The 261,679-nt window shown below is 40.1% G+C and overlaps 2 protein-coding genes across 2 annotated transcripts; both read right to left on the bottom strand.

Moving 5' to 3' along the window:
- Positions 1 to 47,957: 47,957 nt before the first annotated feature.
- Positions 47,958 to 58,773, bottom strand: LOC109094944 (semaphorin-4F-like). Its single transcript, XM_042760883.1, has 10 exons — positions 58,696 to 58,773; positions 57,628 to 57,747; positions 57,344 to 57,498; positions 56,910 to 57,091; positions 56,621 to 56,762; positions 54,198 to 54,420; positions 53,966 to 54,075; positions 53,637 to 53,782; positions 53,479 to 53,534; positions 47,958 to 51,582 (listed from the first exon to the last, which is right to left on the bottom strand). The coding sequence occupies exons 1-10, from the start codon at positions 58,763 to 58,765 to the stop codon at positions 50,813 to 50,815; spliced, it is 1,974 nt and encodes a 657-aa protein (XP_042616817.1). The 5' UTR covers positions 58,766 to 58,773; the 3' UTR covers positions 47,958 to 50,812.
- A 5,754-nt stretch (positions 58,774 to 64,527) lies between these two features.
- Positions 64,528 to 188,770, bottom strand: LOC122145793 (semaphorin-5B-like). The gene is made up of 4 exons (XM_042761386.1): positions 188,057 to 188,770; positions 83,800 to 83,945; positions 69,842 to 69,901; positions 64,528 to 64,632 (listed from the first exon to the last, which is right to left on the bottom strand). The coding sequence occupies exons 1-4, from the start codon at positions 188,142 to 188,144 to the stop codon at positions 64,528 to 64,530; spliced, it is 399 nt and encodes a 132-aa protein (XP_042617320.1). The 5' UTR covers positions 188,145 to 188,770.
- Positions 188,771 to 261,679: the final 72,909 nt, after the last annotated feature.

Raw genomic sequence — 261,679 nt, 5'->3', positions numbered from 1 at the left:
GGAAAATGTTCCGCTCTCACACCGAAAGCACAGGAGCTGCTTCAGTGATCATCATCACACATAAATAAGTTATCTCTCGAAGGTAAGAATGCAGTAAACGTTCCTGAAGTTGCAATAAATCACTACACTGAAGTTGCAAAACACCTAAATATAATCGATTTATGATGACAAGCCCCGTTCAGTTATTATACTGTGAATTCCCGGTCAATGTCCATCATTGCAGTGGTATGCTTTAACGGATCATCACATCAGTGCTGAGATAGTGAAACTAAAACCTACTTCTCTCACCATTCGGCCAATTTAACGTTATATTGTGAATAGATTAGCAACACGAATGAATTCACTCACGTCTGCTGCGTTTTTTTTTGTGTGTTGTTCACATAGCTTCACTGAACAGCGTCCGTTCCGTTAGGGCTCTTAGTCAAAAAATTGCGCATATTTGGAGAGATATTGCTTTATTCTAACATGATTGCAAAATAATTTATCATACAGATTCAGAATTACCATGCAATTTTGAAGAGCTGAAAGGGCATCAAGCGTGAGCTCTGACGCCCTGACGCGACGCGAGCTCCCTATTCCTGATTTAGTTATCTCCGCGGCCGCGCTCTCTCATTTGACTAATAAGGGTGCGATTTGCCGGGGGGGATGGGGGGATTCCCCCTCTTCTGGTCTATGCATCCCTGCCTCTGCTGAATAACTTTTATCCCCGGTGGGGATAAAAACATCATGCAAACCCGCTCTGATGTCCAGATCTGAATCAAATGATTTGCGATACGCGATCCGATTGAAGCGCATCGAAACAGTGAATCATTTTGCGACGCAATGGTTTAACTGATTCGGAGTTTTCAAAAAGCTCTGTTGTGTGTTCTTTGCTCGCTTTCTCGATGTAATTTGTTGTTTGAATAACCGTGGACATTAAATCATTATAATTAATAGGCCTAACGTATGCTTACAATGTTTTTATTAAACTGATATCACACTAAATACAATTTCCGTCGTATTAAAAAACATTTCATAAAATTTTTCAAAAGCATCCTCCCCTCTGTTTATTTCACAAATCGCACCCTGCTAATAACCCTATGCTAATAACGTAAATTGTCAATAATCTCACATTGCACGTTTCTGGATGACGCTGTCCTGTATACTTCCTAGTTTGTATCGCCGTGATAAACAGTCAAACAAACATTTTACACATCAGAAAACAAAAAACAACAAAAAAAAACACTATTACAATATGGGTTGTGTGTGATTTTAATGCAATTCTGGGTTGCAAATAAAATGCTAAATATAACACACACACACACACACACACACACATACATACATACATACATACATACATACATATATATATAGAGAGAGAGAGAGAGAGAGAGAGATTACGTTTATTTTCCATTATTTGTTCATTTATTGCTGTTTAAATTTGCTTTAAGTTTTACTTTGTTTATAGGATGCTGCTGATGGATGCAAGTTTTACTTAGTTTACAGAATGCTGCTGATGGATGCTCCCAGCACTTTTTATGTTTGTTGTTATTATTATTATTAATGTTGTTATTATGAACAGTTCTCAGAATTAAAGATGTGTTAAAATAATTTAAAGAGAGTCTTTGTCAGAGGCCTTTTTATTCTTAATTTTGACATTAATTTTCATTTTTACACTAGACACATTTCGGTTCAAAATATCGGTTATCGGTCTCCTTGATCTGTAATAATCGGTATCGGCATCGGCCCTGAAAAATGCATATCGGTCGATCCCTACCCAGAACATCGTCCAATGCATACGCGACCGCTTCCACTGGCCGGGCCTGGAGGCCAAAGTTAAACGCTTCTGTCAAGCCTGTCCCACCTGCCAGCGGACATCGCCACGCACCCCTCCCCCCAGCCCGCTGATTCCGCTGCCCATCATCGAGGTGCCCTTCGAGCGGATCGGGATGGACCTAGTGGGGCCGCTGCCGAAGTCCGCCCGGGGGGACACGAACACATCTTGGTCATCCTGGACTACGCCACCCCGCTACCCGGAGGCCATTCCCCTCCGTAAGGCCACCGCAAAAGCCATCAATGTTGAGTAGTCGGGTCGGCATACCATCCCAAATACTGACTGACCAGGGCACCCCCTTTATGTCCCGGGGTGATGGCTGATCTCTGTAAGCTCCTGCAGATCAAACAGCTTCGCACCACTGTGTATCACCCACAGACCGATGGCTGGTCGAGCGATTCAACAAGACGCTCAAGCAGATGCTGCGCCGTGTGGCTGCCGAGGACAAGTGAGATTGGGATAAGATGCTGCCCTATGTCCTATTCGGAATCCGAGAGGTACCCCAGGCTTCCACCGGCTTTACCCCATTCGAGCTCCTCTTCGGCTGGCAGCCCCGCGGCCTGCTTGACGTCGCCAGAAAAGCTTGGGAGCAACAGCCTGCCGTCCACTGGTCCACGGTGGAACATGTCTGGGAGATGCGGGAGCGGATCGACAGGGAACACCTTGCCAAGGCCCAACAAGCCCAGCAACGGCACTATAATAGGGCGGCCCAGCCACGGGAGTTCCAGCCAGGAGATCACGTCATGGTCCTAGTCCCCACAGCCGCCTGCAAATTCTTGGCCAGCTGGCAAGGTCCCTACACCGTCACCGAAAGGATCGGCCCTGTCACCTACCGAGTCCGGCAGCCCGCACGACGGAGGGAAGATCAATTATACCACGTGAATCTCCTGAAGTGCTGGGTCGGGACCGGGCCCCAGCTCTCTGCCCCTCGCTCAACTACCTCCCGTGGCTGTCAACATGGACCCCCACCTCTCGACCACCCAAAAAGTCGGAGCTGCAACACACCTGGTCAGTCAGTTCACCGATGTGTTCTCTCCCCAGCCTTGGCGGACCAACGTACTCAAGCACGATATTCGCACCGTGCCTGGGGTGATCGTCCGGCAGCGGCCCTATCGGGTTCCGGAGGCTCGGCGACACGCCATTGAGGAAGAGGTACAGGAGATGCTGAGGTTAGGGACCATTGAGCCATCACGCAGCCCGTGGTCCAGCCCCATAGTCATGGTTCCGAAGCCCGACGGCACCTTCCGTTTCTGCAATGACTTCCGCCGCTTGAACGAGGTCTCAGAGTTTGACAGCTACCCGATGCCGCGGGTTGACGAGCTGTTGGACCGCCTGGGAAGGGCCCGGTTCATCTCAACCCTCAACCTCACCAAGGGCTGCTGGCAGGTCCCCTTAACCAAGCAGGCCAAGCCGAAGACGGCATTCTCGACCCCCAGTGGCCACTGGCAGTACCGGGTCCTTCCCTTTGGCCTGCACGAAGCTCTCGCCACCTTCCAACATCTGATGGACGTCCTCCTGCGGCCCCCACCAAGCCTACGCGGCCGCCTACCTAGACGACATTGTCATCCACACACAGAGACTTGGGAGGATCACCTGGAGCGGCTGTGGAAGGTGCTGTCGGAACTCCTCCGGGCTGGGCTGACCGCCAACCCCCGTAAGTGTCACCTGGCCCTCACTGAAGCCAAGTACCTCAGCTACCAGGTGGGCCGCGGCCTCATTCGACCTCAGGAGAAGGTGGCGGCAATCCTCTCCGCGCCGCGGCCCACCACCAAGACACAGGTACGGGCCTTTTTGGGGTTGGCGGGATACTACCGCTGTTTTATCCCTAACTTCTCCTCCTTATCCTCTCCCCTGACAGACCTGACCAGGAAGGGGCAACCAGAGAAGGTCCCGTGGAACCCGGAGACGGAGATCGCGTTCCAGCGGGTGAAGGCCGCCTTCACGTCTGAGCCCGTCCTCAGGTCCCGACTTCAATCGCCCCTTCCTGGTGCAAACGGAGGCGTCCAATACCGGGTTGGGAGCCGTCCTCTCCCAGGTCATCGACGGCGAGGAACACCCAGTGATCTATATCAGCCGGAAGCTGACCTCAGCAGAACGACGGTACTCGGCCGTCGAGAAGGAGGCACTGGCCATCAAGTGGGCAGTCCTGGAGCTCCGCTACTACCTCCTCGGCCGACAGTTCACTCTGATCACGGACCACGCCCCCCTACAGTGGATGGCCCAGGCGAAGGACACCAATGCCAGGGTGACTCGGTGGTTCCTCGCGCTCCAGGACTTCCACTTCACCGTACAACACCGGGCGGGGACGGCCAAAGCGAACGCCGATGGTCTCTTGAGGATATGGTCAGCTTTCGCAGGTCTGTCAGGCTCCACTCCCCACCCTCCCCCAATCTCCCCACTTCTCCACAGGGACAGGACGACGCTCTGGGTGGGGGGAGTGTGACACGTGTCCCAAGCGTTCATCAGCGTCGCCCTGGAAACAGAGCAGGCACACCTGCACCTGCTCGTTTCGGGCTGAGCGGTCACACCTGCGCCCCATCAAGCTTCGGCTTTATAAGCCGCACTGGCGAACACCGAGGTGAGAGATGTCTCCAAAGACTTGGCTTACTTATCTCTGTTATTTCCCCAGACAGCAGTGTGTGACCGCCAGCCCCACTTCGCACGGACTTCACGGACCCACACATGAATGAGATCTTCCGTGAGTACCTGAATCGCTTTGTCATCATCTATATAGACGAAGCATGTACTCCAAATCCTTCAAAAACTACGAGAACATCAACTGTTTCTAAAATTAGAGAAGTGTGAGTTCCATACCTCCACCATCCAATTCTTAGGCTACATCATCAACCAACATGGTATCAAGATGGACCAGAGGAAGGTGGAAACCATCCAGCAGTGGCCATTACCCAACACCGTGAAAGAACTTCAACGCTTCTAGGGATTTGCCAATTTCTACCCGACGCTTCATTAACCAGTACAGTATGCTTAGTGCTCCTCTCACTTCTATGCTAAAGAACCGGCCCAAGTATATCTCATGGACAACACCTGCCCGAGAAGCCTTCTCCCTACTGCAACAGGCCTTCCTATCGGCTCCGGTCCTGGTTCACCCCAATCTAGATCTGCCCTTCATAGTGGAGGTTGACGCCTCAGCAACCGGGATCGGAGCGGTCCTCTCTCAGCGGCAGGGTGACCCCCCCACGGCTCCATCCATGTGCCTTCTATTCAAAAAAGTTATCCCCGGCCGAGCAGAATTACGACGTAGGAAACCGGAAGCTCCTAGCCATAAAATCAGCTCTCGAGGAATGGAGACACTGGCTGGAGGGAGCCAAGCAACCTTTCCAAGTCATTACAGATCATCGCAATCTTGAGTATTTTAGAGAAGCCAAACGCTTGAATCATCGCCAGGCCCGATGGGCTCTCTTCTTCACCCAATTTAATTTCCAGGGCACCTATAGATCAGGTGACAAGAACTGTAGAGCGGATGCCCTTTCTCGCCTTTACCAAGCCGATCCTGAACCATCCGTTCCTGAACCCATTCTCCCTCCAGCCGTGCTTGTTAACCCGATTCAGTGGACCATCAACCAACAGATTACTAATGAGAATCTACAAAACCCAGCTCCGCCGGGAGGTCCAGAGGGGCGTCTCTACGTTCCCCCAACCCATCGCCAGCCCCTCTTGAACTTAACTCATACATCCCCGGGCTCTGGACACCCAGGCAGGAGAAGGACCCTCTCGCTCCTGAAACAACGCTACTGGTGGCCCTCCATGTCTCGGGATGTCTCTCGATATGTGCAAGGATGCTCAGTCTGTGCCGTTGCTGACACTCCTAGGAAGCTACCAGAAGGGAAACTCGTGCCTCTGCCCATCCCCGAGCGACCCTGGATGCACATTGGAGTAGACTTTATGACCGATCTTACTCCATCCCAAGGTTACACAAGCATCCTGGTCGTGGTTGATCGATTCTCTAAATCTTGCAAACTCATTCCCCTCAAGGGTCTACCTACTGCTCTACAGACGGCAGAAGCACTCTTCCATCAAGTTTTCCGCCACTTCGGACTCCCAGAAGACATTGTCTCGGATAGAGGTCCCTAATTCATCTCACGTGTCTGGAACGCCTTCTTCCGTCTCCTAGGGGTGTCCATCAGTCTCTCCTCCGGATACCATCCTCAAACCAACGGCCAGACTGAGCGTAAGATCCAGGAAGTCGGGAGATTCCTGAGACTGTATTGCCACCAGAACCAGGACAGCTGGAGCCAATACCTACCCTGGGCTGAATACGCACAAAATTCACTCCGTCAAACCACCACGGGGCTCACCCCGTTTCAATGTGTCCTGGGCTATCAGCCACCCCTCTTCCCCTGGTCAGGTGAGCCCTCCGAGGTTCCAGCTGTCAACCACTGGTTCCAGCAAAGCGAGAGGGTCTGGGACTCGGCTCACGTGCACCTCCAACAGGCAGTCCGGAGACACAAGGAACAAGCCGACGCCCGAAGAGGTCCCACTCCGCAATACCAACCTGGCCAGAAGGTTTGGCTATCCAATCGGGACATCCGTCTCCGGCTGCCTTGCCGTAAGCTGAGTCCCCGTTATATTGGTCCATTTACCATCGAGAGGCAGCTGAACGAAGTAACCTACAGACTCAACCTCCCTGCTCACTACCGTATCTCACCTTCATTCCATGTCTCGTTGATGAAACCTCACTCTGACCGTTTATCTCCTCCCTCCACAGAGTCTGGTGATGATGCGGTACCTCCTCCTGCTATCGATGAGACTCAAAACATCTACTGGGTACGGGCCATCCTCGACTCCAGACGACGGGGTCCACAGCTGGAATACCTCGTGGACTGGGAAGACTACGGCCCCGAGGAACGATGCTGGGTGAACCGCAACGACATCCTGGACCCTACTCTACCTTACCCAATTCCATCAGGAACACCCAGATCGCCCAGCTCCTCAGGGTCGTGGCAGACCCCGTCGTCAACATCCCGTCCGGCCGTTGGGAGCCGCCCGTGGAGGAGGGGGTACTGTCACGGAGTCACAGCCTACACCCTCTCCACATGCCACGCCTACTCGTTCACAATCACCAGAATTCTGAGCACCTGTCCATCATCACCTGGCTCTCATATAAGGACTATCACTTCCCCTCACTCCTCGTCTGATCTAGCATTGACCCACATGTACTTACCTGAACCCTCTCTACCATTGTTGTTCCCCTGGATACCTGTTGTTCCTTCCTCGTCAGTTCCTCTGTGCCGCCTTCCGATTCTGTCATTACTTCCATCACAACCAGAGCTAAGTTCCAACCTTCTTCGTGTCAAGACTATTCCTGTTGCTTCACCTGTGTCTGAAACTTCTGTCACAATAAATACTGCTACACGTTCACCTACCTCTGTGTTCCCGTCTTGTGTCTGACAATATATATATATATATATATATATATATATATATATATATATATATATAAATCATAATCATTCATGCATGACGGCGATTTAAAACTAATTCACTTCAATAAAGATAACTATACATGCTATTCTTGTCATGAGCATCAAGGTGTGGGGGCGCTGCGGTGCAAGTTCCACTCATGTTTAGTACGTTAACTCAAAGATTCATAGAAAAAAATATAAATATTGGAGGCCGTTGATCTGCGCGCGAAGTCCTTGAAATCCATTCAGCAGTTAGCAACATATAGCATCATATAGCCACCATGGCAAAAAGAACACAAGGCAGTTTAATTACTTTTGGTTTTCTAAGAAATTGTGTAGTGATGACATTAATAGCATGACCAATTCACCTGCTGCAAGCCCTGTTAGCACACCTCCCGTCGGGGTGACAACGCAAGAAGAAGCTGAAGAAATAAAGTCCTCTCTGGCTGAAGATGTTGGTGGCAACAGCTAGGCAGTCACGGTCCTAAACCGTCTTGCTCCTCTCTCCCGTTAAACTGGAACAACCAGCAGTGGAGAGACTGGAAGAACCAATATACATGGCTTTTTGTTAAGGATGGAAGCTTGGGGTCCACCACTTGTAAGGACGCAAAAACTCTTCTTCTGTCTGAAAAGTTAGCCTTCATTCGCCTCTGGTTTGAAGTTATGGCAGCTTTGGCTGCTGCCCAGGTGCCACCTGAGGCTGCAGCTGACAATTCCTGTGGTCTCAGTCTGTCCAATGGCAAGTCCATCTCTCGGCCAAGCATGAGCAGAGCAGGAGAGGCCTGAGTGCTGGTGTGCTGCAAGCTCTGTAATGCATGAGCGTTAAGTCGAGTGCTGTTTGGAATGTATACCCCTGGGCCTGGTGTGCACGAATGCCATTCTTAAGGCTATGATTGAATCTTTCAACCCCACCATTTGCCTGGGGATGGTAGAGTGCGGCACGGAAATGCTTAATTCCTTTACTGCACAGGAAGTTGGAGAAGTCTGCAGAGGTAAACTGCGCCCCATTGTCAGTAGTGATGGCACGGGGCATGCCCCAGCGAGCAAACAGACTCTCCAGTATCTGAGTGATGGTCTGTGTTGTCACTGTCCCGGCTGGTATTACCTCAGGCCATCTAGATTAGTCACGTAATCTTGCATGGACTCAACTTAGCCATCCTTGTCGCCAATGTTATGTTGGAGTAGTTCAGTTAGCTATTAAACATGAAGCACACACCGCTGAATGGATAATCACTTTACTAGTTCTGTGTCACTCACCCACACGCATGCGCACACAGCAGACAAAACTTAACCCCCTCGTAACCCGAAAACCTAGTGGTAGAACACAACAGGCCCCAAGTTGGTTTGAGTATTAAGGATATTAACCTTATTTCCTTTTACTCTCTGAAATTTTGTTTCTCAGCAGATGGTAAACAGAGTGTAAGATAACATGACCGGATAACAACAATCTCTGCCTCTAATGAAACAATTGCTACAATTGCTTGGTGTTCGAGATCGTCCGAGTTGTAAATGTATCAGAAAGCTGTAAATGTCACCGATAACTGGCCCATCGACAGACATATACGCATGTCCATTCTTATCAGTGGTGCAATTTATTATCAGTTATGAATCTTCTGCCAGGCATGTGATGTTCACTTGTGTGTTCAACTGAAAAGGAACTGTTTCCTAGAGTGGCACAAAGATGTACAGTCGTGGCCAAACATTTTGAGAATTATATAAATATTGGAAATTGGAAATGTTGCTGCTTAAGTTTTTATAATAGCAATTTGCATATACTCCAGAATGTTATGAAGAGTGATCAGATGAATTGCATAGTCCTTCTTTGCCATGAAAATTAACTTAATCCCAAAAAAACCTTTCCACCGCATTTCATTGCTGTCATTAAAGGACCTGCTGAGATCATTTCAGTAATCATCTTGTTAACTCAGATGAGAATGTTGATGAGCACAAGGCTGGAGATCATTATGTCAGGCTGATTGGGTTTAGAATGGCAGACTTGACATGTTAAAAGGAGGGTGATGCTTGAAATCATTGTTCTTCCATTTTTAACCATGGTGACCTGCAAAGAAACACGTGCAGCCATCATTGCGTTGCATAAAAAATGGCTTCACAGGCAAGGATATTGTGGCTACTAAGATTGCACCTAAATCAACAATTTATAGGTTCATCAAGAACTTCAAGGAAAGAGGTTCAATTCTTGTAAAGAAGGCTTCAGGGCATCCAAGAAAGTCCAGCAAGCGCCAGGATCGTCTCCTAAAGAGGATTCAGCTGCGGGATCGGAGTGCCACCAGTTCAGAGCTTGCTCAGGAATGGCAGCAGGCAGGTGTGAGCGCATCTGCACGCACAGTGAGGCGAAGACTTTTGGAAGATGGCCTGGTGTCAAGAAGGGCAGCAAAGAAGCCACATCTTTCCAAAAAAAAAAACATCAGGGACAGATTGATCTTCTGCAGAAAGTATAGTGAATGGACTGCCGAGGACTGGGGCAAAGTCATATTCTCCGATGAAGCCCCTTTCCGATTGTTTGGGGCATCTGGAAAAACGCTTGTCCGGAGAAGAAAAGGTGAGCGCTACCATCAGTCCTGTGTCATGCCAACAGTAAAGCATCCTGACACCATTCATGTGTGGGGTTGCTTCTCATCCAAGGGAGTGGGCTCACTCACAATTCTGCCCAAAAACACAGCCATGAATAAAGAATGGTACCAAAACACCCTTCAACAGCAACTTCTTCCAACAACCCAACAACAGTTTGGTGAAGAACAATGCATTTTCCAGCACGATGGAGCAGCGTGCCATAAGGAAAAAGTGATAACTAAGTGGCTCGGGGACCAGAATGTTGAAATTTTGGGTCCATGGCCTGGAAACTCCCCAGATCTTAATCCCATTGAGAACTTCTGGTCAATCCTCAAGAGGCGGGTGGACAAACAAAAACCCACTAATTCTGACAAACTCCAAGAAGTTATTATGAAAGAATGGGTTGCTATCAGTCAGGATTTGGCCCAGAAGTTGATTGAGAGCATGCCCAGTCGAATTGCAAAGGTCCTGAAAAAGAAGGGCCAACACTGCAAATACTGACTCTTTGCATAAATGTCATGTAATTGTCGATAAAAGCCTTTGAAACGTATGAAGTGCTTGTAATTATATTTCAGTACATCACAGAAACAACTGAAACAAAGATCTAAAAGCAGTTTAGCAGCAAACTTTTTGAAAACTAATATTTATGTAATTCTCAAAACTTTTGGCCACGACTGTATAGCTGTTCAATTCTGTGTACTATGTGAGAGAGTAGGTTTGTGGGCTTCTACAAACCTTACACCCTTTTTGCACTCTTCCTGTTTACACCTTTTTTTTTTTTTTGCAGTTTTGGCTTGATTGTGTCTTCTGTGTTATTAATAACTTCTAAGGTTATTTTGTGTGATAGTTAAATATATTCTAAATAAACTACAAACAACAAATATAAAAATGTATTTTGTCCTCGCATTCTTTCTTGTAACTCCTGTCTCAGTCACACACCTGCCTGAAAGGCTCATTATGCAGGTCTTTGTCTTCTTATTCATGATAGTTGACGCCTTCTCGCATATACCCTTTTTACCCAAAAAGTGTCTTAGAAAATTTAAATCAATATATTGTTTTCTGTGAGTGAGTAAACAAGATGATTTTAACATAATAAACAAAAAAAAACTCTAGACTACAAGATCCAGTTCTCAAAAGTCATGTAAACCAATGCTCTGTATGTGTTTTATGGCCTTATTCAAGTAATTTAAAAAAAAATTAGTTTTTCACCAACCACGCATATACATTGCTTTCTCAAAAACACAATCATGTACATACATGCTGCTCACATATTATTGAAGTCCAGTTTGTGCTGATTACAGTGTTATTAGACTTTAACCATTTATATGTTTATAAGCAACTGAAAAAAAACAAATATCAGGGCATGTCAAAACTTCTCTAGACCCCCAAAACACCCTCAGGCCCCAGAGGATTAAAGAAAAAGCAAAACTTACGGCGAGGATGCCTTTGACTTGTGTGTAGAAAAGGCTGCTCATTCCACCAAACATGTTCAGCCCCATGAAACAGGACCCACGTAGAAGAGCCAACTCATGATGTACTGCAAAGTCAGCCTAAAAAGACAGACATGTTACATATGTGCTATAAATGCTCATAAACAAATGAAACTATTTTCAAGTCAAATTGTTATGCTACACATGCACAAAGAGGATTTTTGCACTGCAGGCAGTTAAGGGAAGTGATGTAACATATTTTGCTTGTTTTTGGGGTGCTTTCTGCCCATGAGAAAAACACATGCATGCGACTGTGAGTGACAGTGGCGGGGTTGGATCTTTTGCAAAAATAATTCACTGATGTACAAATTGTGCTTTTAATGTGATCCAAACTTTAAAAGTACAAAAAATAAAAAGTCATTCAACATTCGAAAGCAATAGAAATTAAGCAGCTATGCTATCTGTCACTTTGGCAAGTAAAAAGGATATAATCTTATATATATATATATATATATATATATATATATATATATATATATATATATATATATATATATATATATATATATATATATATTTTATTTTTTTTTTAAAGAGATTTTAAGAGATGCAAAAACAAGGGTTAAAAGTGAATGACAAGAAAATAAACCTGTGAAATTAGAGGGTGATACGGTGAGAGTTTGGGAAAAGAAACAATAAATATTATTAAATTTGTGGAATATTGTGAGCCGCAAACCTGTGTATGGCTTATTTATATTTATGGCTTCAAACAGCATGAATCCAAAAGCATGGTCGTGAAGTAAAATTTGCATGCTAACCAATTATTTAGCTTATAAACAAAGCTTTGTACCTCACTAGACACATTTTGCAGTATTAAGGTTTAACGATTAATCAATTAGTTTAATTGATCATTAATTTAAATGACAATCTATCATGAAAATGATCGAAAACTGACATCCCTTGTCTGTTGAAAATATTACAGCTATAAAACAGAAAAGGGCCAAACTCTAGGAATTTGCTGCTTGCAGGTGCATTTTGGATGAAGTGATATGGCATTAGACCAGTATAATTGATCACTGCATACAAATACAACTTGTATTAAGTTTCTCTCATTCAAAGTAACAGTTTATTCAGTACTGAACCAGTAATGCTGATGCCACCTGCAGCTCCCTAATCTCAGTTAAGTGTTACAAATCCAGTGTTAATCATCAGGCTCCATTGAGAAGATTCTACTAAAACACGGAATAATAAACAAAATATATTTTTTTATGCTGAGCGAAAAGTAGCATGCTACCATATATGTTAAATATATAATATTTCTGCATAACAGTATACATTAACAAAATTTCATGCATATTGTACTGTATTTCACAATGCAATGCGCTTGATTTGACTGTCCATATCATAACAAAATATATTTTTTTATGCTGAGCGAAAAGTAGCATGCTACCATATATGTTAAATATATAATATTTCTGCATAACAGTATACATTAACAAAATTTCATGCATATTGTACTGTATTTCACAATGCAATGCGCTTGATTTGACTGTCCATATCAATTATGATGAACTTGAAATCCTATCAACTGCAATTTTTAATATCTTTTTTGATTCATTAATTAATTACAAAGTCAAAAGTTGCCAAACCATCTAAATAATAAGCAAATATGTAAAATGTAACTGAGAAGTACCCTGCTATTAATATCACTATGCCATAATACTGCCATCAACATAAAAAAAAAAAAAAAATCCTTGTTTATGGATTTTACTATGTCATGGCCCATATGTAGTGTGTTTGCCTAAAACAGTGTGTGAAGTTGAGGTCCACCCACATGACTCTAATGGAAAAAAGTTTACTTTAAAATAGTTTTTCCATGATTTACATGATTAAAAATTTACAGTGACTTTAAGCACTTGGGACAGTATAAAATAGAGCTATGTAAATGAAAGACGTATTACCCGGTCCACTGAGGACAGGGGCTGGAAGTAGTAGTCCTGGCAGAAGTCCAACACCAGAGTGTAAAGAATCAGGACCTGAGTGTAAAAACACAACTGCAAAAAGAGTCAGTGGTTATCCTCCCCAACACAGTTAATAATCCTGCACAGACAGACGGGAAAGAAACAGAGACAGAAATGTTTCAGGTATTTTTAATAAATTATAATAAGTATTCCAAATTAAATACACTACTTTATTACCTAAACTGATATAAACCAAGGTCTATTTCAAAACCCAGTGAGCACCTTGCTACAAGACAACCTAGTAAGCACCTTGCTATTTTAAAGTGCACTTGCTACATGTTCTAAGGATGTAAAACCTCATAAACAACAAACTATTTTAGAGCACTATAAATAAGTATAAACTCCACACAGGAAACTTGACCTGATTTGACTAAATTCACAACTATGGAACTTTTCTAAATATTCACGTTTCACTATGCACATGGAAATTTGGATGGTCCCTGAGATGACTGCGAGCATTAATACAAGGTCATTCTAATATTTCATGATTTTTTTTTTTAAAGAATTATGTAGCAAATAAGAATTGTTCACATGACCAAAAAATATAATGAGACAAAGATCTTAATGGTTTTCTGTTTTATTCAAGGTAATTAAATCAATTATATATATATATATATATATATATAACTATAACTAAAGAATATGTAAAAGTATGGTATTCTTTGTGAAAAGCACCTCTACTGTTCAATAGTATCCAGCTGCAGCCGTTTCAGAACCACAGCCACAGAACCGGAAGTGAGGGGCGGAGCTTACGTTCTTAACAGAGTAGTTCCACCTTTTAGGGTTTTTAAGGGGTAATTTGCTTTTATTACACACAACACGTCATACTTTATGTACGTATGCATTTTTTAAATGATATATTAAACATTTTATAAAGATTAATCTTGTGTAATTTACTTGTAGGCCAATACAGTTATTCGTTTAATTGTATTATGTGAGTTATTTCCTGTTTGTGATATTAAAAATAATATTTGAAACTTCTGGGAATTTTATATAAAACAGTGTTTCCCACAGGATTTTGTGAGACTTTTGGCGGCAGATGATGTCATGTTAATTAGCATATTTATGACGTCATGATGTTGGGTTTTGCGTTCAGCACCTCGGATCTGTTCTGGAGCACCGGCAAGATGGCGGCGTGAATAGTCAGAGGTTTCGAGCTCTCAGCACCAAACTTTTCTAAGGAAAGTAATTAACGTAACTATCAGCATAATTGTGTATGTTTTGGTTTGTAAGATATATTTTTCAACTTGAAACATGCCCAAACCTGCACAAAAGAGAACCAGTGACTCAGGAAAAACTGATTCACACGTGCTTGCTATTAACGACCATGGCTACGAAAGTGGTTTGATTCGAGACAAGCATATGGCAGAAGATGAAGACGAATTTCCGCCATACCCTGTAACTCCGACTAAACCGCCACTTGTGAAAAAGCCAACTTTTACCAACGTGAAAACAGGGAATTCTAATACTGATGAAATAATCTTGACGCTCGCTAATCTTATCAATACACGGAGTGATGCGTTGGAATCGATGGTGCAAACCGCCTGTGCAGAGATAAAAGAACTGAAGAGCAAAATGTTTTACATGGAGAAACAGATCGACAGGGGTGAACAGACAACCAGGCTGTGCATGAGTCGGGTGACGGATTTGGAGCGGTTCAATGGACTGTCAGAGGCTACCAATGAGAATGTGCAAGAAGAGGTACCAACTGTGTGCCAAAAGCTGCTTCCACATGAAGCCGCGAAACTACCAGATGCGATAGATGTCGCTCACCGACTGGGTACCAAGCACATTAATGAGACGAGGCCCCGTGCAACAATCATTCACTTTACTGCCAGAAGGCTCAGAGATGCAATTTGGAAAGCAGCTAAGAGCAGCGAGTTTCTTCGGAACCAAGGCATGCAGTTTAAGGAGGATCTGACAAAGGAGGATAGAGACAGAAGTTGTGGCCTCTGATCAAAAAAGCCCGCGATGAAGGAAAATCTGCTTATTTTGTCGGAGGTCGTGGATTTATTGAAGTGACAGGCTGAGAGGAGCAGACAAATGACTGTCCTTCGATATATTCTCAAGGTTCTCAGAACGTTAATCTCTATGTTTTCTTTTCTGCTATAAACTCCAATAGCTAGGGTCATTATACAGTTTACACTCAAGTCCGGGTCGGACTGGAAGGGTTTGACCTGCCTACTGAAATGTTTCAAAGTACTCTAAATACTGTTTGTTCTGTACTTTTATATTATTCTCGAGTTTTAAGAGAGTTGTTACGTTTCATCATACCGTTGGGAAGTTAGCACTGCTAAAGGTGCTGATCTTGATACTACTTTAATTTCAGCGTTTACAGATTGATCAGACAGTTCAATTGTCTAATATTCTTTAGCTAGTCTGTCTCATCTTTCATTTGTTTTGTTTAATGCTAGGGGACTAAGAAATAATGTCAGAAGGAAAGCTCTTTTTCTATTTGCTAAACAGTTTAGGGCTGATTTTTGTTTTGTACAAGAAGCACACTCTACAACAGAGGTGGGGTAATTTTGGGACTTCACAATGGGGTAATTCCGTATGGTTTTCTCACAGGTCTGAACACTCAGCTGAAGTGATTACCTTAAAGAACAGATTTAATGGAGATGTTTTGCAAACATAAGTATGTTGATAATATATTAATCCTGGGTAATTTATATGGGTATAATAACTATCAAGATAATAATAATCTTTTTGAATCCACAGAAAATATTTTTTTGGTTGGTTAAATATCCAAATGCCACTGTATTAGTTGGAGGAGATTTTAATATCGTATTGGATGGAACAATTGATAAATGGCCACCAGGTCGATCTAACATAAATAACAGTAATCTTAGAAACTTCATGGATAAATTCAATCTCATAGATATTTGGGAGAGCCAAATTTCCACATAATAAGTCATTTACCTGGAGCAATAAAACAGAGTCCAGTCAGTCCAGAATTGACTTTTGGTTAGTGTCCGAGAACTTTAATATAGATAATGTGGTAGTTGATATTGCTTCTACCCCATTAACAGACCATAAAGCTATAAGTATTAATATTAAATTATCTAATACAAGTTGTTTCAATAATGGGCCATACTGGAAACTCAACAATTCATTGTTAATGTATGATGAAGTAAAAAGAGAGGTATCTAGATTGATATGCCAATTCTGGGGTAAAGCTAACAAGAATAATTCTTTTTGTTCAAATTGGGAACTTCTGAAATTTGAGGTCACTAAATATTTAAGGAAATTTGGCAGCCAATTAGCAAAATATAAAAGAGCTGAAGAAACCACCATTATTGTTGAAATTACTAAATTAACAAATAAATGTTCAGACAGTTTATTAAATGAAGAAAAAAATATTATTATCTGATCTGCAAATCAAATTAGATGAACTTTATAGAAGGAAAGCTGAAGGTGCGTTTGTTCAATCAAGGAGACGTTGACTTGAGGAAGGCGAGCAAAATTCCACAATACTTCTTTAACTTGGAGAGGCACCATATTAATAATAAACTTAAGTAAATTAAATGTGAATGGGATTGTTACAAAAGACCATAAACTAATTTCCTAATTACTGCTGGGAATTTTATAAGAAAATATATACTTCTATTTACTCTCCATCTATATCTGATGCTTTTTAGAGGTAAAGAGATGGTGAAAAAACTACTGACAAAAATGAAAGAGAATTTTGTGATATGCATATCTCTGTTAAAGAAGTGATAAAGGCTATTAATAATTTGAAAAGTAATAACAGATATGCCAATTCTGGGGTAAAGCTATGCCAATTCTGGGGTAAAGCTAACAAGGAGAATTCTTTTTGTTCAAATTGGGAACTTCTGAAATTTGAGGTCACTAAATATTTAATGAAATTTGGCAGCCAATTAGCAAAATATAAAAGAGCTGAAGAAACCGCCATTATTGTTGAAATTACTAAATTAACAAATAAATGTTCAGACAGTTTATTAAATTAAGAAAAAATATTATTATCTGATCTGCAAATCAAACTAGATGAACTTTATAGAAGGAAAGCTGAAGGTGCGTTTGTTCAATCAAGGAGACGTTGACTTGAGGAAGGCGAGCAAAATTCACAATACTTCTTTAACTTGGAGAGGCACCATATTAATAATAACTTAAGTAAATTAAATGTGAATGGGATTATTCCAAAAGACCATAAACTAATTTCTAATTACTGCTGTGAATTTTATAAGAAAATATATACTTCTAATTAATCTCCATCTATATCTGATGCTTTTTTGAGCTCTATAGAGGTAAAAACTATTGACAAAAATGAAAGAGAATTTTGTGATATGCATATCTCTGTTAAAGAAGTGATAAAGGCTATTAATAATTTGAAAAGTAATAAATCGCCAGGCATGGATGGTTTGACTGGAGAATTTTATAAGCTATTTGCAAGATGATTTGGCCCCTTTTTTGCTAAAAATGTTTAATGGAAGTGTTAATAATCAGTGTCTTCCTCCCACCTTAACTCAAGGGTTAATCACATTAATTCCCAAACCAAAAAAGGACCTATTTTCTCTGGATAATTGGCGTCCAATTAGTTTACTCAACAATGATTATAAACTATTTGCCCTGATCTTTGCTAAAAGACTGAAATCTATGCTAGATTCAATTATAGAAGAAACACAATCTGGATTCATAAGAAATAGGCATATTACAAACAATATAAGATTAGTATTAGATATTTTGGATTATCCAGAATTTAATATAGATAATGGTTTTATTCTTTTTCTTGATTTTTGTAAGGCTTTTGACTCCGTAGAGCATCAGTTTATAATTAATTCTCTTATAAAATTTGGTTTTGGAAATTTCTTTACCAATGCAATTAAAACCCTTTATAAGAATTGTAACAGTTTTGTTTGGTGGTACTTCTAGTAGATTTAACTTGTCTAGAGGGATAAGACAGGGCTGCCGTTTCTCCCATATTTATTTTTGATAATTAGTCATCTCCTAGCAAATCATATTAAAACCAGCACAATTAAAGGTATGTCTATTATTGATAGAGAACTTATTATAGTGCAATTAGCTGATGATACCACCCTTTTTCTCCGAAATGAAAACCAAATCCCAGTCGCAATTAATGTAATAGAGGAGTTTTCTAAAGCATCTGGTGTCTATATAAATGTAAAGAAGTGTGAGCTTATGGCAGTTAAAGAATGTTCAGTGGCATCTTATTGTAACATTCCAGTCAAAACAGAAGTCAAATACCTAGGAATTATAGTAAATAAGAATCAACAGAACAGAAATTTATTAAATTTTAATCCTGTTATTCAAAATACTCAAAAGAAAATTAAATCAGTAGCTTTCAAGAGATTTATTATTAAACGGAAGAGTTTTGATTTCCAAAGCAGAAAGTATATCCCGGCTAACTTATACAGCAATGGCTCTTCACGTTGATAATAAAATTTCAAAGGAGATTGATAAGATGCTCTTTAATTTTGTTTGGAAAAATAGGATACATTATATAAGGAAAACTATTTTAATGAACTCATATGATAATGGTGTAAGGGAAACAGGTCAATTTAGCTCAAAGGGAATCATTTAAGATTTTAAAGGGAATTTGAACAGAATCACGTTTCACGGCTGATCACTGAAACGGCCAGCGATTCACTGAGCCGTTTAACATCAAATCTGCGCTGGATATTAATATCCAAAGTATAGTGAAAAACACTATTAATTAGCACAGTAACAAGATCGGCAGGGTTAAGACATTAACTTGTGAGCACAAAACACAAGATACTTCTCTTTTCAATATGAATAAGGCTTTATTAGATAAATCTAAGACATATAAACTAATCTAACACATAAGCACACGCACTCACACATTCACACAAGTTGCAGGAAGATAGAAAGTTAGGAAAGAATGAGTTTAAGAGGATGAGAATGTGAAATCTCAAGTTTACAGCAATACGTTAAATTGCATAGACATGAACAACCATTAATCACTTAATTAACCCTCGCACTGAGTTCCTCAATGAGGTTAAAATTATATTAGATAACACCAGTACAGATGTGAGTCTGGAGGTTACTTGCGTTGCCTGTTTAAAAACGGGGTTCCCTTTGTTGTCGCTGAAAAGGGGGTTTCCAGAAGTTGCTGATTGGCTGGAAGTTCAGTAGTCGTTGAAGTGACGTCTTGGGAAGCCCGTGGTTGGGCGTTGGCTGACGATGCAGAGTTGTGGGCTGGTTGAAGTTTCAGACGGGCACTTGAGGTCAGACTCGGAGACACGGCGTTACAAAACTTAACTCAGAACATGAAACTCTCAAACGGAAAAGAAAAGAAACCAAAGTAAAAGAACAGAAGTAAAGTTTGACGAGACTAGGTGGTGTTTCTTCTCATTGTGGCTAAGTAGCAGCAGGCGTGCAGGCCGAAGCACGCTGGAACGGCGGTCGAAGAACACTAAAAGTGATGACAAAGCATGACTAAAAGCAGGCTAAAAGCCGGCATGACTGATAGCAAAAGCTAAACGCAAGCTCAAAGCTAAAAGCTAAATTTGATGGTGTCCTGAGTATTTAAACTGGCCTTTTGGCCACACCTCAAATGTTGTCTTGACCAATTAGATATTGTCTTTTCTCGGGGTGTTGCATTGTTTGTCCCACCCATTCATAAATCATATGTTATCTTATCAGGCACATGGTCCGAATTTTCCCGCTCTTGCAGGGTATAATTTGGACATGATTCCTATAACAAGAATATGATACATTTGACAAATAACTGATGGTCAGAAACGTTTCAAGCTAGAAGATTCGAACACACACATACTAAACATGAATATGATCCCTTAAGCTATTCAAGAGTTATTTAAAAAGACATACATAATAAGTGATTAGAAACATTATAATCAAATGTGTGGGTTCATGTATGATATGGAGTTAAGCAATGGACTGATATCCATTTAGAAGTCTTTTTTGAGTTCATTTTGGTGCATATATTCATTGGAAGGCATTCTCTGTGCCATTCTGGGGAGTAAGTGAGCCTGTCCTCCAACAAAAAAACGACCATATAGGTCGTTTGTGCAAGCACCTTATTACGACCTATATTTACGTTTTAAAATTAAGCGGCCTCTAGCGGGCGTAAAAATAATGACAGTATCACGTTGCGTCTGTCGTCATGAAATGACGTATAACGTCATTACCAATCAAAACGCACGTTTATTTAAATGCAATGTGTGAACTTTTTACACCGATCTCACAGTAATTCGTACATATTTTACTAGGTGGCTTATTCGTTCGAATGACCACACCTAACCCCACCCCCTAAACCCTAACCCTCACAGAAATCATGCTAAATTATGATTTATTGAGCATATGCATTTTACGTGCACGTCCATTCTCTGGGATCGAACCCATGATAGCATGATTGCATATCAAGGTATAACGCAATAATCTACCAACTGAGCTACACGAAACGCAAATCACACAGTGCAAATAAAAGAGTACAAAACATTAATATGAAAACGACCTTTTGCCGATAGGGGCGCAATTGTAGTATACGCTCTGATGGGTCGTATTTCAGGGATTTGGACAAACGACCTATACGAGCGTATTAGTTGGAGGACAGGTTGGAGTAAGGATATGTCCTGTGAAGACCAGAGGGGTTAATTCCTTAGGAATTTTAGTCTGGTTCTGCTAGGTGGGGGGAAGTCAATTCAACGATCTTGTTTAGTCTCATGGCTTTACATGTGAGGGTCAGACTGTCCATCTCTTTGATTACTTGCCCCAAATTAGACAATCTCTTCTTCGAATTGAAATTGTCAATAATTGTTCTAATGGTGTTAATGTTGAAAGCTGTTCTCTGAAAGAGTTGGTTAGTTATCTTGCTTCAGACTGGGGTGCTAAGAGTTGATTTACAACATCCTGCCTTTCTGTGGAATTCGGCTCATGTTTCAACCAGGCTCCCAATCGAATCTTTAATTTGTCTGTACAATGGTGGCCTCAACTTTCTGGACTTTACTACACTAAACAATACATTTAAAGTCAACTGGATTAGACAATTTGTTAAATATCCAACCTCTATTTGGAATATTATTCCCTTTCATCTTTTATCCAATATGGGTGGCATACATTTTTTTTCTTGTTTGTAACTTTGACATCAACAAAATACCAGTGACGCTTTCTGCATTTCGTCGACAAGCTTTTCTGTCGTGGAATTTGATTTTCAAACACAACTTTTCACCACACCATTACATTATTTGGAATAATAAGGACATATTATATAAACAAAAGTCTATTTTCTTAGAAAATTGGTTTCAAATAATATTGTTTTTGGTAGATCAACTATTTAATTCGGAAAGCCTTCTTTTTACATACGAGGAATTCATAAAAAAAATTAATATACAAATAACCCCAAAGGAATTTGCAACTGTTTTTGGTGCTATTTCTTCTAAAATATGTATGTTGTTTAAACAGCAAAAAAAGAGTTAATTATGAGCAACTTCCATGCCTTTCACCAAATCACTCCCCGATAGGTAATATATGTTTCTCTTGTAATAATTATAATAGATCAATAAGAGCCCTTTTCCAGAAGGATGTTGTTTCGAAACCAAATGTAATTGCATATTGGAGTAAATTTGTGAATGATGTTGACTGGAAAAAAGTCTGGCTTCTGCCCAATCGATATCTTTTAACAAATAAGGTGAAAGAAGTATCCTTTAAACTTCTTCACAGAATATACCCTGCTAAACATTATTTAATTAAATTTAAAAAGGATATTGATGTTAGCTGTAGCTTTTGCAAGCAGAAACCAGAGACAGCTGTTCATTTATTTTGGCACTGCCCTTTTGTGTCTTTTTTTCTGGAAGAATATACTTGATTTTTATTGTTGGATATGTTGATGGAGATTTCATTTTAGAGTGGAAAGATTTTCTTTTAGGTATTACTGTAAACTCCAAAGATAATAAAAAAAAAAAAAAAAAAAAAAAAAAAAACAACAACAACAAAAAAACTCGGATCTGTTCTACTTTCTGAACTGTCACATACTGTATAAAAAAAAAAAAAAAAAAAAAAACCTCGGATCTGTTCTACTTTCTGAACTGTCACATACTGTATAGAACTGAATGCCCAAAAAAGCCGTTCAGCTTAGAACCATAGCTAAGGTTTTATCCAAAAGAGGTCTCTACGTTTGTCAGTATGTTCCTTTTAAGGAAAAAAGTTGCTAAAAGGGTCTGAAAGTTGCCAAATATAGTGCTAAAGTCGCGCTTGTGTGTCGCGGGAGCTGATGGCAGGGTGCGGTGGTTATTTGTGGCAGTCAATGTGGATATTGTGGCGGCCCGCCACAAATAAATTAATGTATGGGAAACCCTGGGAAATATACTTTAATCACAAGATTCAAAATAAATGTTTACTCCAAAGTCAAGAACACATGCATACATTTTTTCGATAACACTTTATAATAACGTTCTGTTATAAGTTATTTATAAATTATTAGTTAATGATGAACTAATAATTTACAAAACATGACTATACTTTCATAAATGATTAATAAGTAATTAGTTAACATTTTAGTTATGTTTTATTAATTCAGTTATAAGTCACTTATAAGTTAGCTATTAGTTAATGATGAATGAATCATTTACAAAACATGACTATATGTTCATAAATGATTAATGAGTGGTATGCTAACGATTTACAAATGTGTTGTAAGTCATCTTAAAAAAAAGTTTAAATCATGAAATAAATCAAACTGATCATTAGTAGATGGTTTATAAGTTATTAGTTGATACATTATTTATCACTTATAAATCATTGAAGTGTTTCTGTCAAAATTGTTTTGTATAATTATCACAATAAACAATTGTTAATCATGCACAAATGATGAATAAACCATTAGTAAATGATCAGTATATGATTTATTCGCAAATTTGTTAGCTGGTCTGTGTTCAAAAGTTCAAACATGCAGGTATGCTAAAGCACTATTTTTAAGAAGAGTAATTCATTTGTTTTGAAGTAGATAAACATTTATAAATGCCTTAGTCAGGTGGTTCCAGTCGGTTGTGTTAAATCCTTTCACTCATCAGCACAGACTTGTGTTCTGTGTGGAGTGTGGGGGATCTAATGATGAAGTGAACCTCTCAACCACATTTACCTTCCACTGAAGCTCACATCAGGTGCATGGAGTTAAAGACTATGTGTGTCAGAGAAGACAGCTGTCTATACCCTCACCAGTCAGTACTTAGTACACACTACAAAATGTTCAAACACCTGTTATAGATGATGTGTAAACGCAGAATAAATCATTTACAAAGCTTTCTGCAGCCCCTAATCTAAAATGAAAACTATCCATCACTTATAAATGTGTTACATATCATTTGTAGACCTTTCTTACCTGTTACAAATTATTTGTACATGTATACAACTCATTTATAACACTTTCTGCATCCCCTAATCTAAAGTGAAAACTATTAATCACTTCTAAATGTATTAAATATCATTTACAGAAGTGTTACCCATTTTTCTATATGAAAACTAAAACATTTCAATAAAATGCACACACACACATACAAACAGCAGCATAATTTAAAAAATCAAAATGTACACAATAATTAAATTAAAATGTATAAAATGAACAATTCACTCTTGGACACATTGTGTCATGAAAATCTTGCATAAATTCAAATTCAATTATATCAAACATTCACATTTAATCATTTAGCAGATGCTTTTATCCAAAGTGACTTACAAATGAGGAGAACAATAAAAGCAATCAGACCAACAATAGAACAACAACAGTATACAAGTGCAATGACAAGTCTCAGTTAGTCTAGCACAGAACCCGTAGCTTTTGTCTTCTTGTTTTTTATAATAATAATAGAATGCAATAGAACCGAACAGATTGGAATAGAATAGGTAAGTGCTAGTATAAGTTGGTCAGGTACTGGCGAAAAAAAGGTTTTTTTTTTTTTTTTTTTTTTAAATTTTTTGTGTTTAAATGGCTAAATTTGTTGTTTATAGTTGTTTCAATTTATAACAATGTTTTCAAGATTTCTCAGAGGGAAGGCTTCAAGTATAACTCGTTTGAAGTAATGGTGCTTCATATAATATTATCCAGAGAAACAAATGTTAATGATAAATCCCCTGCGATGTTTGTACTGGCTACTATATACAGGCCACCAGGGCACAATACAGACATTATTAAAGAGTTTGCTGATTTTACATCCGAGTTAGTGCTGGCTGCAGATAAAGTTTTAACTGTTGGTGATTTTAATATCCATGTTGATAATGAAAAAGATGCATTGGGATCAGCATTTATAGACATTCTGAACTCTATTGGGGTTAGACAACACGTCTCAGGACCTACTCATTGTCGAAATCATACTCTAGATTTAATACTGTCGCATGGAATTGATGTTGATGGTGTTGAAATTATGCAGCTAAGCGATGATAATCTCAGACTATAATTTAGTTTTTTGTACAAACTTCATATAGCTAAAACTGTAAATTCTACTTCTTGTTACAAGTATGGTAGAACCATCACTTCTACTACAAAAGACTGCTTAGTAAGTAATCTTCCTGATGTATCCGAATTCCTTAGCATATCCAAAATCTCAGAACAACTTGATGATGTAACAGAAACTATGGACTCTCTCTTTTCTAGCATTTTAAAAACAGTTGCTCCTTTACGCTTAAGGAAGGTTAAGGAAAACAGTCTGACACCATGGTAAAATGAGCACACTCGCACCCTAAAGAGAGCAGCCCAGAAAATGGAGCACAGCTGGAGGAAAACAAAACTAGAGGTATTTCATATTGCTTGGTGGGAAAGTAACCTATCCTACAGAAAAGCATTAAAAACTGCTAGATCTCATTACTTTTTGTCTCTTTTAGAAGAAAACAAACATAACCCCAGGTATTTATTCAATACAGTGGCTAAATTAATGAGAGATAAAGCATCAACAAGTGTTGACATTTCCCAACATCACAGCAGTAATGAATTTATGTACTACCTTACTTCTAAAATCGATACTATTAGAGATAAAATTGTAACCAGCTACTGTATCGCTTCAGACAGTGCACTATAGATCCCCTGAGGAACAGTTCCACTCATTCTCTACTATAGGGGAGGAAGAATTGTATAAACTTTTTAAATCATCTAAACCAAAAACACGTATGTTAGACCCTGTTCCATCTAAGGTCCTAAAATAGGTGCTTCCACAAGTCATAGATCCTCTTCTGACTATTATTAATTCCTCATTAGGATATGTCCCCAAAACCTTCAAACTGGCTGTTAAGCTCTCTTAAGCCTCTCATCAAAAAACCACAACTTGACCGCAAAGAACTAGTTAATTATAGACTGATCTCGAATCTCCCTTTTCTGTCCAAGATACTAGAAAATGTAGTATCCTCACAATTATATTCCTTCTTAGAGGAAAAATGGTATCTGTGAGAATTTCCAGTCAGGATTTAGACTGTATCATAGTACTGAGACTGCTCTCCTTAGAGTTACAAATGACCTGCTCTTATCATCTGATCATGGTTTTATCTCTCTATTAGTGCTATTGGATCTTAGTGCTGCGTTCGACACTATTGACCACACCATTCCTTTTGCATAGACTAGAACAATTTTGTTGGCATTAATAGAAGTGCATTAGAATGGTTAAAAATGTACTTATATGACCGCCATCAATTTGTAGCAGTGAATGAAGAGGTATCATATCGATCACAAGTGCAGTATGGAGTATCTCAAGGCTCAGTACTAGGACCGTTACTCTTCACGCTTCACATGTTCCCCCTTGGGAGATATCATCAGGAAACACGGTGTTAGCTTTCACTGTTATGCTGATGATACTCAGCTCTATATTTCTTCGCGGCCCGGCGAAACATACCATTTTGAACGGAATGCATAATCGATATAAAAAAACTGGATGACGAGTAATTTCTTACTGCTAAATTCTGAAAAAACAGAGCTCTTAATTATAGGACCTAAAAGCTCTGCATGTAATAACCTAGAACGCTGTCTAAGACTTGATGGCTGCTCTGTCAATTTTTCGTCATCAGTTAGGAACCTAGGTAAGCTATTTGATAGCAATCTTTCCCTTAGAAAGCCACATTTCTAGCATTTTGTAAAACTGCATTTTCCATCTCAAAAATATATCTAAATTATTGCCTATGCTCTCAATGTCAAATGCAGAAATGTTAATCCATGCGTTTATGACCTCAAGGTTAGATTATTGTAATGCTTTATTGGGTGGTTGTTCTGCACGCTTAGTAAACAAACTCCAGTAATCCAAAATGCAGCAGCTAGAGTTCTTGCTAGAACCAGGAAGTCCGGTCCTGCCAACACTGCACTGGCTCCCTATCAAACATCGCATAGATTTTAAAATCTTGCTTATTACTTATAAAGCCCTGAATGGTTTTAGCACCTCAGTATTTGAACGAGCTCTTGTTACATTCTAATCCTCCACGTCCGCTGCGTTCTCAAAACTCAGGCAAATTTAATAATACCTAGAATATCAAAATCAACTGCGGGCAGCAGATCCTTTCCTTTTTAGCTTCTAAACTCTGGAATAACCTACCTTACATTGTTCGGGCGGCAGACACACTCTTGCAGTTTAAAACTAGATTCAAGACCCATCTCTTTAACCTGGCTTCACACATAACACTAATATGCTTCTAATCTCCAAATCCGTTAAAAGGATTTTTAGGCTGCATTAATTAGGTAAACCGGAACCAGGAACACTTCCCATAACACCTGACTGCACTTGCTACATCATTAGAAGAATGGCATCTATGCTAATATTAGTCTGTTTCTCTCTTATTCTGAGGTCACCGTAGCCACCAGATACAGTCTGTATCCAAGTCAGAGGGTCACTGCAGTCACCCGGATCCAGTACGTATCCAGCCCAGATGGTGGATCAGCACCTTGAAAGGACCTCTACAGCCCTGAAAGACAGCGGAGACCAGGACAACTAAAGCCCCAGAGACAGATCCCCTGTAAAGACCTTGTCTCAGATGACCACTGGGACAAGACCACAGGAAACAGATGATTCTTCTGCACAATCTGACTTTGCTGCAGCCTGAAATTGAACTGCTGGTTTCGTCTGGTCAGAGGAGAACTGGCCCCCAGACTGAGCCTGGTTTCTCCCAAGGTTTTTTCTCCATTCTGTCACCGATGGAGTTTTGGTTCCTTGCCGCTGTTGCCTCTGGCTTGCTTAGTTGGGGACACTTCATTTTACAGCGATATCGTTGACTTGATTGCAAATTATTGCACAGATACTATTTAAACTGAACTGAGCTGCATGATGACATCACTGAATTCAATGATGAACTGCCTTTAACTGTCATTTTGCATTATTGACACACTGTTTTCCTAATTAATGTTGTTTCACTTGCTTTGACACAATCTGTTTTGTTTAAAGCGCTATATAAATAAAGGTGACCTTACTTGACTTGACTGTAGTGAGAGGCCACAGAATCCAGTTCGGTTCTCCTCTGCTTCAATTCAACAGGGACTTTCCCACCCTGGTGGCCCCAAGCAGGCTCTGGTAATGGAACAGAAGTAGACACTCTCTGAGGACGGCGGCCATCAATGTGGTCCCTCCTCAAGTAGCAGAGTCCGGGTCCTACAGCTGGTACTTCACTGTTCCGAGGAAGGATGAGGTGTTGTGTCCTATTTTAGATCTGCGTCTTTTGAACCGCTCAGTCAGGGGACTGAAGTTCAGCATGCAAGTTCATCTCAGACCAAGTCCGAGGACTGGTGTGTCACGATCGATCTAAAGATGCACTTATCTCCATCCTTCCTCATCAGAAGTTCCTGAGGTTGGCTTTTGGGGGCAAAAGCCTACTATTACCGGGTTCTTCCTCTGGCCTTGCACTCTAACCCCATATTTTCACGACTCAACCACATCAATGACTGGTTTGATATTAGCTCAGTCAGAGCAGATGGTGGTTCAGCATCAAGGTGTCGTTCTTGCTCACACGAAAGAGCTGGGGTTAAGACTTAACGCCAAGAAAAGTGAGCTTTCTCCAGTACAGAGAACCACTTATCTGGACGTGGTGTGGGGATTCGACCCATGATGCAGGCACGTATGTCACCTGCTCGGATCGAGTAGGACATGTGAAGAAAGCCTTGGTACTTGTCTCAGGCCCCGATGCTGGGAGCTCCTTGTCACCGCATAACGCTAGCGACGGACGCGTCCCTCACCGGCTGGGGTGCAGTCATGGGTGGCCACCCTGCCCCGCGGTCTGTGGAGTGGTCGCCATTTGACATGGAAATAACAAACACTGCATGAAGATGCTGGCCATGCTTCGGGTATTATAACACTTTCTCCCAGACCTGCGCTCATGCCGTTTGTACAAACTAGCGTACCAGATCCTTGTGTGGTCTCAGGGCAAACTCCTGGGCATCTCAATATGGGAGCAGACATCCTGTTGAGGCAGGGGTCGAGGCCCGGGGAATGGATGTTTCATCACCACAAGGTGGTGCAAGCAGATATGGAGAATTTTGGCCAGACCCAGGTGGACCTGTTTGCGACACGATAGACATCGCACTGTCCCCTCTGGTTCTCTCTCTGACTAAACCAGCTCCATGGGGTCCTTCTGTTAGTAGCCCTGTTCTGGCCGGGCCGAATATGGTTCTCGGACTTGATTTCCCTCCAAAACGGATCCCCATAAAGAACAACATTCAGAAGGGACCTCCTCTCACAGGTGGAGGGTACACCCCCGCTCAGAGTTAGAAGTTATGGGTGTGGCCCCTGAGGGGGCACAGCTCGTAGCTTCCAGTCCTCTCAACCGAGGTTGCTGAGACCCATCCTCCAATCCAGAGCTTCCTTCCATGAGGAAACTATATGCCTTGAAGGTGGAAACTTTTCACCTCCTGTGGCGGGAGTCTGCCAGCTCGACCCAGTTAACTGCCCGGTTGGTACAGTTCTGGAGTTCCTGCAGGCCCTTCTCTCCACAGGATTGACCCACTCCACCCTGAAGGACTACGTGGCGGCCATTGCAGCCTACCGCACCCCCTCTCGGTGGCCAGTCAATTGGGCAGACACCCTCTAGTTACATGTTTCCTCTGCGGTGCGCGCTGAGGCTGAGGCCTCCGGCCAGAAGAAGCTTATGCTAAGCGGTGGATCAGGATGCTAGTCCTAAAGGCTCGAGTCCCTCTGATCTCCCCTCTCTTGGGGGTCAAGACTCACTCCTTCAGAAGTTTGGCCATTGGGCGGAATGTCCCAGATTACTTTTCAGGGTCCTTGGCTCTTTCTCATTCTTTTCTCAGCTTTAGTTGTGCAATTTCCCCCACACTAGGCAGAGATTTGAAAGTCTGGCGGCGTGGGCATTCTCCTTCCCAAAGTGTTTTACGATGCAGCTCGAGTTCCTGAGAGGAACGTCTTAGTTACGTATATGGTTACCATGGTTCCTCGAGGGAACGAGATGCTGCGTTGCAGTGCCAACACTTCCGGCATCTCTGCGTGGTGCTTGCTTCTTTCCTTGAGGCTAAATGCCGGTGTTTCACCACACGTGCTTTTATACTTCCTGGTCTCTGACTTCACCCACCTATGACATCTCGCCCATCCATTGGTCTAATTACACACATGATTCAGAGCCGGTCATAGCTAAAGGCGTTCCCAAAGTGTTTACAACTCATATTATGTTCTATCTGAGGCGTTTCATATTATGTTCTATCCTAAGACGTTATATTGCTTTCATCCATGAAAATGAAAGTTTTTTGAACAAAAAAATCCTGACCTTGGTTGTTGATCCTCTGTACAATGTATACTGTAATAATAATAATAATAATAATAGTAATAATAATAATAATACTGATGATACTACGGTTTTTGTATACAGAGTTTGGGCGTGCGGGAGATTGGGGGAAATCCCAAAAATTAAAAAAAATAATAATTAGACAATACAATCAAAAAAGAATTTTGTAATTTAATTAGAAAGCAACCCCTGATTCACAACATTTGTTTTCCAAACACTGAAAATCAGTAGACCCTGCCACGGCCTCACACCATAAGCCCTATAATACAGCGTACTCTCAGCCTGAGTCCGGCTGGAGCCTGGTGTCCTCATTTTTTCTCTCTCTTGCTTCCTAATTACACTGCACTGTTGCAGGCATTAAAATATTTTTGAATTTTAATTGAAAAGTTCGCTTTCTTATTGTTTCATTATTAATAGTGGTGTTGTGTCTACTAGCGGGTGGAAAAGCACTGTTTATGAAAAAGAAAGACTTTTCCTGTGATCACAATGCATGTCCGATTATGCACGAGCTATACACATTTGGTTCTGCCTAGTTTTCCGTGTGTGTGTTAGAAAGTGTGTTCACCGCTGCATTTCTGGCCTGGTTTGTTTATTCTACACACATTTTGGTGACAAGACATGGCTGATTTTTCTCTACCACTGCCGCTGCCCTCTTCCTCGCTTCTCCAGGTGAACCTCCTATTTCCGTGGCCCCATTGGCTTCAATCTCTTTTTGAGACATATCTCATTGCAGCTGGCCTCACAGAGATGAGTATGGCACGAAAAAAAGCACTCCTCCAAAACTGTCAAGGGGCGGAAGGACAGCGAGTGCCCGGAACAATCGGCGAAAGTGGTGAAAACACTTATGAACAGTCCTGTGATGGCCCTGAATGAACATTTTGCCGCTCCACAGAGAGCGGTTTGCTGCGGCGGTTCGTATTCCGCCAGCGCCATCAACTCTCCCTGTTGAGTCTGGGCATCAGTATGTGGCCAATCTGAGAGGGCTAGCAAATTCTTGTAAATTCGGAGGGCTTGCGCAATGAAATGATCCGCGATCAGCTGATGTAACACACCAATGATAACAAACTTATAGAAAACCCTATTGTTACAACCAGATGACTTGACGCTATCTAGGTTACCCCTGACACAAACCGTAATGCAACTCACGTTTGGCAACAGCGTAGATGACCAGAATCAACAACAGCCCTGTACTAAATTGTGGATCTCATTCTCAATTTCACCAGAGCCCAGAACTGTCCAGCCCAGTGGCCAGACATGGCATAACTGTGGAAAAACAAATTATTTTGCTAGTGCTGCTGTTCATGGTTTGGCCCTAAAAAAGGCACAGGAATTCGCACCAGTCAGTCCCCACCTGCCATCATCCACAATGTAACTTCAGGTCTTTGTGCTCCCCCCTTTATTAAGATCATGGCACTGTCCCCAACCTGAATGATGTGAGTGTTTCCACTGCTTTTGGATCTGGGGGCCAGTGTGTCTCTGCTCAATGCAAGCGCTTACAGCCTGTTTTCGCCTATCCAAGCCCTCTACGCCCTGTGCGTTTTTACGATGATTCCAAAATTGAGCTGCTGGGTTTCACTTAAATTGACTGTGCGCTATGGTGCAAAGACATTGCTCTCATTCAGCTTCCAAGTGGCCCACAAAGGAGCAAATTTGATGGGACTGGACTTGTTCACCGCGCTGGGGTTCGCCCTAATGGACATGGAGGGGGCTGCTATCCTGGCTGTGACCGGCAATATGTCTCTGGGCTGCCGTCACCTCATTTATGACCCAGCCTCTCATTGACCATAGTGTCAGCCCTGTCATTCAGCCTCTACGCTGTATTCCCCTGGCCCCTGCGTGAAGGGGTTTCCACGGGAACTACAGCGCCTGCTGGAAGGAGGCATCATTGAGCAGTGGATGCATCACCCTGGGTCTCAAACCGTAGTGGTGGCCACTACAAATGGTGAAAATTAATTTTTGCTCTGCCCTTGTCATCAAGTTTGTGGGGTTCAAGTTTGTTGTCAGCACAGGGCAGTTTCCCACTCCTAATGTGGATGCCATTCAGTCCATCCCCAAACCGGGCTTCACCTACCCAGGTGGCTTCCTTTCTAGGGGTGATTGGGCTACTACTTAAAGTTTCTTCTACCTCAGTATTTAGCTACTGCTGCGGCAATCAATCCGGAGGATGAGCCCTGGTTGTGGACGCAGGCATGTACGGAGGCTGTGCGCACTCTCAAGGCCCAACTCACTTCACCTCCCATACTTTAACACTTCAGCACCTCCTGTATAACCATGGTCACCTGTGATGCATCCACCACAGCCATCAGGAGCCATGCTGTCACAGGTACAGAAGGGTGGTAGAAAGCCTTAACCCAACAGAGCAACGATATACAGTGGGTGAACAGGAAGCACTGCATGTCTATAGGCATACAAAGAGGGCACCTGTACTTGTATGGCCACCATTTCACACTGAGGATGGATCATCATGCCTTAGTCGCACTGCTGGCGATGTCAGGAACAGGGGACAGACAACTGAGACTACAACCGTTCTGGTAATGACCGGCTCCATTAGTATAATTACAGCCTTCGGTTCACGCCGGGCGCCGTGAAACATGGTGGCTGACCTTTGTCGAGCTCTGTCCCTGCTCTGGAAATACTATAGCCCTGAAACAGACATCATCCAGCTGCTACACACACCTCTGCAGTGTGTGGTATCACTACAGGAGCTTAAACTGCCATCAGAGCAGGACTCTATCTTCTCTCTTCTCCACACTTATATCCGAGAAGGCTGGCCACTACATGTCTCAGAACAGTTAAAGCAATTTGCCTGCGTCAAAGAGGAAATCTATCTTGCTGGAATGACACATGTGTGGCACGGGGATTTGCACTGTGTCCCGGGGGCCGGGGCCCTCGTCATGTGCGTGTGCTTGTAACGGCGCATGAGGGGCACCTGGGAATAGTGTAGCGCAAACAGGGTGTTGCCAGGATAGAGTCTGATGGCCGGGCATGAACAGAGTAATCAAACTTTTAGTTAAAGACTGTCCAAGCCTGTCCAGGAAAAACAGCAACCCACCTCCCCCCCACCCCTCTGACCCCTGGCCTGGCCTACTCGTCCTTGGCAGCACCTTGAGATGGATATCTGCGGTGAATTTTACACGGGGTTCCCCACAACCAGCTATACCTGGTGGTAGCATATGGTTTGCACTCCAGATGGGCCAGAACTAATCACGACTGGCTCAGTCATCACTCAAGTCATTGTGAACTTTCTGGACTTCGCTGTTCTTCAGTTGGGCCCTTCCACAAACTATTACAATGGATAAAACGGCCCTCAGTTCATCTCTGTGGACTTCCTCCTCTTACCTGGAGAACAAGGGTATCCAACACATCCACACCACCCTTTACCAACCCCAGGCCAATGGGGGAGTAGACAGTTTTCCACCAAAATTGCCTTAGGGGACACCTGGCACAAGGGTGCTCTTTCCAACCAAGCCATGTCTGCCGACTTTTGCTACACTACCCAGGCCTTGCAGCATAGCATCACTGGGGTCTCCCCCCTGGCTTCCTAATGTTTGGCAGGAAACTCACTCACAGACTCCACCCCCCCCCCCAGTGTAGGGTATGGGGGGGGGGTGGTACAGTGTTGTTCCCCCAGAATTAGATTTTGATCTGTGGTGGTCTGTTGTGTCTGGGGGGGGGGGGGACAAGTGGTATTGACGACACAAAAAGGGTTAAATATTTCATGTCATTTTTATTGACACGCACAATTTAATTTAAAAAAAAGAGTCAGATAACTTAACAGGCATTGCTACGCTGACTGCTCCACAGACAGCTCCAAATCTTGCACTCTTTGTTTGGACATTTAATTTTTCCGCGGCTTTTTGAAAAAAATACTCCAATGCCCTATCATAAGGGAAGGCCTCAGGACCAGGGTCCATTGATTGAGATCCTCAAACAAGCAGCCATGTGTTTCTCCTTGCAACTGATTTCTGAGGTCTGTTTTTCACCTAAGGACAGAGCAAAAAAATATATAGTTTAACCCACAAAATTGCACTAAAATAAATAAAACTGAATAATTATTTGTTGTGCTTGTCAAATTGAAGTTCTTGCCCTGTTCATATGTTGAAAAATCGCGTTCACAGTTTTACACTGGAAACTGGAATTACAAGTGCAATGCCTGCAAGAAGGCTCAGGCAGGGGTAGAGGTTGCCCACTCATCAATCTCACGTCGCCAGCAGTCTCAGGATCTCCTCCTGGTCTTTGTTCTTGAATCAACATTTGGTTTACCATCATGGCATTAGTGTGTTGTGTTGGTGTTGTGATCATTTTAATACACCCACCTTGAATGCCCCAGTGAGAACATGATTCTTGAAAGAGAACCACTCCTGCAGTACCTCATTTTCCTGTTCAGGGCAAAATTTCCTGGCAAGAGTCTGCAGCTGACAAGTTACTCAAGTTTTAGAGACTAGGAATGTTGTCCCATTCTTGGTCTTATACTCAGGCTTCTAGTTGGCTCAACTGTCTTAGGTCTTCTTTGTCGCATCTTCCTCTTTATGATTCCACCAAATGTTTTTTTATGGGTGAAATGATCTGGACTGCAGGCTGGCCATTTCAGTACCCGGTCCTTCCTTCTTCTTCACGCAGCCATGATGTTGTAATTGATGCGTTAATGTTGTCTGGCATTGGTCATGTTGGAAAATGGAAAGGTCTTTCCTGAAAGAGACATGTCTGGATGGGAGCATATGTTGTTCTAGAACTCGGATATACCTTTCAGCATTGATGGTGCCTTTTACAGATGTGTAAGCTGCCCCAGCCACACGCACATCATGCAACCCCATACCATCAGTGATGCAGGCTTCTCCTGAACTGAGCGCTGATAACAACTTCTGTCTTGTCCTGTCCTCTTTAGTCCCGATGACAATGGCGTCTCAGTTTTTCCAAAAAGAACCCGTCAAATCCTTTTATTTCATCTGACCACAGAAAAGTTTTCCACTTTGCCCAGTCCATTTTATTCAACCTTGGCCCAGAGAAAACGCCGTGCGCTTACGTAGTGGATTGCAGGGTTACGATATGGGCAAGGATACGTTATAATTGACGCGATCGGAACGTTGTAATAATCCAGAGGCGCGTCAAACAGCGAGGGAGGACGGGGTCAAAGGTGGTTGCAGGATGTGGAGTCATGGTTGTTCACCACAGGGGGCGGGACACTGGGATTTGGAGGTAGTCTGGAAAGTAATGGTTCGCGGAGATCCCAGTGGGAGTGGTGGATTTTTCGCAGTCGAGCACAGGTACAGCATTCCTGTATGTGAGGCCGTGCCGTCATAAGGGACCCACCGAAGATACAAGGCTGCATGGAGCGCAAGATATGGGTTGTGCCGGCCTTGACCCGTACACGCACAGGAGATTGTTCCAGAGTTCGTCATGAAGTTCTGTTGGATGATATGGATGCACTTGTATATGACGAGAACGTTCAAACTCTTTTGCAATTTTGGGGTTAAAACATCTTAGCAACGCCGCGGGTTATGGCATGTCAATATTGCTCCCACTAGATTTAATGGTGGGCGTGCAAATCAAGGTGCATTGAGACAACATATGGCTACTCTGCCGCAGTCCGTCGCACTTCCTGGAGAGACACGGGCCGGCTTCTGAGAGGCTCTTTTTATACCCAGTCATGTTGCCCAATTGAGACCATATAAGGTGCAAATTGGTCCTCCAACTGTTGCCTGTATAATGTACCTTTAACTGTTCCAGCCTCTTATGGCCTAGCCTTGGCATCCCAACTTGTTTGTAATGTGTACTCTCATGAAATCCCAATGGAGCCAAATAGTGATTGGTCATGGAAACAAACATTAAAATAAATCAAATGTGTTTTTCACTTTGATCAACAGTTGCACGTGTCTTAAGTGCTAGGCTTTCGAGGCACCGTACATCATGACATACGCATGCGATCGATTACACAAACTATACGGATATTCAAGGGCAGCTTGTAAAGATGGTTATAGATCCTACCTGGTCCGAATTGCGGTACCGACTTTGGTTCTTTAAATGGGGAATCAGCTCATTTTATTCCCATTAAAAATATTTAGTGCCCCAAGGAAACTGTCCTAGTTCCTCTGCTATTTTCAATATACATGTTCTCTCTACCGGTCTCTGTATTTCTTCCTTAGGTCTGATTTTGTAAGCTAGAACCCAAACAGACAGTTATTGACGTGGCACATGACATAAACTCAATGACGGCTGAGTAGAACTGTTTTCATGCAGCTTTCCTGTGGCAGGTTCAACTTCCTCAGCTGGCAGAGAAAGTACAAGCCTTTGTTGGGCACTTTTTAACAATTGAATCAGGTGGTGAGTGTCCCACTTCATGGTTGGGAGGGAGAATGGTGAAATAAAAATCCCAGAAGGGTCTATAGGGAACCGCTTATTTCAACCCTGATCGGGCAGCTAGTGCGAGCCAGGCCTTAAAATGTGGCCGGGCGGGCTACTAGCCCCTCGCCACGTCCACAATGCCACAAATAAAAAGCGCTGCGTTTCCACCGTCGGGCCTGAAGCTCCGCTGCCCTTCACTAAAATCCGCCCTTAACACGCCTCTCAGGAACAACGTCATTATGAAATGATCCGCGGCGCTGACGCTCTCCAGACACGGAGAAACTCTGCCTTTGTTCATAACCACTCCTCTAGCCCTAGCTGGCCCGCTTTGGCCCAAGGTTTTCGTCGGGCCAAAAAACCCTGGCCGTTGGCCCCGAGGAAGCCCTGACAAGGCACGATCAAGCCCCGGAAATGACAGTGGAAACGCGACTGGCCCTGGCACGCACTAGCACGCCCGCTTTTTGCCCGACAGTGGAAATGCGGCTATTGACTCCACTGCAGCCACAGTGCTGTCTATGATGGTGAGGGGGGGGAGTGCAGCGGGGTTCTCCTGAAGTCCACGATCATCTCTACTGTTTTCAGAGTGTTAAGCTCCAGGTTGTTAAGACTGCACCAGACAGCCAGCTGCTCAACCTCTTGTCTGTAGCAGACTTTTCACTGTCCTGGATGAGGCCGATGACTGTAGTGTCATCTGCAAACTTCAGGAGCTTGACAGAGGGGTCTTTAGAGGTGCAGTCGTTGGTGTACAGGGAGAAGAGCAGTGGGGAGAGAACGCAGGCCTGAGGGGTACCAGTGTGGTGGAGCAGCTGTTGGACATGAATTTCCCCAGTCTCACTAGCTGTTGCCTGTCTGTCAGAACAGATCCACTGACAGATACAGCTAGGAACAGAGAGCTGGGTCAGTTTGGTCTGGAGAGCTGTTGGGATGATGGTGTTGAAAGCCTAACAGGCTTGCAGGATGAAGTGCAATCTCATGTTGATTGCATCATCCATGGACCTGTTTGCTCAGTAAGCAAACTGCAGGGGGTCCAGTAAGGGTCCAGTGATGTCCTTCAGATAAGCCAGAACCAGTTTTTCAAACACCTTCATGATGACAGACGTTAGAGCCACAGGTCTGTAGTCGTTAAGTCCTGTTATCTTGGGTTTCTTTGGAACGGGGATGATGGTGGAGCGTTTGAAGCAGGAAAGCCCTTCACACAACTCCAGAGATCTGTTGAAGACTCTGTGAAAAGATGGGGGCCAGCTGGTCAGCACAGGTTTTCAGACAGGCTGGTGTAACGTCATCTGGGCCTGGTGCTTTTCTTCTTTTGTTCTTCCTGAAGACCTGGCACACATCGTTTTCACTGATTTGAAGTGCAGGAGTGGGGGAGAGGGGGATTGCAGGAGGTGTTAACGGTTGTTTAGGAAAAGCTGATGCAGAAAAGCTAGTTCATGCATTCATGACCTAGACTGGACTATTGTTATGCACTGCTAGGTGGTTGTCCTGCATCTTCAATAAACAAGCAACAGGATAGCAAAGTCCACTAAAGGAGGCAGTGCTTTTTCCAGTTTGGCTCAAAATAGATTAAAAACACATCTCTTTGGCCAACCATTCAAATAAACAATCTCACAATTTAAATCTAGATTAAAAACACATCTCTTTGGCCAAGCATTCAAATAATGCATCTCATAATCTTGGACTGCAGTTCAAACTGATCGAATGCGCATTATTATTCAGTGCGTGAAACGAGGATTCCGGGATAAATATGACAGGAGAATTTCTAGTTGGGAACTGAAGGTGTACGACCCGTTTACAAAAATTTCCCATGCAAGTGTGTCTGAGTCCCGTACATGACCATACACTTGAGATGCACAGAGATTTCCGGATACAGGAGCTTTCTGATTGCACACATTAGACGTGTTCAGAGTTCCGGTACACTAGCCCTCATAGAAATGAACCATTGGTTTATTATAGTAAATGGTATACTATGTTTTTTAGCAGTTTTGACTACCATTTGGAGAATTACAGTTTTTACTACAAATAGCTACCAACCTAAAACAATGGTTAGTGTTACCATTGTTTAATTTTATGGTTACATGGTGAGTACAATCATGTTTTTTTTTTTTTTTTTTTCATGTACCATGTTAAGGTCAGTATTAAGGGGAGCAAGAGCTGTCTTGTGTTTTTTTTTCGGGGTGTTTATCGTTAAAGATACCTCCATTCCATTTTAAATTGTATGCTAGTTTAAAAATTCATCCGAACTAAATGAATCGACAACGATTCTGTTGAACAGAAATCTCAAAATTTTGATGGGGATATGAATAAAATAAAATCCACACGATTCGGGAAGTGCTGTATCTCTCGGTGTTTTGTTGGTGGTTGAGTTTGATAATAGAGTAATGAACTTTTATAGATCATGCACTTAACATTCCATGCCTCGCATGTTTTTTTAGGTCATATAGCAAATGTTGCCATTCTTCTGGAAAACTGCTGGTCTTTAAAGAACCGGGTCGTCAATCATGTAACTTGACACCACAGTTTTTTTGAATACCGGTCAATTACTATACGTTTATCGTCTTATTTTTATTCCGTTTACTAAATCCACTTTGACTAGCTTTGTTTTTTTTTCAGTTATTAATTAAGTTTATTTTACCAAAGTTTAGTAGAAACATGTTAATATAATCCAACCAATTAGACATCATATGAGTCTATATATCGCCCGCTTTTCTCACCTTCTCCCCCTGCTTATTCTCTCTTATTATACAGGTACATCTAAAAAAAAAAATTAGGATATATCATGGAAAAAGTTCTTTATTTTCTGTAATTTAATTTATTAAAAAAAAAAAACTTTCTTATATTCTAGATTCATTGCACACAAAACTGAAATATTCAAGAGTTTTTTTTGTTTTAATTCTGATGGTTACGACTTACAGCTTAGGAAAATAAAAAAATTCGTATCTCAAAAAAATTAGAACATTCCATTTTGAGCTTGATTAATTCGATTAATTTTGAATATAAATACTGGGTACCTCCTGGGCTAGTTTAGAACATGCAACCACAATTATGGGAAAAGGCTACTGACTTGAACAGTTGTCCAGAAGATTATCATCGACCCCCTCCACAAGGAGGGTGAAGTCACAGAAGTCATGGCTGAAAGGGCTGGCTGTTCACAGAGTGCTGTATCGAAATATATCGATAGAAAGTTGCCTGGAAGGAAAAAGTGTGGTAGGAAAAGGTGCACAAGCAACAGGGATGACCACAGCCTTGGGAAGATTGTCAGGAAAAGCTGATTCAAGAACTTGGGAGAGCTTCACAAGGAGTGGACTGAAGCCAGAGTCAGCGCATCAAGAGTCACCAAAGCTCAGACTCTTCAGGAAATGGGCTACAGCTGGTAACCTTCCTAGAACCGTAGCCACTTTTGAACCAAAAAAAATTGGTAAAAAAGCATCTCACCTGGGGTAAGTGAGAAAAAGAAAACTGAACTGCGGCTCAGTGGTCCACAGTCCACTTTTCAGATTAAAGTAATTTTGCATTTCATTTGGAAATCAAGGTCTGGAGTCAGAGGCCTGGAGAGGGACAGAAGGCCTGGAGAGGGACAGAATACAAGCTGCAGAATACAAGTCCCGTGTGAAGTTTCCGAAGTCAGTGATGATGTGGGGTGCCGTGACGTCCGGCTGGTGTTGTTTCATTGTGTTTTTTCAAGTCCAAAGTCAATGCAGCTATCTACCAGGAGTTATTTTGGGAGCACTTTATGCTTCCATCTGCTGACAAGCTTAATGGAGATGCTGATTTCATTTGCAGCAGAAGGACTTCAGCACCTACCCTCAGAGCACCCCACAAACCCCCCCCCACCACCTTCAAAGTGGTTTAGCTGACCATGCTAATACTGTGCACTGATTGGCCAGCCAACTCACCTGACCTGCACCTCAAAGAGACATCTATGGGGGTATTGTGAAGATGAAGATAAGTAATATCTGACAAACAATACCGAGGAGCTGAAGGCCTGCTATCAAGCAACGCCTCAGCAGTGCCTACAGACTGATCACGCTTCATAACATGCCGCATTGAAGCAGTAATTCATGCCAAAAGGAGCCCCAACCAAGATAAAGTGCATATATTAAACCTACTTTGCGAGATCTTGAGTCGTAACCATCAGAATTAAAACAAAAACTCTTGAAATATTTCAGTTTGTGTTGCATGAATCTAGATATAAGAAAGTTTGCTTTTTTGAATTAAATTACAAAAAATAAAGAACTTTTCCATGATATTCTATTTTTTTTTTGAGATGTACATGTATATACATATGTGACCTTGTGAATTGCTGTATAGTTTAGCTAACAAAATAACCACCTGTTTTCATTACATTTGTATTATCATGTTATGTTTCATAACTCTTACTTGTTTAAACAATGAAAACTGTTACAACCCCCCCCCCCCCCCCTGTATTTAGAGAAATTGTAGTTTTATTATATTTTTTACAGTATCCTCTGTTCCCAGGCCCAACCATTCAAATGAAGGTCTGAAAATATGAACCCTTTGAACCACCGGTGACAGTTTCCACATGATAAATAGAAAGGACATGGTAGAGGATGATGGGGTATGATATTTTCACTGAAATTTAAATATAATTTAATTACATGTAGTCTGCTAATCAGAATTATAGACGGATTAAATAAAAATAAATAGTGGTTCATGTTTGTTTGTGATAGTGTTTCATGAGTTATTTTGTCCTGAATAGTTTAAATGGCCACTTTTCTTCAGAAAAATCCTCCAGATCCTTTCACTTTCTCTGGTTTTTTCCAGCATCTTTTGCATATTTGAACCCTTTCCAGCAATGGCTGTATGATTTCAGATCTATTTTATACTGAGGACAATTGAGGGACTCATACACAACTATTACAAAAGGTAAACACATTTATTGATTCTCAAGAAAGCAACACAATACAGGTCCTTCTCAAAAAATTAGCATATTGTGATAAAAGTTCATTATTTTCCATAATGTAATGATAAAATTAAAACTTTCATATATTTTAGATTCATTGCACACCAACTGAAATATGTTCAGGTCTTTATTGTTTTAATACTGATGATTGTGGCATACAGCTCATGAAAACCCAAAATTCCTATCTCAAAAAATTAGCATATGTCATCCGACCAATAAAAGAAAGTGTTTTTTAATACAAAAAAAGTCACCCTTCAAATAATTATGTTCATTATGCACTCAATACTTGGTTTGGAATCCTTTTGCAGAAATGACTGCTTCAATGCGGCGTGGCATGGAGGCAATCAGCCTGTGGCACTGCTGAGGTGTTATGGAGGCCCAGGATGCTTCCGATAGCGGCCTTAAGCTCATCCAGAGTGTTGGGTTTTTGCGTCTCCCAACTTTCTCTTCACATATCCCACTGATTCTCTATGGGGTTCAGGTCAGGAGAGTTGGCCGGCAACTTGAGCACAGTAAATACCATGGTCAGTAAACCATTTACCAGTGGTTTTTGGGCACTGTGAGCATGTGCCAGGTCGTTGCTGAAAAACTGAAATCTTCATCCTCCATAAAGCTTTTCCAGCAGATTGGAAGTCATGAAGTGCTCCAAAATCTCCTGATAGCTAGCTGTAGGTGATCTGCCCCTTGATAAAACACAGTGGACAACACGCAGCAGCTGACATGGCACCCCAGACCATCACTGACTGTGGGTACTTGACACTGGACTTCAGAGGCATTTTGGCATTTTCCTTCTCCCCCAGTCTTCCTCCAGACTCTGGCACCTTGATTTCCGAATGACATGCAAATTTTGCTTTCATCCGAAAAAAGTACTTTGGACCACTGAGCAACGTCCAGTGCTGCTTCCTCTTTAGCCCAGGTCAGGCGCTGCTTCTGCCGCTGTTTCTGGTTCAAACGCACACGCCTGTGCACGTGTGTCTCTGGATGTTTTCTACTCGAGACTCAGTCCACTCTGCTTTCCGCAGGTCCCCCCCCCAGGTCTGGAATCGTTCCTTCTCCACAAATCTTCCTCAGGGTCCGGTCACCTCTTCTCAGTTGTGCAGCGTTTTTTTTTTTGCCACCGCTTTTTCCTTCCCACAGACTTTCCCACTGAGGTGCCTTGATACAGCACTCTGGGAACAGCCTCTTCGTTTCAGAAATTTCTTTCTGTTCCTTACCCTCCAATCGCTTGAGGTTGTCAGTGATGGCCTTCCTGGGACAGCCGTCAGAGTCGGGTGCAGTCTTACCCCATGATTGCGGTTTTGGAGTAATGAACCAGGCTGGGAGTTTTTAAAAGCCCAGTCAGGAAATCTTTTGCCAGGTGTTTAGAGTTAATTAGTTGATTCAGACTGATTAGGTTAATAGCTCGTTTAGAGAACCTTTTCATGATATGCTAATTTTTTGAGAGTAGGAATTTTGGGGTTTCATGAGCTGTAATGCCAAAATCATCAGTATTAAAACAATAAAAAGACCTGAAATATTTTCATAGGTTGGTGTGTCAATGAATCTAAAAATATATAAAGTTTAATTTTTATCATTACATTTATGGAAAAGTGAACTGAACTTTTACAATCAATCACAATAGTGCTATTTTTTTTTGAGAAGGACCTGGTATAGCTTAATAGAGACAGGGGGGTTTAACCCTCTATCCACTTGAATTGGATGGGGATCAGGAAAAACTTTTTTTTTTTTTTTTTTTTCTTTCCTGAAAACGATTGACATATTAAAAAAGTATGTAGCTTTTCTAAGGTTAGAGCAGTACTACAATGAACAGAACTTTATGATCTTTAAAACAAAACAAGAAAAAAAGTTACTCCATCATCCTATTCAAAATTTAGCACCAGCCCCAACTCTTCAATGCAATTTGGTGTTTGCTTTCTGGAGCATCCAGCTGAAATCAATGTTTTCACCTTTTATAATAGTTGTGTATGAGTCCGGTAAATTTTCCTCCGTGTGAAGAGATGGATCTCAAAATTATTAGTCATTGTTGGACAGGGGCCAAATATGCAGAAGATCCTGGAAAACCAAAGAATTTGCGGGTCTTGGAGGATTTTTCTGAAGAACAGCAGGCAGTTGAACTGCTCTGGACTCATGAAAAACTATGCCAAAACATAAAAACAGCTGTGGGTCATCCAGTTTATGTAAAACTGTTGACATTTTTATTATTAATTATACATTTTCATTTTTTTATAAAATCAGTAAATGTAAATATCTATTGTGTAAAATTGCTTATTCATGACAGTACTAAAGAGCATGCATTATGATCCCTCTCTATTTTGTTATAATGATCGCATAGTCTGCTAGGCACAGATAGGCAACTGTCCTGCAGGTGTTTTTTTTTGCTCCAACCCTAATTAAACAGACTGGAAGCTAATCAAGGTCTTCAGGATTACTACAATGCTACAGGAAGGTGAGTTTGATCAGGGTTGGAGCAAAACTCTGCATGGGAGTGGCCCTCCAGGACCGAGTTTGCTCATCTCTGTGCTAGGGGTATGTAACTTATGAGCATAACAGTATTTTCTGTAGCTTCTGAAAGACATACTGTACATTATTGTGTTTGTTTTTTAGTTAGTATAAATTTTTTATTGTTTCTTTTCAAAATTATTTTATTTTTTAATCAGTTTAAAGATTTACTGCTAGTATCAGAATCAGAATCAGAATGAGCTTTATTGCCAGGTATGTTCACACATACGAGGAATTTGTTTTCGTGACAGAAGCTCCGCAGTGCAACAGAATGACAGCGACAGGACAAAAAACACATAATAAAGAATAAAAAATACAAAAAATACAAAAAAATACAAATAAATAGGTAAGAAATGACAATATACAAATTGACAATTGTATGGCAGGTATATTACAATGAGCAGTTGTGTATGTACAGGTATATTATGTGCAAAAAAATTTAAGGTATGTGAGGGGTCCACAGTATCTGGCTTTGCAAAATATTTAAAATATTTAAAATATTTTTCTCAATCTAAATGATGTTGGAGTCCTGCTGAGTTTGTTTTAATAATGTTTGCAGTCCTGTTAAATGTTTACAGTCTTGCATTTGCTGAAAAATGAAAATATAATTTTGTTGATTGCTTGCTGTGTTTTGTGGCTTTGTTGACAGTTTTTATAAGCGCATTTGGCACATTTTTGTATAGAAGGCTCATAGCATTTAAATCATATTAAGTGTACACAGAGTATTTATAGATGTTTACTGAGACATGAGTGTCCGTTTACTAAGATTTAACTGATTGTATCCTGGATTTTGCGGAGACTTTACTTCTCATGTACAGGCATGTACGTGGATTTACCGGTGAGTGAGTAAACATTTCCGTCCGTGGGAGTTTATCATGTTAGTGAGTGGACTGGAAAACTCTCCGGTTACTATCGGAACTTTGGTTCCCTGAGAGGGGGAACGAGACATCACGGAGATATTTCTCCGTTATGAGAACTCCTTCCCTTCCAACCTTTCTTGAAGTCCTATGGGCTCACACCAGTCAATGACTGGCCAATTGACACGAAGTATGCAACCACGTGCAAATACAGATGAGCTTGGGAGGCAGTATAAAATGCAGTGCATGCAACAATTATGTCAGAATCTGATACTGAACCCTGCTTAGCTGATCGAGCAGCAAAAATGGCGACCTCCGTGATGTTCTTGTTCCCACTCTCAGGGAACCAAGGTTACAATAGTAACTGGAGCGTTCGCTCTCGAACTTTCACGAGACATCACAGAGATATTTCTCCATTATGGGAATGATATTAAATCCCGCCGTGAGAGAGGCTACAAGCAGCCTGAATAAGATAGACACTCAGCGAAGATAGAACACACATGATTCCCAACCACTATGGGGGGGGCTCGCAGCTGATAGGTGGAAATAACCCAATGAGCATCTAAAACCCAGGTATACGAATTTTGCATATCTGGCCAGTACTAATGTAGGCTGCGCTGAGAACAGGGCCGAAGCAACAACGGGACTGTAAGGGGCTGCACAGCGATAATGGTGTTAAGCAGCATAAGGTAGCATGGAGTGAATCAGACATGAATAACAGGAAGCTGCACTGAGTACAGGGCAGACAACAACAATAGCAAAGGGCTGCGCAGAGTAATTACTGTGCAAGGCCACAACACACATGAATAGAGGTATTAACGGTCACTCACCGACAGCACTCGAGAGGCTAAGGACTGAACATCCAGCTTGTAGAACCTGGCGAAGGTATTCTGAGAAGACCAGCCGGCTACAAAGCATATCTCTTGAATAGTCATACCTCTCGACCACCACCAGGAGGAGGCGATAGCTCTTGTTGAGTGGGCCCTCATGTGAAAGGGGCACTCCAAACCTTGGCTCGTATAAGTAGCCATGATAGCGTCCACAATCCAGTGGGAAAGCTTCTGTTTTGACACGGCCCATCCCTTCGCACAACCACCCAAAGCGCACGAAAAGCTGGCCCGATTGCTGAAAGCTGGCCGAATGAAACGATGCAATAGTGGCCACGTAGACTTTCAGTGTTGATTGCAAAGATCCACTATCCAGTCTGTACTGTAGAAAACGTAGAACATCTGACACGGAGCAAGCAGCCGGGTCGATATGAACAACATGGCACCATTTCACAATTATTCCCCATTTTAGAGCATACAAATGCCTCGTAGAGGGCGCTCAGATCTTTTGATATCCCTGAAGCAGCCACACATGAAGGCTCCATAACTCCGGGGTTGGGGAACCAAGGCTGGTTCAGCCATTGAGACAGCAGATCCTTCCTGATGGGGATCGGCCAGGGCGTTGCCTCCAGCAGCTCTGTTAGGTTGGGGAACCAAGGCTGGTTCAGCCAGTTCGGGGCGATTAGTATCACCGAAGCCCCCTCATCCCTGATCTTGCATAAGACCAGTGGCAATATCTTGATTGGAGGAAATGCATACAGCCTGGCTGCTGGCCAGTGTGATGCCAGAGTGTCCCCTTCCAGCGTGCAGTGAGACAGGGAGAAGAACAGCGGGCAGTGTGCATTCTCGCTTGTGGGAAACAAATCCACCTCCGCTCTCCCGTAGCGGGACCAAATCATCCTAACTGACTCGGGGTGCAACCTCCACTCTCCTTGAGGAATCCCCTTTCTCGAAAGCATGTCCGCCCCGCGGTTCAGGAGACTGGGGATGTGCACTGCTCTGATGGAGGGAAAGTGACAGTCCGCCCAAAACGAGGAGATTCGGGCGCACACCAAACAGTCCGTTTCTGTCAGTGTCCAGAAGTCAGAAACGCCAGGGCACATACACGGAAACTGCCGGAAACGTCCCATTTACGGGTTTGTGCGCTGACTTGAACAGTCCAGAAACGCACCTTTTCATGTAGTGATTCTTTAGCTTGGGTTAAACAAATTAATTTTACTTGATTGGAACAGCAGCTACGCTAATTATGTCTCTATTTGTTTCTCTGTTTTGCTTCAGTCTGAATCCAGAACACCTGAGAAGAGATGATGCCAACCCCACAGAGGACCTCAGATAATGCCAACCCTGAAAACAACATACAGAACTACCAAATTTTTGCTATAAGTTTGATTAGCCACATACTTAACTACTAAAAATAGTATAAACCTAATTTTCTATAAATCTTTAATTGATTTTTTCGTACATTTCTGCCAAATGTACATAAACTGACAGTCACCACTGATAAGCTACTAATAAATTAAATAAATTAAAGTTGCTTTGCAACAATTTGTATCGTTAAAAATAAACTTGAATTTAATTGAATGAGAGGTTTTGCAACCCCACTATGTGGTTAAGTTTAAGTTTACCGGGCTTATACACAATGTATAAGTGTAACCACATAGTGGACTAGTAAGTAAATTTAGTTTGTTATGGACAGCCGATTTATGTTTCTGCCGGTGGGTGCAAAAAAACAAGCATTTTACTTTTTTTTTATAAAACACATTTTCACCAGTTTACACAAGTTAATGATAATCAAGTTTTCATACACAACAAATGCTTAACATAGTTAAACATTCTCATTACTCAGTAGTTCATTATACGGGGGTGTTAGTTTTTTCTAGAGTAGGCTATACTCCATTCGATGGTGTGTTTGATGATCTCACAACACAAAATTTATCTTGCGAAAATGAAATGCATGCAATTACCCAACCAAATAATGCACACATTCTTTCTATGAGGGTTCTGCTTCACTAAATAAAATTATTTAATAAATACCTGTTTACAAAAAGCACTTATTCACGCATACACAGAACAAAGTTTGAGTTACACTTAATATCCGAGGGAGCGCAGAGCCATGATCACTATATATATATATATATATATATATATATATATATATATATATACAGAGTATATAAAATGTAGAGCAAGCCCGCTGTAAGCCGAGAGATTCGTGCTGGCACCCTCTCTTATTACAAAAAATGCACTCTCGACGACATTTGCCATTAAAATAATACAAAAAAACTGCCTCAAATAAACTAAAAATACAAGAATAAAGTTGTAAAATCTGCAATCCATTTCTTATTGATTAAAATATACAATGACAATCTTTTTTTTTCACGAGCACCCACAGGATCTTGTTTCAGGGAATAGAGGAGACAAGGCGATGACTTCAAACAACATAGACTTTTAATAAATAAACAAAAGAAACGTACAGTAACACAAGGATCGTGGGAGAACAAACAAGGTATGACGTTTAAGACTCAACAAGGGAACAAGAGGGCAGACTACACATTTATACTGAACTTAACGAGGGGACCGACAGGTGCGGGCGAATCAACTAATTATAAGACAACGAGAACAGGAAACAGAACCAAATAAGGGCATAAGCAAACATGAGGAAGAACTGAACACACCCAAAACATGGAACAGAGTCTGACAGGTCCCTGGCTCCAAAAATTTTTAAAACCCCTTTTCTAAAACATCCAATGCAAAAGCCTCTAAAAGCCACATCTGTCAAAATTGAGATAATATTGAGTGAATGCTCTCTGCACATAGTATATCAAATATCGTTCATCCAATACTTTATTTTCAAACCAGCTAAATCCCAGCCTCAGCCCATTCACAAGTACAGTACTTGTAAACATATACAGCCTATGTGTCTGATAAAAATGTTAATTTTGAAGAAAAACACCAGACGGACTTCTTTTAGCCTTCCTTTGTGTATTCATACCATTGGCTCTTAGTAAATGTTTTAAAAACTTTTTTTTTTCTTTTTTTTTTCAGACCAGTCAATAAGTCCTATTGAATCACTTTTTATACCGTTGATGCATGGAGTCCACTACAGTGGACAGATACTGTATGTAACTCCCTCAAAATAAAATATATTGCGGAAAAAAGTTATTGGCATGATTTTTCACTTGTTTAAAAATAAAAACAAACATTAAAAAATATATTACTTTGTGATTAAATAATTAATGCATGAAAGGGTTAAAAACACTGTTTTGAGAGGTAGTTTTTATTTTATTCCAAAAAGCATCACAAGACATTTTCACACATAGAGCCATTCACACAAACACCTTCAATAAATGTTTCAAACACAATGTACAGTTATCTTAATTATATATAAATTATAAAAATAGAAACTTAGAATACAACATATCTGTACATTAATTGACAATTATTTATTCAAAATAATCAACAAAGAGCACGTAACACTAAATGATCAGTTATTTTCAATAATATTATCATAAAACCATCTGAACAAGTTTAACTACAGCAGATTTACTATGGTACATTGAGAGGATTGAAGGTTTATTTTAAACTATCACTATAAACTCAAAAGAAGATCCGGATTTTGTAAATGAGAAGTTTATGGAGTTGAATGTACCTGTTGTCATTATTTTTATTGAGTGCTGACAAAGAGATTTAGAAGACAAGATACATTGTACATAATCCAGAGTGTTACCTTCACTTTGACAATGTTACAATTATTTAAAAAGAAAATGCCAAATAAATAAAAGGAGAATGTGAGTAGATCCAAGTTATTCTAATAGAAAAAGGCAGGAAATGGCATTTAAATGTGGTCCAACATTTAGGCTGGCAGAGGGACTGTTTGACACTTAGGAAGAACCCAACTCATCCTCCCGACCCCACCCAACAAGTGGTGAAAGACAGAATAAAAAACATATTTTTAAAGATATTATTCATATTTTCTCTTATATTTACAGATATTTACATACTCCTGGAACAGACATCATTGTGGCTACATATAAATAGAACACTCTCTGTACTAGGAGTGCTTTAGGTTAACCTGTAGCCCCGGTCATTGCATTACAAATCTTTAGCTCTGTATTCATGGCTACTTTGCATCATGCACTTTACTGGGGATAACTATACATTCAAATGAGGCACATTCTCTGTCCTTAAAGGGAAACTCAAAACAATCAATAATTATGTATCAATAAGAAATCCTTCACTCTTCATTTCCATTTTGATGATTTCCTTGTAGTTTCAATAAGCATTCATGCTAAACAATAAAGCGACATGCATCATCTTGTCGTCCTTTGTTTGTGCAGAAAATTATGAATAGAACATGCAACATCTGGTCCCTATACAGATGGAAGTGGTTTGATTGCTACTCGTGACACCACAAAACATTGCCAGTCCCATTTCAGAGAAAAACAACTCCCTTACTCTAAATATGACTAACTTATATTGCAGTGGTCAAGTAAAGTACAATTTTCACTATCTAATGCACTATCCTACAGGAGAATTTGCTAACTGGTTTTGTTACTCATTTTCTCTGTTCATTCAAAATTGGGCACTGTAGGTCAGGACCGAATCATGGCCCCATGAGACACCTTAGCACACTCTATGGTGGTCTATTTCAGTCATTTCTTTCATATATCCTACACCAAGGTGGCCAGGGAGTCAGCTCATCCTATATGCTCTGAAGGCTTCTTTGTGCCCCTTTCTCTGTCAGGGACTCCACAATACTCAAAACACTTTATCTGTAAGGCAAAAATCACGTTCACAGTATCTCCAGCCTTCATTCATTATTTGCCGCTGTGAAGCATCGTTTACAGAGGGCTTTTGTGCTAGAAAGCCCTTTTTGGTGACAAATCAGATTATTTTATTTCAGTAATGAATGAGCAGATTATTCCTGATTTTGTGCTGCTCTGGGCTGTTTATGGGTCATTCCCCTTTGAAAGACCTTTTGAACTTTGAATCATCAAAGAGGCAACAGACTGAGCAACTACAGAACTACACACATAGAGATACACAGGCTGTGTATTTCCATGTGGGTGCACAATGGCTTTGAGGATAGTACACAAAAGTGCCCATTCGTCTGATCAAATACATGGAGAGACACTAGGATATGGAAATGGATCTACACAGTACTGTATGTACACAGGAGTGAATGGACTGGACTGTGATGTAATGGAATAGTAGAGGAGCCTCCAGCAAATGCAGTCTATTTGTTTGTGTGCTTCTTTGTGCAACTGCGTATGTTAATCATATATTTGGAATGTGTATCAGTTTCTTGGATTGTCTGCTTTCCTCCTCTTCTCCAACCCTCCATCTGTGTTTGTGTGCCTTTCACAGAGTTTAGTCTCAAAAATTATATGTGTGCTGGTCTTCAGATAGAGCTTTCTTCACACTGTGCCAGAGGTGCTCCTCTTAAACAAGGCATCTTAGAAAACTCCTCCTCCATCTCACTTAGTCCATCCCCCAATCCATCCTCCTCACCGTCTGGTCCCACCCTTTCTCTACCATCCAGTTCCTCTGCGAGGTTCAAAGCTGATTCCTGCAGTTTAAGTCCACTGGAGTTGGCATAAATATGCCTGCCGTTGTGCCCGCCCGGGTGCATATTGTGTCCGTGACCATTCAATTTCCCGTTCCTTTTCTCGGTTAGTGGAACTGCCTCTGACAACAGACTGGCACTGCTTGGAGACTGTGGTGTGTCTGTAGAAGGAAGCAAGTCTCGCTCCTTTTCCAATGTGGATGATGAGTGCCTGCCCCCTCTCATGCCGCCTTGCCATTTGTAAATTATAAACAACAGTATGCCACCCAATACAAATCCTACAATGAAAAAAATTATGTGCCAGGCCAGGAAGTGTTGGCCACCTGCAATGGCCACGTTCCCCCCCATGCTGGGGTTGTCAAGGGTCAGGAGGTACTCTGCTCTGCGACAGGGTGGCTGATCTCTGCCCACTTCATCACATAGACAAACGTAGGTGCCCACGCTCTCTGATGTGACTTGCACCTCCAGGTCATAGTTGTGGCGGCGAGTGTGACTATGTGGAGGATGGTCCCAGCGGCAGGGACGAGGAGACACTTGCACGCAAGAAAGCAAGACACGCAGACCCTTTTCAACACGCATTTCAATTACAGGTGGAGAGCAAAGACCTAAATATACAGAGAAAAAGTAGATCACAATTCATTAGCTCACAATTAATTTTCAATTAAAACAATTGAAATGCCTAGGACCCCCAATATAATGATCCACTTATGACAGGAAAGTCTACATTTATTTGATCAAAAATCCAATAAAATTGTAAAATTGTGACTGTATAAAATTAGAACTGTTTTATATTTTCATGTATTTTAAAATGATGGCAGAGTTGAATTTTCAGCCCTTACCAAAGCAAATTATTAACAATTATACTACGGGGCCATTGAATGCTTGAATCTGATTGGCTGATGAACGTTCTGAGGTGTGCAATTATTTTCAGGGTAACGTCGGGCGAACGTAGTTCCAGGCAGCTCTTTTGACTGCATTACAGTTCCATATCACTTTGCATAGTTAACTGTAATAATGGAAATTAGCATACAGTACCTATACAGCACATAGGACTAACAAAAATAACAACATGACAGACGATTTTCTGACGATTTTCACATGACATTTCTCACTAGCTATTCAGAGACACTGCTGCAGAACACTGTTGAAGGACGCACAGAGGTAACCTAATTCACACAAGCTCTCTCTCTCTCTTTCTCTTTCTCTGTGTGTCTCTGTATCTCTCACTCTCTTTCTAATAACTTAATTAAAGGGATACTCCATCCCAAAATGAAAATTTTGTCATTATTCACTTACCCCCATGTCATTCCAAAGCCCTAAAAGCTTCGTTCGTCTTTGGAACACAATTTAAGATATTTTGGATGAAAACAGGGAGGCTCGAGATTGTCCCGTAGTCTGCCAAATAAATAACAGTGTCAAGGTCCAGGAAAGTATGAAAAGACTCGTCAGAATAGTCCATCCGCCATGACGATGAATTTCATACTTTCCTGGACCTTGACACTGTTATTTATTTGGCAGTCTATGGGACAGTGTCAAGCGCCCCGATTTCCAAATATCTTGTGCTCTGAAGACGAACAAAGCTTTTACGGGTTTGGAACGACATGGGGGTAAGTGATTAATGACAAAATTTTATTTTTGCGGTGGTGTAACCTAATTATTTACATTCTAATGTAAATAAATGCATTAGAATGCTATCAACGGCTCAAGCCTCTATTACCAGCTTTAAAATGACGTTTTGGAACTAGCAAAAGAGGCGTTATATGAGATGCGGAAGAAATAATTAAAAATTAAATTAAATTAAGTACAAAAAATGAACAAATCCCTTTAATACACTTATTAAATCGATTCAAGTGAACAGACTGAAAGGGTTAAAAGCAAAAAACTTGTTGAAAACTTACAAAATGTATTTTGAGTGATGTGAAAGTAAAAATAGATCTAGTTTTATGAGGAGTTTGTCTTTATTCTTAAATAATTTTTTGTGTTGTATCTTCATGCGGGTGTTCTCCACTTTAGTGCCATCTTTGCTGCTCTGAGATATTCATTGTAAAAAGTGCAAATTAATTTTAATTGAATTGAAAATATTTGTAAAATTTAAAAAGTCTCTTAAATTGTAATATTGGGTAGACAATGATTTGCTCTTAACTGAACGCAAAATACATATTTTCCAGATAATACATAAGGAATATTTTACCATAGTATAAGTGGAATAATTGACTCAAGGCCGTTGAATTATTAGAAAAATAATGCACACCCGAGGCAGTTATAAGGCAACAAAACTAACCAGGTGTGCCTTATTTTTCTAATAATTCAACGGCCTGGAGTCAATTATTCCGCTTATACTATGGTTACCACACCTCAAGACATTGATCAGATGATATGTTTAACTGTAAGATTATTTCTTGTTCATTTATAAACACTGAGAGATGAAATGAGTGTCTATGGTGATCAACAGCATGCCACAGGTATGAAATATAGATATTAGGTACCACTGTCATACTTACCTTCACCTTTGGTGCATTGCCCGGCCAAATCTTCTGCTTCTACTTCTTTACCTGGCCTGAAACATAAATGTAACTGTGTGATGACATTGAACAAAGGAAAACTGCATCTGTGTGTTCTGATATGCTTTTGTGTGAATGAGTGTTTATGTGTGACATACTTCATTATAGCACAAGCTCCCTCTTTATGCCTCCATACGCAGCCAAGACATCGGGCAGGTGCACACACCTCACAGGTAGAGTACAGAGAACAATCCACTATGGGTAACTTCATCAGCGAAAGAGGAGTGCCCACCAGAGCCTCATCCTACAGCAGAGAGATAGAGAGGTTCATTTAATGCATTCACTAGTCCCTAAATATTAGTTACATTATTTAGGAGGGAGGCAAAATGTATAAATTCAGATTGAAGATACAGTATTGTTTTTTTATCACAAATAATAATAATAAAAAACAGAGCACATTAAATAACAAACAACTGTATGTTATTACTTTGTAAAGCAATATGTTATTCACTGGCTCCTGTGCAGAAAACAGAGGGACTTCTTCAATAAGAGTTGCATTCGGACCAACTACAGCGACTTTGTGCAGCTCTCCATGATCTATCAACACATGTACACGTATATTAAACACGCATGATGAATAAATGATTATTGATGATTATTAAATGATTGTTTTTTGTGTGTTTGTTTGTTTGTTTGTTTTTCTGTTTAATATCTCTTACCTGTTCCAAGGTGCAAAACAGTGGTCATGTGTTGCTTCAGCCCACTTGAGGCCATTGTTAAGGTAACAGCAAGTTTAGTATATGTGATGCCATTTCTGATCATTAGGGGTGCTGCCACCACACTGTTCTCCATAAGCGGGTGATCACGCACAAATGTCAGCACTTTATCAGGCAGCTTCAGGGAGGACTCAAAGCCCTGCTCCTTCAGTGCACTATTCAAACACTGAGAGTTATGAAAGAAGAAAGGAAATAGATCATTACAGATTTAAGTAATGATAGTTAGTGAAACATGATGCTAGCAACTCTAAGGTCATGGGTTGGCTTCCCAGCAAACACATATAATACACTACTGTACATACATACGGACATACATACATATATATATTAACAGCGCATACATGGTATATATACATATATATATACATATATATATAATATATATATATATATATATACACACACACATATATATATATATACACATATATATACACATATATATATATATATATATATATTATATATATATATATATACTGTACACTCACCTAAAGGATTATTAGGAACACCATACTAAAACTGTGTTTGACCCCCTTTCACCTTCAGAACTGCCTTAATTCTATGTGGCAGTGATTCAACAAGGTGCTGAAAGCATTCTTTAGAAATGTTGGCCCATATTGATAGGATAGCATCTTGCAGTTGATGGAGATTTGTGGGACGCACATCCAGGGCACGAAGCTCCTGTTCCACCACATCCCAAAGACGCTCTATTGGGTTGAGATTTGGTGACTGTGGGGGCCATTTTAGTACAGTGAACTTATTGTCATGTTCAAGAAACCAATTTGAAATGATTCGAGCTTTGTGACATGGTGCATTATCCTGCTGGAAGTAGCCATCAGAGGATGGGTACATGGTGGTCATAAAGGAATGGACACGGTCAGAAACAATGCTCAGGTAGGCCGTGGCATTTAAACGATGCCCAATTGGCACTAAGGGGCTTAAAGTGTGCCAAGAAAACATCCCCCACACCATTACACCACCACCACCAGCCTGCACAGTGGTAACAAGGGATGATGGATCCATGTTCTCATTCTGTTTACCCCAAATTCTGACTCTACCATCTGAATGTCTCAACAGAAATCGAGACTCATCAGACCAGGCAACATTTTTCAAGTCTTCAACTGTCCAATTTTGGTGAGCTCGTGCAAATTGTAGCCTCTTTTTCCTATTTGTAGTGGAGATGAGTGGTACCCGGTGGGGTCTTCTGCTGTTGTAGCCCATACGCCTCAAGGTTGTGTGTGTTGTAGCTTCACAAATGCTTTGCTGCATACCTCGGTTGTAACGAGTGGTTATTTCAGTCAAAGTTGCTCTTCTATCAGCTTGAATCAGTCAGCCCATTCTCCTCTGACCTCTAGCATCAACAAGGCATTTTCGCCCACAGGACTGCCGCATACTGGATGTTTTTCCCTTTTCACACCATTCTTTGTAAACCCTAGAAATGGTTGTGCGTGAAAATCCCAGTAACTGAGCAGATTGTGAAATACTCAGACCGACCCGTCTGGCACCAACAACCATGCCACGCTCAAAATCGCTTAAATCACCTTTCTTTCCCATTCTGACATTCAGTTTGGAGTTCAGGAGATTGTCTTGACCAGGACCATACCCCTAAATGCATTGAAGCAACTGCCATGTGATTGGTTGATTAGATAATTGCATTAATGAGAAATTGAACAGGTGTTCCTAATAATCCTTTAGGTGAGTATATACACACACACACACACACACACACACACACACACACACACACACACACACACACACATATATATATATATATATATATATACATACACACACACACACACACACACACACACATACACACACACACATACATACAAGTATATACTGTGTGTCCGCTGTTGATTACTTTGGATTAAAAGTACATGTACTTGACCTGAATAGATTTTAAAACACTAGACATCATCCTAGACAAGCCCTGCTTGTCTCTAGTTGGTTTGTCAGTCGTGGAATGTATGTACTTTTGGATTTTTTAGATTTTTTTTGTTTTCTCCTGTTCTGTGTTGCCTCATTTATGTTCTCAGACCTTGTGGTTATCTTTAATAAATCTGTCTGCACTTGGATCTGTTGATAATACAGTAAGAGGCTCTACAAATTCACATTATCTCACCAATCTTTCAGATAAATCAGTTGACCAACTCCCTCCAGTTTACACTAATACTAAATGATTGAACAGCCCCCTGTTGGGAGTGTTCTCATACTGCCAAGATGAGTACCAATGACTACAATAGTATTACACAGTATGTGTCTCTATGTACTGTGAATAAAATAACACATGAACTACATCTATTGTATAATACTATTATATGGTATGGTATGGTCGTGAGTGTGCAGTTGTTTACCTGTCCTGGTCGGGGTGTTGGTATGGGCTCTGGGTTAATCCAGTTTTCACAGGTCTTTTTCAGCTCTTTAAAGGGTCCATTCATCACCTTAGTGATCTCCTCCAGACTGTACACACACACAGCTGACAGCTCCTCTCTTTCCCTACACATTATACACATCAACACAACAGGACAAACACACACAAATAAAAAACAATCATGGAGAAATAAAGAGCGAAGAAATCATTTAAAAGACATGAGACCAGCACAGAAGGTCAAGACAGGTCAGAGGTGAAACAGAACAAAGTACCACTGTGAGGTGAATATGCCATAGAAGTGTGTGCTGCTGGGGTCTCCAGGCTGGTGCTGTACAGTGAACACATCAGTCAGAACGTTAAATCGCTGTCCACTTGCTCGATCTTCACACACCAGCTGGGCCTTCAGAAATGTCGTCCACCGCCTCTGCAAAGTCTTCATACCACCTACATCAGACTAGAAAACCGAGAGAGAAACCAAAATAGATCAGATATGATAGAAAATAATTGATGAAAAACAGACGGATGACAACGAATAGAATAACTTTACGACTGAAGAAATCTGAACTCAAGTGGAACAGTACAATTACATAACATATCAGCTGTAAGCAGAACTACTGTACAACATCCCTCTTATACATAAACCAAGTCAACCCATAAAACAACATATAGAGACCAGACAAGAAAACAGACCAGATCTAGTTCCTACCTTGCAGACTCTAGCAACTCGTGGCACTTTAATCTTGGTGTAAAGGTCATATTCTTTAGCTACTTCAGTGAAAAAAAAGTACATTTTGTCATCTTCACCAGTAGGATTGTTTTTCTCATCCTCTTGGATGAAGGCAGAACTGACAAACTCTGGATCTGAGTTCAGAAACAGGCAAGAGTTATGAAGAGTATGGTTATAAACAATCTGAGTGTAAATACACATTAAATGTTGCCTTTAATGTGTAAATGCCTGTGTCTGGATGAATGGATGGATGAGTATCTTACCACTAAGCCAGTTGATTGATTGTTCAGTGCGGATGCGTTCCTGCTCGATGCCTGTTGCCCTGGAAATGTCATACATTGTGCCAAGGAAGTTACTTGTGGCAGCAGTGTAAAGGATCCCTCCTGAAAGAGAGAAAAACAAAAAGGGAGGAAAAGAGAAAAACAAAAACGGAAAAAATAGACATTTTTATTCATTTATTATTATTATTATTATTACTATTATTTTACTAAAGTAATTTCTGTGTTTCCAATGTATTTTGTGTTAAAACATTTTGGGAGCCAAATGTCCCCACAAGGATGGCACCCTAAAATCACCTACATTGTGGGGACCAGCCAATAGCCCTTAAGAAGAAAACGTCTTAGGCTTATGTATATAACCCAGATCCCTGAGAAGGGAAAAAGCTGCTGTGTCATGGTGTTGATGCTATGCAAACACCATTGTCAATTTTGATTAGCTACGGCAAACATATAATGTAACTGTTGCTCCAGCATACTACAAAAGGGCACCTAAGTATAACCTTATTAGCTAAATGTCATTCAATACTTACCTGGTAGACATACTCCCGCAACCAGAATGCTCCTCGGACCAAATCTACAGTATAGGCTAGACCCTAGGGGCAGTGTGAATTAGGGAAGCCACAGCTTGAGTTGTGTCCACTGACCACATCCAATTGGAAGGGGTAGAGTACTGCACCACCACATAAGCCGCCCCCAGGCCTCGCAAATTGTAAAGATCATAAAAGCAACTCAACTCAACAATCGACACACAAGGAGTATGTGTGTCATCTGTTGTTACGAAGTGGGGACATGACAGGGCACTAAATAATGTTTTAATGTTGAACTAAATATACAGAAAGGTTAATGTGTGTTTAAATTTAGGGTAGAGAAAACATAACATCCTAAACTAGAAAAAATATTTATAAACACTTTTTTTCATTCTGCAATAGCAATTTTCTTTTAGGTTGAGGGTTTGGGTTTTGGTTAGAATTTATAATAAGCTTTACAATGTACAAAAACTATTGATGTCACAAGACGTATACCCTAATTCAGAGTAAACCGTGTGTTTTATCCCTGCCATGACTGCTGTGTAATGCTGGCTGGGCTCAAAGGGGCATTTCCCCTTCCCCGTCTCCATCTTCATGCTACCATCTTCATATTTCTCCAGAGAGAATGAAGAGATGTTCTAAATGAGGCAGAGAAGACAGATAGATGTGATTATTATCTGTACTTAAATATAAGGAAATGAGCAAAAATTAAATTAAGAAGAAAATATAATAGAGAGTATAATACCTTTATAAATATTATAATACACACTTAAAGTCATATACCACAGGTGGAAAATGGTCAATCATTCATTCTCTTAATTCTTTCTTGACTGAGGGGCCAGACCAGAAATTATGTGCAGATGTTTTTATGTTGCCTGAAATCCTCCATTATTTTATCTGTATCTAAAAAGTCAGTTGTTACCTGCCTCAGTGACTATCGCCCAGTGGCCCTGTCATTATAAAATGTTTTGAGAGGCTTATTCTGCAGCACATTTAGCAGCAAGTGAAGTGACGTGTGGCCAAGTATGGTTACCCATACTTGGAATTTGTGCTCTGCATTTAACCCATCCAAGGGCACACACACAGGAGTGAACACACACACACACTGTGAACACACACCCTGAGCAGTGGGCAGCCATATTGCTGTGGTGCCTGGGGAGCATTTGTTCAGTGCCTTGCTCAAGGGTATGACGTCTGTCTTGTATTGAGGGTGGAAGAGAGCGCTGGTCATTCACTCCCCCCACCTACAATTTCCACCGGACCAGAGACTTGAACCCGCAACCTTTGGGTTACAAGTCTGACTTTCTAACCATCAGGCCATGACTGCCCCTTAAAGGGGTCATATGATGCTGCAAAAAAGAACATTATTTTGTGTATTTGGTGTAATGAAATGTGTTTATGCGGTTTAAGAACCGCATAAAAAAAACCACATTATTTTCCACATACTGTACATTATTGTATCTCCTTTATGCCCCACCTTCTGAAACGCGTCGATTTTCACAAGGCTCATCTCTCTGAAAAGCGAGGTGTGCTGTGATTGGCCAGCTATCCAGTGCGTTGTGATTGGCCAAATACATCAAGCCTGTGATGGAAATGTTATGCCTCTTAACATATTGTGATGCCTTATCCGGCCGGAGGGACGAGACAAAAACATAAAACCCATTATAAATGTGATTTAAACATGATTTCTAGTCTTGTTTTCTTTTGGAAGGCAAAACCAAAGTAGTTTCACTTTCTCAACGAAACAGTGTCACACACCGCGGCCTTAAGTGAGCAGAGGCCGGAGGCCCAGAATGAGCCCGCAGCCGGCTTGAATGAGCAGAGGCGGGCAGCTTGAAAAGCAGCAAGCAGATTCTAGGAAGGAGCATACCTTGGTCTTGCAGCAGCCACATGTGACGACCCTGGGCTGGATGCCGCTTCATCCATGGTGAAAGCCGATTCAGCGATCAAAAATGCAAAGTTGATGTATTTCCTCAACGACCAGCACGGATCAGCTCCAGGCATGACGAAGTGGTTATCATCCTCTTTTGGAAGGCCAAACAAGGTAGTTTCGCATTTACAGTGAAACACATAGCGTCTTCATGGCATGGCGGCAGCGGCAACAACAATACTACAATGAGAATAAAAGGTTCTTTCTTTGCATGAACATCTGGGCGACGGTATGCAAATCTTCCCACATACTGACGTAGATATTTGGGTAATGATAGAACGAGCCGTTTCAGGGAGGCGTGGAAGAGTCTCAACTTTTATAAAGAATATCTCTTTGGATTTGAGACTTTACTCTTTGCAACTTCACAGATCTTCTTTATTCACCAAGAGCTTGTAACACTCCAAAGAGAAAGGAAAATTTGAAATCGCATCATATGACCTCTTTATTCCTACAGAGGAATACCTCCTGAATTAGACAGCTACCAGTTTGCCTACCGGGGAAATCAATATACTGTACGGAGGACGCAGTCACCATAGCAATCCACAAAGCCCTTTCCAATCTGGAGGTGTCAAACACATATGTCAAGATGCTTTTAATACAATAGTGCCCCACAAACTGGAACAGAATCTCCATAATTAAGGCCACTGTGCTTATGGATCAAAGACTTTCTAATTAACAGGCCACAAGTGGTAAAAATAGGGGATAAAACACATGTATTCCACAGGGATGCATGCTCAGTTCTGCACTCTTCACTCTCTTCACACACGACTGCACCCCCATACTGTACATGCCTCTAATACCATTGTGAAATTTGCAGACGATACCACTGTAGTGGGTCTCATATCGGACAATGATGAGATCCACTACAGAAAGGAGAGCCATCACTTGGCCCTGTGATGTTCAACAAACAATCTGGTTTTGAACACCAATAAAACCAAAGAGGTCAATAAAATTTTGAGCTCATAATGTAATAATAATTTTTAAATGTAATAATTTTTCACATAATGTAATAGGTTATTGTATGAGAAATGTATTACATTATGAACACACTGTGGCAACTTAAAATGTAATAACAGTTTCATATATATTTATATGTAACCATTGTCATTGTCATCATACCACGGACATTAACTGAGATGTTAAAGTCCACATGGAATCAAAATTTACAATATTTATTTTGTCAGTGCACATTGCTAGTCTTAAGGTCAACAATTAATCTGTGCAAGTTAATCTTCTGAAAAAAAAATAAAAAAATGGTTTGTTTTGGCAATCTTTAATCAAAATCTGATCATTTGCTTTCACTCTGGAATGGCATGCCTTTTCTGATGACGTCAGTTTGGTGGCTTGGGCAGAATATGCTTAGTCTGCTGTGAGTGAGAGATGAGAGGAGAAGCACAAAAATAAAACCCCCGCCCTCTACTCAACATTCCATTTCAGCTGGAAATACACCACCACACTGAAATCCAGTTGGCAGCAACTTCCGGTTCACGCAGAAGTAGGAACATAATCTAAGTGTTTAAAATATGCAAAGTGGATGTTAAAGCAACACTATGTAATTTTTGCGCTCTACTGGTTAATAAACAGAACTGCATTACACTGCATAACACTGCCCAAATGTTCACACAAAGAAAGGAGGTGTAACTTTTATTCTCGCTGTTGCCGCTGCTGCCATGTTGTGGAGTCACTGTGTGTTTTGTTGTGAAAGCGAAACTACTTTCTTTGGCCTTCCAAAAGAGGACACAACTAGAAATCAGTGGTTAAGTTGTATTTCAACACTGCTGGTCCAGTCCAACCCAAATTTTCAGGTGTGTGCTGCGCATTTTATGGAAGATGAGGACTGTTTTCTGAACCAGTAGCCTGCAATGTGTCTGTGGCATAACGGTTGTTTCTATAAAGCTGGGCAGTTCAAACTTTGCAAGGACAGTCTGGTGCTTCAACCTGTAAGTAAGTTTTTTATATTTAAATAATTTGCCAATGATGATTCAAACATGAGTTTTGAGCAGTAGAGTAGGCTTGTTGTTTCTCAGATCACAAATGCAGACATATGTTTACGCAGCGCAATATGCAACGTGTAAAAAGATAGTATAAGTCATAATAATCATTAATTAAGTCTCAGCTGGATGCAACAAATGCCTCGTTTTTAATGGGTTTTATTGGTTTTGTCTTGTCTAGTGATGTCCAGATCACGAAAAAATCTTTCTATATAACCAGTTCACCAAATCGAACTGAATTGTTTGAAATGGTTCACATCTCCAGTACGCACTAGTCCACAAATTTCTTAAATTCTTCGGTTTATAAATGTGCCTTACACCCTCTGACGTGAAATAAACAAATATCCTGAGTTATTCAGTTACTCCCTAAACAGTACATTGACTGAACTGCTAAAAGAGAACTGTTGATGGGATGTGCACGAGCAGAGCAGCTGGACTGAGTCTCGTGCTGCTGGCCTGGGAGACGGCATAGTATGTTAAGGGGCGTAACATTTCCGTCACACACTTGAGGGATTCGGCCAATCACAATGCACTGGATAGCTGGCCAATCACAGCACACCTCGCTTCATAACGATGAGCTTTGTAAAAATCGACACGTTTCGGAAAGGTGGGGCATAGATGAGAAACAATAATGTACATTATATGGAAAATAATGTGTTTTTTGAACCTTAAGCCGCATAAACACATTGCATTACACCAAATACACACACACACACAAAAATATTTTTAGCATCATCATATGACCCCTTTAAGGCATGGTCAAAGTAAGAACATAATCTAAGTGTTTAAAACATGCAAAGTATGATTGCCAGCTGTTCCCGTATTTAAGCAACATTCCAAATTAAATCCATACAGAAAGCAGTTTATCATGTCACGCCAATTTAGGGAGCTAATTACTCTCACAAACAAACAACAACAACAACAACAAACATTATTTGGAAAACTCTTCTGTGCATATTTACATTTGCGCTCTGGAGAGCATCAGTTGTTTCGATTTACAATATTTGCAACGTTGAGCAGTGTAGCTAATCACAGAAATCCATTGAACCAATGAACTGAGATGAGTGACAGGCTCAGTGCATTTGAAATTATAAAGGGACCACTCTTTGCACACATACTAGACTAATGCATTCAGAATTTTAATTAAAGAGTTTTTTTTTTTTCTCTCATGGTTCTAATACAATGTCACCTCACTAAAGTTCAGCTATAGTTTAGATATTCTATATAAATGCTGAAATGAATCTTAGACGTAAACATATTTACTTTGCTTAATCCATTCATGTACAAATTAATTCTAAAAATAAATTAATTTGTACATGAAAAGATTAAGCAAAGCAAATAATATGTTCACATCTGAGATAAATTTTGGCATTTATCTCTATATATAGAGATTTATCTCTCGCTCTCTATCTCTCTCTATATTATATTATATTATATTATATTATATTATATTACACAAAATCAAAATAAAATAAAATATATTATAACATACCATAATACATTATACTATATTATACACATAGGCTAAATAACAGCACAGATATTTTGACTGTCCCTTATACTGGGCTGCTTATACTTTATCATATGTATAATTATAGAATTATGACAATATTACAAAAAATTTTGGTCAGTTTATAATGTAATACATTTCTGATAATGTAATAATTGTTATTACATTACGAGCTCAAGATTTTATTACATTTTGAGAAAATTATTACATTATGAACATTTCATTATGATAATAGTGTAATACTTCAAGAAATACTTTTCTTCCTCAGTAAGTTGAAGCAGGCTGGACTCTCCCCTTGGCTGCTGATAAATTTCTATAGGTGTGCCATGCATCCCATGCTACTGTGTGACTGTGTGGTACGCCAGCTGCACAGCACAGAAAGGATTTGACCTTGGTGGTTAAAACAGTGCAAAGTATTGTTGGGAATCCACTTCCAGACCTAGACTTGGTTTATGCAGAATGCCTCCAGTAGAAGGCCAGAAAATATTGCGGTAGATTCCACTCACCTGGGTCAAAGACTGTCCCCCTGATCTCAGGGCGGAGATACAGGACCATGAAAACACACAAACAGACTGAGAAACAGCTTCTTTTCAAAAGCTGTAACCCTCATTACACCCCTTTGCACACACTTAATGACATAATACTTATTTTGCTGTAACTGCTGCTGTTTGTTATTTATTGTTGGTTGATCTAAGTTGTTGTTGTTTTTAGTTTGTTAATGGAGACTCATCAGACAGAATTTCATTGCACTTTGTACAATGACAATAATGCAATAAAGTAAAGTATATAGCCTATTCTGAGACTAACAGGTTTATTGAAGAACCATCCATATGTGTATACCTGTCTTACTTTGTGCATTTCTTTTTAATTGTCCTACTTAATAATATGACAAGACTTGAGTCAGTGTAGTTATTGAAACACAGAGACTTACAATAAATGTACACTGGGGGTCAAAGGCGAAAGTCCCACAGGCATATATGTGTCCATCACCCAAAAACTCCAGCAGACGGATGTAGTGTTCCTGCAATCGTCCTGTGAGTGGCAGCAGAGTAAAGCAAGACATACTGTGAGACAAATAAAATATACAAGTTTCTTTGTGTTGTCTGTGTTTCTCTAGGTTTTCAAAAAACATATTAAGCAGCACATCTGTTGTCAACTTTGACAAAAACCAGCATATTACAATGGTTTCTGCACGATGATGTGACATTGAAGACATTGGTAATGGCTGCTGAAAATTCAGCTTTGCCATGATAGGAAAAAAATTACATTTTAAAATGTATTAAAATTTAGAGCAGTTATTTTAAATTGAAACAATATTTCACAGTATTCCTGTTTTATTGTATTGTTGATCAAATAATTGTAGCAGTGGAGAGACTTCTTTCAAACAAATTTACACGCAAATTAATTGAGATTACAATTACAGTCAAGGTCACTTGCAGCTTTCATTTTAATAATTTGATTAATAGTGTAAATGTATAAGACTCCCCAACGATTAAACATAACATTGTAGGCCTTTTCAGAATGTCTCACATCTTAAGAACACTGATACTTTTCACAACTAATGTCAGTGCTGTCCAATCCTGATCCTGTAGAGCCACTGTCCAATTAAATACACCTGAAAGTAACCAATGGTCTTCATGATTACTATCTTAAGTTCCAGCTAGGTAAGGTGGAACACGTTGGAGCTAAACCGTGCAAGATATTGGCCTTCCAGAACCAGGATTGGACACCCCAACTTATGTGAATGTGTCAAGGATGACTTTGAAACCATGGCTGAGAAGAACAAGAGAGTTTCTGTATCAATAACAGTGACTGGTAACCTGAACTCCAATGGGCTGTATCTGTGATCCCCAGGCGTTTTCTACAGTGAGACCTCCCCCATATCTTTCAAACGGCACAGTTAAATTGTTAATGATTGACATTTCACAATATAAATGATAAGGCACACAAAATGTTTTTGTTCGCAAATGCATCCTGACTATGCAAAAGACTATGCACGCTAGGCATTAACACTAGGCATTAACGTTACCATAGTAAACATAGTAAATGTGACCACTTGAAGAAATCAGACCTTAGCTTCTTATTCTCTATCACAATCGTGTATTTATTTAGTTACATATTTTTATCTGTCATAAGTCGCGTCTCGATTGTGATCATTATTGTGATCATCAATGATCATTATTTCTAAATGTGAGGTATATAGGCTACTGTGAATACAAATGAACAGAAAAAGACTCGACTGAATAAGCAGGCTATGTTCATAACGCTTTATTTCTTAATAAATTAATTCATTATGATCAGTGTATCACTTAGGCCAATTATAATAAAAACATTGATGCTTTTGGATTTAAATATTTAACAAAGCATGCAAACAAACGGACGCTTTTATCATGTTTGTTTTGTGATCGTGCTAGTTCCAGTGACTTATATCTTATTAATTTTCTGATAATTTCTGTTTGTTGGTGAAATGATGGATTTGCATGATGTTGTTCCTGAGAGACGTGTAAAGGGCAGGTTTTAGTGAAGCGCAGCGGAGCTTCTGGCCCGACGGTGGAAACGCAGTGCTATTCTGGCCTCGGTGCTACAGGTCTGAGGCTATTAGCCCCGCCCGGCCCGTTTAAAGCACTGGCTCGCACTGGCCCGACAGTGGAAAAGCAGCTATTGTCATGTTCAAGAAACCAGTCTGAGATGATTTATTTGAGCTTTGTGACATGGTGCATTATCCTGCTGGAAATAGCCATCAGAAGATGGGTACACTGTAGTCATAAAGGGATGGACATGGTCAGCAACAATACTCAGGTAGGCTGTGGTGTTTAAAAACGATGCTCAATTGGTACTAAGGGGCGCAAAGTGTGCAAGAAAATATCCCCCACACCATTAAACCACCACCACCAGCCTGAACCGTTGAGACAAGGCAGGATGGGTCCATGCTTTTATGTTCTTTATGCCAAATTCTGACCCTACCATCTGAATGTCGCAGCAGAAATCGAGACTCATCAGACCAGGCAACATTTTTCCAGTCTTCTATTGTCCAATTTTGGTGAGCCTGTGCAAAATGCAAATTGTAGTTTCTTGTTCTTAGCTGACAGGAGCGGCACCCGGTGTGGTCTTCTGCTGCTGTAGCCCATCTTCTTCAGGGTTCGACGTCTTTTGCATTCAGAGATGGTATTCTACATACCTTGGTTGTAACGTGTGGTTATTTAAGTTACTGTTGCCTTTCTATCATCTCTAACCAGTCTGCCCATTCTCCTATGGCCTCTGACATCAACAAGACATTTTCGTCCACACAACTGCTGCTCACTGGATATTTTCTCTTTTTCAGACCATTCTCTGTAAACCCTAGAGATGGTTGTGTGTGAAAATCCCAGCAGATCAGCGTTTTTTTTTAATACTCAGACCAGCCTGTCTGGCACCAACAACCATTCCACGTTCAAAAACCCTTTCTTCCCCATTCTGATGCTCGGTTTGAATTTCACCAAGTCGTCTTCACCACATCTAGATGCCTAAATGCAGGGGTCGGGAACCTATGCCTCACGAGCCACACCTGGCTCTTTGACAAAAATCAGGTGGCTCGGCAGATCGCTCACCCTTTACCAACAAATGATGTAGGCCAATTACAAAAATTATACATCACTAGAGATCAGCAATTCCTTTGTAATAGAGCCAACATAAGCTGATAAAACTTTATCATTTACATATACATATACATATACATATACATATACATATACATATACATATACATATACATATAAAATATACCATATACATATACATATACATATACATTTTTTTGTACCAGCCAAATTACGAGTTCAGTGCTATTCGCGAAAGTCACGACAGCAACCCACTGAGGTTTCTATGGTAACATAGAGCTAATAAACTCAGATTCAAGCTTGTTTGTGGTAATAGCGAAAAAAATGTAAATGTATGTAAATACAGTGACAGGACTGAAACATATACTTTGTTTTATAGAAGATGGTGTTCTCCTGTGCCAAGAGTCAGTATGAGACATTATGCCGGTTACTTTAGCTTTTTCCGCACAGCTTTCAGCGGGTGGCACTGTTAGCGTGAAGTTTTTGATAAAGGAACATGAATGAATGAGACATTAAAGAGTGGAACATGCTTGATATTAAAAAGACAGACAGTACTAAAATTTCAAAGCTGTGAAACAACTCAATCTGCTTCTGACTGGATGTTTTCTGCGCGCGAGGTCCGAGTGGAACATGGACAAGATATGACTTTTACAGATATTAAGGATGCATCAATGTGAAAAGATAAGCCAATACCGATAACCAATAATTGATATGACATGATATGATATCCATATGATACTGTATGATACAGGTCTTCTTTGTTGCATCTTCCTCTTTATGATGCGCCAAATGTTTTCTATGGGTGAAAGATCTGGACTGCTGGCTGGCCATTTCTGTACCTGGATCCTTCTTGTGCGCAGCCATGATGTTGTAATTGATGCAGTATGTGGCCTGGCATTGTTATGTTGGAAGATGCAAGGTCTTCCCTGAAAGAGATGATGTCTGGATGGGAGCATGTTGGTTCTAGAACTTGGATATACCTTTCAGCATTGATGGTGCCTTTTCAGATGTGTTAGCAGCTTACACATCTGGAAAGGCACCATCAATGCTGAAAGGTATATCCAAGTTCTAGAAAAACATATGCTCCCATCCAGATGGATGGATTAATGCATTTTGCACTCATGCAACCCCATACCATCAGAGATACAGGCTTCTGAACTGAGCGCTGATAACAACTTGGGTTTATCCTTGTCCTCTTTAGTCCGGATGACATGGCATCCCAGTATACCAAAAAGAACTTCAAATTTTGATTCGTCTGACCACATAACAGTTTTCCACTTTGCCACAGTCCATTTAGATGTTTAGATATGGCTTCTTTTTTGACCTATAGAGTTTTTAGCCGGCAACAGCGAATGGCATGGTGGATTGTGTTCACCGACAGTGTTTTCTGGAAGTATTCCTGAGCCCATGTTGTGATTTCCATTACAGTAGCATTCCTGTATGTGATGCAGTGCTGTCTAAGGGCCCGAAGATCACATGATGATGATATTATGCACTGTAGATGATGATAACTTCAAACTCTTTGCAATTTTTCTCTGATAAACTCCTTTCTGATATTGCTCCACTATTTTTCGCTTCAGCATTGGGGGAATTGGTGATCCTCTACCCATTTTGACTTCTGAGAGACACTGCCACTCTGAGAGGCTCTTCCAGCTGTTCCTTATATGTACATTTAACTTTTCCGGCCTCTTATTGCTACCTGTCCCAACTTTTTTGGAATGTGTAGCTCTCCTGAAACCCCCAAAATGAGCCAATATTTTGGCATGACATTTCAAAATGTCTCACTTTCAACATTTGATATGTTATCTATATTCTATTGTGAATAAAATATAAGTTTATGAGATTTGTAAATTATTCCATTCTTTTTTACTCACAATTTGAACAGTGCCCCAAATTTTTTGGAATCGGGTTTGTGTGTATATATATATATATATATATATATATATATATATATATATATATATATATATATATATATATATATATATATATATATATATATATATAATTAAAAAGGTTTAAACATTAAGCAATTTTAATTTAGAAAAAACAGTTATTGGACACTTTTACTCACAGAATAAATGATTTATTACTTATTGTTAATAGTGCTTCCCTGTTGATACTACACTCGTACTGTGTCTGCTTAAGACACTATGGGAAAAGGCCTTTTTCTCCTGAACTGAAGCCTTTTTTTCAATCACGCAGTGAACTGGCCGTGCAATATCACTGCGTGACTGAAAAAAAAGGCTTCAGTTTAGGAGAAAAAGGCTTTTTCCCATGGTGTCTTAAGCAGACGCAATACTCATTCCTATATCTCAGGGAACCGAGGTTATGTTATTAACCGAGTACGATTTCTACAGTGGCATCCGTCACTGAAAATATTGGTTTTGCATGATGCTGCATCCATGCTGCTGAGTGTCAGTGAAGTTGTGGCTACTGTAATATTGGTCCAAAAGTGCTAATGGCACCTTCAAAAAAAATATTTTTCAAAATAAACAAAGCAGGAAAATGGTGGATTTTGAAATTAGGATTTTTTCCAACGCATTCAAAAAGATTCATATTTTTTGTTTCACTTGCTCACTTGCTATTGAGCTCTTTACATCCCCCCACCTCAAGCACACACACCATACACCATATGACTTTACCTCTGTTTTCCCCTTAGCAACACAAGATTTCCTCTTTTCTTCTGGAACACTCCACTCAATCTACATAAATATTGAGAGAGAGAGAGAGAGAGAGAGAGAGAGAGAGAGCGAGAGAAAGAGAGAGCGAGAGAGAGAGAGAGAGATCAGTACTTCAGATTTTTAGCTGGTTAAAATGAAACCATGTCAGCCATTAATATGTAAAACATGTTTGACCAGTTAAATACAGAGGGTTATAACACATTAAAATGTATTCAGTACCTGTAAATCTTATTTACTTATTTAGTGATCAAATATATTAATACATTCAGGCAGAATCTGAAAGTAACATTTTGTGGTCATTTATACAACATTAAACAACAGATTTTAAGGGGCAGTTCTCACAAAAAAAACGTGACATGAGTATGAATTCTCAATAAATGATGACTCAAATTTCAGCATGTTCCTTAGATAAAGCTATAACATGGCTTCAAGAGAATATAGTATAGTCTTACAGTATATACCAGTGTTTTTTAACAGGGCTGCAGGATAATTTAAACATATTTAAATTATTAAATTATTATAAATATTTTAAAATTATTTTAATTAAAATGCTAAAAACGAAGATGTAAACTGGCATTTCTTTTTTTTTCATTCAAATATTGTGTTAGATTACAGCAGGCATTCAAGTCAAAAAGGTTGAGAGCCACTGTTATAAGTTGCAGTCACATTTGTGAAATTTGGGCAAAATTTTGCAGTTAAAAAGGTTAATTGTTCATTGTCAAACCTAATCATGGCTCACCCAGAAGTCACTTTCAAAACCAAGCCACTTTCTGTTAGTCAACGTGGTATTTTTGTGACCAGCTAGAACCTGTAGCAAAATCTGTGTGCAGAAATCTTTTACATTCATGAAGAATTTTCAGATTACATGGCAACTGGTTGTCAGCGAAAACAGTAAAATATTCAGTTCATAAAGATAAATACAATCACTATACAAAAATAACTGTCAGAGAGCTGTGTAAAAAAAATTGTATAGTGAGATTCTACACTGGTATTTCCACATCTGTTGCAGCACCCTGTGGTCTTTCTATTCACATAATCAAATAATTTTTGACCAAATCAATATTTCTTGTACATTTATTGATTTTATTTATTTGGAAAATTACACCCATTTAGGATTATACAAGACCTGATCATCTTTTATTAGTAAATTGTTTGGTTTTTATTTTACTGACTGGTGGTCTGTACATTATTCTTTACATAAAAATTAGGTTAAAATAATGTGTGTATGTTCTTAATGGGCTACAAAACATTTTACAGAGAAATTCTAACCCAAAAAATTTAAGAAACACTTTGGCTAGGGACAAGACTGTACATTTAAGTACAGAAAATTAGTTATCATGATATCAGTGCAATGATCTCACCGTAGCTCTCACAGTAGCTCTCCTTAATCTTAATATCTAATATTACATGACACTTCACTAAGTAATTTTGCTTCCCAAACTATGAACAGTGAAGATGGAGGTTCGTTGCAAGCATATCCTGGGCTCAGACACACTCCACGTTTGCTTGAGGGTAAATGGATGTGAAGCCACATTACAGTGTGTGATGAATTTTAACTCTGATCACAGGAGACAGTGAGAGGTGGCTACTGGGGGAAATGGGAGGGGTGGTTGGGAGGGTTAATTTGGTTAGAGAGCTGCACTAGCAGCCAGAGATCAGATCATCTAGTTTAGCTTGATGAGAAGCAGTGTATTGAAACGTGTTTGACTGTCTGTTATGATGACTGTATGTGAGTGTGTTGTTGGTGTGCAGTTTGGATGTTATTATATGGCACAAAGCATTTTATGTAATGATTTAGCTGATTTCATAGCTTTCCACTTTAATTAAATCTTTCATTATGACAGTGAAACAAACACAACACACCCTTTGCCGGGAGCTTGATTGACAGGTGATCTGACCAATTATAAAGCTAAATCTGCCATTTTGTCCGACAAAGAAACCAGACAGGAGACTAGATTAACGTTGGTGGACTTGAACTTGATAAATGGTGTGTATTTAAGTATTTCCGCAGTTGAAACATCTAAACGTCTAAACGATGCATATGGGACAAAAAAGTGGAAACGCTTCAGGAGTGTCAAAGTCGTCATTGGATTGGTTGAATTTCTACAGGATTTCCGGGAGGACGTGCGTGTCACATTCTTTAACGTTCTGCCTGGAAACAAAGATGCCGTGGCGCCAAACCCCCTCACTAAAGAAGAAAGCCATAATGTTTACAACTGTGATGACGAGCGCTTATCAGTATCAACTAAACACTGGAGTTTCAAAAGTATGTGAAATATTTAAAGTTCGCTGCATAGAATCTTTCAAATATGTCCGAGAGTTTTACACACCAGTCTGTTATAATGTTTACAACTGTGACGACGAGCGCTTATCAGTATCAAATGAACAATGGAGTTTCAAAAGTGTGTGAAATATTTAAAGTTCGGTGCATATCTTTCAAATACGTGTTTTACACACCAGTCTGTTATTGTGGCGACAATTCCACGCCCCGAAACGTGATGCTAAACAAAACAAACTGTGATTGGCTGTTTGACATGTCAGTCAAACGGCCTCATGGGTGAACCTTGACCAATGTAAGCTGCCATGAATTCCAGACCTTCAGTCTGAAGGTCTGGCTATGCGAGACTTAGTGTATTGTCAGTGTTAGTGTCAATTCTTCATGAGCATGTGTAGTGAGAGTGCCATGGCTTTGTCGGATGTAGCAAAAATAACTAAAGGGGTTGGGGGGTTTAAACGAAGGGTCAGTTGCCTCTGATGTCCTCTACAATTAGCGTAAATGGTAACACTTGGCAATAAGGTTAAAATATGGAAACATTATAGGCATCATGAGCTAACAATGAATAGATTTATAAATGTATTAATTTACTTTTGTTCATAATACAAGTAATGTTAATGTATATTTTTATATTATAACTTAAAATTTTAGAAACACATTAGTTAGGATTAATATATGTAAATTAATAGAGTTCTGCAGAGATTATGTATTTTTGAACCCGACATCTGTTCACTTTGAAACATAAATACAATCAACAGAAGTAAAAAGCTAAAGTTAGGCTTTAAAACAAACTATAAAATGGTTGACAATTATATCACTGCCATTAAGCTTTTGACAACTCTTTTGGTCTGTATTTAAAATCTACAGACTGGAAGGCTTGAGTTAGTTTGCAAGAGCGAGAGAATAAACCCAATAAAATACAGCTTGAGTAAAAAAAGTAAACTAGTAATTGGATTAAGTAGTTTTCCTGTTTTGCCATTTAATGTTATTAATGCATATCATAGAATAAAATGTGAAAATATCTTGAACTTGTCTTAACCACATACCTTATTTTAATGAATTACCCCCCCCCCAAAAAAATAATAAAAATAAATAGAAGTGACATAACATAAGTGGAAACAGAAATGCAGAAATACTAAGAAATTTTTGGGTTTCAGGAATCAGGGCTGCAAGGTGGGTACCATGGAGGTGAAAGTTGGTCTCCTGCGGGTTATGGCTGTCATGTCATGGGAAGGTGGGTGGATCTTGGTTGAGACCATAGCTCACCATGCAATGCACCTGTTTTGGCAAGGGCCTGTCAGGACTCGGCTGGTTTGAGTGTTCTTTGACCTTCAAGTGGATGATCAGCTCATGCTTACTTGTGATGTTGTTGCACACCTGGGACAGGTGTTGATGCTTGACTGGCTTCTTGTTCATTGTGGCAATCTCATCTTTTTCCTAGCCAATGAGGTAGTGTTTGAAGCTGAGCTTGGCATCATTTGAGTCTGTGTAAATCAGGAGTTATCTGATGCACTTCTTGTGAGTCAATGCGATTTGAAGGGTGATCAGGTTGTCTGTCACTTGTACTTTGATGACAGGAAGTCAAGCTTGCAGTGTTGCTGTGGGCAAGAGGTTTGCTGTTAACCCACAAACACCTGCTCTGGGCACACCGTGCCTCAACATTGCATCCATGTGGCTTTGGGGGGGCATTGGTCCTCTGTACGGATGCGTTGGCCGTTGAGGGCCATTAAAGTTTGGCGGCACATCTCTGTGATCACTTTCCGTGTTCTGTTGTGACTGGCGAATCACTGGATGGTTCAGGAAGTGCAAAGCAGGCTCTTTTTGCCATTTGAGTAGTTAGTTTGTGCTCTGGTGGGAGTAGTGTTCTGCTGAAGTGGGCACCCCCCTTTAGTTCTGGCCATGTTGTTGGTGTAGACCAGCACTAAGGCAGTAGTTGGTGAATCCAGCTGTCAGATGAAACTCCTTGGGATGCGGGTAAATCAGGCCTGGCGTAGAGTACAGATGCCATTTGAGTTTGATGTTACATGGTCTTGAGTCAGTTCACATAGTTAGCATTAGCTATGCATCATTGCCTCTTGTGAAGAGTACCTTTGGCACTGGCAGTTGTCAGCAGGTGCAGGATGTCTCTTCAGAAAAGGGGGTGTGGCTCAAATTGGGGCCAGGTTCCCTCCATTCCCATGAAGGTGTGTGGTTGACGGTTTGGCCATGCTGTCTGTTGAGCTGAACAGCGACCCCTTTCTGTATATTGGAACTGCAGTCTCATATATTCACCAGAGTAAATGTCTCATATGGTCTGGCAGGAAGATCTCGCACTTGACAGGGCTTCCCCAGGGGGTTGCGAGGTCTGCGAGAACCAGGAAGTAGCAGGTTGAGCTTTGGTTATTTTACTTCAGGTTTAAAACGCACGTGTGACCTTGGCAGTCATCATGGTTGACAACAAGACCTCATAGGGAAGCTCATGCACTTGCGCTTGCGAAGGCAGATCTGGTGTGTGCTTGGTGTGTGCTTTGAAGAGTGTGAGGCTTAATGCCATATTCTAATGGCTGGCTGTGAGATTTTCCCGGGACCTCGGTGACCTGACCATCTGTCTGGGTGACATGTCTGGCTGAAGTGGCAGGGGTTTTGCACTTCAGCCTGGAGTTTCGGCTGTCTCAAGTTCAGCCAAGGGTCAATGTGACCCAGCAGCTCTTTATCAATGAGAAGGTGGTATGCATGTATGACTGCATGTTCAGTGCACCCTTTTGGGCCTTGAGAGTTCAGTTCTATTTCTGAGCTTCAGCGTGGGGGTGTATCAAAGAGTTAGAAGTGACATAAAAGTTGGGTTTACTTCACGTCTCGCCTTGTTTTCCAACATGCTGTCTCCTGGTTGCCCCCCTTTTTAATTGGATTCCTCTGGAGTCCTGGTACCGGGTTTGTGTGGTGGCCGGTACGCTGAAAGGTGTTGGATCATCCTGGATGTGCAGCCATCAGTTGAAGTGGCTCAGTGATGCCATTAGTTGGTGATGGAATGGCTGGTTCTGTGGTCAGTGGCTGGTTAGCAAAGATCTGGGTTGTGGGCTGGTCTGACCTTGAGACTGGGTTTCTCGTGACCAGTTGAGATGTCAGGCCTGATCTTTGTGACCAAGCAGTGCACTTCAGACGAGCTGGCTGGCTGGAAAGGTGAACGTTCCCACACTTGAGCCCAATTCTATGCATGCTTAAAGTCCATTGGGGCTCAAACCAATACAGCAGGTCTATGTTGGTGAAAAGAGGGCATGTTTCCATTTGTGTTGTGTACATGGGGTGTACAGTCTCATGGAGCTGATGGTCAGGTGCAGGGGAGTTTGCCGTGTGTGTATTTTGGCCTGTCGTGGGTGGTCAGCCGTCTGCTGATGTGCTGTCTGGGTGCCATAACCGTCTGGCTTTAGAATGGATGTCTCTGTGGTGAGATACTGTTGGCCGAGATCTTGGCATTTCTCTTAGTAGGAGGGCATTCTGGTAGGTTGTTGGTTTCTCATGCCGCTCATAGTTAAAAGAAGTCTGCTAGTCTGATAAATATTCTGTTTGTCCTGCTGGTGAGGCCACTCTCAGGATCAGTTTCTTTAATGTCCTCAGGATCTTTTCATGCTGGCCCATGTGCTCTCCAGAGTCAGTTCTGGGTACTGTGCAGAGACAGGCAGGATTTTAACAGTCTCTATGGAGGCAGCGCTGTGTTCTCTGTAGGCCAATGTACTGTGGATTTCGGGAGGAGGGAAGGTTCTGGAGTTGAAGCCTTCCTCCCTTGTGGCCTGTTCTGTCATCTGCCGTAGACTCATTGTTGTAGTAGACTCGTAGTTGTAGTTTTTGTAATCCGCTTTTACAGTTTCAGTCTGCTGGTACAGGATGTTGTGTGCCTCAAGGCTGGGGGTGATCCTAAGCAGATAGTCTGTCTTGTGTGGTCACATTTGCAGAGTTCAAGCATAAAAGTCCCTGTTTTGCAAGTAGGCAAGTGTTGTGGCCTTCTGTAGTATTTAGGTTGACAGTTGTAATGTCTCTGGCCAGTTTGTTGGGGTCTGTGGGGCCACACGGTGCGTGTGTCTGCAGTGATTCTCTGGAAGGGACCCTGCCCGACCCCTTGTGGTCTGCAAGCATATTTCAGTTTATTTGTGACATTGAGGTCACCTTGGCTTTGTCTGACTTTACCCGATTGGTGTTTGGGGTTGTCTCATTGCTGAGCAAGGAATTGGGTTTCAGCTCGGGCTGCTTGCAGGTGGCATTCACAGGCGTTGTTTTGATTCGCCTGGGCCATTACTTAAGAGAGCTTCAGCCTGTTGGAGCCTCTCTGGCTTATATTCCAGCTGCTCTCTGTGCTCAGTGTCTGTGCGGGTTTTGTAGAGGCCTCCTGAAGCTTTCCACTTCCTCCTGTAGCTCCTTGTCCTCTTCATCCGCTGTCACTTGCTAGCACAGCTGGTCTGGCAGTTCTGCGCATGCTCCCGGTCCTCCCTGTGGGCAAGGTGTCTTCCACTCTGCTTTAACTGGATGATGCAGCTGTGGGCGAGAGCACCGATGATCCTGGTTGGCTCTCTGTGGCTGTAGCCTTGGTTTGATCATGGTCTGTCTGTCAGTTCAGGTTGTCGTCCAGCCGTTTCGCTCAGGTGCCGTAGATCAGGCATGGTCCCGGACCGGGGGGGGGGGGGGGGCATCTGTTGCAGCACATAGTCAGGTTGCTGGCTGATCAGGTGGGTGGCAGAGCTGGATGATCTGGACACAGTCGTAACACAGGTGGAGAGGGAAAAGCACAGAAAAGCCAACACAAGTCTGTATGGATTTAGTGAGCTAACATGTTTGGGCTATGTGTTGCATGGTTAACTGGTGTGATCAGTTAGTGATGCACACTAAATGCTTAGATATCATGGCTGATAAGGCGGGGACTGGATAATTAATAGTGTGAGTGAGCACCTGAAAACTATGAGTAACACTGTTGATGGGAGATAACCTAGGGGGTTTAACCCTCTGGAGTCGATTAACGCGTATACGCGTTTTGGGGTATTTTCTCCTGATAACCCCGAAAAAAACTTAAATTACACTTTCAGTTTTGATCGTACAGATAAGTGCAATACATCAATCGAATCTGTAAAGGGTCTACTTTTTTTTGTATACAGACATAATAACAACAAAACTTTGTGCACTTATAAAATAAAGATAACAAACAAGGAGTGCTGTCTGCAGCCTTTGTCTGCGCTGATCTTCAGATACAAATGCGTCATTAAAATGAACTGTAACTCAGTGAATACTCAACGAAAGAGACATGAGAGAGATATCTATAGAAAGCCTGACATGTCTACTTTTAAACTAAACAAGTGCTGCTGAAAACAAATATTCTGTGATAAAGTAATCCATATGAAAAAACAACGCGATGTCCGTTTTTCACGTCTCCCTTCATTATCTTCTAATGCGACCACGCCCCCGCGCCGAGCGCGCTTCTGAGATTCAAATGTTTCACTGAAGCGCGCGGCTTTTGAATACGCCCACACAACAGAAGACAACGCAGCGAGACTGTTCTTCAAGTTTTTATTATTTTACTGTTTGCTTCGCGATGAGAGGAATAAGACATAAATCACCCCAAAAAGATGTGATGTGGTTGAGGATTTGAGATTTGGATTTCCTCAGAAAAAAAGAATGAAGCACTTTATTCAGCAGAGTTCATAAACATGAGTAAGTCTCTTTCTATTTATTTATATACTTGTACTAGTTTTCACATAACGTGTAAAAATTTTACTACTTAGACTTTTTCCAAAGACTTTTTCCAAACTATAATTCCTGACTAAATGTATAATCAAGTGAAATATTATGAAGTTTCAATAACAATATACACTACTATACCATTCAAAAGCTTGATGTAAATAAGATAAATGTAACAATAAATGTAACTGTAACAAATGTAACAATCATTGCTGTTCTTTCAATTTATCCCCCCCTAAAAAACCTAAAAAAAAAATATTCTCAGCTCTTTTCAACATTAATAATATAATAATAATAATAATAATAATGATAATAATAAACAATAAATGTTTTTTTGTAGAAAATAAGATTGTTAAAAGGATTTCTGAAGGATTTTGTGACTGGAGTAATGATGCAAAAAATTCAGTTTGAAAGTCAGCTTTGATTTTTCCTAATAAACTGTTTAACTGCACTCACAAGTGAATATTAAATTATGTTGTGGGATAATAAAAAATATTCTAAATAAACTACAAACATAAAATTTATCTATTCATCTATTTAGTCCTCACATTCTTTCTTGTAACTCATCCCTCTCAGTGACACAGCTGACTGAATGGCTCATTATGCAGCTCATTATGCAGGCCTTTGTCTTCTCAGGTGTGAATTCATGATAGTTGACGCCTACTCGCATATGACTTTTACCAACAAAAAGTGTCTTAGAAAATTTAAATCAATATATTGTTTTTCTGTAAGTGAGTAAACAAGATGATTTTCACATCATTTAGAAAAAAAAAAAAATCTAGGCTACAAGCTCCAGTTCTCAAAATTCCTGGGAACCAATTTTCTATATGTGTTTTATTGCCTTTTTCAAGTGATTTAACATTTTTTAGTTTTTCACTAACCACGCATAACATTTTTTTTTCTCAAAAAAACACAATCATGTACATACATGCTGCTCACATATTATTATAGCCTAGTTTGTGCTGATTACAGTGAGATTAGACTTTAGCCATTTAGATATTTATAAGAAACTGAAAAAAAGCACAAATGTCAGGGCATGACAAAACTTCTCCAGGCCCCAAAAATACCCTTAGACTCCAGAGGGTTAATGACTTAGACTATTCTGTTTATCAACAATATTACCAAGTATTTTCTTATGGTTCAGACAGGTTTGGTCACTATGAAGGTATTCAATAAACAAACTGAAATAAAATCAGGAAGAGACAGAGGGAGAAGGAAGGGCTTTCCTTATTTAGTGTAAGCTAGGAGATATGATTAAGCAGTTGTCACTTGTTAAAGTGACACAGCAGGATCATAAACCTAGGGAGACTTTTAGCTGCACTAGCAGGGAAACATCAAACACCTTAAGGTAATAAACAGAAACAATAGGAAATGTTTCTAGTCTACTCAGGGGCCTGGTGTAAGGAGGGTAATAGAAGAGACAGGAATTAGGCTACTAAAACCTGTACAGCTCATTAAGGGGACAACAGTTGCTAGAACTGATCTAACCTATACCGAGAGGAAAGATGGTGATGGTCAAATAACTAAAATGAGGTAAAAGTACAGGTACAATGAAAATGTCCTAATAGCTTTAGGAAACTAAAAGGAATAATACAAATAAACAAATTGATTTAATTGAATCTCAACTTAGCTGAATCTGTACATTCAAGCTAAAAAGTAAATGAATGAAATGAAATCATAGAGAGGTAGAATAAAGTCAAAATAAAAATAACACAAATAGAACCAACGTATGTGAGGAGGGGCCAACCTGAATCTAAACAGAAGGTGATAGCACAGACAGGAAGTGAAGCCTAGAGTGAGAGGGGGAGAGAGAGAGAGACAGAGAGAGAGAGAGGAGTGGTTCACACCTTGCACTCACACAGTGTCAGTAAGTCAGATGCTTAAAGCTAACAGTTGAGGTAAAGGGCTTAGTTAGCTTATGCCTGTTCGGCTGTTAAAGAGTTAGCTTTAGCTATACACAGTTGTTTGTTTACACAAGGGTCTGTGGGTCTGCTGTTATCAGATTGAACCAGAAGAGGCTGCTCTCAACTTCCGGGATCAGATGTTGCTAAGAGACCAATGCAGGCTTACAACATGTGCAAGAGGAGCAGAACTTGCACTGCTGTAAACCTGCTTGAGAAACTCATGCGCCGTCAGTTATGACGTATCACATATAACTTAATACACAAATCAAAACAGCGCATTGACTTTACAGACAATGGCAAGTTACTAGTTAGCTAGGCTAGAATTATGCTATTCAATTGCATCACTTCAATAACTACAATGATACGCAATGGTTACAAGAAAACCTTAACTCAGGGAGATGAGGACCATCACTCAAATCACCATTTAAACTAAATATCCTGTAACAAGGTTTCTTCGTCACCCAGTTTTAATATCACTGCAAGTGGGAATTCTTCACCCCACAGATTAATTTGTGCCACTAATCTAAGAATTCTTCATCAAAGAAGACTTACACATTTAAGGCTAAAATGGGGATTTCTTCACCCAACATCCAACAGATTTAATCTAAAACTCTATATGTGCTGCCGATCTAGTCAAATATGGGGCTTATGCTGTTCAACACTGAAAGTGGGGATTCTTCACCCAAGATCAGATAACTTTAGTATAAAACTATTTATACGTGGATATACGTATATCTTGGATTTCTTCACCAGATATATGGGACTTATGTGATTGTTGCAACAATTTTGATCGAGATTTTAAAAACTCCCATACATAACATAAGGCCTTAATTTTAAGATAAGCGAGGAACATTGCTCGCTATCTTCTTTGCGCTAAAAGAGGGTTTCTCAATTTAGGGCGGTTAAAATTGCAATGAGACTATAAAAGATTTAGCCATTTTATAGGGTCAAATTTTACAAACTGCAGTTAACTTAAGTCATTAACAGTGGCTGGTTTCAGAGTGAGGAACTCGAGAACTATTAAGGCTCGGAACGTCGGCGTGTATAGCCTACACATTCATTCACAAAAACCCGCGGTTGGATAGTAGTCTTGGTTTGATTGAACACACATAAGAAACACACCACAGTTACCGAGTCTACTCACAGAACTAGGTTTTAAATGTTGCTCTAAATTCTCCACCAATCTATAGTAAATTAAGCTCAAAGTGAGATGAACATAATTAATCATAACGGGTTACTATTAATTATATTCATCTTCAGGAATTACTTGTAGCATTATAGCATTAATAGTACAATAAAATAATTTGTTCGTCCGCAGGATGGACAGTGTTAATCATCTATTGACTCGAAGTAAAATTATTTCTCTGGCCATGAAAAATAATTTTACTACTAATACATTGCTCCCAGAGCATGTAACAAAACCGGAACATTAACGTGACCTCGTCCTGTGAGCAGCAAACACAGACAACCAAGTGTGATACATATTGATGTTTATTAAACTCCACTACAGGGGAACATGCAACATCTGACTAGACACAAACATACACACATTAAAAATAGATGCCAACGCAAGGAAAGCATGGATAGAGAGTGAGAGAGTGAGAGAGAGAGAGAGAGAGAGAGAGAGAGCACACTGTAGAGAGAGTTAGTGCTCGTGCGCAAGAGAGTAGAGAGTAATAGTAGTATTTACTCATCAGCTAATCACAACCTGTTAAGAACCATCAAAGAATCACATCACCTTAAATAAAAGGGGTCAAAGCCTAGAAGCGCATCTAAATAGTTAACAAGCGGTTATTTGCATTGGTTCTGTAGGTGCTGAGTAAAGTGTCCTGTTGCATGTATAATGTGTAGATTCCTGTTGAAATCATGGGGAAACCATGGCAGGACCAAACCAAAACTACTATCAGGGAAAGTAATACTGGTCAACTTATATCTATAGTAGTGGTCGTGATCTCTGACTAGTAGAGTTGGGTATAGTTTGAATTTTATCGATTCCGATTCCGATAATGCTTATCGATTCCGGTTCTTATCGATTCCTAGTTTCGATTCCAATAAGATAAAAAATCCAATACAAAAAAAAAATAAAAATAAGTCAAACATTTAGATGTCAAACATGTATTCTGTCTTTTTACAAAGCATTCTGTTGCAGCTGAATAACATGAGCAAAAATTAGCAGCCTAAAAAACACTGCAAGAGGAATTTTGCCTGTGCTTAAAAAAAAAAAAAACATACCAAAAACAACTAGATTAATATAAATTTCAAATATTAAAGTGTTAAAGACAAGTAAACAGTCAATAATAAGATATGAACAAACAAATCAATTAGCAATATCATAAATAAATACAACTAAGCAATTTCAGGTACAGAAACTGTAATTAAAAGTTTAAAAACACTGCATAGTTTTCTTTTTATAAATAAATTATAGATTAATCAATTAAAGATATTAAATATGTTCAGTCAAGATCAGTGAATTATTTTCTTTTGTTCTTTGATTAACATTAATGACAGGCAATGCATTTATTAGGCAGTTGTCTCTTTAATCAAAAATACTGTACATGTGTGTTTTCTTTCTCATCTGTTTACATTCACATAAGACAAAAACGGCTGTGTTTATGACGATATACTGATGTAGTTTTCTGTATATTGGTCGACATATATGAAAGAAGCCAGTTTCGGCTCGGAACAACCTTTCCTACGGTGGAAATACATGGAACGGTCCGAGAACGGACACAAACCGGGCGCAAATTCTTTCTGTTCCTGCACTTAATCGGTTTTAATCAAATCAAAATGCACGTGTCTTATCGAATACCCGGTTCTTGGAAATTTTAAACCGGTTCTAAAATGGAACCGGTTTTCGATACCCAACCCTACTGACTAGAAATAATGTTGCTTTATTCAAGTGTGTACAAATCTAAGGGGCTAATTAAAAGTACTTTTAGAATGAGCAAGCATAGGAGCAGCTGTCTAAAGTATTAGCCAATTACCTCTGTCTAATAACCAAGACTGACGAGAATGTGACCATAAAATACACTAAGGCCGAAGCAGTATCTTACAGCGACATGAGCACCTGAATGAACGAGTACAATAATATTAGAGAATAAATCGAATAATCAGATGTCAGAATAATAATAATTAGAAATGGTCAAGCAACCAATTTGTATGACAATCTAAATTCGAGTTCATAAAATGGAGTCAGATTAGAATCGAACTTAAAATAGAATAACTTTGTGTGCTGAAAAGACTGAACACACAAGAAACCTTCAGCCAGCACTGGATTGTCAGGGGATCTGGAAGGAGGAACCAATTGCAGTGTGAGATAACAAGGGTTTATTGACAAAACAGACTGATACAAGAGGGTAGTGAAGTGCACAAGCGATACCACAACAGGAACACAGTAAACAGAAACCGCTAGGGAAGGCCACTGGGACAGCCTCAGACATCAATTGGCAGAATACTATGCAACAGAGGGGGCAGTAAGACCAGGCTGATGGAGAAGACCACACAAGGCACCATAGAGCAGAGCTCAGATACTTGTAGACCGCCAACTCTGAAGCAGACCAAGTGCCAGGCAGGAAGAACCAGTGGCAGGACAAACAGGAACAGGTCAGAAACTCTGACACAAGACTAGACAGGACAAAGCTCCAGAACACAAATTAAACCCAAGACAAGGGGGAAAAAAATAAACCAAAGAACTAAGAGTAAAGTAACAAAATAAGTAAGAAATAATTACCAATTTAACCAACTTAAAGAATATCAAACAACACCAAGAATCAGGACTAAAAATAAATAAATAAATATTATAAGTAAAAGCAAAAAGCAAGAACAAACAGATTACTAAAACAAGGAGCAAGACAATAACATGGAACTACAAGGAATAGACAAAACAAGGGCACAAGACCAACCAGGCAGTGGACCTTACATCATTAATGCATTACCTATGTTAACAAATGTCACCATAAAGTGTTTCTACAGTATATAAATAAAAAAGATAGACAATTAAGAAAAGTGGAACATTCACTACAAGAAAAAAGAGAGCTCACCATCTTCCTCTTTGATAAATTAGCAGTATCCACAGCGATGACTGCATCTCGTGCACCAAGGTAGAGCATCCCAGACACATGGTCCAACAGGAAGATGCTGAAGTTTTTTATGCCGCTAAAATCAGGGGAACCAAGCCTAGAAATGTCTGCTGAGAAAAAGAAATTAGCATGGATTAAATCTCAGATATTTATCATAGCAATTTTCCATTTCAAATTAATTCTTAGTAATATATTTTAAAAATAAAAACAGACACTTTCTTTATTTCTTCATTCTTGCACACACAGACCTTAGAATCTATTCATTCTAGCATAATGAAATTTACTACACCCTATACCCTAACCCTCACACAAACCTATTGATTTCATTAAACCTGATTCATGAATATGACTCAAAATATGATTAATGAACCTTTCAAGTAGTAAAGACTATTTCAAATGCCATTACAAATTGGTTTTACTATATAGTGAGGATATTTTCTTAGCCAAACATTTACATACATTCTGAATGTCTGTTTAGCATTGGTGAGGATTAGTTATTTCTATTCAGATATGTATATTAGTATGTGGGTTGAGGCTCTGAAATTTTAATGCTGTTTAAGATGTTTTATATCTGGTGCCCATGACGAATTTGATACAGCATCTGCACTACACTGCATTTAATCTGTTCCTCTATATTTTAAATGTGAAACACTCATTTGCTCCATTATTGTAATCATAACCTTGTCTATGTATTCAAGAGAACAGAGAAATATATACAGAAACAGCAAGAGAAGGAGGATGGCAGAGAAGATTTGAGAAAAGAGGACGACTCACACTCATCTTGTAGTGTGATATGAGTGTCAGAGTATCACAGTAAGTGACACTAAAAAACATAAAAGTCGGATCTGATTCTGTACAAGTTGTTCTCACCATGAAACAAACAGAAATGTTATGTACTAAATTAATGCTCATTTCTAGAGCAGTTCAGGCTGTTAATATCATGTTTCCCCTCTGTTCAGTAGCGGAAATCATGAGACAACATTAAACAGAGATTCTCCTACTCTCAATCTCTGAGTAAATCATCCAACAGGTCTTATTTTATTTGCACACATACTCTTTGTAGTTCAGGCCTTCATATAAATATTTGGACAAAATTCTACACCACACTAAAAACAATCCCTATTTATGAGGGCATATTCAAACCAAGATGGCTGTTTGGTGTGAAAATTTGGTGCGATAAACATTTTATTTAAATGATGGCAGTTAATCCATCTGTTCAGACTGACAAGAACTTTTGAATGCCATCAATGTGACAGATTTTCTACAAAGAGGTGAAAAAAATCTGAACGGCTGTTTGAAAATGTGTAAATGTTAAGACTTCGCTGTGACAAGCAGATGTCAGAAATATAAAGTGTGTTTGTTTTTATTGCAACATTCTGAATACTGAAGACACAAGGCAATTATGTCAAATATCAGTCATAGCATATAAAATACTGAAGCAAACATAAGAATATTAATAAAAAAAGAAAATAAAAACAAAAACAATACTAATAGGGCATATCAGCATCTTGATAAGCAGTTAACATATTATACCACTGTCTTGGCATACTGCTGCATTTCTGCTTTTCCATAATTGCCACCTACCAGAGTGAAATTGCATTGTCTTCTAGCCATATGCCATTTTATTTGCATTGGTCTGAAGAGACTGGAGTTGTCAACAACAATTGATACCGGCATTGACAAGCATATTTCTGCAAGGGGTTTAAGATACCCCCAACTCTAGTTTAAACAAGCACAAAGACATTTTTATCTGTCATAACTTCTGAAAAGAAATAGCACAGACTGGCAGGGCCGCATTAAGACCTGGCTGGGCCCCGTGGCTATGACTAACTGCATGGCCCCCATCACAATAATGATATATAGTTTAAAATAGGATTTTTATCCAATAAATTTTTTTGATGCATTGCAATTTCGTAATTCTTGTTACCAATTCCAATATAAAAAAAAAAAAAAAAAAATTCTAACCTATTTAAAAACAAACTAACTGAAGACAAGTAAACAATCATAAATTACAACAGAACAAAGAAATCAACCTACAAACACTTACAGCACTGAATAAGAAGTATTAAATAGACTAGACTACAAATAGACTGAATAATCTTCACTGTATAAATTCAATATACATTCTTATTTATTTTACAAAAGCGATTCGGTCAAGGACAGTGAGTGATTTTCTTTCTAATGTTTAATTTACATCATTTACATCATTTACACAAATGGCAACAACAGCTATATTATGCTGCTTTGGAGGAATAGTTCACCCAAAAATTAAAGGGGTCATATGATGCGATTTAAAAAATGTTCTTTCTCTTTGGAGTGTTACAAGCTTTTGGTGCATGAAGAAGATCTGTAAAGTTGCAAAGACTAAAGTCTCAAATCCAAAGAGATATTCTTTATCAAAGTTAAGTCTCTGCACGCCCCCGTAAAACGGCTGATTCAAAAACTCCCCACATCTCTACATCACTATGTGGAAATATTTGCATAATGAAGCCCAAATGTTCACGCAAAGAAAGAAGGCATGGTTTCAGTAACTGCAGTTAGTGTTGAAGCAGCCATGTCAGGGAGATGTTTGTATCTAGGCGAAAGCAAAAGCACTTTATTTGGCCTTCCGAAAGTAGATGCATTTAGGAATCTTTAAGATTACTTACAACAGAACAGCAACACATTTTATGGACGAACGAGGATGTAATTCTGACTTTGCTAGGACAATCTGTCGCTTCTGAATCAGCTACTGTAAGTATGTTGTGTTATTAAAGTATTTGCTATTTACTGTTCAAATGCGGAGTTTTGCGCATCTGTGTGTGCGTGCACGCATGCATGTGTGTGAGAGAGAGAGAGACAGGGTCACACAGTGGAGTCAGCTGTCTTAACCGTCAACCATGGCTTGTGTACTGCAAACACATATGAGCATCATGACTGTGTCTGTCACACGTCTATGTTCCCTATTCAGACTTGAACTGATGGTAAAACTAACATAGAGGACCTACAATTATGTACATTATTTGAAAAAATAATGTTTTTTTTTTAACAATAAAGCATGTCAACATATTCTATTACACCAAATAAACAAAATAATGATCTTTGAAAGAGCATCATATGACCCCTTTAAAGTTATGTTGTTCTTCTAAACCTGTATGAGTTTCCTTCTGCTGTTGAATGCAAAAGTATATATTTGGAACAATACCCTAACCAAACAGTTTCTGTGCCCCCATGACTTCCATCGTCTGAAAAAAGATAATAATAATAAATGAGTCAACAGGGACCAGAAACTTTCTGGTGATTACGAATATTCTTTAAAATATCTTCTTTTAAGTTGAGGAGAACAAAGAAATTCATACAGGTTCAGAACAACTTGAAACTGAGTAAATGATGAAAGTATTTACATTTTTTTGGTGAATATTCCTTTAAAAATCTCATCATATAATGCCAGGATTACATATAGCTGACTAGTGCACATGCATCTTTAACTATTAACATTCATTTAAGACACAAATAACTGTGTTGACGAGGAGACATAACTATGTGTATTTGAACGTTTAAACACAAGGCGTGAAAAATAACTCTTAGTTTAGTCAGGCCCTGTACGAGCAGGTGCGCACCTGAAACCTAACACGTGCATTTGCCAAAATGAATTTTACCCCACTGCTTAATGTCCCTGAACAATTATATAAGTCTTTAAACTACAATGGTTAAAATGTGTTTAAATGAAAAGCTTACATAATGACACGCAAAAATAATTTCTCAACCCATAAGCGAATATACTAGGCTTATAGAGTTTGTTCAAACTCAAAAAAAGCAATAGTCTATACATCCATCAAGTTAATAATTTAACCTAAAATCGGTGGGGACAATGATGCTGTTTTTATCTGCTCCATATGTCCGGTCCATTTGCTGTTTCACAACTCCCACTCCATCATGCAGTTTTAGTAAAATAAACTGTGGATTTTAGTGACTAACTCATGTTTTCCCCTCTCTCACTATTATTTTCTTTTTTTTAGAATAGTTGACATTTTTACTTATCGAAGATTGTTCTTATCATGACAAAATCAAGATAACACAAGAAAAAACTGAAATCAGGACAACGCAGATATTAGACGCAGCGATTACCTGATAGGAGATAGCCTACGTGCACAGGTAGTTCAAAAGTAAAATATAGAATGAATGCATTTGATTGGTAAACCAAGTTCAATCACTAAAACACTGTCTTATGGCACCGATGCTGATGGCGGCCTCCGTGGCATGCTCTGCAGTTGTTTTTGTGTTTTTGTTAGTTTGTCCTGCAATCAGTTTCACCAGAGACAAATTGCTGGACATTCGGCACTACACATCACCCGATATATTATGGTTTTCGACTATTCTGATGTTTTACTGGACATAGTAGTTGGCGGAGCAGCTGCGCTGATCACGTGCTTCAGGACGCGCAGACGGGGAAGAAAGCCAGCACGCTTTTGAAGCTCAGGAAGCACCTATTTTGAACGTCATTGCCTAGCATCCATCTGGCGAACCTCCGCTCTCTACCCAACAAAACAGACAAACTCTTTCTGCTCTCCCAGACAAATAAGGATTGGCTAAATGACGCCATTCCAGACAGCGCGCTCCATCTGTGGGGCTTTCAGCTGTTCAGAGTGGACTTGCGAGGCTGAATCAATGGGGAAATTGCGCGGCTGCAAAACATGCTTTTACATCAACGAAAGGTGGAGTACAGATGTAACAGTGTTAAAGAATATGTGCTGTTCAGATCTAGAAGCGCTCTTCATAAACTGCAAGCCGTTCTATTTGCCGTGGGAGTTTCACTCGTTCATTCTGGTTACTGTTTACATTCCTCCGCAAGCGCACATGAGCTCAGCTTTTCTGAAACTCGCTGATCAGATCACAGAGACAGAACAACAACACCCGGACTCTGTTTTAATCATTTTTGGGTCCCACCAGAGACCAAATCTTTCCTGCAAACTGACAAAATACAGAAAGCACATCACATGTCCCACCAGAGACAGTAATATATTGGATCACTGTTACACCACAATAAAGGATGCATATCACTCTGTTCCATGGGCAGCTTTAGGACACTCTGATCACTGTTTGGTTTATATTGTACCGACCTACAGGCAGAAACTGAAATCAGCTAAACCTGTATTAAGGACTGTAAAAAGATGCACTAATGAAGCAGAGCAGGATTTACAAGCTTGTTTTGACCTCACTGATCGGAGTGTTTTCGAAGCTGCTGCCACCGATCTGGACGGGCTCACAGAGACTGTATCATCATATATCAGTTTCTGTGAAGATAAGTGCATTCCTACCAGGACTCATCTAACTTACAACAATGAAAAACGTCTCCAGGTTATGTATGTAACCATGGTTCCCCGAGGGAATGAGACGCTGTGTCGAGAAAACACTTTGGGAATGCCCCTGCGTGACTGCATTCTGAAGTACGTGTAAAACAGCCCAATGGAGCAGCGGGACGTAACAAGCGGGATGACGTGAGCAACCAGGAAGTTTAAGTATAAGCGCATCCGACAGACGTGCAAGTTAGCTTCGATGAAGTAGCGCCTGCAGGAATGCAGGGAGTATGGCAAAGAGACACAGCGTCTGGTTCCCTCGGGGAACCATGCTTACATACGTAACCTGGAGACGTTCCCCTTCAGGAACTCGAGGTGCGTCGAGAAAACGCTTTGGAAACGAGAATACCCACTGCGCCATATGAGCAAGTCCCTGCCTGTGTGTGTATTTCTTGAGCACATCACGAAGAGAGAACTTGGGACCCTGGGGTAGATGCCAGGTCTAGGTTTATAGAAGCAGACAAAGGTGTGCGGAGAGGACCAGCCCGCTGCAGCACAAATGTCCTGCAAGGCTACACCCAAGTTGAAAGCCTTGGAGGCTGCCACACTCCTGGTCGAGTGCGCTCTGTCCCCCATAGGGGGTGGGAGGCCAGAGTACTCATAGGCCAGTGAGATGGCCTCGACCACCCACCTACTCATAGTCTGCTTGGTCGCCGGAGATCCTTTCTTTGGTGGACCAAAACAAACAAACAGCTGATCTGCCTTATGCCATGGGGCAGCTCTGTGTGTGTAGGCATCCAGTGCTCGAACTGGACAGAGCAGATTAAGCCTTTCTTGGCCTACTTCCTGGAACGGAGGAGGACAGAATGCCTGAAGTACTATGGGCCCTGGTGAAGAAGTGTGCACCTTAGGGACATACCCGACCCTCGGGTAAAGGAATGCAAATTCCAGGCACAAAATAGAAAGTACCTGGGGATCCCTGATCCTTTAAGTGAGGAAATAGTGAGGAGAAAAACAGTCTTGAGCATGAGGAACTTGACTGGAACTTCTTCTATGGGTTCAAAGGGGGCAATGCACAAGCCCTCCAGAACCACAGCCAGGTCCCATGAGGGTACCTTAGTGCACTGTACTGGCCTCAGCCTCAGGGAGCCATGGAGGAAACGAGTGACAAGTGGGTGTCTTCCCAATGATTGACCACCCAGAAGGGTGTGGTAAGCAACTAAGGCCGCCACATATACCTTCAAAGTGGAGGGAGATAACCCTGCAGAGAATCACTCCTGCAAAAACTCCAGAACTGTACCAACTGGGCAGTTGACTGGGTCTTGACAACCTCAGTTGAGAGACCAGATGCTAGGAGCTGTGCCCCCTCAGGTGTCATGCCCACATCTTCCACAACTCCGGACGGGGGTAAAGAATGGTGCCCCCTGCCTGAGAGAGGAGGTCCCCCCTGATCAGAATCTCCAGTGGAGAGCTGTTGAGGAGGGACACCAGGTCCGAGAACCATACTCGGGCCAGCCAGAATGGGGCTACTAGCAGCAGACGGACCCAGTCCCAGTGTACTCTCTCCAGAACTCCCAGGAGCAGAACGATTGGGGGAAAAGTGTACAGATGAAGCCTTGGCCACGTCTGCACCATGGCATCCTGGATCCTGGCCATCCAGCATCTCCAGGCAGTTTATGTGCCACGTGAGATGATGGCCTTCCCACAGACCCTGGGCAGAGCAGGCACTCATGACCACCCCCCCAACCCTTGAGAGAGGCATCTGTCATTAGTGTTACAAGACAACAAGGAGCCCCTAACATCGGGCCTTGAGCTAGGAACCAACGTTTCTTCCACATATCCAAGGCACATAAGCATCGCCACGTGACCTTGATCATGCGAAGCGGATTCCCCCTCGGGGAAAATCCCTTGGTTCTGAGCCACCACTGCAAGGGTCTCATGTACAGCAGGCCAGAAGGTATCACGTTGGACGCCGCTGCCATCAGACCCAACAGCCTTTGAAACAGTTTGACAGTGAGTGACTGATCTTCTCTTACTCTTTTGACTGTCGTGAGGATTGATTCGATACGAGCAGGAGACAAACGTGCCTGCAACGTGGTTGAATCCCACAACACACCTAAATGAGTGGTTCTCTGTAGTGGAGAAAGCACACTTTTCTTGATGTTTAGTCTTAACCCCAGCTCTCTCATATGGGCGAGGACAACATCTTGATGCCGAGCCACCATCTGCTCTGATTGAGCTAATATTAACCAATCGTTGATATAATTGAGAATGCGGATGCTCTGGAGTCACAGAAGAGCCAGAGCAGCATCCACACACTTCGTGAAAGTGCGGGTTGAGAGTGATAGGTCAAAGGGAAGAACTCGATATTGGTATGCTTCGCCCCCGAAAGCAAACCTCAGGAACTTCCAGTGTTGAGGAAGGTTAGGGTGGGAAAATACACATCCAGCACCCGTGTGATTAGCACTGGAGTTCCCCAGGGCTGCGTTCTCTCCCCACTGCTGTTCTCCCAGTACACCAACGACTGCACATCTAAATACCCTTCTGTCAAGCTCCTGAAGTTTGCAGACGACACCACACTCATTGGCCTCATTCAGGACGGTGACAAGTCTGCTTACAGACAGGAGGTTAAAGAGCTGGCTGTCTGGTGCAGTCTCAACAACCTTCGCCAGCTGAGGAAGTACAACTTGCCACAGGAGGTGCTGAAACAGTTCTACTCTGCCATCATTGAATCCATCCTCTGCACTTCTATAACTGTCTGGTTCAGCTCAGCTACCAAATCTGACCTCAGAAGACTACAGAGGGTAGTCCGGACTGCTGAGCAAATAATTGGTACAACCCTCCCTCCTATTCAAGAACTGTACTAATCACAAATGAGCAAAAGGACTAGCAAAATCACTCTGGACCCCTCACATCCAGCACACCTCCTCTTTGAACTGCTGCCATCTGTTCGACGCTACAGAGCTCTGAGCACCAGAAAGGGGAGAAAGAGGAACAGTTTCTTCCCTCAGGCAATCCATCTCATGAACACTTGACAATAACTGTGGAACACACAACACTATTTATACACTCACAGACTTATTTATCTAACACACATACTTAGTCTACACTTCAAATTTGCACATAATATACCTGTACATACAAAACTGTCTAGTGTGATATACATGCACATACAATTGTCAATTTGTATATTGTTATTCCTTACTTATTCTATTTTTTATTCTTTTATTATCTGTGTTTTTGTTCTGTCGCTGTCATCCTGTTGCACTGCAGAAGCTTCTGTCACGAAAACAAATTCCTTGTATGTGTAAACATACAAGCTCATTCTGATTCTGATTCTGAGGCTCATTCTTCTAATGGATGAAATTTATGGAAAAACTTTACTAAGTAATATCCCAAAAAAGTGAAGGGCGTGGTGGGGCTCCAAGGGCGATCCGCATTATTGATTTCCGTCAATCTACTCCATAGCCAATGATGGTCCCCCTCCTTAGTAGGGCCCTGGGGCTTTAGCCCCGCCTAGCCCAATGGTTAATGCGGCATTGCAGACTGGACAAGAATGAAACTTCTAGTATGCATGTGTTGACCACCTGTGTTCATTTAGGTTACCAAATGAAGTGTACTTTTAAAAATGTGATCATATCAAAACTGAAGTATACTCTCTGGGTGTTTTTTATGCTGTCATATGGTCGCTAAGGTGCTCTGAGTGTTTGCTTAAGCATCGTTAGGCAGTTGCTTATATTAGGCTTCTAACATTATATCCTTAGTTTTCACCACCACACACGCACATTTGAATATGTGTATGTGCACACTTGTGTAATCGAACATAACACTATTTATAATGTTGTTATATTTAAGATATACCGTGATTCAAATGTGTATGCTCACTACTGTTAATCCTCTCATATTGATTAATGTATAATGTGACAGTAGCAAGTTGTTAGTTCCGTTACACGTCTGTAATTTACATTTAGCAGATGCAAACTGATGTTTGTTTATTCTGTTTATTTCAGAAAGACCACATTTAACACTTTGTGGCCATAATTTGTACAATATCCAGTCTAATTGGAGCAATGTTGTGCCATCTGCTGTGAACCCTAAATACTTCAGATAAAGAGTTGAACAGTGCCCTGTCTCCTGTCATACTTCTTACCGGAGTCCCGTGGTGGATTAGCATCAACACCCCTACCGATCTATAAGTCCCGTTCATTTTGGTCCTGGGAGCCAGATGCTATATTCACTGCGGTGATATGGAGCAACAGAGCCTGCTTCATTCCCCTGATACGACACACGGTGTTCGCACACAGACAAGAGCACGGCAGCTTTCCACACGTTTGCAAGCTTATGATGTAGCCTTGCCGAAGTCTCTCATACCAGACCATGTTCTTCGCAACAGTTCATACCACCTACCAAGGATGGATTCTCCAGCAGCGCAGTTCAACCTCAGTGGACAGGCTGAGCCAGTCTCGACTGTGGAGCAGCTGCCCATGGGTGATCTATCACTGGTGCTGTATGGAGAAGTTTCCGCTATGAGTCATCAGTTGGATGTTGAGAGATCTGTCGGTCAACCTAGCTCTTCAGTAGCTCCTCCGGGGTATCACAGCCCATCCGAGTGTGATTCATTCAGCAGTGGTGCTGCATCGCCCACATTCCAGGTAGATGTACAAGCCCAAACTATTTCACCACCTGTAGTCAGACCGAGGGCTACTGCAGTCTCATCTGTCCTGCTTCCGCATTTAGGCCAGTCATTTCAAGCTCAGACAGCCCACATTGATATTTCTCAGCAGTCAGTTTTGTGGCACGTAACACAAACTACCCTTCCTGTTGCACATGGTACTACTTCGACATACCGTGGTGCTCCCTTATCTGTTCCACATGTAACGCTACAGCAGGCGGTTCTGTTCAGCACAGCAGATTCCACATGTCAGCTTACCTCATTACTACCACATACTGTTACCTCAGTGAAGCTGCCTTTGACCACTACAACATACAGGCCCCTAGTGCCCCCTGTATATCAGTTACAGGCTCACATGCCGAGCCAAGCCACATGGCAGTCATGCGCTGTGTCCGACCCGTATCGCCCTCCGCTACAGACCGCTGGGTATCACCCTGCTCAGCCTCCCGTCCACACTCCTGTGCAGCCCTGGTATCCCCCTTCAGTGGTTTGCCAACCACCACCTTCTTTTCCGGTTTACCAGCCTATGCCTGTTACACCCCAGCTACATCCAGTTCCAGTTCCAGCCTTGCCTAAGCTTGTGAGCGATAGTGAGAGGGAGTTCACAGACCTGAAGATGGCCTTGGATAATCTTCTCAATCCTCACACAGAGCTTACCGAGCACTATAAGTACAGGGTACTGATGGAGCAGATGGTTCTGGAGGAAGCTGGGTTGATTGCACAAGCATGCCGGCATCATATATATAAGGCAGCGATGATAGCATTGCAACGACAGTATGGCCAGCCTCATCAACTAGCACAAACCGAGATCACAGCCCTGCTGAATTCACCTGATATCAGAGTTGGGGATGCAAAGGCCTTTCAGAGTTTTGCAATCAATGTTGACTTGCTAGTTGGTATGCTGATGTCACTTGAGGGGCCACAGGGGCTCTCTTGTACGGGGCATGTCGACAGACTACTCAGTAAGTTGCCCAAACACTACCGAGACAGCTTTACAGAGCATTTACAGTTGCAAGGCCGATTGCACACTGACAGCCTCAATCCATATAACCTGCATGACCTTGCTGACTGGTTGAAGGTAGAGGCAGAAGCACAGCGTTTATCTACCAAGATGGTGCAGCGCTATCAGACAGAGAGAGTACAGGTCGCAGGTGAGGACCGCCAGTCTGTTCCTAAGCCCCATACTCGATCCACTGCAGTCTATCATGGCAGTGATCAGCCCATGGAAGCTAGCACAGGGCAGTCTGTCCATACCAATGCTGCTAATGCTCAGTCATCATCTTACCTGTCGCGGTGTAGCAAAATCACTGAGTGCTCACCTGATTAGATTCTAAAGTGGATAAAAGATGGGAAGAGATGCTGGAAATGTGGAAGCACGAGTCATAAATGGGAGGAATGTACTTTGAGAAAGCCCTACAGGGACTGTGGTAATATACATCTCGGAGTCCTGCATTCCATTGCCTAGGATGGTCCTAACAGTGTGCTGCTGATGACCTCTCACGAGCGAGCATATCTTACTTCTCCCAGTTTGACAGGGCGTGTGTACCTGAAAGTAGTTCCAGTGCTTCTGTGGAGAGGCAAGAGGTCTATTTCGACCTATGCTATCTTGGACGATGGGGATCAGCGGAGTATCATCCTTCCTGTAGCAGTCCAGCAGCTAGGAATTGAAGGAAGAGAAGAGATTATGGCCCTATGCACCATCCGACATGACATCACAGCATTGAAGGGGCAGTCAACTGACTTGCTGCTTTCCCCGCAGTCAAGGCCAGAGGAGAAGCACAGCCTTACAGGTATCTTCACCGCGCCTCTCCTCACCCTTACCGAGCAAACCCTACCCTACCCTGTCAAGAGGCTCCAGCGATGTTATCACCATCTCAGAGGGATCCCCATTCCATCTTTCGACAGTTTCCAACCCCTAATTTTAATCGGTGATATTACCCCAAAGGAGCCCATCAGATTGGGATCAGCCGTCGCTGTACACACGCAGCTCAGTTGGGTCCTCCAGGGACCAAATGGATTGCTCCCTCATCAGATACCTTCCTCGCAGTGTTTGTTCACTTCTCTTACACCACTGAGAGACCCTGTCTATCAGCATGTTGAGTGACTCTCCCAGCTTGATGTCCTTCTGTCTCGCAGCGAGAAAGTGATAACTCGGTCTAAACAGGATCAGATGGCTGCAAACATGTTGGAGACCAGGACGCGATGAGTAGAAGTTGACGGAGTCTGGCGCTACGCTACTCCACTCCTTCGTGCGCCAAACGCTCCACCGCTGAAGGGGACTACGGAATCCATTTTGTCCAGCCTCAGGAAGACTGAGAAACACCCGAGTAGAGACCCTGAGAGGGCTAAGGTGTGCGAAGCTGAGATACAGAAGCTCCTTGACTCAGGGTATGTCGTCAGGGTACCACCAGAAGGCCAGCAGGTAGACAAGGAGTCGTAGTTCATACCACACCACCTCGTGCAGCATAATGGCAAATACAGGTTGGTCTTCAATTGTTCCTTTGCATACCAAGGCATCTCTCTCTTAACCCTCTGAAGTCGATTAATGCGTATATGCGTTTTGGGGTATTTTCTCCTGATAACCCCGAAAAGAACTTAAATTACACTTTCAGTTTTGATCGTACAGATAAGAGCAATACATCAATCGAATCTGTAAAGGGTCTACTTTTTTTTGTATACAGACATAATAACAACAAAACTTTGTGCACTTATATAATAAAGATAACAAACAAGGACTGCTGTCTGCAGCCTTTGTCTGCGCTGATCTTCAGTTAAAAATGCGTCATTAAAATGAACTGTAACTCAGTGAATACTCAACACAGACACATGAGAGAGATATCTATAGAAAGCCTGACATGTCTACTTTTAAACTAAACAAGTGCTGCCGAAAACAAATATTCTGTGATAAAGTAATCCATATGAAAACAACGCGATGTCCGTTTTTCACGTCTCCCTTCATTATCTTCTAATGCGACCCCACCCCCGCGCTGAACACGCTTTTGAGATTCAAATGTTTCACTGAAGCGCGCGGCTTTTGAATACGCCCACACAACAGAAGACAACGCAGCGAGACTGTTCTTCAAGTTTTTATTATTTTACTGTTTGCTTCGCGATGAGAGGAATAAGACATAATTCACCCCAAAAAGATGTGATGTGGTTGAAGATTTGAGATTTGGATTTCCTCAGAAAAAAAGAATGAAGAAGCACTTTATTTCCAGCATCCAGCAGAGATCATAAACATGAGTAAGTCTCTTATTTATTTATATACTTGTACTAGTTTTCACATAACATATAAACATTTTACTAGTTAGACTTTTTCCAAAGACTTTTTCCAAACTATAATTCCTGACTAAATGTATAATCAAGTGAAATATTATGAAGTTTCAGTAACAATATACACTACTATACCATTCAAAAGCTTGATGTAAATAATATAAATGTACCAATAAATGTAACTGTAACAAATGTAATAAACAATGCTGTCCTTTCAATTTATCCCCCCTAAAAAACCTGAAAAAAATATTCTCAGCTCTTTTCAAAATTAATAATAATAATAATGATAATAATAACAATAAATGTTATTTTTTGTAGAAAATAAGATTGTTAAAAGGATTTCTGAAGGATTGTGTGACTGGAGTAATGATGCAAAAAATTCAGTTTGAAAGTCAGCTTTGATTGTTCCTAATAAACTGTTTAACTGCACTCACAAGTCTATATTAAATTATGTTGTGGGATAATTAAATATATTCTAAATAAAGTACAAACATAAAATTATATACATTTATTTTGTCCTCACATTCTTTCTTGTAACTCATCCCTCTCAGTGACACAGCTGACTGAATGGCTCATTATGCAGCTCATTATGCAGGTCTTTGTCTTCTCAGGTGTGAATTCATAATAGTTGACGTCTACTCGCATATGACTTTTACCAACAAAAAGTGTCTTAGAAAATTTAAATCAATATATTGTTTTCTGTAAGTGAGTAAACAAGATGATTTTCACATCATTTAGAAAAAAAAAATTCTAGGCTACAAGCTCCAGTTCTCAAAAGTCCCGGGAACCAATTTTCTGTATGTGTTTTATTGCCTTATTCAAGTGATTTAACATTTTTAGTGTAGCGTGAACCAGACAAATTAAAGATTCGATCGGGAGCCTGGTTGAAACATGAGCCGAATTCCACAGAAAGGCAGGATGTTGTAAATCAACTCCCAGCACCACAGTCTGGTAACCAACTCTTTCACAGAACAGCTTTCAAACATTAACACCATTAGAACAATTATTGACAATTTCAATTCGAAGAAGAGATTGTCTAATTTGGGGCAAGTAATCGAACAGATGGACAGTCTGACCCTCACATGTAAAGCCATGAGATTAAACAAGATCGTTGGATTGACTTCCCCCCACCTAGCAAAACCAGACTGAAATTCTTAAAGAGACCTGTTAACCCCTCTGGTCTCCACAGGACATATCCTTACTCCCCAGAATGGCACAGAGAATGCCTTCCAATGCATATATGCACCAAAATGAACTCAAAAAAGACTTCTAAATGCATATCAGTCCATTGCTTAACTCCATATCATTTATGTAACCGACACATTTGATTTTAATGTTTCTAATCACTTATTGTGTATGTCTTTTTAAAATAACTCTTGAATAGCTTAAGGGATCATATTCATGTTTAGTATGTGTGTGGTTCGAATATTCTTGCTTGAAACGTTTCTGACCATCAGTTATTTGTCAAATGTATCATATTCTTGTTATAGGAATCATGTCCAAATTATACCCTGCAAGAGCGGGAAAAATTCGGACCACGAGCTTGATAAGATAACATATGATTTATGAATGGGTGGGACAGACAATGCAACACCCTGAGAAAAGACAGTATCTAATTGGTCAAGACAACATTTGAGGTGTGGCCAAAATGCCAGTTTAAATACTCAGGACACCATCAAATTTTGCTTTTAGCTTTGCTTGTAGTTTAAGCTTTTAGTCATGCTTTTAGCTTTGCTTGTAGTTTAAGCTTTTAGTCATGCTTTTAGCTTTGAACTTTCGTTTAGCTTTTGCTATCAGTCATGCCGGCTTTTAGCCTGCTTTTAGTCATGCTTTGTCATCACTTTTAGCGTTCTTCGAGCGCCGTTCCAGCGCGCTTCGGCCTGCACGCCTGCTGCTACTTAGCCACGATGAGAAGAAACACCACCACCGACCTAGTCTCGTCAAACTTTACTTCTGTTCTTTTTACTTTAGTTTCTTTTCCGTTTGAGAGTTTCGTGTTCTGAGTTAAGTTTTGTAACGCCGTGTCTCCGAGAGTCTGACCTCGAGTGCCCGTCTGAAACTTCAGCCAGCCCACAACTCCGCATCTTCAGCCAACGCCCACGGGCTTCCCAAGACGTCACTTCAACGACTACTGAACTTCCAGCCAATCAGCAACTTCGGAAAACCCCCTTTTCAGCGACAACAAAAGGGAACCCCGTTAAACAGGCAACGCAAGTAACCTCCAGACTCACATCTGTACTGGTGTTAATCTAATATAATTTTAACCTCATTGAGGAACTCAGTGCGAGGGTTAATTAAGTGATTAAATGGTTGTTCATGTCTATGCAATTTCACGTATTGCTGTAAACTTGGGATTTCACATTTTCATTCTCTTAAACTCATTCTTTCCTAACGTTCTATCCTCCTGCAACTTGTGTGAATGTGTGAGTGCATGTGTTTATGTGTTAGACTAGTTTATATGTCTTAGATTTATCTAATAAAGCCTTATTTATATTGAAAAGAGAAGTATCTTGTGTTTTGTGCTCACAAGTTAATGTCTTAAACTGCCGATCTTGTTACTGTGCTAATTAATAGTGTTTTCACTACACTTTGGATATTAATATCCAGCGCAGATTTGATGTTATACGGCTCGTTCAGTGAATCGCTGGCCGTTTCATTGATCAGCCGTGAAACAGTGATTCTGTTCAAATTCCCTTTAAAATCTTAAATGATTCCCTTTGAGCTAAATTGACCTGTTTCTCTTACATTAGTTTTTCCCTAACCACGCATAACATTTTTTTTCTCAAAAACACAATCATGTACATACATGCTGCTCACATATTATTATAGCGCAGTTTGTGCTCATTACAGTGAGATTAGACTTTAGCCATTTAGATATTTATAAGAAACTGAAAAAAGCACAAATGTCAGGGCATGACAAAACTTCTCCAGGCCCCAAAAATTCCCTTAGACTCCAAAGGGTTAACCAGCAGTTGCTTCCAGGTCATACCCTCGGTGCCTCACCGCTAGGAGTCCTTCTGCGGTTCCGGCTGTACGCAGTCGCCATCAGTGGGGATATACGTGGTATGTTCCACCAAGTGAGACTCCTACCAGAGGACAGACCCCTCCTGAGGTTCATTTGGAGGAACATGCGCAGAAAGGACCCACCGGACGTCTATGAATGGCAAGTCTTGCCTTTCGGGACGACCTGCAGTCCCTGCTGCGTCACCTTTGCGCTGCAGATGCACGTTCGCTGCCAGCAGTTTGGGAATGAAGAAGTGTTGCAGTCCATAGAGCGGAGCTTCTACGTGGACAACTGCCTACAGAGCCTTCCCACTGCTGAGGAAGCAAAGCGACTAATTGACAAGATGAGGCCTCTCTTAGCCTCTGGGGGCTTTGAGACCAGGCAGTGGGCCACTAATGTCCCTTCTTTTGTCCAGCACCTCCCAACCAAGGCTTGTTCAGAGAACATCGAATTATGGTTACAGCAAAATTATTCAGACCCATTGGAGCCGGCTCTTGGTTTAATGTGGCACTGCCTAGAAGACAGCCTGGGTTACAGGCATCGTGCACTAGCAGAGGATCACCTGACCATGAGGTATATCTATATGGTCTTGGCAACGCAATATGACCCTCTAGGATTCTCCATTCCCTTCACCACCCGAGCCAAGGTTCTTGTTCAGAGACTCTGGACCAAACCAAGGGATTGGGATGATCCGAATCTTCCTGCAGACCTGCTTGAGAAGTGGAACGTGTGGGAGAAAGAGTTGCCTGATCTCTGTAAGCTCAAGCTTCCGAGGTGCTATCTTCCTGCCGACTTTGATGTGGAGAAATCAAGATTAAGCCTTCATGTGTTTGGCGATGCATCCAAGGTTGCTTATGGATCGGTGGCTTATCTCCGTCTTGAACAGCACGGTAAGATCCACACCGCCTTCGTCATGGCTTGCTCTAGGGTAGCCCCTAAGCGTCAGCTGTCGATGCCACATCTCGAGCTGTGTGCAGCATTGACTAGTGCTCAGCTTGCACAGTTTCTCAGACAGGAGCTAACCATTGCCATAGAGACAGTGACATTATGGACCGACTCGACTACAGTGCTGACCTGGATCCAGTCTGAGTCCTGTAGATACAAGGTGTTCGTCGGGACAAGGGTGGCAGAAATACAAGAGTTGACTGAGCTCCACTCATGGCGATACGTTGATTCCTCAAATACCCGGCGGAGGACCCTCATGGAGCTGGCGAACTCTGATATGTGGAGTCGAGGCCCAGAATTCCTCCGTGGACCACCAGACCATTGGCCAGTCAAGCCCCTTGTAGAGGCCCGAGAGGATACCTCAGAAACAAGGAAAGCCGTATTCTGTGGATTAGTCACAGACCATCGAAATTCAGACATGCTTGATGCATTTCAGTATACTTCTTGGAGTGCCTTAGTCGACGCGACCTACCGGTCCCTCCATGGGGCAGCCACCCAAGATACTAGTAAAGCATCCTTAGAATACAGGCATGCAAAAACTCTCATCTTGAGTCAATGTCAGGAGGAATCCTTCCCAGAAGAGTTCAAGGCTTTAAGATCAGGGAACCAGGTGCCCGCAGCCAGCCGTCTAAACACGCTTGCACCCGAGTTTGACCCCGAATTATGTCTTATTCGTGTGGGAGGTAGGCTACGGCGATTGGATGGCTTCAGCAAAGCTGAGATACACCCAGTGGTTCTAGATCCCCACCATCAGGTGACTAAACTCATCATAAAGCACTCTGACGAGCGTCTACTCCATCCAGGACCTGATAGGGTCTTCACAGAGCTACGTCACCAGTTCTGGCAGCAAGCCATCAAACGACACCAGAGAGAGTGCATAGAGTGTCAGAAGTGGAGAGCTAAGCCGACTCTACCTATTATGGCTGATTTACCCTCAGCTCGTCTGCGATTATACCAACCCCCCTTCTTATCCACTGGAGTCGACTGCTTCGTGCCCTTCATGGTCAAGACTGGCCATCGCATGGAGAAGCGATGGGGCGTCATCTTCAAATGCCTGATGACCAGATGCATTCACCTTAACCTGCTCACCAACATCGACACCGATGCATTCTTACTGGCATTAAGGCGCTTCATAGCACCTAGAGGAACCCCATCTGAGATCCTATCAGATCAGGGAACTAACTTCAGGGGAGCCGAGACCGAACTAAGAGAAGCTTTCAAGGAGATGGAGCCCAGACTGCAGGAGCAGCTGGCTAGCTATCAGATCACTTTTAGGATGAATCCTCCCGCCGCACCCCACTTCGGAGGCGCATGGGAAAGGGAGATCTGATCGGTAAAATCTGCACTGCGAGTAGTCATCGGGAGTCAGTCTGTGCCTGAAGATGTCCTGCAGACTGTACTGATCAAAGTAGAGGGTATCCTGAACAGCAAGCCCTTGGGATACGTTTCATCTGACGTGGCAGACTTGGATCCGGTTACCCCAAATATGCTTCTCATGGGGCGGCGAGATGCCTCACTTCCCCAGGTGATCTACACACCTGAGCCCTTGTCCAAGCATCGTTAGCGTCATTCCCAGACTATCATCGATCATTTCTGGTCTTACTTTACACGACACTACCTACCAGGTCTCCAGACTCGGCAGAAGTGGCAGCGGGTAACTCAAGATCTAGCTGAGCACACAGTGGTCATGATAATCAACCCGCAGCTTGCCAGAGCCCAATGGCCAATCAGTCGAGTTGTTAAACTGATACCCAGTGCTGATGGACACATCAGGTCAGCTCAAGTACAGGTCAATGATCGCCTATACCTACGAACTGTGGCCAAACTTGTCAAACTTCCGGCACTTCCGGACGGAGGTGAAACAGACTACAATGACTAGGGAATTTATCTTTAGACATATTAGCTATGCTAATCTGGGGGCGGCTGTTCTAAATTCCCTGTGTATGTGTATAGTGGAAGGACTTTTATTATGAATGTGTGCCGCTAGTTGATACGAGTTCCGCAATTCCGCTTTTACTTTCACTTTCACTAGCCGCTTGCTCTGCCATTTCATCAGGTGTTAATGTGCGTGATTGAATGTAAGTTTATTTAATCATTCCTGATTATAAGTCAACTATGTTTATTTCATTGGTGTGTTTAAATATTCAGCTTGTGTAATCGAACATTACACTGTTTATAATGTTGTTATATTTAAGATATACCATGATTCAAATGTGTATGCTTACTACTGTTAATCCTCTCATGTTGATTAATGTATAATGTGACAGTAGCAAGTTGTTAGTTCCGTTACACGTCTGTAATTTACATTTAGCAGATGCAAACTGATGTTTGTTTATTCTGTTTATTTCAGAAAGACCACATTTAACACTTTGTGACCAAAATTTGTACAATATCCAGTCTAATTGGAGCAATGTTATGCCATCTGCTGTGAACCCTAAATACTTCAGATAAAGAGTTGAACAGTGCCCTGTCTCCTGTCACACTTCTTACCGGAGTCCCGTGGTGGATTAGCATCAACACCCCTACCGATCTATAAGTCCCGTCCACTAGACCTACATGTTTTATTTATTGAAATTAAACTGCACTTTTCCGTTAATTGTAAAATTAGACATCGAAAACGGCAGATCAAGCGCAGGGGGCTGTGTGTTAGCAGAGACTGTCTTTTTCTGTTGGTCCCGGGTTTGATTTTCTGTGGCATTTGAAGTTTTGTTTCCTGAGAGGATCAGACTCCATTGTTTTCTTTCTTCTGCCGAAGGTGTCCAGTAGCTTCTCAGTCTTGTTTCACACTTGTGCTCTGTGACAGACATGATTTGTCTGCTCTCCAGCCCTGCTTCAGACAGGATTTGAACTGCGGTACTTTTCAATGAATGGTTGGTGTATCTTTTGGATAACCCAACTGCCTCGTAGATGCGAGGAAGCATATTTCTGAGGTAGTTCACACCCCTGGGTTCGCGGGAATACCAGAACTCTCACCTGTCAAGCTCCTCCTGTGGCACTTTCAGAGGATGAAAATAGAAGGATGTGGCATCAGGTGGGCATTTAGTGGGATTGGTGGGTGTAACGATACAAAACTCCATAATCACGGGAAGAAGGAGGCGGGAACCGGCGAACATTCAAATCAAACTTTAATAACCAAATAAAGATAAAACAGCGCGACAGCCCCTCACAGGCGACTGCCGCGCACAAATAAAAACCAAACACAAAATAAAACCCAGGCCTGGTCCTCTCTCATCCTTTACTGTCGTCTCTCCTCTTTTGTATCCTCCCAATCTCCTCCGTGGGACTCGAGTCCCCCGTTCCCTGCTCCTCCCCATTCCGGCGGATGGCAGCAGGCTCCGGCCACCTGGCGAATGCCGCCGACTCCTCCCAATCTCCTCCGTGGGACTCGAGACCGGTGAGTGGAGCAGGTGTCGCTCATTTCCCAGTCACTCCAACAGCCTCGCTCCGTTCCCACGGCTCTCGGCCCCGCCCCACTCGTCACAGTGGGCTTTTTGTGTTTTTTTTGTTTTTTTGTTTCTGCATTATAAGTCAAGCAAACATATTCACCTCCATTTTCATTTTTTTTTAATAATGAATGAATAATGTCTTAACTCTCTATTTCCTTCATGCCCCCTACTCGCCAGGTTCAGCTAAATGACAAACCAGACCTGGCGATCCAGTCAGGTTGCTGTGTCTGGTGACAGATAAGGAGAGTGATGAATGTGCTGTATTTCAGTGGTGGAGATGGGAGGATGATGAGTACTGACGTCTTTCCCAGCCTTTCAAAACTATTTGAGGATGGCCCTGAATATGTCTTTGGATGAATTAAATTCTGATTGACCAATGATGTTGTATTTGGATATATAGCGGTTCAGTCCAGGAAATGATTAGTTCCAAGCAAGTTCGGAGCAAACCCCTCCCTTCCTCAAGCCTACTCTGCTCTGATTTGTCAGCTGGAGAAGCCTGTTGTGATTGGCACAGAGAGGAGTAGTTGAGCCAGTTAGCCAGTGCTACCATTGACAAAGCACCTTTACATAAAACAACATAGTGCTCCAATCCGTTCTTATGACATAAAATACAAAACACTTATTCAAGTGAATCGTGCCCACAGCTAAAGTTTAACTGCTAAACTGTGAACACTTGGTGAAAATGTTAGCTGAGTGATAATGTCTCATTAGCAACAGAGATGAGACAAACTACAGGAGAAGGTGAGCCGCCTGGCCAGGGTGTGCAGTGACAACAATCTCTCTCTGAACGTGGAGAAAACGAAGGAGATTGTTGTTGACTTCAGGAGAGTGCATACTCAGCATGCTCCTCTGACCATAAACGGTGCGACTGTTGAGAGAGTGAGCAGCACCAAGTTCCTGGGTATGCACATCACAGAGGACCTCTCCTGGACTGAAAACACAGCAGCACTGGCCAAGAAAGCACAGCAGCGTCTTTACTTCCTCCACAAACTGAGAAGAGCTAGAGCCCCGGCCCCCATCATGTGCACCTTCTACAGACGCACCATCGAGAGCATTCTAACGAGCTGCATCACTGTGTGGTATGGCGCCTGCAACGCATCCTGCCAGAAGACCCTTCAGCCAATAGTGAGAGCAGCTGGAAGATCATTGGTGTCTCTCTCCCCTCCCTCCAGGACATATACGGAACCCATCTCACTCGCAAAGCCCTCTGCATTGCAGATGATCCCACACACCCATCACACAGCTTCTCCAGTCTGCTGCCATCAGGGAGGAGACTCCGGAGTCTCCAGGCCAGGACCAGCAGATTGAAGGACAGCTTCATTCATCAGGCTGTCAGGAAGCTGAACTTGCTCCCTAACTTGCCCCCGCTTCCCTCTTCTGCCCCAGAATCCCCCCCCCCCCACCACCGCATATCCCACATCCCCAGGTCCTTCCACTCCCCCTCCCACTAACATGCGGTGACATGCACCAGTCACTTTGTGCAGCATTGGTCTGCTCACTACCTCATTCAGCATAGATCTGACGTCATTCTACTACCTCTTCAGTCAATTTAAATAAAAGAACCGTTCTCTGAGCCCTTTGTCACTTTAATCAGTCTGAATAAGCTTTTTTGCACTACAGTCTTTTTATCTGCACTGTTTGTTCACTTCACTGGTTTGCACTCTATCTGCCATGTGCCTTTAACTTTATTTATATTATTTTTTACATGCCCTTATTTGTATAGTTGTATTTTATATTTGATCTGTATCTATCCGGACTTTTAGGCTCTACTGTTAGTGTTACCTGTATGCACCATGGATCTGAGAGTAATGCAATTTCAATTCTCTGTATGTATGTACTGTACATGTGGAAGAATTGACAATAACGCAGACTTGACTAACGTGACTAACTGATGAAACAATACAGTTTGTAAACCAAAATATATCTACTGTAATGTTTGAAGAACAACAGAAAAAAGACACTGTCTTAACTTTTAATCAGAACACAGAACAGCTGTATCACAGGAGCATCAGCCTAAACCTCATTAACCCTATAACTGCCGGTGCAGCAAAATAAAAGGCAATTTCACAATGATGATAAAGTCTGTGTCTTACACTGCGTTCTTTAATTATTAAACAAATTAATTAGAACAACATCAGTCTACAATAATCAAAACATTCTAAGGAAATAGTAGGTTCACAGCGAATTATCAGAACTACTTCAGTAAGACAATAATATTGTGCTTCACCTGGAAACCTAAAGCTGCACTAGGTATACATCACATATTAGCACAAAAACTTTTTTTGAGCACTCAGTTTAAAATGTACACAATGTATCAATCATACTACTTACAGGTTGTGGTTCGGAGAGGTTGTTAGTCCAAAAGGTTAGAATTGTATTTCTGTGGTATCCTTGAACAGCGTCTTCTCAACATCATGTAAACACACTAACTAGCGGAAGTGTTTGTGGGCAGGCCAGACTCTCTTTGTATTTCGCGGGCAGGTGGGGATTATGCAAATGTTTTACCCAGTGACGTATACCCGTAACAGGCAAAAGATTTGAAAATATAACAACTCATTAAGGCAATTCAGAACCGACTCTCTCTTTTGAGAGACAATATCTTTATTTATCATGTACTTGTACAGATTGTTTTCATTTAAGGATAGCTACATTATAAACTGCAAAAGAGATATTTTTCAAAAACCCATATGACTTGCTCTTTAAACTTATTGGAAAATATTAATTTCTATTACTTGTGTGAACTGATTACCACACAAAATATGAAGAATATCAAAACTTTAGTAGTCAGCTGTCCATGGTAGTCCTTAGATACCAACACAATAACCCACTCAGCAAAATATTGTCTAATTATCGTTGTCGATAAAATCCCAGAAAATATTGAGATTTATTACATGGCTCTGTGGAATACTTGATTCTGGTTGGTCAGTCGCGACATTCCGAGGTCTGTTATCCCTCGATAATGACCGGTAAAAGCTGATAACACAGGCTCATCCGGGTAACTGAAATCGGCGCTGTACTCTTGCTAGGTACTCTTGTTTTTTTGTGAAAAGCTTTGCGTTTGTTTAGCTAATAAAATATTAAAACTCTATTAAAAAAACTCACAATCATACAATTATCTCATACTTTTTTGTACACTGTAATTATAAACTCGATTTTTTTGTACACTGTAATTATAAACTACTATTGTTTTTGTAGGCTGTAATGGATTATAAAATAACTAACAAACTGGTAAGATTTTAAAACATTTTCATCTTAAATCTTTTATCGCCTTGATTATTTATGTGGTGAAATGTTGTGTAATAAGTGGTTTGACTGCACCGTTTCCAGTAAATGTCCATCTAGTTTGAACTTGCCGCTTGCTCGCAACTGCTGTTTACGGAAGCTTTGTGTTCAAATATTTCAATTCAAATCAATATTCCGTGTCTAATTATTTACTTATGTGGCAATAGCCATGGCATGTAATAAGCGGGATAATGTACATCCAGCCAGTTGTTATCGCAGAATAACCCCACTTCAGGGTGATACAAGACCTCTATGCTTTGAGTCGGGGTCCTGATCACCCTGTCGGGGGTTATTCTGTGATAACAACCGGCTGGATGTACATTATCCCTTACTTTTATTTGTCAATATCACGCACCCCTAATATATTTAACATTTTGTTTGGAAAAAAAAAATTATAATAAATATGAGAAGTGCCCTTTTTTTTCACTTGAGCCCCTGCCCCTCAAAATGTCTCTGCACGTCCCTGTGCAGCAGGGTATTTAAAGTGTCTGCCTATTCTCTCTCTCTCCCTCATCCAGAGACGTATTTTTGACTGCCCAAGCTGTTGTTTTTTGCTTTTTTTGGGGTGTTTTTCTCCCTCGAGTATTTCTAGCTGTTCTTCGCTGATCGTTTTGTCTTTTGTTGCTGCCGGCTGCATTTAATGTCCCCTTCCGTTTATGTTTTTCATCTGGACTCTCTAATACTGCTACCACCCAGTTGTTGAAAGTTTTATATTTACCCTAAATATTAAAATTTACTTTCAGAAAATTGTCTGTCATGTTGTTGTTTTTGTCAGTCCTGTGTGCTGTATAGGTACTGTATGCTAATTTCCGTTATTACAGTTAACTATGTGAAGTGATATGGAACTGTAATGAGGTCAAGAGAGCTGCCTGGAACTACGTTCGCCATGCATTTCCCTAAAAATAATTGCACACCTCAGAGTGTTCGTCAGCCAATCAGATTCAAGCATTCAACCGCCCCCATAGTATAAAGTGAGATAATTACCTCCTTCTAAAGCTAATTTCTGACAGCTGCCAAGCCAAATGTGTCATGTCATAATACCTCACTAATACTCTGTAACACAGAAGCATGTGTGATTGTGCTTCAACAATTTTCTTTGCAGTCACCAAACCTGCTTTTCAACTTCAAAATCAGTTTTAGAGCTAAAGCTTACATACACAGTTTACACTACTTCTCCATCCAACTCTCTCTCAATCTGTGCATCACAGTCTGCCAACAACAAACCCCACCGCCTTCTATCATTTCTAGCTGTCATTCCCAATGAGTGACACAGGGAAGTGAAAAGAAAATTATGGAGAAATTAGTTGGAAACAGACAAAGACACTTGCTGTAGGCAAGGTCCTGCTTAATGTCCTCATGTCACTCTCCTTCCTTTTTCCTCCAGGACCTTCCAGAAATGTCTCCCCCAAATCTGCTATGCATACCGATGTGGTGTTGGTTCCTAGAGCAAGACCATCTTCCCCCGATCCCCCAAACCAAGCGCCAATCCCATACAACTGAGTGTCTGACCACTCGTCTTTGAGGGAGTATGTGAGTGTGTGTGTGTGTGTGTGAGTGAGTGAGAGAGAGTGAGAATGTGTGACTGAGACAGACAACGAAGACACATTTAGAGATGCTCAGCAGGAATTGATGCATGAACAAATGTTCAAAATTCTCTTTCAGTCTCACACACACAAACACACACACTCAACAAAGTTAAAATAGTAATATACAGAGCAATGGATCTTGTCACTAAGGATCCAGCGCCACACTGTCATAGGCTGATACTGCAGCCAAAACCAACCTCCCATCATTAATCATTCATTCAGTCTCAGCACATGAATCACGAATGACGAATGAGAGAGAGGGGGTAAAAAGGGGGAGATGAGGGCTGGAGTGAATTCGGTGTGTTTGGTCTCTCCTTATTCCACTCTGTAAAATATTTTATTTTTCCTTTACTGCCTTCTCATGCCCAAACTCCACAAATTGTATTGATTTCCATCATTCTCTTTCTCTGCCATGTTGAACAGCCACACAGTGTGTTGAGTGGGCTGCATAAATGCTCTCTGATTGGCTCTGGCTGCTGAAGGATTTTGGGAATTGCCATTTTAGAAGGAGGGGGATTCACTACTGCTGAATAATGTACACTAAAATTTAACCTGTCAATAACCGATAAAAAAAAAAAAAAAACAGCAATAAATCACATCTAGTCTGGTGGTCACAAAGTCTAAACGCATAAGTTTTCTGAAAGCACACGATGCTCAAATTGGAACCTGAAATTTGCACATACACATATGATCCTAACTCCATGCAGCTCCTGTATTACTCTACACTGGAAATGAATGATTTCTGGTCTTGTTTGTAAAAGGTAGTAAAAATAGATCCTTATACTGTTTTCATTAATGAATGTTTCTCTATGTGTCAACATGGAAAACCCCTGTATTGCTCATAAACATGCTCTAATTACACACTTATTCACCTGGTCTGATTTTCCAGTAGCCCTTCAACCTTGACTCATCCAAAATGGCCATTCCTACTGCCCCATTGGGAATTTTCTGAGGCTTATCTGCTGTGTCAGGAGTAACAGAGAGAATAAAATGCTGAAGCCATGATTTATGATTTATTCCTGATGATCGCTTCTTGTTTACTGTGGAGACTGTAGATGCAGCTGAGTGGCTGAACTGATAAAGCAAATTCAAAGAGTCAGGGAGAGGAAAAAAGATGGATAGCAAAGAAAAGCAAGATTTCTTGCAAGACGAAAGTTATAAATGTCACCTCACCTACACCACAAAATTTGTGGTGTAACATTACAAAAATGGTAACAGCACACCAGACATGGCTCTAAATGATATCATTGTGGGTCATAATTCTGGTTCATGATAACATTGTTTAATTATCCTACAAAATACTGAGAAAGTGAAAAAAGTAATTGTGCACTTCACACATTAATCTAAAATCACAGTCAAAGTGTACATATAACATTGAAATAGATATTTAATACATGGATTTGAAATAGAACAGATGCACATCAATCAAACAGACATAAGAAACACATTCCTTTGTCTCTTATGGGAAAAAAAAGCAAATATGTCAAGTTATCCAAGGTAATGGAGCATATAAAAACAGTTTTGCTTTGAATATGAGCTATAAGATCAGTATCATCTCACAAGCATCATTACAGAAGGCCTTGTATTTGGTTACATCGTTGATAATAATCAAGAAAAGCATCTTACATTTCCTTTGACAATGATACAACTGATACCTATCACAGGAAAGACTTTGTATCAATTCACTCAAGTAACTGACAAACACATATCATTATTTTCAAGAGGTTAAAAGGGAGATTTATTCCTACAGCTCATGTTAAAAAAATAAATAAATATAGAGTTGTATTCTATTGCACATTTTGACAGGGTGCTGGGTTTAAGTGAGTGTGTGTATGTGTGCTTCTCTTGCTTCTCAACTTAAAAGGACTTTGAGTCTGATTATTGTGGACAGGTTATATGACAACTGTCTGGTAGTGGGCTGTGTTTATATGTTCACAAATTTATCTCAATATTAGTGTCTATAAATTCATGTCATATCACATTATAGTTATTTTGCACCTGTCAACAACTACAGAATGTAAATCGATTGTATAGTTCTCTGTAACCATTTAAAGAAGATTTTGAATGCTGTTACAGAGATACACTGAATTGTGACTAATTCAGTAGCATTTTATTTAGTCTTTAATAATATTTTTTTGATATACTGTTCAGTTCAAAAGTTTGGGACTGGTAATATTTTTAAATGTTTTTGAAGTAAGTTTCTTATTCTCACACAGGCTGCATTTTGTTTAAAAAATATTGTAAATACAATAATATTGTGAAATATTACAATGGCAAAGCTGAATTTTCAATCTCCAGTCTTCAGTCATATGATCCTTCATAAATCATTTAAATATACTGATTTGGTGCCAAACAAACACTTTTGAACAGTAGTGTAACTCTTACATCCTCTTCACAAAATTGGATTATCCCTCTCTGACTCATATTCAACGATACTTTATGTGTATTTTATCAGTTTATTTAACCCAAGACACTGGTATTGCTAATGATATGCTATGTTATTGAGTTAGACAAAAAAACTCTAGAGAAAGATTTTCTTTCCAAATGAAGTCTGGCTTGACCACACACAGGGGTCTGTTTGACATAATTTGTAATGACAGGTGACCTGGAGGGGAATATTGTAAAAACACAAGGGTTAAATTGACTCGACTGCAAGGCTAAGGGTTTGGAGTGTGGTAAGAGTCCGTGAGTAACACTTAAAATAAGAACGCATAGCAGCCGCAAAGGGGGTGCTCGCAAGCACCCATCTGAAAGCTATAATGACAAATGGGACACCCTACGGTCTCATAGACTTAACAGACATGCAGAAACTTCAACCATTACGGAAGTTCATTTAAGCTCAGCACTCGAGAGAAGGGCAATTACATGGGTATAGTGAGAAAATTAATTAATTAATCTCATCTTATTTTAATTAGGTCTAACCTAAACCCTTGTCATTTTTTACTTAGCCTACACGTTTATTTCAAGAAGCAAAAAGAAGAAAGGTGGTTTACCACATTTTCCAGGCCTGCACTGTGCGCTATTCTCTGCTGAGGTTGTGAACTTTGAGCCGAGCAGATAAATGGTCCATGTGTGCAAAGATAACAATAAAAACAATAAAAAATATCACTCTATTGTATTTTAATGTTATGTTAATTATAATTAGCATGCAGACTAACTCTAATAATGCTTATTCTAAACTTCTTAGTAATAAAAAATATCTGTATGTCAACAGGGGGAACTGTTGCCCCTAAAAGAACAGCTAGCTCACAAACAGACACATGCACACACTCATAGGCACCCGCAGATAAAATACCACAAATTATTTCCACTGTCTGCATGCTTGTCCAACCACATAGACATACACGTGCACACTGTTAACATCAGTTACACAGATTATATGCATTCTCACAGATTCATGTACTGGACAGATACATGACACGGTGACTTGATACATTGACTTAAGAGAGACTATTGTCCTTCGCTCTGTATGCGCGCGTGTGTGTGTTATACGTTAGCTAATTGCTTGCATTGTTACACCAAAGTGCACTGTGTGTGTGGTGATTGATGGCAGAGGTCAGTCACTGATCAACATCCTGTTCACAACAGAACATGTGTGAATGTGACAGGAGCAGAGAAAAGGAGGCCCTACTCATGCGTGCATGTCACACTAGACTTAAAAGGTTGCATTGTCTTCTAGTGATCCTTTCATTCTTCAAATGCTTCCGTTGGACTGGTTATTTGTAACATTTCATTCATTGCTGTATTTTTATTATAACAGTGATAGAACAGGATGATCAAGTAATTACTACTTAATATCCTACTATTTTATTCATATTATTTGTCCCTGTTTAATGTGCATAAACTATAAATAACTGTAATTGTGTCCAACCTGTTTGTCCAACCAAATGGAAATGGACAGAGTGTTTGGCATTGTTGTTTTACAATAGCATTTGGTCCCACTAGTGCAGGAAAAATTTACCATTTCGCCTTTTAAACTTCTGACTTCTTGTCATTTATCACAATCTACAAATAGGCAACTATATGTTATTGCCTAAATTAATATTGCTGTCACACAAACACTGTTTGCAATGCTGGTTATTGTCCATTGTAAATTTACATTTTCTGATACATTTTTACAGAGATTTCTCAATATTATTTATAATGCAAGCACACAGAAACTTCACACTGTTTTTTTTGTGTTCCAGTTTATCAGAATCCTTCATTCGCAAGTGCTGAGAACATCACACTTACATGCACAAACAATTTACAAATGCGCATACAACTTGCTTGTTCACTGTCCATAACCTAAGAACTAATGCTAAATATTGCATCAATATTTGCTCTAATAAAACAATTTGATTATGATTTTTACCCAAATTATGCAATATATTATGAAATTTGAAATATGCTTATGGTTTGGTTTGATCCGATGGTTTTGTTATGATTCATAATTTAACAATCATAAACAAAAAAGATCACAAATGTAATACATATTACAATTAATACCATAGTCCAATACTGACAAAAATAAATGAGGTTTTACATTCACAGCACATTCATTTTAAAGATCAATAAAGTGCCTTAGATCAATAAAGCCAAGGAAAACCAATAGGTGTGTTTGGGATGAAACACAAGGGGTGGCTATTAATGTAATAACTGTTAAATTCACGTTTCAAAAATTCAAAAGTTACACATACTGAAACCTAACTAAACCTATGCTAATCTATGCTAAAGATAAAATCGACTGTGCTTTCTTTGGCTTATTGCTAGAGTCTACAAAAGCTCAGTGCTTTGGCTTTCAGTAAAGCTCTTTGAAAGTGTCTTCAACAGAGGCAGTTAGCAGCTCCTCCAGAGAGCTGAGATTACAAGACTTCAGACAGAAAAGGTATTAAAGCAGAGCAGTCAGCAGACAGACAGACATACACAGTATTTTGATAAGTGGAGAAGTGGGCACTCCTTTCTCAAATCTAATAAGTTAGGAACCCTTTATCAAGACCAAACCAGAAACATGTTCCTCTGAACTCAAAAATAGTATAATAAACTATTTAGATTATCATTAATATTCTTAAAATTGACATAATAACAATAATTCACATTTTTACTGAAACCATTCAGTGCAGATGAAAAACAGTTTTGATGAGCTGCTTTCCTCAGAAACTGAAAAAGTTTGAAAAATAATATTTATTTATCTAATCTTTTGACTTATATTTGTTCTAATATATTCATTTTAAAGTTGTTATTTATTTATCAATTGCAAACTTTAAATCTCTCAAAATACCCTTTTTTTCCCATACTGATCTGTTTAGAGAATATGATAAGAGTGTGGGGCCGTCACTAATCGCACTTGCTCTAAATTCGCTCCTGCTCAAAAGGATTAGAGCCCTGCACTGGCCTCAAATTTAGGCCCTAGCCCAGCCCTGGCCCGAGACGCTCAGGCCCTAGCCCGGGCCATGTCCAAAAGTTTATCAGAATTACCAGCCCGAGCCCATCTTTTTCCCCCTTTCTCCCAAAACAGCATATACTACTGTTCCAGCTATTAAAAAAGTTCAGTTTTGTATGTAATGGCAAAATGATTATATATATATATATATATATATATATATATTTTTTTTTTAATTTTGAAAAATGTTGGAGCATTTTTTGTTCGTTAAATTTAAGTTTTTGTTTTTTAAAGTAATGACCAATTGGCCAACTGCAGATAAAGGGCCTATGTTTGATCAATTTAGTCTTCTCAAATCATCACGACCTAAAATAAAATCTATAGATGTAGCAGTTCAAGCATATAATATTGTTTAAACGTTAAACCTAGATAAACGTGCACTCTATCCAATAGTTTGCATGGAGAGTGGAAGCTAAAGATCGGTTTGCAGGACATGGAGGTGCCAGTGCGATGACTTGCATTTTTTTCAGTGGATACGCCATCATTTTTGCTCATAAAGGAAAGAGTAGTACATCATTTGTAACTGTAAAGGGTCTACTTTTATTTGTGTGTGCTCACAATATCAACAAAACATTGCGCTTTTATAAAATAAAGAAAACAAACAAATGATGCGCTTTCTGCTGTCTGCATCTTGAACAGGAGCGCTTCACAAAAATGAACCAAAACTCAGCGAATACATGCCTCACAGATATGATAAATATATCTGTAGGAATCTTCCAATTACTACTTAATAAAATAAAACAAATCTAAAACAAAAACTCTTTCATTATAATCTGTAAAGATGCACTTCTCTCTAAAAGCGCGTCTAATGAGGAGATGGTGAGTCAGGATCAGCAACTTCATCCTTGCGACACAGACTCAGAAAGCACTACTTTATAAGTAAATAATTCAAATATCACCTTACTATTTCCCCCTGACACATTTATGGTAATTACTTTTGCCGCTGCTTTGCAGCAAGCTTAAGCCTATTGCCAAAGTCCCTTTAAGATAAGTCATGTCACTCGGCGGCCATATTTGAAATGCCTCTCGGGCATCCAAGTGCAACTCCTATCTCTTTGAATGGGGAAACATCAAATTCTACAGAACTGTTCACTAGGCTTGCGATTAAATTTTATATTTGAAATCACCAAAGAAATCTGACACAAACAGTTTCAAAAAAAATGTTCATATTTCCCAAACAAGACCAGCCAGTGCACATGCGCAGTCCTAACAACGCCCAGTGCACATGCGCAGTCCTGAGCGCACGTCTCAGAACGCTGACTGTTTCTATAGCAACCGGGACGCTTCTAACGGCAGCTGCAGTGTAGGCTTCCTGTGATTGAGCAACCATATTGTGCGTTGCATTTTTCCCCATTCAGAACTATACGAGTGACATGTCTTGGGTATTCTATAGTCGTTGCTATTGATTGCATTTGAACGCAGAACTGTTCAGCTGCGCTGATGGCACGCACCATCCATTCTGCTGCTGCCAAAACAATAAAAAACCACAAGCCTAAAAAAGACACTCACAGTAGCACAGTCTTGTGTTGTTTCCACCAGCGTGGCAATTTTTTTCATCACTTATTGATGGGTGTCTAAAATATTAAAAAAGCAGAAGCCTAAAACAGGCCCGAGGCCCGGCCCGCGTCTGAACTATGACGTGAAAATTGACCCAAAGCCCGGCCCAAGGGGCATAAAAAAGGCTGAAATGCAGGGCTCTAAAAAGGATTACAGAGAAGAGTGAGACCGAAGCTCAACTTAAAGCACTTAAATAGCAAAAACTAGCACAGTCTAGCATAATTATTTAAGTACTGAGTTATCTTTGCAGACTATCAGGACATTTTTTTTTCAAAGATTAGAAACATCTGGATTGAATTAACAAAGCATTTTTGTATATTTTGTACAAAAACCTGCACTTTATTCACTAACTACCCTCTATTCCAGTGCTTCTCAAAGTGCGGACTCCAGTCCGGATCCGGAGGGAATTCAGTCCGGACCTGCCTCTATTTCTTATTTCAAGAGCACTAATTATTTCCTACTTTGTTAAACATGTTAAACTACCAAATCATTTGTTTAGTTTTTTTAATGTCTTTTTGCAGATGGTCCAAAATGAAAGCAAAGGTAAGATTTTGAAACTTTTCTTTCATGACATTTGTTGTCATGACATCCAGTGATTGTATGACACTTGACATAATCAGGTGACATTTCACCGCTAACATGAGTAATTTATTTATTTATTTATTTTATTGTTGTTATCACTAAGATTATGGCCATTTTACTTATAGCAGTGTCCAGTGTTTCCCATACACTGATTTATTTGTAGCAGCTCGTCACAATATCAAAACTGACTGCCACAAAAATTATTTTCAAAAGGATTCTACTTCATTAAATAAACTGAGCACTGCACGTTTCAAAATTTAAAAGCAGCATGGGTGTTTTCATATGAATGTATCATTAAAAAGAACCGACCATCTTCAGAAAAGCTTTGATGTCATTTTCATTTAGTCTCTTATTGAGTTTATGAGCACAGCGCTCACTTGATTACAGCCGTTACTAGGCAAACCGCTATATCTCCCGCTCTAACCTTGCCTCCTGCTGGCAGAGAATGAATTTGCATTTGCAAGTCTGTGGGAAACACTGATGTACGGTGGCCTGGTAGTGCACAACACAAAGACATTAAAAAAGCAAACATAAGCTCACAACACAACGACATTAAGCCACAACACAAATACATTAAGTCACAACACAATGAAATTCTCACAACACAACGACATTAAGCCACAACACAAATACATTAAGCCACAACACAATGAATTTATCACAACACAATGACATTAAGCCACAACAACAACAAAATTCTCACAACACAACGGAAATGCTCCCGACCACTAGGGGGCAGTGTTGAAAGTTAAACACCGATATTTCCTCGAGACGCCACTAGAAATTCTCAATGTAAGTGATTAATATGTGTAACTTAATATGTGTAACCGATTTTTAAATGAAAAACGTGTTTTTATTTAATGTTTTGATATCCTGATAATCGTAATGTATCGATTCATGAATCTAGCAAAAAATAAATCAATAATATTTTCAATTTGGACAGTTTAGCTCTGCTCTTGTACACAATGTTTTTCCTCAGGGGGCTTATTTAAATTCGGTGTTGTGCGGGAATCCATTGCTCTTTCCCTAGAGCTTTCAAATTGACAAGAGGAGAAGATAATTTTTCATCTTACAAGAACTTCACCTGATTACTGTAAATGAATTTCATCACACAGAGAAGGGCATTAAACGTTTCAAGTTACATCAACAAATTTAGGGTGAGTGTTGTTCTATCGTCTTCTAGCAAATCTAGATAATAAGGCTGGATAACGCTGCTGCACCAATTTGATCAGCGCAAAAATATAAGGGCTAAGTTAGAGTTTAGCTTTAAACTCCGTCCACCTCAGCTTTTTGTAACTCGTAAGAGATAGTAGAAATAACAGCAGGGCTCCCGATAATCCATGTTTATTTGCATCAGTGGTTCTGATAGGTTTGCTGTGATAGGAACTTCTTCACTTGATATGAAGTATTTTAAATACTGTTGCCATTTTTAGATTGCCATGTATCGTAATAAACCTTAAAGGCCCATTCACACCAAACTATAAAGTATAGATATATAGTTTTAAAAAATCGTTCACAGTATTAAAAAAAGAGCCCACACCACAGCTTTAATGATAAATACATAGAAAAACAATATCGTTGGAATCACTTTCAGAATTTTTTTGAAATGAACGATGAACGATGAAAAACATTGACAGCCAATCAGAATTCTGCTATAACAAGCTCGAGAATTTAAAGCAGAGGATGAGCGTGTGCTTAGAATAAATAGATTTTATCGTTCGCTGGTGTGGACACTATCGTTATCTTAATAGTTATCATTCTTTGTGTGAATGGGGCTTTAGTCTGACAGTTTCTGGAAGTTATTGTTATATTTTAAATTTTTATTATCTGTAACCTGAAGCTTTAATTGATTGTTCACATTTGTATAGCAGTTTTCCAGGGATCCCCAACACAAACATGATAAAGCTATTCAGTAATGGTTAAGAGAGATAGGGACATCCTTTGAAATATTACTGATCTCTTTACAGTCTATTGGCATGTTTGTAACATTATATAAAATATTAATTATTCTTCATAATTTATTTTAAATATAGTGTAATTTACATTGTAATAATTTAAAATGCAAATGAAAGTAATTCAAAATGTATCTGAAATCAATTAAATATGTAAACCAATATAATTATCTTCACAGATTGTTTTAAAGGACTCCCATCCATACTGTTGCAGCACTGTACCAGACAGCACACTATTCAGAACTGAGAATTAATGCAGTTCCTCCTGTACAGAGCTGCACTGAATGGAGCAGAGCTGGCACAAACCTAGATCAATGGTAACTAAGAGAATTATCAAATTCTTTAATAAATGACATAATCAATAAACTTTGATTAATAATATTAACATGCCCCATTGGTATGCCTAGAGAGTCAAGCCAGGTCCTGTCAGTGGGATGGTGGTCCTGTTTGCAAGAGAGGAAACTCGGAGAGTCACCTTTAGAGTGGTTAAGGTAGGAGTAGAGTGTCTAATATTGATACATCATCTTTTCATATCTTGCTTTTATTTATAATATATAACATGCCTAATTGATTAGCCCTAGCAGAAAAAAAAAGAAAAAAACACAATCATATTGATTATGGCTCCATTCATTATGTATGCAACTTGTAATGACAGTGGAATTTTTTTATTTTTCTTAATGGTTAATTTACACTATACCGTTGTTTTTCATCTCAGGAGAATGTTTACAGTGATGTCACCAGTGATCTGACTGACCTATCAGTCCTCCAAGTGGCAGAAGTGCTATAAATATAGTAGTGTTATAAAAATATAGTAACACACCATTACACTGTCACAGTTATTAGTATTTGTATTTTACATAAATATTAAAACTGTATCAATGTTTTTAAAATTTAAGTGTGGATATTTACATTTACATTACACTGGTTAGCAAGAAACCATATTAAAGTTATATATATATATATATATATATATTTGCACTTACATAATATTTAATTTACATTTTATTTCATTTTGTAGTCTGTACAAATAAAACCAAATGAATCCATCCCAAGTTTTTTGTGTAAGGTCAGATCTTTTTCTGTAAGACCGACTGAAAGGTGGACCATGAAGAGGAGGAATTCATCGAAGGGCTTCAGAGACTGACACTGTCAAAATAAATGTTAAATAATTATGATACATGCATGTAACGTGTGCATCAAAAAGTGAAAATAAATATAACATTTTCTTTCTCTGTCACAAACAATACAATATCAATATTTACCATTGCATTGCTTGTTATTCCAACTTCTCTCCTCGTTGTAGCTGTCCTTGCTCTAGTCTCACGAACCATGTGGAATGCAGGTTCAATAACTCTCCAAAAGGCCATTAAATGGTTCTACATCTCAAATCTAGATTGAATGAGAGATGTTTTCAGAAAATACACACCAAACAATGTAAAAAGTTTGTTTGCCTACACTGAACCTAAAGAATACTTTAAAAATGTATAATGTATTGATATACAAGTAAAAAAAAAAAGTCTGTAAGTCTGTAAAAAGATTTCAGCTGGGGTTTTAGCTTATTCTCCCTCGTGTCATTCTAAACCGTTATGAATTTCTTCTGTGGGGTCTATCTAAATAGCTGACTGACGGTAACATTATTTACAAAATTTCTGTATGCCAATGAAGAAAGCAAGCCATATGAGTTTACAACGACATAATGTTGAGTATATAATGACAGATTTATTTTTATTTTTGGGTGAATCATCTATAAACACGTATTGCCTTGATCCACAGAAGAGGTTTTTAAACAAACAGGCAACCACAGCGACAAAAAATAAATAAATAATGACAATTTAAAAATTCACAATAGGCTTACATTGTGCTCGGTAATATAGTAATAAGGGTTTAGATCTTACTTAGTGTAGATTAGCAGGCTGTTGTCATTCTTGAAGTGGCGCCTGCAGACTGTAGTATCAGAACGATGTTAAAATTCTTACATCTAACGTTACTACTCTGAATCCAATTATTTCAAGTTTCTTCATCCAGGGGAGAAGAGTGAAAAACCTTTGAGGAGCCTCACAAAACGCGACACAGCAATAGCTGTGTAAACCTCCCTCACGGATGTTTATGGAACTCTTCATTAAATAATTATTTTACTGTGGTATACTTAATTTGTTGTATTATAGCAAAATGTATAAATATTATTTCACAATCATCATTTACTGACAAACATTTGCAACTGGTAATGCACTCACACTACGGCAGAATACAGACCGGAACCTTTTATGCGGCCTGAGATTTCACATGAAATACGTAGTCTATTGCCCGTTTCTGCAGACCAACTACCCCATAGTGGTCGGGAGCATTTCCGTTGTGTTGTGAGAATTTCATTGTGTTGTGGCTTAATGTCGCTGTGTTGTGAGAATTACGTTGTGTTGTGGCGTAATGTCATTGTGTTGTGAGAATTTCGTTGTGTTGTGGCGTAATGTCGTTGTGTTGTGAGAATTTTGTTGTTTTGTGGCTTAATGTCGTTGTGTTGTGAGAATTTTTCGTTTTGTTGTGGCTTAATGTATTTGTGTTGTGGCTTAATTTCTTTGAGAATTTATCTTATCACCGCATAAATAAACTCACTCAGCCTTGAACTACCAGGCCACCGTACTGATGTCTGTCAGCAAACATAAACAAAAAGCATGCTTCAGAACAGTTTTGAAAAGGTGCTTAGGTTTTGAGCCATGTATTATTACTATGAATTAGACTACTACTACTACTACTACTAGCTATTACCATCTTGTGCCCTGCATTAATAATTTACTCAAACTCACTTTTATAAGATAAAAAGAAGAAAAAAAAGAAAAAATCAGCCAAACATATCGGCCATCGGCTGCCTTGATTTCTAAATATCAGCACTGGCCAGAGAAAAACCCTTATCAGTCGACCTCTATTGCTGACACTTAAATTAAATGTTTTGCCACTTTTGCACTTGTTATTAATGCATTTTGAATGCAAAGGGCACTTTATTTATTTATGTATTATTATTATTATTATTATTATTATTATTATTATTATTATTATTATTATATTTCTTTTTTTATTATTAATGTTTATTTGTTATGCATGTTTATTAAAAACAGGTTTTGTAATAACCAATTGTTCCGGTACAGACCATTGACACTGATGAAAATTCAGATTTGGATCTTTAGACTTTGAGAACCCCTGCTCTATTTAGTTAACCACTTAAGCTTATATATATATATATATATATATTCACTCAGAACTCAGATGTTGTATTAATAAGAATGAGTAAACCCTTACAAAAAAAGTACTAAGGGAGAACAAGAAACAAGAAATACATGTCCAGAAAGCATGGATTTTCCGTATTTCATGCAAAAAAAGCACACCATTATCATGGTACTGTAAATGTCCAAACTATAATCATATGTTCACAAACATGGTACATGTCCAATGAAACATGGTCTCATGATGGTATGATGGAATTATGATATACAATCATAATATATACAGTCGTGGCCAAAAATATTAGCCCCCTTGGTAAATATTATCAAAAAAGGCTGTGAAAATTCATCTGCATTGTTAATCCTTTTGGTCTTTTATTTAAAAAATTCACAAAAAATTTATAATTTCATTGGATAATAAGAATTTAAAACGGAGGGGAAATATCATTATGAAATGAATGTTTTTCTCAAATACTAGTTGGTCACAATTATTGGCACCCCTATAAATTCTTATGAATAAAATATCTCTGAAGTACATTCCCATTCATATTCACAATTTTGAGCACTCCAGCATGATTATAAACATGAAATCATCCAGCTCTGGCTTCTTGTTTCACAGAAATATAAAGAGGAGGGAAAACAAAGCCCAAATTCCCTTAATCATCCATCACAATGAGAAAAACCAAAGAATATATTTCTGATGTGCAGCAAAAGATAATTGAGCTTCGCAAATTTCCACCATCAGGGCAATAATTAAGAATTTCCAACCAACAGAAAATGTCACAAAACTGACTGGAAGAGGACGTGTGTCTATATCGTCCTAATGTGCAGTGAGAAGGAGACTTTGAGTAGCTAAAGACTCTCCAAGGGTCACAGCTGGAGAATTGCAGAAAATAGTTGAATCTCTGGTTCAGAAAACCTTTAAAAAAATTGTCAAACAGAACCTACATCAACATATGTTGTTTGGGATATTCAGCATATTCAGTTATCAGCCATGATTGGAACTTTAAATGGGAATGGCTTCTATGATCAGATGAAACTAAAAATTGAGATTTTTAACAGCAAACACTCAAGAAGAGGTTTGGTGAACACAGAGAAAAAAGTACCCCATGTGTACAATGAAATATACTGCTGTATTTTTGATGTTGTGGGCCTATATTTCTGCTGGAGGTCCTGGACATCTTGTTTAGATACATGGCATGATGGATTCTATCAAATACCAACAGATAAAAAAATCAGTAAGTGACTGACTCTGTTCGAAATCTTATAATGGGATATGTTTGGATCTTCCAACCAGACAATAATCCAAACACAAACCTCAAAAACAACACAGAAATGGGTCACTGAGCTCAAAACCAAGCTTTTGCTATAGCCATTCCAGTCCTCTGACCTGAACCCTACGGAAAATGAGAGGAGTGAACTGAAGAGGAGAAGCACCAACATGGAGCTGGGAATCTAAAGGGTCTGGAGTGATTCTGGATGAAGGACTGGCCTCTGATCTCTTGTCAGGTGTTCTCTAACCTCATCAGGCACTATAGGAGAAAATTTTGACCTGTTAAACGGGCAAATGGAGGTTTCAAAAAGTATTGAATAAAAGGGGGCCATTAATTGTGGCCAATGTGTATTAGAGAAAAACATTTATTTCATAATGATATTTCCCCCCATTTGAAATTCTTATTATTCAATGAAAGGATACATTTTTGTGAATTTTTAAAATAAAAGACCAAAAGGATTAACAATGCAGATGAATTTTCACAGCCTTTTTTGATCATATTTACCAAGGGGGCCAATATTTTTGGCCACGACTGTAGCACTGTATATTGTATTACCATGATAAATGTAAAAAAAAATATATATATATATACACACACACATACACACACACACACACATATATTATTGCGGTTTTATCATGGTACATGACAAAGAAGTTGTATTATGCTGATACAATATGTCCAAAAACAGTATTATCATTATGGTTTTCAATGGTCCATGTACAAAAATATGCTATTTTCATGGTATATGTCTGGACGACAATGGTATCATCTAAAAAAAAAAAAAAAAAAAAAAAAAAATATATATATATATATATATATATATATATATTAATCAAAATTAAAACATGACCTACTTCCATTCAGCTCTGGGTCAGTGAAGAAATGTATATATTATAATTAAAATATGTTATTTAAAGCAGCTAAGCTAATGCTTGAGCTTTTGACTGTGATAATGACTAATGGACTTACTGGTGGTACTATCACATTACTAATCTAATGCAAATTCCAAGAATTTGTGATACATGAATCTTCATCAACATTTTTCATAATCTCCTTACCACTATGTAATTCTGGACACATATTTAACACAGACAGGCCAAGTGTTGTGCTCCTCTGTGACCCGACTACACTGGTATTAAAGCTGGATGCAGTGTGTCATTAGGTCACAGGGTCATTTTCAATGTGGGTCTTAGTACTTAAGACTGTGCCATAGGCTTTTAATCCTTCTAAATGCTGGAAGCACACAACACAGTCTTCAGTCAGCCTTAAACACATGTGTCTGCCCGTCTATCTGTGTATCTATTTACCTGCCAATCTGTTTTTATTTATCTGTTAAATACAGATGGTAGAGTGGAATGACAGATGATTTTCAAAGAGAAAAATGTGATATGACCACACAGCAGATGGAGTGGTCCATGCATGTCAGTCTACACAGCTTCCTCAAAGGTTTGAGTTCAGAGTTCAAATGGCTGTTGCCATGGATTCAGCTTTCCAAAGTTCCAATGTTTCTCCAATTATCAATGTAAACAGCAGTCATTAAACATTTTGCTTCATGCTCATTAACAGATTCTCAAACAGAATGTGCACACTTCTACTTCATACTAAAAGTACATACTGACCTGATGACTGTTAATACATACTCGTACTAATACAATACAATATCAGTCAAAAGCAACTCAATATTTATTGCTACTAATTTCCAAATGTTCATAAAAACAATAAATGCATAATTCCCATATTTCAATAACTCCTTTATTACATTTGAATAATAGAAGTATACATTATGGGTAACACTTCATTTTAAGGTGTTCTTGTTACACGTTACATGTACATAGTCTTATATTAACAATTAATTATGCATAATTACATGCAAGCAACCCTAAGCCAAACCCTAACCCTAACCATATAGTAAGTACATGTACTTAATTAATATTACTCAGTACTTAAATGAATAATTACACTGTAACAAGGTCACCTTAAAATAAAGTGTAACCAAATAATGTAGTGACAGAAAAAGTTAAACAATTAAACTTATATTCTAAAGAATAAATCTATAAAACCTTACATTTTACATTGTTCAAAGATGTCACCCTTTGTCTAGATAACAGATCTGCACACTTTGTTCCTTCTCTAAACCAGTGTCATAGGGTGAATCCTGGGATGTTTTTTTAAGCAGAATTGAATGAGTTCCCATATTAAGTCAAGTCCAAAGCAGCTTCACTTAAACAGAAAAATAACAGTTAAAATGCATAGATTATGAATCAACTTCAGTTCATCACTATCCAGTCCAACTCATCCATTTAAAATGTTATTATCATTATTAATAAAAATCCTAGCTGTGCTAAATTTAAGCACAAATTCACCTGTAGAGGCAGAATCAAGGCTTGTGCTGTTCATTTTGACACGTGAGACTGCATGCTGCACAGAGCGGGACACTTTTAACAGAAAACGAAATGGTGTATACAGTATACAATAGTACATGTTTGCATATCATTACTAAGTAATTAATATGCTGACTAGATGCTGTATTATTAATCCAAGTCCAACATCACGTGATATATTTTCCTTTTTTGGAGGGAAATTTGAAGACAGTGTGGAAAGTCATAAGTTCTCCTCTTTAGTATTTTATCCTTATTGTTGTCTGCACATAGAGTTGATTAATTGACCGTCAACCATCAACATATTCTGGTGAACTTGTGTCATACGTTATATTTATAAATATGTAGAGAAAGAATATAAAAACAAAAGTTAATCAAGGTCATGTACTAACTATTACAAGGTCAGCAGTTTGCATAAGGCACCAAAAATGAACGAAATGTCAACTGTGTTACCTGTCAACTGTGTTACCCATCAACTGTAACAAAGTTGACAATGTTGCCAATTCAGTGTCAATTTTTGCTCCCACTGGGTGTTGTTGAGAAAAAAATAAATATTCACAAACTATTGTCATTAAACAGAAATTACATAAGAATTGCCTAAAACCATGAAAAACAACTGATCTAATCACGGCTACACTTTCTATAAACCCCGTATCCATAATATTATATACATATTATATTCACATTTGTCAAAGGTTAAAAAGCATTCAGAATTCCTTCTGATTGTCTTAAACCTATATAATATTATAGATTTGGCATATATCTATTTCTGCTTAGTCATGACTGATAAAGTGTTATGATGTTATTGTATAAATCCATACAACTTGAACTGTCATGATGCATTATAAAACGTCATTTACCTTTGTATATATATATATATATATATATATATATATATATATATATATATATATATATATGTGGTCCAAACTAGTTATTGGCATTGGTAAAATCTACTATTGGTCGACCTCTAGACTTCAGATGAAAAGTTTTCATGTCATGAGAAACTGGTAGTGTATATGTCCAATAAGTATACAGGTCCTTCTCAAAAAATTAGCATATTGTGATAAAAGTTCATTATTTTCCATAATGTAATGATAAAATTAAACTTTCATATATTTTAGATTCATTGCACACCAACGGAAATATTTCAGGTCTTTTATTGTTCTAATACTGATGAAAACCCAAAATTCCTATCTCAAAAAATTAGCATATCATGAAAAGGTTATCTAAACGAGCTATTAACCTAATCATCTGAATCAACTAATTAACTCTAAACACCTGCAAAAGATTCCTGAGGCTTTTAAAAACTCCCAGCCTGGTTCATTACTCAAAACCGCAATCATGGGTAAGACTGCCGTCCAGAAGGCCATCATTGACACCCCTCAAGCGAGAGGGTAAGACACAGAAAGAAATTTCTGAACGAATAGGCTGTTCCCAGAGTGCTGTATCAAGGCACCTCAGTGGGGAGTCTGTGGGAAGGAAAAAGTGTGGCAAAAAAACGCTGCACAACGAGAAGAGGTGACCGGACCCTGAGGAAGATTGTGGAGAAGGACCGATTCCAGACCTTGGGGGACCTGCGGAAGCAGTGGACTGAGTCTGGAGTAGAAACATCCAGAGCCACCGTGCACAGGCGTGTGCTTTTGAACCAGAAACAGCGGCAGAAGCGCCTGACCTGGGCTACAAAGAAGCAGCACTGGACTGTTGCTCAGTGGTCCAAAGTACTTTTTTCGGATGAAAGCAAATTTTGCATGTCATTCGGAAATCAAGGTGCCAGAGTCTGGAGGAAGACTGGGGAGAAGGAAATGCCAAAAATGCCTGAAGTCCAGTGTCAAGGACCCACAGTCAGTGATGGTCTGGGGTGCCATGTCAGCTGCTGGTGTTGGTCCACTGTGTTTTATCAAGGGCAGGGTCAATGCAGCTAGCTATCAGGAGATTTTGGAGCACTTCATGCTTCCATCTCCTGAAAAGCTTTATGGAGATGAAGATTTCGTTTTTCAGCACGACCTGGCACCTGCTCACAGTGCCAAAACCACTGGTAAATGGTTTACTGACCATGGTATTACTGTGCTCAATTGGCCTGCTAACTCTCCTGACCTGAACCCCATAGAGAATCGTGTGGGATATTGTGAAGAGAAAGTTGAGAGACGCAAGACCCAACACTCTGGATGAGCTTAAGGCCGCTATCGAAGCATCCTGGGCCTCCATAACACCTCAGCAGTGCCACAGGCTGATTGCCTCCATGCCACGCCGCATTGAAGCAGTCATTTTCTGCAAAAGGATTCCCGACCAAGTATTGAGTGCATAATGAAACATAATTATTTGAAGGTTGACTTTTTTTGTATTAAAAAACACTTTTCTTTTATTGGTCGGGATGAAATATGCTAATTTTTTGAGATAGGAATTTTGGGTTTTCATGAGCTGTATGCCAAAATCATCAGTATTAAAACAATAAAAGACCTGAAATATTTCAGTTGGTGTGCAATGAATCTAAAATATATGAAAGTTTAATTTTTATCATTACATTATGGAAAATAATGAACTTTTATCACAATATGCTAATTTTTTGAGAAGGACCTGTATATGCAAAATACCAGAACGTCTGTATCTGGTCATACTCCCATATCATAAATTTCAAATTAATAGAACACATCCCTTTGTTGTGAGTAAAGTATGTGATTCGAGCAACTGATGTACTGAGATGTTCAACACGACGCACTGAAATCTGGCATACCATGTAGTATGGAGAGTATGAAAGTCATTCTGCTATTTTCTGCAATAAGGCTGTATGGGACAGTCAAAATATCACATGCATCTCACCCACAGAGAAATGAGCATTTAAAAAATTGGTTTTCTGAGCCTCATCATTTGAAATCACTTTGTGGCACATAATCTCTCATGAAAGTCTCAAAAGTCAAGCTTTCATCCAGCGGCTTGTATAAGTCATTTTCTCCCCCCAGTGCCCAGAACGCTGGATATATTCGATTGAGGATTATCAGAGCGATTTACCACATTAGAGCTGTATATGAAAAGACAAAATTGATAGAAAGCATGCTGCTAAAGGCAAATTTACAGTGAGGTCCAAACAGAAAATTAAAAATGTTTCTATTATGCATAATTTACTAATATAATATTATAAATTTTTATAATTTAATTTAATACAATAAAATATATTATTTTTATTATGTATTTTATCATGTATTAACTTGCTGTATTAACTAAATCTGATTAACATGATTTGAGATGATCCAAAGGGCATTTTGATGTCAAGTAAATATTCAGTTTTTACTCTTAACAACCATAAAATATTTATTTTCAGACACAATGCACCTAGATAAGTGAAGTTTAATTAGGTATGCAACTTTGTTTGATCAGTTTTATTGAATGCTTGAACACAGGAAACACAAAGTGCCTGTGGGGTTTCTAATCACTTCCTCCATTAGTGTTAAATATTAACCTGCCTGTGTTCTGCCCGCCAACTTGAAATCAATGATGATAGCATTTCACAAATGTGCACAAACACAGATAGCAGATGGTTTAGTGATGAATTCTCTGCTAAGTGTCTTTCACTCTCTCTTATTCTCTCTCTCTCTCTCTCTCTCTCTCTCTCTCTTATTCTCTCTCTCTATGCCTCCCTTTGCTTTTAATCTTTGGATGACATTCTGAAAGCCACTTGTCTAAAACTTAATTCTCATTTCCGGATACTTGTGCTCTACTTGGCACAAAAGTGGTGTTATATAAAACTCCTTCTCTCTCCCATCATCCTCCTCTTTCCTGCTCCATCCTTGTCTAATCATTTGTCATTTAATCAATGATCAGATAACCTCTGACGTTTTTTTAATGAATGAGACATAGGTTGTGTAGGTTTGCTAACTTCACTAAATTGACATCTAGGCTTATTGGGCCATGGCCCACAAATACCAAATTCTCAAAAGGAATAGTAAGGAGAGATAGAGATAGAGAAAGAGAGAAGTGTAAAATGGTAAGACTGATGTGACACATATGAACTCAAAGGAAAAGAGAAAATATAATCGCGTACAGTGGCGGCTCGGTGAAAATGGGAGGAGGACGATTTAATGTTAATCAAATTCACAATACATTTCAGTTCATGTCTCAGAATGTGTATTTTTTGTTTGTAATTTCACCACTGTAAAACCATAACATGTTAGTGAAGTTGGAAAGCGCCACTTTTCTATCACTAATGTGCCGAATCTGCTGATGTAATTACAACCGCTAGGTGATAGAGAAGGGGAGGGGAAGGCCGGAGGAGGAAAGCTGAGCTCTTGTGCCTCCGTTGGTAAAAAAAAAATTAGCCAATTACCATTAAGTGTTCACTATCAGCGCTGAGGAGCGTTGAGAAAAGAAACCTCGTAGGGGCTGGTATATCAACCAATCATCATATGTAAATAAATTATGTGATATTAGTTTAAATGTCTCCCACTGCACTGATAATGTACAAAGTAGGGCTACTTATGATGAGTAGCGATACTGAATATTTGATCGCCAACAGATTTACCAAGCTGTCATTCAAACAGTATATATACAAATTAAAAATAAAGGGAGAACACGCTTAAGCTAAATATAGGCTACAGCAGTCTGTTTAATTAAGTGGCAAAACAGGCAGCTGTCTTTTAACACAGACTTTTAAAAAGGGATGGATGTTTGCTTCAAGTGATAGGCCAGGTAATTTAAGTTATATTATCTTGCTGTATGTGTCATTTTCTTTAAATTCGGGCTGAAATGTAAGTAGCGATTGTCTTTTTTCCTCTACTGTGACGTCTATCCAAGTGAAATGGCATCTGAAATGAGAGAGCGGGACTTGATTTTGTCCTTTCGGGAATTGATTGGATCATTGGAAGTTGGGGTGTTGCTAACAAAATGGAGGCAGATCTGAATGGCAGTTTGCAGTTAGTTGTGGGGAGGATTTCTCTGCATTGTTTTCCCTGGGGACACCCTAGCATGAAGAATTTTTTTATTTATTGAGGAAGACGATGGCGATCAATGGCACAAAACATACCTAACAATGCTCGCCTGAATGACTGAGCGCGTCCTCCATCAGGTTAAGTCATATTCATAAAAAATAGTTTGCGATGTGTAATGTTATGGTAATATCCTTTCAATTTTTAAGGGTAGTGTACTCCCCCGTGGCTTGCGTCAGCACTGTTCAATGCACTGATTTCCATAAAGTGAAGCATCAGCTTCAGTTTTTCCCCCTGTTGTTTATCCCAGCATTTACCCTCACATCACTAGCTCCGCCCTTGGGCTATAGCTCGTGACCGGAAGAAAAGATGAATCATTTTGAGGGGGAGGGGAGGTTAATGTTTTTGATTAACCCTCTGGGGTCAACTAACGCGCATACGCATTTTGTGGCATCTTCTCCTGATAACACCGAAAAGAACTTAAATTATACTTTCAGTTTTGATCGTACAGATAAGTGCAATACATCAATCGAATCTGTAAAGGGTCTACTTTTATTAGTATACACACATGATAACAACAAAACTTTGGAAAATAAAGAAAACAAACGGGGTGCGCTGTCTGCAGCCTTGGTCTACGGTGATCTTCATTTAGAAATGCATCATTAAAATGAACTGTAACTCAGTAAATACTCAACAAAGAGACATGAGATATATATCTATAGAAAGCTTGACATTTCTACTTTTAAACTAAGCAAGTCTTATTGAAAACAAATATTCTGTGATAAAGTAATCGATATGAAAACAACGCGATGTCACGTCTTTCACATCTCCTTTCATTATATCTTATGCGACCATGCCTTCGCGCTGAGTGTGCTATTGATATTACAATTGACAACGTGAAGCATGTGGCGAAATGCACACATCACAGCAAACAAAGCAGCAAGCCTGTTCTTCTTCAAGTTTTTTTTTTTACATTTTACTGTTCGCTTCGCGCTGAGAATAATATGATATAATTCAAATCAAAAACACTGGACTACTATATAAAAAAGAATTAAATTACCTCATAAAAAAGAACAAAAACACTAGATCCATCATATCATAAACAATATAATTTTTCTTATTAAACTAATAGACTTGTATTAGTTTTCACATAACTTGTACACATTTTACTAGTTAGACTTTTTCCAAACTATAATTCCTGACTAAATGTATAATCAAGTGAAACATTATGAAGTTTCATTCACATCATCTAAAATGTTTCAGGATGCCAGGATTTTTTATTTTTTTTTATTTTTTTTTGTTCCATAACATAGACAGCATTACGATATAAAAGTTATATGAGTTATAATGTTGCTAGCTTAATGTCAGTAAAGAATGATAAGACAAAACTTTACTGTGGCTATTCTCTGTTCACGAATGTAGCCATATATGTTTTTAACTTTATATATTGTATAGTCCCACATACAAAGCATGCTTGTGTTCATGAATATCTGCTCTGGTGTAAATATTTTGAATTTGTTATACCCGGGATCCTCTGAAGTGTAAATGTATCAAGTAAGCTGTAAATATCACTGATAATATGTGTGCTATGTGGTAATTGTTTTCCCCCCTATAAATTACTACTAGTATGAGTGACCATCTCAATAATGTTAATAATGCAGTTTATTTGTGTAAACAGCATGCTTAATTTTTTATTTTAGATGTGAGGATAACAGTGCAAAAGAACCTGTTGCAAAGCAAGCCAATGCAAATAAGCAGCCTACTCAGGAACCTGGAACACAGCTTTGATCAAGCGAGGCACACACTCCCATGAGTCTCTTCAAAAAAAAAAAACTTAATGTCCTTCAGTGCACATAAACAGTATACATTTTGGAAATGCCAGGTATCATTTATATATTTCAACATGACACAATACCAGTCAAAAGCTTTTGAACAATAAGATTTTTAATGTTTTTGTAAAGAATTCTCTTCTGCTCACCAAGCCTGCAATTATTTGATCCAAAATACATAAAATTGCATTTGCTAAAGCAGTAAAATTGTGAAATATTTTTACTATTTAAAATAACTGCTTTCTATTTGAATATATTTTAAAATTTAATTTATTCCTGTGATCAAAGCTAAATGTTCGGCATCATTACTCCAGTCTTACTCCAAGTGTAACAATATACACTATACCATTCAGAAGCTTGGAGTCGGTATACATAGAAATTAAAACTTTTATTTAGCAAACAAGTGATGATAAAGACATGTATCATGTTACAAACTATGCTGTTCTTTCAGTTCATCAAAAAAAAAAAAAAAACTGAAAAAAAAAAATCCTCAGCTCTTTTCAACATTAATAATAATAATAATAATAATATATGTTTTTTTTTGAGTACCAAATCAGAATATTAGAATGTGTGACTGGAGTAATGATACTAAAAATTCAGCTTTGAAAGTCAGCTTTGAAGTGAAGTGACATTGACTGAAAGTGCACCCATACACAGCAGTGAACACACACACACCATGAACACACAACCGGAACAGTGGGCAGCCATTTATGCTGTGGTGCCAGGGGAGCAGTTGGGGGTTTGGTGCCTTGCTCAAGGGCACCTAAGTCGTGGTATTGATGGCCCGAGACTCAAACCCACAACCTTAGGGTTAGGAGTCAAACTCTCTAACCATTAGGCCACGACTTCCCCTAAATTGTTCCCCTTTGATTGTTCCTAATAAACTATTTAACTGCACTCACAAGTAAATCTCAAGTTATTTTGTGGGATAATTAAATATATTCTAAATAAACTACAAACCTAAAAATATATACATTTATTTTGTCCTAACATTCTTTCTTGTAACTCTTCCCTCACACACTTGACTGAAAGGCTCATTAAGCAGCTCATTATGCAGGCCTTTGTCTTCTCAGGTGTGAATAACACTAATGTTCATGATAGTTGATGCCTACTCGCATATGCCCTTTCGAAACAAAAAGTGTCTTAGAAAATTTAAATCAATCTATTGTTTTCTGTGAGCGAGTAAACAAGATGATTTTCACATCATTTTAAAGAAAAAAATTCTAGGCTACAAGGTCCATGTTTGGCAGTCTTGTGAACAAATTATCTGAATGTGTTTTATGACCTTATTTCAGTGACTTCAAAATTTTAGTTTTTCACTAACCACGCATAAACATTGTTTTCTCAAAAACACAGTCATGTGCATACATGCTATTTGCATATTATTGTAGCCCAGTTTGAACTGAATATAGTGTTTTCAGACTTTAGCCATGTATATGTTGATAAGCAACTGAAAAAAGCACAAAAGTCAGGGCATGTCAAACTTCTCCAGGCCCCCAAAACCCCCTTAGACCCAAGAGGGTTAAAGATTATGAGGGCACATGAATTAAAAAAAAAATAATAATAAAGTGCACAGATAAATCATTTATAATAAATAATACAGTATTCCATTAAAAAATTATAATTTTCGATTTTTATTTCATGATGACTTTAAGTTTTCTGACTAAAAGCAACCAAAAAGCCATTTTAAAGTGGTTAAGCAAATAATAATAATAATAATAATAATAATAATAATAATAATAATCGGCAGGGATCCCCAGACCAATACAATTAGTGTGCCTCCTCTATTTTAAAACCCATGAGCCGCCACTGGTGGCGTATCCATCCCCAGAGTGCAATGCTGGATTAAACTAATGAAACACTCTTCGAAATCACCTCTCCAAAAAAAACACAAAAAAAACAAAAAGACCCTTAAAAAAAAAAGCTCCAAAAATATATCTCTCTCCCCCTTATATCTCCCTCCCTTCCTTCCCTACATAAACAATCACTCTTTTTAATATACACTGAACAAAATTATAAACGCAACACTTTTGTTTTTGCCCCCATTTTTCATGAGCTGAACTCAAAGATCTAAGTGTTTTTCTATTTACACAAAAGACCTATTTCTTTCAAATATTGTTCACAAATCTGTCTAAATCTGTGTTAGTGAGCACTTCTCATTTGCCGAGATAATCCATCCACCTCACAGGTGTGGCATATCAAGATGCTGATTAAACAGCATGATTATTGCACAGGTGTGCCTTAGGCTGGCCAAAATAAAAGGCCACTCTAAAACGTGCAGTTTTATCACACAGCACAATGCCACAGATGTCGCAATTTCGGAGGGAACATGCAATTGGCATGCTGACTGCAGGAATGTCCACCAGAGCTGTTGCCCATGAATTGAATGTTCATTTCTCTACCATATGCCGTCTCCAAAGGCGTTTCAGAGAATTTGGCAGTACATCCAACTCACAACCGCAGACCACGTGTAACCACACCAGCCCAGGACCTCCACATCCAGCATCTTCACCTCCAACATCGTCTGAGACCAGCCACCCGGACAGTTGCTGTAACAATTGGTTTGCATAACCAAAGAATTTCTGCACAAACTGTCAGAAACCGTCTCAGGGAAGCTCATCTGCATGCTCGTCGTCCTCATCGGGGTCACGACCTGACTGCAGTTCATCATCGTAACCGATATGAGTGGGCAAATGCTCACATTCGATGGCGTCTGGCACTTTGGAGAGGTGCCCGGTTTTCACTGTACAGGGCAGATGGCAGACAGCGTGTATGGCGTCGTGTGGGAGAACTGTTTGCTGATGTCAACGTTGTGGATCGAGTGGCCCATGGTGGCGGTGGGCTTATGGTATGGGCAGGCGTATGTTATGGAAAACTAACACAGGTGCATTTTATTGATGGCATTTTGAATGCACAGAGATACCGTGACGAGATCCTGAGGAAGCCCATTGTTGTGCCATTCATCCACGACCATCACCTCATGTTGCAGCATGATAATGCACGGCCCCATGTTGCAAGGATCCGTACACAATTCCTGGAAGCTGAAAACATCCCAGTTCTTGCATGGCCAGCACACTCACTGGACATGTCACCCACTGAGCATGTTTGGGATGCTCTGGATCGACGTATACGACAGCGTGTTCCAGTTCCTGCCAATATCCAGCAACTTCGCACAGCCATTGAAAAGGGAGTGGACCAACATTCCACAGGCCACAATCAACAACCTGATCAACTCTATGTGAAGGAGATGTGTTGTACTGCGTGAGGCAAATGGTGGTCACACCAGATACTGACTGGATTTCGGCGTTGTCCATTAAGCACAATTTTCCAGGGATTTCACGGATCTTCTGTTCAATGAGATCGTATGGAGCTACAAATCAACCAGAGAAAAATGACAGACATATATGGTGAGCATGATTTCACCAAGTACAACATGTTCCTGGATCAACATTCCTATCAACCAATCAGAATTGAGATATAACTTTTCAGGAAATATCTGTTTTAGGCTCACAATCATGGTTAGGTGCTTCTACACCCTTGTTAATCAGCTATAATTTCCCACTGATTTTAGGAATAAATTTTAGGGTTAGGTTTAGGGGTAGAGATTGGGTTAAGTCTATATTTTTGGACAATAATGTTGATCCAGGATCATCAAAAGATGTTGATCCAGGAAAATGTCTTACTTGGCAAAATCACACAGACCGACATATACAGGTCCTTCTCAAAAAATTAGCATATTGTGATAAAAGTTCATTATTTTCCATAATGTAATGATAAAAATTAAACTTTCATATATTTTAGATTCATTGCACACCAACTGAAATATTTCAGGTCTTTTATTGTTTTAATACTGATGATTTTGGCATAAAGCTCATGAAAACACAAAATTCCTATCTCAAAAAATTAGCATATCATGAAAAGGTTCTCTAAACGAGCTATTAACCTAATCATCTGAATCAACCAATTAACTCTAAACACCTGCAAAAGATTCCTGAGGCTTTTTAAAAACACCCAGCCTGGTTCATTACTCAAAACCGCAATCATGGATAAGACTGCCGACCTGACTGCTGTCCAGAAGGCCATCATTGACACCCTCAAGCGAGAGGGTAAGACACAGAAAGAAATTTCTGAACGAATAGGCTGTTCCCAGAGTGCTGTATCAAGGCACCTCAGTGGGAAGTCTGTGGGAAGGAAAAAGTGTGGCAAAAAACGCTGCACAACGAGAAGAGGTGACCGGACCCTGAGGAAGATTGTGGAGAAGGACCGATTCCAGACCTTGGGGGACCTGCGGAAGCAGTGGACTGAGTCTGGAGTAGAAACATCCAGAGCCACCGTGCACAGGCGTGTGCTTTTGAACCAGAAACAGCGGCAGAAGCGCCTGACCTGGGCTACAGAGAAGCAGCACTGGACTGTTGCTCAGTGGTCCAAAGTACTTTTTTCGCATGAAAGCAAATTTTGCATGTCATTCGGAAATCAAGGTGCCAGAGTCTGGAGGAAGACTGGGGAGAAGGAAATGCCAAAATGCCTGAAGTCCAGTGTCAAGTACCCACAGTCAGTGATGATCTGGGGTGCCATGTCAGCTGCTGGTGTTGGTCCACTGTGTTTTATCAAGGGCAGGGTCAATGCAGCTAGCTATCAGGAGATTTTGGAGCACTTCATGCTTCCATCTGCTGAAAAGCTTTATGGAGATGAAGATTTCGTTTTTCAGCACGACCTGGCACCTGCTCACAGTGCCAAAACCACTGGTAAATGGTTTACTGACCATGGTATTACTGTGCTCAATTGGCCTGCCAACTCTCCTGACCTGAACCCCATAGAGAATCTGTGGAATATTGTGAAGACAAAGTTGAGAGACGCAAGACCCAACACTCTGGATGAGCTTAAGGCCGGTATCGAAGCATCCTGGGCCTCCATAACACCTCAGCAGTGCCACAGGCTGATTGCCTCCATGCCACGCCGCATTGAAGCAGTCATTTCTGCAAAAGGATTCCCGACCAAGTATTGAGTGCATAACTGAACATAATTATTTGAAGGTTGACTTTTTTTGTATTAAAAACACTTTTCTTTTATTGGTCGGATGAAATATGCTATTTTTTTGAGAATTTTGGGTTTTCATGAGCTGTATGCCAAAATCATCAGTATTAAAACAATAAAAGACCTGAAATATTTCAGTTGGTGTGCAATGAATCTAAAATATATGAAAGTTCAATTTTTATCATTACATTATGGAAAATAATGAACTTTTATCATAATATGCTAATTTTTTGAGAAGGACCTGTACTGTACGTGCATCTGTGTGTTCAACAAATCACATTTTAATTCATCCCATGTCATAAAACACCAACCAGCTAGACTAACCTCATATAAGCTGCAACTGCCATATTTGTCTTTGCTTAAAAATGTGGGGTGAGGTAGTTGAGTCATCTGTGCTTCTTTAAAGCTACTGTATGTAATTTCTGTACAGTTTGTGCAGCAAATAGAACTGCAAAAACACATTTTCTCAGGTATAAAACCAGTAGACTTTTAAATAACTATAAATGTTCTTTAAAAACAACGGCAGCATTCAGCCTGTCACCATGATGCAAACATGAAATACCAGACATACAGTAATAGTTCTATACAGGTTTTTTTATACGATTGCGCTGCTTTTCCCATTTTTTTTTTTTTTTGTGTAAACATGGATATGTTTGACTGTTGCGCTCGCGTCTCTTGCATGAAACGGCTTTCTAAAACACTGCGCTCAAGTTAAAATAAGTTCACTCCCATCTTCTTCCACTGCCCGTGTCCCATCTTTGTCAACACAAAAACGCATTCTGTGTGAATGGCGCTTAGCCTATACGTATATGGTCCTTCACAGAGCGTGTCACATGTGAGCGGTCACGTGCACCGACATGCGGTTGGATCATTCTTTTATCTTTACTGTTATCACTGGCATATGGAAAATCGCGATCCCTCGATTTCTAAAAAACAAATTTTCGCGATCCCTCGATTTCTAAAAAAAATAAATCATGGCAAAACATAAAAAAAAAAAAAATTAATCTCCTTTTTTATGTATTTGCGCATTAGATCGGCCCTACGGGCATATGGGGTGCCCTGGAACTCTCAACTGCCTATTCACCCTTTGCGCAAACTAATCCTTCCCTCTGAGGAATTTCCCTCTTCTGCTTCAGTCATCTACCTTTTTCTTCTTGAGCATTCATACAAACCTTTATCTATTACAACTGTCTGGGCTAAGGATCTTAATGAGGATGTACATGTTTTATTTTCGGATCAGATATGGGGAATGTTTAAACTGTCTTCTAAAAACCCTAACCACCAAATGATTCATTGGAAATTGCTGCATAGGGTTTACTTGACTCCAATGAAACGTTTTCATATGAATCTGTCTTCTTCTCCTAAGTGCAATCTCTGTTCACAAGGATCTTTAGGCACATTTTTTGCATTTTTTTTGGGAGTGCCCCTCTCTCTCTCCTTTTTGGTCTCAGCTCTCACAGGACCTTTCTTATTTGTTGGGTACTGAGATTTGTTTGACTCCACGCCATTTTTTCATGAATGACTTTTGGGACCTTACCTTGTCCGTCCAACAAAGAGGTTTACTGTTAGCTGCTCTCACTGCAGCAAAAAAGTTGCTAGTCAATCGTTGGAATCCTCCTCACACAATGGACAGACGAACCTGGGCGGTATATTTGTTGGACATTATCTTGATGGAACTCTCAACTTCTCGTATACATGGGTCTAAAGTGAAAACTGTTAATTTATGGCATTCATCTTTTAATTTTGTGTCATCTTTTCTAAAATCTTTGTAAATATTATTTTATTGTATTTTATGTATTAATATTACTTAATTTATTTTTTATTATTATTATCTATTTTACTTTATGTATTTATTTATTATTTTTCTTCTCTACCCTTAAGTCTACCAGGGGGTGGGATGGGTTGGGATGGGTTCGAAATTTGTACAGTTGCTTCTTTGCTTGATACTACTGTTCACAGAAAAAAAAAAATCAATAAACAGTTGTTAACAAAAAAAAAAAAAAAAATTAATCGATAAAATTGGGAAAATCGCCCAGCCCTACTTTATATTAAGATTAGGCTAATAATCTTATTATAAGACTAGGCTACAGGCCACTGTTCACCTCTTAACTTAAATGTTCACTTCTCATGTCTCTTTTCTGTTCCTTTTTTAAAAATTATTATTTATTTATTTTGTTTGTGAGCATTCTGTGTGTTGGTCTGCTTGATATTTGACCATCACCTATTTTCTTCTCTTGTTCTAATGCACAGCCTCTTTAATTATATGCTGTTTTACCAATGGCTTCCCCTGACCTCCTCATTCCCTTTTTCTGCCACGTCTCCCTCGTCTGGGTTCACACAAATCTGGCTCCATTTTCCCTGTCCCATCCCATGCCAGCAGGAAGCCTCTCCTGGGAATTCCATCGCTGTCCTTCATTAGAGTTTCACACTCTGAGACAAAAAGCTCAGGGACATTAGTGAAGCTGTGCAGGACTTTGCTGTGGGCTGCAAGCAAAATGCAGAAATTGTGAGGAAAAACTTTTGTCTTCTAGCTCCACAGGAGGTTGAATTCAAGCCAGTACTGCAGGAGAATAGCTTGGTGAAGAGAAGTCAAGTGTGGATGAGAAACAGAAAAAGCTGGAACTAGTGACTTTTAAGGGGAAAAAAATTAAATAAACTGAACTGGGGAAAACATTGATTATTAGTTAGTCTGAGTATCAGATGTATGTCCAGATGTGATGTGCCCACAGTCTGCTCACTGACCATCTGATACATACTGCACATAAAACTGAACTGCACCTGAGAAAATCACAAGCTCCAATCAGACTGCCTGACCCCTAGACTAGAAGTAAATGTGTTGTTATAAGTCTGTTGGGGAAAAACATGTTTTAAATGTATACACTACCATTCGAAAGTTTGGGGTAAGGTTTTTTTTTTATTATTATTATTATTATTATTATTATTATTATTATTATTATTATTATTATTATTATAGAGGCAACATAAACACATCTTATTTCTGCTCTCATAAATAGTCTCTTTATCTAGATTATTTATTGTCTGCTTTTAGTAAAGAGCAGGGAGAGGGAGACAACCTTGTGCAAATAACTACTGATAAAGCAGTTGCCAGAGAAGGACAAAGTAAATAAACAAATGAAAAGGATGAGGAAAAAAAAAATGCTTCATTCTTTAACGCAGCATGAGACGATTTATGATGAAAGGCAAATAAGCCATCTGCAGGTGTAGAACATGCTTTTTCCTGGTTGAGTAGATTCAGTCCACAGGAGACTGAAAACATGACCTGGGTCACAATGAGAGGAAATGTTTAATGTAAAGTTACAACTAAAATACAAATGAAAGTTTCTCATTAAGCACATAGCGACTACTGACAGTCAGGTGTGGAACATTAACCTTTCCATGCTGTTGCCACTGAAGATCCAGCATAAAGTAGCAGTGTTAACTTGTATGAGAGACATGGTGACAGTGAAAGGAGCTTATATTATAAAATGTCAGGCTGGAAGGTTTACATTAAATTTCAGTAAATCTTTGTTAAAGCCCACAATGGGACGAAATGATCCGCAACAGCATGGAAGGGGTGGAATAACAGTTTTAACATGGTGAACAATATTGAAAGCAGAATGTTAGTCAAGGACTATGGAAACAAAAAAAAAACGCAATTCAGCTTCTCCAATCAGTCCACTTAAACCACCCCTTACTGACAACTGACTCCAAGCGCATATTCAGATCTGCAGCTACCAAATCAGCAACTGATGGATAGAACAGAGTTCCTGGAATACATTTTTTGTCCATTTGGAGCTTGACAGTTGTAGTCACTATAAACTCATCAACTCAAAAATGGTGGTAAAAAAAAAAAAACTATATAGAAAAGAATGACATTTCTTAATTTCTGTGCTCAATGGTGAAAACAGCATACAGGTTTGGAACAACATGAGGATATGTAAATAATAAAAGAAAGGGTGAACTATTCCATCTAGATTTGGACAGTACACTTCCACTTTGCCTCTAAACTGTGGACTGTTTAAGGCCTTCATTAGTTTGGTCAGCTGATCCTCAACGTTCATCATGAGTTGTTTATAAGTCGCCTCATGAAACGGAAGGTTCTTATCATATGATGCTAAATATCAGGTGCGTTTATTTCTCCAGGAGGTTAAAACAGACATAAGATCAGCCTTGTCATCAGATACTGGCCTAAAGGACTCAGTGTCCTTACTTGTTAAGAGCAGCAGATGTTTATGTCAAACTTGTTGGAACAGTGCACATTAGCACATTTGCACAATGCACATTTCCTGAGTACTGCAATGACACACAGAAGCCTTATTCTAAAACCATGTGAGCTATCTTGCTGTCTACTGCTTACACAGACAGTTTCCTTCTAAGGCAACGTCCTAATCGTCATGGAACCTGTCTTAATAGGAAGCCTGTTTGACACGTGTCGAACAAATAGTGACCCTCACGTTGAGCAAATTTTGATTGATAAATTTCAGCACTGAATGAAATATAATTATATTAATTGTGATTAATTGGGATTGCAGTCTCCACAAAGGACACATATGATACAGTCAATTTAGACAAATTTGACTGCTATTATTTGTTTGTCTAAAATAAAGTATCTTAAACTGTTGTTTACCGCAGAAAACCCCTTTTGGGTCAGAAGCATGACTAGTAGCCTATGCCTTAAAATGTAGTCTAGATATGCATCATAGTATGTTTTAGAACGCTAGGGTTCTGACTATAGTTACATTGTCATGAATCAGATAATTTAAGATTGAAACCTTGCTACGGGTTCTGTGCTAGACTGAGACTTGTCATGGCACTTGTATAGTGTTGTTGTTCTCTCGTTGGTCTGATTGCTTCTATTGTTCTCATTTGTAAGTCGCATTGGATAAAAGCGTACAAAATATTAGATACCTTAAAAAAACTGAATAAATAGTTAATAAACATTTTCTATCAAAAAGTGCAAAGCAGAAAAAAGGGAAAATGCACAAAGAACTTGTATGGAGATTTTTCCATCTACAGATTTTTTCCCTGACCTTCTTTTCTCTGTAAATTAAGGGTTCACACTATTGCTGAAAAACACAATCACTACTTAGCAGTCAGATATACATATGCACAAAGGCACAGATCGCTAAACAAGACCATATATGCAGGTGAAACTTTTTTTGTAGAAGCATTTTTTAAATTTGAACAAGCACCTCATGACTACACGTTATGTACGAGAAGCTGCAAAAGACACAGACGCATGTACAAAACATGGAGACATTAAGTAAATATAGTGTTTAAGTAAATATAATGGCGATATATTGGGTCACCAAAAATTATTGAGGTCATGTACATATATTGCTATATTGATAAGTCGATATATTGATTATTGTGTTGAATTCAACTTTGCAACATTTATTTTTCATTAAAAGTACAAAGTACAAAAAAAAAAATAAATAAATAAAAATGGAGGCGCCGATGTAGAAACAAAGACACTTTTCAGGTGAAGCCCTGCACTTCAGCCAATAACAGACAGGTCTGACTCGGGTAAAAAAAAAACAATCAAAACTTCCAGTTCAGCTGGGGGCGGGTCTTTCAAACCCTGCTATGCTTTGACTGTCAATCACCTGCATTGTTGTTTTGAATTAGCATCATTAGCGTTTTACTATTTTAGTGAATGAGAGCTATGCTCTGATTTTAAATTGTAATTTGGCAGCTCCTGAAATGGGTAATCCCGTCTTTATTACACAGCAGTATAAGTAAACAGAAACTCGGTTGATGGAGCAAGAATAATGTAAATGTCTGAAATACATGCACATAGTTCAGCTGAATGGTAAAAATCGCCCTCTTTAACAGTGCAGTTAAACTAAATGTACAAAGCTAACATAACCTAAACATTAACAACAACATTGAAATAAGAGCGTGTGCATTTTACATGCATATGACTGATAGATCAACCATAATTTATCTGTCAATCAGATGCATTTAAAATCACTTTTTCTGTGTGCATGCTTTGGATGTGTGAGCACATGGGTGAAGAAACAAGATAGTCTATGTATGACCGGATGATTTATTCATATCCAAAATGAGATGATATGGACATTACGGGGCGCAAAACACTCTCATGCGGTGCATGTTTCATTCATACTTGAAGCCGGAGGGTGCTCTCCCGCAGAGAGTCCAAAACGGCCCAGCAGTAGTAATAACATAAGACATGCAGGAAATCCCTAATATGGACAAAGGCTAAAAAAGGTAATTTCATGTCATTTTGAGGTAATGAATATAGAATATGATTAATCCAGTGCTAATTGTCATAACATTTAATACAGTATAGAAACTATTCTGCCTTATTATGTGTTTGTGTAAACCAATTCTAAAATTGTCATTAGGAAAATACAGAACAAAAATATTATAGAATACAAATTATTGGTTATCATCCAGCAGTGTATTTGATTTCTTATCCAATTACTAAAATACACAAGAAAAAATAAAGCCTGTCAATTAGAATGTTTTTTTTTTTTGTCCCTTTTATTTCTGAAATAATGGCTATGCCCCTATGTTTACAGTACAGATAACAGTGCATGAGTCTTCTTGTGCTAGAATGGTTTAAAGTCATATTACAATGAGCACAAAGGAATCGATAAGAGGAATCTAAATTTCAATTTTATAACAACTAGACGATTCCTGACCTTAAGCATCCTATTCCAGAATTGGAATAGATTTTGGATTCCCAAGCCTAGGTATGGGTTAAAGGGATCATATGATGCTTTTTTTAGAGATCCTTATTTTGTGTATTTGGTGTAACAGAATATGTTGACATGCTTTAATGTACAAAAAAACATTATTTTTCGAATATGGTATTATTATAGGTCCTCTATACCCCATCTCTCTCAAATGCATCATTTTCTACAAAGTCACTCCTTCTGACAAGCGCAGTCTGCTCTGATTGGCCAGCTGACCCAGTGCATTGTGATTGGCCGAGCACCACAAGCACTCGTCGGAATTGTAACACCCTTTTCCATAATCGCGAACTTCATCTTTCAAAATAAATGTAAAAACAGTAATATGATGTCCTTAGTTTTACCATCAGTTCAAGCCCGAAAGGGGAACAGAGTCGTATGACAGCCACAGTGATAAAGTACACAAGCCACAGACGGTTAAGAAAGCTGACTCCACTGTGTGACCCAGTCTCTCTCTCTCTCTCACACACACACACACAAACACACGCACGTGTTCCCCTGAGGAACAGTTCCACTCATTCTCTACTATAGGAGAGGAAGAATTGTATAAACTTGTTAAATCATCTAAACCAACAACATGTACAGTACAGACCAAAAGTTTGGAAACATTACTATTTTTAATGTTTTTGAAAGAAGTTTTTTGTTTTCGTTTCAAGTCCAACTTCCATTGGCAGAGCTTCTTAAACATTTTTAGGATCAATGAGCAGCGCGTCTGCGTCATGTTGCCCAAATATAGAGATATGTTTCTCGTTGCTAGGCCTGACTGTAACATACAATTGATAGAGCTTCCAAAATATTTGCAATGTTGTTGGATAACAATCATGGATGGTTCCGGTAACAATGGATAACACGATTGCATCACGGAAAGATGAGAGACATGTCTTCAGCCAAGAAGCATACCGTCACTTCGTGAGGAATATCTAGCGATCAACGCAATGGATTTTGTTGATTTTGGACTCAGGAGCATCAACTGTAAATACTGATGTGCAATTTTCAACGATAAGAGCATGTTTCATAAAGTTATAAGCCTACAATTCACTTTGAAGCTACTTTTGTTTACTTCGGTTAGCTTATGTGCACCTTTGGGATTATATTTATAACTCTATGAGTTGTATCTTTGGATCTGAGTGACGGTCTGAGTGACGGATTGTGGTGACATTGGTCTCTTTTAAATCGTTAGAGTCTGCTGTAAATAAGGATATGCCATTTTCAATGACCGGAGCATGTTTCTTGAAGTTACCAGCAAAAATGCCAAGTCTAAGCAACTTTTTTTTTTTTTTTTTTTTACTCATGGTGCATCTGTGCGTTTTTTTTGTGTGTTATAACACAACGAAGAATATCTTTAGATCTAACAGACGGATTATGGTGACTTTGCTCTCTTTTTAATCGTGAGAATCTGCTTTAAATAAGGATGTGCCATTTTCCATGTTTCATGAAGTAATGCGTGAAAAACGCCACATGAATGCCACATCAGTATATTATTTACATATAGGTCTTGCAGGGCTTAACTTACAAAAACTCGCACAGGTTTAGTCAAAGCCCTAAACAATTAGGCTTGTGGTATTCTACTCCGTGAGACCTTTCAAATGACATATGACACGACTATCTGAGCTGTATGATGTTTTTGACACATTACAGTACATAGTAATTTTCCCTCCCTCATAAATTATGATTTTTTTATTTTCATTTTATCAGCAAATAACTCAGCACTACTTTGGAGATAATCATAATGGCTACATTCATTGTAAAGTTTAGACTCTAAGCTTTCAAATGATACCTATTTTGTGTTCATCAATGCAGTAGTTTTGAAAAATATAACAATTAATTTTTTCGTCACCAGATGGCGCCCGCCGGCGGTACACTCCGTTTTAGAGGAATCACTCAGCGCTCGTTTGGAGTTGAATAAAAAGCTGAGATTCTAAGCTTTAAAATGATACCTGTATTGTGTTATTACATTCAGGGGTTGCTTAGTAATTTGATTATGAATTTTTTTTCGCGGGGGTGGGGGTGGGGTTGGGTTGGACACTTGGGGTTTAAGGGATTAAAGCGCTATATAAATAAAGGTGACTTGACTTGACTTGACAATAAGTGTTAGTGTCATCTTAATCATCACCTTTTTTTACCTTATTGATTTTATTTATTTATTATTATTATTATTATTGTCATCTTAATCATCACCTTTTTTTACCTTATTGGAATCAAAATTAGGAATCGACAAGATCATAAAAATTAAAATGATGCCCATCCTTACTTATACCCCACAAAACTTTTTTACTGGCACATTTCAAATCACACTGTTTAAAAACCCTTTCTTTTCTCTTAATTCCTCACTTACCCTTCTTTGCTTTTGCCCTTCTTAAAAACAACCATAATCTTAAACGTGAATGAACTTTTCAAATTTAGTATTAAAACAGTTGCTCTTGGCAACAGGGATAGGTAAAATGTTTGCTTAACCTAGCGTGAAACATGACAATTTATGAGACTAATATCATGATTTGCTCCAAAAACACTATATAACATCAATTGTTTTTGAAACAGTTAGCTTCTGTGGTTCCATGTTGATACTTATCACAGTGAGACTTATCACATGAAAATATTCTTTTATAATAATCTTCACTGTGATACAAGCTATGTCAATTAGCATTGCATTGCAATTGGGTGTTTACTGTCTTCCACATTTCATCAGTCAAAGCAGTCTCACTTGTGAAACAGGCATTAAAGTACATGTTAGGGTTAGGTTTGACCCTGCTCCATAATGCTCACATCCTCTCATCTTGGGTAAAAATAGAACAATAATACTAAAGTATGAGTAGTTTTACGAGTGCTACATTTTTACTCTTACTTGAGTCATATTATTTTTCAGTACTTTTACTTGTACTCAAGTAAATTATTTCTTAAGTAGCAATACTTTTACTTAAATACAATTTCTTAGTACTCTTTCCACTACTACTCCTGGACATGTTCATTGACAGTCAACAAAACCCTCTTTCATGCTGTCCTGTCCATTACACTCAGTCAAACACTTTGAGGCTGTGAATATGTCAGACGCCTACATGTCATAAAAGCATCTTCAATGATTAATCCCTGCTTCTCCAGCCTCATCAAAGAGAATAAGAGCAGGGAAGATAATGGTCACAGTTGGGGAGGGTAAAAGAGTGGGTGAAATTGAGATTTAACAAAACTTCCCTCAAAAAGAGTCACATAGGCTAGAGCTGACTCATCTCAGTTTTTCTGAACAGATTAATTCTCTCAGTTATAATGTGTGAAATGGTATCTTTATGGTGATGGGGCTCAAATGCATTCCTGCCCAGCAGTTCTCTTACACTGCAACCATTTATCACAGCCATGCCTATTTCAACTTCATGATCTTTGGCACTACAAATTTCCATTTGTGTTTACCAAAGCAGAAAATCCAGTAACTGAACTGATATTTATTATTTTATAGCATCTAAACCCAAACATAACAAAAGTTTCTGCAAAGAAAAAAAGTTGGATCAGTTTGGTTCCCTATCTGTCGGTCACTACAAGTTATGTCGAACGACATACAGTATGGGGTCTCACTTGGGAGGCCAATCATCTCTGAGTTTAAGAGAAAACGCCAATGAAAATTGGCTAGTGGATTTAACATACCTGAGCCACTCCCCGTGCCCACGGGTATGAATAGGCGGCAGGTGCATCCACTCACTAGATTTTTGCTTCGGAGCCGAGTGGTTGTATGAAAGCTGTTATACTCCACAAAGCCATTCATCTGCTGTGTGTCGGGAAGCTGTTCTGGTTGGCGGTATGGCGCGAACAGCGGTGTCCCTTTCAGCGATTCCCCTGGGCGCTTCAACTAAAAGAGCAGATTTCCTAAAAGAGCAAATCACGGACGATTTGTGTCTTTTTAAAGCGTCCTTGGCTTGCATCCTTCTGGATGCGGTCGTTTCCTGTTCTCTGACAACGGCCACGAGCGTTGTCTTCCGTGTCTGGGTATTCAGCATGCTGAAGACGTGTTCAGGGATGGTTCATGCACGCACTGCTTGTGTGACCATGGCAATGCTGCGATCGCGTCTCTCCTTTCTTAAAGGGAAAGGAGCAGACCCCTCTGTCACTACCCGTTCCGGTTTCTCTGCCACGAGCAGAGGACCGCCGGCTAGTGCTCTGGGAGATTTGAAGGTGACAGTGAAAGCTTCTCCGCCGGGCCACGCCCCACGGACCTCTTACCCCTTCCGCAGTGTTTGTCCTGTGTGGCTGCTGGGTGATTCTATTGGGCTGTCTTACGGCAGTTGCTGCCGGGGATCAGATGTCGATTGCAGCATCGGGGATGGGCTATTGACCTCTGTGGATGAAGATTTGTCGGGGCTGCCCCCCTCGGGTGTTGTCGCCACTGCCGAATTGGACCCAGAGTTGACAGCCGTGCTTGCCCGGGCAGCTGTGAGCATCAGGATGGAGGTGAATACACCGCCCAGCCCTGAGTGCTCATGGCTGTTTGATTGTTCCTCGGTGTAGAGTGTGGCTCACAACCGCGTTTTGCTCTGGTTCCTTTCTTCCCGGATGTGCATGGGGAAGTGATGTAGTCGTGGATGGCCCCTTTTTACGGCCAGAAGCCACTCATTTCCTTCCTCCGTCCTCACTACCCTCGAAGGCGGGGCAGCTAGGGGGTGCGTTGACATTCCCCAGCAGGAGAGTGCAATTGCGGTGCAATTGCGGTGCACTTGTGTCCGCAAAACGCCGCCGCTGGGAGGAATAGTCCGCATCTCCTGTCCAAGGCCTGTAAGCTATCGGCCGCTCTCGCTGCCAAGGCTTGCAGTGCTGCGGGCCAAGCTGCCTCTGCCCTGCATGCCATGGCTATCCTGCAAACTCACCAAGCCAAGGCTTTAACAAATGCACGAGGATAGAACCAACCCAAGGTTGATGCAGGAGCTGCACACGGTGACTGACCTCACCCTTCCGGGTGACGGAAGTCACGACGCAGTCCCTCGGAAAGGCGAGGTCCACTCTGGTGGTCCAGTAGTGCCATATCTGGTTCAGCCTGGTCGGTATGAGAAACGTTGACATAGTGCACTTTCTCGACGCTCCCATCTCCCAGGCTGTCCTGTGCAGAGTCAGACGCGGCTCAGGTCGCTGCGCGCTATCCACATCCCGGGGGAGCTCAATCGTGCAGCCGATGTGTCCTCACGACAGCTCACTTTCCCCGGGGAATGGCGACTCCATCCCCAGATGGTCCAGCTGATCTGGAGTCGATTCGGGGAAGCCCAGGTAGACCTGTTTGCTTCCCACGAGTCCTCCCACGGCCAGCTGTACTATTCCCTGCCCCAGGGCCCCCTGGGCACGGATGCACTGGCACACAGCTGGCCTTGGGCTCTACGCAAGTATCAGTATCAGTATCAGTAAAAAAAATTGAAGAGAAGAGAAGAGAAGAGAAGAGAAGAGAAGAGAAGAGAAGAGAAGAGAAGAGAAGAGAAGAGAAGAGAAGAAGAAAGAAGAGAGAGAAAAGAGAAGATTTTCCTGCATGACTGTAATGAAATAAGATCTGCTTTGATTCTATAATTAATTTGCCTTTTTATTGGGAAAAACAACAGAGAACGCAGTTTTTTGTAGGGTCTGACAAGCCAAGTGTGCATGTTCAATTTCTAAAATGAAGGAGAAACTTTATGAAGGGGTTTATAGTGTTTTCTGTCTTTAATGCCAAATTTATGAACTAATTAACAATTTGGGATGAAAATCACTTTAGAAAGTGAGAAACAGATATTTTACAATGACATCATGTATCAGAAACTGCAAAGAGTTTATGCGTTTGCTGAGGAGGTGCTGGATATCCCATTGAATTAGGAAATTGCTAATCAGTTATAGTTTGATATTTATCATATAATAAAACTGAAATTTCAATGCTCACAGACAAAAGAAAGTCATATAGGTTTGGTACGACATGAGGGGAAGTAAACTTGACATAATACGATTTTTTTTGTGTGTGTGAAATATTTTCTTTTTAAAAATGCTAATAAATGTATAACTCTCTGAAATGTATTCTTTAGCAAATCTTAAAAAAATTAATATTTATTTCCATGCTGTACATTATAATGTTGTAGTGCCTAAATTATTTTTTAAATCAACTTTTTCTTTTCTTTTTTATACCACATGGCATAGCATTTTAATACCTGTAATTTCTATCTGCAATCATTAATATTCAATCATTAATATTGACTATTTAACATTAAAATAATTATAAGCTTCTAATATCAGTGCATCTCTACATTATATTGTTGATTAGTTCATTATTATTTTTGGTCCATCCAAAAATAAAAGCTAGAAAGCCCCAGCACAAAGCTACAGCAATGCATTGAGAAATTTATACATTGTTTAAAGGTTGAGGTAAGAGAGTGAGGAGAGGAAAAGATAAATAATTGAAATAGAGAGATGGTTTATTTCTAAATGGATGAACTCTCAGGTTCACAGGAGGTCGATGATGTAAGTGATGATGATGGTTTAAATGAAAAGGACAGATGAATCTCTTCATGATTCAGACTGAGCTCTTGGGTTGTTCTGATATCAGAGAGGATGTGGGGAACACTTAAAAATGCAACATAATGGCCCTCAAATGAGAGACGAAGGCACTGTGAATGTTAAGAGGAGTAGATTTAAAGTCTTTTCTTGTGGAAACAATCAGATTGAGCCAAGAGTTTTTAGGCATGAACTTTATCACACTGCCTAAGCAGCTAATTTATCAGCTAGGGTGAAATTATCATGCTCCAAAATAGAGCTGTGCTTAAAAAAATATCCTTGCCTGCAGCCATAATGACGCAGACCAAAACATCAAAGCTGGAGATAGCAAACAAGACAGTAAAATATATTAAGTAAACAATAATAAAATATTTTAACCACATTACAGCAGAAATGGAAAAAGTTAATATGTACACTGGAGTGTGTAGTGGAAATTCAGCTGCATTATGCCATGTGCATTTTGTTTTTAATTATTAATATGAGATTTTTTGATTATTTGATTTTTTTTTTCCTTGTCAGACTGTATGATATGAGGCCAGTGAGATCTACATGAAAATTTGTACTGTACATTTGATTTTATAGATGTCTAAATTTGTCTCACTCAAACATGTACTGTAAACTGAGAAACTTCAGAGGCTTTACAGCTGTGTGTGTGTGTGTCTCTGGAATCCTTCCCAACGATCAATAAAGCTTTCCTTCCACTTAAGATCCTTGCTCACATGACTCACTACTGTAGAGCATCCATCTAAAAGAACAAGGGAATTGCAGGAGAAATAGACAAACTGAGAGAAAAAAGCAAAAGTGAGAGACTGAATGAGAGACAGAAACATTAATCATGTTATAATATCATTAACTGGTTATTTATGTGTCATGTAAACACAAGACCCCCACCACCATTACCTAAATAGAAATTTCTAGAATAAGACAGCCAGCATATGACTGTGTTTTTCTGAATTCTGTGTCATGTAAAGAGCTTATTCAGAATATTGATTTATTAAATGTCTAATTTCTATAATCAAAAGTAATTATACGCTTTTGGGGGCAAGAAAGGTGGAGTTAAGGAAGAGAATGATTCTTTTAATGTTTAAGCTGTGAACATAAATCAGTATACCTACCCTTTGCATTTAATTGCACTCTTGTGTGGAGTTGTCAAGGAAACTAATGAGAATTACTTTGATTTCTAAATAAATGAGCAGAATTAAGTAATTTTAATAAATGGCAAAAGTGAGCATCTACAGTAATGAATGTGACTTACTTAGATTTTTAGTATATGCTGATTACATGTTTTAGGAATATTCCAAAAAGGAATATTCCGATAGCTGTAAGCATGTAAGCGCATTTTCACAAAACAGGCTTAACCAGAATATAGACCTGAATCTGTAACTGTATGTAAACACTATCAATATGATCTCCAATATCCAGGCAATGTAACAGCATGATTCCAGAAATCTGTAAGGTCATGTACAGTATATGTGTGTTTGTCTCTCTTTTTGCAGAGCTCCTTAGCAGTGGGATGGTGGATATATATTTCTGAGATATATAATTACAGTGCCCACAACCAACAGTGAACATTATGATATTCTCAGTGGGCAAAGAGCCAATCAAGCCAGTAGGTCTAAACTTACAGAGTAGGAGATGTAAGCTGGCCAGCAGCGATGACATGATGGTATGGACTTCACTTGCCCTCACCCTCCCCCACAAATACGAGGCATTTCTCTCACAATCCGCTACAATAAACACAGTCACAGCACACATTCATACTCTGTTTTTCAGCCCATCCAGTTGTCAATCGTATGTGACACTAGCCATTATCTTACTACACACTTATATTCATAGAGACAACCATAGAGCCATAAACGCTGATGTTCGCTGAATGCTCAACACAAACCACTCTCAGCAGATGTGTAGCACTGATTGAACACACACCCTATGGCCTGCCTTAGGTCGACTACATCCCTGCTTCTATGTTTGTCCGGTCATTACACCTTCCATTTTATCAGAGCAAAATGCAAAAAAAAAAAAAAAAAAAAAAAAGTGCTTCTTGTCTGTAAACCACACTTAACAATGAAAGCACTTATTTTGCCATCAGCTAAAAGCCCTAAATACACAGCAATCCAAAAACCAACAATCAAAAAATGAGCTACAGTACATCAACCTTAACAAAGAATCACACATAACACAGCTACCTATTAAAATCACTGAATTTCACAAGAATAGTAAATTTAAGTGACCAACTTGGACCTGAAATCTGTAAGGGGAACACTTTCGCACTCACACAAAATTTGCAAATCACATGGGTTCCTATTGAAAGACTATATTTTTGGGGGTATGTCATATAAGTAAGCCATTCATAGATTAACTTCCATGACACTAGGGGCTTTCGCACTGCTTTAGTTTCAGAACTTAATGTACAGTACTAAAGTACTGGGACGATTTTGCGCGAACAATTTCCCATTACCATTTAAAGGGTTGCATTCGGATCGACAGTGTGCTCAACAACGAAAACAAAAGCTGCGTTTCCACCACAGGAACTTTACCCAGGAACTAGGGACTTTGGGCTGGAACTCGCAGGAACCAGGATCTAAATAAAGTTCCGGGTAAAAAAATGCCCCTCAGAATGTCCCTGCTCGCGAGGTAGTACTTTTTCAAAGGTCCGGAACTTTCGGCGGCGGGACTTGGGTGCTAAACATGGTGATTGGTTGAGTTCACGCTGCATTGTGATTTCAACCGTCATTTGTTCGGATAATTTTCAAAATATAACTGTTATTGTGTCATGAAATATAGTTTTAAAAGTATTTCAGGCGAGAATGTAGTTGTTTAAAACTCAAATCTGCGGTTTATTTATAAAGTGGTATTTATAAGGTGGCTGCTCCTGGTACTTTTTTCTCCCTTTTGTTTTGATGGCCTAGCCATCTCCTCCACCATCTCTTCATCTTCCACCTGCACCGTCTCCTCCTCTGTCTCCTCCTCTAATGTGCCTACCATTTTCGCCACCTTCTCTGGGCCAGCATCCTGTAACCTGGCCTTTTTGGGGGTTTTCCTCTCAGGGTGAATGAAAGAATGCTTAGTTGCCTTTTACCTGACATCTTTGAAAGACAGATGCAATGATTAATGCATCCATGGCCAGGATGTAATTATAAAATATGACATGATTTTAAAAGTGACCTATAACATCGACTATGCAATACACTTGACTTTAATTTATTTAGTGCTAATAAAATTACTAAGCCTATTGAAGAGAGATATATTTATAATGTGACTATGTCAGTCATCGTGTGATAACGAGTTACAGACACTCATGAAAAACTGATGCTAATTATCTGGGAAACATTCTCTAACAGCAGTTAAGTTGTCATTGTTTGTGTCAAACAAGTTGCAAATTTGTTGTAACATTAAAACAAGAGATCATGACTTACTCTGTGCTCAAAGTGATGCTCGGAGCTCCAGTGGTTTCCTCTGTGGGTGAACGAGGAAGATGGTGAACAATTCCAGGATATGCTTTTTTTCATTGGTTGTTGCATTAAATCTTACCCAGATACAATTGTGCTATTTTTGGATTGGCTATTGTGTAGCCTATTTCTTTTTTTTTGATTGGCTGATAAGTGGCAGGCTTGACTAAGAACTCTAAAAAACGATAAAAATTTGGGCGCTGCAAAATAAGAGCGGCTCGGCCAGAAAATTTTTGGCTGCTGCGGCATATTAAATATATTATAAATAGTTTTTCTGTGTGAGAAATACAATGTGTGGTGGGAGTGCGTGACAAAAGACCGAAATGAGTGACTGTCACGCTCAATGCGTGACACTTGAGAGCCCTGATGTATACTTATGTCACGGGTAGTACCAGTTGTGCTGGTTAGACCCTGCTCCAGAGTAGGAGCTAAATTTGTTCTCGAAAAAGGCAGTAAAATCGTACCAGTTCCGGCAGTGCGAAAACGCCAAAAAGTGGTAGTTCCACAATTAGTCCTGGTACTATGAAAAGGTTCCTGCGGTCCGGAAGGCCCTACTGTAACTCTGTGGCAAAAAAAATGCTCAAAAAAAGCTCTATTTGTTTGATCACCCAGCCTGACATAGTAACACTGGATCATCAAATAGCATGAGTTTTTGGATGTTTGCATGACCAATGGAAGACGGACAGAATGCTTGGTAAATTACTAAACTAAATTACTTTTCCATTTCATTTGGTGACACTATGGTGACACTCCTTTAAGATCTACAATATATTTCCATATTGCATCAATGGCATTGGCTAAATGAAAAACCTCTCTCACTTCCTCGTTCTAGTGTGCAGTGGCAAAGAACAGCAAAAGGTTAAAAGGCATTTCTCTCAATGGCATTAGCATACTATAGGTGGTGGTTGGGAAGCCAGAGGGCGGGGCTTTTCCTTCCTGGCTGTCAGCACAACAACAGGGTTTCCCAAATACAACAACACTACTGGAGCACTGCTGGGAAACTGCCGCACACAAATGAGAAATGAAGACTAACATTTGTGGAGTGGAGTGACCTGTGGCCTGTGTGTGTGACTGTGTGACGATAAGTGACACTAGATCTGCAGAAATCGTTCTCTGTCAGAAACGCAAATACTTCCCATTTAATTCTAGTGAATCACATTTTTAGCCTACAGAAATATATTTAGTTTAGATATTTTATATCAAACTGCTTTTGAATTAGACGTACAGTGACCCTAGAAAGGATTTGGGAACTTTAGCACACTCAAAATGTCAGAATGTCATTGTATTAGATAAAAATATTGTTCCGGGTAGTAAATTTTTCTAGGTATTTTTGCAATTTGTTTTAAATGACTGATTGACTTGGACACTGATAACTATACAGGTGCATCTCAAAAAATTAGAATGTCATGGAAAAGTGACATACTGAATTTATTTCAGTAATTCAACTCAAATTGTGAAACTCGTGTATTAAATAAATTCAGTGCACACAGACTGAAGTAGTTTAAGTCTTTGGTTCTTTTAATTGTGATGATTTTGGCTCACATTTAACAAAAACCCACCAATTCACTATCTCAACAAATTAGAATACTTCATGAGGCCAATAAAAAAAAAAAACATTTTTAGTGAATTGTTGGCCTTCTGGAAAGTAAGTTCATTTACTGTACAGGTACTCAATACTTGGTAGGGGCTCCTTTTGCTTTAATTACTGCCTCAATTCGGCGTGGCACGGAGATGATCAGTTTGTGGCACTGCTGAGGTGGTATGGAAGTCCAGGTTTCTCTATGGGGTTCAGGTCTGGTGAGTTTGCTGGCCAGTCAAGCACACCAATACCCTGGTCATTTAACCCTCTGAGGTCTAAGGGGGTTTTGGGGGCCTGGAGAAGTTTTGACATGCCCTGACTTTGTTTATAAACAAGTTGCTTATAAACATATACATGGCTAAAATCTGAAAACACTGTATTCAGTACAAACTGGGCTACAATAATATGTAAATAGCATGTATGTACATGATTGTGTTTTTAAGAAAACAACGTTTATGCGTGGTTAGTAAAAAACTAAAATTTTGAAGTCACTGAAATAAGGTCATAAAACACATACAGAACATTTGTTCACAAGACTGTCAAACCTGGAGCATGAAGCCTAGAATTTTTTACTTCAAAATGATGTGAAAATCATCTTGTTTACTCACTCACAGAAAAAAATAGATTGATTACAATTTTCTAAGACAATTTTTGTTTAGAAAGGGCATATGCAAGTAGGCGTGATTGACCGTGAATATTTGTGTGATTAACACCTGAGAAGACAAAGGCGCATAATGAGCCTTTCAGCCAGGTGTGTGACTGAGAGGGAAGAGTTACAATAAAGAATGTGAGGACAAAATAAATGTATATATTTTTATGTTTGTAGTTTATTTAGAATATATTTAATTATCCCACAAAATAATTTGAGATTCACTTGCAAGTGCAGTTAAACAGTTTATTAGGAACAATCAAAGCTGACTTTCAAAGCTGAATTTTTAGCATCATCATTTTTTTGTCACACGATCCTTCAGAAATCCTTCTAATATTCAGATTTTCTACTAAAAAAACCAAAACATTTATTGTTATTATTATTATTATTAATGTTGAAAGAAGCTGAGAATTTTTTTTTCTTTTTTTTTTGATAAATTGAAAGAACAGCATTGTTTGTAACATTTATCGTATTAATTGTTTTTATTTATCATCTTGTGTGTGCTAAATAAAAGTTTTAATTTCTATATATACTGACTCCCAGCTTTTGAATGGTATAGTGTATATTGTTCCACCTGGAGTAAGACTGGAGTAATGTTACTGAAAATTTAGCTTTGATCGCAGGAATAAATTAAATTTTAAAATATTTTCAAATAGAAAGCAGTTTTTTTAGATATTAAAAATAAGACTTACTCATGTTTATGATCTCTGCTGGATAAAGCGCTTCATTCTTTTTATCTGAGGAAATCCAAAACTCAAATCCTGAGGTAATCCTCAGCGCATCTTCTTGGGGTGAATTATGTCTTATTCCTCTCAGCGCGAAGCAAACAGTAAAAAAAAAAAAAAAATTCCTAGCAGACCAGTCTCGCTGCTTTGTTTTCTGAGGGTATGGGCATTTACAAGCCTCGAGCTTCACGTGGAACATTTTAATATCAGTAACGCATTCAGCGCATGGGCATGGTCACATTAGATATAATGAAGGAAGACGTGAAAGACGGACATCACGTTGTTTTCATATGGATAACTTTATCATAGAATATTTGTTTTCTGTAGCACTTGGTCAGTTTAAAAGTAGACATGTCAAGCTTTCTAAAGATCTATCTCTCATGTCTCTGTGTTGAGTATTTGCTGAGTTACAGTTAATTTTAATGACGTGCTTCTAAATGAAGATCACCGCATTCCAAGACTGCAGACAGTGCACCTTGTGTGTTTTCTTTATTTTGTAAATGCACAAAGTTCTGTTGTTGTTATGTGTGTATACAAATAAAAGTAGACCCTTTACAGATTTGATTGATGTATTGCTCTTATCTGTACGATCAAAACTGAAAGTGTAATTTAAGTTCTTTTCGGGGTTATCAAGAGAAGACGCTCAACATGCGTATACGCGTGAACCAACTTTTGGTGCCTTTGGCAGTGTGGGCAGGTGCCAAATCCTGCTGGAAAATGAAATCAGCATCTTCAAAAAGCTGATCAGCATAAAGAAGCATGAAGTGCTCCAAAATTTCTTGGTAAACGGGTGCAGTGACTTTGGTTTGCAAAAAACACAATGGACCAACACCCATTGGACCCCAAATCATCACAGACTGTGGAAACTTAACACTGGACTTCAAGCAACTTGGGCTATGAGCTTCTCCACCCTTCCTCAAGACTCTAGGACCTTTGTTTCTAAATGAAATACAAAACTTGCTCTCATAATGGCGTCAGTCAGAGCAAGAAGTACCAGTTAGGTAAGAAAATCTAAAGTTTTCCTTGTGTTAAGTCAAAGTCTTTAATTTCTCTTTGAGTTTCTGTTTTGGGTTGCTTTTGTTTTGCATTCTAGTTTTGTGTAATCGGTTTATTGCACCGTTAATAGATGATTTTGAGCAGTTGGGAGATCTGAAAGCGCATGACTCTCTGTAACGTATTGACTTTAGTATATATATACTAGGGCTGAAACAATTAGTCGACATTATCGACAACGTCGACGATAAAACAAATTGTTGGCAAATGTTTTTGAGTAGTGGTTTGACCTCGTATCTACCTAATGTGAGAGCCTGCAGTAATGTGGTTTGACTAGTGTGGCGCTGTAGCGCAAGACTGTATTACAGCTCTAATGATTCAGTTCAAAAGAAGAAGACAGCGCTTCAGTTAACCTGAGAACCTGAGGCTGCTGAGCGGCGTTTGGATGAATATGTAAATATATACTGCGCGCCTTCCTCTCAATAACTAAATAAACACAACAAAAACTGACCGCAATGTAAAAGCAGCACTTAAGAACACATTTGATTACAGCGATGTGGATGTTTGCACGAACTCTGAGGTTCGGCACTCCAGTAAAGAAAAGTCCACCCACATGGAAATAACCTATATAAACATATATGTTTAATATAGGTTTTGATATAGGTTTTTAATATATGTGACATATATAAAATTGGCCATTTTCCTATATTATATGTACATATGTGTGCATATATGTACATATATGTACATATAATATAGGGAAACGGCCAATTTTTTTATGTCACATATATTAAAAACCTATATCAAAACCTATATTTAAAACTTATATGTTTATATAGGTTATTTCCATGTGGGCGGTTAGCCAATCGGTGAGTGTGTTCTGAAACTCCACATTCTTTGATCTGCGATTTTTTTTTGTCCTGGGTCGTTTCTCATTCAACGGAATGCAGGCGGCAAGAGAACAACATCTCCAAGTCACTAGCAACATAAATACACTGGAGTTGTCGAATAGCTGAGACTTTAAAGATTCAGAGAAAGCATTTAATTCCTAGAAAAAAATTGCAACGAAGCTTGGTACCGACAACCTGGAGTTAAGCAAAAAGTGACGTAGAGAAACATCAGATGCAAGCTTTCCAAAGCCATGAAAAGAATGAAAGGAAAGAGTAAAGATAAAAAGTAGCAAGTACCAAATAGATGTGATTCAAATACTGCTGCTGCTGTTGTTCTTTCAATAAGCGTATTTAAAAGATATACAATAAATGAAATGCCACAGGAACATACAATAATAAACCTTTGTTTTTATCAAATTGTGACACCACACAAAATATAAAAAAAAAAGTGTAATAATTTATCCAGTTTAATAAAATAAATGAACACTATTAAAATAAAGTAACAAACTGACTCAAATATTTTTTTCCACATCATGCTTAAGTTTTCAGACTATAAGCCATTTACACTTAAAGGACTGATTACGGAAATGGAAAGGTTTCTTTTGTATTACAAATTTGACTCTGAACTGCTGCTAATCATTATTCTTTTGTCTATAAACTGACCACTGGTACCCTTCTCACACCTAGATACACCATCATTGCATCTTTAATTTGTGTTTAGGGGATATGCGTGAACTTCGCAAGTCATGTTTACATTAATCTACACCCCGCCTCCAGCAGCGTGGGGGTGTTGGAAAGTTCGGAATCAGTATGATGATGTAGGATGATGATGACATTGTGTGCTAAAGGCAGATGCAGAAATAAAGGCATCTGCCTGTGAGTGTGTGTATATGTGTACTGTATGTATGTGTGTGTGTGTGTGTCATATAACAAAGCAACACAGGTTGACCATGAATAAGCATCCCTCCATGTGGACAAAAGGGATGAAAGATAAACAATTTTTTGCAAGCACACCCAACCAACAAGAGCCAATCAGAAGACTGATTATGTGACTATACACACCTGTAGAGTCATTTGTGCTTTAACAGCACAGTGACAGAAAAGCGTGACAGAAACCCACCTCCTCCCCCCTCTCAATGACTTTCCCTTTGGCTACAGCACTGACTGATTGGATCAGTCTATTTACTGAATTCCGAGGGGTCCGCAGGTCTTTATGCCTAAAATGGTGCAGTCATAAAGGCCATGCAGAGGCAGAATTCACCCTTTTTCTGTATTCATATTATAGGTTGGTCGTAGTACCCAAGGGCAGCCAGGATTACTTCCAGCCCACTGCTAATGTCCCTTTGCTTTTGTGTTCCAATAGAAAGAAGAGTCATTCTCATACAGCTGTTTTCTCTCTGCATTTTCTCTGCAAGTCTTTTTCTTCTATTAAAAGCTTAGAAATTCAGGAAATTTAAGCTCACAAAGACATAGTAGTTTTCAAGCACGAATTATTTCTTAATGTAACTATGTTGCACCTTAAAGTATTTTTTGTTGTGGCTTACTGGCTGTTATGAATATCACCTTGGACATTCATCAATAACTATATATAGGTTATATAGACATAAATATATAACTATATGAAGCTTATCAGCACGGACGTCACAACAAAACATCAAAAGCAAATGTTTTCTGTAGAAATACCCTATTTGCTGATGTATGTCACCCATGATTAATTTATTCCGTCAGCAAAAGTCTCCAAAAATATTTCTGAGATTTCTGAGTTTCTTGGGTTTCTGAGACAAGGTTTTAACTTGTTGACCAGTATTAAGAGTCAATGTTTCTTTCTAGATTATTGATAGGATTTTTCATTACAATGAACACTGAGGTTCAAAGGTTTGGGGTTTATAAGATTTAATTTTTTTTTGTTGAAAGAAGTCTGTTATGCTCACCAAGGGTGCATTTACTGTATTTGATTAAGGATACAGTAAAACAGTAATATTGTGGAATATTATTAACCCTTGTTCGCTCTTCATTTGAGAGTCACACTCATGGTCTTCGCGGTCAAAAGTGACCGGACACCTGAAATTTAACTTTTTTCTAAAATACTTTTGTTCAATAATATTTTTCCTTATTTCTTTTGTATTTTGAGAGAATTTCATGGTACTAATTAATATTTATGCAATAATTATGATATATTTTTTCCCATTGAAAATAGTAAAAATATATATATATATATATATAATTTGTTCAAATTATTATTCAATTAATGTAGTATTTCAGATTAAAAAAGAGACTAGGCCTTTAAAAAAATAAATAAGGCAGAATAGCACCTCCTGGTGAGAGCAAAAAAAGAAAAACCTGTAATTTAATGGTGTAACCACTAGATTCCTGTATAGGACTCTATAGTGAGGCTTGTGAATTCCCTAGTTGTTTCTATACATAATTGTTTACTTTTATTAGGTTGTGGATTTAAATGTATATTAAGGCATTCTCAAATACTACTTTTTGTGAACGTTTATGTTTTTTGTTGTTTTAAATGTTGATTTGAAGTGGTTTTCTTTTTTTTCCTTTTTTTTTTTTTTGCATTATTATTACTACATTCAAACCTGAACACAGAAGGCACTTTGTTACAAAAACATTCAAATTCTATAAAAATGTAACAAAAATTAACAGAAATGCTTTATCAGAGCTTAATCCTTCTGGGTCTGATCTAATTTTAACCTCTTATTTCTTCTGACTCATTTTTGCTAAATGGTTATAGCCATACCAATTCATTTGAGTGTGTATAATTCTGTATGTGTGTGTCTGTGAGTGTGTGTAAGTAAGTGTGTGTGAGTGGATGTATCTGTTTTACACTCTTGTGTAACCCCTTCCTTGCTGTCCACTTTTTTACTGCTTTGTAGTCAAATTGTTGATTTTATTTTACATAGTTGCAGTGTTACAGTTACACAAGAGTTCATAGGTGTGTATGTGTGTGAACAAGTGTGTTTCCGCGCGTGTGAGTTGGTGTGTTGATTTTGCACTCTAGATGTTTTAGAGTTTCACCCCTTCATTGCTGTGAAATTTTTCTGCATTGTGGGGGATTTGTAGATTGTTGTAATGTGGGTTTTGTTTCATGTTCTGGCTTCATGTTCATGTTTTCATGTCTTTTATTTTGTTATTGTTTGATTGATGTTTGTGTCATGCTTCCCTTACCCTCTTGTCTTCATGCTATTGGTTCCTCTTGTTCATTGTGTCATGTTCTGATTGGTTTATTGTCTTGTCATGTGATTATCAGTTCTGTTTGCTCATTGGTTTGTTCATGTCATGTGACCTTCATTGTCTGTTATAAGTAGTCATGTTATTGCCTTGTTCTTGTCATGTATTAATGTATGTACCTGCTGTTGGCAAGTCAAGTCAAGTCAAGTCAAGTCAAGTCAAGTCAGTGTTTGGATTGCACCTTGTAAATAAACTGCACTTGGGTTCATCTACGCTCGCCTTCAGTGGACTCTTTACAGAATACGCAACCACAAATATGAATCCAACAGTTGTTCATCTCCTCCACCTTCGTCAAGGTAATCAGGTCATTGAGGATTATGTTCAGGACTTCTGTGGATTGTGCCATTTGGTGGATTTTAATGATGCGGCCCTTAAGGAAATTTTTCGAGTGGGTTTAAATGAACCCATTCATTCTCAGTTGCCTGGGGGGAAGATTCATTGGTCACTGGAACAGTATATAGACTTTGCTTTGCTTATGAGTGGATCTACTTTTACTGTGTGTGTCATGGAGGAGGAACATAACACTCCCTCAAAGTCTGCTCACATCATGCCTGCTACTCCAGGACCTGCTCCCCACATGCCAGTTAAGTCACAGTTTACTTCTATCATGTCTACTAAGTCAAAGTCTTATTACATCATTTCTGCCAAGCCAGAGTCTGCTAACATCATGTCTGCTACCCCATGGTTTGCTCACGTCATGCCTGCCAAACCAGCGCCTGTTCACATCAAGCCTGCTACGCCAAGTCCTCTTCACGTCACGTCTGCCAAGCCAGAGCCTGCTCACATCATGCCGGGCACTCAGGAGATTCTTAACAATATGGCCACCATTCAAGAGCTCCATTGCAAGATGGCCACTTCACAACAGTCTCTTCGGAAAATGGCCAACGCTTTAGAGTCGCATCACATCTCAACTGATCGTCCAGAGTCTCGTCATGACATGGCCGCCATTCCAGATTCCAATCACAACATTACCTCCATACCACATCTACAACACCACACAGCCACCATTTCTGAGTCTGCTTACGGCATGCTTGTCAAGCCAGAGCTTTCACATTAGATGGCCACCACGCCTGAGTCCCCGGCCAAGATGGCCGCCATGCCTGAGTCCCCAGCCAAGCCTGAGTCTTGCCATGTCATGCCTGTCACAGAGACTGTTCCCGTGACCTCAGTGCTTCCAGTATTGGCAGTTGCCATTTTGAGTGTGTGGGCTGCACACTGCGCTCCAGGGATCTCTCCTGTTCACGAGTCTGCTCCTGAGGACACTCCTGACTCTGAATTCACTCCAGTGCCCCCAGAGGCGGCGGTGTCCACTGCAGAACCTCCAGAGAAGGCGGCTTCCACTGCTGAACCTTGCGAGGTGGTGGCGCCGCCCACTTTTTGAACTCTCTGCCTGTCCTGTCACGGCCAAGGAGGCCGTCCACGAACTCTCTGCCTGTCCTGTCATGGCCACGGAGGCTGTTCACGAACTCACTGTCTGTCCTGTCATGACCAAGTGGTGTGTCCATGTCTCTGCTCCACCATGGCATCCTGCTCTGCAGGCACCGCCTAGCCACCCCACTAGGCCTGCTCCGCCATGACTCCATACTGCTCTGGATCTGCTCCACGGCCCAGGTCCCCCTCTGCTTCATTGTCTGTCACTGCTCCACGGCCCAGGTCCCCCTCTGTTCCATTGTTTGTCTCTGCTCCACAGTCTGAACCTGCCTCTGATTCACAAGCCTGGACCTCCATCTCTCCCCTGTTCCGCCTCCACTCCACCACCCTCCTGAACTTTTGGAGTTTTGTTGTTTGGGTGTCTTTTTTTTTTTTTTTTTTTTCATGAAATGCATTCCTGTGATGGAAAAGCTGTTTTTTTTTTTTTTTTAAACTCCAATCTTCAGTGTCACATGATCTTTCAGTAATCCTTCTAACATGATGAATTGGTGCTCAAGAAACATTTCTAAATATTATCAATGTTTAAACAGTTTTGCTAATATTTTGGTTGAAATGTGATACTTTTTTAGGATTTCTTCAATTAAAAGGATACTCCACCCCAAAATGAAAATTGTGTCATTAATTACTTACCCCCATGTCGTTCCAAACCCGTAAAAGCTACGTTCGTCTTCGGTACACAATTTAAGATATTTTGAATGAAAACCGGGAGGCCTGTGACTGTCCCATAGACTGCCAAGTAAATTACAGTGTCAAGGTCCATAAAAGGTATGAAAGTCGTTGTCAGAATACTCCATCTGCCAACAGACGTGCAATCTGGGTTATATGAAGCGATGGAAACACTTTTTGTAAGCGATGAAAACAAAAATAACGACTTTACTCAACAATTCCTTTGTCAACAGTCTCCTCTGTGTCTCTCCATATCACTGTATGCTGCGTATGCTCTTCTGCATCATCCGCGCCACAAGGATACGCAGTTTCTACGTGTATTTAGCTTTGATTAGAAAGAAAACAGCACATCCTTGTGGCGCGGATGATACAGAAGAGCATACGCAGCATACTGTGATATGGAGAGATTAATGTGATGACAAAATTTTCATTTTGGGGTGGAGTATCCCTTTAATGATGCTGACACTTCAAAAGAACAGCAATTATTTTAAACAATGCTAAATAATTTACTGTAATTTTTAATCAATTTATTCCATCCTTGCTGAAAAAATATATTAATTTCTTTCCTAAACAAAATCTTACTGACCCTAAACCTTTAAAAGGTAGTGCACATCATTTTTAACATTCCTTAAGTACTATGCATTTCTTTATGTGTAAAACTTGTTTTAATAAGGAAACAATTACTGACTGCAACATTATTTCGAACAATTTGTACAAGTTTTGGTATACTTAACTATCTCTATATAACTATCTCTCTCATCAGCCTCTTCTGTTTACTCAAGCTATGGCCATATTAGATTTTCCTCCCTCATTTTTTGCCTGCCCTCTTTAAGATGAATAGTAATCTTTGCAGTCTGGTTGCTAATCTTCTTTACCCTCCAAAACCATGATGCTCCAGACATTAATCACCTGACCCCTATACTGTAATTACATGATGAGGGAATGTTGGTGGTCTCAGCCCCTCTGCTCTTCACACACACACACACACACACACACAAACACACAAAACATGTGAACTGGTGAGACAGGGACTAAATTTGTGTTGTAGAACCTGACAAGAACCAGGATTCTGACAGAACCAATGAAGGATGAGAAGATTATTATACATAATGCATCTGTTTGCCAAAGATGATATTACATTTCACCAGCAGAGGAAGTTTATTTACACATAGAACTTTCATATAAATTCCAGTAGTAAAATAATTCACATGCATTAGAGTATAGGTTTCATTGTGATGGAAAAAATGGAAAGAAGTGTATATATATATATATATATATATATATATATATATATATATATATATATATATATATATAAACATATACATATACATATATATATATAAACATTAAAAAAATAGAAGGTTGCAAAGTCATTGTGGTTTAAACAATAGTTTGTGTGTGTGTGTGTGTGTGTGTGTACACAGACCAGTTTACATCAAGAGTCTCTTTATGACAAGATTAATGACAGTGAGGTCATGGCTATTTTGTTTGTAGGAAGGTGACATAACTGAAGTGTAGTTTCTCATATATTAAGTTTCACTTTTTGTGTAACATAAGTTTATGACTTCATGTATTTGTCAGCTGAAAAAAACACAATTTGTACACAATTTTTATAACAGTTATTGAATTATCCTCTGGCAAGACTCAACTTAAATAGACACTAGAATTGATATGAGAAACGAACTAACCTAGTTCCAACGGATTGTTTTCATACTCAGTATGTAATTTCAGACACAACTAAAAGTGATACCTCACTCAAAAAAAAAAAAAAAAAAAAAAAAAAAAAAAAAAAAAAAATATATATATATATATATATATATATATATATATATATATATATATATATATATATATATATATATATATATATATATATATATATATATATATTCGTCATCACTGAATTAACCTCAAGTCTTTTCAAACCCATTCTGCGGGCCCCCATCAAATTTAACACTTAATTTTGTGAAGGTTTTTGCCCATAATATCAACCTATATACATACACTGTAAACAATGCTGGGTTGTTTTTTCAACCCAACTGCTAGGTTGAGATTGCTGGGTGAGGATGTTGGGTTGAAAATTGGTCCTGAGCTATAACCCAGTGGCACTTGGTTTGGAACGTGTACCTGAAAGAGAACGTCACATTAACATCAGACAGCACCAGTGCAAGAAGCCGCCATTTTCTCAGCGTCTTCAGATGGAAGCAAGTGAAAGACGGTTTATGATAAGTAAAGATTATAAATGTAAAGTCATCATTCATTGTTTGAGTCCGATAGTATTTTGGGACTTCATGGAAGGCGAAAATATTCTCGAAAAGAGCTTTTATTGAAAAATACGTGGACATGGTTTCGCATCAGAAATAAGTTAGTCTTAATGGCCTCTTTTACTGAACGGAAGAGGTAACTGTTACTTTTAATATAACGTCAGTGAGTGTCTTATGTCATATTTACGTAAGATTTTTAAATATTTACATTTTTGAGGTGTTAATTAATTATTAACATATTTACATATTAATTTGTCATCTTTTTCGCGGTTAAACTGAATGTAGTTTCCTAAAGGAAAGTAATAAAATCTAGCCTAATTATTTTGAGACCGATGAAGTGATAATTGTTAAAGTTATGTTTTGCATGTAATATTTCAGACTTGTTGAGATGTCTTCATTGTGCCCGCGCCGGGAGTTCAAGACACAGAAGACTGCTTGTGTGAGGAGGAGGCTATTTTCTCAGCTTCTTCAGAAGAGAGGGAAAGACGGTTAAGGCAAGTAAAGTTCATAATTCCATCATGTTATCAATTTTTTTTTTTTTTTGACTAAGAGTAATATAATGTTTGTTTTTGTAGATGTTGAAAGCCAGAGGCATAGGAAAGCATCATTCTTTTGAGATTGACTCTGCTCACTTCAAGAATTAAGAAGTTTTGTTTACCAGCATCAATTATATTTAGTCTTTTTTTAGTTACGCTCTGCTCTCAAGGCCTATGGAGTTACCTGGGCATCCCCCATTTCCTCTCATCCTATGTGGGATTGGATCGCACCACCCTCTGGTCAGCCATCTGTTTCTTTAATATATAGTAAACGTAATGATCACACTGCAAAGCCTCTTTCTATTAAACGTATATGGAATCATGAATTAACAGATTTTGACTTATCAGTCGACTGGGAGAGGGTGTGGTCTACCCTAATTTTAACTTCTAAAAACTTGGCTCATCATCTTATCCACTTCAAAGTCATCCATAGAGCATACATAACTCCTTACAAGAGGTTTAAATGAAACTGCAATCGACCTTTAACTGCCAAATCTGTAATACTGTATCATTAGGTACTTTTCTCCACGTTTTGGGAATGTCCAATTGTTGTCAGCCTATGGACTCGTGTGAATTCTGTTTTGTCATTTTTACTTCAAATTGATTACATGTCTAATCCAGGTTTATGTCTTCTCAATGACGTTTCTTACTCCTGTATAAGTTCATTAAAGAAGAGAATGCTGTTTGCTGGTTTTACAGCTGCAAAGAAGACAATAATACAAAACTGGTTTACTCCGCACAGGTGCAAAAACATTTTGGATTCATAGGTTTCTTAAGATAGTAACATTTGAATGTACAACAGCACAAATTAACAAGGCTAAACCTAGTACCATTGATGCATGGCAATGTTTTTCTTCCAACTCACAAAATTAGTTGATTATTGCTGCTTAAAATAAGTAAAATAATGCAAAAAAACTTACTAAACAAATAACTCAAACAGAAAAAAATATATGGAGTACTATAGACTGCCAAAAGTTATAACAAATCAAGGAGAAGAGTGCAAAACAACTATCTGAGGAAAGACGTGAAAGTGAAAGTTGTGACATTAGCAAGTATGGTTACCCTGTACTCAGAATGTGTGCTCTGCATTTAACCCATCCAAGTGTACATACACAGCATTGAGTAGTGAACACACACACCTGGAGCAGTGGGCAGTTATTTGCTCCAAAGCCCGGAGCAAAGAGAGCGCTGTACATTCACTTCCCCACCTACTCCTCCTGCCGGAATTGAATCTGCGACCTTTGTCCAACTCTCTAACCATTAGGCCACAACTGTCTATTTAGTTAATGCCACTGTAATTATTATTGTTATTGTATTCTAGGAGCCAAATGAGCCAGCTCAGTTTACCACCTAATAACTTTAGTTTGTCAAAATATTGCACCCTTTCCTGCTTACTACAGTAAGTAATTTTCTATATGATTTAGCAGCTAGAATAATGTCTTCAGTGGTACATTAACCGTGCAATCCATGTTGTTGTTTACATCCGAGTAACTCCAATATGAAGTGAAGTGATGTGAAGTGACGTGTGGCCAAGTATGGTGACCCATACTCTGAATTTGTGCTCTGCATTTCACCCATCCAAGTGCACACACACACACACACACACACACACACACACACACACACACACACACACACACACACACACACACACACACACACACACACACCATGAACACACATCAGGAGCATACACACATGGTCAGAATTGTTGGTACCCTTGGTAAATATGATCAAAGAAGGCTATGAAAATAAGCCTACATTATTAATCCTTTTGATCCTTTATTTTTTTTTTAAATTCACAAAATCTAACCTTTCACTGAACTAAAGCAATTGAAAATGGGGAGAAATCTCATTATTAAATAAATGTTTTTCTCAAATACACATTGGACACAATTATTGGTACCCCTAGAAATTTTTATGAGTAAAATATCTGTGAAGTATAGTCCCATTCATATTTACAATTTTGAGAACACCAGGGTGATTATGAACATGAAAATATCAAGCCATGGCTTCCTGTTTCACAGGTATATAAATAGGAGGGAAAACAAAGGCCAATTCCCTTAATCAAAGATAACTGAGCTTCACAAATTAGAAAGTGACTTTAAGAAAAGAGCTAGAGCACTTAAAACACCCATTACCACAAAAATTTAAATAATTAAGAATTTCCAATCAACAGAAAATGTTACAAATCTGCCTGGAAGAGGACGTGTGTCTATATCATCCTAATCCATGGTGAAGAGGAGAGTTTGAGCGGTTAAAGACTCTCCAAGGATCACAGCTGGAGAATTGCAGAAGATAGTTAAGTCTCGAGGTCAGAAAAGCTAAAAAAAAAAATAAAAATCAAACAGCACCTACACCACATGTTGTTTGGGAGGGTTTCAAGAAAAAAAAAATCAATAAAAGAAAATGCTCTCCTCCAAAAACAATCCCCAGCATATTCTGTTGCCAGACACGACTGGAACTTCAAACAGGACTGGCTTCTATGGTCAGATGTAACTAAAAAAAATCACACTCAAGATGGGTTTGGTGAACACAGGGATAAAAAGTACCCCTTGTGTACAATGAAATTTACTGCTATATTTTTTATGCTGTGGGCCTATATTTCTGCTGGAGGTCCTGGACATCTTGTTTAGATACATGGCATATTGATTCTATCAATACCAACAGATAAAAAAATCAAAAAGTGACTGACTCTGTTCGAAATCTTATAATGGGCCATGTTTGGATCTTCCAACCAGACAATAATCCAAAAACAAACCTTAAAAGGGGAAGTCGTGGCCTAGGGGAAGTTGTGGCCTAGTGGTAAGAGAGTTTGACTCCTAACCCTAAGGTTGTGGGTTCGAGTCTTGGGCCGGCAATTCCACAACTGAGGTGCCCTTGAGCAAGGCACCGAACCCCCAACTGCTCCCTGGGTGCCACAGCATAAATGGCTGCCCAGTGCTCTGGGTGTGTGTGCACTTTGGATGGGTCAAATACAGAGCACGAATTCTGAGTATGGGTCACCATACTTGGCTGTATGTCACGTCACGTTTTTTTTTTAAACAACACAAAAATGGGTCACTGGGCACAAAACCAAGCTTCTGCTTATGGCCATTCCAGTTCCCAGACCTGAACCCTATAGACAAGGAGTGGGGTGAACTGCAGAGATGAAGCACCAGCATGGAGCTGGGAATCTGAAGGGTCTGGAGTGATTCTGGATGAAGGAATGGCCTTTGATCTCTTGTCAGGTGTTCTCTAACCTCATCAGGCATTATAGGAGAAAACGCAGAGCTGTTATTTTGATAAATGGAGGTTTCAAAAAGTATTGAATGAAAGGGTACCATTAATTGTGTACAATGTGTATTACAGAAAAACACTGTATTTCATAATGGTATTTTCCCCCATTTTAAATTCTTACTCTCCAATAAAAGGTAAGATTTTTGTGGATTTTTTTTTTAACTAAAAGATCAAAAGGATTAACAATTCAGATTTATTTTCACAGCCTTCTTTGATCATATTTACCATGGGTACCAACAAGAAAAAGAAGAAGAAATGAAGAAGAAATGACTGAGGATGATGGCAAATTATTTGCAGATCCTAAGCTCCACTGACAAACACCTAATCTTGTAAAATGTGTGGTAAGTACTGCCGTTCCATTGTATAAACAACATTGTGATGTCTACCATCGGCAAAGGACAATGGCATCGTCTATCGGGCCAACCCTAATATGGCCACGCATCCGGGTTTCATATTTTTCACAAAACAGTCAAGTCATATATCATAAGTAAGCTCTCATTCTCAGGAAAATGGATATGTAGGATATCAGGCAAGTGTTGAAAACTAAGGATTTCATCTTTCCTCATCTTTCCTTTCCTCAGTTTGCCTCCCTTCAGTTATGTATTTTAATAAATTCTGTTTAGATGATGATTTAGGAAAAAATCTTTTTAATATTCTGTCGCCTAGGGGAATCACACAAAATAATCAGCAGGTCCCTAGAGCACCCATAACCTGAACACCAGACTTTCAAAAACAGGACACAAATATATAAAAGCTCCAATTTTTTTATTATAATATTTAATATTTTAAATATATAGGGTTTTTCTGTACATTGACAGCAACATTTTACATTTCTTCCACTGTATGTTTGTAGGGTGAACATTTCAAATTGGGTATGTCAAATTTGGGTGGAATTTCAAAATATGCCCCAGAGTGGAAAGGGATGAGACCTTCTTTCATCTTCTAAACACACATGAAGATATTTTAATATTCTTTTTGTCCATACATTAAAAGTCCATGCAACCAAAACTTTTAATGCATTATAAAGTACATTGTAACTCATTTATAAACACTGATCAATGTAAATATGGTAAACTCAAACTCAACCATACTTGCTTGACACACAGGGACAAACCTCACGGTTTCTTAGGCGTCAAGCAAGCACGTTTGAGTTACTGTTTACCATATTTGATGTGCTTTATGTATGTGTGTTGATCAATGTTTATATATGAATAAAAGCGTAAATTAAAACCGGTCATCATATAAAGTGATCATGTTTCTTCAGAAGACGATGAAATCACTCAAATCATATGGATTACTTTTATGATGTCTTGAACTGAACAAAGTTCTGTCACAGTGTCTGGTTTGTGTATCCCGGGGTGTCCGCTAGAGGTCTCACTTCCCCATATCATCACCCCACCTCAGGAACTACATTTCCCACAGTCTTGTTGATACTCATCACTGTTCATTGCACTCAGCTGTCCCTGGTCATCAATCATTGCACTCAGCCAATTCCCCGTTAGTATTGTCATTTCCCTGTGTATAAATACCCCGGTTGGTTCTGTCATTGTTACGGAGTCCTTGTTGAATGTCACCCTGGTTTTTTCGTGTTTCTTGGATGTTGTTTATGTTTCTTGTTTCTGGACTGATTACCTGGATTTTGACCGTTGCCTGGCTAGATTTATGATTTCTGGATTACCCATTAAACACTGCATTTGGATCTACCTTTTTGTGTGCGTGTCGTGACAAGTTCTAGTTGCGTGGACAGAAATCTCTAAAGTTTCATTAAAATATCTTAATTTGAAGATAAACAATAGTCTTATGGGTTTCTAATGACATGATGGTGAATAAATTAACACAGAATTTTCATTTTTGCTATCTCTTTAACACTTCAGCCAAGTTAATTATTTAGCCAGGACTATACAACTCACACCAAAAACAACATGGACCCATTTAGGGATGGACGAAACTGTAGAGTGACCTAGAAATGCTGTAATGTAGTCTCTACTGTGTGTGTGTGTGTGTGTGTGTGTGTGTATGTCCTTAGCAGTCATTTTTTACACTTTAGCTGCATTCCTGTTTGCACATTATCACACACTGATAGTGTCAAGCTAAAGGCTCACTTCCACTACTAACAATGGTGCACAAACACACTCACACTGTGGCATTGTGCGGAGGTCGCATTAACCTTTATCACACACTCTAATCCAAGGGACATACTTTTTTCAGTTATACTGCAGTAATCATATTTAAAAGTCCCTGTTCAAAAATATTTGCTTATGAGGTTAGAAAAAGCAGTATGTGTGTTCATTTATTCATCCATTAATTATTAATGATTATTAAAATGATGAAGTGTCTGTGATCCTGTTTAGATCCTGCTTTCTTCCATCATGTCTTTCTTTTTGCTCTTATTCTCTCTCTGTATGACCCCTTGAGGGGTGATCACTTCACATCAGTGTGTGTCTCTATCACTGTGGAGAATGAATAGATGTTCTTTCAGTGTAACAAACACACACACACATTCAACAGCAGAATAGCAGAGATTAAATTTATCAGCAGTGCACTGACTTTTCCAGTTAGTGTCCTTGGACAAAACAATGGCACACATCTGACAGCACAAACATAGTTGAAATAAACGCATTAACCACGGACCAACATCTGACCTCTCCCTCTTTTTCCTGTCTCTCTCCCTTTTTCTATGAGGCCTCATTCTCTCACAGTATGTCTTGAATTTTACCTTAAAATGCCATTGCCGTAGTTTGTGTTTGTGTGTGTGTGTGTGTGTGTGTGTGTGTGTGTGTCATAAAGGGAGGACGTGATGAATAAACTCTTTAGGGCTATAATATTATTTTGTCATACATGTACATGGAAAACCTGTGTACAGGGAGACTGGGGCTAGTTGTTACATTTTTCACTCCAGTAAATATTTTTTAGAGTATGTTTATTTTTTAACATAGACAGAAGCCCTTTAAGTACAAATAGGTATTTAAAATAAAGAAAACATTTCCAGGTAATCTCCATGTTATTATTCAGAACAAAAGATGCAGTTCAATGAATAAATGTTGACCTTTTGTGACATTCGCTCACTCTATATGGCGCCAGTTGTCATAATGGGACCTGCGATTAAATTGCCAATTGTAGATTAAAAGTAAAACAATTATGAAGCACAAAACGATGAGCTGACTCGCCATCTCCTCAGACGCGCCTTTAGAGAGAAGTGCATCTTTACGGGTTATGATTATAATGAAAGAGTTTTTGTTTTCAATTTGTTTGTTTTTTTTTAAGTAGTCATTTAAAGCTTTCTATAGATATATTTATCATGTCCATTCATCATGCCTAAAGATATATTTATCATTTAGGCATGTTTTCACTGAGTGTCGGTTAATTTTTGTACTCCTGTTAAAGATGACACGGCAGAAACCGCAACGTTTTGTTGATATTGTGAAGCACACAATCATGTGATCACGCTGGCGTCTCCATGTCCTGAAGCGTCTCCGCACAAACTGTTGGATATAGCGCACATTTATCTGTGTCTAACGTTTAAACATTGTTATATACTTGAACTGTTTTATATCTATAGATTTTATTTTAGGCGAGTCGTGATTATTTGAGAAGGCTAAATTGATCAAACATAGGCTCACTGTCTGCCGCTGGCCACTTAGTCATTACTTAAAAAAAAAACTAAAACTTATATTTAACAAACAAAAAATTCTCCCTAACATTTTTCTAAATTAACTTAATAAAAAAACAAAACGAAATATAATAACTTTGCTATTACATACAAAACCGAACTATTTTAATAGCTGAAACAGTAGTATAAGCTGTTTAGGGACTGTTTAGCTGTTCAAATCAGACACTAGACCATCCTTTCATTCAGACAGAGTGGAAGATCTGATAAGAATCAGTGTAGAGGGGGCAAGTCTAGAAGATTTTGCTGCTAGAGAGAGTGTGGCCAGCTGGTTTAGCCAAGGCCAAAGATCAAGAAGGCCAAACTACAGGAGTTGGCCATCTGAGGGGCATGTGACTGCAATGGAGTATACTCCACAAGACATTGAGCAATTGAGCTTTAGTTTGAAGCCCTTAAAACACTTAATTTAGAATTTATTTTTATATCATTTATCTTGAGATGTTTTAAGTTTAAATTTCAGCTCAGTGAAGCACTTTAAGCACCAAAACTTTTTCAGTAAGTTACTTTTTTGTAGAATTGTGCTTCAAATGAACATTATGTTGACCAGATTGTTAGCTTATCATTTAGGCTACAAGTCAATATTGTCTATGTGGACAGCGATTTAAAAAAAGTTAACTTGTAAAAATGTGGTGCGGTCGAAAATTTGGGTACACCTAACTTTTGTGCTGGTGCAACCAGTGCATAAAGTTAGTCTAGAGCCCTGTTTGGACATTGCCTGGACTTTTGGCGAAACAATTTTTTTTTTTATATATATATTGTATCTCCGCTCATAGACAGTCATATTGAGAGCGGGTCAGCAACAAAATCAGATTTGGTTATTGCATTATGGGTGTTGAAATTTTTGGTTAAATAGAATGCCACGCCCCTTGTTCAATACACATTTTTGTCCAAAAACAGACTTTTAACTTAAAACGTTACTAAATAGTAATTGATATATAGATACTGTATACTCCAATAGTCTCATTCGACAGTCTCCCCTATTTCAAGGCATTAAGTGTTCTTCTACAATATGAAACAATTCTTTTAAAAACTTTAGTGTAAATTGTTGCTTGTTTGCGCCTTCTCAAACATGTGGGTCAGATGTAAACAAATAAAACATAATTTTTTCAAGTAAACAAGCTGTGCCATATTTTACAGGCTATATTTATAACAAACAAACAAACAAGCACAGAAACAAATCTCAGCTGACTGTCGTCAGGCATGGTTGCCTGGTACCTCTGGACATGAGCTTTTACGTCTTATACTGAGAGCCCTCAAGACTAATGAGAGAGAGAGAGAATGATGTAAAACACAGCCGCCTGTGTCCATTATCACAGCCTTTGAAACCGTACATGTAAAACAAACACAATTGTCTGCATTCAGTCTTTGGGAGCAGCTCAAGCCCAAACACTATATATGGTCAAAACTCTATGAAAAATATACTTTAGTGGCTAAAATAAAACCACCCTATTTAAAAATGTTTGACTAAATGTCATAACAGAAGATACAGTCAAAATTTGACCTGGTTTATTTCAGACTTTCCTTGCTGTAAATCTTCAGAGTGACATCATCACTGTTTATACAACAACACTGAGTTTTTCATAGTCTAAACCACACATGCTTATAGACACCCACTATATATCTGTAAGTTGATCTGTAAGCTGATCCATAATATATCTGTAAGCTATATATTTATAAATTGGTGCGATTGACCTCTGTCTCTTATGTGCATATGGTGTATTCTGGTTACACTCCATTAGTATGTGGTTTAATGTTTATTGAACGAATGTTACTTTGTGTCAGTTAATGTCCTAGAATTGTGATGAGGTCATTAGCGATGAGGAGAGTCACTCACTTTAATAATATTATACAAACGTTTTAGACTTCAGTTCAACTCATTAGAGACTCCTGAATATTCAAATATTTTAAAATGTGTATAGCATTGATAGAGGAAAACATTTTGAATACAGTATATTTGTGTGCTCTGATACTATAATAGATGAAAAACAATATGTAAAAAGACTTGTATGTCCCAGTTCACAGTATTCATAAATCTGTAGACAAAAAGCAATTAGAAAAAATCTCATCGACAGCATGGCTGACATAGTACATCCTGATTTTATTCATGCAATACACATTCATACTTTATTAAACACTTGTTTTATTAATTCCTGTAGTACCTACTCAGTATGCAATTTTTGCTCACTACGCATAATTCTCCATTTGGTTCAACTAAGCTTCAACTTAAATGTCTCAGATTAAAGGGAGGTTGACAAGAGAAACAGGTCAAGTAAACCACTGGTTTCTTTTTACAAAGAAGAAAAGAGGTCTAACAAAAACAATTTACAACTAAGACTTAGGGCCAGATTTACTAACAGCTTGTGCCAGCGCCAACCGTCATTTGGTGTTAAAATAGTGCTATCGGGATTTACTAAAAACGCACAGTGAAGAATTAGTGCTGAAAGGGCCTGGACACAGGTTTTTTTTTTTTTTTTGTGCTTGACCTTATTGAATGTGCATTTGTAAGAGTTTCCCTTTCAGATGCAAAATTTATGGGAGAAGAGTATTAAAATAAATTTACTAATGTTTGTGCTCGTCAAATTACTGGCATTTGCACCGTTATTTCACACTCCAAAAAAGCACGTCTTAAAGCAGACACTAATTTGTGCTACTCTTGGTAGACTGTGTTGGTCATTAAGGAAATTATCTAACTACATCTGTGTTCTTTCATTTGCGCATTGTCAGTAAATCACCTGCAGAAATTTTCACTCCCATTAGAGCTTTTTTTGTGCTTTCACACTAATTTGCCCTTAGTTTTTGCAATGCTGCTTATATCTGATCTTTTGTCTCAGATGTCCTATTAAAGACATATTTTATAGAGCCTGATACCATCCATAATATCTTTAGTCAATGCGTACAAATAGTTTTGTGCAATGTGCTGTGAACTATGAACAGCTCATAGGCATAGCTAGTAGGTGCAATCTAAAGCAACTCTTCTAGTTGTAAAAGAACATGTTGCATTTCCTGTCATCAAAAGGCAGGAGGAGAAGAAATGTGTAACAGGTGGTTTATGGTGAGTCATTCACAGTTCAGTAAAAAAATAGACAAGCTGAAGTTCCAATGAATCAGTAAGAACGTTAAACTGTAGCCAGGACACCAATGCATTAAATAGTGACCTACATAAAATCAAAATTACCCTCACCCACAACCTTTCAAAAGATTGGGTTAAGTAAGATTTTTAAATGTTTTTGAAAGAAAAGATTTTTATTCTCACCAAGACTGCATTTATTTGATTTAAAATACAGTCATACTGTGAACTATTATTATTTCATTACTATTATTATTGTAATATATTCTAAAATATAATTTATTACTTTGATGGCAAAGCTTTTCCCAGTGTAAAAATATTTACTGTTACTTCTGATCAATTAAAAAAAAAAACTGACCCCAAATGTTTGATTGTACAGTAGAACTCAGTAAAAACATTAATTAAAAACAAAAGGTATATGAAAAATAAATACAAATAAATATTTTATTCAAATTTTCTTTTCAAATTACAGTAATTCACATTAACGAGAATAATATGGTTTTGCATCATGGTAAAGAGAATTGTAAAAAAAAAAAAAAAAATTGAAAAAAAAAAAATGCTTAATTATAAACAGTCACAATACAAAAATATGTAATGGTCTTATAAATAGCCATAATTTTGTTTCAGCAAAATATAATTTCTTGATTCTATCATTTTTAATTTGGGGTGAAACATGTTCTTGACAGGTTAAAGGGGTCATATGATGCGATTTCAAGTTTTCCTTTCTGTTTGGAGTGCTTGGAGCTAAAGTCTCAAACCTGAAGAGATATTCTTTATAAAAGTTAAGACTGGTCCATGCCCTCCTAAAACGCCTCATTTAAACATGCTCCCACATGTCTACATCAATGTGTGGGAAGATTTGCATAACGCTGCCCAAATGTACATGCAAAGAAAGAAGGCTTAACTTTGATTCTCGTTGGTAGGATTATTGCTGCTGCCGCCATGTCGTGGAGACACTGTGTTTCGTTGTGTAAGCAAAACTACTTTGTTTGGTCTTCCAAAAGAGGACAAAACTTTAAATCAGTGGTTAAGTTTTATTTACAGTGTAGACAGTATAAGTCATTAAATTCAGTAATTATGTCCCCAATGGATACGACAAATGCCTCATTTATAATATGTTTTATTGTTTTTGTCTTGTCGCACCGGGAAACCGCATCACAGTATGGTAAGGTGCGTAACATTTCCATCACATACTTGAGGTATTCGGCCAATCACAATGCACTGGATAGCTGTCCAATCAGAGCACACCTTGCTTTTCAGAATGATGAGCTTTGTTAAAATCGACAAGTTTCAGAAAGATGGGTCATAGAGGTAAAACAGAATGCAGAAAACAATGTGGGTTTTTTTACACAGAATAATGTTATTTTTTAGCAACGTCATATGACCCCTTTAAGGTCTCATCTGGTGACACTCTCGTTCCTCTCCGTTACACTTATCTGCCTCATCCCTCCATTACTTTCTCTATCTGTTATTTTACTCCAGTCTCTCTCATCATATCACAAAGCTTTCAGCCTGGCTAATATTTTCCCTCAGTAAAGTCAAAGTATGAGATCAAAGGATGTGTGCGCTTTTAGAGTTTCATCCTCATTTCATGCATCTCTCGATCATGCCCGACTCAGAAACCCTTTTACGTTTCACTTGAATTACCATAATGGAACAAGGCAATAATGATTTTCTACCATGTTGCTTTTACCAAAACCAGAGGAGCAGCCGCACAAGCACCAGAGGGAGGAAAGAGAAACAGAGGGAGCAGGAAACACATACACACTCTGCTTTCTGCAACACTCTTTCCTTGCCCTGCATGGCTTCATTCCAAATCATTTCAATTTGTGAAAGAATCTCTCCACAGAGACATACATCAAAATCATTTCTTTATCTAAGGTTTGTTTCTGCTCACTCGAAAGAGACACTTTTACAACCTTTTAGTTTGTTGCACAGCCATCCGAAACATATGCAAAAAATCATTCTGCATCTTTTTCCTATTTCTACTGCACAGAAGCTCAGGCTGTGTCTGAACTTCCCAGAATCCACTTCTCCCCATATGGCCACGACAGGGAGTCTTTAGTGGTTTTCTTTGCACACTGATCACATCTCAGACTCAGGGTCAGAAGGGCTGATCCTAGATCAGCATAAACAGGCAACCTGCAACGAGACCAGTAAGGAAAAACCAACTGACAACTTAACCTTCCTTAGTATTTCAGAAGTCATCCTGTTTTAATTAGCACCTCCAATGGACCTACCAAGACATGGGTTTTACATCCTCCACCTTCACCTCTACAGCACAATCAGTGATTTCCATTAGTCAGGCCTTTTCTGATTGAAACGGGAAGGGTCATGTTTGTGTGTATGTGTGTGTGCATGTATGTAGAGAGAACTCCAGTTGTCCTTTGTCCTCTCAAGGCTGCATCCTGCCATTAAGGGTTTGAATGGGTTTCCTTGCTGGCACAGTCATGCTTGGAGCATGAAAACAACACCGCCTCAAACAAGCAGAATGAGAGAAAGAACCAATGATACAGCAAGTGCGAGAGAGAGAGAGAGAGAGAGAGAGAGAGAGAGAGAGAGAGATGAAATTTAAATTAAATTTAATTATCTGGAAATGTACAATTTCAAAATAAAATGCAAGTTATATTTATCGCAGCATTATTTTGTGGGTGCTAAGGGGTTCTGAGTTGTTGTAAGTGTTGTGATATGGTTACCAGGGTGATCTAGGTGGTCCCACCTTTAGTGTAAGACTATGGTATTTTTTAATATCCACCAGGCAAAAATGTCAGATCATCTGATTATCGATTTACATTACATTAAGTGGTGTAGTTCTTCAACAATGTTTAATACAATGGTTGCCAAGCAACATCCTAAACAGGAAGACTAATTCACCCTCAAAGTATTATTAATTTCAAAACACCAAAGAATCATTAATTCATGATTACCACAGGCTTCATTATGCTCATAAATTGAAAAACCTCATTATAAAATCCCATAGGAAAAGCTCAATGAAACCATAGGCAAATAAGTACCTGGACCACTCTAAACAGATGTAATGAAGTTAAAGGTGTGTGTTTATAGCATTTTACAACAGCTTCAAACATGGCTCAGCCAATCATAAACAATAACCGAAACTACCTGTTTTATTAAAGAAATTGTTTATTATGTATACATGTATGTTTATTTGTATTATTTGTTCATGAAGTTCAGTCTGCGAAGACTTACGTCTTAAAACAGAAAAACATGTTTTCTTGCCATTTTTTAAATTTTTTTTATCTCATCACATTCAATTCAGACTGTGAAAGTGGGTAAGATATGAATTGTGGTAAGAATGTAGATTCAGCAGCAGCACCACTAAAAAAGCAGTGCAGGAAGCACTGGCATAATATGCCTTTTACCATAGACTGTTTTACCAAGACCTAGTGATAGCACACTTCTCACCAACACGTTGCATGAATTGAAGTATGATTGATTGCTGTCTATAGTAGAAACGGGAGGGGGGCGAAGATGGCAAAGTCTGATAGGCTTTGGAAAAAAAAAACACTTTACCTATTAGTAGTGAGTGCATGACTAAAGAATGAATGGAGGTTGAAAAAAAAAAGTAATGGTATGCCAGAGAGTGCATCAAACAAACTAAAAGCACAGAAACTGCACTTGTTAAAATTACAAATGACTTGCTTCTTGCATCAGACCAAGGCTGCATCTCATTGCTAGTTTTACTTGATCTTAGTGCTGCGTTCGACATCATAGATCATGACATACTCATAGATAGATTACAAAAACTATACAGGTATCCAAGGGCAGGCTTTAAGATGGTTTAGATCCTACCTGTCCGATCGCTACCACTTTGTTTATCTAAATGGGGAGTCATCTCATTTATCACCAGTAAAATATGGAGTGCCACAAGGATCTGTCCTAGGTCCTCTGCTATTTTCAATATACATGTTGCCCCTTGGTAATATCATTAGAAAATACGGGATTAGTTTCCACTGTTATGCTGATGATACTCAACTATATATCTCAACAAGACCAGGTGAAACTTCAAAACTATCTAAGCTAACAGAGTGTGTTAAAAATGTAAAAGATCGGATGACCAATAATTTTCTCCTATTAAATTCAGATAAGACAGAGATATTACTTATTGGACCAGAAAAGATTACACAGAATCTTGTAGATTACAATTTGCAATTAGACAGATGTACTGTTACTTCCTCTACTGTCAAAAATCTGGGTGTTATATTAGACAGTAATTTGTCTTTTGAAAATCATATTTCCCATGTTACAAAAACAGCATTCTTCCATCTTAGAAACATTGCCAAGCTACGAAACATGTTACCTGTTCCTGATGCAGAAAAGCTAGTTCATGCATTCATGACCTCTAGACTGGACTATTATAATGCACTTCTAGGTGGTTGTCCTGTATCCTCAATAAACAAGCTACAGGTAGTCCAAAATGCAGTGGCTAGAGTCCTTACCAGGTCAAGAAAATATGATCATATTACCCCAATTTTACAGTCTCTGCACTGGCTACCTATAAATTTCCGTATCAGTTACAAAATATTATTACTTACTTATAAGGCCCTTAATGGCTTAGCTCCTGCGTACCTAACTAGTCTTCTACCACGCTACAAGCCATTACGCTCCCTAAGGTCACAAAACGCTGGACTTTTGATAGTACCTAGGATAGCAAAGTCCACTAAAGGAGGTAGAGCTTTTTCGCATTTGGCTCCCAAACTCTGGAATAGCCTTCCTGATAATGTTCGGGGTTCAGACACACCTTCCTCTGTTTAAATCTAGATTAAAAACACACCTCTTTGGCCAAGCATTCAAATAATGCATCTCATAATTTTGGACTGCAGTTATATCTGATCAAATGCGCATTATTATTCTTTAACTTGGGTTAAACTAATTAATTTTACTTGGCTGGAACAGCAGCTACGCTAATTATGTCTGTATTTGTTTCTCTGTTTTTTGCCACGGGATTTACATCCCGTGGTAACTAGGATTTACACAAGCTCCAGTCTGGATCCAGAAACACCTGAGAAGAGATGATGCCAACCCCTCAGAGGACCTCAGATGATGCTAACCCAGAGGCAACATACAGAACTACCACATTTTGCTCTAAGTTTGATTGCATAATTGCTGTAAATAGTGTTAATCGTCTGTTTGTTTACGTCTTTTATTGATTTTTCTGAACATTTCTGCCGTATACACATAAACTGACAGTCACCACTGATAAGCTACTACTAAATATTGTAGAAAATTAACTTTCCAAAAATTTGCATCGCAAAAATTTCTATACAAAAAAACTCTAAACAAATAAAACTTAAATTAACTGAAACAAATAAAAAGCAAAGGTTGACATTCAGAACTAACGCAATAATATCTAAGAACAAATCAATACACACATATTCCTTGAGCTGTCATCATGTGCCATCCAGGGCCGCATTAAGAACTCACTGGGCCCTGGGGCTATGACTTACTGCAGGGCTCCCATCACAATAATGATATATATATATATATATATATATATATATATATATATATATATATATATATATATATATATATATATATATAAGATATAGCTTAAAATAGTATTTTTATCTGATCCAAAATTTTTATGCATTGCAATTTCATAATTCTTTTTACCAATTTCCATATCTCAAAAAAATAAAATAATACAAATACTAGCCTACCTAAAAACAAACTTACTGAAGACAAGTAAACAGTGATGAATTACAACAGAACAAAGAAATTGACCTACAAACACTTAAAGCACTGAATAAGAAATATTATATTGTATAAAATAAATAGACTACAAATAAAATAGACTTCACTGTATAGATTCAATATACATAATTTTACAAAAACGATTCGGTCAAGAACAGTGAGTGATTTTCTTTCTAATGTTTAATTTACATTTTTGGCACAAATGGCAACAGCAGCTGTATATTAGGCTGCTTTGGAGGAATAGTTCACCCAAAAATTAAAGTTATGTTGTTGTTGTTCTAAACTTGTATGAGTTTCCTTCTGCTGTTGAATGAAAACGTATATATTTGGAACAATACTGGTAACCAAACAGTTTCTGTGCCCCCATGACTTCCATAGTATGAAAAAAAAAAAAAAACACCCTATTGGAGTCAACAGGGACCAGAAACCTTCTGGTGGTTACGAATATTCTTCAAAATATCTTCTTTTATGTTGAGGAGAACAAAGAAATTCATACATGAGCACCAAATTACCCTATAAGAATGCTAGTTATTGTCTGTAAATACTATAACACCAGACTGCAACACACAGAAACATACAAACCTTTTTACCAGACAGATCCAGGCTGAGGAAAACAGATAGACACTCATTAAAATAAGCGCATGAAACATTTAATGAGACACAGAGAGGTGTTTCCTACCACCCTGCCGTGTGAGTTTTATTGAGGGTGCAGCAGTCTTTACTCAGCTCTTCTAGCAAGGGTTGCCACAGTAGGGACTGTCACACCTCCCCCAGTGTCAGCATGTTATATTGTATGCCACACTCCACCACAGAAACAGGACATTACATCTCCAGGTGTGGCATACAGAAAGGTCTGCTAATATAAACACCCAGTAGCTGCATTTTTGCATTGCCTTTGGCTGTTGAAATCAGTTATCACATCTGGAACAATTTGAACAACTTTATTATAGGCTATAAATTATTAAGCAATCACCTGTGCTGCATCATAAAACAGAGTAGACAAATGACTTCAAAAGATGGTAACTGTTATTTTGCCAAGCAGGATGTTCTTCTAATTGGTTCATAGCAATGTTGTTCTAGGACCAACAAGGATTTATATTTAATACTATGTCCTACTTGGCAAAATTCTGGTAAACTTAAAGGTTTTTTTGAGCACTGAGCCGGTGAGTCAAGACATTGCATTACTGTCCATTCATTCTCTACTGGGTCAGTTGTCCGGGTATGTGTGCCAGAGGACAGAGGGTGACAGAAACATCTGCCTTTGTAATTCTACTATATCAGGACATATGGATCTACTACGATCCTCCTGCCACACAAAATGCTTTATTACCAGAAAGTTAATCTGATTGTTAAGCTTGAGCACTGATGGATTAGAAGTACTATGGTGTGTGTCTTATGGGTGTGAGCCTTTATGTAGGATGTATATGCGTCATATATTTTAGTAAAAAAAAAGATAAAAGCATCTGCTAAATGACTAAATATAAATGTAATGTAATGTCAGTCTTTCTTTCTTCTTGACTTAGACCTTTTCTGCTTCTTCGGCCTTACAGGTACTGATTCTCCCATTGTCTCCATTAGTAAAGCATATGGAGTGTGTTCCATTGTCCATAAGTGTGTTCCATTGTCTAAAACACAATATATTTCTTTAAGGGGTCATGACATGAGTAATCATATTTGTCTCATGGCTTAAAAGGTCCTCATCATTATAAACAAAGCATTTATTTAACCAAGCTCCAAAACAGCTTGTTTGAATATTGTTGGATTTGTGACATCACATGTGCAAATACATTTGCATATGACTGCCTTCGTCACATCATCGCACCACAGGCCCCGCCCACTGGTGTTCAGTTACATGGCTGACTGTTTTGCGAGGCACAGTGTAATGGAGAGTTTGCAAAGAAAATTTGTTGAAAGATGAAGCAGGCAGCCAACTGACAGCAGCTGTGTATCACAAAGCACAAGGTAAACTATTTCATAATGCTTTGTCTGTAAATGATGGTTTAATATAGATAATGTCATCAAAACACTTCAAATAGTATCAACTGGCCATTGTAACATGGATTAAATAAACTAAGAAACAGAGTAAGAAAATGACAAGACAGCTTAAGAAAAAAACATATCCCTAAACAGACTAGACAACCTATTCACAAAAGCAGCGTGACCTTTGGCATTTGACCCAGGCTGTCTGCCACGCTGGTCTTACCCTTCAATGCCTGGAAGGACCTTCATTAGACCTTGTGTACTGTTAGCCTGCTTTTCTGTTTTCATTATATTAAGTTTGCGTGAACATACCCTAGAAAAAAAGATAATCTAATAAACACTTCACTTTAAAGTGTTTCAAAGACATTAAATGAAATCAGAGGAATTCCCAAGAAAGCCCCTTCTCAAACAGCTATAAAACATTAACATCAGCAAAATAGATGTTCATGAGTCACAACAATAGGATCAGATAAACTGTGCACCTTGTGTCAGATAAAATATTTGGTTTGTTTATGCAGGACTCAGGACTAAGCAAAAAGTCAAGAATTTGGTAAAATGCTGGGCACAAAAACTGCACTATGCATCCTCCTATTACAAATTCTTAGCACAAAACTTAAATTGTTATGCCATGAAAATTAATACAGCTCTCATCAGTCTGCTTACGTTAGCTATGGCATTTAACACAGAAAGCCTATTGCCTCTTTGTTAGGAATGCACAAAACGTCTATGAGGTTTTCTGCTGATGCACAGGAGACCATATAACACTGTAGGAGTGAGCTGTGAGAAGAATGCAAAAGTTATGACCATGTGTAGGTGGAAGTGAAATATCCGAAACCAAGGCACAAGATTCACCTTATTAAAGGGCTACTCCACCCCAAAATGAAAATTTTGTCATTAATCACTTACCCCCATGTCGTTCCAAACCTGTAAAAGCTTTGTTCTTCTTCGGAACACAATTTAAGATATTTTGGATGAAAACCAGGAGGCTTGTGACTGTCCCATTGACTGCAAAGTAAATTGCAATCTCAATTTCAAGAAAAGAATAAAATACAATTTCACAATAATAAAACAAAAATAAGTGATTCAATCCAAAAATTATTGTGTCGCGGCTGACAACGAATAGCGTACACTGCTTGCGTTCAGCGGCTTTATTTAACAATGTGTCTGCTCTGTCTCTCTGCATCACCGTAGTGCCATTTTGGAGAACATTCACTGAATGCAAACTGCGTATGCTATTCTGTGTCAGCCGCAACACAAGAATATGTTTTCTGTGTGTATTTACGCTTTGATTTGAACAAAAACAGTGTATCCGTGCAGTGTGGCTGACACAGAAGAGCATACGCCGCTTGCGTTCAGCGGATGTTCTCCAAAATGGTGCAATGGTGCTATTTTCATCCAAAAGATCTTAAATTCCGTTCAGAAGACAAACAAAACTTTTACGGGTTTGGAACGACATGGGGGTAAGTGATTAATGACAAAATTTTCATTTTGGGATGGAGTATCCCTTTAAACCTGTCTACTTTTACATTTCTTTTATTTATTTCTGCTGCTTCTCCATGTTTCCTATTGCATTCGATTTTATATTTCAAACTACTTTGTTCTGATGTTTGTTTTGAGACTCTATGAGACATGAAGCCAACATGAATATGCTTATTCCACTCCACCTAACAACCAGCCCTGAATGTTAAAATGGAAATCCTGAATTCTACAAATTGTCCATCACTGTCTAAAGCTTGTTTCCAAAACAGGAGATTTTGATTTAGTCAGGCCTCACAATGCAACATTAATGTGTGAAATGGTGACCACTGTTTTTCAGCTCCTAATCATTTTCAGGTGAGCAGTCTTAGAAACAACACTACTTAAGAGTACCCATATGAGCCAAGGATTTTTCTTCACACACTCAGGCAGTGAAGCCAGACACACATGGACTGCACTGGAGTACTGTATAACACATTTTGAAAATTACAGAAATAAAGCTAAGTATTATGATCAGATCACGGCCTCCCATATCAATCTCTCTCTACAGTAGCCAAACAAATAAAAGACTGCAGTCTGCTCAGATAAAAATATTTTCAGTGCAGGTCCCACTGTATAATACATTTCATACAACAGTGCTGTAATTTAATTGGTGAAAAGATGTTTCTGATATTTAGTATAACATAATTCAGGTTTTCCTGCTTTCACGGCATTATTGACCAGTGATGTGTGAATATTCAGTACAACAGCACAACTGAACACTTATATGGCATTAAACTGGCAGAAATAACTTTGGAAAGAATATGCTTAATGCAATACTGTGTGGCTGAGAGTTTAGTGTCATTAAAATGTGCCAGTTAGTGCACTACAGTGTCTGTTTAAACAGTACACAGGTGAGGAGGGATGATCAAGTTGCTGTGGTCTTTTTAAATAAATCTTCTTCTGTCCTTCGGAGTGATTTTTCACATAATTTCACTGTCTAGTATGCATTATCCAGTCTGCCCCAAACTGTCAACTGCTGTTTCATGGTGGTCAACATATACATGTCTGACTTACATGCACGAGGAGCGAACTACACTGCTGAGAAAGTCTCAGCGAAATAAGGTAAACAGGGATGTAAACACATCATTCACATTTACAAATGTGAAAAACAAAGTTGGAGGAAACAAGACTGCACCCAGGAATGTTGTCTCACACACACATTCAAATCTATACAAATGTATTTCTCATTTGAAATTAGGCATTTTCAACATTGTATTAACATATTACATATTCGTATATGTAATATTTGCTGTAGGCTATATAATGTGATCATTGAGTAAATTACGTTTCTATCTTATGATGTAGGCTGCTCATCTCATATAGCATACATGTGATACTTCTGCATACTGTATATTGTTATTATTGTCTGGCTGCACAAGGTATCTATCTATCTATCTATCTATCTATCTATCTATCTATCTATCTAGCTATCTATCTATTATACGTGAATCATACTCTGTATGACTCTTCGAAGGAAAAGTAGCCTACATAGAAACACTAAAGATGTTTCTATAAAGATGACACTTTTCGTTGTTTCAAAGTTCACACACCAAAAGTGTAAAATAAATAAATAAATAAATAAAAACACTTTTGTGCTTATTTGACTTTTTACACCAGATTTGATTTGAGTAATGCTACTCTGTGTTTCGAACATTTCACTGAAACCTGTCATTCTAATGATGACATTCTATTATTATTTTTCATCAGCTGATCCGAACTCACCTCCATAGCTGCTGACAGTCGCACTCCAGGACAAGATCGTTGAACACAGCAACACACTTACAACAAACAGACCGGTAACTGACTTCATATTCCGACAACCCGAACCGCTCTTCTACACGTTCAAAGACAGTCCTTTATATCCAGTTTCAGCTCCAGGTCATTATACCAAAATTTTTTGATTTGGCTTCGCAGATTTCAAGGGGATTAAATAGTTAAGATATGAAATATAGATGCTTATTTTTTGCTAAATTAATTTAAAGTCAGCATATTCTTGTATTTGACAACAGAACAGAAATTCAAAACGTCCGCGACGGTGTCTTTCTTTGAGTCTCGAAATATTCTCCAGCACAATTCGCGCATCCCACAATATAGGTAGAAACTAAATTTGATTGCTTCCGAGAAAATGTTAAACTTTCTCGAAGTTGAATCCAATGTGTAATAGGCTGCATTCGCTGTCAGGAGCTTGAAGAAGAAGCCCTTGTAGTATGGAGTTCAAATCCTCCAGCCCATGCTGAACACAAATTCAGTTTTCCCGTATGGCCATGCATCCAATATTCCTGTCCGAGTAAATGATATCTGAATATGTCCAGTGTGAGATTTCAAAAACAAACACAACAGAAAGCCAAATATTTAAACCTAAGAAAGAAAACCAAAAGCGTGAATTCTCTTTCCAGCCGCTCAATAATATCTAGGCAACAGAGGCTACAGTCAACTCCCGCGTGTCCCGCCCCGTGGTCTACGTCACAGTAACAGGTAAAGCCTCTGGAGTTCAAAAGAATCGTAAGGAATTTCACGTTTCTGGTTCCAAATCTAATTCCATTTGATTATTCAAGTTACAGCGGTGATTATGTCACTACTTTGAGGCAGAGGTAGGCTACTTCGAAAAATAATTAATGCATATAGCCAGGCCTACTGCCCTCAGCAGTCTGTTGTCAAATGATGATAATTTCAGATTTTAACAACTAGGCTACAACAAATCAGAAATACATGCCATTAACACATGCATGTAATTAAACAAGTGTTCCTAACTAGCCTATATAGCCTATTGTATAGCAATATTAAACAAAAAAAAAAAAAAAAGTGCATAGCTCATTCAAAATACCATTCATTCACTTAAAAGAAAATCTTGTTTGGTAATCAGATTTCACTGGTAAAATAGAATCCTTTCTGAAGAAACGATTCTCGTCTTCCCGATAAATATTGCCAAACTTATTCAGTAATAGGCCTACATCATCAGTTTCCCACATTTCTTATGAAATATAACAGGTTATTTATGCTAATTTATTCAAATTAATTAAATGAATAAAATATAAAAACCTGTCCCAGTTTGTGATATGGCATTAGGAGCGTTCATATATAGCCTATTTCCATTATTTATGATTAAGTCCTGACTGCAACGTGCATAAAGAATGAGAAGGCATATAAGAGGGAGTCCTTTGATAAATCCACTCTTATTCCCGACAAAAGCACTGGGAAGGCAGTGGCGCCCCCAGAAAACTTTAATAGGGGTGGCCAGATGAGGCCACAGTAAATCTTGGGGTGCCACATCAAAAAATAAATAAATAAATAAAGGGTTTGCAATATTGACAAAAAAACGATATCTCTGTGATTTCTGGGATTTTATCGATAACGAAAATTAGACAATATTTTGCTGTGTGTGTTATTGTGCTGATATCTTATTTCTAAGTGTGCTGACAGAAAAAAAAAATTTAAAAACAATTTTTTAACCTTTACGCCATTTTTTTTCTAAAGTGTTCACCATCTTGCACTTGCATTTGGGCTGTTACCAAGCAAATGCAATCAGTATCAACAAAATTGATCTTTGCAATGTAGAGAAAACAGAAACTGCATCTGAAGTGCCATTTAGATGTTTTTACACACTGTTTAATGGAGCTCTAGGGACATGGAATACTTTAACCTGGAGTTACAAATTAATAAATAATGTTTTGATATTTTAAACATAAAACATTGAAAACCTGATGTTTGAAATTGTTTAAAAAATGAAATGGTACCTTAAATGTGAAATTAAAACAGCCAGTAGGTGGCAGCGAGTCACTGTTAATAAGTGAGTCATTGCGATTGAACCGAATCATTTAAACGGTTGATTCATTCAGGAACGAAACACTATCATGTTGCTCAGAGACGCAAAACAGTGGCTGTGTTTGGAATGATTTTTTTTTTTTAGAAATAGAGCGCAAAAAGTGAATATGTTGTCTAAAACGTAAAACTCTTGATATTAACTTCTTGTTTATTGAACTGTTGTATAAAATCAATGTCACATTTGCAATTATGCAGACTTCTGGAAAAAAAAGACACAAAACATATTAAAGTAACTATATTAAACTACAAATAAACTATATAGATCTAAAATGATAACAAAACAAAAACATATTTAAATTAAAAATACCAAATGCAAATCATCACACTATCTACACTTTGGGAAGGGCGGATTTGCACAGGCCACAACCCGCTGTCTATCTGCCTCTCTGTAATCCACGCAAGAACAACGACATCTAAGGGCTTCAGCACTCTCTGGACTTCACGGGGCAGCAGGACAAAGGCTAGCGAATCTGAGAGGCGGCGATCGGTCAAAGGTGACGGAGGAACAAGTTGCGGACTGAACAGATAAAGCAAGAACATCCAGGTTCCTCACCTAATTCTTGATTGCTCAAATCAGACTCGATTGCTGCTGTTTAAACGGTCATTCATTATGTGCAAGTGTCATGTTTGCAGGCTAATCATTTACACGCCCCCGGTCGCCCTCCTCTGGACAGGTGAGAATCCTGTTTTACATAGGCTAATCTTTTTCTTTCTTTCTTTCTTATTTATTTATTTATTTATTTTTTGGTGAATATTGCTTAATTAACCGATTATTTAGATTTTCTTTTCTGTGTTTACTTTCCATCCTGTTAGTATTGTTTTTAATTATTTTAGAGACATCTTTAATTATTTAATTAAAATTTTTATTCATTGTGGCAAACATTAAAAAAAAATAGCAATCCAGTTAGATAAATTATATAAATCTGGATTATGTTGATGATAATAATAATAATAATAATAATAATAATAATAATAATAATAATAATAACAAATGCTCAAAAGATTGAAAAGGTTGAAAATGAATGAACCCTAATGTACACTAACTTCCAGTCCTCCAGGAAACAATGGCTATATATATATATATATATATATATATATAGCCATTGTTATATATTTATTTTTATTTATTTATTTTTATTTTATTTTTGCCATTTGTGTAAATAACCAATCTATAATTAATTACTCTGCCTATATTATGATCTTAAACTCTGAAGGTGAGTTCCACTCAACCTTACTGAACTCCAGAAAACTCTTTTATGGACCAAACAAAAAGAAAGAAGCAGGCATAGGTGAATTCCTGGAGGCCTGAATGTGCTGTGTTCTTTTAATAACTGTTCCCATATCCCCTTCCCATGCCTTTATCATCACAGACTACAACATGCAACAACTGATCTCTGATCAGATTCTAAAGTCGTTTATAAAAAGGTAATTTATAGAAAAGACCAATCAGCTATGGCATGTTGAAAAGACCTTAAAGGGATTGTCATGGAACATATCTGGTGGGAGGACATTATTATTCTTACCCTGAGCTGAGCAAGTAACACACAGTGTGTGGGGCCTGAACCCTTTAAGTGAGGTCTCACTGTCCCCTGGGCATAAAGAAAGAAGGAATGGGGTTTACACAGAGACCCCTACAGAGACCTCTGATTGGGATATTTTTAAAGGGTCACATCCACAATGTAATATCTTAATGGGGGGAAGTGGAAGAATTGTATGTGTGTGAAAGGAGTTCAATTTCAAAACATAAAAACATATGTAAGTATATCTATTGCTATCAATACACAGGCTAGATTGAAAGCAGAGTTTGTGACATAAAATCAGACTATAAATTAATTGCTTGGTCATTAATTAGATGGAAATCGCTTAGCAAGCTCTTTAAATATGTGTATGTGTGTTTATCTGCTAGTCCCTATCAGTCCTAGACTGAAAGATGACCTTGCAGGACAACATAAACAGGCACAGCTCTGGACAAACAGTATCACAAGTGGATTAAATGTTTGTCTGGACAGTCACAGCCACACAAACCCTCATTAATGTGTACATGTTAATGAGGACACCAATTCACAGAGTTAAAAAATATAAATGAGAATAAACAGGAATAAATGCATATTGATCTTCCAAAATAGAGCTCCAAGAATCTGGGTTCCATACAAGTTAAGTTCAGTTCACAGCACTGGTGGCATAATGTAGACTAGAACAAATAAATAGTTTTTACACCAAAAATTCATTTCAATTTTTCCTTTTTTTTTTCTTAAAAAAAAAAAAAAATGAACAGTGATGTATTTACAATGGACGCCTCAAGGTGTATACATGCATGTTGCATTTTTTTTTTAGTGTGAAAAATGACTTATTGGCCTTTTTATTGTGTATAGTTATATCCAATTTTTATTTATTAAATTTTTGTTGCCATGACACACAATGCATAAAATCCTAAAGTTACCAGAAATGACAAGAACAGTTTTACAGTTAAATAAACATATACCAGTTTTTGTTAGAACAATGAATTTAAGTGAATTTTAATTGAACCTAGAATATTCTATAATTTTATAAAGCAGACAGTATGTTGTGACCAAAAGCTGTCCAAGATAGCTTTGGCAGGCACTAGCCAGCTCAGCATGCACCACAGGTAAAAAATCAAACTAACTTACAGTAAGAACATGGAAAGAAATGTGCGAAACTAATGCATATAATAATATTGGAAAATCAGCAGCTGTGGAAAGAAAAGAGAAAAACAGGAAATCATCAAAACACAAATGAATGTGTCCACAACCAGATGCACTCAATATAAGATTTTTCCATGAACAGATATGGCCACACTTTTTCAGAGCCAAATATTTTTCCATTTCCATCAGTATGTGTGTGTATTCCAATACATTGGCCATGTCTACCCCTCCCAAGCCATTACCTCTCACCTCCAATAACTCCTCAACTCCCTCTGCCTCATTACTCCAGCACTGTTCATTGACTAACTGAGGGAGTGTGTTGTGTCATCAGCAGCAGAACTGTAGGTCATTAAGCGGTCCTGTCATTCAGCCCCGGTCATCTCCACCCGTGTAATAACAGCATTACTCAGTCCTTCACCTCAGGCAGCAGGACCAGCAGCATACAGGTGATGTGATACCATCTCTAGTGATATCTGTTCACTGTCTCTGGTCCACATCTTCAAATGGCCATCTGGTTTGTGGCCCCTGAGTAGACAGACATGTCAGATGACGTTTAGCTCTGTGCTGGTGCATGGTGAGGGGGATAGTGTGGGTGTTACATGTATGTTTTCCATCCCCCATTCTTGACAAGAAAAGAAATCACTGAGAATGTCAAGAGGAGATTATACGTCATGGATGTTACCTGCAAAACAAAGAATAAGTAAATATTTGATAATAATATTCAGAATTATTTTTAAACATTTAAGACGTAATTGTAACTTTGTAACTAAATGAAAAAAAAAAATAAAAAATTATTAGGAATATTCTCATGGAGAACTATACTATGGAATATTTTGCATCATGATGACTTCAGCAAATGGCAGAAGTAGAAGTCTTGATTTGGTGGATTTTTTACAACTGAAAATAGGTCAGGAATTTTAGATAAAACAAAAAGAAGAAGAAAAAATATTTCTGCCAACAAAAACCCAAACAAATCCACAGCAGAATTAACCGTTATGTGTTTCCAAGCAACACAGAGAGATAGTATTTCATTCATGAATCAAAAAAAAAATTAAAAAAACAGTGTCCTCTACCTCTAATATGCACACCTACCAAAATTCTAACATATAAATTAACCTAAAAAAAAAAAAGCATAACAGGTGAAAAACAGTGTGTGAAAAAGAGTGTATGTTCGAATTCACAGTATCCATAAAACATTCGGAGCTATTTATGGCTGAACGGAACCTGTTTCATACACTCTCAGAAAAAAGGTACAAAAGCTGTCACTGTGGCGGCACCTTTTCAAAAGGTACACTTTTGTACCTAAAGAGTCCATATTGGTACCTTAAAGATACCTATAAGTACCTAAAGTGTACATATTAGTACATAAAAGGTACAAAAGTGTACCTTTTGAAAAGGTACCTGCAAAGTGACAGCTTTTGTACCTTTTTTTTCCTGAGAATATAATTAAAGATCTTTCCACAGTTATTGAACTGAACTGAAAAAACACTACCCTGAATAAATAGTCTTTGTAGAGCTGCTTAACAGCGGAATTCGTCTCATATTTGATGAAGTTAGAATTACTGATTTTGTTATATTCCTGTTCTTCATTGTATAAATAGCTATATAAATAAAAGTGAAGTGACCAGATTTGAATGTAGTACATCTGCAGTATACCAGTATACTCCTGTATACCTAGTATATGAAGGGCAGATATTATGCTTTCAGTTTACGCCCCCACTTATTAATGAATGAATATGCATGAGGCAGAATAGCTAGGGATGCCAAAGAAGGAGGGTGGATAAGTTTACAGGAAAACTTTTTTAGTGCAGTATGGAGAGAATCAATGTCAGGAGTAGTAAGGAAGGATGATATATTCTGTATCTTGGATTACATTTAAATGTGGGCAAGAGAAAGCCAGTTTAATTAGAGCACAAGTATGAAATAAATAGGGATTATAAATATTTAATTATGCGTCACATTTTAAAAATAAATTACTTCAAGAAATGTTTTTTTCACATAAGGAAGGTATTTGGGCAGATGGCTGCTTTTGGGATCATGTTTCCACAAATACACTCCCTAATGCTGTAAATGCAAGATGACAGAATGTTCGGTAAAAAAAAAAAAACGTAGTCCTTCCCTGCAGCAGCTTTGGGAATGTTTTCTCTCTGATTACAGGTCAAATGAAGCCAAACTAGGACTTCTGCAACTCCTATCCAATAAACTACTGGTTTATGTATGATGTTTTGCTGGTACTGTGCTAATGATGAATTCTGTACGATTGATAATTATAGAATATTATGCATCTGGGATCATGAGGGAACTAAATTCCAAAAATAAAGATCATGTAAGGAATTATTCTGAAATGAGTATAGATGTCTGTGTAATGCGTATGTGTATAGGCCCCATGACTTAGACCATATATATGCCACAAAAAAGTCTTATGGTTATCACATCATGATGGTTCATCACTGCTTAAAGGAATATTTCTGGTTCAGTACAAGTTAGGCTCAATCTACAACAATTGTGGCATCATTTTGACAAAAATGAAAACCACAAAAACGAAAACCACAAAAACGATTTTCCTCTTGTCCATCATAAAAAAATTAAAAAAATAAAATAAATAAAAATCTGGTGTACGGAAATGCAGCTAAAATGGATTTCAATTTCAATTACACTGTTTCAATAATATAGCCACACAACATAAACAACATAAACATAAACAAAATGCTTTTAGTGATTAAAAACTGCTTACTATACTTTTCTGTGTAAAGTGACTTTAAATTCATTTTTATAACTTTTGCCCCATTCACTTCCATTGTAACCGCCTCATTGTAACCTCATATCATGAAGTAAAAGGAAGCACCAAATGACATACAAAATTCAGCATGGTGCAGAGGGCCTCTGCCAAATACAGATTACAGAAACTAATGAAATTCCAAAGACAGCCTCATCATCTTCTGCCATGAGCAACATGTATGTTATTTTTGGAAAAAGGAGATAGTGTGAAAGAGGGATAAAGACAACAAAATACAGAGATAGGAAGAGTATCAAATTCATACCAGTCCCTCTGCTTGATGATACTACAATTCAGCTAAAGTAAATTTATTAGCTCAGAGAACTAAGACTTAAAATAATCTTATAAGACTTCCAGATGCCAGACAAGCTATGACAAAGTAAATTCAAGAAGAAATGCACTTATTAAACATGTAGAAATAGGAATCAGATGTACAGCAGTGGCTGCTTCAATATCATAATGACTAAAGGCGCTAGCTTAATTGAAAACCATCCCCCTTGTCATATATTGCCAATATTGTAACAGCTGGTAAAAACATTTTTCATATGTGAATATTTTTTTTCTTTTCTTAAGTGTGGATAATCGCTTGGTTGACATGGCAACTGTACACATTGTAAACTGTGAACTTTTAACCTGAGGCTGCTTGGCCTTGGCTGTGTCAAATACAAGTGGCATTAAGACCCTGAGGCCAACAGCAGACGAGCCATCTGCCACCCATGTTGGCTCTAAGCCAATACTGCAGGCCACCCCTGCAGATCCAAGATGGCGGAACTGCACAAAAAGGCATAGCAAATACACAGGTGGGGACATCAGGTGTTGCGTAGATGTGGCATCATATGGAGACTCTCTGGCGTTGAGTGGGGGCCGCTGAGAGAGCAAGCTGCTACTCAGTATGACAGGAGGATTGCAGTAGCTATGAGAACATGTGGTTGCTGCAGATTCTCGATTCTATGGGGAATATTTTTGGTAACATTGACCTCAAGGCATATGTTATAAGATATGACAGATCACATTCAAATAATAATAATAACTTTATTTTCTAAAGCGCCTCTCAAAGGAGGTTCTCAAAGCACTTTTTTAAGAGTATATATAAAATGAATACAGGAATACAGAATAAGCAAAAGAGCACAGGAACATAAAATAAACAAGAAACAGCATTGATAATCACAATCAGCAATAAGCTTGCTATATATATATATATATATATATATATATATATATATATATATATATATTTAAATGCATGGTAAAAATGTTAAGATACTGTGCTTCCCGATTTTTAACTGGAAGTTGGTTCCACAACCTGGGAGCAGATATAGAAAAAGCTCTGTCACCCATGGAACATAACCGTGTTTGAGGGACAACCAACAGACCCTGCTGAGAAGAGCGAAGGCTTCGTTTCACAGTATAAGGTATTTATTAAAAAGTTTAGATAAATTCTCCAGGGGCCAGACTGTGGAGAGCTTTATATGTGAGCATGAGAACTTTGAAGTTGACTCTGTACTTCACTGCAGCAAGTGAAGTGACTTTAAAATGGGAGTAATATGATCTCTCATTTTGGTACTAGTTAAAATTCTGGCTGCAGAAATTTGAACGTACTGCAACTTTCTTAAAGGGGTTGTATGACGTTGCTAAAAAGAACATTATATTGTGTATTTGGTGTAATGCAATGTGTTATGTGTGTATGCAGTTTGAGGTTCAAAACACATTTATTTTCTTCCACATAATGTACATTATTGCTGCTGCTCTCTGCCCTGCTTTTCTGAAACTCATAGATTTTTACAAAGCTCATCGTTCTGAAAAGTGAGGTGTAAGCTGATTGGCCAACTATCCAGTGTGTTTTGATTGGCCGAATTCCTCAAGCGTGTGACGGAAATGTTAAGCCCCTTATACTGTGATGCCATGCGTCCTGGCGCGACAAGACAAAAACAACAAAACCAATTATAAATTAGGCATTTGTTGCATCCAGTGGGGGCATAATTACTGATTATAATGACTTATACTGTCTTTTTATGCATTGTGTTGCGTATTGTGCTGCGTAAATATAAAACCATGTCCGGAGAAATGACAAACAACAAGCGCTACTCTACACTGCTCAAAACTCGCATTTGAATCATCAGTGGCAAAATCCTTTAAGAGTCAACCACTCCTACCTAAAAATGGCTCATTCTAACACACCCCCCACGTGTCTACATCACGATGTGGGAAGATTTGCATAACACCGTCCAGATGTTCACGAAAAGAAAGAAGGCGTTTAACTTTTATTCTCGCTGTTGCCACCCCACGTCATGTGTGGAGACGCTGTGTGTTTCGTTCTGAAAGTGAAACTACTTTGTTTGGCCTCCCAAAGAGGGACACAAACTAGAAATCAGTGGTTAAGTTGTGTCTACTGTTTCCTGTGAGAGTAGCCTACAATGCACTGTCTGTTTCTATAAAGTGGGGGCAGTTCCAACTTTGCAAGGACAGTCTGGCGCTTCAGAATCACAGCTTTAAGTATGTTTTCATATTTAACTTTTATATAGAATATCTCTTTGGATTTGAGACTTTAGTCTTCGCAAACTTTACAGATCTTCTTTTTGCACCAAAGAGCTTGGTTGTAACACTCCAAAGAGAGAAAGGAAAAATTTAAATCGCATCATGATGACCCCTTTTTAAAGTATGCTTAGAACACACCAATAAGAAGCACATTACGATAATTAAGGCGAGAAAAAGACAAACAACATTTATTAAACTTTTCTGCAGCTGAAAAGGGATAGCGTAGGGCACAATTTTGCAATCTATTTGAGATAAAAGAAAGTCTTAACAATGCTTTGTACATGAGATTAAAATCTGAACAAGGAAGTCAAAGATCACTCTTAGTCGACAGCATAAAAATGATTACTTGATACCCAAATTTCATAAAGTTGAAATAAAATAAATAAAGACTAAAGAGTAAGGGCCCTAAAAATTATCCCTGTGGGATGCCAGTATTGACTGACCTGATATCAGACCTGCATTCCCCTCAAGCAACACACTTTCGGTTCCAGTCTAATAGGATCTAAACCAGTTAAAGACGGTTGCAGAGAAATACCAAAATCTCTGTTCAAGGTGATTCAGTAAACAGAATATGATCATGGTGTTAAAAGGTGGCAATAATGTCCAAGAGAATAAGAAAAGAGGGAGATCCAGCATCAGAGGCCAAAAATAAGTATTTGGTCACTTTAACCAAGGCTGTATCTGTCAGAATCCTGCCCTGACTGTCTTGTCTTTGTACAATATTTCTTTGTTTGTTTTGTGTCTAAGCACATGGTTCTATCTCCTGTTTGTGTCTACCATGTACTCCTCTTGTCCCACCTCCTTGTTTCCCCTGGTCACGGGCCCCTTGTTTTAGCCCTTGTCTGCTTGATTGTTTTCACTTGAGCCCTGTGTGTGCTTGGCTCCATATATTGGTTTCCCTTTCTTTTTGTCTCTGCTGGTTTGTTTTGGTGTTTATATATGTTTCTTGGTCTAGAATTTATCCTTTTGATCTTGCTCAGTTATTGTTTTGATCTCTTATCTAGTTATTTTTATATCCCGTTTCCTTTTTGGTCTTCTCTAGTTCTATCTAGTTTCTTGTTTTTATTGATTTGTGCATTCTAATCTAGTTTTGTTTCTCTTTTTAATTTAGATTTTCATTTACTCTTGTTTTTGCGATTCCAGTTCTTTTTTTGGATCTTGGCTTTTTGTTTTTACTCTGATTATTTCTTTGGATGGTTTTGGTTATTTTATTTTGGTTTTGTTCACTTTTGTTTTCACATTGTCTGTGTTGTGTGGTGGTTTGAGTCCTCGTCTTGTTTTCGTGTTTTGTCCTGTCTTGCCTTAACCCAGATTCTCTGGCCACTGACCCCCTCTGGCTGAAAGCAGCTCACCTCTCTCATGTGTCAGGTCTCTGGTTCTGTGAGTCTCTACCTGGTGGCTGGTGCGACATTTGAGTTTCACTTCAAGCTATGGGTTCCCTGTGTGCCTGTCTGGTCCTTCCTCTGGAGCTGCCTCCTCCATGCTTGAATCTGTGGCCATCTTGGACTCTGTGGTCATCCCTCCTGCTTGTATTGTTGTCTGTCCTTCCCCTCTGTTTGGACTGTGTCACTCCTCATTCCCCCTGATGTTCTAGTCTGTTTTGTTAATAAAATATCCTTGTCTGCTCATTTGCATTTGGGTCCCATTTCTTGCAGATCCCTGACAGTATCAGTGCTATGAAGATTTCGAAAACCAGACAGAAGTTTCTCAAAAGATTATAAGATGATTATGCAACTGCAAAGCTACGACTCATTCTAAAATTTTAGCCAGGAAAGGAAGAATTGATCTAGGTCCCATAGTTATTTCAAAATTGTCCAAGTTGCGCAGCAGTTTTTAATGCAGCTGGGACAACACCAGTAAACAATTATTTTAAAAACACTAAAAACACCACAGCACAAAAACTCAAAAAAAAACACAAAAAAACAATAAGAAGAGTAAAAAATACAAGTAGTAGATTTCATACTTGAAACAACTATAACAACAAATGCGGCAAAATGCAGGTCGTACAAAATTTTGAAAACGGGGGCACCCGAAAAACTCTGCACACTAGCATGAGACCTATAAGAAAAAGAAAGCACAGAAATCTGGTTAAGGTAAAGTAAGAAGTTATAAAGTAAGATATGACATTTTGAGAGCCTAATGCTTAAGAAGATTATAAAAAAAAAGGAAATGTATTTGCATGAGCATAACAACTTGCTACAGTAGCTGTCTTTATTATTTACCAATGTTAATTTTAATTACCTCTATTCTGGCCTGCAGAATGTATGGCATCACTTCAAGAGGACCACTTAATAGGAAAACTGTTGATAACTGTGACCGGGCTTAGATGTGTGTGGTCCAATTATTTTGAGCTATGTTGTGCAGGATATTACTGTAAACCCATTTCCCCAGTACTGTGTTTAATACAAATCCACAAAGAAAACTTAGCCCTCATTTTTTTGTCATCATCGACCCCACATAATTTTCTCTGTCTTTGTTCTTCTGTGTTATGTTGTCGTCCGATCAAAGCAAAACACAGTGAGAGTAAAACCATGAGTGAAGGGCTGAATATGTGATTGAGAACCTGCCTCACTTTTGGTTGCTCAGATCAATTTTAACAACTTTTTAAGCACAATTTTAACCAATTACTTTTTAAACTTTTTCGTCCAAATTGTAATAATTTTAATTAAAAATAAAAAGTCAAGGTCTTTTAAATCATTCTGTTCTACTCACGTCATATTGAATTTAGGTCTTCTTTTTTTTTTTAACTCGTGTTCTTTTTAGATTAACTGTATGTTCCTTGCATTTTATTCATAATAAATACTAAAACTATATTTTAATCTCAACTTTAACTTTACTTAATAAATAATTAATAATATCTGACCTAATCAAAACCTTATTGAGATATTACTGAAACCTTAATCTGTTGGTTACAGCACAAACTATTGTTCTATTGATATTTATAAAGAGGTGATGCCACATTATCATCGGATTAGGAAAGATCTCTCCGGATAGTTTCAGAGTTAAGGCGGTTGTTTGTGGTTATTACTCTCCTCTCAGACGACCCTCAAACACAACTATGAGGGTTAATGGGGATGTAAATAATAAATGTTATTATTTATTTATAAATCACATTAAGTAAATAATAAAAGTAAGGAATAAACTGTTATGGATGTTAACAGGTATTAAGAACATCATATGATTATATTTGTTCTAGCTGTGGCTCATAGATAAGAGATTAGGACCTAACAGACAGATTTTACACACGATAAATTAGTAAAACGGTCTTGCTGGTGACATGCAAACTTTAACTGCGATCTTTCTCAGCATCGGGATCACTTAATCCCCACTGGAAAAATTACTCAGTTAGATGTAGGATGATTGTGGTAAAGAAAAATGGGGCCAATCAGTGGTGCGTCGACACCATGAACCACCCCCCGCCCATACAAACCTCCATGCTTACAATATTTTCGTGACCATTCTTGTTTCACCCTGTTCATTTTTCTTACAGCTTACCAAAAAATGATGAAATGTTGAAGTTGTTGTTGACATCAAACATATTATTTGTGCAGATGTGATTTGTATTCTCAGTAGCCTGTTGTAAAGCAGATGGTCACTGTCTCGCTGTTGAACAGAAACAGACCTAGAGAGACACGACAAGAGACAAACACTGTCTAGGCCATGTCTAGACTATTCAGACAGGAGTACTCATTCTATGTTGAATTAAGACTACTAAATCCTAGATTATAATTTAGACAAGGCTCAATTAAAGTAAATTAAATTAAATTAAATTAAATTAATTAAATTAAATTAAATTTAACAAACACAGTGAGGAGTCAGTGCAGGAAGTATATTGACAGGCATATGTTTCCTGTTTTATGAGGTTGAATGCATGATATGATTTGGTTTATGCATTATTATCCATTATTTGTCTCAACTAAAAGTGGGATGTAATGAATACTAGCAAAACCGTTTCCGTATTTGTATTCTAAAAATAAAGTATGTGAATAAAATCAAATCAGAATCAATTTAAGATCCATTTAGGTCAGTCTTCCCATCATATGATCACTAAGTTACAGAGTTTGTTGTCTCCAAACAGGCTGGTTACAGGAAATTATGCCACCAGCCACGACTTTGGATTAAACATAGGATTATAGGTAAGTATATTTCCTTCAAAATTTCTTAAAATAGCGACACAAATGGAAACCATTCAGATATGAATAGTGGAGGTTATGCTGCCAATTCAAAACAACGAAAGGAATAGACATTGGTAGTATAGAAAATCACGCAGCAAAAAGAAAGTGGGAATCTAAAAAACACTTTGCTGGGGAGAAGAAATAATTGAACCACCCATGGAGCACACTTTCTCTGGATATCAAAAGCATTCCCACTCTTCTGTAATTCATAGGCAGAGATAGAGATCAGGCATAGAGAAGTGCAGCACTTTTTTCCCTGAAAAAGCTGACCTTCTCTATCTGATGGAGACACAAAGGCGCTCTTTCGTTGCTTTCTTCCTCTCTCTTTCACTCCCCTTCTGGTACAATAGGATTAATGGCCTGATTTATATTTCTCTCTTTTTACTCTTCCAAGTAGGGAGGCAACTAATCCACTTACTCAATTCTTTGTAAACCACATGTCCATCAGGACCCTAAAACTGGGCCCTAGGATTTTAATTGGTCCAGGGAGAGTCTGATCTGTTTTGTCACCTTGTACAGCTCTAAATTAGGTAAAATAGGTATTTGCGCTAAAGCATGCAAACCAGAATAAACAATGTAAATATAGAGGGAAAAGGGAGATCATGTGACCCTTTGATGGCGGTGCACACAAGGTCCTTCGCCCTGCTCACTTTGTCAAATATTCTACAATTCTGATAGTAAATTTCTAACCACTTTCTATCTACTCCATCATGAGTACTTCAACGGTCAAGGACAATCAGAAAAGAGTGATTGAGCAATCGCCAATAAAGAAAAAATTCCTACCTACATATGGACATACTAGCGACCAACAATTCTTTCAAAGGGCTAAAAGCAGAAGTTGAAAAGCTAGCCATCGTGGCGAAACAGACACGTGACTGGGTCGATTCCGTTCAGGCAGCTGCACATCAGGATAGGAGGACAGTCACGAACCTGAGAATGCAGCTAGAACAACTTACTCTATAAAGTGATGAATTGAAACTGGAGGATAGGAGCAGGTAAAAAATAACGTGTGACTGGTGGGGGTTGCCAAGGGGGGTGGGAGGCTCTGATGCAGCCGACTTTTTCAGAGATAATCTTTCCAAGTTGATTCCTGTACTGAAAGGATGCAATATTGAGATTGAATGTGCTCATCGCGTCTATGACAGAAGAAAAAAAAGTAAACTCAGAGCGGCCGCGTACTATTATCTTTCGTCTTGTGCTGGAGATGGCCAAGACAGACAGATCAGCGATCCCTGAAGGGTGCACAGCAGGCATACCTGGTGAAATATACACAGGATAATATCACGCTGCTGTTTTTTCCTGACTTCAGTTCAGCCACGTCTGCCAGGAGAAGGAACCTCAAACCAGTCCTTAGGAGGATGTCCTTAGGGTCCTTAGGGTCTGCGGCTGTTTCTCATCTCTCCGCCCGATGATTAAACTGCGACACAAAACGGTGAGCAAACTGATGTTCACCTCTTTTAGAAAGCGGAGTGATATCAATCAGCTCACTGACACAGAAGAAGAATCTTAGCTGCCCCGGAGAAGAGAATAACAAGGTGGACATGGACACTTAAGTTTCTGCTGTGATATTCTATCCTGCAAATTTAATCTAGTGGACTGCTATGCTTTGAAATCTTTTTTTTTTTTTTTTTTTGGAGCTAACCTGGAGAGAAGGTTTGATTGATAGTTTGGACACTGGCTTTTTGGGGACAGGTTTTGCGCCTGATGTGGATCGGTCACGTATCAAAAATATTTTTTTATTTTTTCTTTTTTAGGCAGACATATTTTCTTGAGAATGTGCGGTCTTTCCTTTGGTTCAGGTTCCAAAGTTGTTTGTCATTCCTTTTTCTGTGCTCCTTTTATTTTATACAACAGACATTAATATCTTTCTTTATTTCTATTTGAATTTTAAAGGATTGCACACCGTGCAGTTTGGCATATAGAGTTACTTTAAGGAGATCTCCTTTTGTGGATCTGTGCCATTTTTCTGGTGACCATCTGTTTCCTTGGTGTGTGGGGGACATTGTTGATCGCATTAAAATGACTTTCTCTTTCAAATTTGTTTGGAATCGGGCATTATCTGACCATTAATTTATCTGTCGACTTGGGAGAAGAAAGTCGACAGATAAAACTCGACTCATCGTTATTCATGGAGCATGTATCGTAACTCTGAGTGTTGTGGATGATATATGTGTTGTTGTTTTGGTGTTTTGTGATGTTTGTCGTATGTATAAAAAGAAATTAAATTGATCACCAAAACCATATAGAGGGAGGGAAAGAAAGTAATTTTTGGATCGGGCAGCCAGGGACCATTGTGCAATATTCAATGGTAAAAAGCCCAAAGCCTGGGGTGAGAATTGAAATCAACCCACCAGGACAATGAAGCCATGGAGACGTATAGCTAGAAAAGACACAAAAGCTTGAGAAGCTTCTGTGACTCTATGATGTCATGTCATTGAGACTGGCTCCCTGGCCAATTTGGGCTCAGAGCACCTAAAGCGATTGCAACCTGCCTTCTTGCTGCTTTGGCACGAATAGGCCCAGCTTCAATCAAATCTTCCATCTGGTTGTCTTGTTCTATTATATATTTTTATATATACTGAAATGGGGCATTTAATGGGATTTCAAATCGCCCAAAAATAACCATTTTATTAAAAAGCTTTTTAAGAAACCAATAATTTAAATGTCTATCCTAGTCTTGATTTGGTGTGTTTTAGAGCGTTACTGTCTTGACTTAGGATGTTCTCCTCACTTTGAGGTGCTGCTTTAAAAAAAAGAGCTCTAGTACAAGTGTCCCTCAACTTTAATGTTACAACACCACATGATTAATTGATGTGGCACCTAGGTTTCATTCTGAGACATCTTGAGCTTTAAAGCTCTGTTTGTGGGGAAATGAGAAAAACTGGAGAGAAGAGACACAGAGAGAAAGAAAAAGAGAGAGCATAACCTCATCGGGTCTGCGGAATAGGTATTTTATAGGATTTATCATAGGATATTTTTATCTTCTCTTAACAACACTGATATACTTTTTAAAATATTTTTAATGTTGTTATTTTATACTAGTAGAAATGACTGTGTATCATAACCATATTAAATTAGCACTAAAACTCTGGAACAGTCTTCTTAGCATTGTTTTGGAAGGCAAACACATTGTAGCAGTATAGACTAAAGATCCATCTCTTTGAACCTAGCATACACATCGTCCACACTTCTATAATTCAAATTCCTTAAAGGGGTCATGAAATGGCAGTTTCTGAGATTTCTATGGTTTAATGTTTTTTGAACCAAAAAAAGGTCCAATATGGAAAAATTATAATTTGGGCCTGCGATGGCTCCAGTGGCACGTAGGTTTACTGGTGTGTTTTTCATGATGCCGTGACGCAGAAGACAACACGCAGTGTTGTGTGAAGGGGAAATACTCTGTTGCCCCCAGATTCAGAGCCAAATGCAGCAAAGTTGGTTGGACGGCGCTCTTGATAGTACAAAGGGACAATGATCCAAAAATACACGCCAAGCAACCAAATAGTTAGTTTTAAGGTAAAAAAGTGGAATATTCTGCAATGGCAAGTCAGGTCTCCTGATCTCAACCCGACTGGAGGCATGCCTTTTAACCTTGCTGAAGACAAAACTAAAGGCAGGAGACCCACCAAACAAACAACAATATGAACAAGTCCCGCTGCCAGTAAAAGGCCTGGTAAAGCATCAAAAAGAAGGAAGCCCAGGCTATGGTGTGTCCATGTACATTTGAGCCCCTGAAATATGGGGGAATGTGTATACAAATGGTTGTAATTCCCTAAGAATGTATATTTTTGTTGAACCCCTTGAATTAACGCTTAAAACGTCTGCACTTCAATTAAATCTTGATGTTTCATTTTATTTCTATGGGAGGCGACATACAGATCCAAAATCATGAAAAATTGTATCTGTGTCCCAAATATATATGGAACCTACACTGTAGCATATGTGATCTTATTGGTATTCATGGACCTCTAGTCCCAAGTGAGTATTAGATCAGTGTATAGGCAGTGCTTTCTCAACCAGGGGTGGGGCCAGGGAAACATCTTTCAGGGGCGACTCCAACATATCTGACATTGATAATATCAATCTTAACCTAAAATGCTAAGGGACAAAAAATAAAAGAAAAAAATAACACATTATATTTGTTATTTATTTCTGTTAGCTACCAACAACTGGTCTTGGACAAAGAGAGTCCTTTGAGTCAAAAAAAGGTTGAGAACCACTCCACTCGCTCTGTGACAGCTACGAAATCAACAACGCAATGCTGTCTGATTTACAATTCAAGGAGTGCAAGGGAAGAGAATTAGTAAACAGAATCTCAAGAATTAGCTGGTTTCACTAAACAGGGTGCAGTGCAGTTAATTAATTAAAGACTTCAGTTAACCTATAAACACAGAGAGTGAAGAAATAATGATACAACATTCTATTCACAGTGAATCTACTGGCATTTGAAAAACAGAGAATATAGAGAAATCCATTACTACAGAAAAAAAAAATACGGAATATTAAAAAGGCCTCTCTAAAATCTATCTAGGGCAGGTAAAGCTGACAGACCCTTATAGAGAGACGTCTCAAGTGAGAGTCACTAGAGGAGGAGGAAGGGAGAGGAAGATGGACCGGCTCCCTCATCTGTGCAGCCAAGCTTGACCAGGACCCGTCCACAGTGCCAGGATGCATCTCAATTGAAAGAAACCATAAAGCCGCACAGCTTGCTGGCAAATGGCAATGTGACACTGCATTAGACCTTCTTAGTACCAGTTGGCAGTCTTTCTCTCTCTGCAATTTCATTTCTGGTAATTGCACATGACAGAAGTGAGGGGATAACTCTGTAGTCTGTCATTTCTCCATGCTTTTAGTTTAATTTCCCATAAGAAAACATCATTAAGTTTTGCAAGGCATGACTATGATTTTGCCTGGTCCATGCCGAGCACTATGTTAGGCCCATCTGTTTCTCTGTGGAAGTAGGTGTATGCCTGAAGCACAAAGGCCAATAAGGTAATCACGTGTAATATTATGAGAAAACAAATCAAATCCTATGACACCAAAACATAAAAAAAATTAGGGCTGTACAATACACAGTATGGGCCCTCATATGGAACTTTTTTTTATTTTATTTAATTTTTCATGTTTTAAGAGGTGAGTTTACACATTTTCAGGTTTCATTGTGTTTTTACAATGCTGGAAGTATACGCAAATCAATAATGTGTATTATTCCCATAACATCCAATGTACTACTTGCATTCATAAGAAGCATGTCATATTAAATTATATTAGTCTCTCTGTTTCATCCTTATTCTGAAGGTTACCATTATCCAGACTGGATTCATATCCGCTGGTGGGACCTGCCAACTAAAGGACGACCACAACCGACTTGAATGTCCATGAGACCCCACAAACCGGTGGTGGAACGAAAGTACACAAATCAAGTATTGAGAGTAGAAGTACAGATCCGTATAGTACATATATACTCCAGTGAAAAGTAAAATGTACCCTCAGTTGTCACTTTTACTCAAGTGAAATTACAAAATAAAATAACTTTTATTTTTATGGACTAAGTAAAAAAGTACCGATAGATGGATGTTTAGTTTGCAGTTTTATATATATAAGCTATCTGTATAGTTTAATTTTAATTAGTATTTTTTTATCTAGAATGCTAGTAGGCTCAAAATACCGGGACGGATTTTGGTCTCTCGGGAGCAGGTTGAGATATGCTATACGGAGTAATGATAAGTGTATGAAATGTAGGAAGTCAAAAGTACGATTTTACGCTTTGGCATCTAGTAAAAAGGTAAAACACAAAACAAAAAAAAAATACACAAAAAGAAACGTAATCAGGTACAAGTACAGATACTTGAAAAGTTTTACTTAAGTACAGTAACAAAGTAAAACTACTTTGTTACTGTCCACCACTGCATAACAACTCGACCAACACATAGAGGACAGAGCCCCGTGTGAGAACATCGTTTACAGGACCTCAGCAACAGATCCTCAGTGAAGCCCATACGAACCAGACTGCCTTCACCATGGTGATGTACTCCAATCTCACACGCAGAAGGAGCTGGAGGGAATGGTCTGAATTTGAGTACCCAATCCACGATCTGACTTGTGATTTGCCAACCTGGATTAAACCACACACATGTTGGTTCACTTGGCCAGTGGAGAAACTAAACACTTAAATATCGTAATGTTTACTTAAATAAGATTGTATGTAATAATGTTTACCCACTTTGCAAACTTAGTATGATAATTTTAACATAAATGTAAAAACTTAATAATTGAATATAACAGTTGGATTCATCATAAAAAAAAAAAAAAAACAAAAAAAAAAAGTACAGGAGTTTGGACAACCTATAAACTTTTAACATTCAGGTGATTAAGAGAATCCCCAAAACAATATTCTAAAAAAATAATAAAATAAATAAAATTACCTGAATGTCTAAACAGAAGTGCTGCAGTTACCGGTCCAGTACTTTTACTTTTAGTTTCTATACAGTAAAAACTTTTCTTTATAACAGGTACACAATGCACATTAAGTCCACCCGGCCCAAACTCTGGTGTTCAAAGGGTTCATTTAATATGGTTAGTCAAGGTGAAACTCGCCGAGGTACAGTCAGAACCTGTAAACGTTTCAAGTAGCGCTAGTTGGCCACATCTTAGAAGTACGTTTTTTTTTTTTTTGCAGTACAGTAGTGGTTCCTTTCAACTGTTTTTTACAGAGCCAAAGGCATTCAGTTGTTGGAGGGCTTCATGTCATGTTTCCTGTTCTTTCTTAACCTGAGGTCCACACATATCTTTGCTACCTGATTCCTGTTCCTGGAGCAACCGGGGATGTAACTGTAGGAAAAGCCGCCATAATGACTGGTGAGTTGGTGTATGAGTATATGGGAAAGAACGCCTGAGAGAGAGATGATGGAGAGGAGGGAAGAGGAGAGAGAGAGAGAGCGAGAGTTCCTTTGCATTTTAGGAAACAGAACCTGTGCACATTGTGGCACTCAGAACAGTTCTGTCAACACATTTGGTATCTCTAGTTTGCATAATGTGCATTTCAAATGAACTTATGCATTGTATTATGTACCTGCAGTACATTCAACCACATGTCACTGCCCTATTTCAGAACAGCACTTCGTCATTAGCCATTGCACCCGCTGCTCTCATTCATCCATACTTCAATTCCGGAACACAGTCTGAACAAAAGAAGAAGAGATTCAGAGTGCGTCAGGGTCCCCAGCCAAACATTTTCTTATCTTCCAAAACTCGAGATAAGGCTGGTAGACTTCCTCGGGGGACATGGACATGGACAGATAAGGCTGTGAATTATATAAGAACATTAAAGCAATACATTTGCGAAGTGATTCAACAGTGGGATTCACAATGTTCGTGGGTTTGTTTTGCTTTAAACCCGACCAAATGAAAATTAAGATAAGAAAAAGACACATTATAAAACCACAGAACGGCTGATGCAACCTTTTTATTATATTTATTTATTTATTTTTGGTTGTTCTGTGTCTCTTAAGAGAAAAAAATGAGCAAAGGTATTTCAAGTGAATTTAAAACAAACATATCCGTGTAAGTCATGAAGCAATGACTTGCACACGTACGGTGTAAACCCATGCACGTTCCTATCCACAGGGGTGTTGTCCCATATTGTGGACAGTTGTGGACACAAGCCAGTTGTCAAAAGATCACCACACCCTTCAGCTTCAAATGTGATGATATGATAGTGGAAGTTTCAAAGGCAACATACCATGTTTAATAAGATCAAGCAAATAGTAGATGATTTAACAGGCATTAGTTTTTTTATATGGGAAAACCCCAAAAAAAGATATTATGACGAACACCTGAGGTCCAAAACAACATTGTTGCAAACATTTTATTGTTTGTGAAAAACAGCAGATATGTACTATTGCTAATTAGATTTTAATAATGACAATTCCAATTTTGCATTTTGCATAATTTTTTTCTCATTATATTAGTATACAGATCTTTTTCAAAAGTACTGCCCCCCCAAAAAATGATCCCTCTGAAATGCGAAACAATACCCAGTGACCTTCTCAATTAAATTAAAACACATTTAGAAAAAACAAATGGGGGTTGGTTTTATTCTGAGAATATGCTAATTCAGCCATTTTAAAAATACAAGGCACTCAGTCAAACTCTTTTTTTCTGATCTTTTTTTTCACCGAGAGTTTTGTTTTGTTTTTGTTCCCTGTAGTGAGAAAGATTACAACTTCAAATCAGCCCAACCTCAACAATCATCTTTACATGCAAGGACTTTTCAAAAAGCTCTCTTTGAGAGGAGCAGTTCCATGACAACAGGACTGGAATTACGTTTTTTTTTTATTTTTTAAATACTTGGTTCGATTGCAAATGTGAAGCCCCTTGATTCATCAAAAGCACTTGAGTGATTTCTGATGGGTGGGAGGGAGCAGGAGTGGTGGACTGAAAAAAGAAACAACATTTTGAAGACTCTGTTTTTATGGGTATTTTACATGACGGTTCCATTTAGATTGTTCTATGTAAACACAACTGTCAAAAGCTTTTATCCTACAGAAGTAATTTTTTTATTGGAAAAGGTCTGAAAACATTTTTCAATTTTTCTCTAGGATCTGCCTTGTGGCACTTCCCCAGTGACAAAAGCCCTGCACTATGCTCAATTTAAGTTAGGTTGATGTTGAGCATTTTCCAAAGATCTTTTTGTTTGAGGGGGACCTTTGGTTGGCTCTCTAAGGAATCTCTATTCTGATGGGCCTAATGATAAGAGGGACGAAGGCAGACATTTTTTTGGAAGAAAAAAAAAGTTTTGGTGTGAGGTGGCTTGTGTTTGGCATAAGCTAGCTCTGGGTAATTGTCCTAAGTGACTCTGGCGAGAGGGACATTGGCATATTAGACTTTTGAAGGCCATTTCATATGGGCACGATCTGGTCTGGGGAGATACATTTTGGACGTAGAATCATGGGTACCTTTCCTTACAGCTGGAGGTAACTTGTTTTTTGGTGGGGCCTGAACCCAGTGGATTTATATGTCTTCTCTTTTTGCGGGACCATTGTTTTGTTCATCAGGACTTCAAATTCCCTCCCATACCCCAAAGTTAGAAAAGGACTGTGTGCGTATCATCTTAATTATTATTTGTTGGCTTGAAACTTGAAGGGATGTGGGTTGTGGGCGACTAAGCCCTACTCCTGAACTTTTGCTATATGTCGGTTTCATTTGGGTTTATAAAAGGGTACAACGGGATTGGCGATAACCTTTGCAGGGGTTAACCCGTCCGTATTAATTGCCTCATACCACCGGTGTTTGCACTCATTGCAAGCTTTCTAAGTGATTTACATTTTTGTCCAAATGAGGCAAAGGGAAACAATATTTCAAATCCCTTTGTGATAAATGATTCAACCCTTTGGTAAACGAGATGGAGTTGTTTAGAAGCCGTTCTCACATCCATTCTTAACAACAAATAACGCAGGCAGGATGCAAAGGGCCTCATGATAGGATAATGAAGGGGGGACCTGCCTTTAGACTTTCAAGGTAGCTGGAACCTTCCTGTTAGCGCTTCCTTTCAAACTATTGAGCGGCCATCAGTGGCAGTTGCGGATGGTTATTGTAAGGACATATATGTTTACGGGGTGACTTAATCCTGAGCGGGAACTTTCTTTTCGGGGCGGGTCGATACATCGCAATGTGATTCGGCCATGCCCTCTACGCCGAACTACCTAGACCTCCCCTAGAGGCGCCACCAGTCCGAGGTCTGTGTGCGCTCCGCCGCTGCCAAGGATGGGCCGTAGAGCCCAGGCTCCCGAGTGCTGAGCCAAGGGGATGGACCCCGGATCACCCACCCAGGACGGTCCCAATGAGCGAACCAAGGACGGACCACAAGAGAGGTATGGGGACTGGGGTTGGACAATCCACGGTCTAGGGACAGGAACGATTTGGCGGGGGAAGGATGTTACCGGTTGGACTAACTCCGAGCGGAACTTTTCTTTCCGGGGCGGAACTGAAAATGAAGTGTGGGGAAAATGTTCCGTTCCGGACATAAAAATTTTTTAAGTGAAACAACGGAGAGTTCTGGTTCCGGTTGGACCAAGGCGGGGGAAAATTATACAAGATTAACGGTCAGGGTGTTGGAAGAGGACGTTGTTGTCGGCTACCGATGGGAGGATCGGGGAAGGAGGAATCCAGAGAATAAAAGGGGCTGGTTTATGAACACCCCCCCGGGGAATCGGTTCCGCTGTTGTTCCACACGATCGGAAGTGGTGGGGTGTGGCGTGGGCTGTTGTGATTTACGTGGCTTGCACCGGGAAGAATCCAAGGAAAGGGAGAGATTGGAAGTGCGGAGGAGTTAAGTGATAAACCTTTGGATGTTGTGTTTACATCTATTGTGGATTGAACTGTAAGGAGCGATCATAGGTTTGGAAGGCCCCTGAGTGGGAAGGAGATCATTGAATCGTATTGGGAGAGGACAACAACTGTGTACTGGTGGAGGCAGACTTTATGAAACATTCCTTGTATATTGTGGAGGGAGTGGGATGACGTGATGTGGAAGGGAGACCTAACTGCCTTTAAGAACAGTGTTCCGACTGCATATTTCTTCCGTAGCAGTGGGTAATTCCCCCCCCCCCCTCTCTTGTGTTGATCTAATAATCACCAGTGCTTGTGTGTTTACTCAGTGTTGATAGTAGTGCCTTGCGTTGGAGATCGCTGGGAAAGACGGAGAGACTCCGGTGTTTCGCTATATACGGCCCTGCTGGGTCTGCCCCTGCCTTAGTCCATCTGGACACGCCCCGCCAGGACTCTGAAGCCCGAAACGGGGAATACACCACGGATCTCTTTCAATGAGTGTGTGGACGTGCGGTGTGAGTGCTGCTACTATTGAAGTGTACACACGAGAGAGAAGGTGTTAGTAGTGCCTTTGTGGTGTGTGGGTGTTTGTCCGTGGTTGTGTCCCCGGTGCGTAGGAAGAGGGCCCTGACAGAGAGGCGCAGTGTATTGGTCGGCAATCCACAGTCTTTTACCTTAAGTAAGCTGGATGATTGGACCGTGTTGGAGGCGCCTTTGGAGGAGGTTGGATGACGTCGCCCACACAGCGATCTCTGTAAAGCTTTTAAATCAAAGCCTTACCTTTTCATGCCACGTGACGTTGGGTTCATTGGCCTTGTCAGCACCCACCGGCCTTGTGCGTGTCGTCTGTTCTGTCTCTTGACCGAGGGGAAAGCGAACAGGACAACAGCCGATTCATACCCCGTGTGTTGCCCCCTTGCCAAGCTGGGCGGGATATTTGCCCAGTATGTGTTTGCAGTCTCACCTGTTAAGGCACACCAGGCGGTCAAGTCATCGACCCAAAACCCGTATCTGCTTGAGAATACCGACCTCGGAATATCTTCAGGGTGATAGTAGCCAGTTAACAGCCCAGCCCTGTGACAGCTCCACCTGTGTATGAATTCTGTACTTTACCTGTGAGCTAGAACCCCTGCACGCAACAGCCCAGCACTGCGAAAACTCACCTGGTATTGATTCTGTATTCACTGAGAGCTAGAACCTCTGAACGATTAACAGTCCAGCCCTGTGAATACTCACTTGTTGTATTGAAACTCTTGTTCTCACTGAGAGCAGAACCTGCCGTAACAAGCCCAGCCCTGCGGAATACCCACATGTGTAATTGAATTCTGTACTGGGACCTGTGAGCGAGACCCCTTCACACTAACCAGCCCACCCTGTGAATAACCTCACTTGTGTATTGGACTCTCTACTTACCTGAGAGCTAGAACCCCTGCACGCTACACGCCCAGCCCTGTAAATACCCACTGTGTTATTGAACGCTGTTACGACCTGGGAGCTAGAACCCCTGCCGCTCACACAGCCCAGCCCTGTGAAAGCCCACCTGTGTAATTACCACTGTACTTTAACCTTAGCGCTAGAAAACCCCTGCACGCTAACAGCCCCAGCCCTGTGAATACTCACCTGTGTATTGAACTTTGTACTTACCTGAGAGATAGAACCCCTGCACGCGTACCAGCCTCAGCCCGGGAATCCCACCTGTGTATTGAAATCTGTACTTACCTGGGAGCTAGAACCCCTGCATGCTAACAGCTCAGCCTTGGTCTTGAAGTCCACCCCCCCCCCCCCAAGCCAGAAAGTCCCTGCCGTCAACTCCCTAGCTCTTGCTTAAACTTCACCTGGAGTGGCGTCGGCTGGAAATTAAGGCGAAGTGGATGTGTCAGAGGGCTGAAGAGGAGTGTTTATCGAGGACTGGAATCCGTATCTGTGACAAAAATAGTTCGATGTCATTGTAGTTTTTTAAGTTTCCCCTCCCTTTCCCCAAACTTTTAAATAAACTACAAATTGTTAAATTTAATCTCACGGCCCGTCTGTGCGTTCAGTGTGGTGCTGTGGGACTCCTCCTCGAGGTTGAAGTTTAGTAGGGAGGAGCGCAGACCCGCTTAAATTTGGTGGTCCTCTTCTGACCCTGCAAACAGATTTTGGCTGCAGTCGGCAGGGTTTCCACCTCGGCCAGTTCGGCCAGCGGCTCACCAATGGCTGATCTGCGGCAGCGGCCTGGAGGCTCCACCCCTCGAAGTCATGGCTTCATTGTTTCTGGGGATTCCCTGTGCACGGTATGCTGGAGTGCCGGGATCCGAGATACGTCTGTCCGGATGGAAGACCCATGGCCTGAATATCTGGCTGGATTCAAGGATTGCGCTACCTCACCCAAACTGCATTTTTTTTGATAAATTCCCTAGATGGTGTATGTCCGACGGGAGGTCCAGGCTGCCCCAGAGGCGGTTCGAGCTACGGCACAAGCTGTGTTGGACTCCCCCACATATCAATATGGGTATGCGCGACTCCCAGTAGCTGCTGTCCTTCAGGCCCAGCTTCTTTTGCAAATCAAGCGCAGCAACAAATCCTTAAGGGCCTTTCGCGACTAAGGCCAAGGGGAGCAGTTCATCAGGCTGGCGAGGAGCGGGACCATGGCCTGGGAGAAGTGAGAGACTCTCTCCGATACCAGTTCCTGTTGGGGCTGCGGAGGGCCCAGTCCGTCGAGTCTCACGCGTCCAATTTCGCAAGACCCGCTATGCGTTTACGACCTGGAGCAGAGGCTCTGGCCCAGAAGCGGATCGGTGGATAGTGTGCGTGATTCCCCAGTGTGTGGGCAGGGATTGGAGAGCCGGCAGCTGCCTCTGGATCAGGTATTGAAACAGGCCTTCATGTTCTGAGCTTCTTGAAGGATGTCCGAGAGCAATTGAATAGTTACTAAACCCTCCTAAGAGATGCGACTAGGCCCCCAACGCTTACCACCAATGTCCGGGAGCGGTCGCCCTCTGAGGGAGGACGAGGTCTTGGAGAGACGTCCCATACGGAGGTGAAAAAAAAGGGGGGCCCGAGCCCGTTTTCAGTGGGACAACGGGACGCCCCATTTTTAACCGGTGTGGTGAGCCAGGGCATTATAGTCGCCAAGCGGCTCTCGACGGGGTTCCCAAGGGGATTTTTAGGTCGGCCCGGGCCACTGTGGGTCAAGTGGCTGGGACCTTGTGAGTGACCCAAATTGGTGAGCGCCCCTAGGAATCAGCTGATGGCTAGCCCAGTGGTAGAGGTACGGATCCATGGGGGGAAGATACGTTGTTGGTAGACACTGGGTCTCAAGTCACCTTAGTCTCAGAGAGCCTGTCCAAGGAGCTGTTTTAGGGTAGCAGGTACAGGGAACAGAAGCACCCCGGTGATCTTAGGGGGCTAATGGCTGGAGATCCCTATGTCGGATATCTAGTCACAGATTTGGAGATTTATGGAATCACTGGGCCCAGAAGGGGGTCGTTATTGTCCGAGATTTATTGCCTAGGAACCATAAAGCCCTGTTGGGGATGAAAGTAATTGCAGATGCTGGGAGGAGTTGTTTCAGGCTAGGCCTAAGAAAAAACCCCACCACCAGCGGAAAGACAAGAATGGGAAAGGATAGAGGCCGATTGTCGTGGGTACACATGGCCAAGGCACGAGGAGTCAAAAAGGTATCGGGGGGTTGCCGCGATACGCAGTTTTTATCCAGCAAGGAGTGAGGCCATTGTCTGGGCAAGAGTACCATACACGAGTGCGGGTCGTCAGGGTGGGTGTGGTCGAGCCCCATATGGACGGGCCCGAGTGTAGCAGTGGCCCATGGACTGGCAGTGGTTTTGCCGAGGCCGAGTCCCGGTGAAAAATACGGAACGAGAACCCTTACCCCGTCAATTTACATCGTAACCAGCGGTTGGTTCTGGGACCATGGTGGATTTCCCACCAGGTGCTAGAGGGCCGGGAAGTCAGCTTCGGCAGGGGTGTCCCACGGTCGTAGAAGTGACCTTGGCCCAGACAGACTGTCCCTGGAACAGACGGAAATGAGGGCCTGCTCACCTGGCCAGAGAGTCCCCACAGGGAGAAGGGTAGAGGAAAAACAGAGTAAAATTGCAGGATCTCCTTACCAAGGGGGCAACATGTGTTCTCCAGACATGATGGGGACTATGGCTGTAACGACTAGTGAAACATCAGATACCCAATGGCGACGCCCCGCCTAGTCGTGAGAGATACCATCCAGTACCACCCACCCGTATTTGGAGGTTCGTACTCTGCTGCAGGGAATGCTGGACAAGGGGATTGTCCGGGGGGGGAGCAGTAGTCCCCCTGGGCGGCCCCGATTGTCCTGTCCAGAAGAAGGGGGGGGGAGCTTGGAGATTTTGTGTGACTACGGAAATTAAATCAAGTCACAAAGAAAAATGCTTTTCCACTGCCGGGATAGAGGACTCTCTTGCCAGCCCGACACGGTCTGTATGGTACTCCACTTTTGGGTCTTGCGAGTGGTATTTGGGAAGTCCAAAGGGCGAGGGGGTCGACCGAGAGAAGACTGCTTTCCCACTCCCTTTGGGGCTTTTTGGTGGGACCGTATGCCTTTGGCCTATGCAATGCACCGGCCACGTTCCAACGGCTGATGCAGCGGGGTCTGGGCGGCCAGTTGGTGGACTCTACGCTGGTATATCTAGATGAGGGATCGTCTATTCCCAGATTGAGTCCCATCTGCGACACTGGAGGATGTGTTCGGGCCATGGAGCAGTAGGGTTGAAGCTGCAGCCAGAGAAGTGCCACCTGTTTAGGAAGGAGGTAAAGTTTCTGGGCCATTGTGGAGTGCCTCGGGGTCTCGGTGGATCCCGAGAAGGTGGCGGAGGTGCAGGGTGGGAGGCGCCGAAAAAACCCTTTAGGCAAGTTTGGTCCTTTTTGGGCTTCGTCGGATATTATCGGCGATTTTTAAGGATTTTCAAAATTGCCAAACCCTTAAATCAAACTGTGGCAGGGACTGGGCGGGCCCCCGGGCCCTGGGTCTCCCTCCATGCTTGGAGCCCGGTGTGTGAATCAGCGTTTCAAAGGCTGAAGCAAAAGCTGCTCCAGGCTCCGATCTTGGGCTTGCGTATTCACAACCTTTCACCTTGTACACAGACGCCACAACCCCGGGCTCGGGGCGGTGTTGCTCAGCAGCAGCCCAAGGGGGAGAGCGAGTGATCGCCTATGCTAGCCGAAGCCTCCACCCGGCAGAAAAGGAATGATTCGAATACAGTTCTTTAAGCTGGGGGTTGCTGGCTTTTAAGTGGGCCCTGAGTGAAAATTCAAGGACTACTTATGGGGTTTAAAGTACAGGTGGTAACAGACAACAACCCCTTGGTTTCCCCTTACAGACGGCCAAAGCTGGGGGCAGTGGAGCAAGATGGGTGGCCCAGCTGGCAAACTTTGACTACCAGATCCAATATCGGCCAGGCGAAAACACACAAATGCCGACGTCTTGTCCAGACTCCCGGAGGCACAGCAGACGGAGGGTGAACGAGAGTTACCGATAGGCCGGAGGAAGGGTGACCCGTGGGGTTGTGGAGGTACCGGGGGCTCGCAGGAGGCTGTGCCAGTGAGTTGGGGCTGGGGCCCGCAACGTCGAGGGAGCGTCAGGAGGAGGACAGGATTTTAGAATGCTAGGTCATTGGTTAAGACGGAGGAGGGGGCCAACGAGGTGGAACGGCGAGCCCAGACTCACAAGGTGAGGAAGCTGCTGGGGCAGTTTGGGGACGCCTTGGTTGAGGGATGGGGTGATTTTGCAGGACGATTAAAGACCCGAAGTCGGGAGAGGAGGTCTGCCAGGTGGTGGTGCAGGAGGCCCAGGTGCAGGCTTTGTTACAGGCCTACCATACACAATTTGGACTTCGAGGGGAATGCAGAAACTTTGTCGCCTCTTGCGCGTGCGACATTTCTACTGGCCGGGATGGAGGCCTCTGTGAGTTTGTTCTTCAAGCATGCCCTCGATGTACCCTGTTTAAGGCCTCGGAAGTAGCGAAAGCCCCTGGTTCCGATACAGGCCAGGGCCCCATTGCCATATCCTGGCCATGGTTATCGCTGACCCGGGCAGCCAAGTACCGCTACCAAACATCTTTGTGGTCACCTACACTTTTACCAAAGTATGCTTGGGCCATCCCGACTTGATCAGAGCAGCCAACGGGTGACCCGCCACCCGCTTTATGGAGGCAGTGATTCAGCCGTTTGGATGCCCAGAATTCTTGCACCGCGACAGGGGCCGACACTTTGAGTCCAGAGTGATCAGGAGTTGTGTCGGGTGTATGGATGTCCTAAGACCGCATCTACCCCCATATCACCCCAGGGAATGGATGCTGCGAACGCTTCAACCAGACTCTGTTGAGTTTACGGGTACGCTGGAACCAGGACACGTCAAACGATGGGTAATCAACCTTCTGCACTGGTCCAGGCCTATACAACCGACACCAACAGCACTAACTGGTACGCCCCGTACCTACCTGATGTTTTCGGGAGACACGTGCGGTTTGCCGACGGACATTGGTATTGGGTGGCCACGTTTTGGATGAGACCTCAAGTTTTTGACCGGTGGGTAGGCTCCACCACCACGCCTTCACTGGCCGACTATTAGCCCGTTCGGGGAGGAATAAATGCGGCGCAATTAGAACAGCAAGGTATGATCGAACGCACGAGAAGCCCTTTGTTACCTTACCAGGAAGAGAGTGCTGGTACGGGACACCGGCGACAGGGGAAAGGGAGTTGGGTGAACGGTTGGACCTGTTCCATTTGTGCAGCACCAGCAGGGCCGGTGCCAGCCGGTCTATGTACTTTGACCATGAGAGGGAAAGTGCTGGCCCGAACGGGTATTACACTCGCAATTTTCGGCATGCCGAACTACCCTGACCTCCCCTAGAGGCTCCACCAGCCGACTGTGTGCGCTCCGCCGGCTGCAAGATGGGCCGTAGTTCAGAGGCTCCCAGAGGCCTGAGCCAAGGGGACTGGACCCCGGATACACCACCCAGACGGTCCCAAACAAGCTACCAAGGACGAGCCCCCCGAGAGGTATGGGGACTGGTTGGACAACCACGTTCTAGGGACATAGAACGTTTGGCGGGAGGATGTTACCGGGTGACTAATCCGAGCGGGGGGAACTTTTCTTTCCGGGCGGACTGCATGTGGAAATATTTCCGCCCGCCTAATTTAGTGAAACACGATTCTGTTCCGGTGGCCCAAGGCGGGAAATTATCCAAGAACCCGTCAGGTGTGGAAAGACGTGTCGGATACCGATTTGTAGGATCGGGAAGGAAGCAGAGGATATAAACTGGGCGTGGTTTATAACAGGGGAGTCGGGTATCCGCTGTTGTTCCACACGAATACCGGACGTGGCTGGTGGGCGTGGATGTTGTGATTTACTGGCTGCACGGAGAATCCAATGAAAGGGGAGATTGGAAGTGCGGAGGAAGTTTAAGTGATCAACCTTTTGTTTGTGTTACTCTTTTTTGGATTGGAACTGAGGAGCGATCCTATGTTTTGGAAGGCCCCCTGATGAAAGGAGATCCTTGAATTCGTATTGTTAGACACCGGGTGTACTGTTGGGTGAAGAATTTCTGAACATTCCGAAAGTCTGGGAAAAGAAACGTTGTTATGTGATGAGTGTATGACGGATGTGGAGGGAGACGAACTGCCTTTAAGAAAGTGTTTTCCGACTGCATATTTCTCTTTCCCGTAGCAGTGGGTAATCCCCCCCCCCCCCCTCTCCTTGTGTTGATCTAATAATCCTAATGCTTGGTGTTTTTACTCAGTGTTGATAGTAGTGGCCTTGCGTTGGAGACTCGCTGGGGAAAGACGGAGATACTCCGTGTAACGATATATACGCCTGCGTGGTCTGCCCCCTGCCTTCGTCCAGCTGACACGCCCCGCCAGGACTCTGAGCCCGAAACGGGAATACACACGGATCTTCTTTCAAACTAGTGTGTGAGTGGCGGTGAGTGCTTGCTATATTGAAGTGTACAAGTACGTAAGCTGGAGCTTTGACATGTTGGAGGCCCCTCTGGAGGAGGTTGGTACGTCGCCCACACAGCGTCTCTGTAAGCTTTTAAATCAAAGCCTTACCCTTCAAATCCACGTGACGTTTGTCATGGGCCTTGTCAGCAACCACCGGCCTGGTGCGTGTCGCTTGTTTTTAAAAGGGGAAGGAAACACCACCCCGTGTCCCCCCCTTCCCTGGGGGGGTATTGTTCGTCTACCTGAAGGCCCGCCGTCACCCCCTCCCCAAACCTTTATTTTTGGGAATCCCCCTTGAAATTTTGTGGTGGTACCAGTCCCCAGCCCTGTGAATCTCCCCTGTTTTTGAACTGTTTTACCTGGGCTAGCCCCTGACAGCCACCCCTGTAACCCCACTTGTGATTGAACCGACTACCTGGAGCTAGAACCCCTCCCGCAACACCCCAGCCCCAATACCCCCCTGTTTTTGAATTTTTTCCTGTGAGCTGAACCCCCTGCACACTAACACCCCAGCCCTGTAAACCCCCACTTGTTTTTTTTGGACTCTATTTACCTGAGGCGGGGAACCCCGCGAACGCCCGCCTGGAAACCCACCTGTTTTAAACGCATTACCTGGGGCTAAAACCCCCCTCCCTAACGCCGCCCTGTGAAACCCACCTGTAAACACTGTACTTACCTGGAGCTAGAACCCCTGACGCTAACAGCCCACCCCTGTAAATCTCACCTGTGTATTGAACTTTGCCCCTGGGGGCTAAAACCCCCTGCGCAAACAGCTCAGCCCTGTGAATACCACCTGTTTTTTAAAATCTGTACTTCCCGGGAGCTAGAACCCGGGTTAAAAACAGCTCAGCCGGGTCTTAAGTCCCCCCCCCCCAAAGAAAGTCCCCCCGTCCTGCCTGCTTTTGCTTTAAACACCTGGAGTGGGTGGCGATGGGCTAAAGGGAGGTATGGGAAAGGGGCTGAAGGGGGGGGCCCGAGGACGGGAATCCTATTGTGGACAAAAAAGTTGAGTCATTGTAGTTTTAAAGTTTCCCCCCCCTTTCCCCAAACTTTTAAATAAATAAAATTGAAAATTTTAAACTTGGCTGTCTGTTTGTTTTGGGGTGTTGTGGGGGCCCCCTGAGGGGGGAAATTAGAGGGGGGGGACCTTAATGGTGGTCGCTCTGACCTGCAACATATATTTTAAAAAACATGTAGCCCAAATTTTTTTATCTATATCTGTATGCTCTAAAAGGCATCCCCTAACACAGATTAGATATTTACAATAGATACTATAAGCAAATGTAAATTTCTGTTTTTTTTTTTTATTTTTAATTTTTTTTTTTTTTTGACATAAGCACAAAAAAATACCTTTTGGGATATTTTTGAATATTTATGGGTTTTTTAATGACTGAGATAACAAAAAATGTCAAAAGTACTGAAAAACCACCCCAGACCTGCCCCAGATGACACTTTTTTGGAAAGGCCATAACCTTGTCAAAAAAACTGATCGGGATCTGATGAAACCCAGAATGCCATGCAGGGGGTGAAAAAATGAGGTCAAGAAAGTAAATTTTAAACTGAAGGGTTAAGCACATGACTGGTGTAAAGATGGGATGGATGGGATTCTGAAACAGGGTTATTATAGTTAATTAAAATTAAAAAACCACTTTTCCTTATTGAAAGAAAATAATATTTTTTTTTTATATTAATATATATTTTGTTATTAAAAAATTTGTTTTGTACCCTTTATAGAAACCACCATAAAAAAACACAGCCAATGAGAAAGCCACATGATTCAAAGTTCATAAAAGTGAATTTCACAAGCTGAGGTAAATAAGGACGTGGCATTAAAAAAAAACAAAACGTTACCAGGTATTGGTATCCTATTGTTTAAAAATATCTTTATATTGAGAATTTTTATGCTTCTTGAAAATTTCCTTGCACACTAAAGGGGAAAATGAAGGAAGGGAAAAAAAGAATGAAGTTAAAAAACTAATGAAAATTTAAATAGTAATTTGTTTGGAACTTTTACTTTATGTTTTTTACTTTTATCGGGAAACTGTTTTTTTTAATTATATCTTCCCAAATTTAAAAAAAAAAAAAAAGAAAAAAAATTTATTTTTGGCGTGATATTAAAATTTCATTTTTTTTAAATAATAATGGTTGCATAAAAAATAAGCACTGGAAATAACATTTAAAAAACGTGGGGGGGAAAACCCTTTAAATTTGATGTACTAAAAACAGTTTTAAATTTTGTAATCCAGATGGAAAGATAGAAATTTTAAAATTTCTCCAGAAACACTTTTTTCGGGGTGCATCTGAAAAAAATAATTTGTGCGTATTTTAAAAAAAATCGTTGGTTAAATCCATAAAATTTGGCTTGGGTCGGGGGAAAAAGAGGCTTCTAAATTTAGTGAGATGTTAAATTGTTTCTGGTTTGTTAACATGTTACAGTGGCAGGGGGAAAGTCCCCCAGTGCAAAACATCTCAAAAACTCATGTTGAAATGACTTGGCTCCCCTTTTTTTTCTTAACTTTTAGACTACACTGTTTCAAGATGAATTCCCCAAGCATTCCCAAAACTTGGGTTTTTGTTTTTTCAATTTGAAAAAGCACTACTGGGATTGAAGCCTCTGCCTGCTTTCCCTTATCTCCAATGAACAGACGTAGGAGCTTCACACTGATTCCTGCCTATAACGAAGAGGTGATGTGTCTTCATGTGTCAGTACTGATTTCACAAACAGCCTTCAGCTAAAGCCTCTTAAGGCTTCAGTAAGTGAGTCTGCAACCATCCCTCTGCAAATCACTGATTTTATTCATGCAGTAAACTGAACAGCACAGATTGGTTTCATAATTTTGACTTTTCCATTACATGAAAGTTGTGAAACTGCACATGGGCAATAGTGATCAGAATCGAAAAGTGACCTTTTTATAGTGCAAGGGAATAAATTATTATTATTATTATTATTTTATATTTTTAAATTATTTACACCTCTAGGATTATCATACCTGTCAACCCTCCCGTTTTTCCCGGGATTCTCCCTTATTTTACCATTCTATCCCACTATCATCCCGTTTAAATATTTTCCCATATTTCTCTCTTTTTTTTTAATCTTTCTATAATTTTTTTTTTTTTTAAATCCCACTGGTTGTTTGTGGAATGTTTGCCACATTCACTTCCAGTAAAACTGCCATAATTTGAATGGCCCACCTCATACGAATAATCACGTCAACAAATTCCAAGGTTGTCCAGTTTGCAGATCTTGTATGAAATGCATCCTTCTCACACAATCGACACATATGTATTTCAACTGATTTATCCCCTCAACTTGGCAACCTACAACCCAGTGATGCTATTGAAGGACTGCTAGTACTGCGGAAGGAAACAAGGATCACTGGTAGAATTAATAATATAATACATTAATTGATACTGTAGACTCCGCCCCCTACATTTTACATTTACAGCTGGCTTGAGATTTATGTCAAATTCAGGTAAAACAGGTAAATATCTGTATTGTACATCCCTCAGATATTTAAATAAATAAGCACATATTAAATTGAAAGAGTTATTTGTTACTTTACCCTGACACTGTTGTAAACAAGTTGAAATTCAATGACTGACAGAAGCGCCAAAGAGTGCCTGTGTCACGAATCTTACCAGTAGTTACTTCTAGGAAACTGTACATGAATACTGAAGAAACACCTGCTCTACTCTTTCATCATCCTTCCTCAGTTTTCTCATCAGCACTATCGTCTGCTAATCGGAGACGCTTGAGTCTGTGGAGCTGTTTTTAGAGCAGACAAAGTGTCTTTTGTCCCGTGTCGTGCTTAAGCAGCGGGAAAGGCCTGAGGCACAGCAAAGTGCACTCAAAGAGCTCTCTTGTCAAGTGGGATACCACTGATGAGTCCTTAGATTGCAGAGAGCTGCTGCCTTATTTAACAAATTTGCCCGCTCTGCTGCCCTGGTATGGCCAACAAATTTCACTCTTGTGTTTTAACAGCTTTTGAAAAAGACTACAGGGAGTCTCTTTTTTTTTTTTTTCTTTTTCTCAGAAAACATTTTTGTCCATTTGACTGTGATTTAGCCTAATGTTCATTATTTGTAGGTTTTATGATGGTGACACACTGCAAGACACTGGTTCTGGCTGTTGACACTTTGTGTTTCCAGTATAAATGACACATTGTATTACCAGTCATTATTTTCCCACAAGAGAATAACTAAATTGGCTATCAGTCAATAAATTTCAAATGCCGTTTTTTAAAACCTATTCCTGTTCTTCCTATATGTTGATTTTTTTAAGCTAGTATAATTTACATCCATTTTCATGTCTTCTCTTGTGTGTAGGTGAACCATGAGTCCCCAGAAACAGGAACCTGCTCTTCAGTCCATTCTCTAAGCATGCAGCTCAATCATCCCTTTATCAGACCAGCCTTCTTGTTGGTTGATAGTAGATGCTTCAACCTTCCCTGGTGGTCAGAAACCAGTACTGTTCTGTGGTCAGGGCCTAGAGAATAAATTTTTCCTGGCCAACAGTCTGGCAGGACCTGCTCATCTGCCACTGCTAAAAGCGTCTTGTGCCCGTCAGTGTAAAGCTGCCCTTTGTGGTGAGGATAAGTATGTGTTGTAATTTACATCAGTGTTTTGACTAGGAGCTAGGGGTTGGTTTTTAATTAGTTAAAAAAAAAAAAATCTATGTATCTCTTTTCTGATGTCTTCGCTTACCTTTTCATTCCTTCTTCTCATTCTCTGTCACTAGCCAGTTAAGAGCAATTTGACTTCACGTCTGGTTGTCCTATATAGAGGAGCTGCGTTCTCTGACCTGCCTCAGAGGCAGCGTTCAGCAATGAGGTTGCACTCCCTTAAACAGTGCTTGGCCAGCCTGCAGCAGTTTAAACAATACATGTGTCATACAGCTAATGGGGATTTTCAACAGCAGCACAATGGTGGAGGTGAGAACTTTTACTGCTAAAACTAAAAGTGCTTTCAATTCCTTATCTAATAAAAGAAATTTATTGTGGCATGTGGCATATTCTCTGTATAGTTAAGCTATTTTTTTTCAGTCTAGTTTTCCAGCCACTGTAAAATGAAAAAAAAAAAGAATAAATAAAAATATACAAATGTTATATAGTATGTATGCATTAACGGTACCAATTGCACTGCTCTTAAAAATGAATGTTCAAAAATCATTGCAAAATCATTTAATACAGTAATATAATACAGTAAAAGACTAAAACTATTTAGGGCCCTATGATTTAGGTGGATGACATGGATAGAATTGGTAAGAGGAAATCAAAAAGTGGAATTTACTGTATAACTAACAGAATTGGTGCCCCAAATTTGGATGAATAAATCAAAAGAATGTGCTGTACTCTGTGAATGGTCTCTGTAAAGCCAATATCCCCCACAAAAGACTGCTATTTAAATATAAAGTCTTTGTGTGAATGAGCAGTGCAGTTTTGTCTACTACACTCAAGCATGTGTGGCATATGCTGTTGTCAGTATATGAAGACATGCCACATGAACTTCATCTCCACACCTCAAGATCTGAGGGTTCACTTAATGAACATTTCAACTTTTCATTTGATAAAACTATAATCAGATACACACAGAAACTTTAAAGTTGTTGCTTGATCCTGCCAAAATAAAATTTAAACATTTAACTGAATTGTGACAGAAATATATTACTATTCATACAGAGAGAATGCACTTTTCAAAGTAATAATAATAATAATAATAATTTATTATTATTGTTATTGTATTATTGAATTTAGGGAACATTCACACAATGCCACATAATTCTTCAACTTACTTCAAAACTCCTTTTTGTGTTGTTGTTTGCCAAAAAATGAAAATTAATTGTTAATTTCATTTAATTACATGAAATACATTTTAAAGAATGACTTGGATGACATCATTTTTATAATAATTTAATCAAATCATAAAACAAAGAATACTGAACAAATAAAACGACAACGATCGGATTTCAGAACAAAACAATGCAAAAAGTAGAATTCCTAAGAACCTTTTTGAATTATATTAAGACATCCTTTTTGTTTTTTTAAAAATGGGGAAAAAATTCATAAAATGGAATTTGGGGAAGAAAAAAATGAATTTATAGGGCCTTATGTATTACAGTAATGAGAATCACTAAAAAACAATATCTGTTGCTCTAATGAGAATTACGGAGTAACGATGTCATGATGTTTGGTGCTTTGGATATTTACTCATAAATGTCTTAATTTTATATAGTAATCTGTCTTAATTAAGACTTGCCCTGGTAACTCAGCATTCACTGCCTTTCGATCTATGCATCTGCTCCTTAATTTAATTTTATGATTCAACCCACTGCTATGCCACTACCTCTTAACATGCAAAGATTGCCAGCGGCCTCAGATTATTGTTGTTTCAAATTCACAGCATGTTAAAACATCACACTCTTACTTGATCTGGACAAACTGTGTATCATTAGAAAGATTAAAGACTCAAGCTTTGATATTTGACCACTGTTTATGATAAAACTTGTTTGCAGTGACAGTAATGTTTCTTCATTTATGTAAGAATGCAAATAATGAATTCAATATTTATGATCTTTTGAATAGAGAACAACACATACACATTCAGGTCAGTCGCCCTTACGTAACACAAATATTTTGAACTACGCAAAATATAATGGTGATGCTATTACATACATTGCCTAATGGAAACGAGTGCTTATATTTTTCAATATAACCAAGATATGCAGTGACAATGAATGGCTATGTAGTATACCATAAAAATATATTTAGAAATGAATACAAAAATACTATTCTGTCGGACCACTATCGTCATAACTCGTACGATTAAGCAGACAATTTTAGGTTTGGGGGAATATCTGTTTGGGGGCACACACTCCCCTGCCCATCTGAAACCTCCATTTTGCGGGTTTTCAGTGAATTATGAATTCCAGTGGTGATTCAACTTTTAAAACACGTTGTGCTGTGTGAAGTACAGACTGAACGTATTGTCAACACATCCCAGTACTCCTCATCGATTTAGTACCAGCTTATGACCAGCTGTAACTGACCAGATGAGTCACGCAAACTCTTAAACTTTTTTTCTCTACTGGATACGTAAAAAAACATCTCACGTAGTAAGGTTTTGATGGCTAAAGACTGCAATTCACCGGGTGGGAAAAATTGTGCGGTAAGGTAGACTGACAGTCATGCAGTAAGTCACCTCTCGTGGGTCCCGATTATAATATATGTGTGGTAATGAGTGCTCTTGCTGCACTGAATCGCACTTGTGTATTTAATGCCACGATGCACAGACAATTCTCCGTTACTCGCACGTTGTTTTTCCACACAGATTCGCGCTAATGTTTTTGATTTGTCAGGGTCCATCTGTTAGTTATTACTAACTGTAATCCTGTTTGTAAATGTGTGGGGTAATCGATTATATATATATATATGCAGATCAGCAGGGTGGTTTGGTTTTGTTATATGAAGTTGTTTTTTTTTTATTTTTTGGCATCAACCATGTGGGTCATGGTTCGGGTAGTCTGCCACTTGACTATCTTCTCTAAAATTGTAAAAAAGCTATTAGGATATATAGGATATATAGATAGAATATCTGTAATTGCCTTTTTAGTTCTTTCTCAGATGGGCTTCTTATATAATTTTTGATCTTTTGAGGTCCATCTACATGTGAGTATCTTCCTTCTGGAGGTCTTTTAGAGTTCTTTTTTTGAAAGACATCTACTTTTAAGCTTGAAAAAGTTGGCAGAAAATACAGATGTTGACAATCACGCCTTTAAAATCTTTTGGTGTACGTGCCTTAATAATAAGCAAATGATGACAAAATAAACATTTGAAACAAGATAAATGGTAGATGATAAAGTGTGGCTTGGTGCACACAGGATAAGCGAAGCCTTGTTATTTTACTTACGCGAATTTTACTGAGTTATCTCCCGGATACCCGCAATGTCCACGGTTTTGACAAGTCCTGTTGGTCCAGTTAGATGGATTTTTAAAAAAAGAACTAATATATTCTCGTTTTGGGGGCTTTCCTGTGTCATTTCAGTTCACCGTTAAATAATATCTCAAGCGTTATGATTGATTTATTTTGTAACACATTACACTCAAACCCTTTCAGCTTTCTCTTTTCAGCAAAACTGTGATGGTGTAGCGTATGACAGCACCCCAAATCTATCAAATACTACAACGCAGCTCTAAATCTTCCGCGAAAAATGGATAAAAAGGTGCCATTAAAAGAATGCGGTGTTTATTTCAGTGGTACAAGGTGAGAATTAGAACTTTAGGACAATCTAACTTGCAATAAATTTTAATATCTGCTACAATTGCTTGCACCACTTTAAGTGGTGAGTGATTCTAACTAACTGCCCCGTGATTGGCGCTTGGTTAAAGAAATCAACAGGTATGTCTGGATTGGCCTACATTGCTCAGAGCTGCCAACATTGTTGAAATAGAACCGATCTCCAGATGCAAACATAAGCAACAGGATAAAAAAATATGTATTAGCCTTTTATTACCCTTCTCTATAACATGCATGACCTGGTCTTAGATTTCAAATGAAGCTTGAGAGCACTTGTGCCTTCAGCTTCATTATGTTTCTAAAATCATTTACCACAGCCACATTATTTTTTTCAACATTTAAATAATATATTCTTTTTTTTTTATGTTTTAGCTTGCATATCTCCATATTCATAACAGTCTGAGTAAGTCTAAGTCTTGAAGAGTAAACTTTCAAGTTTCAGCTTTGTAAGGTTATGTACCTAGTGTCACAAACCAGGATAGAGACGGAGGGTTAGTGAAGCAGATGGTTTATGTTACAGGATGAAGTATGACAACGATATGGAAAGTCACTAAATGGATGAAGCCCAGAGCTCTGGTGAGTATGACGGGGGGGGACAACAATGGAGATTCGCTGGAGGACGGCAATGGAGATTTAAGGGCAGAAAAAGAGCAAGTTACAGAAGATGGGTCTGGCAACTGTTCGGAGAAGTGAACGGTAGACCGGACACCAGAGTACTGGCATTATGATGGCTTTATCCTGGTGAGTGATTGCTGGGTGCAGGTGATCAGTACTCTGGCGATTGGGATCGGTGAGATTAGGATCAGGTGCTGGTGATGATTGGGGTGGCTGTGACTGTGAGTTCCTGACACCTAGTCAGAAAGACTCATGAACAATTACCTTTTTATTTTGGGTATGTCATTTATGTCCCCATGCCCAAAAAAGGGTGCTTGAGAAAGGGTAAACCTCACATTACAAGTAAAGAAATTCTCTCCTCTGTATTGGGCCTTTTCAAAACACAGGCATCCACATTCAGATTTCCTAGCAATAAATCCAAAGCTCATTTACCCTCTACTATCAGCCTTGAATGAAGATGTTGGCGCACTAATACAGACCTCATGGCCCTCAGTAGCCACTCTTCGATCAGCAGGGTCCATTAAAACCCAACACTAATGTCCCCCCACAGGAAGGCACAGCAGAGGACAAGTGCATTTAATTAGATTATACAGAATATTTTTTTGTGTCCTAAATGGGATTATATGGTGCATATGGGTTTGGTCTCACTTTGCAGTGACATAGATATAACAGTGCTATTATAATTATGGCACAGATGTCTATCATAAGATGAGAGGAACACAGAAGCTTTGATGCATGTGATTGTAATCTCTTTGTGCTCTTTTAAAATATAAAACAAAACGTGCAATGTTTTGTAATTATTTTACAGCTCATTTTCACAAAATTTTACACTACGGGAAAAATTGTTTTTGTGCTGGTGTTTTTTAAATATCTCCCCACATTTGGTTGGAAATATATCGAAAAGAGAGAAGCTAATGACCATAATCACTTTAACCCGTGCGTCATAAAAACAGGGAGTTACGTGTGTGGTTTTGAGGCCTTATGGGTACACGTGGGGTATTTTTTGGAAATTCAGCGAATTCTGGCAACGGGTGATTTCAGAAAAAAAAATTCTTTTTTTCTCAAACTTATTTCTGTTGGCTGTTGAAATCTTGAATGCATTTACCAAAAACAGGGTTGATAAATTATAAAGTGAATTATTGCTGGCTTAGATAATTAAAGCGCCCTTCCACAAAAAAAAGTAAATTGATGCATTTTTGTAAGAAAAATATCTGTTAAGAATGACTCGAGCGTTTTGGGGGCCCCGATTTACAAGGAAACGGGTCAGGAAAAACAGTGTTTTTTATTAGGGGGCACAGCGACGTCACTAAATAGTGGGGGGAAGAAAAAAAAACAAAAAAAAAAAAAACCCTTAGATACAACAGAATATAAACTGCCCCCAAACATAGGTAAAAGAAATCATATAAATAAAACAACCGATGTATGTGAACTGCCCTAAAAAGCAGCACTTCCCAGGACTCCCCCCGCCTCCTATCTCTGAACTACCCTGCTCTTCGGAGCCTTTTTTAACCCCCACCCTCCTACTCCAGAACTCCCATTAAAAGGGAAAAATGTTTCACCTAAATACGAATACATATGAAAAAACAAAAACATCACATATAAATAATAATAAAAAAAAAAAATAAACATACATACTAAAGTCATATACAATATACATAACAACATATTCAAAAAAAAACAAATAACTTGAAAAACCTTTCCTCCCAAAAGCTTTGAGAAGGGACTCCCGGTGCACACTCACAGGAACAAGAGGCGGACAAAAACCCCCTGTGACTTTCCCCCCCCTTCCCCAGCACCACCCGGGTGTCCGGAGAGGAAATCGCGGTGCAGTTTTCGAGCCATCATCAAAAATAAAGTCAAATGGGGAAAAGCCAGGAACCACGTGTTATACGGGATTGTGTCTTTCTTCGGAAAAGCCAAACCTCCGAGATCAGTCTCAAATTTAAACCTCCTACCCATGGTGTACCAAATGAGTCAACCCATTTCCCAGGTTCCTTTTCTAGGGTTTTTAAATCCCGGGTCTCTCGCGGAAGGGGTTTCCCTCCCTGACAAAAGAAAGGGTTAAAGGTCCTTGTCTCCTGCAAAAGTACCCCCCCAACCAACTTGTGAAGCATCATTGCCTGAAAAAAATTTGGTCAAATTTGGACTCTGAAAACATGATTCCGCACAAGCACCTTAAAGCCATAAAAGCACGCTCACAGTCTCGCCCTTTTAAGCTTGTTGGGTTTGTTTTTTTTCGGGAGCTCAAAGGGCTAGGCTTTCTCAAAAAAATTGGGGAAAAAAAGCGTCTATCCCACCCCCCCGGGCCCCAAGGAAAGACCTCACTGCTTCTGGTACGGGCCGTCCGCCTTTTTAATGGCCTAACCTTCCAAAACTAGGGCGTTATCCATGCCCCGCACTGAAAAGATAGCAGGCTCTGCCTTACATCGTGATTGTCTGAGCGAATGTAAGACCAGCATTCTTATTAGATTTAAACCTCCTTGAATGATAGAGCCCCTGCCTGTCCTACGTAGATGTAATATCACCAAATTCTGCCGCGTACCCCTCATTTTCCCCAAGGATTACTCTCCTTGAAAAGTCCCCGGAGCCCCCATGCACCGAAAGGAAGCCCGCGGAATGATAGTGCCCAAAAGGGAGTTTTGATGCTGTAAACTCTTTCTGTCTGGATAAGGGCACTTGCCATAGCCTTGCACAGATAAAGAGTTGGAGTCCCTGGCTGCCAAGCTTTTCAATTAAATCATCACTCTGGCTAGGGTAAGGATAAATTGCTCACCGAATTGAGTTTTCTGAAACCCAAAAACAAATCTTAGGGCCCCATCTTTCTTAGGAACCAGCAAAAGGGATTATTCACCATGACTGAGGGTTTCTATCCCAGTTTTGCATCATTTCCAGCTTCTTCATGGGGGGCAACAGCCTTTTGGAACTCTGTATGCGGGTTGCGAATGGGTTTCCCCTCCTTAAAATAAATATGATGCGTACCGGGGTCTGTTTTCCCCCAGGTTGTCGGGAACAGCGCCCAGGAAAAACTTTGCAGCTGATTTTTTTGTTCCTTAAGTGCTGAAGTTTTAAAGGGTCCTCATTTTCCCCACAGGCAAAACTGCCCTCCACTTCTCCTCTTCCTGACGCCCCACCAAAACCCCTTCCCCTCCATTTTGCGGGTTTCCGGGGCTGTGAACAAACGTGCCACTTCTTAAAAATATGACGTAAAAAGTCGCAAGGGTTTTTATTTCTGGAGGGCATCTAAATTTTCATATGTTACCGGACCAACTTTTTTCCCCTTTGGTCGGACCCGCCTTTTTGGCCAACAGTCTTTCTCTGACTTTGGGGAATAAAAATAAAACTTCTTCCTACCGGGAAAAGTTCGAGCCCTGGCCTTTGGTCATACCACATTTTCGCTTTATTGGACCCTGCCGCTTCTCGTCCCTGGGGTGGGTGATGTTGTAACTTCCTTCATTTGAGGTGTACGAAAGAATTTTTTTGGGGGAGGTTATCAGGTTTCCCAACGTCTCTCAAAACGTCCAATGGACCTCGGTTGGTAGAAAAAACAGTAATTCAAAAGGAGAAAACCGGTGGATGCTGGGGCCCTCAGGGTAAGAAAAAAGGTAAGCGCCATTTGCCCCATTTTTTTCCATTTTCAGACCAAACTTCTAAAAACACCCTTTTTAAATTGATTAAATTTTCTACCAGCCTCAGCGGGGGGTGATGGGATGTACAAAACTCTTTTAATTTGCCCAATAATGATAACCTTTTTTGGGGTGCGCTCAAAAAGGGGGGCCTTGGCAGAAAAAATTTTTTAGGGATGAAAACGTGTGAGAAAGTTTAAAAATGCGCTGCAATTTTTTTTCGCGTAACGTCTCTCAAAGGGTGGGGCCCGGGGGATATTGGTTGCTAATCAAAAACTACCAAAAAACCTTTCCCTTTCTGACTTCTCTCCACAGTCCCACAATGTCAACCCTACCTCTCAAAAGGTGTATCCAAAGGGTTTTGGAATAAGAGGTGCCTTTGCGGTGTCTACCAACTGTAACTGCACTCGGACAAGTCTTGCAATACTCTTTCCTTCAGTAACTCCCGGGCCAAAAAAACCCTTTTGGGAAACCCTCATAATGCTTCAAAAATCCATGTGACCCACCGGGAATTAAGGGCGAGCTCTAACATTTTTCTGCGCTGAGTTTTGGGTCCCACTAACTGCAACCCCTTCCCTTCACTCTGTCTAAAAAGAAGACCCTTTTTCAACTGAACGCTCCCCATCAAGAACCACATTTGCATTTTCGCTAATTTTCCCAAAATTTCCCCAAAGGTAAACCTTTTTCTGAAGCTGCCCCCTTTTCCGGGGTAGTCAAAATTGACTCACAATCTCCGGTTTTTCCACTAAAAATTTGCCCCGTTTGAGCTATCCATCAAATTGCAACTCTTTTCCTGCGGGGCCCAAATCATCTTCCTTACAACCCTTCTTCATTCAGCCCCCCCTCTCGAAAAAAGGCATCTCCTGAAGGGTGCTATCTACAAATCTTAAACGTGCTTTCGTAACCTTTGACCTGTGCTCACGAACACCCCACCCCGCTGTTCCACTAGTCGCAAATTGGCATATCAGTCCCTAGCAACACAGGATGGGCATCTGGGGTCCCCCTCGTTCATCAAAAAAGACGCTTTTAACCTCCAAAAACATCAGCGGTAGGCCAATTTTGTTATCTCCAGTACACAACAAACGTAACAGTTTCCCAGCCATGATCTTGGTTAATTTGACTGTATAATTCTGTACACCCGGTTACCAACGCCATCACGGTTTCCATTCAACACATGAAAAGTGGGGTCCTTATCCGGGTTCACCACTAGCTTAGGGCTAGATTGGGGCACAAACCAACTGGAGATTTTGGGGTTTTTTCAAAGGGGGAATGTGGTAGTAGCCACCTCTCCACAATTTTAAAATACTATATCGCCTGGCAAATCTGGGTGTGAATGGTAGTGAAAGGGCCCCGAGCAGGACTTTAACACTCTGGGCTTGACTTTGAAGAAAAAACTACCCCCTGACCCCACAGCTTACCCCTCGCTCGGAAAAAAACAAGTACCGAAAAGGGCCCCCAAATCCCTTCCGGCTGCATATAGGACTCTACCAGGGCAGTGTTCTCCTGCTATGGATTTCTCTCCCTTTACCCGGGGGCCCACCCCCGGGTCAGCACTTCCCTAATGCTCCCAAAAAAAAAGGGTTTCCCTCATCTCTGTTTTGCTCCTCACATCCAAAGGACCCAAATTGAAAAAGTCTTTTTAAACGAACGACAACTTTTGGAGACTATCCTCGCAGTATTTAATAACGAAACCCCCGCTATCGTTTTTGAATTTTAAACTCATATTTTTTAAGAATCCCTCTTTAAACCCTTTTCTAGTCAGAGGTTAAACGGGGCCATGGCGCCCCGCACTTCTCGCTTTCCAGGAGCAAGGGAATCAGATGAACCCCCAGTCCTCTTTTTTGGCCCCCGTACACCTCTGCCAGTCTCTGAACGTAGTAGAAAAGTTCCCATCTCACTGTCTTTTAGTTTTTTGGCAAAAAGGCCCCATGATTCAGCATTCGCATACCTGGCTGTCTAAAATAACTTTATGCCTGGCACGCTCCCCGTCCATCTGATCTGTGGACCTGATGATTGAGGACTTGTATTGCTTTCCCGTCGTACTGATCCCTTCTTGCCCCTGTCCCTCTCCTTCGGTTTGAGGAAGGCCTGAAAAATTCCCCCCAGGGGTGTCACACGCATCCCTGTGGTATTGGGACCTCGCAGATTTAAACCCCCTTTTTTGAAACGCCACCCACGCCCCTGATTCCCTTCCGTTCCCCCTCTGTAGTCACCGACCCCTGTCTTCGGGGGCTTTTTTAGTCACTGCCCCTTAACCATGTTTAAAAACAACTGTTACTTTTTCTTTTTCGCGGCCCCCAACTGTTTCAAGCTTCACTTCTGACCCAACTGTTTCGAAGATCGAGGGTTGGAGGCTCCATTTAAAAAAGGGGAAAAAGTTTGGGCATGGTTAACAGTGCTTTTTTACGGTGCACGGACAGTCACCATAGGGTGGGAAGAAAACAAAACAAAAAAAAAAAAACCTTAGAAAAAAGAATATAAAATGCACCAAACATAAGGTCAAAGCAAATTTTACAATAAACACAAACTACCCGTATGGCAACTGCCCTACAAACAGCACTTCCCCCGAGACTCTCTCCTCCCTCCTATCCTGAACTACCTGCTAACGTTTGGAGCCATTTATGGCCCGATCCTCCTACTCCAGAACATACATATGAAAAGGGAACAGTTTTTACCTACCATACGAAACATCTGAAAATAACAAAAACAAACACATATATAAATAATAATAATAAAAAACAAATAAACAACATACTAGAAATCATATACAATTACATAACATCTATTCAAAGAAACAAAAAATTGAAAAACCTTCCTCCCTTCAGCTTGAAAGGGCTCTCCCGGGAATCACCACAGGGAAAAAGATGGCGACCAAAGAACTATAAAAGACCGGGTGTCAACTGAAAAAAGGTTTTTAAATGACTTTGGAAAAAAACTGGACAAATGAATGTGGTAAGCATAACTGTCTCTCTTACCGTATTTAATAAATAAATTTTAATCAAAAATGTGTGGTGATTTTTTTCTATATATGCGAAAAAAAATTTATTATGTATCTCATAGGCACTCATGTTATGGTTACTAGTTCAAAAAACTCAGGGAAAAATACAACAGGAATCACAGCCAATTTACAAAAAACCCGTAACGAATGTTACACGGGGCCCTGCTAATGAATCTAGTGGCTAACAGACTAAAATGCACAGGTGTAGTGTTGTGTCCAAAGCTATGAGGTCACCTGTGCATTTTCCCCCCCCTTTCCCCGAAAACCTCCGGGGGGTCCTGGAGAGGAAAACTGCGGTGCAGTTTTCCGAGCCCGTCCCATACCAACCTCAAAACGAAGGCTGTAAAACCAGGAACCATCGTTTATAGGGCATTCGTTTTTCATTCGGCCAACCAAACCATTTCCCGATGATCAGTTCTAATTTTTAAACTCCTACCAGAGGAGTACCTGAAAGGTTAAAGGGGCCCCTTTGAAACCAGGCATTCCTTCTTACGGTTGAAAACCGGGTTTTCTCGCGGAAGGAGTTTTTTGCTGACAAAAGCAAAGGGTTTAAATGTCCCTGCCTCCCTGCAAAATACGCCCCCCAAAGGCCAACTTTTGAAGCTCGTCTGCCGTAAAATTGGTCAAATTTTGGGGCTCGCAACACTGATTCTCGCACAATGCACCTTCAAGTCCATAAACACCTCAAAAGTCGCATCATTAAGCTTGTTGGGTTTTTTCTTTTTCCCTGAGCTCGTAAGGGCTAGGGTTTCTCAGAAAATCGGGGAAAAACGTCTATACACCCCCCCCGGCCAAAGGGAAAAACCTCACCTGCTTCTTGGTTAAGGGGCCCCTCCACCGTTAATGGCTAAACCTTTCCCCAACCCGAGGGCGTAGACTCCATGCCCCAGCAACCAAGATAAGGTCTTGCCTTTGCATCTGACTTTTCTAGCGAATAGTAAGACCCGCATTTTTATTAATTTAAAACTTCCTGGATGTATTTGATGCCCGCCATGTCCTACTTAGATGATAAATCATCCAAAAATGCTGCCCGTACCCCCCGTTCCCCTAAAGATCTGATAAACCCCTGAAAAACGCCGGGGCCCGCAGTCCGAAAGGAACACGCGGAATTTTAAGTGCCCAAAAGGAGTCTTGAGCTGAAACTTTTACTGTTGGACTTAAGGGGAATTTCCAAAACCCCTTTCACGATCAAGAGTTGTGAGATACCGTCGCTGCCAACTTTCATTTAAATCCTCTCTGGGGTTGGGGAAGGATCAAACTTGCCACCCCAAATTTAGTTTCTGAAATCCAAACAAAAAATTTTGGCCCTCTTCTTTGGAACCGCACAATGGGATTATCCTTCTGAACCAAATGTTTCGAATGGGCCGAGCGGTTGGGGCTCGATTGCAGAGGGAAAAATGGTCTGGGTTAAAATGCTTTTTTTTTACGTGCACAGCGACAGTCACCAAATTAAACCCCTAAAAAAGTAAACCGGGGTCGTTTTTCTCTCCGCGTGATCGAATGATTAGGGGCACAAACCCCTTCTACAATGCCGTTTATTGTAAAGGGAGTGTTTTGGGGGAGGTGTAATCGAAAGGCTGGGAACGGGAAACCCCCCGGTTGACATTTTGAATTTTTAAAAAAAGAAAGGATGGCGGCAGATCCCCCGTAAGGTTTTTAGCTATCTCGCCTTTTCACGCTGCTACGAGGGGGGTCGTGGGGGAAAAAACAATCTAGTGATCGGTTTTTGAGAGGCGCGAGAAGACTAAGACCCTCTTGCCCTCCTACAGTGGCATCCTGGGATCTGGCTCTGGGGGCACTAGCCAGTAGTGGCTCAGTGGTTCATGTAGGTTGTCAAACCAGAAGGTTGGTGGTTCAATCCCGGCTCCCACCTGACCAAGTGTCGGTGTCAGCAGGCGGAACCACCTAACCCAGCTGCTCCCGGCCGAGCTGGATGAAGCCATGCATAGCTGACACCACCGCCGTCGGTGTATGAATCTGAGTGAGTGAATGGGTGAATGTGGGGCAACTTGTAAAGTGCTTTGGATTGCCATGGGTCTGTTGAAGCTATATAAATGCAGTCCATTTACTAGCCTCCCACCCACCAGACCACTTCAGACTGCTGGCAGAGGCGCTCTAAAACCATGCTGCTACTTGCCCTTAGCCGGTCAAGTGTGTGGGGAAGTGCAAGCTCTAAGCAGGAAAACTACATCAATACCCTTGGGGCATGTCACAGGGTTGTATTTGGATGGTTGAGGGGGATTATTTTTAGTGTCTTGCAAAAACTGTTCATCTTAGCTCCCGCTGAGGCTGAGCCTTTTTACTTAAGCTGCTTCCATAGCATTGTTCCATACAGTCCCCAAGGTGTTAACGCCATGCCACGAGACCATTCTCGAGAGGGAACATCCTCATGGTTACTGTCGTTAACTAACCTCCAGTTCCTGGAAAGGCGGTAATAAGACATGCCATGGGATTATTCCGGGCACCACCCGATAGCATTGAATGTTTTATATTCTGTTGATCTCTATCGAACCCCGTTGCATTTGTGTTCATGCTTGCGTCATCACAAACATGCACAATGTATGATAGCAAACAGAACGTTGGTCAATATACTGTGTTTTTTAATGAACTTAAACAAACTTACGTATGCGGCACAGCATGCAGCTGGCTATTTTGAGGAGGAGACAGTGGATTTTGTTTTATTTGCCAGCTCTGATTGCGGTGGCTATATGTAGATACAATGCAGGCTCACTCTCCCTCAGATCCAAGGTAAAATCAGCAGCAATATCATGCCTTATGTGTTTATTGAAGAAAGAAAACACAAGTCCATTAGGTACTTTCTCATTCACGTGAATCACGCCACAGTTCAAAGTTCTGTCGATCTACAGACCACCCTCATTCAGGTAGTCCCAGATGCCGCCACCAAAAACGTAGCTAGTATAGAAAGTGACCCCAAGTGCCTCTAAAACTCCTAAATTTGCTGCTTATAAAAAGGTGAAGTAAGGCGGTTGCTAAGTTTCGGTATTGGGGTAGGATTAGGGCATATGGATTATAGTCAATACAGAGATATGTGCTTATAGTACGAAATAAACAACCAATATGTTAGCCATGCGGCATATTTTATCCCAGCTCTAGGGTCTGATCACCGTGTTTCATTGCTGTTTCTGTGTTTGTGTGGTGTGTTGTTGTGTTGTGTGCGTGGCTTTGATTTGACAGATCGCCCCGGCCGCGTTATCCGCGTTGGTGGGTTCTCAACAACAACCCACCCTTCGGTACGGTTCCTGCTTCATAAGCTCATCTTCTTTCTCACACTGGGGTTCTTATCTGGTTATCTTCTCTCGTTATAGCTCTCTGTGTTTCTTTGTCTTTTTTCAGAATGATTGTGGTGTATACAATTGTTCTGATTGCCTTTAGTTGTGATTGTTTACCTGTCCTGTATTGTTCTCGCTCGAGGCTCCAGTGCTCGTAGCTGCAAAGGTGTTTCCTGCACCTGCATGTGCTCTCGGGTACCCGTGGGCACTGCTCGGGCATCCTCTGTTTCTGGGTCCCTCGCAGTTCTCCAGTGGATTATGCTGCGCTAGTCGTCGGATTAGTGACTGCCTTGCTAGGCGCTTAATCACACCACCACCTGGGTGTTAGGAGATTCTGACATTCTCAGGAAGCGTGTCAGATGAAGCACTCTCTTCTGTTTACCGATTGTTTCTGTTAAAATACAAGAGCCTCTGGCTGGTACCCGTATCTGAACTCCCAAGCACTAAGTTTCCTGACAGAACAGGTATGGACCAAGGATGGATTCAGCGGGATGGATATCCAGCTTCATATCCCCCTCTCAATCAAGGGGTTGGTTTTTTTGCTGGGCCAGCATCTACACCAACTCAACACACAGGGCTGTCAGAAGTGGAACGCTCTTAATGCCCCGTGTCGCGCTCGCGCTTCCCCTCAAGGGATGGAGCATGCCATCGCCAATGAATGTTAGCTGCTGTGGACCTTCCCCGGGCCTGGGAGCTGGATAATCTGAGTCAATCTCGCTCTCCATGTGTCAGCGCCAAGCGGATCAAACTACTCCGAGGCACCACCTGGAGTTCCCTTCTCCCGTTACGTTGCCTGCTGCTGTCAGCTGATGCTGAGCCCATGCAGCTGGGTCATTTCCGGCTAACACCGCAGCAGAAACAGGGAGCATCTAACCCAAGGATTATGTCTTATAACTGCTGCTAAGGCTGGCTATTTTATCCCTTCAGTAGCCGTTAAAGCCCAAGCGCCACCAGTGAAACAGAGTTACTGGTGGGTGCTTTTCCTTGTTCCAACTCTTCAACCTACGTGCACCTCAGCTGTCCATGCGACCTCTCCTCCAGGGAATTCGCACATTGGCACCACCCATCGGATCGGGAGCGAGGGAATTTCCAGGATTCACCTATGGGCACAAAATGGAAAAGCCCATCCATCCTTCTAAGCCCATTATGGCCTTGGCGCTAGCAGGCAATCCCCTTACCATCATTACTCATGTCACACCTTGTGTAAGCCTTTCCTTTCTGGTAAACCATTGTGAGGCGATCGAACTGTTAATTATTGACTCCCCTAAGGGCTCCATTAATTTTAGGACATCCGTGGTTGCTACAGTAACAACCTGCCATATTGACTGGGTCAATAACTCTAATTTTAGCTGGACCCAGTCCTGTCATGTGTCATGTTTAGGGTGCTGCCTTTCCTCCTGTCTTTGTGTCGTTGGGTTTCACAGGTCTGATTCTCCTGACATGACCGGCGGTACCGTCAGAGTATGCGATCTTTGTGTGGTTTTCAGTCAGTCCCAGGCCACTGCGCTTCCTCCACATTGTCCCTACGACTACTGCCATAGATTCTTCTCCCGGTACTTCTCCGCTCCCCGCCTAAGGGTCATCTGTATTCCCTTTCGGTGCTGAAACAGAGGCCATGGACAAGTATATGTTGGAATCATTACAGGCTGGGCTCATTCGCTATTCTTCCTCCTCCTGCCGGTGTGGGTTTTTGTCTTAGATTAAGAAGAAAGACAGCTCCCCTACGTCCTTGTATTGATTACAGAGTTTTGAATGACATTAACAGTAAAGACCAGGTACCCCCTACCTTTAATGTCCTTCTGCTTTTGAATTGTTGCAGGGATTTTCACCAAATTAGACCTCCGCAACGCTTACCATCTGGTGCCACATTCGGGAGGGGGATAAGTGGAAGATGGCATTCAGCACCCCCTCGGGACATCTACGAGTATGTGGTTCTTCCCTTTGGTCTTTACCAATGCTCCGGCTGTTTTCCAGCAGTCTTGTCAATAGTGTTCTGGGTGATATGGGGGATTAATTAATTTGGTCTTTGTGGTTATTTGGATGATATTCTTATTTTCTCCCCCTCTCTCCAATTTCACAACCCCAGCACGTTAGATGGGTCCTCCAGTGTCTATTAGGGAAGACCCTTTTGTTTGTCAAGTGCGGAGAAGTGTGAATTCCACGCAGAGTCTGTTACATTCCTTGGCTACATCATCTCTTCTAGGGGGATCAAACCAGACCCTGCTAAGATAGAGGCTGTCGCTAAGCCGTGGCCCATCCTGACTCCCCCGTAAAGTTCTGCAGTATTTCCTGGGTTTCGCCAACTTTTATAGTTCATCACAAATTTTGGTCAGATCGCTGCAACCGCTCACAGCGTTAACCTCAACCAAGGTGTCTTTCAGGTGGAACCGAGGATGTTCAGGAGTTGGCCACAGTTCTATCACAGTGTTTCCCTCCGTGACGGGAAGGTGCACCCATGTGTATTCTTCACTTCGCCGTCTCAGTCCTGCAGAATTGTAACTACCGACATTGGCAATAGAGAAATGTTGGCTGTGAGATTGGCCTGAGTGGCATCACTGGTTGAAGTGGTCAGCGAAACCCCTTCTTGGTCTGGACGGATCACAAAAATCTTGAGTATATCCATTTGGCCAAGAGGCTGAGCTTGCGTCAGGCCCGCTGGGTGCTCTTTTTTTGACCAGTTCAATTCAACCCTCTCTCGTACCAGCCGGGGTCCAAGAATGTCAAAACCAGACGTTCTCTTGCATCTGTTCAGGGCCCCAGAGGGGGATCTTATGGTCCGAAGACATCCTCACTAAGGGGTGGTGGTCGTGGCTCTCTCCTGGGGTATCGAGCAGCGAGTAGAGGAGGCCGGATGAGGGGTGCAAGTGCCCCCCCCAGGGAGTCCCCAGCAGGCAGGTTGTTTGTGGTCAGCTGCGCAGCGCAGGCGCACTGAATCCTTCAGTGGGGTCATATGTCCAGGCCGGTCCTGCCATTCAGGGATTCGGGGAATGTTGTTTGCCATCCGTCAGCGTTTCTGTTGGCCCACACTGGCCGTGGATGTCACATAGTTTGTGTTGGCCTGTAATTCTCTCTGTGATGGATTGCTTTTCCAAAGCGGTTCATTTCATTCATTTACATTTACATTTAATCATTTAGCAGACGCTTTTATCCAAAGCGACTTACAAATGAGAACAGTAGAAACAATCAGATCAACAAGAGAACAAAAATGGTATACAAGTGCTTTGACAAGTCTCAGTTAGTCTAGTACAGAACACGTAGCCAGGTTTTTTTTTTTTTTTTTAATGAATATGATAGACAAGAAAAAGAAAAACGTAAGTACTAGTATTAGTTGGTTAAGTGCAGGCAAAAAAAATATGAGTCTTTAGATGTTTTTTGAAAATGAAAACGTGAAAGACTCAGCTGTTCGAATTGAGATCGGGAGGTCATTCACCAGCTGGGGCGCAGTCCAGGAAAAAGTCTGTGAGAGTGATTTTGAACCTCTTTGGGATGGCACCACAAGGCGTCGTTCACTTACAGAGCGCAAACTTCTGGAGGGCGCATAAGATTGAACTAATGAGCTTAGGTATGTTGGCGCCGTGCCAGTGGTCGTCTTGTAGGCAAGCATCAGTACCTTGAATTTAATGCGAGCGGCTACTGGTAGCCAGTGTAAACCTGATGAGGAGAGGAGTAACATGAGCTGTTTTGTCTCATTAAAGACAACCCTCGCTGCTTCATTCTGGATCAGTTGTAGAGGCTTGATAGTACACGCAGGAAGGCCCGCCAGGAGAGCATTACAATCGTCCAGTCTGGAGAGAACAAGAGCTTGGACAAGAAAGTTGGGTGGCTTGCTCTGACAGGAATGGTCTAATCTTCCTAATGCTGGTATAAGGCAAACCTGCAGGACCGGGTCGTTGTAGCAATATGGTCGGTGAAGCTTAACTGATCATCCATCACAACTCATAGGTTTCTGGCTGTCCTGGAAGGAGTTATGGTTGACAAACCCAGCTGTATAGAGAAGTTGTGATGAAACGATGGGTTAGCTGGAACCACCCAGCAGTTCAGTCTTAGTAAGGTTAAGCTGAAGGTGATGGTCATTCATCCAGCTAGAAATGTCACTCAGACAGGCTGAAATGCGAGCAACTACTGTCGGGTTATCTGGTTGGAATGAGAAGTAGTGTCATCAGCGTAGCAGTGATAGGAAAAGCCATGCTTCTGAATGACAGATCCTAATGACGTCATGTAGATGGAGAAGATTTGAAGGGGCCCAAATTGCCCCTTCGCCCGGGAGACTGCCCAGCTGACAGTGGATCACATCTTCCATCTCCATGGTTTGCGCAGTTGAAGTGGTTTTAGATAGGGGTCTTTCAGTTCGCCCTCCATGTTTTGGAAAGAATTTTGTAGACAGATCGGGGCCTCTGCGAGTCTGTCTTCTGGTTTCCATCCTCAGACCAATGGGCAGTGCGAGCGGGCCAACCAGGATCTCGAAAGAATGCTCCGCTGTATGACATCCAATAATCAGAGTTCCTGGTGCCAACAGCTCTATTTGATGTAGTATGCTGTGTTTTTCTCCTCCTTTAACCCTGTCAGTGATCGACCCACCCCCCGCCCCTTTGTCTTGTGGATGGCTCGCCATCTATATGGTAAGCAGATTACTCAACGAGCAACGCCGCAGCAGAGGGTTTCAGTATCTTGTGGACTGGAGGGCTATGGTCCAGAGGAGAAATGCTGGATGTTGTCCCAGGATATTTTGGACCGTTCGTTGATCGAGGATGTCCATTGGCAATGAGGTAGGCCTCCTCCTGGGTCGCAGCTTCTGCCAGCCTTGGTATCCACCCACCTTGTGTCAAAGCAACTGAACAACATTAATTAGGAAAACAGTGTGTCAATAATGCAAAATGACAGTTAAAGGCAGTTCATCATTGAACTAAGTGATGTCATCATGCAGCTCAGTTCAGTTTAAATAGTATCTTTGCAATCATTTGCAATCAAGTCAAACGATATCGCTGTAAATGAAGTGTCCCCAACTAAGCAAGCCAGAGGCAACACCAGCAAGGAACCAAAACTCCATTGGTGACAGAATGGAGAAAAAACCTTGGGAGAAACCAGGCTCAGTCAGGGGCCAGTTCTCCCATTTCAATATGAAACCAGCAGTTCAATTCCAGGCTGCAGCAAAGTCAGATTGTGCAGAGGACTCAACTGGTTCCTGTCGTCTTGTCCCGGAGGTCGTCTGAGACAAGGTCTTTACAGGGGATCTGTATCTGGGGCTCATCTAGTTGTCCTGGTCTCCCCTGACATTCAGGGCTGTAGAGGTCCTTTCTATGTGCTGATCCACCATCTGGGCTGGATACGTACTGGGTCCGGGTGACTGAAGTGACCATCTGACCTGGATACAGACTGGATCTGGTGGCTACGGTGACCTCGGAATAAGAGAGAAACAGACTAATATTAGCGTAGATGCCATTCTTCTTCTAACAATGTAGCAAGTACATCGGGTGTTATGGGGAAGTGTTCCCGGTTCTGGTTGACCTAATTAATGCAGCCTAAAAAAATCCTTTAAAGGATTTGGATATTAGAAGCGTATTAGTGTGTTATGTGTAAACCAGGTTAAAGAGATGGGTCTTTAATCTAGATTTAAACTGCAAGAGTGTGTATGCCTCCCAAAAATTTTAGGTAGGTTATTCCAGAGTTTAAGCGCTAAATAGGAAAAGGATCTGCCGCCCGCAGTTGACTTTGATATTCTAGGTATTATCAAATTGCCAGAGTTTTGAGAACAAAGCGGATGTGGAAGACTATAATGTAACAAGAGCTTGTTCAAATACTGAGGTGCTAAACCATTCAGGGCTTTATAAGTAATAAGCAAGATTTTAAAATCTATACGATGTTTAATAGGGAGCCAGTGCAGTGTTGACAGAACTGGGCTAATATGGTAATACTTCCTGGTTCTAATAAGAACTCTAGCTGCAGCATTTTAGATTACCTGGAGTTTGTTTTATTAAGCGTGCAAAAACAACCACCCAATAAAGCATTACGATAATCTAACCTTGAGGTCATAAAATACATGGATTAACATTTCTGCATTTGACATTGAGAGCATAGGTTGTAATTTAGATATATTTTGGAAAAATGGAAAAATGCAGTTTTACAAATGCTAGAAACATGGCTTCCTAAGGAAAGATTGCTATCAAATAGCACACCTAGGTTTCTAACTGGGAACTCAGTCATCGTTGGCAGAGTTCATAAAAATCTGTGAGCTGATTTAAATGAATACCACATATTGCAAAATTTCCAGTGATTTTCATAGTATACTTCAAACATAGCTTACTCCAAAAATAATATTTAATATAAAACCCATTTTAAACATCTCCCAGTTGGGATTTTTTAGATTTTTTAGGCTAACCTTGAAGGGATCCTCAGAAAGGGGGAGGGGCTCTGTCCTGACTACTCTATAGTCACAGAGGGTTCACTAGACTGTTGTAGTCTGACTGATTTGTCTAGTAAAGGGAAGTTTGAGGTCATGTAGTCCATTGTGTTTTGGCTGGATCAAGTCCATACCAGCTTTATTATTGATTGCCCTCATGAAAAGCAGCTAATGGGATAAAAAATTGTCATGTCAGTTTTACCCACCCACTTACACGCACATTCTGAACCATACTGGCTCAATTTTGACATATAGATGCCCCACAAATTCAAGTGTGAGCAACTAGAATGACACTGAGGTCTAGCATCCCTCCCTGTCTGACATCCTGTTTTTTAACTTCCAAACAGACAAACTCAAGTGTGAGGTGGGACCTCACAATCAACATTTGACACTGTGTGCCTGAGGAAGGAAAAGGACCCTGTGGTGTATCTGGTGTGAGAGCTCAACATGAGAGCTTTTCTGTGTGTGTGTGTGTGTTGTGAGAGAGAGAGGGAGAGAGAGAGAAATAGAGAGACAGTACAGTTGGCTGAGATTTCTTGTTTGTTTTTATCGGGTCATGTCCTGTATACAGTAAATTTAATTCAGGATACTTCATTACTTACTCTGGAACCGCACTCCAGTGTGATAGATCCTTCAGGGTGTCTTGGAGGGGTGAAGTTTTTAAGTCACAACAACTTGCTACTGGGGTACCTCAAGGCTCAGTACTTGGACCACTTCTCTTCTCCATCTACATGACGTCATTTAGGATCTGTCATTCAGAAGCATGGCTTTCCTATCACTGCTACACTGATGACACTCAACTCTACTTCTCATTCCAACCAGATGACCCAACGGTAGTTGCATTTCAGCCTGTCTTCCCAACATTAGGAAAGATTAGACCCTTCCTGTCAGAGCAAGCCACCAAACCTTCTTGTCCAAGCTCTTGTTCTCTCCAGACTGGACTATTGTAATGCTCTCCTGGCGGGCCTTCTGCATGTACTCTCAAGCCTCTGCAAACTGATCCAGAATGCAGCAGCCAGGGTTGTCTTCAATGAGTCAAAAACTGCTCACGTTACTCCTCTCCTCATCAGGTTACACTGGCTACCAGTAGCGCTCGCATCAAATTCAAGGTACTGATGGCTTGCCTACAAGACGACCACTGGCACGGCACCAACATACCTAAGCTCATTAGTTCAATCTTATGCGCCCTCCAGAAGTTTGCGCTCTGCAAGTGAAATGACGCCTTGTGTTGCCATCCCAAAGAGTTTCAAAATCACTCTCACTGACCTTTTCCTGGACTGCGCCCAGCTGGTGGAATGACCCCCCGATCTTAATTCGAACAGCTGAGTCTTTACTCATTTTCAAAAAACATCTAAAAGACTCATATTTTTTCACCAGCACTTAACCAACTAATACTAGTACTTACCTTTTCTTTTCTTGTCTATCATATTCTTAAAATAAATAAATAAACCCTGGCTCACCTGGCTACGTGTTCTGTACTAGACCTAACTGAGACTTGTCATGGCACTTGTATACCGTTGTTGTTCTCTTGTTGATCTGATTGCTTCTATTGTTCTCATTTGTAAGTCGCTTTGGATAAAAGCGTCTGCCAAATGATTAAATGTAAATGTACTTTCATACATTATACTTTATAATAAACTGTAATCAATTTTGATTGTTTGAAATTAAATTAAAACTGCTACTTTCTCAATATTGACAGTAAAGTGGGCAATTGAACTCTGATTCAGTCTGACTCTGAATCACTGTCAGTGTAAACATAACATAAAGGGTCATGACATGGATTTTTTCCTTGAGGTTCACTTATACTGTTAAAAGTATAATTTTTTCTTACAAAAATAGTTAAATATAATTACAAAAACTATTATTTTCGACCCTCTGTCTGAAATTATGTTTCGAGAGGGCGGCTCCTTTAATGCTTGTCAATAAACGGCCATTTAAAGCAGGAGCTGCTTCATCTTTTAACAAATTTTTTTGTTTGTTTGTTTGTTTTTGCAAACTCTCCGTTGTTGTCTCGTTTACAAAACTATCTGCTTTAGTTTCTCTAACATGATCTGTCAGGTGTTTCAAATACAAAAGAGTGTCAGCTATTCAGCTTGTAAACAATGTCACATAACTTCACATTTATCTCAGGAAAGCCATTCAATGTTTATAAACTTTGTTAGTCTGCTAGAAAAGTAACTCTAGAGAGGAGCATTTTGCTCCTATATATTACATATTCATTATATTTTTACTTAACCTGTTGTCTTTAGTATTTAATGTGTTTAAATAAATGTGTTATAATTTGTCTGTTAGTAAAAAGTTAAAATAAAACTGCCTTATGTGCAGTTTAAAATTTTGTGCAGCTCGGTTTGAGTTGAACATTAAATTTGATGAATTAGATGATAATTAAAAACAGTTATTATAATAGTTTATTTTTGTAACTGACCCTTGCATCAGTTGTAGACATGTGTCAGCTGTTACGGACTGAATGCCAGTGGGCAGGGCCTATAGTGTGATGATATCAAGAAGCAGTCATATTCAAATGTATTTTGCCAGTGTGATGTCACAAATCCCACAGAATCTAAATGAGCCGTTTTTGGAGCTTGATTACCTAAATGTTTTTGTTGTTGTTTTTTATAACGAGGAAGACATTTTAAGCTATGACACTTGCAGGATCTTTTATTGGTACAAAACCTCTTATATGTCAAAAGATCAAGGCAAATCTGATTGTGACAGATTGCTGGATGGGGGGAAATTATTGCCCAGATGGTTTTGTACATGTCATCAAGTGGAGGGGACACAGAGTTTTTGAGTAAAGATCACAGGGGCACATGAAATGTAAAAAAAAATAAAATAAAATAATCATATGCATGGATGAATCATTATAATTAAAACAGTTAAATTAAATATATATATATTAAAAATAACTATCAATTCTGATTTATTGGTGACTTTAAAAATAAAGTTTTTGAAAGGTTTTAAAAAAAGAATTATTAATTATTGTAAGTATTCAGCTCCTTCATTGTTCAGATGATAAATGGGCCCTAGAGCCATTTAAAAAATTCTTACTGGTTCAGGCATGTGTAATTCACTATAGTAAAACCCACATAGCTCATTATATAGGGAACCAGTGAATGAAAAAACGTGCACACAAATTGAGACACTGCTTAGAAACAGATGCTTTAGAGGTGACACAAAAACATCTTTGTTTCACAAATACATACATAAGTTCATATTTTTGTCTCAGAAAGGCTGTTTTTTAGGCTCATAATTGTTTTGTCATGTTTCATTTATGTTCAAAATTATTTAAGTCTAAAATTCTCTGCGACCATTTCTATACTGAATTATGGTTGAAGGAATATATCAAAATAAGAGCAGATCCTTTAACAATTCACTTTCATTGGATTGGTGAGAGAAGAATCATGAACAATCTGCCCAGCATGGTCTTTACAGGTTTGGAGCAACATGAGAGTGAGTGAATCAATGATGACTGATTTTTTTTTTCTTTTTTGGGTGAACTATGACTTGAAATGTGTTCCAATATGTAGATGGGAACATTTGTGGGATGAAAAAACATCTGTGCAGCACTCCATCAACTGAATCTCAGTGGTAGAGTGGCTAAATGAAGGCCACTCCTGTGTAAAATTCTTACGACAACCCTGCCTTAGTTTGCCAGTCAGCAGGTAAAAGGGGTCTTACAGCAAGAGATCTACTGTAATTCAATTCAATTCAAGTAAATTTGTATAGCGCTTTTTACAATACAAATTGTTGCAAAGCAAAATTAAGTTTCTACAATATTTAGTTGTAGCTTATTAGTGGTGACTGTCAGTTTATGTGCATATGGCAGAAATGTATGGAAAAATAAATTAAAGACGTAATCAAACAGACAATGTAACCCTGTAACCCTTTCTTTTGATTGGCAAAACGAGCTACCACTAGGCTAACGTGTAGAACATCATAACATAGCGAAAGTGATTAATGACAAAATTTTCATTATAAGGGTTAATTAACAATTTAATTCTAATTGTGTGTATCTACTAAAAAGGCTTGGAGAAGAAGACTACTCTCTGGAAGTTTGGATAACTGGAATATTTTTTCTTATGACAAATGTGATGGAGAAGTGTACCTTTTGTTGCTGTTATGATGAATGCTCTGATAACCAGGCTCTGGTGTCTTATTGCAGAATTTGGTTAAACTGTTGAGCTGAAGAGATTTCAATTGCTCACTCAAGTGCTCACTCATTACCATAACATTAAAGTGTATGTATATTCAATGAACACACTCTGAGACTGTTGGAGCCATTGGATACTTGACCTCTGATTGCTGGTACAGCAGATGAAGTGAATAATGTGCAAAAAGAGGAATGCACATTTAATACATTTATAAATGAATAAATACATTTATTTTAATAAATATGTTTTTCACAGTGTGACTGGGGTGCATTGCTATCTTTTTCCAGTTTTACAAAGACAGGGTTCCCACGCAGTTTGGAAAAGTATGGTATTTAATTTTAGTCATTTCCAGGTCTGGCAAAGTATGTAAAAAATAAAGCAGAGTATGGAAAAATATTATTAGCATTTCCCAGACTTTTGCCCCATATTTTGTTTTCTATATAGAAAAAAAAAAAAAAAAATTATACAAGAAGTGTGTTTTCATGGTAGCTTTTTAGTGATTCTTTAGTGAATGTCAAATGCAACTAAATGAATTCAAGGTGCACTTTTACATTATGCAAAAATACAGGTTATACTGCAGGTTTTTTCTCAGGATATTCTTAGCACCATATTACAGGTTTTTGAGCATTGAGCATCTGCGAGGTTTTTGCCAGGCTGGAGAGAAAGGTATTTTAATCATGTAAATTTAGTGAAAAGTAATGCGTTTTTCAAAACACCAAGCATAAAAGAATGTTCTAGTACACCTCCAAAACAAAATCAAGACTTTGTAGAAGAGCATAACAGGACCCCTTTAAACTTAGCATATAGGACAATGCACACTGATCCATCTATTGCACCATCAGCCCACTTCACTATGTGGTGTCTTGGCTGAAAGAGTAGGCTATGCATTAAACCAGTCTTTTTATAGAACATTGAACTTGGCAAATAAGACAATGAACACAGCCGTATTGTGCTGTCCGCCCATTTCATGTCGTGGTTTCTCTGCCACCACAGAGGACATTAGGCCTTGATGTTAAAGCTGCAGTCAGTAACTTTTGTTAAAACAGGTACAGTTCTGTAGAATTCTGATTTGTCCAAAGTAGGGTTTGATTGATCCTTTTGAAAATCCTTTACCTACTATGGTGTTTCTGGACAAAAATGGCCAGCCTTCGAAAAACAAAAACAGAAAAAAAGAATTAAATAAAAACCATTATGCTATAGGCTATTATAACACAATTTGTGCAATTCTGGTATTTAAATTTAAATTTTTGGTACTGCAATATTTTTCTGTATTGTTTACTAAGTAACCCTAGCCCAAAATATCAGGTGTATCATAAAACATTGATATGTACATCTCTTTTCACATATAAAAATTATGACACCCTTAACTTGGTTGATGTGATGGTTTCACCACTGGCTAACTAGAAGACACCATAGCATGTCCAGACCAGTGTTTCCAAACCTGTTTTATTTTTTTTTATCAATGGCACAGTTTTGATCAGTAAAAATCCATGGCACACCACTAAGTACTGAAATACAGCAAAATTGAAACAAACATGCAATTGCTTCAAAATGGCATATTAGTATTATATTAAAAGTAGTACTCACTAGTGATGCGTGGGTCGGTTTTTTTTCCAGCCCGTGGGTCCAGCTTTTATGAAATTATCTGGCCCGCCCCAGCCCGCCCCGCAAATAAAGTAAAATTTCTTTACCCGCCCCAACCCGACCCACGGGTTATGAGGCAGCCTAACATCAAACTGCCCCAGCTATTTCACTTCAGCACCGCATTTCACACACAGACACACGCGCGCGCGTGCAAATGGGTATTAGAGCCTGTAGTCGGTGAATGAGTCTCCATCCACAAACATATATAGTCATGATTATAAAAGATGAAGCGCTGTGCACAGGATATATAAAACATATCTCTTCTCCGCACAAAAAAGATACACACACGCGCACACACACACACACACACACACACACACACACACACACACAAGTTAGCCTTTATAGACAGTGTTTCTTGAGTAAAGAAAACGCTGTACTTATTCAAACATCAGTTCATTTACCCTTGCATTCCGAATGGAGGCAGGTGGAGTTACAAGGTTTCACCAGAGTTGGTTATAACGCGTTACAAAACAACGCAATACCGTAATCTAATTACCTTTTCTGATAACGCAGTAATGTAATGTATTACATTTTAAATTTGTGTAATTTGATTATAGTTACTAAAATCAATATAATTGTGTTACTTATGTTAAAAATGTAGTATTAAGAAAGAAAAATTATATGCCTTTTAAAATCACGTTTTGTGCGGGGTCAACGGAGGCGGTGGCGCGATCACTTGCATTTTTTCATGATAACAACGAAAAGCCATTTTTGATAATGCATAAACGTTTATTACATCATTTGAATCTATGAAGGGTCTACTTTTATTTGTGTACACTCACAATATCAACAGTAGATTGTGCTTTTGTAAAATAAAGAAAACAAACAGGGTGCGCTTTCAGCCGCATCACTAAAATGAACCAAAACTCAGCGAATACTTTATCTATGGAAAGCTTAAAGTGTCTACTTTTAAATTAAGTAAGTCTTAACTAAAACAAATATTCTCTGATGAAGTAATCCGTATGAAACCAATGCGAGGTCCAGTCTTTCCCGTCTGAGCTTATTATCTGTAATGTGATCACGCCCACCGCAGCGCGAGCTACTCATACTGTTATCATCCACATGGAATGCGCAAACCTGTAAATGCCCCCACATCTTGTCCGTAAACAAAGAAGCAAGATTCATTTTTAGCATTCAAATATGTACTGTATGTTCATCAATACTGTTTTCAAATGTTATCAGAATCGTTTTCGTCTTTAAATGCTCACACAGTTAGTCACGTCAGTGATGACCGACAAATTGGGATCTCGCCAGAGAAACCAATCCACTTCGAGTGTAAACTAAATGAGCCAATGCACATTGGCATGCGATTATTGCATCCAGCTGCCACTGATCACAACATGAGTATAAGAGGCAGCAGGTGCACCGCATTCGTTCATGCTTTCGCTGAGGAGCTGAGCCGGTGATCCGGCAGCTCAGCGGTGGTACAGCAACTGTGGAGACGGGACGAGATGTATCCTTTCCCTCCTTCAGGGAATCAGGGTTACATACGTAACCAAGATGTTCCCTTTCAGTCAGTCACTCTCGACGTCACGTCGGTGACAAATTGGGATCCCTACCAACACACCACAGGTGCTGCCCCCCTCCATTACCCTGTGTAGGCCTCCCTGATCCTTCCTATAAAGCAGACGATAGGACTGGGCTCTACACAACCCAACAGTAGGACAGCTGTTCCTCGCAACCCAACAGTAGGACTTGGATAACACTGGGAAAGCATGTCATTCCATTTGGAAGAGGACACACTGTGGAGTCACCTCCACCTATAGGGGGTTAAGTGACATTTACACACGTGGAGTAACCCCGAGTGGCCCTACTGCTCATAGAAGTCTCTGGAGATCATTTAGAGCCGGCAGGACGTGGTCTGCCAGGGGAACCACAGCCTTAGTAACTGTACCATGGAAATACACATATGGGAACCAAACCGGGTCACTCATATGGGCACTAGCCTCACACCAGATTTCAGGAATTCATTGGCTGAAGGGCCTGGTGCCAGACGCTCTGCCACATCTGGCCGCTGGAATGCTGGTGGACTCGACAGGGTCTGCCCTGTTAGGGGACTCTCTGGAGAACTAGGCCTCCAGGACACCGCAAGCTGACACTGAACCGGGCCTCTCAGTGCCACTACCAGTTTGAGGTGAGAACACAGGAGGAAACTGGTTCGACACGCAGGCTATAGAACCTAGCAAACTTGTTAGGAGCCGCCCAGCGCTAGCGAGGCACCACGAGCTAGCGCCAAGGTTGATGTGACACCCCTAGGTTGCAGGTTCACCACCTGATCCCCGAAGGGAGTTTGTAGGAAACATTGGGCATGTAGCAGGGCTGGGGTCTCAGTGTTGCAATCAGCCGGCCCAAACTCAAGGCATGATTCATCAACCGAAAATGCCTGCAGGTCCCCCATCCACTTGATCGAGGCCAACACAGTCAGGAGCAGGGTTTTCATAGAAAGAAACTTCAATTCTACTGACTGCAAAGGCTCGAAGGGGGCATCTTGTAAAATCCCAAATCCCAAAAGGGAAGGGGGGAGGCCTAGGTGGATTTAACCTCCTGGCCCCCCTAAGAAACCTGATGACCAGATCACGCCTCCCCACCTATAGGGTTGTGATGGGCCGAAATAGCAGCAACGGCAGACACATGGAGTTTCCACAGGTCTGGACACGGGTGCCAAAGGGTGCCCCATCTCTGAGACAGCAGATCATTCCTCAGAGGAATCGGCCAGGGAGGGGCTCTCGCGAGGAGCATGAGTTCCGGGAACCAGGTCCTGTTGGGCCAATATGGAGCCACTAACAAGACCTGCTCCTCGTCCTCCCTGATCTTGCACAGTGTCTGTGTAAGCAGGCTCACTGGGGGGAATGCATATTTGCGCAGGCCAGCTGTGTGCCAGTGTGTCTGTGCCAGCAGTGGGTGGTTTCTGGAGATGCAAACAGGTCTACCTGGTCAACTCCGAACCGTCTCCAGATCAGGTGGAGTCTCCACTCTCCTGGAAGTGCTGCTCGAGACAGCTCGTCGGCTGCCCGATTGAACACTCCCAGGATGTGGATGGCATGAAGGGACCTCAGATGCTTCTGACTCCACAGGTGGAGGTGGCAGGCGAATTGCGACATGCAACGGGAGTGTAAACCACCTTGCATATTGATATACACAATGGTCACAGTGTTGTCTGTGTGGACCAGAATGTCCCTGCCGCAAAGGCGCCTAGCATACTGTTAGCAACTTGAGGCAATTGATATGCCAACGCAGTTGGGGACCCGTCCAAACCCCTGACAGTGCGTGCTCATTGTATGTGGCCCCCCAACCGGTGGCCGAGGCATCTGTGAATACCACAGCATGCCTGTATACCTGTTTCAGGGGCACCCCCTGCACGGAGAAACAAGGGATCTGACCATGGGCTGAAGGTTCTGCAGCAGGCATGTGTAATCTGAACCCGGTGAGTACCGTGTTGCCACGCCCACCTCAGGACTCGGCCATGGAGCCAGTGCTGAATCCTTCTCATATGGAGCAGACCGAGTGGAACTACCACCGCAGCTGCAGCCATATGCCCCAGGAGCCTCTGAAAGAATTTCAGTGGGACCGCCGTCCTGCCTGATAAAGTCTTGAGGCAGTTCACCACCGCATGAGCACGTTCCTGTGTGAGGCCTGCTGTCTGGCTGACCGAATCCAACTCCAGGATCCATCCTTCAGGTCGATCGCTGCAAACCAATCTTGGGGACAGATGCACTCGAAGATGCATTTCTGCATCAATATCTTGAATAGCAGCTTGTGAAGCGCACAGTTAAAAACTCGCTGATCCAAGATCGGTTGTAACCCACCAGTTTTCCTGGGCACAATGAAGTAAGGGCTTTAAATCCCGACCTCATATCAGCTGGAAGGGCTGGCTCTATGGCATCCTTCGCCAGTAGGACTGCGATTTCTGCACGCATGACGGGGCATTGACACGGGTCACCCCGCAGAGTGGTAGCGGCCATCTGACACAGTTGTATGGCCATCAACTGCTCCACTGAGGAAATGCCCATGTACCCCAAAGCGGCTTCACCATCAAGGGTGGAGAGAGCGGATGAGCGAAAAGATTTTTTTTGGACAGTAAAAGGTGCCTTCCACAATCTTGTAAGCTCCTCATGCACCTCTGGAAAAAAATGGAACCAGAAGGGGGTGCTGAAAAGCAGCGCAACCTCCACCGAGAAACCACTCATCCAGCCTCAAAGGATGGGGATGCGGTGGAGGATTCCACGCAAGCCAGACATTCTTGGCAGCCCAGGAAAGCATAGTCGTCATCTCTGGTTCTGGCTCAGACAAAGCAGTCACACCCGAAGGGGGCAACGCAGTCGGGTTGTCATCCCCGGTGAGAGAGCTCACCCTCTGATGCAGCGATCGACATCTGGTCTCGAGTGGGCGAACCAAAGGAAATGGCTGGCTTCCTCCACCCTGTAGAGGGGCCATTGCATCCCTGCGGTCGCTCTACCAGCTGTGGAGTGCTTCAGGGTTGACGAACTCCCTCTGGGGAAGCCATCACCATGATCCTCAAATCACCTCTGACTCCACCAGACACAGCGCCGCCCCAATTGCCGGGACGAACACTGAATCGCGGCAGAGGCAGAGGGACTCTGCCTGAAGTCTTTTGTGCAACTCCGAGATGGGCATGTCCCCACAAATAGAACATGCACCATCCATGAATGCTTGCTCTGCATGCTTAATGCCCAGACACGTGAGACAGTGATTGTAACCATCCCGAGGCACCAGATTGCGACTGCACCCAGAAACGCACGGGTGATAAGACATCTTTAAAAAGACTCAATCACCCGTGTTGCTCTTTTAGAGAAATGCTCTTTTGTGCTGAAGCACACAGGTGAGCTGGCCACTGCACACTCCTGGTGTGGCTGTCTGCACAAGGATGATCCTTTTTTCTCTCCTCCGTGAGACTGTGACTACCGCTGCTGTGCCTTAACTAACACTCGCTTGTCTCTCTGCAACGCTGAAGTAGAGTGACCGACTGAAAGGGAACTACAATTTTCACTTTGAAGATTTTTTTGTTGCTGTTTGTTTGTTTTTTGGTTTTATATGTTTTCAAATTAACTTAAAAATCGAGTAATTAGTAATCTGATTTAATCTACTTTTTACATGCAGTAATCAGTAATGTAATCAAATTACAATTTTCAAGTAGTAATAAGTAATTTGTAATCAGTTACTTGTTTTGAGTAACTTACCCAACACTGGGTTTCACTGACAGTTTGAGGATCTAATGGCGTTGCAAGGTCTTTTGAATGCTTTTCATTGGTTAAATATTTGTAAAACCCACAAACGGACGTAGAGATGATCAATACCATTGATTTAAAATAATAATAATAATAATAATAACGAAATATAATAAAGATTGAATGTTTTTTTTTTCATGGCACACCTGACAACCTGTCATGGCACACTAGTGTACCACGACACAGTGGTAGGGAAACACTGGTCTAGACTGTCTCTCTGTCTGCATCTCCATCTCCCCCTAAACGTCTTTATCTTAGTTACTCTTTTTCTCATATATTCTATGCCTCTTCTTTGTGCCCTGTGCTCTGTGATCATTTCCCTAGGTTCTTAAACACACAAACACAGAGACTTCTGAATTATGGCTTACATACACGTAAAGGTATAGTTCACCCAAAAATAAATTCTGTCATCATTTACTCACCCTCATGTCGTTCCAAATGAATGTATGAATTGCTTTCTTATACCTAACATAAAAGAAGGTATTTTGAAGATTGCTGGTAATCAAACAGTTGGTGGTTCCCATTGACTTCCATAGTATTTATTTTCCTACTATGAAAGTCAGTGGGCACCACCAACTGTTTGATTACCAGCAATCTTCAAAATATCTTACTTTATGTTCAACATAAGAAATCAACTCATACAGGTTTAGAATGACATGAGGGTGAGTAAATGATGACAGAATTTTTGGGTGAACTATCCCTTTAACATCTCCATATCTTGAATATGGTTATGCTGATATACTGTAGTACTGCATACTGATACAAGTTTGTCTATATACTCTACCACAGTAATTCCCAAATCTGTCCTGAAGGACCCCCTGCCCTGCACATTAGGGCCTTTCGCACCACTTTAGTTCCAGAACTAAATGTACAGTACTAAAGTACTGGGACGATTTTGCGCGAACTGTTTCCCAGTACCATTTAAAGGGTTGCACTTGCACCAAGAGTGTGTACTAGGAAGACACCTAAGCTTACCTAAATTTATACCTGATCCCAACAAAGTTCAAAAAAAAAAACAAAGAACGTCTCGGGTTACTTGACTGTAACCCTGTTCCCTGAAAAAGCGGGAACGAGATGCTGCTCTCAATAGCGCTAATGAGAACATTCTTTGTTCGACCGGTTGCGAAGCATGTGTGTCAAACACACCAAGAATTGGCTTAAATAACCTCTGTGAGTTACATCATTGATTACGTGCACCTGCAGGTTATAAATAGACGTGAAACGGACACATCCTCAGGTTACCCCTTTGTTTGAAGAGACGTCCAGGCATGTCGACAATGCGGCATTGAGGCGCAGCATCTCGTTCCCGCTTTTTCAGGGAACAGGGTTACAGTCAAGTAACCCAAAATGTTCCCTTTCAAAAGCTACTCTCGATGCTGCGCTCAATAGCGCTAATGGGAACGAGAATACCAACGCCGCTGCACTGGAAGTGTCTGGAGCCCCAGGGTTGTGTAGTGTGTGCGCAAAAACATCGAAGAGGTCTCAGACATGACTCTGGGATGTTGACTCAAGGACCTGTAAACCCGGAGTAGCATGAACATCCAACCTATAGAATCTGACAAATGTGTGCGGAGAGGACCAACCTGCCGCATCACACACTTGCTGCAAGGGCGCACCTCTTGCTAAAGCCATTGAAGATGCAACCCCCCTGGTTGAATGGGCCCTAACTCCTAGAGGCAAAGTTTGACCACGTGCCTCATAGGCTAGGGCAATAGCATCCCTCACCCAATGTGAAATTGTTTGCCTAGTGACAGCTGCCCCCCGGTTGCAGCCTCCATGGCTTATAAAAAGCTGCTCCAACTTACGCCACTGGCTAGTGCGGTGGATGTAATCTGAAGAGCACGTACTGGACACAGTAAGTGAATTCTTTCCTGCTCCAGTGGCGTGAATGGTGGAGGACAGAAGGCTTCGAGAATGACTGGATGTATGGTCGAGAAAGGAACTTTAGGAAGATAATTAGGGTGAGGATGCAAAATAGCTTTGACTCGCCCAGGGGCAAAATCTAAACAGGATGGCAGGACTGACAAAGCCTGTAAATCCCCAATTCTCTTTAGAGAGGTAATGGCCATAAGAAAAACCATCTTTAGAGTCAGAAGCCTGGCAGGCCCTGATTCTAATGGTTCGATAGGGGTGCCAGCCAGCCCTTTGAGCACTACGGCTAAATCCCATGAAGGGACCGTAGCTCTAGTGGGTGGCCTCAACCACTTAGCCCCACGAATGAAGCGGGCGACTAGAGGGTGCTTTCCCACAGAAACCCCGTCAATCAAAGCATGGCAAGCCAAATTAGCAGCCACGTAGGTTCTGAGAGTACTAGGGCATGTGCCTGAGGACAATTTCTCTTGCAATTTCTAAACTCCAGCACTGAAACAACTTGGCAGTGAGCCAGGTCTACATGGTGTGTCATGCACCAACCCTTGAAAACATGCCATCTGAGGGCATAAGTTGTTCTAGAGGAGGGAGCCCTAGCACTTAGAATAGTCTCTACAACGTCAGCTGGAAGGCCAGCATCTCTTAGTTGGTCCCACTCAGGGGCCAGACGTGAAGGTTCCAGAGCTCGGGCCAGGGATGAAATACTGTACCCTGTGCCTGAGATAGGAGATCTGATCTCTCCCGACCAGAATCGCCCACAGCGAGCCATTGAGGAGGGATATTAGATCTGAGAACCATTCTCTGGTCGGCCAATGGGGCGCTATCAGTAAGAGGCGAGACCCCTGTCGACAGACCCATCTAAGACCACTCCCCAGCCCGTGAAGGAAGCGTCTGTCATTAGCATCCCCTGGCTCTGAGCCACAACTGAAACAATTTCATGTGCAGGAGGCCTAAAGGTATCACCGTGGATGCAGCTGTCATGAGACCTAGAACTCTTTGAAAGTGATGAAAAGTGACTTCCTGGCCTAGCGTGATGTTCTTTATGGTGTTTAGATTCGATGATTAGATTTGATTCGATGCATGCAGGAGAAAGCTGTGCCCGCATCATGACCGAATCCCATACCACCCCCAAATAAGTTGTCCTCTGAGCAGGAGAGAGAATGCTTTTCTTGGCATTGAGTCTCAACCCCAGAGATTCGAGATGAGCTAGAATGAAGCGCTAGCTCCTGAGACTGAGCCAGTATCAGCCATTCATCTATGTAGTTCAAAATGCGGATGCCCTGGAGTCGTAGAGGAGCCAGAGCTGCATCCATGCATTTCGTGTACGTGCGGGGTGACAAGGCTAGGCCGAATGGAAGAACCTGATACTTGTAAGCTTCGCCCCTGAAAGCGAACCTCAGGAACTTCATGTGTTGTGGTAAGATCTCGATGTGAAAATACATGTCCTTGAGATCGATAGTCACGAACCAATCAGTAGTGGTTCAACCCGTGAAGATCTAAAATCGGATGCAACCCCCCGTCTTTCTTGGGAACAAGAAAATACTGGCTGTAATAGCCTGACTGTCTGTCTGGCAGGGGAACATGTTCTATGGCCCCTTTGTCCAACAGCGTTGCAATTCCTGTGTCAACAAATGCACTCGTTCCAGTTTCACGGAAGTGGAGACCACGGCTTTGAAACGCGGAGGGCGATATGCAAGCTGAATCCTGTAGCCTTTTCGCTACAGTCCTTTCTACCCATGGGGAGATATTTGGCAGTAGCTTCCACGCTGCCAGCTTCTCCGAAAAGGGCACAAATTTTGACACTTCGTTTGGTTGGGGGGGATGTTAGATGTCCTGTATCCTGAAATGTGGCAGGAGGCAACCAAGCATGTAACATTTCGCTGGAGGCCGCTGCTCCCCGAAACACCAGTGGTGGCAGAGATTGTACAACGGCCCCCTGAGGGTGTCAGGAAGGAGCATCTACTTTCTGTTGGAACTTTTCACAAACTTTTTTTTGGACAAAATAACCGTCCTCAGATCCGGCCTCTTGCTGGGCTGCTGAGATCGGCGAGCCGCTCCCCAGTCCCTACGAGGGGGCACAAGGCTCGCCACACTCTGCTTCTGCGACTCTCACCGCAGAGAGACTGGATTGGGTCGGGGCTGGGTGGCACGGCGGGAAAGAAACTTATCGAAAGCTTCTGCATGTCTCTTGGCTTCCCTGAACCTAGTGACAACCATATTCTTGGAATCGCCGAATAGGCCAGAGGGCAACACGGGGGTATCAAGAAGGGACAACTTTGTCCCTATCCTTGATGCCCATGAGGTTGAGCCACAGGTGTCTCCGTGGCAACCAGTGCAGCCATAGAATGGTCAATGGCACGGGCCATCTACTTGGTCGCACGAAGAGACAGATCCGTGGCTCAGCGCAGCTCTGAAACCGCCTCCTCACTAATACTCCCGCCCGTGTTCAGGTCCTTCAGCAGGTCAGCCTGGTATGCCTGCAGAACCACCATGGTGTGCAGGGCAGCACCAGCCTGACCAGCTACTTGAAATGCCTTCCCCACCAGCGACGATTTTATTCTGCAAGGCTTGGTGGGGAAGGTTGACTGCTTAAGTGACGACGAACTCCCAGGGGAGAGATAGTCCACGAGTGTCTCCTCGACCTGAGGCATCGCCACATATCCCTGCGCTATACTATAGTAGAATAAATTGACGTTGTGGGTACAAATATACGTGAAGAGTAAGGCTTACTCCACGAACGGGATAACTCGTCATGGAGGTCTGGAAAAAGGGGAGAGATTGATGTTGGGATTTCCCCTCCCTGGCCACCTGAGAAAAATCTGTAGTCTAATTTAGAGTGCCTGGGGTTCTCTGGCTCCTGTGGCCAGTCTAACTTAAGCCTGGCCACTGCGTTAGTCACCACCTCGAGTAACTCCCCAAACGCTTTGTTGTTGCGCGAGGAGCGCT

The sequence above is a fragment of the Cyprinus carpio genome, chromosome A7, assembly GCF_018340385.1.
Source record: "Cyprinus carpio isolate SPL01 chromosome A7, ASM1834038v1, whole genome shotgun sequence".
NCBI classification, from domain to species: domain Eukaryota; kingdom Metazoa; phylum Chordata; class Actinopteri; order Cypriniformes; family Cyprinidae; genus Cyprinus; species Cyprinus carpio.
This window is presented reverse-complemented; position numbering and strand designations above follow the sequence as displayed.

Coding starts and splice junctions, on each gene's coding strand:
- LOC109094944 (XM_042760883.1), bottom strand. CDS start 58,765: ATGAAGATGGAGACGGGGAAGGGGAAATGCCCCTTTGAGCCCAGCCAG. Junction 57,748..58,695: donor TTACACAGCAGTCATGGCAG/GGATAAAACACA, acceptor TCTCTCTTTCAG/GAGGGATCCTTTACACTGCT. Junction 57,092..57,343: donor GAGTTGCTAGAGTCTGCAAG/GTAGGAACTAGA, acceptor TCGGTTTTCTAG/TCTGATGTAGGTGGTATGAA.
- LOC122145793 (XM_042761386.1), bottom strand. CDS start 188,144: ATGAAGTCAGTTACCGGTCTGTTTGTTGTAAGTGTGTTGCTGTGTTCA. Junction 69,902..83,799: donor ATTTATCAAAGAGGAAGATG/GTGAGCTCTCTT, acceptor ATATTTATGTAG/ATTGAGTGGAGTGTTCCAGA. Junction 64,633..69,841: donor TTGCTAAGGGGAAAACAGAG/GTAAAGTCATAT, acceptor TGCCACTCACAG/GACGATTGCAGGAACACTAC.